Below are 275,272 nucleotides of genomic sequence, written 5' to 3' on the forward strand. Positions count from 1 at the left end.
TGGAGACCCACTTGAAAGGTATGCTCTGGTTCGTTATTACATTGTCAGTTCAAAGTGTAATACAATTGAAGTATGCACAATATAATTAATTTGTTTGTAGGCCTTGCAATATTGCATAGTATATTCCCAATAGTGTAAATTTTGCACAATGCAGTTGCTAAATACATTGACAGTATGAATGTAACGACCCATCCCACACACCCACCCCGCAGTAATGGGCTGTGCGTACAAGCCGGGCCCATGGGCTGCTACCCCCAACCCCTCTCCCCCTCGCAAGGCAGGCAGGTTGTTGCTAGGTTTCAAACCCTCCACCTAGCCTTTAACATAGTGCCTTTGGCAACCTATGTCACCAACTAAGCTACCATGGCTTAGTTGGTGACATAGGTTGCCAAAGACACTATGTTAAAGGCTAGGTGGAGGGTTCGAAACCTAGCAACAACCTGCCTGCCTTGCGAGGGGGAGAGGGGTTGGGGGTAGCGGCCCATGGGCCCGGCTTGTACGCACAGCCCATTACTGCGGGGTGGGTGTGTGGGATGGGTCGTTACAATGAAAGTGTATTTGGTTATTGTTCTTGCATAAGACTTTTGCAGACTCGTTTCACATAAATCTCAGATGTTGATTTGATTATTTTGGCTTGATGTGTTCAAGATCCCAGTGATTATACTTTGCTATTTTGGTAGTGTACTTGTTCACATTATTTATGTATGTTGTGATTTATGGTAGTATATTTCTCCCAATTTGTTTATCCCAGTGGGTTATTACACAATGAAAACTGGCAATGTATTTAGCACAGGAGGTTATTACACCATGCATTTGGTTGTGTATTTAGCCCAGTGTGTTAGTGCACTATTTGTGCACAATGTAATTATCCCAAAGATTGTTGGGTATTGTCTAAAAAACATAGCAACCTTGATAGATACATCAAATTATAAGCTCTTTTTAGACACTGCAGAAATGGGGATGTAACCATTGGGGTCTCGGACAATGCATATTGTATTTGGAACATTGTAAATTATGCACAATGCACTCGTTCAATACACTGACATTTTGATATGTAATTTTTTTTCGAATGTATTTTTTGTATTTCGATACCATATCATTTTGCACAACCTAATTTGTTTGTTGAAGGTCATCATGCACTAGTGCGTAATGTAATTGACCTTTCTTTTTCAGAATGATCAAAACCAAAGACACAAAGAAGAAACCCATCTCATTGCAATATTGGTCTAATATGCAAGGGCTAACACCACTAGTATGCTTGAAGAAGAAACATAAAAGGAGTTTGCGAAAGACACCTTTTTGGATTTTGTTCAAGGTGTTCATCGACAAGAAACACGTGGAAATTACACCTCGAGGATTTTATTTTTGTTGACATGGATTGTATTGAAAAGTGTCAAATACGTTGTCAATTTTGTTAAATACACTGGTAGTTCATTAACAAATGAGTAATAAATACTCCATCGAAAGACAATGTAATAAAGCATTGTCATGAACAGCTACATTAAATACCCTGTTAATTCGTAATGCATTAGCGTATGATATACAAAGACACTATAAAAACATAATGTAATAAGACACTACCATTGACAGTTATGTTAAATACCTTATTAATTCGTAATGCATTAACATGGGTGATGAGAGATGACGATAGAGAACATGAAAGCTGGAGAGAGATGAGGAGATGACAAGAAAGCTGGAGAGAGAAGGAAGATGTACAAAAAAGCTGCAAAAAAACTAAACAAATTTTACAAAAATCGAAAAAGAGAGAAGGAGAGGGACCAAGTAGAGAGAAGCGGGAAATTTCTTTTGCTTCTTTGAGTTTTGTGTCAAAAAATCTATGTGGCATGTCTAGTTGACATGTCACATAGATTATGTATCTTATGGACCCCAAAAATTATGTATGTATGTCATTTTCCAATTTATATCATTGTGATTGCTCTTAAAAATAAATGACTTTACTATGTCAGTTAGTCGCTGACCAGTCTCTCTCCCTCCACGTCAGGCTCCTCGTCCTTATTAAAGCTACAAGACATGCATGATATGAAGGCTCACTCTCACTAACACACAAAACAAAATAACAAAAAATAAATAAAAATAAATTTTGATTGCTTCTACGTTCATTAATCAAACCCCTAGAACGTACTGTACCTGTAAATAAAGTACAAAACTAACACTGCAATGACATGCCATGCATGCATGATTGCATTGCATCATTGACTATTATGGCCTCATCATATATATATATATATATATATATATTTATATTGACAAAACTCTGTCCGGTCTGAAGTCTGAATGACCGAATTTGTTTGACCAGGATTAAACCAAGTTTAGACATAAGTTATATGTTCGAAATTTGAATTCAAACACAAAATTTTTATCCTGTTTAAAATCAAGTCAGGGTCTAAACGTAAATGTTTACTTGTCCGAACCCTACCCGGAATATATTATTATACAATTTACTTGTCCGGATTTAAATCAATAAGGGTTTGGTCAATTAATTAAGTACTCCGAAATCAAATCCGAACTAGGGTCTGGACATGTAAATATTTCGTAAATACGTGATGTTGACGGACATGAAACCGACTCATAATTGATTTTTTACCGCCCCTATATATATATATTTTCTTTTTTCTTTTTGTCCTTTTGTTTTACTTTTTCATTATATATATTTTTATTAATTTGGAGGGAGGGATCTATCAGTATCACAAAGCAATGGATTACAAAATGATTTGTGACCCCTCACATCAACACAGAAGAGTACACTGTATACCTTATTTTCTGTTTCTCTGCCAGGTAAAAAGTCCTGTACCCTCCCTTTGAATGGAGTCCGCGGGTCCACTGTAATTTTTATGACAAAAAATCGATCCAACCCAATCGTTTTTACCCCTAAAAAAATTATTTGACACTATACTAAAACTACAGTAGGGCCGCTGTAGTTGTTGTACAACAGCCCCTGTCAACCCCTTGGATGAAGAAGACTACAACAATTGTAGTATCCAGCTTGAGTGGGTAGAAACACAAGTCTCTGTACTATCAAGATGGTGGTGCTAACCGAGCTATAGAGTGGAGAGAGAGCTTTAATTAGTGCTCTAAATCCCATATCTCCCAGGGGAAGAAGTAAAGTGTATAATATAATAGTTTAAATTTCCTAACTAGTAACAAGTGTTTCTTCTGGACTCAAACTAGTATAGGTTGGTGCTGAGACTAGGAAGACAAAATATTACTAGTGCAGAGGGGCGGGCTGTTACAGACGGTATCAAAGTCGAGACCCTGGGGTTCAGAGTGTAGGATTCACAAGAACATGAGACCTTCAGTGGGGAGACTGAAGTACCCTACTCGAGTGGTTGGGACCATAAGCCTCTGCAGTGTAAAACTTGGTGGTGTTGGATGAGCTATCGAGTGATGAGGAAGAGGGGTTGAGTGCTCTAAATTTCATATCATCCTTGTGCACTTCACTTCTTCCCCTAGACGATGTCGAATAAGAAACTAAACTCCTTCGCCACTTAATAGCTCGCCTAGCACCACCAAATTTGGACTACAGAGACTTGTTCCCCCATCAACTTGAGTCAGGTGTTACAATGGGAGAGCCCCTGAATCCCCGTAAAAGGGCGGATAGTTTTTTTTTAATTTTTCCCATAATTTTCCTTGCCCTCTCGGCTCAACCCTACCAGTTCTAACAATATATAGCTTATATTAAATATGGGCAACCAATACAACAAAATTGATCCTAAAAACCCAACTTATATGTGAGATAGGGCTAGGACTGGGTCGGTTTTATCGGTTATTATCGGTCGGCCGATAATCAACCATCAACTGACCCACATAGTCGGACCGATAATATCACCTGACCCATGTGTAGATGGGTTGGTTGATGGTTTTTAAAATACCATATCGTCGGTTGGCCGATAATTATCTATCAACTGGTTATTTTAAAGAAAATAAAAAATAGTATAAATATTAGTACTTAATTATTATTATTGAAATAAAACCGCTAATTTTGTTATTGTTATCGGCTATTACCAGCCAACCGACCCATTATCGATCGACCGATAATCAACCATCAACTGACCCGAAAAATATCGGTTGCCAACCTACATCTGACCCATAAAAGTTGGGCCAACCGACCCAGTCTCAGCCCTAATGTGAGAAATTAACATGAGTGAGCTTACAAAACTCCATGGCTTATATAAGTGATGAAGACCATAGAGAAAGAGTAGTAATATTTCGTTATGTTATAAAATTAAAGGGGGACCCTATGACCCAAAAATAAAAGGTAAAGTTGGAGTTTCTTACACTCCTAGTAAGATGGGAGATGTTTGGCAATGCTTTATCACATTAGAAAAGACATTGAAAATATTCCTCTCCATGCAACACACAAGAAGAGAGAGAGAGATAAGCAACCAATAGTCACTTAATTTTTATCTTTGCTTTTTGACATGCATTTGGGGTCACAATCTTCTTTGATGAAAAAGAAAGGAATTACTATATATATGCATCCATTGTTACATAAAGTAGTGAAACACATACGTAGGTTCCCAAAAGCCTTTTCATTTATTGTGTTTTGGGAATCACGAAAGCTCATTTATAATCTCTTTTTTTCTCTCTCTCTATTTACATCTTAAATTTGTCCAATTCCATTGTTGCAAGAGCATGTCCAATGGACACTTGATAATACATTTTCAAGTGTTGAAAAGTGAACTTTATGGAAAATTTATAGTGTTGGAGTTCTACAATGGAAGAAAATGAACACTTGAAAACACACTTTCTTGATAATGACACTTGAAATATAGGTTGTTGTTAAAAATGACACTTGAAATATGAAGTATGTATATAGTTGATGAATAGTGAAAAGAGAGATGATGAAAAGGAAGAAAGAGATGATAAAAAGGAAGAGAGAGGTGATGAAAAGGAAGAGAGATGATGAAAAGTAAGAAAGAGATGATAAAAAGTAAGAGAGAGAAAATAAAGAAGATGAGTATGAAGTGTTGAAAAGTATGAAGTGTTGATGAATAATGTATATTGTGGGACCCACTCACCCAATTAAGTTATGCCACGTAGGAGAGAGTAGAAGAGAGAGAATGATTTTGAAGTGCTTGATATAGTTTTTACCACAACCCTGCAATAACTTCAAAGGGGGTTAACTAAGTGGTAAGTTTTCAAAATTAATTATTGTCAAAAGCCAAGAGATCCTAGATTCAACCATCACGTTTAACAAATAGAGAGAAAGTCTTGTAATTGCCTGGCGAAGATAGGATGTGATTTAAATGATTACATTTTGAAATAAAATAGATAAATTAATAACAATTCGGGGAAGATTGAGGGATTTTAAATAATTTTATTTTTTATATAATTAATTATCATAGATAAATAAATGATATTTTCTATTTCATTAAAAATAATTAAAATAGAATTAAAAGGGTAAAATTATGAAAGTTTAAAAACCGGTTAGTCGAACTAGTTGATTTGTCCGGTTCAAAGTTGGGTTGATTGGTTCAATCCAATTCCACCGTATTTTTAATTTTATAATGATATTCGGACTGAACCATGTCTAGGTTCCCGATTCAGCCGGTCGGACCATCCGATCTAATCCAGTTACAAAAACAAAATATGGTGGCATTGAAGATAGCAGCATACACTAGGGACATTACATTTATCTATATATATAGTTTGCTATCTCTATGGGCTTAACATTTAAAGAAAGGGGGTTATTTCCCCAAAGATTAGAGTAATCTCGCTATAAAAGTATAAATTAAGATTATGTAGGATTTAGTGAATCTAGGGCTTGAAATCCTAAGTTAGTCAATGTGGACAACATAATAAAACCCAGCAGGATAGTCGACAAGGTTGTTAAAACTTAAAAGATTCAGTATATAATAGTATTTTAGGAGCGAGAAAACACAGAGAGGAGCGAAGAGAGTGGAGTGGGGGACTATGAGTCGGATTTGGGAACTTCACAATTCCATAGAGTTTACAATTTACATTTAATGGTGAAGAAAAAGTTAGACAAGTTTTAAAAATGAAAAAAATAAAATGTGGTGTAATGTGACACATCTCTCAAACCATTTAATTGAAATTGTAGACTCTACAATTCTAAACGAATTGTAGAGCCCCCAAATTCGACTCATAGGCTGCCATTCTCTCTCTACTATATTATATCCCATCCTCTCTAGATAAGTAATTAAAAAAGGAAAAAAAATCATTTATTTACTAATATTATTAACTTATTATGAAAATGCAATTCCAATTTTTCTCTCCCAGCTATCCTAAATGTCGAGATAGAAGCACACGATTTTTATGAAATCATGGAACATACATGATTCTTATGAAATCGTGTACATACATCCTAACATTTGGGATGAAAAAAATGTTATTTATTATTATATAATGTTTTAACTATAGAGAGAGATATGGGACGTTGTGTTTCTCTTCTTCCTCTAGTGTCATTTTCCAAGATATACTCTTGAGGATCACCAGTCACCCAAATCCTCTCTCTCTCTCTCTCTCTCTCTCTACATGCCTTTCTGGGTTTTCTTGTTTCTTATTTCCATCCTTTGCTTGCCTTTTACAACAACTATACCATTTTGATCTTTCTCTCTCTCTCCCTACTTTATTCCATGCACCTTTCTTTGATTATGTTTCTTTCTTCAACAAGAGATTTGAGTATTTTTACATTCTTGTGCTTTTTCTTCACCAATTCCTTTAATTTGGTCACTTAATAAAGCACAAAAACCCAATCAATTGTTCTTCTTTTAAACCCTTTTAGCTTTTCTTTCAAAAAATTAAACCCAAATCTCCTCCTAATTAAATTGCCAACTTGATTATAATTTGCACTTTTTTTGCTCTTCTTTTTGTTTATACCAAGTTACATTATAAGAAAATGCCATTGGAAGGAGGGGTTTTCATCCAACATTCTTCAAACCCAATTCCTGATCTCTCTCTTCACATTAGTCCTCCTAATGCTACTTCCACTTCTTCTTCAATCAATGGAATTATAGATACAAATTTCAATCTTTCAAGCACTTTGATCAAGACCACTAGTGATTCACAACAGCCTTACAATACTGAGCTCTCTCTATCACACCCATCTAAAGTGATTGATGGTAGTGAAATAAGCCTAAACCATGGGGTTTCACTACTTGATGTATCTTCATCATCATTGGACGGTGGTTTGAGGCCGATTAAAGGGATTCCGGTGTATCACAGCCGTCCGTTCCTCTTCTCTTCTTCTCCTTTAAACCACAACCACAAAGATCCGACGATGAACCAAATCCCTCCTTCCTCTCTAGGTCATAATCATCAGTCTTCTTACGGCCGGTTACCGCAAACAGCACCATCAAGGCTGAATGGGTTTTATGGATCTTGCGATGATGGTATGATTAGATCAAGATTTCTTCCAAAATTTCCCACAAAGAGGAGTATGAGGGCGCCGAGGATGCGATGGAATAGCACTCTTCATGCTAGATTTGTTTACGCTGTTGAGCTACTTGGAGGCCATGAAAGTAATAAATAAGTACTCTTATCATTTTCTTGTAGAATGAATTCATATGAATTTCTTTGTGAGGTTTTGATTTGATTAAAGTAATCTGCAGGGGCAACTCCAAAGGGAGTTATGGAGCTGATGGATGTCAAAGATCTGACATTGTCTCATGTCAAGAGTCATTTACAGGTTAATTTCATGATTTCTAATTAATTTCTCACTCTGTGTGTGTGGGATAAAGAGGTGATGAAGGTTTAATTTCTTACTGGCTTTTATATATATATATATATATATAGATATATAGAGAGAGAGAGAGAGCTGAATCTGAAGGAGACAAGCTTGTGCTGCAAAAGAGAGAGAAGAAGAAAGACAAAAATAAAGTCATGATGCCTCAATAATGCAAATAGTACCTCCTTATCGAAACATCATCCTCGTGATTAATGGTGATGACGAATCCAAGACAAACCCAGAAGCCTTTTTGAGAGAGAGAAGATAAATATGGAATAATGGGTCTCTTTATATATATAAAAAAACTATTTCCTAAATGTTTTTATTATTCTGAATTTTGTATGTTTAAATATATGGTGTTTTATTTTCTATAATTTTTCGTATGTTTGAATTTTATGTGATTAAAAGGTAGAGTTTTTGATCCTTCACTATGACCTTTGGCAGATGTATCGAACTGTTAAAACCACCGACAGACCTGCTGCTTCCTCAGGTATTGTAATTCCCTCTACCCTATATATATATGTAGACACACACACATATGTATGTATATGGGTATATGTGTATGTATCATGTATTGTTTTGGCTATAACCTTACTACAATGAACCTTCTTGTGTTTTTACTGTGAAAATTAGAAACTTAATTATTGTCCCTCAATAACTTTCATTTGTACTAAACCCTAACATGTATGGATGCGGCACATATATATATACACACACACACACACATGCATGCATAGATACATAAACTTTCACATGTTGTGTTTAATTTCATGTAACATGTTGGTATCAGATGGATCAGGAGAGGAAGATATAACCTCAATAGGCAATAATATTGATGCAAGTGAAAGAATATTCAGAAATCAAAGAGGACCATCATTAGATGTATCATTGCAACAACAAACGGACTACTCTTCTACTACTAGTAATAGTACTACTTCACTCTGGAGTAACCCTTCAAGGTATATACATATCTATATATATATATATATATACATACATATATTAACACACATTTAGCATATGCACATTTTGAAATTGGTAGACTAAATAATGAATGAACAACTTGTTATTACCTTAATTGGCTTAGAAATGCAAACCCAAGTTCACCATTTTTGAACAATGAAAAGACTACTTGTTATGGCAGCTTTTGCTTTTATAACTTCTGTTTGGGTTTTCTTTCTTTTGTGTTTTTTGGGTGGATTTTCTAATGACATCGGATTTGTAGCTTTAGTTGTGACATTGGGTAGTAAAGGAAGGGTAGTTAAGCAATCAAATGCATGCTAATTAGGATATGAGGGAAAGAAAGTACAACATCAGCAGCTACACTTTATCGTTTTCTATCTAAAGTACTGTAGACTGTAGATTATTACTACGTATCAGGATGGTTGGGCTAGCTGCTAGAGAGAGATTGCTATGTTGTTCTTCCATGTCCCGCACAAGAGAAGAGCAAGATACAGAGCCCCCAAGTTGATCCTCAGGAGGGACTCTCCGATACTTAAGTTATAGTACATATGTGATTCAAAAATTAAGAGTGCTCTTATGCTTGGAGCTCATCCTTTTGCTAATAATCAAAAGCTAAAAGTTCAGAGTTACGTCCTCTTTACCTAGTGCGGAGTCCTTTTTTTTACTGACTTGGGTAGTCCAGTTCCAATAGGGAAAAAAAAAACTTCCTCCCTAATTCTCAAGAAAAAATTTCGAGGATGTATCCCTCTTCTTCCTTTCCTAGTAGGAGACTGATATTTCAAGTAAAGATTCTTTACTTAGAGCTTTCGGTTCCCTTAGGTGTTGGTCATCGCAATGCCTTTTTTGGCGACACCTTGCTCGACATCTCGGTGTCATATTTCATTGACACATCATTTGGAGGGTCTTTTGGTATTATCAATAGTATGTCTAGGTCGTTGAGTTTAGTGATCTTCATTCTTCACTTAAAGTGTGGACGTTTGGTATCCATCAAATCTTCTTTTGAATTTGTTCTTCTTTTCTTTTATTTTTTTTGTCTCAAATAAATTAGTAAATATCTATATCTATATTTATAAAGCATGTGTGAGATTTAATGAGCATTCGTGGATATTCTAACTTAGTTTCTTTTTGATGAGAAAACCCTTATGGTGCAAATTGACTCCTCTACAGTATTTGCACATATATCAAAAAGAAGATGAATTAGGGTTTTCTCTTATTAATTTATGCAAGTCATCTGGTGATTTACATCAAAATTTGTTAATTTTTTTTAACTGAAAATGCTAATGATATAGCTGGAAATTAATCTCTCTCTCTCTCTCTCTCTCTCTCTATATATATATATATATATATTTGATGCATGTAGTAGAGAGGCCTGGCAACAAACAAATTCCAATGACATGGATGGACAAAGAAAAGGATCATTCAGACAACAACAAAGATTTGGAAGACATACTGAGGTATTGATTAAAACCTAAAATAGTTATGAGTTTGAATAGATTGTGCATGTTACTATGAGAGATCAGTGTAGGGAGACTACCCGACTTTTGTTTCGAGTTTGGGCATGGCTAACACAGATTTAATGTGAGAAAGATTTTTCACCTTCCCTGCTTAAACTCATAACCTCTTTGTTATAAAAAAAAATGTACCCAAGTGACCAGCGCTGGACGTACCAGCATATCCCTCACTATTTTTTTTTTGATAAGAGGATTAATTTTATTAAAAGGGAGAGTAATATCCTAATATAGGAGCTGATTTTGAGTTGGTTTAAACCAAATTTAGAGTGTTTTGGAGCTGATTTTATAAATACAGAAAGTTACAAGTAATTACCAATACTTTTACCAGATAGTAGAAATCATTTTTGAGGGGTTGGCTATACAATTGGAAAATTTACAAATGTTGTCTATTTTCGATGAAATTTGACTGATTGAAGCGAAATAGCGTTTTAAACAGAACCAAGCGCCCTTGGCTGACCCCACCCCAATTTCGCGAAATTCCATTCTTTTAGGGCCTCAAATCGATTGTTTTCTGTTTTAGCCAGGCGTGTTTTTATAATTTTACATTTTCGTGTTTTTTTTATCATATTATGGTTGTAGCCGGCCCTAGAGGTCATTATCTTTTCATTCTATCAATATATCATAAAACCCTAGAGAGTTTCTCTCAAGTTTCGGGTGGATTCCCATGTTCTTTATATCAAACGTTGGTTTGCTTTATGTTTTTATTTTCCTTTTTTGATCTGTCTGCATTATATCCCTCACTATCATAATCTAGCAAGCTAGAGTAATATCTATTTTTGACTGATCAGTTTTCATTTTTATCTACTTATTTTTATGGAAACAAGTATGTATAAGTAATGTCAAACTCAACCTTGGTATGTATGAATATTCAACATATTTAATCCCTTTTATATATGTTGTGCTACATCTGTTTATTAATTAGGTGCATCTACAAATTAACATTACTGCAGGACTGTGATTCAATTCAGATGAAAGGATATTTAGAGTCTAATTTGTATTGCAAGAACCCAAGTTTGGAGTTCACATTAGGCAGACCATAGGATATTGGGAAGGAGCTATATAAGTTCTACTCCTCATTTTCCTCTCTGCATGGTTGTCAGGTATATATGTTCGCTTGTAAAATTTTGAAGAAATTATAAATGTGTATTATTCAGCATAATTAATCCAACAATATATCAAATTCATCGCGATCAGACATGAAAATTCTAGACTGTTCGGATATGAACTCAAAACATTCAAAGTTTCCATCGCGATGAATTCATTCGTTATGCTAAATACTTTATATTTATTATGCACAAGTCCTCCCCAAATCCGATCATGAGTGACAGGAATGATAGTATGAGTTGCTAAGAGGAAGAAAAGAGGCCAAGATATATACAGTTGATCAAAATATTCTTATTTCTTCAATTGTGGTGAATATATTGTGGGTGGGAGGTGGTTGTGAATGATCAGTCACAGTTGTGAAATAACATGGAATAGAGGAGGAAATGAGAAAATACTAGATGTATGTATTTAGTTTGGAGTAGTCCCTACAGTATGGAATGAAATTAAAGCATCAGTTGCAACAATACCATTGTCTTGTGGTCATACGCTGGACTTTTATTCAACCCACTTTGTCATCAGGTGGGAAATTTATGTGCATGCGGGTTTGGTGGTCCGAGTTTAGACCCATATAGAATGTCCAAAGGGCGAACTTTTATAGTGTTCTCAATTAGTTATGGCCGGAATGGGTTGTTTGTTGCTTTGAATTTATTTTGCGGCCTGTTAAAGTTATAAGGTCGAAAAGAAGTCTAGATTAGAACTTCAAACTAGAAGGCTATGAGAAAATGCCCAAAATCTCAACTCGAGAAAAACCTATGGGTTACGGGATTCGACAACTGCAATAAAAAGGAGAGTGTGAGTAGTGATGCAGACACCGACTGATGATCCTGTACGCCGTAACAAGATAAAAGCTTAACCAAAAGACGATTCATAGTACAATCAATGGAGTCTGTGATTACGGATGATGACTGAGGATCTAGCTAGGGTTTGAGAGCGAAAGGTTTAGACTAGAATCGAGTCTCGCCGACTGAGGAAGTGACATTCAGTTTGCTGTTTTTTCAAATTTTAACCCCAAATCATAAAAGGATTAGGTTATCAATTGTATCTATAAATTAACAGACAGGTTCCGTCTTCTCCAAGCAAACAATTCTGGTTTCTCTCTGAAACTTGTAATTTCTTCTAGGGCTTGAGTGAACTTGCAATCCACAACAATCATGGCAAGAAAGAGAAGGATTCCACTGAACGAGCGCGACAAAAAGTCCATAAGTGTTACCTTCTCCAAACGTCGCAAGACTCTATTTTCCAGGGCAGCAGAGACGGCCTTACAATGCCAAACCCAATAGCAATTCTGGTTTCATCCCCAGGTCAGGGGCAGCGCTCTAAATTCTTCAGCTTCGGGAATCCGTCAGTTGACGATGTACTGAACTCCTACCTCGGCTGCAGCAGCAAAAGCGAGATGAAAATCGACGATCGAGCGAGGCCTTTGTGGGAAGAGGTGAATGAATTGGAAGTTGAAGTGAAGAAGATGAGAGATAGAGAAAAGAAGGGGGGAGACCGTGATGGAGATGATCAATGGTGGTTCAGAGATACTGAAAGTATGGGGTTGGATGAGTTGTGTGAATTCACTAATCGATTAGAGAAATTGAAGGAGGATGTGAGGGTTAGGTTAGATAGTGATTTTTCTGGTGTGGTTGATGATGGTGATGGCAAGAATGAGAATTTGAAGGAGGTTATGGATTGGTATTTGAAGCAACTACTTGCATAAAATTGTTTTTCTTTATTAGATTCTCTGTTTTTGGGATTTTGAACAATTGTTTTGTACACAAATCCGATGACTCAAGTTTATGTACTTATCGAAACACAAGCTACTAATCAACAATTGTAATGAAACACAAGCTACTAATCAAGAATTACTTCTAGGCCAATCCATTAGCATATGTTACTGTATTACATTCAGAAAAACTGACTCCAAGGAACTTGTGGTTTTTCAAAGTGAAGACCATACAAAAAAAAAATACAAAATACAGAATTCAAGCAGAAGCTGCATTTCATACTGAAAGTGTGCCAGGTCTTCATGCAGTCAAAAGGTGGTTGCTGCAGCCTAAAACCCGTTTTCTCCTGTAATCAGAGAAGAACAATGATTAACCAAATCAATTTCAGCAAAAAAACCACAAAACAAAAACAGATAAGCAAGTCAACTTGGCCCTTCGGAAAACTACTTTGATCTTCTGCTCATTCATCGAAATACATAATTTAGTATACTTGTGTAAGCTTCCAAATGACAGTAGTAGCAACATTTAGAAAGCTTGAACAAAAAAGCATCAACTGAAGCAGTTTTTCTAAGTAATTAGCTTGTTATTTTATCACTAGTGCAGTGTATCAGATAACCAGAATGTTGTAAAAGGGGAAAAGCAAAGGAATGTGGTTTAATACACTAGGCCAGAACAACAGTTACTCCTATAGACCAGGAATAAATAAAACTAATGCATCTACTAGAGAAATTTTCATTGTCCCCAATTGCCTCACAATTCTGCAAACTGCATATTTGTTTAAATGAAGCAACATCAATATTCTAGATGTTAAATCCAATTAGTTCCATATAGGAAATGCATACTGTAACCATTTGGAATAAAGCCTAGACAATGAGCATCCGCACCATTGCCATTTAGTTGGATATCCAACTTGTCTTCCGTTTTACAGTCTTAATCAGATAACACATGCAAAATTAATGGTAAATGCATATAAGGGTATCAAATCAGACAATGCATAACGCAAAAGGAAGCTTCCGCAACACAATAATAGAAGAATGAAAACCCCTTTGGAGGACCAGTGGAGATTGCATGAAATAATTAAGACAGACGAGCAGAGTTATTGCCAGAGCTTTCATGAAATGTTATGGACTGAAGTACCCATTGACAAATCTATGCATCTTACCAAGTCAAAGAAATTCGTGTGAAGATAATGATCTCTAAACTGGACAGGCATTTGCTGGCACACCAACTAATGAAATAAAAAACTTACATAAGTGTGAAAGGCAAAGCTTTAACTTACTTTAAAGAAGAAATGCATTTCTCAATTTCTTCTTTCTGGTCGGCGTCATAAGAAAACCATTTTTCATCATGTGCATCAGAATCCACAGTCCCCATATCTGTATGTTAAAATGCAAGGGGAAAAGTGATATTGACTAGCTCATGTATTTTATCATCCAATCATTAAAATATGCATTCATCCAAACCTTGAAGCAAAACATTTGGTTCACCGGTGTAGCACTTCAATTTCCAAAGTACAGAACCATTAGTATCTGAAAGGATGGGCTCCGTTCTAACAGCATCAGATCTTTGTTCCACTATGATAGGAGGGCAAAAAGAAAGTCATTATATCAAATATAGAACTAATGCAAATAGCAAAAGTCCTTGCAAGTATAAACAAAAATCCAGAAAAAAGAGTTTTTTTTTTCCCAATTGGTAGAAGGCAGCATGTAGATTGACATGGTTTGCAAGAACTGAACATGGCATGCTCAGCTTTCATTGCATGAGGACTGCTAATCAATTTTGATGTTACTAGGATGAATTCATACGAGTAAATTGTCAAGTACATGAAAATAATTCTATAATCATGCCAAACTATAAGGGAAGACATTCTGCAGAATTATTATACTGGTCTGGGTGTCAGTAATAATGCCTTATGGCACAACCACTCATAAGCAACAGATCATAGTCATGTATTACTATGTTAAACAGCCACCAATGATGGACAACCCGAACATACAATGGAAGAGTTTTGTAAACACAGAAATTTTGGGAAAACACCAATCTGCAGTATCTAAAGGAGGGTTTCCCTAAAAATCATCATTCAGCTTTCTAGATATGTTTGTCTTATCAGAACTCAGAAGTTCAGTGAAGAGGTCTTTTCTTCTTTGACAGTTTATTAACACACTTGAGTTGCCAGATACTCCCTATTATGGCAAGTTAGATAGTTGTCCCTCGACTCTTTCTCAAATATTCATGGACAACAGGCAGGTCAGCCAACATGATTCACGTTGAAAAACTGATGAAACATAACTTTATTGTCTTTTTTTTTTTAACCTAAAGCAATGCACTAAGCATTCGATATTTCATGGTAGAAAATGTGCCCAATGCAGCAAAATCCACAAGTGTAAAAAAGGAAAAGAAAAGTTGTCATTTGATTTAGCTCAACACTTTGTGATGCCTCATCTGGACCACCATCACACCAGCTTTTCAAGCACATATGAGACAATAACCATTAAACGTGAAAAGAACTGCATACGTACTCTTTAGTGCCATGCCCTTTGCCTCCAGCATCTCCATATGAGCTTCCGCTGCTTTACTTTTTATTTGAGACACTAGAGCTTCATGCTCAGAAACTGAAAGGGAAGCACCAGTCTTTGCCATAATGGCTTTAGCCAACTCATCCTGTATCTTCTGCTTCAACCATTTTTTCTGTATGCGCCAAGGAAAAGAAAAAGGAAGCAATAGGGCGTTAGTTTTACACTTTTACACAAGACAATACCTGTGTATAGTCGAAAGAAGGAAAAATGTGTTTTCCAACTTCTCATACCTTATCCTTTGCTACTGAAATCTTTTCTTTAGCTTCCTTCTCCCTTAGTAGAAATTTTGAATTTTGATCATCAATGACCCTCCTCAAGCACCTACAGGTAACCCAATCAAATAGATAGAAAGGAAAAAATCCAACCACTTCCCATCTTGTACTAAGTTCAAGGGAGGGGGAACCATCATTTAAAGAGACTGATTTTCTAACACTAGCCTCAATCACTTACTTGGTGCTTAGTGCTTTATCACATAGAAAGTTCAAGAGCTTGAACTTTTTTGTGATAGTTAATTTCTCATATCCATCAATGCCCCCGTTGAAACAGTCAGAAGGGAACTCACTTGACATGTATGGGTATTCATAGACAAGTTTCCCTAGAGCTTGTACCCATGGATGTTGTCCTTTTGTTGGACTAAGGGATTTAGATCTGACAATAGTTCCAATCACTATTTAGTCCCATAAAGGCATAAGATATTGAGCATAATATATCTACATTGGATTGGAGCATAAAGGTCACCTTTCTCCCTTGTCTTCCAGTATCAAAGACAATAATCGAATCTGAATCCAAGCTAATATAGTGTATTGTGAGCGACGACCACTTGCCCCATGTGCAATTTCCTTAATTACAATTCCAGCATTTCCTTTCTTCAACTTTAGGACCTAGTGACATATAAAGCAAGAGAGTAACCATTACCAACAATAAATGCAAGAAAAATTTTTTGCCTCCAAGAGAATAGACGATAAATATAACTGACGCAACTAATTCATGGTCAAAGCTCTGACATAAGGTGATTTATTAGAAGAAGAGAACTTTAAGATTTTATAACAAATTTCCATCAACAAACCATAAAAGTTAACTATCCACAAAGAACAAATGCTTTGGCAAATAACACCATGATGTAGAGTGAAACAATCTTGCACAATGTAGAAAGAACCAGATTCAAACTTACCTTTCCAAAAGATGAACAGAATTCTAAGAATTGCAATGCGTGCCCAACATCTTCCGGAGGAAACAAAACATCTTCTACAATTGTCAACCTGGAGCCTTGTGGCAATTGAATCTTAGCATCAAATTTTTCGTTCTGAAATTCTGCAGCACTCATCTTAAAATGGCATGACTCTATTGCTGTTCTTGCATCTTTGCATGTTCCCCTATTTATCTTTTGATTTTGATCCACATCCAAGGAAGCAGCCTTCAAAATCTGTGTCTCAGACTTCTTTTTCTCCTTGAGTTCACCTCCATCCTTTTCACTCTTCTTCACTTCCTTCTTATTACCGTCCTCACAAATTTTGGGCTTCTTTGCCCTACTATTCCTTAAGGCACCATCATCGTCTACATTGCTATTGCTTATTTCCCTCAACCCTCCTTTTTCTGTTTTATCTGAGTGACTCTCATTTGCCATTGCCAATTTTTCTTGAGAATCCACATTTGTATCACTGTCCCCATCAAAAGAATTTTCCTTTCCTTGCTTTCTGGGCAAAACAACTACAGGCTCCTGTGCATACACAAATCAGCACATGAACAATCAAATATTTTATCATCAAAAACATGTAACTTAGCCACCATAACCACACAAAAGCAAACAAGAGAAAGCACTCCAAACCTTTTCAGAAGAAGATCGTGCCTCGGGTATTTCAGGGCCATTGACTTTAAGCATTTCTGACACCGAAGAAAACCCTTGTTCCTTTGCCGTGTGCACTAGCATACCAGTAGGTCTGTGACCTCGTTTCTTCCTGAAAATGATAAAAATCACATAGATTAACCCAAAACATAAACTAAAACTCTCTCCAACCAGAAATTTCATAAAGACCATATACTTACATGCAGACGCTACAATTGCAAATATCCCTACACTTTGGACAACTCCACTCTTTCAATTGTTCCACATGAGCTGCTTTCTCTCCATACCTAGTTTGAGATGAACCAGAATGTATTGAGCAAAAGACGATCAACACAAAAACCCAGAAAGAATTTCTTATAAAACCCATTTGACAGTAAGTAGAGCACCGTATCTAACCTGTTCAAAAGGCATTTGTGACAGAAGTTAATGGAACATATTTTCTGCCCTTTTTTGTTCTTACATTGAGCGGTGAAGTCTCTTGTCTTTTGCCGACACTTCAAAAGATAACCAAACAAGACATTGAGATTTTGAAATATTAAACAAAATTAGGGCAAAAGCCATTCTACGGATAATCAATTGCAAGATAATAATATCAAACACAAAAAAATAAATAATAAATAAAACACCTAGATCCTTAGAGTTATACTGTTCAATTAAATTCGGAATTAAAGGAATATCTGAAATTACTCAATTGCAAGATTCCATAACTGTGAAATTTTAGCTAGTTCAGTGCCGCCAAATTCGAATCAAACTACAAAAGAACAAAAAACGAATCATATCCTAAACTGTATCCAAACAGCTAATCTGAAAGCACCTGATGACAAGTTTTTCCATTATCAGAATCATAGATTCTACCACCAATGAGACGAACTCCGGGGCACTTGCTGGGACTCTTATTGTCCATCTACCTCTCAATTTTTTCTTCCGAACACAGCAGTGACAGTGTTTTTCTCACTGTGGAGAACAGAGAACTAGAATCAGTCGGCAGTCGACAGTCGGCACAGACATGAATTGGGTGTGGAGACATGACAGATAAGCAAGCTTTTTGAGGGACGTCTGTTTGAATTTCGTTTCCCGCTACCACACAAACAGACGGCGGGAGAAAAAAAAATGAAATTGTTGGAATTTAATCTTGCGCCAAATCAAGGAGAAAGTCTTCGCATGGGCTTAGTGCTTTAATTAATATTTTGGGCTTTTTTTACATACAAAACAAAATGTGTGCGATGTATTCCTACTATAAAGACAAATAAAAAAAGTTCAAAAATAAAGAAAAAAGTTACAAACTTATTAAAACGCCCTTCCTCCTTTTTCTTTCTTCACATTTTCGATGACTACTGAATTGAAGCTCTAGATTAATCTGACCAAAACTCAATCATTACCAACCATAAATTATCACTTGACTCGCCCAAAAAACTTCATAAAATCTCAGCCACCATTTGAAAAATAACTTGATCCAACTAATACGACCAACGCCGATAATCATCTACTCTACGGACCAAGGCATATCATATTTGAAACTCAATTCAATAAAATAGGTGAAATCGTTCGAGTTTCTATATCTAAAAATTTGTTATCTATTTCAGATTTACAAATATTATATTTGTTTTGGATATGATAATATTATACATCTTCAAATGAAAATTTTGTATTTCAACCTTTATTGTGAGGACATTACCAAATAAAATTATTGTGTTTCATTATTCTCACAAATATAATAAAGCACATATAAAAAATATATATAAAAAACAGATTAACATATGAAACAAATAACATATGAAATAGATAACATATGTTGCAGATTAGTGGGTCTGATGGACGGCTGCCGTCCAACCACTAATCAAGGGCCGCTAACCCACCAAAAAGAAGTGCCGGAACACCATGACGAATCCCCAACCATCATTGGTTGTCGTTAGTGGCTGGTTTCACCAGAATTTGACTTTGAAATTGCGGCTAACCGTGAAGAAAAGTGTCCAATCCGGCTGCCGGAGAAAATGGCAACACCGTATATAGGCATAACGAATTGGATTAAACAAGAAGGCCAAACCAATCAAAGCTTCATCAAAAATAATAAAAGCACAATTATGATCTACCTGGAACATTTAAAACCTAGGAGCTGTCTGCAATCAAGATCACCAAATACATAAAGAAATCCAGAAACAACAACCCACAAGGCATCTAAAACTAAGTAAATGTCGCAAGTTTAAAAAAAAGTACAGGATAGGATAGTCTGCGATATCTAAAATCACGACTGCCGCCCCTCGCCAGATTCGCGTTTCGATGATGCCTCCTTTATTTCATCTCCAGCATCATCCTGAAACCCAGAACAATGACGGTAAGACGACGTATAATCAATCTTGTTAACCAGCATTAGTTGCCAGGGCACTTAAAGATCGCCAAATAAATGCCATCAAGGGTATGAGAAAGTTACACGAACCGTGATATCAGAAGTCCAAAGTGTCAGATTGTCTCGGAGAAGTTGCATGATCAAGGTACTGTCCTTGTATGATTCCTCACCCAAGGTGTCCAGCTCAGAGATAGCCTCATCAAAAGCCTGCCAGCCAAGACAGGTTTGGCCATTACGAAACTTGCATGTAATCCAAATCCCAATACTGTAAAGGAAGAGCTATTCTACAATTTATCTCTGGGTAATTTAAAATTTTCGTATAGGCAAGCAAAACAGTTCTCTCACGGTAAACCCTACCCACCAACCACATCAACAAGTTCATGTATTTCCCCAATAAAAAAAAAAGAGAGAGATTTTGGGGGGTGGGGGTTCGGAGAGTAGGGTAGGAAAAGACAAAGAAAAGGGAATAAACACTAGAAGATGGTAAGGAAAACCCTCCAAAAATTCATTCTGAAAGTGCGACTTCGTGTCAAAACAGTTTGTGAAAAATAAATGTGAACACTGAACAAATTCTTGGTGCTTCGAGTAAAGCAAACCCAACCTAATTTAACCATTCAATATTTACTATATCTGTCAAATTCACGCTATTTGACCAATTAAATTGCACTCAAAAACATTATTAATAAAGTTGAGATGATATAAATGAATCAAAGCTGGGCCTGCTCCGCTGCTCCAATAAAAAACTCTGAAGAATCAAAAAGCTTGATATGTCTACATATAGAAAACTACAAATCTGAAAAGTCCTATCTGAACAAGAATGAAGTAAAAGAGGAAGAGGAAACATAATCCATCATGCATATGGTTTTTTGTCCACCGGAAATAAATGGTTCGTGACATTCATCAAGATATTCGCAAATCAAGCTCAAGTTGAAAAACTATGGGGTCATAAGTCATTCTGGAACCATCTCTCATTGAGAGCACCCAAACACCAAGTTAGGGAAACGACATATTCACAAGAAAAAAAAAATTGAGTCTTACTGTCTTAGTGAAAGACATGAGCACAACAATGTACAGAAATAAAATCCCAAATGAAAGTTTGGAACCTTTACATTATATGACTGTGCTCATAATATTAAAAAGAATCAAAACATCATAAGCAAATAATAACCTAAAGCATGAATGGCAGAAAATGCACCAGCTCCACAAATTCTCAATGATCAACAAACACAAAGAAAAGAACATGAATCTGCATTTTGTAACTTGCAAATTAAAACAAAGACAAAGCAGAAAATACGACATTACAAATCAATAAAAAATACCTGCTTCGCAAGATTGCAAGCACGATCAGGGGAATTGAGGATTTCATAATAGAAAACAGAGAAATTCAATGCAAGTCCCAGCCTTATAGGGTGAGTAGGGGCTAGTTCAGCCAGAGCAATGTCCTGCATCCAAAGTGAAAGCAGCAAAGCAATAAACACAAGGAAAATTAGGTGTGAGTCGGGGAAAATGCAAAGAATGGGAATGTATGCCATCATGGCTTGATCACACACCTGGGCGGACTTGTAAGCCAACAAAGTGCTCTCTGCAGCTTCCTTCCTCTCAGCTCCAGTCTTAAACTCAGCCAGGTACCTGTGATAATCACCTTTCATCTTAAGATAAAACACCTTGGACTCAGCGGAACTGACTGAGGGGATGAGATGCGACTCTAGAATGTTCAAAATCCCATCACAGATCTTGCTTAGCTCAGACTCAATCTTGCCCCGGTACTCCTTGATGATATTAACATGGTCTTCATTTCCCCTACTCTCTTCCTTCTGCTCAATGGAAGAGATAATCCTCCATGAGGCCCTCCTTGCCCCTATCACATTTTTGTAAGCTACAGAAAGGAGGTTTCGTTCCTCAACAGTCAGCTCGTCAACATCCACTGTCTTTGCAACTTTCTCCATGAACTCCACCATTTCCTCATATCTTTCAGCCTGTTCAGCCAACTTGGCCATGTAGACATTTTCCTCTCGTGATGAGTCGGGCGACATCTTTTCTTCAGCAGACTATTTTACAATTCGGTAGAGTAATTGCAGGCGTTGATATAATAGATATGATCAACACAATTTTCTCTTTATATATATAATTAAAGATTCAAAAGCAGCAACAGCAAGTGAGTACTAAAGCTTCATTTCCCATCAAAGTAAAAAATAAAATGTTTAAATACAACAGTTATTGTTTCAATCCTCTAAAAGAACATCTAAAAGAGTAGGAATATTTCAAAATAAACTGTCAAGTTGAATCTTATTTTCTCTCAATAGCCAAAATTACAATATCTCAATCTGCCTGTCAAACATAAAACAACTTCACCAGTTTTCTCAACTGCCGAAAAGATGATAGTTACATTTTCATTAGCCATGAACAAAAACGAAAAGAAGACAATGCATGCAACTCTATTTTTTATATCTTCTATTTACTTCAAACCCACAAATTGCTAACCAAACCATCACTAGAGACTTGAGTGAAAACCTAAATTACCTAATAATTCCCAGCATTCTCCCCAGTAATGAATTATAGTGGAATGTTAAATCTCACATTTATATCTCTATCTGATCTCTTCACCAGAGAAAAGCTCACAAGGGCCCTTTCAAGGTCGCTTGAAATAAAAGAAAATCAAAGTACAGAATTATAAACGACGCCATCATTTTCGTATCCTTTGGGTCATTTATCGTGGAAACTACACAGATCCCTTTAACTAACAACGATATGTCAACTCAAATTTATCGAACGGCCATAAGCAACTCTGTTGCCACAAAGAGATTATAAAAAGGTATTATCCAATTCAAGCAATCCGCCTCTTCCAATTTCAGCATTTTCCCACCAACCAAACAAATAAAGTCATCATCCCAAAGAAAACCCAAGAACGCAATAATTCCAGATCTAATCAACAAAATCAATGGGGAAAAACAAAATAACATCAAATCAAGAATAGTTCATGACCTAATAGAAACAGAGTGTAAGAATATAAACCACGCACCTATCTATCAAGATTCGTCGAAATGAGAGAGATTTGAAGTGTTAGATTGTTGGTGCGAGAAACGCGAGAGCGGCGATGGCTGCTTAGAAAAATGAGAGAGAAGTGGGTCGGAGAGGTCCAATGAGAAACCGAGAAGTGTTGCGTAAACCGCGGAGTTTGATCTTCGCCTTGAGCGTCAACGGTGCAAAACACACGAATCAAACCGGCAATGATGACCCTCTCTGGGCCTGGCATCGACTGGGCCTTCAATTGACATTTGGGTTGCATATTGGGCCTGGGCCGCTCGAAAAGAAAACTGGTTTTGCTAGGTATCTCAACTTTTGATATACCAACGTTATCCCAACTTGACGTGGCATGTAATGGATGGTTTGCTTTAAATATAAGGGCCCACACAAATCTTCTCGTTGTATGCTACGTCGTTTTACAAATTCTTTTGGGGGCCTTTAATGTTATTTTCGTCCCAACTGTTAAGTAAGGTTAGTGTATATAAGTGTCATTGTAACCCTCCAGCTGATATCTTGTATTCTTTATCTAAAATAGTGAAAACTCTCTGTAACTCCAAATACGTAACACTTGGTGAGCCATGTCAGCACTAGTTTTCATGTCCATGCATGATATCTGCTTACATCTTTCCCGTACAGAGTCATTTCTTTGGCAAACTTATGGAACATGTTCTAACTTACAAAGCTAATAATTGTAAAAGTATGAAATGGATCATGTTGGGCCCGAATGCTTTTTATACAAGATCAATTATTGAGTCAATTAATCATTTCTTATTGTTTATAATCTGGAAGTTGTGTCAAAAATGTCACACCTCATTCACATATTTTCCTTAAAAGGGTCCCAACATATCGAATTGTATTCATTTATCTAATAAAATAGGTGGGAGAATCTAAGACCCAAAGGCACTCGAGTCACAACAAAGATGGATTACATCCCACAATATGAGAACTACATATAAAGAAAAGGACAAACACCGAACGACACAATACTACACCGAACATTGCCACGATATGATTCACATTTAATTACATCATCTCAGACAGTCATTTTATTGCTTAATTTAAGCTATAGTTGATGTTACATGTGGTCTCATCTCATACGCAGATCAGGTATAAATAACTGATCACGTTGTCAACTGGCTCACCAAGTAATTACCAGCTATTCTGTACTATTATTTTAAAAAATGAAAATGTAAATCATTGATTTTTTTCATTGTTTGGATATACCAAACTCAGGCAACAAATTAATGTACTACTTCATTATTTACTCTTATACCAAAATGATTCAAACATTTTTTTTATATACAAGTTTATCGTTTGAGCATCTGATATACGTTTAAACTCGAGTCAAAGAAGCTTTTCACCAGACGATAGAGTACGTTGGACCAATTCCCAACGTTTAACCATAAGGGCATTGTGGGAGGTGATCGAACTAAAGATCTCCCTCATCAATACAGTTTGGCCTATGAGAAATTCAATAAGTAAGCTATTTTCCAAATGGTTAAATAGTTCATATATACCAATCACGTATAATTTATTTGATTTGATTTTATCAATAGATCAATAGCATTGAAGTGACAGCAAAGCTGACAAGATCTCATACCTATTCAAGATAAATCTTGTATGTCCATGCAATATCTAATTTTATTTATTTTTCCTTGTTTAGATATAATATACCTAACTCAACCAACAAATTAATACACCACTTAACTATACGTAATTTAAATGATAGAATAAGGTAATATATATAAATCAACTGAAAGAATAAGAAAAACTAATTTATCTTTGTCATCAATCATCATATTAATTTTATAACACAATCGTCCAAAGCCAATTTATTGTCATTGGACCCCAATTTGAGAGTTAATGGAGGGACAAATTAACAGCTGTCCAAATCTATGAAAATGAAACAATTCCTACCATGAAACTTATTATCTTTAAGAAGATAAATTATCTAATTACATGAAATAATGTCACTGAAGCTTCATATATAACAATCACATATATTTATTTGGATGCCCGAGCTCCGTTGTAAATAAACTACAACAGATCCCTTTGAAGTCCTATTTTGATCGGTTTTACGAATTCAATAATATTTTTTTTGTTTGAAGTAAAAATCAAATTTAACATAAAAAATGTTAGAATATTCTGGATTTATATCCAACGATCCATAATTTTTATGTATGATATTAGAGTGTCCTCTTCTGTAGTTTATTTGCCACATATCTCGGACACTCAATTTATATGGTTTGGATTTAGCGTTAGATAAATAGCATTGAATTGACATTAAAGTTGACAAGATCTATACCAATTCAAAATAAATCTTGTATATCCATATTATTTATTTTTTAATGTGTTTTAATATTATATTTTGCGTTATTCTAGCTTCCCCAAGTCATAACTAAATTAAGTAACTACAAGATCAATCATGACAAAGATAGGATTTTGTCTCAAATTTCTTCATGGTGATAATATATTTTACTTGCGCCTAAGATCTATCATACTGTCACGCTCGTTGATTCTTCTTCCTCCTCTTTTTTTTCTCTCTCTTCTTCTCTCTTCATCTTCCTTCACGTCGACCACCAAAAGTTGGCCGTCCGACCATCGTTTTCAACGAATGAAGTACCGAAATTAAGTTCTAGGTAAGTTCGATCAAAGCCTAGTCATCACCAGCCGTCAATTATTACTTAATTCGTCAAAAATTATTATACAAAACCTCTAATGAGGGACTTATCTCTCATTTTCCCTTTAAATTATTATATAAATTAGTCGGAACTCAAGCATGCTAAATTTTAAGTTTTAACGAATATTATATATAAAATTAATTTGATATTTATATATATATATATGTTATAGTAATATAACCACGTTAGCATGATCATACATGTTTATAGAGAGAATATACAATTATTATACAAATCACATAGATTTTATTTTATTTTTTTGTACAATTTTTTATATTGGTTACAATGATCATGTGGCGCATAGACTCGGGAGATCCTAAGTTCGATTACCACTGGCAACTTTAATACCCCTATGACCATGCACTGGATTTTGACCAAATTTATCCTATTTTCAGATGGGAAACTTCTAGGCGAACAGGTTTGATGGCCTGACTTTAAGTCCATATCAAATATTCAAAGAGTAAACTTGTATGGCATCATTCTCGGTTAGCAAAAAAAAGTCATGTGGCGCGATGTATAAACTCCAAACGTTTTAGAAAACATGCATTTTGATTTAACATTGACTCACAAAATACATAGATAGATATATGCACGTACACATCATCACTCAAAGAAAGAGGAATGGTGCCAATAAAGCCTTAAACACACACACATAATACAACCCAAACATAGTACATGAAAGTAATAGCCAGCTCGCACCACAAAAGCAGTCTAGCTAGGGTTCAATCTCTTCTCTGGTCTTCTGAACCTCTTATTTCTTTCACACAAGTCGTAGAACTGTAGTGCTTGCTTTGAGATTTGGCTTAATTAATATTTTGCTAGGCATTGGTGCTGGTATGGTGATCATCAATGCCTTTGGACATAGAAACTACAAAGTCAAGCAAGGATTGTGGGTCTGGAACATCTGGCTTCAGCTTCTCATACTCAAAAGTCCACTTCACCAAGCTTCCTTCCGTACCTTTTGGAGTAGCTTGAACAGTTATCAGGAAGTCCTTGAACTCATTCAACAGATCTCCTTCAATCACTCTGAAAGATGATAAGTTGTTCACATCATCTATCACTTCCACTCTCTCCTTAGCAACCTTTGCAACCCCATCTACCACACAATTTCATGCACCGCCACAACATTAATTAATAACTCATAATTACTATAAAATTAATAAGCAACTTGAAAATAGAGAACCCTTTTATGCGTGGGACGAGGGAATTCTGGAATTTCGCAGATTCTGCAATTTATATTCAATAGTGGATAACGAGTCTGGTGGAGAAAACACAAAAGTGTGGTATGACGCATCCCAAACATTATATGATAATTATACATTGTAAGAAATGCAAAGCCCAAGGCTGGCCCTAGCCTAAAGCAACTCAAGCTAGTTAGGGCTTAATTTGGGCACCAAATTGGCCTAGGACACCACAAATTTTTTTTTTTTTAAAAGTAGCTCAAAATAAGTCTAAAATCTTATTCTTTAGTAACCTTTGCATGTGAACTGGATTTTGGTACTTGTAAAACACCAAGATCAAATTTTATATTTATATTTTGTTTTAAACTTATTGATGACTTCTCACATATAAAAATTGTGTGACTACTGTCTCATTTTACGTTTTTTTTATAGGGCACCGCTTTATCGTGTCGCTTTGCGCATCAAAATGACAACGGCCGACTAGATCCGGAGATGCGGGCTAGTGCTCCTTATCATTAGTAAAAAGCTTGAGATTGAACTCAAAAAATAGAGATTATTTGTTGAAATTAATCAAATTATGATAAGCAACTTGAATCTGGTCTAGATTATTATTTTTTTTTTGAATTTACCTCTCAAAAGATTAAAAATATAACCTTATTAATCAAAGATGACAATTTTGAAAGAAAAAAAAAAGAACAAGAATATTATTATGTGGACTTGAGATAAATATATATAAATTAAATTACCATGGAAATAGTTCCAGGAGATGACTTTGCCTTGTTTACCCCACTCCCCTTCATGAAGTTCACAACCTTGTATGTGATCAGGTATCATGTTGGAGACATGGTGTGGTCTGAAGCTGAACACTTCATGAAACTTTTCTGCAGAAACCTTCACTTTCACTTCAACCTCCAGCTTACCATGGACAGACATTTTCAGACAATATTCTTTTCTTTCTGATTGTAAGAGTTAGAGATGATCTATTATGCAAGAGACCATCTTCTTCTTGATCCTTTTATAGGACAAGATCTGTGACCTTGTAATTATTGAAGCAACCTAATTTGCAATTTTTTTTTAATTACAATTACTTCTTTATTCTTTTTCTAGAAGCTGTTATTGTCACATGTGATTCATGCTTTGGTACAGGAGCGGAACCAACATCAGATATTAGGGATTAAACTTTGTGTGGGATCCGGAGGCAGCGATTACAATTTCTTTTAGGTTCTACATATATCGCTAGCTATTTCTTCTTCTTCTTTTTTTTAATTTTAAGTTCATTGTTCCATGCATCACCTTTCAAATTAATTATTTCCATTTTATAGAATTGGAATAATTATTTATCATGATTTTCGAGTTTATATTCTATAACACTCTTTTGTTTATTTTTCCCATCTGGAGAGTTTACTCATTAAAAAGAAAATATTTTTTCTTTTTGTTATCAAGCTTATTCGGGATAATTACACTCACACCCCAACCCTCTAGGAAAATTCGCACTTTCACCCCCAGTGGGATTTGACAAATCTCGGGTTTAAGTAAGTAATCATGTTTTGTTCATATTATTAAGATCACTACAGGATTTATGTAGTTTGTAATTATCGGGTGGTTAGATGGGGAGGGTACAAACTGTTAATGATAATAGCCCTACCACTCATGCAACTCATGGAGGAGATCAAGCAAATTCCCATATATCTCTTGTCACCTTAGATAGCCACACAAATCAAGGAGGAAATCATGCACAATCAAGTTTTAACTATTGGACCGTTGGCCATTGACAATAGCCACAAACATCAACCCAACAATCAAGCAAACATATCATCTATTACCATTGAAGAATCAAAGTCAGTCAAGGAGAAAATCTCTCTTGGACCGTTAGACACCAACCTCATTCTATGCAAGGCAATAGCAAAGGGATTCACTAAAGCAAGGCTCACAAAGAGGAAACGTTAAAGAAAGAAGATATGAGAGATATATGCTTTCAAAACAAAATTTATTCTTTCCTTATTTACTTGTTTTGCCCGTTGGTACCTTTGTATATAAACAAGTCATTTGTAATGCATTGGGCAACTTGCTCAAGAGTGATTACATGTATTAAACATTTCTCATTGCTTGTCAAGTCTTCTTTCTTTTTTTGTCCATAAGTTTGAGAGAGATTTTTTCATGGTATCGAAGCCAACTCTGATCCTTCGAAAAATGACCACCAAAGAGCCACAACTTTCAATCCTCGAATTTCACCAGTGCAAAAGCATGGTCTCAATCAAGTTGGAAATCTCCAATTACTTGTTATGGAGAGCTCAAATCTTTCCCTTGATACAAAGCTTGGGAATAGAACATCATCTCACCAAAGACAAAGTATCCGACACCATAACCAGTGAAGATGGTGAAAAGAAGCCGAACCCAGAATTGTCAAAATGGCAATTCAATGATGGACTGCTCAAATCCTGGCTGCTCAGCCAAGCAAAGGAACTTTGGGATGGACTAGAGGAGCATCTCCTTCCAAATTCATTTGAAAAAGAAACGCTGCTTCGAGACTCTCTATTTAGCCTAACAAAGGGAGAATTTTCAATCTCAGAATATCACAAAAAATTCAAGTCCATTTGTGACAAACTTGCAGCAATCAACAAACCAGTACAAGAGACTGAGAAAGTCTTTTGCTTTGCGCGAGGGCTCGGGCCAAAATATCTCGAGTTTAGAATTGCTATGCTTTCTAAACCACCATATCCTACACTAACTCAATTTGTTTTGTCCCTACAAAACCATGAACAGATGATTGTTTCACAGGAAAGAGGTGCAACCATTAATCATGGGCAAACCTTCCTTGGTCAACGAGGACGTGGTAGATTCAGCAGAGGAGGAGGACGTTTCAATTCTCACGGGCGAGGCTTCACTCCTGCTGGAAGAGGATACTATAATCAGAATAGAAACCACAATCCTCATGGATGAAATTCCAATGGTGGAACTGAAAGAGACAAGATTAGAAATGAAACAAATCAAAAGGCCAACAATGATGCACAAGGCAATCCATGTCAAATATGTGGCAGGTACAACCATACGGGTCTAAAATGCTATAATAGGTATGATTATGCTTATCAGGAAAATGAAGTTCCCACAGCTTTAGCGGCAATGCACATCAATGATGAAAGTGATCCAAACTTCTATGCCAACTGGGAGCAACGACCCACATGACAAATGATATTGGTAAGATTTTTTCACCAAAATTATATGAAGGAAATGAAGTAATCTATGTTGGAAATGGTGAAAATTTACCTATCTCTCATACTGGTAATATGCATATACCCATACCACATGGAAAATTAGTATTAAATGATGTTCTTGTTGTGCCCAATTTAACAAAAAATCTTATTTCGGTTAGTCAATTAACGGATGATATTGCATGTAGTTTTGAATTTGACTCTAATGGCTTTGTTGTCAAGGATTACAACAAACAGATACTGGCGAAAGGATGTAGACGTGGGCAACTCTATGCATTAGAACAAGACAAAATAAGAGCATTTCAAGCAATAAAAGGAGGGGCCGAAGCATCTTTCTTATGGCATCAACGAATGGGACATCCCCACTCAAATTCTTTAAAAATCTTAGAAGGAAGCGAAGTTATTAACATTGCTAGATGGATTGAAAAGAAAGCTATTTGTAATAGTTGTCAAATAGGAAAACAATGCAAACTACCATTTGACATTTCTAATAGCATCTCCGAATTTCCTTTAGAAAAAGTGCATTGTGATTTATAGGGGCCGGCTCCGGTCTCTTCTATCCAACATTTCAGATATTATGTTTTATTTATTGATGATTTCTCTCGTTACACATGGTTGTATCCTTTGAGAAAAAAATCTGACTTTTTTGATTGTTTTTTAAAGTTTCAAAGAATGGTTGAAAATCAGTTTGACAGGAAAATAAAAGTATTTCAAGCCGACAACGGAGGAGAATTTACTTCAACAACATTCACAAATCACCTTTCCTCTTGCGGCATCATTCAAAGTTTATCTTGTCCACACACACCGGAGCAAAATGGCATCGCAGAAAGAAAGCATCGTCATATTGTCGAAACAGGGCTCACTTTACTTTTTCATGTTAATGTCCCATTATGTTTTTGGGTTGATGCTTTCTTAACTGCCATCTTTCTTATCAATCGTTTGCCTTCTTCGATTTTAAATAAGAAAACCCCTTTCTTAAAGTTATTCCAAAAAGATGCTAATTATAGTGGATTACGTGTTTTTGGTTGCAAATGCTTTCCTTACATAAAAAATTCTTCTAACAATAAATTTTCTAAGAAAACTGTTCCATGTATATTTTTAGGATATAGTCCTATTCATAAGGGCTATAGATGCATGGATCCTTCTACCAATAAAGTTTATATTTCAAGACATGTGGTTTTTGACGAAAAAGTTTTTCCTTATATGCATAATTCTTCTAATATCTCTACTGATCTTGCAGTTACAGAATATCCCAATGATTTTGATTGGTTTGAGAAGAATCATTCACTAGCACCACCTACCAAAACAACTTCTCCAACATCAAGCAATCTAGAAATTGACTGTTGTTCTTTCCAACCGAGACATACCATGGATGGTATCCATATCCCATAATCCACCACTCCTAATGCTCTTGATGTTGAAGCAACTGTCATGGAAAAGAATTATATTCCCATTGAAATACGACCAGTTACCATTCAGGAAGGGAGCTCTCCTCACACCGATCAATATTCTGTCACCATAAATGCCATTCCAGACGAGAATCCGTCTCCCACTGAAATACAACAAGCTCCTATTTAGGAAGGGAACTCTCCTCTCATAGATAGAAATCTTGTCGACACAACTGCCTCAACAACACCATCTCATGCAACTACTCCCTCAATTAAGCAAATTATCCCAGAAGTTGCATCATCCGCAGCCACTTCAAGTGCCATTAATGACAATATAAACACAGACATTTCACGATTATATGATGCTACCAATGATCTCACGGAACAACTATTCGTCGAACTTCCATCGCTCTCAACCACGTCATCAGACACAATCTCCTCCAACTCCGATCATCACACGAGGTACACTCAAACAAAATCCTCAATTAAAGTCTAAAATGTTTCTTCTGAATGCAGTACAACACTCAAAGTTTGAGGAACCAAAGTCCTTAAAAACAGCTCTCAAATCCAACTACTGGAGAGCAGCTATGCAAGAAGAAATAGATGCTCTTCATGCCAACAACACCTGGAAGCTTGTTCCTAGACCTCCCAACTCAAACATTGTTCGCTCCAAATGGGTGTATCGCATCAAATATAAGGAGGATGGGTCCTTAGAACGTTATAAAGCTCGTCTTGTTGCTACAGGATTTACTCAAGTTCCTGGGATTGATTTTGATGAGACGTTTAGTCCGGTTGTCAAACCCACAACTATTCGCACCATCCTTGCAATAGCTGTCACCTCAAAGTGGACCATCCGCCAACTCGATGTCAAGAATGCCTTTCTTCATGGACTTATCAAAGAAACAGTATATATGGAACAACCTCCAGGTTTTATCAATCATTCTCTTCCCCATCATGTTTGCTTACTTCAAAAATCTCTATACGGTTTAAAACAAGCTCCACGAGCTTGGTTTGATCGATTATCTCAATTTTTGCTTTCTTTAGGTTTTATATGTGGACAAACTGATTCTTCATTATTCATTTTAAAAAGCAATGACCATACCATATTATTACTTGTATATGTGGATGATGTTATAATTACATGTGATAATGACAATTTTATTCGTGCCATCATCTCCAAACTTGGTGAGGAATTTGCTTTAAAGGATCTTGGGGCTCTTCACTATTTCTTAGGCATCGAGGTTAAATATTTCCATGGAGGGTTGTTTCTATCTCAAACAAAGTGCACATGAGAACTACATGAACGCACCCAAATGCTTGAGGCCACGAAACTCAACACTCCAATCGCAATTAAACCTACTGAACTCCTGGATGATAGTCAGCCTGTTAATGAAACAGAATACCGCAGCATTGTTGGAGCATTACAATATCTTACTTTCACTCGGCCAGATATAACACATGCGGTTAATAGAGTCTATCAACATCTTCAAAAACCAACTCTCCTTCACCTTCGCGCCGTTAAAAGAATACTAAGCTACTTAAAGGGCACCATCGATCAAGGTATTAGATTTATCACTCAAAGTAGTCTAACTTTAAATGCATTTTGTGATGCAGATTGGGCTGGTTGTCATGTTACTCGACGCAGCACTTCCGTTTATTGTATCTTCCTTGGTGCGAATTGCATCTCCTGGTCCTCTAAGAAACAATCCACCGTATCTCGTTCAAGCACCGAAGCTGAATATCGAGCACTTGCCTCAACTGCCGCTGAAATAACTTGGCTCACATATCTACTTTCGTGATATTGGATTATTTTTATCTCGTCCACCTCAGTTGTTCAGTGACAATCTTGGAGCTCTACATATGACCATTAATCCTGTGTTCCACGCTCGTACCAAACACATTGAAATTGACTTCCACTTTGTTCGTGAAAAAGTGGTTGTAGGAGCTCTTGTTACCCGTCATATCCCCTCTACTCACCAAACAGCCGACATTCTCACTAAAGTACTCCCCAAGCATCTGTTTCACCACTTTAAAGTCAAGTTGGGAGTTCATTGCATTCCACTCTCCCACTTGAGGAAGGGTGTTAATGATAATAGCCCTACCACTCATGCAACTCATGGAGGAGATCAAGCAAATTCCCATATATCTCTTGTCACCTTAGATAGCCGCACAAATCAAGGAGGAAATCATGCACAATCAAGTTTAACTATTGGACCGTTGGCCATTGACAATAGCCACAAACATCAACCCAACAATCAAGCAAACATATCATCTATTACCATTGAAGAATCAGAGTCAGTCAAGGAGAAAATCTCTCTTGGACCGTTAGACACCAACCTCATTCTATGCAAGGCAATAGCAAAGGGATTCACTAAAGCAAGGCTCACAAAGAGGAAACGTTAAAGAAAGAAGATACGAGAGATATATGCTTTCAAAACAAAATTTATTCTTTCCCTATTTACTTGTTTTGCCCGTTGGTACCTTTGTATATAAACAAGTCATTTGTAATGCATTGGGCAACTTGCTCAAGAGTGATTACATGTATTAAACATTTCTCATTGCTTGTCAAGTCTTCTTTCTTTTTTGTCCATAAGTTTGAGAGAGATTTTTTGACAAACAACGGGTTATTGATTGAGATGGTAAATTTGACCATGGTAATCATTAGCGCAAGTGAAAGGTCATGAGTTTAAGTCTCATTGGTGTTTCCATTATTTTCAATTTGCACGATGTGCCTCTTGCTCAACCCATCGTGTATGAATATCACTCTACATTATCTCCTGCACTTGGCCTTGGCCCTGGTCTCAACTAATTTATAAGGATTGGGAGAGCCAAAATTTATCAACCAGTTATCCAATGGATAATTGGGTGAGTTTTACTATGTGCACCCAAGGATGGGTTACTGTAGATACCGATGGAGCTCTCATGAGGGTCGAATTGTTTTAATATATTTTTAAAAATTATAAATGTGTAATGTTTGGTCTAACGATTCAATGATATATTTTTTTGTTCGAAAAAAAAATTTGACATTAAAAAGACATAACAATTCTAGACCGTTGGATATAAATTCAAAACATTCGATATTTCAATCGTGATGAATTTGATTTTTGTTTTGAATAAAAAATATATACTTGGACTCATTAAACTAAACAATACACATTATGATTTTTTTTTAAAAAAAATAAAAAATTTCAATCGAAAATAATATTACAGCGGGGCCTACTGTAAAATTTTTATAGCCGAGCACCGACACCCTCCAAAGGTGGACAGCCACCCCCTTAAAATATTCAGTAGTGTTAGGTAGTTCATATAGTAGTAGCACATTGGAGCCCAAATATCTTAAACGAAAATTTAAAACGTTTTAACTCTCAAAATACATGTTAAATTTTTTTAAAAATTACATATTCAGAATCAGTGCATAAAATTCTTTCTAACAAGATCTATTGTCGATGAGTTTTATCTGGTAAATTTTAATTCCATTGTTTTTTTCAATGAAATTTCAAAAACAAATGAATTCAGAACTAAAACAATGAATTCTAAACTGTGTTTTAAAAAATAATATAATCAATATTAAAATAATAAATTTTGAACAATAAATTATGGGATAAAATAGTGTAAACAAAACTATTCCATTGATTAAATCAATGGAATAAATATGTTGGGATCCCATGGGTTACCAAATAGATGGGCTACGTGTTATTTTTGTCAAATATTTTCCTAAAATAAATTATATATATATGTATGTATGTATGTATGTATATGCGATGTCTTTTTTCATTTCATTTCATTTCATGTCTCCAGCTTCTTTTCTTTTTCTTTTTTTCATTTGATGTCATTTTTTCTTTTCATGTCATGTCTCCAGCTATGGGTACCTAACCCCACCAATTATTAATCTACGATGTTACGTTGATTATGACTTCTTTGGCAGAAGAATATTATTAGATAAGGTTTTAGGGGTTAAAAAAGGCAAGACATAACCTACTATATCGAATGTGTGGTGTCCTTCACAAATCTTGGATATGTATATACATATACACACGATTAAATAATGAATCATATTAGAAGTTTTATTTTACCTAAAAACTATGAAGAAAGGGGAAGTTACATTTTTGTATGGGGGTAAAATTATATTTTCAGGTATCTAGATAGCTAGTATATAAGAGTTAAAAACCCTGGCTGAATGTACTAAGGAATTTCCTATATTGAAAAGCAACCGCAAAACCCCGAGGACGTAGGCACATTGTCGAACCTCGTAAATCCTGTCTCTCTTACTCTTTTCGATTACTTCTTTATAATGCTTTATAATCTGTCATTGTTTGTGAGGGAACCCGGTTTTCAACAATTGGTATCGGAGTTGCAGGAATCAGATTCTTGGGCGGTTAGGTTTTTACAGACAGGATGAGTGGATTGGATATGCATGCTAAGTTTGAGAAATTTCATGGCAAGGGCAACTTCAGTCTATGGCAGATGAGGGTGAGCGATCTGTTGACCCAATCAAAGGTTCACAAGGTTTTAACAGGGAAGAAACCAGACAAGATGGATCCGGAGGACTGGAAGGATATGGAAGATATTGCGTTCAGTACGATTCGTATGTGTCTGGCAGATTCAGTCGTGTACGATGTGATTGAGGAGAAGACGATGAAGGGGCTGTGGACGAAGTTGGAGAGTCGATTTATGTCGAAGAACGTCACGAACAAACTGTTCTTGAAGCGTGATTTGTTTACGTTCAGAATAGAGGATGGGGCAAATTTATCTGATCATATTGCCTAACACAACCACAAAGTCAATAACCTTCTACGGGTTGACTTGAAGTTGGAAGACGAAGACAAGGCTCTCATGTTGTTATGTTTACTGTCATCATCGTTCAAGCATCTGACGACCACGTTCAAGCATCTCATTGCACTAGTTTATTTGGATGCCCGAGCTCCACTGTAAATAAACTATAACAGATCCCTTTGAAGTCTTATTTTTTGAAGTTGAAATAAGTATTTTGATCGATTTTACGAATCCAACAATATTCTTTTGTTTGAAGCAAAAATAAAATTCAACATAAAAATGTTAGAATACTTTAGATTTATATCCAACAATCCATCTTTTTTTTTTTGCATGATATTAGAGCACGGTCTTTTATAGTTTATTTATGGCAGATCCCGGACACTCAATTTATTTGATTTGAATTTAGCGATTGATAAATAGCATTGAATTGACATTAAAGTTGACAATATCTATACTAATTCAAAATAAATATTGTATATCCATGCAATGTCTAATATTATTTCTTTTTAATGTGTTTTAATATTATATTTTTTGAGTTCTCTAGCTTCCTCAAGTCATAACTACAAGATCAATCATGACAAAGATATGATTTTGTCTCAAATTTCTTGATGATGATAATATATTTTACGCCTTTCGAAATTGGAGAGGGCAGACGTTTGCAAATTTTTTTATTTAAATTATTATATAAATTAGTCGGAACCCAAGCAAGCTAAATTTTAAGTTTTAACGAATATTATATATAAAATTAATTTGATTTGTCTATATATATATATATATTAATATAATAATAGAATTATAATCACGTGAGTATTATCACACACATATATGTATGCATATATATTTATAGAGCAGTAGCACTACTCGTCGCAGTAATTGGGATCTCAGTGACCCCAGTTACTGAGGTGTGTGGATATGATTTAAAGTGTATGTGTGTGGGCTCGACAACACTTTAAATCGTAATCACACACCAGTCGATGGAACAAATATCATTTTCCTTTATAGAGTTAAGATACAATTATTATACAAATCACTTAGATGTTTTTTCTTTTATAAAATTTTTCTTATTAATTACAATTATGTGGTGCATGGAGTTGGGAGATCATGAGTTCGATTCTCACTAAAAAACCACTCTTGTGGTCATGCACTTAATTTTAGCCTAACTTACCCTATCATCAAGTGAGAAATTTCTTTGCAAGCAGGCTTGACTGCCCGATCGAGTTTAGGCCGATATTAGATGTCCAAAGGGTAAACTTGTATAGTATCATTCTTGGTTATAAAAAAAAAAAAAAAAGTCATGTGGACGTATAAGCTCCAAACGTTTTAGAAAATATGCATTCTGATTTAACATTGACTCACAAAATACATATACAGATATACACACATCATCACTCAGAAAGAGTAGTGGTGCCAATAAAGCCTTAAAACACACATAATACAACCCAAACATAGTACATGAAAGTAATAGCCAGCTCGAACCACAAAAAGCAGTCTAGCTAGGGTTCAATCTCTGGTCTCTGAACCTCTTATTTCTTCACACAAATAGTAACAGTGCAGTGCGAGCTTTGATATTTGGCTTAATATTTTGCTAGGCACCGGTGCTTGTATGGTGATCATCAATCCCTTTGGACACAGAAACTGCCAACTCAAGCAAGGATTGTGGGTCTGGAACATCTGGCTTCAGCTTCTCATACTCAACAGTCCACTTCACCAAGCTTCCTTCAGTACCTTTTGGAGTAGCTTGAACAGTTATCAAGAAGTCCTTGAACTCATTCAACAGATCTCCTTCAATCACTCTGAAAGATGTTTAACTTGTTCACATCATCTATCACTTCCACTCTCTCCTTAGCAACCTTTGCAGCCCCATCTACCACACAATTTCATGCACCACCACAACATTAATTAATTAATACCTCATAATAACTCAAATATTAATAAGAGCAGTTGCATCAAGGCACGTAAAATGATGCAAATAGTTAAAATAGATAACGCAAATGATAAATCTGGAGAATTTTGAAGAATCTGGAGTAGATAATTGCAAGAGTGTTTCTCTACTTTTGAATAGCTGCTTCCGCTTCAGAATCGCTAAAAATATAATAAGCATAATTTTAGAATATACTATCTTTTCTCTCATATCTCCTCTCTCTAAAAAGTATAGATACACTATTTTAAGAATTTTTAATATAAAGATGTAATATTTTAATATTGAAGTGATTTATGATAGAGAAAACTGATGCAGTTATTGCAAAATAGAGATGTTGTAAATTATCAAAAAAAAAAATTGCGTTTAATTAGATAAAATAGTGAATATGTTAAGAGACTCTAATGCGAGTGCTCTAGGCAACTTGAAAAAATATATAGACCCCCTTGTGCATGTGATGAGGGAACTTTGAAATTCTCCAGATTCTTCAATTCTCATCGATCCAATGGTGGAAAATAAGTCTGGTGAAGAAAACACAAAATTATGATATGACGTGATACATCTTCCAAACCAGTAGATGATAGTCATAAGAGAATTATACACTCTAAGTCTTAGAATTGCAGAGCCCCTAGATATGAGGTCTAGGGCTCCTTATGCTTAGTAAAAAGCGTAAGATTGAACTGAAAAGTAGAGATTATTCATTACCATGGATATAGTTCCAGGAGATGACTTTGCCTTGTTTACCCCACTCCCCTTCATGAAGATCACAACCTTGTATGTGATCAGGTATCATGTTGGAGACATGGTGTGGTCTGAAGCTGAACACTTCATGGAACTTTTCTGCAGAAACCTTCACTTCTACTTCAGCCTCCAGCTTACCATGAACAGACATTTTCAGACAATCTTTTCTTTCTGATTGTAAGAGCTAGAGATGATATATTACGCAAGAGACCATCTTCTTCTTCATCCTTTTATAGGACAAGATCTGTGACCTTTTAATTATTGAGATGATGAACTTGACCACAGTAATCGTTAGCGCAAATGGGAGGTCGTGAGTTCAAATCGCATTGATGTTTCCATTATCGCAATTTGCAAGATGGATTCTTGTTCAGCTCAAAGTGTGTGAATGCTACTATACATTATATATCTCCCTCACTAGGCCTCAGCTCTGGTCTCCACTAATCTATTAGGGTTGGGATGGACCCGAGAGTTATCAATCAGTTATCTGATGGACAGTTTGATAAGTTTTACTTTTAAAAAATAAATTGGAGCCGGCACATGGTAAAAATAATCACAGCAAAATCTTTGCTACCTTTATTAAGTAAAAAAAAAATTTGTTTTGGTCATCTCAAGTCTTTTTTTTTTTTTTCATTTAATGTCATTTCGTTTTTTTTTTAATGTGATCAATGTTTTATAAGCCGGATTTTGATTCGTGCCGGATTGATCATCGGTAACTGGTTCATCGGCTTGACCGATTGACCGGTTTAATTTAATGAATTACAATTTTTTAAAATTCATAATAAATTATAAAAACTTGTAAATTATTAGAAAAATACCAGAAAATTAGAAAAATACTATAAATTAAAATCCATCCAAATAAAGCAATAAACACAATAATAACACTCTTAAGCTCAAATTAAACATAATATTACTAAACTCAATCTTAAATTAACAAATATCCTTATAAGAAAGTCAAACATAATCATATAAATTATGAAGTCCAAGTCCAACATAATCATTTAAATCTCAATTAGGTTCAATTTTTACTCTCTTTTTTTTACTTATTTATTTTCATATTTTGTTTTTTTTATTGAAAATTTATCAATTTTGAATTTTTGCAAACCGGATAACCGGTATTCATATTGGAAACTGACCGGTTGAATCGATATTTGATCAAACTGTTATTTTATTAAATCCTACCGCTAATTTCTCTGATTTTCTATTGACTGGCCGGTCCAGCTCGTATTTCAAAACACTACATGTGATGTCTTCTTTTTTTCTTTTGTTGTTTGGTCCATGTCATGTCTCTAGCTATGGGTACGTAACCCCTCTAATTATTAATAATCTACTATGTTATGTTGATTAGACCTCTTTGTTGTGGAATCATACCCACCTAGGGGTGGGGTTACAGTAGACCCTGTTGTAGCTTTTTGAGGGTCAAATTTATGTTTTTTTGATATATTTTTTGAAAATCCTAAATATGGCGTGTTTGATCTAACGATCCAATGATATATTCTTTTTCAAAATAAAAATGAAATTTAAAATTAAAAAGGTATAACAATTCTAGATCGTTGGATATATAAACTCAAAACATTCGATGTTTAGAACTCAATGAATTTGATTTTTATTTCGAACATAAAATATATCTTTAGATTCATTAGATCGAACACCGCACATTTATGATTTTATTTCTAAGCGCTTTTTTTTCTTTCTTCATGTGATGTCTTTTTTGCTTTTCATTTCATGTCTGCCAGCTATCAGATGTTCCCTATTATGAGGGTTATGACCTCTTTTTTCTTTGTTCTTTTTTTTCATGTGATGTACGTCTTCTTCTTTTCTTTTCTTCTTTTTCGCCCTTTTAATGTCATGTCTCCAGCTACGGGTACCAAACAGGCCCCTCTAATTAGTAATTTACCCTGTTATGTTGATTATGACCTCTTTGGGAGAAGAATATATGATTAATCGTGTTAGGTCTTATTAGATAATAAGGTTTAGTGGTTTAAAGAAAAACAAGGCATAGCCTATTATATCAAATATGTGTGTCAAAAGTTGACAATTGATCGGGTTAGACATATATGCGTCCAAGATTCGATTCCAATGAGAAACATATTTCTCATTGAAATATGTTGCCCTTGAGAATATGTTGTCCTTGAGAATCATATACATATACATATATATACACACATACATATATACATATACAGACACATACATACATATATATGTGAGTGCGCGCCAGATCAAATAATTGCTGAATCATTTTATTAGAATGATAGTTAGAAGATAGAAGATATTAGGGTTAGGTCATGGTGGCTCACCCATCAAATTTTCAATTCTATTTATTAGGATTTGGTCAAGGTAGTTCACCCAGCACCATCAAATTTGTATTGTAAAGACTTGTCGCCCCTCTCACCCGAATCGGATGTTATAACGTGGCTTCACAAGTTCTGAGGTTTTGGCCAATGAGAGTGAAATGAAAGATATATTCGTAGATTTTTTAAAATATTAACTATGAGTTCATTCCTCAAGCACTTTGGTAAGTCAATAATTATCAATGCAACCTAAATCTTGTTGGAACATGTGTGTTGAATGAGTCTTGTATTGGTTGAGTCAACCCCATATTTAGTGGGGTGGTTATACCTCAAATCATGCGATGATTTTGGACTAAGTAAACCCAAAAAATCAATATGGTTGTTGATTTTTGGGGAAGTGGGAGGAGGGTCTCCACTATAAATAAAGGTCCCAATACCCATTTAGAAGATACAAGAATATTACTCTTAGTGGGTTAAAATATATATATAGATAATTTCAGTTTCTAACCATAAACAACCTGTTTTCTTGGATGAAAAATCTCACAGTAACTCTGAAGTTAAGCATGCTTCTGTGAAAGCACTATTGGGATGAATGATCTTTGGGGAAGGCAAAGCTATGCGGGCCTGATATATACACAGGAATCAAACAACCCAAAACATACAATATTGTTGGTGTGTATTGGGTTGAAAATTCTAATTTGATATCGGAGCCAGCTCAACAAATTTGAGTTAGTAGTTGGACCTTTCGGATGTCATTATGGACAGACCACCCACAAGTGAGGGGTATTTGTAGGGCCTTTTGGATGTCCAATAGACAAACCACCCACAAGAAACCATAACTCGTAAAGTCCACTTGTTAGATCTAATATAACCTATCGCACAAGTTCGAGGGAGTGTTAACATATATAGATAATTTTAGTTTCTAACCATTAACAACATATTTTCTAGGATGAAAACATCTCGTAGTAACTCCCCAATTAAGCGTGCTACTCTGAGAGCACCATTGGGATAAGTGACCTTCAGGAAAGGCAAAGCATGCGGATCCGATGTATCCTCATGAACCGAACAACTCAAAGTGGACAATATTATTGATGCGTATTGGACAAAAAATTCTAATAAACGGAATTGAACTCAGAACCTTTTGAGTCCATATAGTTATGCAACTGCCTGGTAATAATCTCCTTGAAGCGGGCGTGAACCTAGATTGGAAACGCGATAATGCAATTTGTCGAAAAGGAATACAAAATCGAAAGATAATTTCTTGGATTATCTATCAATTTCGAAGTAATGATTTCCTTGGTTGATAATGAATTCAAAAAATATGAATATTTACCATATAAGTAATTGCATATTTGACCAAATTAGGACAACGGATTGGTGGTGTTGGTATGTACTTACTCCACTACCTCCATAAAAAATTATTTTACAAATTTGAGTCATAATCACACAGCAAAAGCTTGTCTCCCAATAAAAAAAAAGAAACTTTGATCATTAATTGTGTAGGTAATAATTGATCTTATCGGCTCTTATCCAGGGGAAAGATTAATCTATGGCAATGTTGATGAAGACTTATAGATTATTTATATAAGAAAATGATAGCATGATATGATTTTCTTTGATATTATATTGAATCCAGTAACATTTATAATTTTATATGACATGCAAGATCTAGATTGTAGCATTCCAAATAAACCTGCAAAATAACAAATGTCAATAATAAAAATATTCTGTCTCCGTCACGTGTCACCACGAGGTTGGATGCTCTTTGCAAAATGTGAGGCGCGTACTATAACGTATCAATTGACGTGTGAAGGTTATTTTCGGTACAAACAACTTCATATTTGGGGGGTATGCATCTAATGACACTCCTTTTATTTCCATCTTAAACTTGTGTGATGTGCAGGGTGACCTTATAAATATAAGCATAATTGTTTTTTCCAAAATTAATACAGAATTCTCTGTTATTTTCTTATTATTATAAATGGGTAGAGCTTGAATGATTTATTAACAAAATATTCTATTATTAATATTTAGAAAAAAGAATTGTAATTATGAAATTTTTATTTATTAAGAGTATGTAGCATAATTAAATATATACAGTGTTATATTTCGACTAATATAACTTTTATGGTTTAATTACTAACTTTAATCGTTTAACGAACCCCGAATAACTCAGTTAACAAGCTGGGTCATATGTAATCTCGAATCCCGAATTCGAGTGACATCTCCTTCCCCGATCAAAAAAAATAATACTAAATGCATATATTAACCTTTAATAATTTAAATATTGAAAAGAGGGGAAAAAATCGTTTATAAAAGTTTGTTAACATTATATTTCAATTTATTGATTTCCTTATATTTAGTTAAGTATTTTTAAGTTGTTTAGACACATGTCAATTGTTAAACTCGAAAAGTGTCGATCAAAAGAGACTCCGATGATAGAATAAGTAAACTCGAAAATCTAGAATATAGAAGCACATAAGGGGATGTTATTGTGGTTGAAAGCTTGATGGAAACAGTATTTCAGGATCGAAGGTCCCATATGGACAGAGTCGATAATATTTTTCTAGTGAAGATAACGATGGTATGAAGGAGTCCGTTTGGTTTGTTTTATATTTTCTTGTTTTCATTTTCTATTTTCTGTGTTCATTTTCTGTTTTCTATTTCTATTTTCTAAAGATTGAAAACATGTTTGGTTTGAAGTACAAAAAATGTTTTTTAAAACATAAAATAGGAAGAAAAAAAAGGAGATTTAGAACTCTCCCGATAGACATCCTTTCACCGGATCGATGATCCATTCCAATATATATATTATGACACGAGAAATATATATTATGGAGACCAATTAAACACCTGACATGGATGAATTGAATTGTCCAGTTTTTGAGCCTGCAATAGCTGCATTATGGGTAGGGATGCCGGATGGTAAGAAATGCGTTCGGATCAAATAACATTATGTATTTACGAAATATTTACATGTTCGAACTCTAACTCGAATTAGATTTCGGGCATACTTAATTGACCAACCCTGAATAGATTTAAATCTGAACAAGTAAACCAAACAATAATCTAATCCGTGTTGATCATCCGAGCAGGACAGAGTTTTGCAACGCCCAACGAGGAAAAATTCTGTCCAAAACAAAGGAGGACTCTTGACCGTTGGATATAACCCAAACATTTCATACATTTTTCATAAATATTTTTTACATCTTTTTATTTAATCCTACTTAATGCACAGGCAGAATTTCTTAAGTGTAGGTGGTGGTCCACTTTTTTTCGAAAAGTCAAAAGACAACCTATTAAACTATTAAGAAATTATTTAATAAAAAACAATAACAAGAATGGGAGGAATTCGTACTGACACGTTCTACATCTTTTACGTAATAATGAGGAATGACGGAGAACTCCGTCTTTTTATGCCGTGTTTTCTAAAATAGTAAAACGACTTTTTCACATTTTCTGTTTTCTAGTTGTTTTCCGTTTCTGAATTTTCCAAAATGTCTAACCAAACGTATTCTAGAAAATGAAAACAGAAAACAAGTGAAAAACAGCTAAACCAAACGCACTCTATAAGAAGAAGCTAAGGTATTTATAGAAAGGAAGAAAATGAGCTTTTAGGAAAGATCGACAGCTATCAAGGAACAAGTTTTGAGGCTGTCTTTGAAGAAAGGTGATCTGTAGAAAGCGTGTGACTAATGACAAGTTTATGATATGATTAATTGGTAAAGTAGAATGTAGGAATAGTAGCCCGTCCTCTTATTTGGGACGAGTGCAAGTCCCAAGGTGAGACGTATAAAGGAGGGTTGTTGATTGATTGGCAAAAGAAATGTCCCAAAGAAGTGCAGTTTATTATTAGAGCAAAAAAGATGGACACAAGTTATGACGTTGGTTGTAGGATGTTTTGATGAAGTGTATGGCATTGATCTCATAGACCTTACTGTTTTGATGAGAATGCAAATGCAGCATTGGCTAAGAGCTAAACCTTTTTAGCTTTATTGGGTTGTACTCCAGGTGTGGAACTGTGAATTTTCTGGAATCCTCTCTTTGTTTCTGCATTTTCAGGAGCTATATACAAAGTATGAACATTAGCTTTGCAGCTTTCTAATCATCCCGGCAGATTGTCATAGAAGACCGTAAACTTACAAATTTTGCACTGCTTGTGATCATTTGTTACCTCAATGGATTTAGTTAATTGTTGGTGGTTTATATTCTGCAGGGTGTTAGAGTACTCACTGCAGTATGTGAAGCGTTTCAGCCGATACAAAAAGCCTGATGCCAGTGATGTTTATTTGATGTTTTTCTTCAAATTTCCTCCACCTGCTGCATAAACTATTTGATGTCTCGCGAGTACTATCTTCCAGCTCCTGAGAATCGAAAATTTCGCATGATGAATCAAGTTAGTGGTAGGCGGATTTTTAATTCTCTCTCACCAATTTGATAAGAATACCAACTACTTATTCATGCCCGTATACAACTAAGGGGTTTTCGACAGAATTTTCGACTTTTTCAGGCAGTTTTGAGACTTTTTGTCTAAATCTTCTTGTGAAAATGGTTAAGAGAGTATGTTATACCATATTTGGTTCTTGATTTGGAAAATTTGGAGCATTTCATTAATGCTGTCACTTCTTATGCAGACCAAAGGACGGGGTCAAGACGACGAGGCAAGTGAGAAAATGTTGAATGACCTCTCACTCGTCAAGAAATTTGAATAGTCAGTGATCAATTTCTACTGGATCAATCTTCAAAAGCATACTCAGATCAAATGAGTTTACCTGTGATATGAACTTAAAAACATCGTCACACCAATTGTTTCAGACATTCATTTGTTGGCTTTAGGCTGCTGTAATTTCTTTATATATATAGACTGATTAAGTAGACTCAGCTTATTTGGTTTGTAAAGATCTTGTATCGTGACGGGTTCAAGTATTCGTTTTTCCAACACAATCATCGACTGGCAGAATAGTTAAAATTCTACCCGAATGTGTATATTAGGACAATTTTCAACTTTGAGTTTTCAAGTAACCAATTTACCTACTTTGACAATCAAGCATCTCCTTGCGACATAGCGTTTATGTCGTGTTTCTTGACAGTGTACACAACTTTCTACCTCATTCCCAATCAATTTGTTCATCACATTCCAACTAAAATCTGTCTTCTGTTCATATTTATATACATCATGACTCAAAATATGCCAACTCAACTCATCTCCTAAGCCATTTAGACAGATTCCGAGTGAATAATTCTACCCGAATATGACACAATCATCGACTGGCAGAATAGTTAAAATTCTACCCGAATGTACATATTAGAACAATTTTCAACTTTGAGCTTTCAAGTTGGAATGATTTTAACCCATTTACCTACTTTGACAATCAAGCATCTCCTTGCGACATAGCGTTTATGTTGACAGTGTACACAACTTTCTACCTCATTCCCAATCAATTTGTTCATCACATTCCAACTTAAAGCCTTGAAATTTTACACTAAAATCTGTCTTCTGTTTATATACATCAAGTACATCATGACTCAAAATATGCCAACTCAACTCAACTCAACTCAACTCATCTCCTAAGCCATTTAGACAGTATAATTGGCTTAGGAAAGAGTGATGATCCTGAGTGAATAATACAGGTGAATCACTCAATTCCATTGTTGCGCATTTGTCAGCCTTCGACTGCTCAATTCCATCTCTTTGCATTTTTCTGTCCTTTCGATTTTTGTTTAGCTGTCTGAAAGGCCTGCCTTTTTTGTTTCTTCATAGCTTCCCTCTCGGCCTGTTTAACACGAAATTAATACAGGGTTTTGGTTCAAACAACACTGTAGATCATGTAGTTCCCGTGATGTTCCAGTGCAATAATGACGAGGATGAAGCTTACCTTTGACATTTTGGATTTGGCTTTGACTTTGGGAGCCTTTTCCTCGAGTTCTGCTTCACGTTCAAGCTCTCTTTCCCTTGCATCAAGGTTCTTCTCCAGATAATACTGTGACAATGAAATTCCAATGCGTCAAAGATGGGAATGATCATATTTTTGCATGTCACTGTACGTATGAAGGTTTCATGTAAACCAGGTAATCAGAGACTGACCAATACATCCTCTACAATTCAATAAACAGTACACCAGCATAGCATAACCAAAACTTCCCCATATTCCCTTTTCCTATTTCTGTTTTTTCATACATCGCTAGTTTTTCACGATTTGCACTAGAAAACGTTTGTAAATGCCTGAAGATGCATCAATAACTTCGAAAGGAGAAGGGGAAGATAGCTACACTTACATTGTAATCGCCTGAATAATCCTGAAAATTGCAGTCTTTGATCTCTACTACCCTATTAACTATTTGCTTTATGAAGTATCGATCATGAGAAACAGTGATGACAGTCCCTGTGTACTCCGATATAGCCTCCTGATGGAAAAAATACACTTTGAAGAATGAGTATGTTGGTAATGAAACTAAGTTCTACAATGTTTGTAGCAAACTGAAACATTGAAAAACAAAAAGAGCAAATGGAGAATTTTTAAACCTCGAGCATCTCTTTTGAAGGTATATCCAAGTGATTTGTTGGTTCATCCAAAACTAGCAGACTAGATGGCTTCACCATGAACTTGCAAAAAGCAAGGCGTGCCTGAAAGAAAGGGAAGAGAGCACCCAGTTTGTCTCATCGACGAAATATGCAAGGCAACAATCATTGCTTTTGCGAAATTCAATACCATATACCAAATTAATATGTGTAATAACTCCTAGAAAAAAAAAATGCTCCTCAGGAGTTCAACAAGAAGACACAAGCCATTATTGACACAGAAATAGAGTAAAATGGTGTAATTTAACCCAAAAATCGAGTTGAATAGTTGATTAAACAGGTCTCTACAATTAGGACAGGAATTAGCAGTCGCATTCTTTTATTGCATTTCCACAAATTATTCATCAGATAATTTGAAGAACGTTTAAAAAACTACTTGGCCAATCGACCACTGCCGAGGCAGTATATTCATGGTATAACTGTCATAGTGTTATCTAAATACATGCTACATATCTAGGAAAACAGTATAAGTAGTTTTCAATAGAAACTCTGAGCAAGAAGCAAAAAAAATTTTATCAGTCAGATCGAAGCTACATGGAGTTCAATTTGAAGAGAAGAATATAAGAAGCTAATCCAAATTACCTTCTCACCACCACTCAAGAGGGAAACCTTCCTATCTAGCATATCAGATTTGAAATTACAACGTCCGAGAAGTCCCTTTATATCATCAATTCTCCAGTCTTCTGCAACTTCTGCTACTGTCTCAACCACAGTTTTATCCAAATCAAGAGCTTCAGCCTAAAAGGAAATCCATTTACTCGGTCAGCATTTACAATCAGATGTACACGGGCATGGATTAAAAATACCATAGTATACAACTCATTAACAGACCTGATTCTGCTCGAAATAATTTGGTAGAACATTATGCTCCCCAAGGACAACGTCACCTTGTTTTGGCTTCTCCAATCCCAGTATCAGCTTAAGTAAAGTACTCTTTCCACACCCATTTGGGCCAATAATGGCAACTTTCTCTCCCCTTTCAATTGTCAGATTTGCCTTTTTAAATAGAACCTGTCACATAATGCAAGTAAAAGTCATAAACAGTATGCAAGGACACAGTCACAAATAAAAACTCCATGTTAGCAGTGCCTCTCTATTTAGCAAATGTGAACTCACTTTATCCTCATAGCCGTATTCTAGATTTTTAACCATCACTACCGATCTTCCACTTCTTCCCCGCTCAGGGAACCTAATTTTCATTTGTTTCCGTTGGAATGGCTTCTCTATCTGATCCTCCTCTTGAAGCCTCTCTAGCTTCTGTTGGTTACCAGAAAAGAGACCAGAATTTCAGTTAAATGCTGCATAAGGAATTGATAATGCCAGGGAAAAAAGAAATAGATGAAATGTAATGAAAACTTATCATGCAGCAAAACACATAATCATACATATACAGACTTATGTTTCCCATCCATGCCCATTGGACATAGGTACTGAGATTTTCATTGGCTTAAAATAGCAATAGAATATTTTTAAAATTTCCGGACATGAACGATTCACATTGTACGCATATATAACAGATATGTTTCAGTACCTCATACCTTATAAGCTGCATGCAGTGTAGATTTTAACATACCTTTTCAGCAGTGGAAGCGCGTCCAGAGTTTGCTCCTGCACCTAATCTATTTATTAAACCTCTTGTATGCCCGATTTCCTTTTGCTGCTTTTCCCATGCAGCGTTCTGGGATTCAATCCAGGCTGCCTTTGAAATGATATACTGCGAGTAGTTTCCGTCAAATGTCCTGGACACACCCATATCTGTTTCAACAATTTTCGTACATAGCTGGTCAAGAAATGCCCTGTCATGAGATATGATGACCATGGGCACATCTTGGTTTGTGAGGTAACCCTCAAGCCATTCGATTGTTTCAAGGTCAAGATGATTTGTGGGTTCATCCAAAAGCAACAAATCAGGATCCTGTAGACAAAGTCCATGTCAAGTACCAAAGAGTCATGCTCCAGTCCATGTTATAGACTCCTAGCATAAAGCATTAATGATAGCACAACCCAGAAATATCACATAAGATGCTCACAAACACCACTTTATTCACTCAAAACTCAAATCAAGTATGCTTACTTCGATTAATGACTACTGGTGAAATTAAATGGGTAGCACAACTTCCAACTATTCCTCTTACACATCAATGCTTCCAAACTAAAGAACCAAATTCAGCAAGAGTGCACTTGGGACAGAAATCTGTTTTCATGATAAAGGCAACCACCATTAAGAATACTGTAAAATCACAAGTGCGGCAAAGGAGGACATATTTCTTCTTCTTCTTTTTTTGCAAAAATGAAGCAAAAATAAACCTGATCGCACAATTTTATTTACATCACCAAACGCCAAACTACAATAACATTGCACTGCTTAGAATACATACTTACAATTTATTCCAGTATTAGAAATCCAATCATAGCCCCAAACAAAGAATAAGGTCCATTGCCAGACCACTTTCGCTCTTTTCTACTTGTACTTACTTTTTAAGAAACACAGGTTAGCAGTGCGAGAAATAAGCATGCCAAACTCCATAAATGACAATTAAGGTATGGCTTGGGGTGGGGGGGGAGAACTAACAGTCTAAAGAAATTTACTACGTCAGTATGTAATGAGCACAGTTCAATATTCATAGTAACGCCATCTCCTTAGCAATCAACTAGGGGATGCAAGATAAATCCAGGCAATAAACATCACAAAGCAAAACACCAAAGAATGACAATATAAAAATGATCAGGATACCTGCAACAGAATCTTCCCAAGCGACATCCGCATCTGCCACCCACCACTGAATGATGCGACCAGCCTATCTGCATCCTCAGCAGTGAATCCAAGCTCTGGCATCAACTTGCTGACTTTTGCATCAACTTCATCCAAGTCCACCGCCTGCGCTCTCCTCTGCAGCAAATCAAATTCGTCCAGAAGCCTACCCATCAACTCCAAGTCCTCCACAGAGCTTTCTATGGCCTTCTGCACTTTCTCCAACTTCCCAGCAATCTCCATCTCCTCCTTGAACGCACTAGTAAACTCCTCCCTCACAGTCCTGCTCAATGACACCTCGAATTCTTGGTTCAGAAACGCAATTTTCATATTAGGTTTAGCCTTGATTACGTTCCCCGAATCTGGCTGTTCCTGTCCAGTGATGATTCTCAACTGGGTCGTTTTGCCAGCACCATTCACCCCCACTAACCCGACCTTCTCGCCCTTCTTAACTTCCCATGTGACGTCTCTCAATAAAGTGACACCCTTGTAGCTTTTGCTGATATTTTCGAGCTTGACCCCAGACGAAATGCTCGACGAGGATTGTTTGTTCTTGTTACGGTTCCTCTCAAATTCCTCCGCAGAATTGTCAGAAAAAAGGGATTCGATATCGGCTCTGGCATCAGCCTCTGCTGTTTCGAGGGTAGCAGTAGACGATTGCGCTCTTATCCCGGAGCTTCTTCTTCGAGGGTTAAAGGGAGTGACTTTGAGCAAATTGGGACTTCTCGAGACGGAATTTGCTGTCACAGAGACCGAATTCGGCTTCAGATGAGGTCTAAATACAGGCTTCTGTACATCCAACAAAGACGATGAGCCGGTGAAGAAGGTGGAGCGAAGTTCTAGGCGGCCGAACTTGGTGGATAATCCCATGTTTGATGGACGGAAAATGAGTGAGAAAGTTGGGAACTTGGTTTCCGATAGGACAGACGAAAATTAAAAAGATAAGAAAAAGAGAGCGCTTCCCAGAGACACGCACTCTACGTCTCTACATAGAGCAGAGAGAGTCGAACAGAAAACCCTCTCAGCTCAGCTCGTCCAGAAAATGTGACCGGTCAGAGTATTTTCGACATTATATTATTAAAATTTTGATAAATGTTTTAAAAATTAAAATTCATTTTACAAAAAAAATTACATTTTAAAATATTGTTATAATTTGAAAATTTTGAGAGGAATGATAAGAGCGAGATAAGAGATCCAATTAGGGATGACGAAATTATGTTCTATCCGAATGATCGAACTTGTCTGACTCGGATTAAATCAAGTTTAAACATAAGTTATATGTTCGAAATTAAGGTCCAAACACAAAAAAATTTGTCCATACCGTAACCCGGATTAAGTTATTGTGCAATTTACTTGTTCAAATTTAAATAATTTGGGCATGATTAATTAAGTATGTCAGAAATTCAATCCGGATTAGGGTTCGAACATATAAATATTTCGTAAACATGTGATGCTGTCAGACTCGGAACCAACCCAAAACCATTATGGAATCAATTTTTTATCACCCCTAAATCCAATCCAACCCATTTGAAATATTGTCCGCTCTTGACTCAATATTTTAGATTACTTAAATAATGAAAATGAGTTCATGCTTATAAATCACATCGTTTGATAATCTTTTAGTGATAAGAAATATTTTGTTTCTTAAAAAATATATGAACAAATACATACTATAAAGTGTTTGAAATATATGAGGATGAAAATACTAATTGATTTATAAGTTTAGTTTTGATATTAATTTATATATTTTGGTTGGTAATTTATTTTGTTGGATTAAGAACTAAAATTTAAATTATTAAAATTAGAGTATAATATATATATTTTTGTTAAATAAATAAATTTGTGGTTCCGGGTGGAGATAAGTTCCATGGGCCATGAACAGAGTGCCTGTGGTCCATATTCACCCAAAATATCGTCAACCAATACTAATCTCTCGTTTACTTCCACGTGTAACCCAAAACGAAAGAATTTCCAGTCTCCCTGATATTTACAGGTGAACTGTACATGGGCCATGGACTGCACCACATTGAGCCTGCTGACTTTACCTGCGAAAATAGCCCGCTACTTTTCAAACCTTTTTTTTAATAATTATTTTTGTTATTTGAATATTAACACTAGATATTTTGGCTCTATTTGGTGGGGTGTTTGTTGGGACGGGTCCACTTTTCCGGGCCGCCCCACCAAACGAGGTTAAAAGCTGGGCATTACCATCCGCAAAACGGGGTGAGAGTATCTTGAAAATTAATACAACCACTCACCCAAACACACACTTTATCTAGCGACCGAGAGTATCTTGGCGAGTTCAAGGTAATTGTGGATCAACAAGCAATTTCTTGAATTTGAGATCTTTGTAGTTCTACTATATACCTAGTGAAGTCAAGTCCGAAGACCTTATTGGGGACTAGGCACATCAATTGTTAGGCTGTCCCTTTGTATGCTTGACCTTCAATGGTGGATTTGATAAAGAGTGGTTGCTCATAAACTCGAGATTTTACCTTGTTTTTAGTGATAAGGGGTTTTCTCTTTAAATCATTGTTTCCATTTATGCTTTATTGATATTATGCTTTCTCCTCGATTTCCCTTTGATTAATGTTTGGGTTATGTTGAGTTGAAGAATTGTAAGAATTATTGGAGTTGATTGAGTTGAGATTACCAAATATTTTTGTGGAATTGGGAGATTTCAATTGGTATCAAAGTTCGGTGTTAATCCAAATGCTTGATTAATTGTGAATTAATGGAGAATAATGTGGTTGAGAGTAAAGATGTGGAATTTAAGGTTACTAAAAAATTTATATTGGTGAAAGTTTCCACATATAGTTTTTTGTTAGAATCTGCTTGTAGAATAACCTAGTATTTATGAGACTAAAAAATCAAACGATTAGTAATGTTCACATATATAAAATATCTGTAGTATTAGGTAACCCATATAATGATAGCTCATGGGAGTTCAAATATCTTAAACGAAATTTTAAAAAGTTTTAATTCTCAAAATACATCTTAGATTTTTAAAAAATTTACATATGCAAAATCAACACATAAAACTATGTCTAACAAGATCCATTGTCGATAAGTTTTATCGTGTAAATCTTAATTCCATTATTTTATCAATGGATTTCTTAATTTCATTGTTTTTTTCAACGGAATTTCAAAAACAAATGAATTCAAAACTAAAACAATGAATTTTAGATTGTGCTTTAAAAAACAATAGAATTTATACTAAAACAATAAACCTTGGACAGTGAATTATGAGATAAAAGAGTGAAAATAAAACTATTACATTGATTTAATCAATGGAATAAACCAGTTGGGCTCCTATAGCTACTAAACTGATGGGTTACATGTCGTTTTCGATAAAATATTATTAAAGCAAAATGGAAATAATGGAAATAATCTTACACCAAAGTACACCGAAGATCAAGGTGAGGTTTATACCTTTGACCTTAAGGCGATTTATTGCATGTCTATAGTGTGCTCGCAATTCTTGCAATATCACCTTTCAGGTCTACTCGATCACACACTAATGCAAGCATGAATACTAGTGTAACAATGAACTAGAAACAATACCAAAACTCTCTCAAAAGACAAAGCAGAAGAGAAGAAGGGATTTTTTAAATATCATAAAATTGAAGGAATTCTCACATAATGGTCTAATGTATGAGTGTAAAATAAGGGTTACTTTTTAATGATTTGAATGAATGAGATGACAAGTGGAGTCCATTGTTTTGGGTCCCACATGTTTCAAATCAATGGTGTAAATATAGATTTGTCAAAATGCCATGTAGGCAAGGTTGACTGCCTAGATTGGTGAAAATCTGTCTAGGGTGATGAGTTGAAACAAATTTGAGAATGGGTGACTGAGTTGAAACAATGGTGATCTATCAATGATGTAAAGTTCAATGAACTCTCTAAGTTACAAGTCAAGAGAAGATACATTTGTGCATTGTGGATAAATTAATATTACGTGCCCGACAGGATCGACCCAGCCCTATGGATTCAAATGTGTCAGGACGGGGTTATGAGTTTAGCGGAGTGGCCCACGACACTTGTGGGTCGACCCACTTTATACCTCTAGTCTTACCTATAAAAAAGGAGTGGGACTATTTGAACCCAAAAATTTGCTATGTACACCCCATTCTCATTATACCCCAATTAAAAATATAAGATTATGTAGTGCACCCCTTTAACTGATTTTTCAAAAAAAATGATGTACACTCCAACATAACAGATGCTAGCCTTATAGTGAACCTGGGTAACAAAATAGAGCATGTTCAGCATGTTCATTACATTCAAATATGCAATAAAAGAACAAAAATACAAGGTAAATCAATCGATCAACTCCACAGTTACTATGTTGTATGACTTCGAGGGAGAAAGGGTAGTGAATTTCTCAATCCGAGCAACAAATTTTTTTGGCCAATTTCTTGCTCTAGGATGATAATGATCAACCCACATTTTTTATACTGGAGACAAGGGATTGTCTGCTGCTAGCTCCATTCTCACGAAGTGAGAGTCATTGATGTATCCAAAAACCATTACACCATGATTGCACTCTACTGGTATTGGATCCCTTAGTGGGAAAAAAGTGAGGCGTTGCTTCTGTGAAACCAGCACAACTACAACATTGTAGCAGGTGGATATGACATTACCCATATAAGGCATAACCATCCAATTGTTTCTAACTGCCATTTCTGAATAACATTCAACACTTGACAACAACTCAGATGTTGTACAGAAAGGCGACATGAGGATGTTATACTATTGTGCATACCTGTGCAACTCATTGGCAAGGTCTTTCCTAACAACTCTCCAATCATCATTCTCCCATCCAAAGAAAGATGCCACCACCCTGAAACCACAATGGTCATCTCCAGGAACATCAAAGATATTTGATATATATGGCTGCATGAACATAGGAAAGAGGGCCACCCAATTATTTGTGTTTGCATGCCTGGTTCTGTGGACTTTAAGTTTTGGCTTTGGTTTAGGGACATGAGCTTTTGTTTTCAATCTCTGTGATTGTGAAGCATGATAAACATTCAAATTCTACGGCCGTGAAGCATTACCTTCATTCAAACTCTGTGACTGTGAAGCCTGACTTTGTCCAACATCATCTAATACATGACCTTCTTGTGCATATTCAAAGGTTGAAGGGTCACACTTAGTTGATTTGTCAAAATCTTTGTGTCCCCTCTGCCCCTTCTTTCTCCCCCTCAAATTGACCTTTGCTTTTGGCTCCATTAGAGTAGTACTGCTTGGCTGGCCAACTAGTTGCAGCGGCCTTTTAATCTCGTACTTCTGATGTACAGTTGCAGCTGCAAACATCCTCCTAACAATCTCAATCTCGACCTCAATAGAGATTTCATCTTTAAGGTCTTCACTATAAGGTTTAATGCACAATTGCTTCCAATAATTGTGTACATCATTCAATGGGATACTCCTCCCTTCAGCTCGATACTGTGTTAGCATATGGCCACATGGCAAACCAAAAGCCTTGAGACATCTATGATTGCAATCAACAGCACTTAAACCATTGCTGCCAATAGATGCCAACTCAATTTCAATTTTCTCCAATGCAGCAGTGGAGACCATGTTCACCAAGTCCTTGTATAAAGGTATCCTAAAACGAATTGGCACTCTAGTCAGACTATCCTCAAATGAAGCTTTTATATCAACAACCTGACCTTGTAGCAAAAGGTCTATTTGTTATGATATGAGTTTTGATGATGAAGTGTGCATTCTATATGTTGATCAAAATATGTGTTCTATGTTTGCTATGCATTCTTAATTATATTCTGAACTTGTTTCTATCCTTTAATGCTTTAATTTGCAAGGCTAACAAAGATCAAGACATGAAGCTTTTAATCAAGCTTACAAGTCACTAAGTTTCAGGTTTCAGATTTCATTATGATTTGTCTTGTTGTTTTGGCCATTACTAATCTTACACAAGTTAGCATATCACAAGTTGTCATCCTATAAAGTCAAAGCTTGCTGAAATTCAATGAATGAGTACAGAAAAGAAAGATTAGCAGCTGATTTGAAATGGCAGCTAGCAAAGCATGCTGAAAATTAAATTATGAAGACTTTCCTAGCACCTACAAACATCACATGTTCAAGTTACTGCAAAAAGTTAAAGATGACTGCAATTGTTGAAAAGAAAAGCAATGAAGTAGGTGAAAGAGATAAGAAGTCAAAGTTGGCTGTAAAAGAAGTTGGAATTATTGAAGAGATGAAGAAATAAATGGAGAAGACAAGAAGTGAAATATAGCTGCAAATGGGAGCTGAAATCTTTCAAGATCACAAAGCCTTAAAAGTCAAAAAGGTCTAGCTCCATGCAACGGTCATGTTTAGGAATTCTAGTGCATATAAATGCTTCTATATACTCCATAGAACAACACAGAACTTGATTCCAATTCTCTGAGAGTTTTACAAGCATTCAAGCCTTCATTCTTACTCAGAAAATACTCGAGCTTCATTGTACACTCCTTGATCATTATAGAGTCACTTTGTACACACAATTAAGAGTCTAAGTGCTGGTGGTTAGCTTACAAAATCACAAGAAAGTGAGGCTGGCACTTGGTAAGCCAAAACAGCCATTGTAAAGTGAAGTTGGCACTTTAAACAACAGCTGGTGTAAAGAGAGAGGCTTGGCTCTTCAACAAGCAAATCATAGTGGATTCAAACTCTCAAGGAGGAGCCTTGAGGAGTGGATGTAGGACTATACGTAGCCGAACCACTATAAATCTGTTTGCACTCTCTTACCCTACTCTTTACTTGTTTATTTGTGTGTGTGCTTGTTGTATTTAGTTCTAGTACTTGATTCCTACTTGAACTAACCTAGACCTCAAGCTTATATTCACTAATATCAAGTTTCTATAAGATTTAAAGTAATCTGAAATCAGTAGGTTTAAACTCAAATTTGACATATTTTTAAGGGTAAAACAATTCACCCCCCCTCTTGTGTTACCTAGATTCTTTCAATTGGTATCAGAGGAAGGTTTTAAATTCTCATAAGAACTAACATTCTAGAGAATTAGATGGCTGAAGAGTTTGGAATGTCAATTAATAAACCACCATTCTTTAAAGGAAAAGACTATGCTTTTTGGAAAAATAGAATGGAGATTTTTCTACAATCAAATGACATTGAGTTATGGGAAATTGTAGCAAATGGACCATATAAACCAACAAAACAGATCAAGAAAGGTGAAGAAGAATCAGAGATTGATAAACCTAGAAGTGAATGGAGTGAAAATGACAAGAAGTTAGTGTCCTATAATGCAAAAGCTAAAAACATATTACACTGTGGACTAAGTAGACAAGAATATAATCATATTTCTACATGTGTAACAGCTAGAGATATATGGAAGAAATTAGAAGTTAAGCATGAAGGGACAAGTCAAGTTAAGGACTCTAAAATAAATATTCTTGTTCATAAGTATGAGTTGTTCAAAATGGAACCTCATGAGTCAATATCTGATATGTATGGAAGGCTTACTGGTTTAGTAAATGATTTAACTGCTCTTGGTAAAGTGTTTTCAGATGCAGATCAAGTTCAAAAGATCCTAAGATCTCTACCTAAAAAGTGGGATGCCAAGGTGACAGCAATTCAAGAATCAAAGAACTTGAAGACATTACCTCTTGAGGAACTCATTGGTTCCCTAATGACTCATGAGCTAAAATTGAAGGATAGAGAAGTAGAGGAAGAAGAGGACAGCAAGAAAAGAACTACTGCACTTGCTGTACATAGTTCCCATGAAGATAGTGAAGATGATAGTGATGCTGATACAGCTTTGCTGGTTAAAAATTTCAAAAAATTTATGAAGTACAGGAAGAAGTTTCCTAACAGAAGCAAAAGAAATGAAAAAGGTAAAACAATTGATGAAGTTGTTTGCTTTAATTGTGGCAAAGCAGGACATGTTAAAAATGAATGTCCAAGGAGGAAAAGAGTACACTACATAGATAAGAAGAAAGAAGATAAGAAAGCACTTAAATCTACTTGGGATCTAGATTCTTCAGAGTCGGACCAATCTGATAATGAAGATATCAGGGCAAACTTTTGCCTAGTTGCTAAGGAAGAAGCTCATTCTTCTGCAGAGGTTAGTGAATCTGATTTGGACTCTGATTATGATGATATTTCTATTGATGAATTATTTAAATCTTTCCAGGAAATGTGCAATCAAAATGAAAAACTTATCTTTGTAAACAAGAACTTGAAAAAGGAAAATACTAGCTTGAAAGATAAAGAGAAAGCATGTCTAGAAGAAATAAGTAAATTACAAAGCAAGCTTAACAACTTAAACATAGAACTAGAGGAGCTGAAAAATTTTAAGGACATTACTATGCCTGATAATTCAGATTTGCTAGAAGAACTTAGATGTCTAAAAGAAAAGAACAAATGCTTAGAAGAGTCTTTTAAAAAATTTTATGCTAGTTCAGACAAGCTTGATAACATCCTATCTATGCAAAAACCATATCTAGATCAAACAGGGATAGGATACAATCCTACTAAATTGAAGGAAACATTATTAGAAAGAAGCAAATTTGATTTTAATGCCTCTACCAGCTCAGTAATTAAAAATTCCAGATTCAGGTCAAGAACTATAAATAAAAAAATTGTCCAAATTTGGGTTCCTAAAGGAACATATGTTGTTGATACTAACCACCAAGGACCCCACAAAGTGTGGGTACCTAAATAAACACAAATTTTCTGCAGGTTTGTCTAAAATCAAGCCTTAAAGCTTGTGAATGGTTTCTGGACAGCGGGTGTTCTAGACATATGACTGGAAATCCAAAATTGTTTTCGTCCTTCACAAAGAAAGAAGATGGAGGATATGTAACTTTTGGAGACAATGCAAAGGGTAAGATCCTAGGTATAGGGTCTATAGGTAATCTCTCTTCTTTTTGCATTGAAAATGTGCTCTTGGTAGATGGTTTATCTTACAATCTATTAAGTATTAGTCAATTAACAGATAGAGATCTTAATGTGTGTTTTTCTAAGAAAAAATGTCTTATAACAAGTGCTGAAAATGTCACAGCTTTAACTGGTTTCAGAAAAGGTAACGTTTATAAAATTGACTTGGAAATGTTACATGCAAGTTCTGTAAAATGCTTAGTTGCATCTGAATTAGTAATTGAAAATTGGCATAGAAGACTTGGACATATAGGTATGAGCACCTTAGCTAAATTGACTAAAAGAGGGCTAGTTAAAGGAGTTCCAAATCTGAATTTTGTCAATAATGGTGTCTGTGATACTTGCACAAGAGGCAAGCAAGTGAAAAGCTCTTTTAAACCTAAAGATGTAGTTTCTACTTCAAGGTCATTACAACTATTGCATTTGGACCTTTTTGGTCCTAGTAGAGTAAAAAGTCTTGGTGGAAAATCTTATGCTTTTGTTCTAGTTGATGACTATACAAGATTTACATGGGTTCTATTTTTAGCACATAAAAATGAGGCCTTAACTGAATTTTCAAAACTAGTAAAGAAATTGCAAAATGAAAAGAGTTGTTGCATATCTAGAATAAGAAGTGACCATGGAGGTGAGTTTGAGAACAATGAATTTGTAAAATATTGTGATGAACAAGGTATTTCACATAATTTTTCAGTTTCTAGAACACCACAGCAAAATGGTGTGGTGGAAAGGAAAAATAGAACTTTACAAGAAATTGGAAGAACTATGATGCTTGAAAACAATTCACCTAAGTATTTTTGGGCTGAAGCAATAAATACAGCTTGTTATGTCTCAAATAGGTTAACAATAAGACCTATTCTTAAGAAAACCCCTTATGAGTTGTGGAATGGAAGACCTCCTAGAGTTGATTATTTTAAAGTTTTTGGATGTAAATGTTTTATTCTAAATACCAAGGATAATCTAGACAAATTTGATTCCAAATCTGATTTAGGTATCTTTCTAGGCTACTCACTGGTTAGTAAAGCCTATAGGGTGTTTAATAAAAGAACTAAATGTGTTGAAGAAGCAATACATGTTAAATTTGATGAATTATCTACTCTAACACCTTCTTGTGAGAAAAATGTGGATATAGTAACAGAAATTACAGAATTAACAAACAAGGAAAAAGCTGGTACAATTTCTCCAGAGAAGGAAGATGACTCTGAAGAGGAAGTTGACATTTTTGGAACTAAGAAACAAGAAGAGAAAAATGAGTATAAAACTCATGAAAGCACAACTTCAATACCAACCATAGTAGTGGATCCAAAGAAACCAAGGTACACAACATATCATTCACCAAAAGAAATAATTGGTGATGTACATGAAGGAATTCAGACCAGAAATTCCAGGTTATCATCTCTTAATGTTTTCAATTTTGTTGCACTCATTTCTAAGATTGAACCTAGGAATATAAGTGAAGCTATAGATGACAATGATTGGGTTATTGCCATGCAGGAAGAATTAGATCAATTTCAAAAATGTAATGTATGAGAACTAGTTCCAAAACCAGAAAATAAATCAATCATAGGTACTAGATGGATTTATAGAAATAAAATGGATGAAAGTGGTGTAGTTACAAGGAATAAAGCCAGGTTAGTTGCACAAGGTTATAATCAACAAGAAGGCATTGATTTTGGTGAAACCTATGCACCCGTAGCTAGAATGGAAGCCATAAGACTATTAATTGCATTTGCATGTTACAAAGGAATAAAATTATTTCAAATGGATGTTAAAAGTGCTTTCTTAAATGGAAAAATTAATGAAGAAGTGTATGTTAAACAACCACCAGGGTTTGAAGACTTGAAACATCCAGATTATGTTTTCAAATTAAATAAAGCTCTTTATGGATTAAAACAAGCTCCTAGAGCCTGGTATGAGAAGCTGTCCAGCTTCTTAATTCAATGTGGTTTTAGCCGTGGGAAAATTGATAACACTTTGTTTATTAAGATTAAAGATCAAGATATACTACTAGTACAAATATATGTTGATGATGTGATTTTTGGAGCTACTAATGAGTGTATGTGCAAGGAATTTGCTGAAAGAATGCAGGGGGAGTTTGAGATGAGCATGATGGGTGAACTTACCTATTTTCTTGGCTTACAAGTGAAACAAACGCCTAAGGGAACACACATCAATCAAACCAAATACATAAAGGATCTTCAGATCAAATTTGGAATGGACAAAGCTAAACCTTCTCCAACTCCTATGGCAACTACAACTAAACTTGACATAGACTCAGAAGGCAATGAGGTAAATTCAAAACTCTATAGATCCATGATTGGATCTTTGCTATATTTAACTGCCAGTAGACCAGATATCATGTTTAGTGTATGTTTGTGTGCTAGATTTCAATCAAATCCTAAGGAATCACATCTAAAAGCTGTCAAAAGAATTTTTAGATACTTAAATGGTACCCCTACTTTAGGACTATGGTATTCTAGAGAATCAAACTTTGATTTGTTTGGTTTCTCTGATGCTGATTATGCAGGCAGCATGATTGATAGGAAAAGTACCTCTGGCACATGTCAATTTCTAGGAAGAATGTTAGTTTCCTGGTATTCTAAAAAGCAATACAGTGTGGCTCTATCAACCACAGAGGCAGAATATGTAGCTTTGGCGGGCTGTTGTAGTCAACTATTATGGATAAGACAACAACTAAGTGATTTTGGACTCACATATTCAAAAATCCCAATTATGTGTGATAACACAAGTTCAATCAATCTATCAAACAACCCTGTGCATCATTCCAAAGCCAAACACATAGATGTTAGGCACTATTTTATCAGGGACCATGTCATAAAGGGTAATGTTAGCATAGAATACATTGACACTACTCACCAACTTGCTGACATTTTTACAAAGCCCTTGAATTCTGAGAGATTTAAATTCTTAAGACATGAACTAGGATTAACTCAAACATCTTAGTTTCTACCATGCATCATTTCAGGGGGAGCATTCAATATTATTCTTTTTGATTATTCCAAAAAGGGGGAGAAACATTGACAAATTGACAAACATCAAGACTTAAATCTGATTTAAGTCATACATATTTTGTCATCATCAAAAAGGGGGAGAATGTTATGATATGAGTTTTGATGATGAAGTGTGCATTCTATATGTTGATCAAAATATGTGTTCTATGTTTGCTATGCATTCTTAATTATATTCTGAACTTGTTTCTATCCTTTAATGCTTTAATTTGCAAGGCTAACAAAGATCAAGACATGAAGCTTTTAATCAAGCTTACAAGTCACTAAGTTTCAGGTTTCAGATTTCATTATGATTTGTCTTGTTGTTTTGGCCATTACTAATCTTACACAAGTTAGCATATCACAAGTTGTCATCCTATAAAGTCAAAGCTTGCTGAAATTCAATGAATGAGTACAGAAAAGAAAGATTAGCAGCTGATTTGAAATGGCAGCTAGCAAAGCATGCTGAAAATTAAATTATGAAGACTTTCCTAGCACCTACAAACATCACATGTTCAAGTTACTGCAAAAAGTTAAAGATGGCTGCAATTGTTGAAAAGAAAAGCAATGAAGTAGGTGAAAGAGATAAGAAGTCAAAGTTGGCTGTAAAAGAAGTTGGAATTATTGAAGAGATGAAGAAATAAATGGAGAAGACAAGAAGTGAAATATAGCTGCAAATGGGAGCTGAAATCTTTCAAGATCACAAAGCCTTAAAAGTCAAAAAGGTCTAGCTCCATGCAACGGTCATGTTTAGGAATTCTAGTGCATATAAATGCTTCTATATACTCCATAGAACAACACAGAACTTGATTCCAATTCTCTGAGAGTTTTACAAGCATTCAAGCCTTCATTCTTACTTAGAAAATACTCGAGCTTCATTGTACACTCCTTGATCATTATAGAGTCACTTTGTACACACAATTAAGAGTCTAAGTGCTGGTGGTTAGCTTACAAAATCACAAGAAAGTGAGGCTGGCACTTGGTAAGCCAAAACAGCCATTGTAAAGTGAAGTTGGCACTTTAAACAACAGCTGGTGTAAAGAGAGAGGCTTGGCTCTTCAACAAGCAAATCATAGTGGATTCAAACTCTCAAGGAGGAGCCTTGAGGAGTGGATGTAGGACTATACGTAGCCGAACCACTATAAATCTGTTTGCACTCTCTTACCCTACTCTTTACTTGTTTATTTGTGTGTGTGCTTGTTGTATTTAGTTCTAGTACTTGATTCCTACTTGAACTAACCTAGACCTCAAGCTTATATTCACTAATATCAAGTTTCTATAAGATTTAAAGTAATATGAAATCAGTAGGTTTAAACTCAAATTTGACATATTTTTAAGGGTAAAACAATTCACCCCCCCTCTTGTGTTACCTAGATTCTTTCACTATTTTGTTGAAAGATTGAACAAAACCACCAACTGAATTGGACAGATATTTTTTCAGTTTAGCATGGCTACTTTCAACTCTGTTGGTGCTGGTGTTGCCCAAATGGAAGTACTGATCCACCCATGCTGAGACAAAGTATGTATTGTACTTAGACAACCAACTATATGTGATGTAACTCAAAACTTTTGGCTGGTGTTTAAATTTAGTGTGCACATCGATCACTGTCTCCTCATACTATTGCTCTGTCGATACATTCATCACTTTACCCCATCCTACTATGAAATTATCAAACTCAGTCTTAAGACGAAACAAACTAACACAGTTACTTAACACATTCCTAGAAATGTGTACTCTGCAAAGCATATTCTTTGCAGCTGGGAACACTACCTTCACTGCATTCATAAGTGCAATATCTCTATCACAAATGAAGACATCAGCCAACACACCATCAAATAAATCTCTGAAATACCCTAAAGCCCACACGTAATTCTCTTCTTTCTCTACATTCATGTAACAAAAGGCCACAGAAAATGTCTTATTAGTGGATGTCACACCAACTATCTGCAATAAGGGAAGCCTATATTTGTTCGTCTTGTAAGTGCAGTCGAGCATGAACACAAATGGGAAGGCTCTAGCAAGCTGGATTGAAGTGGAGCTGCACCAAAACAAATCCTTAACCACCTCTATTGTTTCCTCAAATCTATGCCTAGTAACATAACCTTTCTCAGTACACAACTTGAACAACTACTGCATATGTGACTTGCCTTCAGTCTCATGGATTCTCAGTACAATTCTGGCATTGTACACGGTCTTCATGGTTGATGCATTTGTTGGATCTTTTAGCTTAATGTGATTCAGAATGTCTCTTGTCTTCACCCCTGACTTGCTTAGCCTTTCAACTGTCTCCTTCTCTTCTTTATTAAGACGACCAACATATGAATGCCCTTCAAAGGTTCTAACCAGTGCATGATTGTGCTTCCCATTCAGTACAACTAACTTCCATGTCCCTGTCAGTGTGTCTACCACATGTGCTTTCATGGAGAATGGACATCCACATTTCTTTGTCGATGTCTTCCTCTTCACATTATCTCTACCCCTATAACCATCATTTCTCTCACAACCAAATAGAATCCTAGGGGTTCTATTTGGATCGTTTAAATCAGACCTCTTTACTACAACAACAATTCCATGCCTACAACCACTCTTCCTTGCATAATCAACAACAACCTCCTTATTCTGAAAAACCTGCACAATGCATATAATCCATCACAACACAATTACATTATCACCTACAACAAGTTAACAGTTTTGACATTTTCTCAATGACAAAATATAGGATTAATGACAGAAGAAATCTACCTTATTAGCCTGAAAATGGTTCGTTGTGTCAACTTCAATCCCAACTAGAGTAAATACCTCCACCACTTTCGCCTGTGAACAGAATAAACAAAGCCATGGCGTTTCTTAGGCTACAATGTGTAACGATCGAGGTCGAAGCAACCTAGGTATAAAAATGACACAAATACACTAACTAACCTGTCCACCGTCTTCAAACTCTTATTCGTCAAAGAAGTCTTCGTCTCCTTCGAAATGCTTGTCGTTGTCCATCGCCGCCGGAGTCACGAAGATCGATGAAAACGAGGGTTTGGATGCGTTGGCTTTTTGGGGAATGAAAGACAGAGAACAGAGGAGAGTGAGGGTGGGGGAAGGAGTATTTCACGCTAAATCTTGATAGGGACAAAGGGAGAAACGAGGTGTTATAAGATTTCATTTTCTCACGAGAAAATGGGGCGAACTTAGTATCTTGTGGGGTTCAAATAGTGCCACTCATAAAAAAGTGTAATAAAATAAATGCCAAGTGCGTGGCCCATGCCCTCAAGTAATACGGAATCTTTTTTATTTTATTTTTATTTTTTTTAGAAAGAAGTAATCCGTGTCTATTTATAAATTGAGATATAACTATTTTTACGCGGTTATTTGGATAATATAAAAAACACTTGGCGGTTCCTACCATCCAATTAAAAACATTGAAAATGAATGGAAAAAATCATTATACTAAAAATTTGGAACACCCAACAGTTTTACTTTTATTGTGTGAAAAAGGTTATAAAAATCTTTTTCGACATTTTATTTCTCTTCGAATTTATTTACTCGATAAAAAATAAATATTTAAGTAAAGTTAAAACTAAAAAACACATACACCCGAACCACTAATTGTAATGTAGCGCTAAAAAATTAAAAATGATATGTATCACTCTAATGATTAGGTTGAAATCCCTCTCCTCATTTAAAAGAAAAAAAACTTAAAATAAATTAATTTTCTCCATAAATCCCAAAATAAACCCTTTTTTAATATATGGAAATATTAAATAAACCTTTCTTTTCCCTCGGCTTTCCATGTCAATGTCTTCTATGTTGAGACACCTCACGCGCTTTAATGGACAAAAGTGGGTACTTCACGAGGAGGTGGAGAAGAATTAAAAAATTAAAAAAAACCAAATTGCTTTTCTTCTTCTCTACTCAATACCTTCTCAGCTTCCCTCTCACCAAAGCTTCCCCCCTCTCTCTCTGTGCTTCTCTTCCTCTCTCAGGGTCTTTGGAATTGAAGCTATATGTTTGGTTTTGGGGAAGAGCTTACAATAGACAGCTACAGAGTTCCATGGCTGATATGGATCCAACTACTGGTGCTCTTCCTCCTCCTCTTCCTCCTCTATTGTTTCAGTGTCTTCACTTCAGACTTCCCCGACGACGCCACCACCGGTACCTCCTCAGCTTCCCCTTCCATGTCTAATTTGGGGGAACCGATTGTCAATAAGCACGGTACAACAGCTGTTACAAGTCGCATACAAAATTTTCAGGTATTTGATTAGAATTTCTTCCAACTGTATCTGTGTTTTATCCGTATTTGATCGATTTCTTGTTGTTTAGAACGCGTTTTTTTTTTTTTTTTTGTTGCTCTGAACCTATCGATTTCGCTGTGTCACAAACTAGATTTTTGGTTCTTGGGGTTTATCGTCGTCCATTGTATCTGAGCTTTCAATTCATCCTACTCCTTCCAAAATAGGAAGGCCATGTTTGCCTTTTGCCTTTTTTCTAATCAATTTTAATGATCATTAGGGTGCGAGGCCCTTTGGTTGAGAAACATTGGTATTTGGTTATCGGTAAATTTTGGCCACCCAAAGAGGCCCTTTTTGATAGGGCTGTCAAGAAAACCGTGTCAAATCGGTAGGTTATTGTCAAATATATGTTAGGAAAGACCGATCAGATAATCGTCTGAAAGACCGAGGAAAACGACTAAACCGACCATGACCGATCAATGGATTAAATTTATGTAAAAAACTGAACAAAAAAATCGATTGAAACCAACTGTGGACATCCCCATACCCTATCTTTTGAGGTAATAATTATGGTTTGTTGGTCATAAAAGGAAGCTTCTTTTGGAAAGTTGTTCAAAAGCATTTGCTTATTATCTATTTCAAGTGAAAAATTAAGCATTTTTTATGGTAGCTAATTTGTTGGTAATGTGCATTCTACACTATTGGGTTAAGAACAAAACAGAGAATGTAGATTTACAAAAAAAATAAAAATTACAGTTCTAATAGTTAAAACAGTCTATTTATTGTATTCTCATGTTTGTTGTTTGAATTTTTTTGAGTATTCGCCTTGTGTTCGGGAATTGTTTACGTATTTCAATAATATTTTTCTATTCTGGAGTCGGAAAGCTAGGCCATCTCAAACCTTTTGGGGTCAAAAGAGAATATGCCAACCAACAAACTCCAGATAATATAATTAATAGGGCCACTATACAAGCTCCATTGAACTTTTATTTTGGGTCATGTGACATTGGATGAGGACAAATTATATTATCTTAAGGATTCAAATCTGACCCAAGCCGCAAATGAGTCATTGGTTGAGTGGCAATAACTTTGCATGTCCCTGACTGAGGTCATGGGTTCTAGTCTCACCTCCTCCGAATATTTACAAGGAGGTGTGTGGGCTTCGTCTGCCCCTGCGTGGGCTTGATTTGTGCCTCCTGCGTGGGGCCTGTTGACACCTGTACTTTCAGAGGCGGGTTCTAATCTCACCTCCTCCGAATATTTACAAGGAGGTGTGTGGGCTTCGTCTGCACCTACGTGGGCTTGATTGTCTGCCCCTGCGTGGACTTGATTTGTGCCTCCTGGCACCTACGTGGGCTTGATAGTCTGCCCCCTGCGTGGACTTGATTTGTGCCTCCTGCGTGGGGCCTGTTGACACCTGTACTTTCAGAGGCGGGTTCTAGTCTCACCTCCTCCGAATATTTACAAGGAGGTGTGTGGGCTTCGTCTGCCCCTACGTGAGCTTGATTTGTGCCTCCTGCGTGAGGCCTGTTGACACCTGTACTTTCAGAGGCTTTCTGGTGGTGTGTCGTATATTGTGTTTGTACTTGTACTCAAAAAAAAAAAAAAAATCTGGCCCAACCCTACTATCTATATCTAATTAATTATACATTATACATTTTGTTAGTTTTACTAGAACCTGGATAGCGGTGCCTTTAGCTTAAACTTTGTCCTCTATTGTAGAGACAATTTACTAGTTTTGACGTTTGTAGAGGCATCTCTCACCTTGGCCCAGAAAATATAGTAGAATAGATATGATTTTAAGAAAAAAATTGGTATCCAAGACATTGACAAATGGTGAGGGACATGTTTGACAGCATTGGACTAGGATCTGAATCATCAACTTTTATAGCTATGTTTATATTGAAATTACTCTCTCTTCAAATTAATGGAACCAACATGCCTCATCTCTTTTGTTTCTGTTCCTTTAATTTGACTCTGTTTATCATCCAGCATTTGTGCAGCTGAGTTTAAATGTCACATGGAAAGTTCTCTTGTTCTCGACTCTGTCAATGGAATGTAGGTGGACTCTGATCCAAATGAATTACTATTTTGGGTAGTATTTGGTTGGTTGTTGGCAATTGGTGATAGGAATTACCAGATGCAGGAGGGAGGAGGCCCATGGAATCTTGTTTAATTACATGGCAAATGCAATAGATAGGGAAACTTGCAATCCAAAAAAGACATCTTCAAAAATAATATGCTCATAGTTACATATTGTGAATTTGTGTAATTATCTATAAGTCAATTTGTGTAATAATAAAAGTTTGATTGAATTAAGAGATTTCTAATGGTATGTAGGTAGGAGAGATCCAAAGCATGAAAGGAGAGATAGCGACGAGCACGAGCAGAAGAATAGTGAGAGGAGACATTGCAGAAATGGAGGGCTCTCCGGCAAAGAACGCAACTCTTTTGTTTCTCCATCCATGCCACTACTTTAGGCTTGCTAGATGGGCATTCCTCAAATGTTTTGGTATTGACTTCGACTCTGAGAATTCTACAACAGGAGAAAATAGAAAAGATAGATAACATATCATCATTGATCGTTCTTCATCTTCTCTTCCTCTCGCAAGTGTAAATGTTGATTGTTAAGGTAGCTTGAAAGGTGTGTACTGGAGAATGATGATGCCGCTAGTCCCGGTAATCCAGGCCTTGAACAAAAGATATGCAAAGCAATGAAGATGGTGATTCTTCTGCCGTAAAAGGTAAGGACCATGTAAAACTAGGTTTTCTAGATACATATCTTACACACACGGCCATTTCATTCATATCATACCAATTCCATTCGACAATGTGAAATAACATCCGGAATCCTCACCGTCCTAATATTAATTTTTTTCCCAGACTTGTTTTTCTATGATCCTCACCAACTTTACCTCGATACTTACTTTTTTCTTTGATGAGATTCAATACATGAACGGAAGTGGAAGTGGAAGTGTTTGTTTTATGAAACACTTCATTTCTTCCTTCTAATAATTATTACAGGTCGAGCCATTGGTTGTATGGCAAGGACTTTGTATGTGAAGGACAGCTCATCCGCTATGGTGTGGGTTGAGTCCTGCCCCCACTCCCCATTCTTTGTATCAAAATTTTTTTTATTACAGGTCTCTGTCATCTATGTTATCTCTGCATTATGCTTTAAAACATTATTGGTATGGATTGTAGCAGTTGTTGGTTTCCCAGGAAACCAAAATTGCCAGTTAAGAATCCTTGGATTCGAGACCTCTCTGGACGGCGCACATTACATTTCTAATCGTGTATATACCGTGAACATGTGTTACCAAGTTCAAAGTTAACAAGAACAGGGATTGGTAATGAACCTCCTGTTTCCATCTTCATCTGTTTGCTGAAGAATATCGTTGAGGAAGAAGAACTTCTATGAAAGTGTCCCACTCTTCTGGTCCTTTGCTCCTGCCATCGCAATCCCATAACAATCACGAAACTCGTGCCAAATTTATGGAAGTATGCTTATGTATCTATTTTCGGCTACCTCTGTTCTGCTTTCTGTTGCTGCTAAATTACTCTCGCTAGGCTTTTGCTTCATGGAGTTCAATGGGATCCCCACAGCAAACTGAAAGCCCGATTCCCTTGTTACTTTACTTTGTGTACGTGACAAGGGGCTCGAAAGCTCTAACGTTGGCTGGGCCCTTGGGCTTCAAATGTTTTCTTAGTGGGCTTCTCGCTTTTGTTTTGAGATGACAAACTTTAGTACACTCCAGTTTTTACTAAATACACCTCTTGTTAATAGTAACCCATGAAAACTCTAAACTTTTATAAATACACCAAACTATATAAGTTTGAGACATTTTATAAACACACCCCTTGATCAGATCTGGCATTGTCGGCCATATTATCGTCTATCGGGGTCATTCTCAATTTGAAGTTTGTCGAAAACGTGAAATTCAGGCTCTTCCTGAATCGGTATTCGAGACCAAAATCATCCAAGAATATCTTGTTTGGGATCAAACTCGGATAGTCAATTTCCGACAATATCTTCACTGAAAAATGGGTGGAATGGAAGCGTCTTGCCAGTCCAAAGGTGGCGTCGCTTATGAAGCTCATCGGGGTTAGCCGGGTTTAGTTCGTGATGACTTGAGCTTCAATTTGGTGATAGTGGTTGCCAGATTGATGCTCAAACGACCACGATACCATGATTGGCCATGGGTGCTCATGAGGAAGGAGAAAGAGATGGTGAGGAGGTGAGGTGTAAAGAGTATGTCTTAGAAAAAGACAAAATAAAAGTAAAATCAACAAAATCGGGATAAAGTTAATAAAAATCAAAATGTGACTAAAACTTCCCTTTTGAAATTGATGTCTGCGAGGGCCTAAATTCGGAAGCACAACCCACTTACAATGCATGTAACTTCTTATCGATAATTATATTCTGGTGCCTTATCTTTATGAATTAGGTGCTCGTGGCCGTGTATCCGTATTTTTGAATGGGATTAGATCGATCCAGCCATTGGATGTATGACACGTGTCTATCGTTTGGTTCTAATTAAATCCGAGATTTGTTCCAATTTGTGAGGCCAATTGTCAACATCTAATGACAACGACAAGTCCATACTAATTCTACTTTTTTTGATAGTCATAGTTTTAAGACTCGTATCATATCGGTGTCTCTATTCTTAGTGTTTGTTTTTTTCCTCTTGCTTGTGATGGCAGGTAAAGATATGGAACTTGGGGTGGGTTGTACTAGATGGAGATGGGTGGCAGGGGCGTTCTTAGGGTGGGGCGAGATGGGTTGTCACCAGGGTCCCCATATCTCCGGGGCCTATATTTTTTTAAAAAAAACTATACTATTAATATTATAGTAGTCACAGGAAATATTAAATGAGTTAGTTATATTGTATATTGAAAATGATTTGGTGAAAAAATTGATTACACCAACATAATTAGTGATTTTGCATCTAGAAATGATACAAGTTTCATATTTAAATAATATACTAATATACAAACATTTAAATTTTTCTAAAGAGGATTCATTTTTTAGAATTCATTGAGCGAAATTAATGTTAACTTCAAAAGTCGATACCCCAAGCAAAACAGATAATACTTCTTTGTTTACACTAACAATCTAAAAATATCACCAAACCCACAACTGATTAAATATATATCATATGTTCATACATCTATAAATGTATATTTCTAGTTGATATTCAAAACGTCATGCATAATTCTTAAATAAAAGACAATGTTGTATACCATATGTTGTTCTTTTAGGCTTGGGTAGTAGAGGCCAAGGCTAAAAGCATGGGTCATTGGGGTAGAATGACTTGATAGGTTAGAATAGGAAATATTTTCATTGTTTCATATAGGTTGGACTTGCGCATTGGGGCCCTCAAGATAAAATCAATGGGGGCCATTTTATTTTATCTATAAAAGTATAATTTTAAAAAAAATTTCACTAATGTACCTTTGAAATCCTAGGACAATCATATGATCAGAAGGTGAGTGTTTCTTTGTTTTTTTTTCCCCCTTCCATTTTCATATATGCATACCTCTTTCGGTTGATTTATACTATACGCCACTCTCGTTTTCCCATGGAGCACCTAACAACGTATCTTCACAGACCAAGAACTATGAGATTGCCCCTTTCATAATTCCAAGTTGGTATTATGTAGCTATCACTCATCAGAGAGAGAAGAGTCAGACCCAAAACAGGGGAAAAAAAAAACCAAAAGAAAGAAAAGAAAATTAGCAGTGTTGGGATTATTGGACTGTTTTTGTTTGGAAGTTGGATTTAGTGCAAAGACATTTTGGACTGTTTTTCCTCATTTCCCTTATTTAATTTCTTCTCAAAAACCACTAAAAAAGAATTTAAGACAAGGAAAGATAAAATCAACCGATCAATCAAAACTGTTGAAATTTATTAGGCCAAATAAAGCAACTATTCTAGAAATCATACTCAACCACCACTTTTATGATTGAATTATCAATCATCCTTTTGGTATAGGATCAGTGTTATAAAAATCGGACCGTGTCGGTCGATCGGATCGGAAACCCGGTGACATAGCCATCAAGCCGGCACGGTCATGTCAATAATACTGTTTAAGCAAATGATCCTCCAAAAACCAGTCAAATCGGGCGTTCGACAGGAACATGCAAAGCTGGTCAATTTTATATGAACCGGAGAAATTATTTTTTAAAGTTAAATGATTATAAAATATTAGATTCCTTTGTAATTTCATTATCTGTATTCCATATTTTTCACATATAATATAAAATAAAATCTTGAAAATTTCAATATTAGTTGGGGCGGGTTTTGGGGTTGATTATAGGTGGATTGCAGGGCAGGTTGAGAGGCAGATCCTTCATCGCCCCTCCCCACCCCGCATGCGGGTTGGGTTTCTTTGCCTTGTCCCAATATCGAATTGGAAAAAACTCGTACTGGTCAAGGCGGATCGCATTAGGTCGGGGTGGATCGGATACGAATTGTCATCGTTAAATCGCATGTTGCAAACCAACCAACCGATTCTTTTTTCTTTTTTTTTTATATTACCAACTCCTATAACAAAGATATACAAAATATGTCCTCATCTCCCTCTCTTACTTGCACTTTCTTCTAAAAAGAAGTTGAGTGTGGATTCTCCTCTGAACTAACAAAATAATGGAAATTAATGAACACTGTTTGGATTTTGGAAGAATGAATTCTTTTCCAAAATGCTTTTTGAGAGATTGCATAAAAACCTTCTACATTAGTATTTTCACTGTAAATTAAACATGGAATTAATTCTTTCTTCAGAAGCCTGCTATTTAATTCAGTGTTAACAAGCTGTAGTCGTACCTATTTATTTTAGTAGAGACGTGTTGTCAGTAAAAAAAAAAAAACATTCCAAAAAAACAATACCTTAATAAATATAATATGATAATATCAGAGTGTATATATATATATATATCAATTCTCACTTATAAAAAATGTCAATATAATCAATATGTCAATATTACATACAATATTATTATACCACCTTCTTTTAAAAAGAAGGTGAGTTTGGATTCCTCTCTGAACTAACATAATAATGGTAATTAAGGAACACTGTTTGGACTTTGGAGGAATGAATTATTTTCCAAAATGTTTTTTTGAGAGAAATTGCATGTATAAAACTATAAATGCCTTCTGCATTAGTATTTTCCACTGTAAGTAAATATGGAATTATTTCTTTCTTCAGAAACCTGCCATTTAATTCAGTGTCAACAAGTTGTCAGTCCTACATGCATGCCTCTTACTCTATAAAAGCACGACCTTCGCCCTTTTTTCTATCAAAAAAATCATTAGCATCATCACTGAGCCTTCTCCCGAAAGTTACCTTCTGCAATTGACGATGTCTCCTCTCCTCCTATTCGTCCTCTCCACCCTCCTCATTTCCTCGGCCATAGCAGAGCCGCTAAGGCCGGGGTTTTACTCTCCCGAAAGTTACCTTCTGCAATTGACGATGTCTCCTCTCCTCGTACTCCTCCTCTCCACCCTCCTCATTTCCTCGGCCATAGCAGAGCCGCTAAGGCCGGGGTTTTACGAGTACACATGCCCGCATGCTGAACTCATTGTAAAGGACTTGATGATTCAGTCCCTGATGAGAGAACCCAGAAGTGCTGCATCTGTCATGCGCTTCCAATTCCATGACTGATTGGTCAAGGTAAAGTAAAAATTAAAGTTGCAAACACTTTAGTAAAGACCCACTTAATTGGATTTTCATTGATGATTTCGATTGCTTTGATGAAGGGTTGCGATGCTTCTGTTTTGCTGGATGATACACCAACCATGCTTGGAGAAAAGCATGCTATACCAAACATTAATTCTCTGAGATCATTCGAAGTCATCGATGAAATCAAGAATGCTTTAGAGAAAGTATGCCCTGGTGTTGTTTCTTGTGCAGATATCATAATCATGGCTTCCAGAGATGCTGTTTCGTTGGTAATCAGTTTATTTAAATTGCCCTCTTAATTATATATGTTACCACTCTGCCTTTCCTGTTCAGTCTCATTTGGTTTGTCTTAATATGCAGACTGGAGGACCCAAATGGGAAGTGAAGCTGGGAAGAAAGGACAGCTTAACTGCCAGCCAAGAAGAGTCGAACATATTGCCGAGTCCAAGACTCAATGCTAGTTTGCTAATAGACACATTTGGAAATTTCAACCTGTCCACCAAAGATCTTGTTGCATTGTCTGGTGCACACTCACTCGGTAAAGCAAGGTGCTCGTCAGTTATTTTCCGACTGTACAATCAATCTGGGCCAGGCATGCCTGACCCAGCAATTGACTTAATTTTGCAATCAATTACTTTTATTGAAATGGGAAACACCTATATATAGCTATTACATTGGTTTACAATCAATGATCTACGTAATTACAATCTCTATCAAAGTCACTATCAAAGTCAACAATTGAGGCATCAATTAGTCAACAATTGAGGCATCAATTATGAACTTAGACAAATCAATATTGATTGCCGAATCTTCAATTAAGGAAAGTCTTCAATCAATATTGAGTTTGTCAATAAAGTCTTCAATCAATAAAGTAAATCTTGGGTAAATCTTTGACTCTATTCAACACTCCCCCTCAAGGTGGTGCATAGACATCGTACATGCCCAGCTTGACAAGTGAATCAGCAAACACTGAATTTGACACTCCCTTGGTTAACACATCAGCCAACTGATCTTCGGTCTTCATATACGGAACTTCAATTATTTTTTCTTCTAGCTTTTCATACACGAAATTCCTATCAATTTCCACATGTTTAGTCCGATCATGTTGCACTGGGTTCTCAGCAATTTTAATTGCTGACTGATTATCACAATACAATTTCATTGGTCTTTTAATGGACAAACTCAGCTCCTCCATAAGCCGTTTGAGCCATAACAACTCACAAATACCTTCCACCATTGCTCTGTATTCGGCTTCTGCACTAGACAATGAGACAACTTTTTGCTTTTTACTTCTCCAAGTAACCAGATTTCCTCCAACAAAAGTTAAATACCGAGTGGTTGATCTTCTTCGGTCTCCTTTACCTGCCCAATCTGAGTCGGTATAGCCCCATACGTCTGCATGCCCATTCTTAGAAAAAAGTAAGCCTTTTCCCGGTGCAGATTTTAAATATCTCAGAATTCTAATAACTGCATCCATATGTTGTTTACCAGGATTGTGCATAAATCTACTCACAACACTGACCGCATATGCAATATCTGGCCTCGTATGAGACAAATAGATTAAACGCCCAACTAACCTTTGATATCGTAATTTGTCTATTGAAGTTTGATTCGAAGACTCTTCCAATCCATGATTTTGTTCCATAGGAGATCCAATTGGCTGACATCCAAGCATACCAGTTTCTGTTAATAAGTCAAGCACATACTTTCGTTGGGATAAAAATATTCCTTGCTCAGAACGAACAACTTCAATGCCCAAAAAATATTTTAATCCTCCCAAATCCTTCATATCAAATTCAGTTGACAAATAGTCTCTCAGTTTACGCATTTCTTCAGAATCATTGCCTGTCACTACCATGTCGTCAACATAAATAATGAGAGCCGTTAATTTATGACCAACTCTTTTCAAAAATAAAGTGTGATCTGCATTACTTTGCTTATAGCCGAATCTTCTCATAGCAAGTCGGAATCGACCAAACCAAGCTCGAGGAGATTGTTTCAACCCGTATAAGGCTTTCTTCAGTTTACACACGACACTTTGATCACCTGGAGCTTCATATCCTGGGGGCAGAGACATATAAACTTCTTCTTGTAGCTCACCATGTAAAAAAGCATTTTTTACATCATATTGTTGTAGAGGCCAATCAAAATTTGCAGCTAGGGATATTAGGACTCGAACCGTATTAATTTTTGCAACAGGAGCAAACGTTTCCTGATAATCAACCCCATACGCCTGGGTGAATCCTTTAGCCACAAGTCTAGCTTTATACCTATCAACCGAACCATCAGGCTTGCACTTGACGGTGTACACCCACCTACAACCAACAGTTTTTTTTCCTTTCGGCAACTCCACCAATTCCCAAGTTTGATTTTTCTCAAGTGCTGTCATCTCCTCAGTCATTGCAGTTGCCCATTTTGGATCCAACAACGCCTCTTGCACTTTAGTAGGAATATCTATGACAGTCATATTACTGACAAAGCTTCGGCATTCCTTTGACAGTCGGTGAGTGGATGCATACTGAGCAATAGGATATTTCACTTTTCGCACAACCTCTGGTGAAAATCTATCTGGTGGAACACCACGAGTACTTCTTGGTGGGAGTACGTATCTGTCAGTTTCAATCGAGACACAAGTATTATCACAAATATTGTTAGTATTAACATCAGACTCAATGCTTACCTCAGGAGGATCTGTACGAGGAGTATCGGGAGTGGGTACTAGCGAAGATGAGAGAGAGGGAGCTTCAGCAACAGTATCGGCAACACACAGTGGATCAGGAAACAACTCCATCCAATTTGGAGCTTCAACAACAGTATCACCACTCGGGCCCGGAAGCGTGGAATTGGGTGAAGAAAAAAACATTTCATGTTCAGAAAAGGTGACATCCATAGTAACATAGAACTTACTTGTAGGAGGATGAAAACAACGATAACCCTTTTGTGAAGGATGATAACCGACAAATACACACTTGAGGGCACAAGGATCAAGTTTCGTGCGGAGATGTTTCTGTAAATGTACAAACACAACACAACCAAACACCCGGGGAGGAAGTGTGAGGTGCGATGGCAGTGTTACATAGGATGCCAATTTATCAAGTGGTGTCTGAAATTATAGAACACGAGTGGGTACCCTATTCAAAAGATATACAGCTGTGGTAACAGCTTCTTCCCAAAAACGTGGTGCCATGTGGGCTCCAATAAGGGCAGCACGTGTAATCTCCAAAATTTGTCTGTTTCGGCGCTCAGCAACACCATTCTGTTGTGGTGTATAAGGACAAGTGGTTTCATGCAAAATTCCATGAGTCTAAAAATAAGCTTGTAACTCCTGATTTACAAATTCACCACCATTATCAGATCGAAGAACTTGTAAATTAGTAGAGAATTGTGTTTTGATCATGGTATGAAACGTGCGGAAGCAAGCAGCCACATCACTCTTATGACGCATAAGGTAAAGCCAAGTCATACGAGTGCAATCATCAATAAATAATACAAACCATCTAAAGCCAGTAGAAGTAGTAACAGGGGCAGGTCCCCAAACATCCGAATGAACCAACGCAAAAGGCACAACTCTTTTATTAGTACTATCAGAATAAGTAGCACGATGACTCTTGGCCAAAACACATGTATCACACTGAAAATTGGAAGGTTCACATGTAGAAAATAAAGTAGGAAATAAATATTTCAAGTACCCAAAGGAGACATGACCCAAACGATGATGCCATAACCGAATCTGATCTTCTGATGCCCTAGAAGACCCTTTTGCTGATAGAGATCGTCCCATACTAACATCTTCCACATAATATAATCCCTCTCTCTTAGTACCACGCCCAATTATCTCCCCGCTGCAGAGATCCTGAAGGAAACAAAAAGTAGGATATATTAATACTAAACAATTTAGTTGTGTAGTAACTTGTGGCACAGATAAAAGATTATTGGAAAGAGCAGGAATCAATAAAGTGTGCTCCAAGGATAATGAAGGAGTTAAGTTAACCCTTCCAGCGCCCGTAACCGGATATGAAACACCATTGGCATTGGTGACAGTAGAGCAATTTGGTAAACAAGCATCATGTAATAAGGACGCATCAAAGGTCATATGATTAGTCGCACCAGAGTCAAGAATCCAACCGGGATCTTTTTCAGAATTTGTTGCAAGAAGGGCTAGACCAACACTACCTGACTTTTGGAGAAGAGTAGGATCTACCACAGAGTGAGTGATATCAACTGGAGTAGTGGAAGCCATGGTATCCATTGAAGAAGGAGTCGGTGCCATTGGGACTGTAGGTGAGGTGCATAGCGCAACTTTACCACCTTTTCGAGCTTGTAATCGCTCTTTGTGAGCCTGCCACCACTCGGGATATCCATGCTTTTTGAAGCAAGTATCTACAATATGTTTGGTGCTGCCGCAATGAGTACATTTACCACCAGTAGGTACTGACAGTGACAAAGAACTTGTTGGAGTTCCATATTTTCGAACTGCCATAGCCATCTGAGGAACTTCTGAAGACATCATTGTATTCCGGCGAAGTTCTTCACGTCTCACAGTTGAGAAAGCATTATCAGGTCCAGGTAGAGGATTAGTACGAAGAATATCTCCCCGAACAGAATCATATATATCATCAAGCCCAGCCAAAAAAGAATAGACTCGATCTTCATCAATTTCAGCCATTCGAGTCTTAATCACATCTGGCTGAGTAAAGGTAATTGGACGACGATGATCAAGCTCCTGCCAAATAACCTTAAGATCGGAATAGTATGCAGCCACAGGTCGCCCTGCCTGCTTAGTTGTCATAGCTTTTCGAGACAGATCATACAAAATAGATTTATCAGCACCCTCAAAATATGTTTGAGACACAGCATCCCAAACATCATTCGCAGTGGGTAAACGAATAAAAAGATTCATTATATCGGCCTCCATAGAGCCAATAAGCCAGCCTTTTACAGTAGCATCCTCCATCATCCACTTGTTATATGTAGAGTCACTAACAGTAGGTTTCGAGGTCGTACCTTTGAGATATTCCATATTTCCTCGTCCAGCAACGAACATAGTAACCACCTGAGACCAAAGAGTGAAATTTGAGTCATTCAGTTTGATCCCATAAGGAATAGAGGTTGGTTCTTGAGTTGGCGTCACCACAGGTGGAACTATAAGAGCACCGGATTCAGCCATGAGTTGTTTGTAATTTCTGGATGAGATTCTGGTTCAATGGTGCAATCGGCACCTGTTATGGACGAAGCAATCGGCTTCTGTCGGATGGTTGGAGCAGTCGGCCCCTAGTAGCTACGGTGATGGAGAGGTAGTATGTTAAGAGAACCTTGCTCCGATACCAACTTAATTTTGCAATCAATTACTTTTATTGAAATGGGAAACACCTATATATAGCTATTACATTGGTTTACAATCAATGATCTACGTAATTACAATCTCTATCAAAGTCACTATCAAAGTCAACAATTGAGGCATCAATTAGTCAACAAGTGAGGCATCAATTATGAACTTAGACAAATCAATATTGATTGCCGAATCTTCAATTAAGGAAAGTCTTCAATCAATATTGAGTTTGTCAATAAAGTCTTCAATCAATAAAGTAAATCTTGGGTAAATCTTTGACTCTATTCAACAAATTGAACCAAGATACAGAGATGAGCTAGAGAAGCTGTGTCCATATGGTGGAGACTGGAACGCGACAGTCGCTTTGGACTCTACGACTACAATATTTGATAACCAGTATTTTATGGACTTGGTTTCAGGAAGAGGGTTTCTTAACTCAGATCAAACCCTCTTCACATTTCCCGAAACCCGAGAGTATGTGTCTCTTTTCAGTCAGAACCAATCTGCCTTTTTTGAGGCATTCGTGGAAGGAATGATCAGGTTAGGTGACATGCGCGCAGTCCGAAGAGCCTGGAGAGATCAGGCGCAACTGCAGGATCACCAATAGCCAAGCGCCTATGGACTAATCATCCACTCCCGGTGGACAGAGAACCATAATAACTACATAATTAGTAATAAGATTAGACGATGTTGAGAATCATAGAGCAATATTAGTAACTTTACATGTATTGGTTTGCTTAATTATGAAAATATTAATTAGTTACATTGTCAGTCACAGTTTTGCATTTTCCAGCTTAATTAAATTTTATTTTCTATTTTTCAAACTGGAAAAACAGGGTCAAATTGTCCTCATTAAATACGAATGCCCAATAGGCCCGGCCCGCCAAAGAAGGTACTAAGGCCTTTGGTGGGCCGAGTCTCATGTTTTACTCTTCAGGGCCCAGTGCAGCTCGCAAAACTGAGCCACATTGACATTACATCCCTAGAGCAAAGTAGGCATTAGGCAAACCCAAATTTGGGTATTCGGCCCTGATGATGCTTGGCCCAAATGGGCTAAGTGAAGCCCAAATTCAATTTTGACACATCTGTTGAGTGTTGACTTGAGGCTTGAGCCCACCTCTGATTCTTACATTTTAAATGTTGGGCCTTAAATACAAAGGCTCATTAGGCCCGGCTCGCCAAACAAGGTCCCAAAGGCCTTTTGGTGGGCCGAGTCTCATGTTTTCCTCGTGGTCTCCAGATCGCGAGAGTGAGATCGAGAGCGGGAGAGATCGCGGGAGAGAGGGGGGAGAATTTAGATTAGGAATTTTTATAAGGGTATAATTGTCCATTTGATATTTTTTTAAAATAAAATAATTAGAATACTGAATACAATTAATACCGGATTTGATCACACTTTTTTTTAGTAATATCTAAATACTTGATTATCATTGTGAGATGTTAAAAAATCAAACAAGCCCGACAATGGAATATGATTTCAATTGCCATTACAATTCATAAACATCCAAACGGGCTCTTACTGTAAACAAACAAAAATAATTAAGTTGACATAATCAAGTTCAACAAATAGAGGTACGTACAAGACCATTTTATTTAGCATGAAAATGTTGTTACATGCCTAATTAGCAACGTTAAACAACAACATATTACATATGGATGTATTCAAGAAATCAGTACATATCAGCAGGAGAAGGAGCATCAGCAGAAGCCTCGCAGCAATAAGTACACTGGCAGCCAGTAAGGTCAAGGCATGCACTTTGGCCACCTAAGCTAGTGTTGCAACTCGCAGAACATTTCTCGGGTGTACAAGGTGGCGGCAGCTCTATCAGTCGAAAACAGAATTTCTTGCACGTAGGTTTAATATTTTCTGCAGAAAAATCATCTGCAAAACCCATTAAGAAAAGAAAAACAGAGATTAACATTTTTTAATTTTGCCCTAGATTGGAGCTTCTGTGATGCCAGCAGATCCGTTAGCTCCTAAACCGCATAGGGTTTCCGTTGCACCAAACACACGGAATATGTACTTAGTAACCATTAATTTCAAGGATTATGTATACATACCTTGATGTGTGATGACAAACAGGAGCATGAAGAAAACAAGAAAAACCGAAATCTTCTTCATTGAGTAATTGTAACTTTTTTTTCAAGGCAATTTACGATATGCATGAATGAATTGGACCCTATTATTTATAGTGTGGTTGCATTAGTTGATTTAACATTTTAGGTTATATTAGTTTCTTAGTGTCCCTTTTTTTTTTTTATGAAAAAAGTAGGAAAAATATTATTATAATCCTAGTAATTAAGGTAAATTATTAAATGGTAAAATATACTAATTAATGACATTACCTTGTGCACTTTTTCTTCTTCTTTTTTTTTCCCGAAATTGTGAACTTTGATGTGTAATTTTGTTGAGGCTATATATCAAGATCTGGAGAGTATGTAAGGGCAGGTGGGCTCAAGTGATTTTTCATAACTTCCATTTCTAGAGATTTATAGTATGGTTATGAATTGATTTAGCATATTAAGTTATGGTGGTTTCTTATTATGATTAGTTATCTTTTGTGTTTATGAAGAAAATTAAGATGTTCTTATAATCCCAGAAATTAAGATAATATATTAAATGGTAAATCTACTAATTAATGGCATTACCTCTTGTAGACAAGATGCACTTTTTTTACGATATGCATGAATGAATTGGACCCTATTATTTATAGTGTGGTTGCATTAGTTGATTTAACATTTAAGGTTATATTAGTATCTTAGTATCCCCTTTTTTTTTTATGAAGAAAGTATGAAAAATATTATTATAATCCTAGTAATTAAGGTAAATTATTAAATGGTAAAATCTACTAATTAATGACATTAATTACCTTGTGCACTTTTTCCTTCTTTTTTTTCTTCCCGAAATTGTGAACTTTGATGTGTAATTTTGTTGAGGCCATATATCAATCGGGATAGGAGGGCTGAAATTAGTCCAGTTAATTCCACAAAATCTTCATCATTCAATGTATGATTGCATTGGATTTGACAACACCACACCCAACATTCAATGGTGCAGATTTGGTGAAATTGATGGAATAATTCCAACCAATCTTTTTCCATATCAAGATGTGGAGAGTATATAAGGGTAGGTGGGCTCAAGTGATTTTTCATAACTTCCATTTATAGAGATTTAGAGTATGGTTATAAATTGATTTAGCATATTAAGTTATGGTGGTTTCTTATTATGATTAGTTATCTTTTGTGTTTATGAAGAAAATTAAGATGTTCTTATAATCCCAGAAATTAAGATAATATATTAAATGGTAAATCTACTAATTAATGGCATTACCTCTTGTAGACAAGATGCACTCTTTTTTTGAAATATTGCATGCATATCTCTAAATATAATCTTTAGATTTATCTCATGGTAGGAAGGATATCAGGTTTTCTCTTGTCCATTTTGTATTTCTATTTTTTGCGAATCAAAGCCAATTTCAATTCAAGTAACCATTAAATATAGGGGATTAACTAACGAAAGGTGGCTTGATTAACAATCGGTTAGTTTAGGCATATGTGAGTCCAATGTTCGATTCCAACCGCAATCATAAAATGTCTTTTCAAGATGTTGTTGATACTCAAAGGCTGGTTCACTTTTGTTGCTTCCTCTTATTCATGGATGTTCTTTCATGTTAATGACTAGGGCTGTGCAAATGAAACCGAAAATCGGATTGATAGGTCCGGTCTGAATCGGTTGGTTGTGTTGGAAACATAAACACAAATCTCACAAGTTTGAGGTTTGAAGCACTTAGTTTATTGAATGAATGAAACTGTGGCTTTATACCAGCCTTACAAACAGGAATGAAAAACAAATGACAACCACGTTTACATGACCTAATAACGTGGTAAAGTTATTGAAGAATAATTCAAACCTAATCTAAACCCTATTAACTAGGGCCTTATTAACAGAACTCAATAAGTCTTAAATGACTTGGTCATCAAGAATCCTAAAGCTCCAACAAATCCTCCCTTAAACTGACCTACAGATTGCAGTCAGTTTACCTCGGGTGCCTCACAAATGCCAAGCAGCTCTCTCAGCCTCAAGAACACCTCTACTTTCAATGGCTTAGTCATAATATCAGCAATCTGATCTTTTGAACCACAATGCACTAACTCAACAACCCCATCTTTAGTTAAATCACGAAGAAAGTGAAATCTGATATCAATGTGTTTACTTCTGCCATGCATAACAGGATTCTTCGAGAGTTTAATAGCTGAACTATTATCACAAAAGACTGTAGTGCACTTACTTTGTTTGTGTCCAAGCTTTTCGAGAATTCTTCACATCCATACACCTTGACATGCACAGGAGGCAGCAGCTATGAACTCTGCTTCAGTGGTGGAGAGTGTTACAACTGGTTGCTTCTTCGAGGATCAAGCCACAGCACCTGAGCTTAACAGAAACACATAGCCTGACGTACTCTTTCGATCCTCAATGTCTCCTGCATAATCGCTATCAGAGTAGGCCAACAAACTTTCTCCTCCTCTTCTCTTGTAAAGAATCCCCAACTCAATAGTGCCTTTTAAGTACCGAAGGATCCTTTTCACAGCCTGTTGATGCAAATCAGTAGGTCTTTCCATGAACCGGCTAATTAAACTCACCACATACATCAAGTATGGTCTGGTGGCAGTCAAATACATGAGACTGCCCACCATTTGCTTATAAGCAGTAGCATCAACACTGGTACCTCCTTCGTCCTTCACAAGCTTGAATCTGGGGACAATTGGATTCTTCACAGGATTGCAATGTTCCATGCCAAACCTCTCTAGCACTTCTTTAGCATATTTCTTCTGACTTATGAAAATTCCCTCAGAACTTTGCACCACTTCTACACCGAGAAAATACTTCATTTTCCCAAGATCAGACATATCAAACTCCTGCTTCATAGAGTCCTTGAATCTTCCAAACATAGCCTCATCGTTTCCTGTAAAAATTAAATCATCCACGTACAGACTAACCACAAGAAACTTTCCTCCTTCTTCTGACTTTATAAATAAAGTGTGCTCACAAAGACACCTTTCGAAACCTTCCTTGACAAAGTAGGACTCGATTTTGCTATACCAAGCTCGAGGAGCTTGTTTGAGTCCGTAAAGGGCTTTCTTTAGTTTGTATACTTTGTCTTTTGCACCTTTCTTCTCATAACCCTTGGGTTGCTCTATGAACACTGCTTCATTCAATTCACCATGCAGAAAGGCACTCTTCACATCAAGTTGGTACACACTCCACCCTTTGTGAGCTACAAGAACAAGAATCATTCTAATGGTATCCCAACGAGCTACCGGAGCAAATACCTCGGTGTAATCTATCCCAAATTGTTGAGTGTATCCCTTGGCCACAAGTCGAGCTTTAAATTTATCAATCTCCCCATTCTCATTCAACTTGGTCTTGAATATCCACTTGACTCCTATCTTCTTAGCTCCATCTGGTAATGTAGTTAACTCCCAAGTTTCATTTTTTTCGATGGCTTTAATCTCTAAGTCCATTGCTTCTCTCCATTTAGAGCTCTTGACAGCTTCTTCAAAGGACACAGGATCACTAGCTGCAGTAAACATCACAAAATTTCCTTCCTCCTCAGACAAACCCTTACCACTTACGTAATCCTCCATCCATGCTGGTTCTCTTCTTATCCTCCATTGAATAGGACTTGGTGAATGATCTTCAACTGATTCATTTGAGGATGAACTAGAACCAGTAGCTAGTTCTCCGATTTGTTCTTCTTCACTATCATCTGCTTGCTCACTTCCTTCCATCTCATCTTCATCTCCCCACTTGAGAACATCATATTTTGGTCCTTCAACAGTTTCACCCCAATTCCACTTCTCATCTTCCTCAAACACCACATCCCTGCTTATGACAATATTCTTCGACACAGGATCATATAATCTATAAGCTTTTGATTCTGCACTTAAGCCTAAGAGAACACACCTTAAACTTTTGTCGTCAAGCTTTTGTCTTTTGTTGTCAGGTATATGCACATGGCCAATTCAACCGAACACCCTAAAGTGATCAACAGAAGGCTTGAATCCACACCATGCTTCCTCAGGAGTCATGTTCTTCACTGCCAACGTAGGACACCGATTGAGTACATAGACTGTCCAGTTGACGGCTTCCGACCAGAATTCTTTTGGAACTTGTTTCTCCGACAACATGCAGCGTACCATGTTCATAATTGTTCGGTTTTTTTCTCTCCGCAACCCCATTTTGTTATGGGGTATAGGCTGCAGTGAGTTGCCTACCAATTCCATTAGAACTGCAAAACTTATTAAATTCCAATGAAGTGAACTCCCCACCTCTATCAGTACGAAGACAACATATAAAGTTCCCACTTTCTTTCTCTACAAGACTTTTGAAATTCTTAAATGTAACAAAAGCTTCTGACTTAGCATTTAAGAAATAACTCCATACTTTTCTGCTATAATCATCTATAAAGGTGATTAGGTACCTTTTTTGGCTGTTGGACTCGGGTGTGATGGGGCCGCAAATATCAGCATGTACGAGTTGAAGTTAAAGAGAAGGAGCCCAACACAAGCCCATAGTTTATCCATATGCAGCCTATAATAGTGAGCCTAGTCTTTACTCAAGTCTACACGTTATCTCTTCACTTTAGTTTTACTCTGTATACCAACGGCTATTATGTCAGTTTGCACAGTCTCTGTGCTAGTATGTCAAGTCTCCTCAATAGCAGTAGCTTACTTTTCAGATGTATATAAATACACTTTGTACCGTTTGATAATTAATGAAAATAATCTCAACATCTTCTTTATGGTATCGGAGCAGTGAACACTCCGACGAGTTTCTCGCTGTCTCAAACATGGCCTCAGCTACTAACCCTGGTCTCACTACAGTTGTTTCTATACCCACCACTAACAGCTCCTGTATTACAGTGCATGCTATACACCCAATATCCCAAAAGCTCACTACTACTAACTTTGCATCATGGAGGCTTCAATTTACTTCTCTTCTCAAAGCCTATGGTTTGCTTGGCTATGTTGATGGCACTAAACCGTGTCCATCTCAAACTGAGGATTCATCCTCTGCTGTGTCTTCAGCAGCTCAATCTTGGCAAAGCCAAGATGATTTTATTCTTCATGCCATTGTAGCTTCAATCGATGGCCCTATATTGCCTCTTATTGGCGAAGTCAGCAGCAGCGCTATTACGTGGAAAAGGGTTCACAATCTCTTTGCAAACACGTCTCGCTCACGTGTTATTCAGCTCAAGTCGCAGCTCTCAAGATGTCTCAAAGGGGACAAATCCATGACAGATTACCTACACGATGTGCGCTGCTTAGCTGATGAACTTGCTTTGGTTGATCATCCGGTTTCTCAGGATGATCTAACCATCTATATTCTGGATGGTCTGGGTCATGAATACACTGGTATTGTCGGATCTATTCGCACCCGTGAGACCTCTTTCAATTTTGATGAACTTAAGAATGTTCTGGTTGCTCAAGAGGGATTCATTCAGCGTCTCACAGTCCCTCAAACCATGTCAGTTCCCACTGCTAACTATCACCATAAACAACCTTCTAATCATCAAGGATCCTTTGGTCGTGGCCAAAATAATTGGCAAGGCTCCAAAACTCCTCAACAATGGACAGGGTCTCGGCCTCCCTTTAGTCAAAATCAAGGTTACCGTGGTCGTGGGAAGCCAAGACTCATCTGTCAACTATGTGATATCCCAGGACATCCAGCTTCTAAGTGCAGAAAATTCAAGATTTCTGTGGCTCATTCCAATGCCTCTGCCAACTATGCTTCAACTAGTGCTCCCTCATCTCAAACAAATTTTCATCCATCTCAATCTTGGCTGGTTGATTCTGGTGCTAGTCACAACATGACTCACACTCTCAACAATCTCTCAACTCATTCTGAATATGACGGCAGTGATGAAGTTCATGTTGGTGATGGCACAGGTTTGAAAATCACACATGTTGGCACTACACAATTTCACACACATACACGTCCTCTTCGCATCACAAACACTTTATGCGTTCCCTTATTACAAAAGAATTTATTATCTGTGCATGAACTTACTACCAATAATAATGTGTCCATTGAATTTTTCTCCTCTTCTTGTGTTATTAAGGATCGAGTTTCGGGGGAAGCAATGGCATGGGGGCAATGCACTGACGGCTTGTACCATTTTGAGCCTCATCAAATTTCTTGTTTTGCAGTTTCAACTGGTTCACAGGGCATCAAAACAACCTCTGCAGGATGGCACCATCGTTTGGGCCATCCCTCTCAAAAATTATTTTCTACTGTGATGCAGTCTATTAACTTACCTTGTACTAATACTGCATCCAAACTTAGGTTTACCTGTGAATCATGCAATTTGAATAAAAGCCACCAGCAACCTTTTGGTATCTCCACTGTTACAAGTGATTCACCACTGCATGTTTTGTATAGCGATGTATGGGGGCCTGCCCCTGTTACTTCCATTGATAATTTTCGTTATTACGTAATCTTTCCAATACGGCAAAAATCTGAAGTTTTATTTGTTTTTATACAGTTTCAAAAGTTGGTGGAAAATCAATTTCAACAAAAGATACGAACACTCTACACTGACAATGGTGGAGAGTATCAGAAAATGCAGTCCTATTTAGCTCAAGCAGGGATAAGTTGGTTTACTTCACCACCCCATACCCCTCAACACGTTGCTCTGGCGTAGCGCAAGCATCGCCATCTCACCGAAACGGCACGGACCATTCTTCACCATGCCAAACTGCCTCCTTCTTTTTGGTCCTTTGCTTTTCAAACCGCTGCATTTCTTATCAATCGTCTACCCCTTGCCTCGACTACTCCCACTACACCTTTCGAACGTCTATTTCACAAGTCACCAAATTACCTCAAACTCCGCATCTTTGGTTGTACACGCTATCCTTGGCTAAGGCCTTACACTACCAACAAACTAGAACCTCGTTCAAAGGCCTGTATCTTTCTAGGCTACTCTACTGCACAGAGTTCATACAAGTGTTTTGATCCCCAAACTTGTCGTGTATATCTGTCCCGACATGTTGTGTTTCAAGAGAATGATTTTCCTTCCTTTAGTTCAGATTCCTCTACCTCTACTCCATCACAGGATCCACCTCTAGTGCCACCATCTTTAATTGTTTTATCTCCACCCACATCCACTCTCAGTCAACCATCTTCTCCTCCAGATCCATCACAGTCCTCCCCTCCTTTAAGTATTACTCCAACCTTACCACAATCAATTTCCAGCTCTCAGCCTTCATCTCTTACTCCACCTCGCACTCACAAGATGACCACTAGGTCCATGAATAATGTCTTCAAGCCCAAAGTTCTTAATTTAACAACTCTTCATCCTCTTCCGGATGCTCCTGAACCACGATCCGTTGCATTAGCTCTAGCTAGCCCACACTGGAAGAACGCCATGCAATTAGAGTATAATGCCTTACTCACTCACAAAACGTGGCAGCTTGTCTCTCCCTCTCCTGACATGAAACCTATTGGCTCCAAGTGGATCTTTCGCATTAAACGTCATCCCGATGGTACTATAGCACGTTATAAAGCCCGCCTTGTCGCACAAGGTTTTGCTCAACGACCCGGCCTGGACTACAATAATACTTTCAGTCCCGTTATTAAACCCGCTACAATCAGGACAATTTTAACCATTGCCGTCTCTTGTCAATGGTCTATCAAGCATTTAGATGTTAACAATGCGTTTCTAAATGGTGTTCTCCATGAAACAGTTTACATGAGACAACGAAAAGGGTTTGAAGATCCTCAAAAGCCTCATCACCTCTGTAAGCTCATTAAGTCTATTTACGGCCTGAAGCAGGCACCCCGTGCTTGGTATAACGCTCTTCGTCACTGCTTACACCAACTTGGTTTTACCAACTCTTTAGCCGACCCATCGCTTTTTATTTTGAAAGAACAACAACATATTATGTATATTCTTGTATATGTTGATGACCTTCTTCTTACAGGATCTTCTCTTTTGATTGACAGAATTGCTCGTGAATTGGCTACATAATTCTCTCTCAAGGATTTAGGAAACCTTTCCTATTTTCTGGGGATCGAAGTTTTACCCACGACAAATGGTCTTTTTCTCTCACAACACAAATACATTCGTGATATACTAGAGAAAGTCGGGATGGAAGGAGCGAAGTCTGTTCACACACCATTACCTTCTCACTTCTCTGTCAGTGCTACTGATGGAGTTGCTATATCTGATCCTAGTCTCTATCGTCAACTCATTGGTTCTTTACAATATCTCAGTCTTACTCGTCCGGATATCTGCTTTGCCGTAAATCGTCTAGCTCAATACATGAGCAAGCCTACTGATATACATTGGTCCCTCCTCAAAAGGGTCCTGCGATTTCTCAAAGGCACAGTAAGTCATGGCATAACCATCTCAAAGTCCTCAAATCTTCATCTGAATGCCTACTCTCACTCCAAGCCTACAAACCTTGATCTCAATGCCTATTCTGACTCCGATTGGGCTGGGAACCCAGATGACCGATCTTCTACCTCTGCCTATGTGATTTTCTTTGGTAACACACCTATCTCCTGGCGTTCTCAGAAACGGAGAGCAATTGCCCGGTCGTCTACTGAAGCTGAGTATCGATCTCTAGCAAGTACGGCCTCAGAAGTAATCTGGTTGAAGCATCTTCTAACTGACCTCCATTGGAAAACCTCCACCACACCCACCCTCCACTGTGATAATCAAGGGGCCACAAACCTAAGTCTCAATCCTGTATTACATTCTCGAATGAAGCACATCGCAGTAGATCTTCACTTTGTCCGTGCACTAGTAAACCAAGGCCAGATCAAAGTCCAGAAAATCTCCACTGAACTTCAACTTGCAGACCTTCTTACGAAGTCTCTCATGCGACGTCGTTTTGAACAACTTAGCAGCAAGATTGGCGTGACTCCAAGCCCCTCCATCTTGAGGGGGTATAAAGAGAAGGAGCCCAACACAAGCCCATAGTTTATCCATATGCAGCCCATAATAGTGAGCCTAGTCTTTACTCAAGTCTACACGTTATCTCTTCACTTTGGTTTTACTCTGTATACCAACGGCTATTATGTTAGTTTGCACAGTCTCTGTGCTAGTATGTCAAGTCTCCTCAATAGCAGTAGCTTACTTTTCAGATGTATATAAATACACTTTGTACCGTTTGATAATTAATGAAAATAATCTCAACATCTTCTTTAGAAGTCTCTGAGAAGCTCTCCACAGGCTCTTCTTTGAGATGGAGTCCCGGTGTTGTTTGCCTACCACACAGTTAGTACATAGTTTCGAAGAAGTCTTGAGAGGAGGCAGACCATTCACCAACTTCTTGTAGGACAAGGTTCTCAAACCTTTGTAACTTAGATGCCCAAATCTTCGGTGCCATAGATGAGTTTTGTCTTCAGCTGCAGTCTGAAAACATGCTGGAGCTGGAGCTTGAGTTTGCACAGAAGCAAGTAACACGAACATTCTATTAGCTAACATTTTAGTCTGCATGATCAACCCCTTCTCAGGATGGTAAATTTTGCATTCTCCATGTTGAATTAGAATGGCCAAACTCTTCTCTTGTAATTGACCGATACTAAGCAAGTTATTCTTTAACTCCGGAATACAGAATACTGAACTAATCACCTGAGTAGCTCTATTGACTTGTAGTTTGATGCATCCTCTCCCCATTACATTCATCTTTGAGTTGTTGCCAAGCTTCACAACTTGTCTAAAAGTTTCATCTAGGTTCAAAAACCATTGCTTGTTACCACACATGTGGTTACTGCAGCCGGAGTTGAGGAGCCATACTTCCTCTCTTCTGGAATTGTGAAGTTCTACGTAGGACATTAACTGCATCTCCTGTTTGTCATTAAGCTCAGCGTAATTTGCACCTTTTTCCTAGCTAGGACACTCATATTGGAAGTGTCCTAGCTTGTGGCACTTGTAGCACTCTACAATTTCTTTGTTGAATGGTTGTCGACCTTTGCCTCTTCCTCGACCTCGAACTGAGCCTCGACCTCTTCCTTTTCCTCCAAACCTCTCTTCATAAGAAATCTTCAAAGCCTGCTCATCTCCTCCACTATGACCGTTCATTCTCTGCTCATGAACTAATAAGCTGATTTGTAACTCATCAATTGTCAACTTATCCAAGTCATTGGACTCCTCCACCGAGCATACACCGTAGTCAAATCTTGAGGTCATTGATCTCAAGATCTTCTCATTTATCACAACCTGCCCCATCTTCTCACCATGAGCGTTCATCTTGTTTGCAATTGTTAGTGTCCGAGCAAAGTACTTGTCCACCTTCTCTCCTTCTCTCATCTGGAGAACTAGTTGCATGCTCGCGCTTCGCGCGATACATAATTAATTTAAAAAATAAATATTTTTGATAATTTTTCGATACTTTAATACCATAATGAATAACAGAGCTTGAATTATAGAAAATGAAAATAATTATGAGATGAACAAATAACTACAATACATTTTTCTCAATATGTTAATAAATAATTTTCTAAGAATGAGCGAAAAATTTGATGCATAAAGAAAAAATATGCTCAGAGTTTAACAATTATTTTTTGCGTTGATTTTTTGAACAAAGTTGTAAAATAACTAAAAAACATCTCATAAATTATAAATTTTATAGAAAATATAGCGCACGTTCTTTATCTCCTAGTTTTTACATCTCATTTATTATTGCTTCTTATGTCAGCAAGCCACAATTTTTCATACTATGTCAATAAGCATATATAATATATAATTTGTTGTACTATGTATCTCACATTTGATTAAATTCTTCATTTGTATGATCATCCACTAAGCGATTATCTTATACGGGATCATTGGGATCATCCTCTATGAAATCTCCTAAGAATGCATCCTAAACTGGATCTTTTCCATCATCATTGGTTGTTGTTTGACAACTAATTTCATGATTTGTAGGGACATATCGTTAGGAATTTTGTTGAAATTGTTCATTTTTCTCATGAAGTTTTTGTAATATGTCTTAGAACTTTATTGTGATATTATATGTTTTTGTGTATTATTTTATACTTATATTGTGAATATGTTTCATTTAAGCTTTTATCTTTTTGTTTTTATATGCAATTAATAGGTGATAATTGATATGACTATTTGTTGTATTATTAAATTTCATTTTAAAATTATTTGTATATTATTAATTGTATGTGCTTGTGGGTCTTAAAGTTATTTAATATATTTAATTTTTTCTTTTGTTTTTTGTGTAGGTTTTTTTAGAGGCATCAACGTGGCACCAAGGAGAAACCTTTTGGATCCTCCATTATATATATATAGATTGATGATTTCAAATTCTCTTCTCAATGCCTGCAACTGAGCCCTCTTCACTCTTGTTGTCCCCTGATACTTTTGTTTCATCGAGTCCCATATGCTCTTCGAACTCTCCTTATCAAGGATTGTTTCCATGATAGTTCGGTCGATGGCCTGGAAAAGGTAATTCTTCACCTTTAAATCTTTCAACCGTTGATCTTCAATTGTTTTCTTTTGTGCCTCTGTTGGCTCAGCTCCATCTTCTATTGTAAGGATCCCCGTCTCCACCAAGGGCCAATACTCCTTTGATCGGAGAAAGTTCTCCATTAGAATAGCCCAATGGTCGTAGTGACCATCAAACTTAGGTATTGCAGGCTGAACAAAGCTGCCTCCTTCTATTGACATCCCTCTTTCACTCGTTCTCACTTTTGTTAGGAAACTGCTGTTCCTATCAACACTCAATCAGGCCCTTTTGAGAGGGCTTCGATACCACTTTGTTAGAAACGTAAACACAAATCTCACAAGTTTGAGGTTTGAAGCACTTAGTTTATTGAATGAATGAAACTGTGACTTTATACCAGCCTTACAAACAAGAATGAAAAACAAATAACAACCACGTTTACACGAGCTAATGACGTGGTAAAGTTGTTGAAGAATAATTCAAACCTAATCTAAACCTTATTAACTAGGGCCTTATTAACAGAACTCAATAAGTCTTAAATGACTTAGTCATTAAGAATCCTAAAGCTCCAACAGGTTGATCGAATTTGGTCAAACGGGTTCAAAAATCGAACCAAACCGAGTTAATTGAGTCCGGTCAAGGGTTTTGAATTTCTATAACCACTGGTTAACCGGACCAGATCCATATATATTATTTAATATTTAATAGTATAATGTCTTTTAATTTTACACATGTAAGAAACCCAATGCCCAATGGACAAGATCCTCAACCAGATTCTAGCTATTAACCTCCTGGATTTATTCAAAAAAAAAGTCAATTAAATTTTGTATTTTAATGTACTTGAAAAAGAAATAAAGTGATATAAAATGTCAAATAAGTCTTTTCCATCTTTGTAAGTTTGAATGGATCAAGCCGTGCATTTGCAGTTATCTAAAATGTTCAGAAGTCAGAACTTTCTCAGCCCTCAACAATCTTGATTGGCCCGTCACTCTTTTCTTTTCACTATAACAAAAAAAATTTAACTAAGAGAGAGAACAGAAGGTTCAACATTTCAAACCGTAACCGGGCCGAAACTGAACCGATTAATCAGTTAACCATTGTTATCGGTTTTGATGATTTTGGATTGGTTTTAGTTTCAAAAAATACAAAATCGTAACTTCTGGATTGGTGATGATTTGACCTTCATGATCCGGTTAATTGGACAGTGCACAACCTTATTAATGACCAAGGGATGGTAAAGTTGCAAGGGGTCATGTCTAGCTCGTACCTTGTAAATTGGTCTAGGTTTTCTATGTTAGAAACATGCAACTCGCGGAAGCGTATAAGGACCTCATAGACATAAATGATAGCTAGACAAGTTTCAAAAATTTCTTATCAAATACTAATCACCATAGCACAAACCATATATCAATTAATTGCAAGAAGATTATATACCTTGAGATCTCTCTGATTTGATCTCTAATAATCAGGAACGAAGGATGGAGTCAGCGAGTTTGATACTAAGCTCAAACCTGCGGATCTTCCACCGTATGCACCAATTCCCAAACTTGGATTGAGAGGGTGGTCTCTTTTCTCCAAGAACCTGAAGAACACAAACCAAAAACGAGTGGAAACTATTAGAGAGTAGAGAGTCCAACTGGTGTCTCAAAACTTTTTTTTAACAAAACACACACTATATGTGTATTTATAGGGTTTGGCCACACCTAGGGTTTTCTCTCTAGGTGGGCCGGCCCCTAAGCCTCTTCCTCTCCTAATTCCGGTCCGTTCTGGTTTTCCTGTATCTTCTAGTATTAGGCTTCTGGGCTACAGTGGGGACCAACTAGGAAAAATAAAACATGGACTTCCTATGAATTTAATTATCAGCCCAAACCCATGGACATAATTATAATTCATAAATTATAATATATTCCACTAAAATATTATAATTGCACTCCCGTTTTATCTCAAATTAAATCTGAGCCTTTCGTTATATTTGTTCATAAATTTCTCACGTTAAGTAACAGATACCCGTCAATTAAATATGCCACTGACATATAATATTTAATTGACATCTTTAATATTTCCTTGAGCTTACCACTAAACTTATTTGAATGTGTCGGATTAATCAAAATCCACCTGTAGGGTTTTGACACAATCTCAAATCCTATAAGCATTCTCAAGAGGGTATCATCAATCCATAATTAGACGTGAATTTTATTAACAGATTATTTTCCATCGTACATTTAATGCGGTGACCCAATTCACTTGGTGTTTGTTGGCCTGTACAAAAAGACCTCACCCTTTAATAAATCAAAGTCTCATACATTAAATGCACATGTACTAATAATCTTTAATAAATTAAGAATATGAACAATTCTGTAACGTCTGTGTGAGTGTACAATATTCCATATAGTCAGACTGGGAAAATTGACTCACACGTAGTCCTGATCAATACACTCCAAGTGTACTGGTATAGTAAGTTCAAGCTTTGCCGCTCTCCGTAACCAAGATAGGTATACTGAAATACTATACCACAGTCAAGCCGACGATTTGTCCAATTCCGTCTTAGTTGTGATCGCTTACTTATATTCGATAGAAACTTATGAATTGATCTTCCATGTGCAAGCTTAGACTTTACACACCAATTCATATACCATATAGAATAAAAGACACTGATGTCAATATGTCTTTTCTCATTTTAAATGCTAAATATATTTTATTCAAATAAATAAATCGAGTTTGAATATTACATAAAATAATGACGTTTAGCATACTATTCCTATCATTCTAAGGGGATAGGAAAGCATACTGTTTTGGATTCTCCTTCAAGATCACCATTCTAGTTGATCTTGTTGGTTTTATGTTCCCTTTTGTATTCGTTTAATATCCTAATAAAATTATCTGACTTATCAAATAAAAATATATTTCTCTATGGTATTTCAAAAAAAATATAGGAGATTAACCAATAGATCATCACTTAAAATGACTTCTTATTCCAATAAGAACAAGCTGCAATTTAGTATTCCAATAAATCTCTCAAATAAATTTGGATGAGAATGCCCTTATACCAATAATTCCTTATGCACGTGGCTTCTTTTTTATTTTCATAACACATGCTGACATCATCAGATTCCTTGTTTTTTTTTAAGACAAAAAAACTTCCAAACATTTCTCCCAAAAGACTACATGTCGGATTTTTTAAAAAAAAATCGGAATCATTGGGAAAATATGTCTTTCTTTGCTTGGCTCATTCCAATAGGCCCAATTAGAGACTGAAATTTAAGCAATATATTGTCCAAAGTGAAAATAGAGAACGAAACTGAACTCTAAGCAAATCAAACCCTACATACACATATATACATACACACACTCACAACAAGCCATGCAAAACATATTTTATGATGGTGTTAATTAGCCACACATGAATTATGCGCTTCCGACTTTATTTCTACCATCAGAATCCGGATGCACCTTATTTTTCCTTGTATTAGTACAAGCCGAACCAACTTTTCTGTCCTCATCAACATACTTCTTCTCCTCTCTCTCATCTCTCTTCAGTACTTTTTCCTCTTCAATCCTCTTCATTTTCTCCTCCTGATGCTTTTGCATTACATATACTCTAGCACAAGCTGCCCCAAGGGATGCCATACTATTTAGTAATTCTGTTCTAATTAGTGATTGTGCTGGAAATATAATGGTGTGTCTTGTGGGGGCAATTTATAGGGGTTGAAAGGAAGAGAAAGAAGGTTTTTTTTTAATATATGCATGAGCAAGCCACCACTACAGATTGTTAAATATTGTCTTAAATAGATACATTTCGCAATTTCTTTTTAGAGGGTGGGCAGACGCAACCAACGTTAGCAATAATTTTTTGGACGTGACTTTATGGGTACCCGTTAGTTGGGTAATATTTGGTTTGAGCCATAATTATTGTTTAAAGGGCGAGTCCATCACCTCACCCCTAAAATAATTACACTAAATAATATATATACTAAAAGGATGCCATTGGAAATAAATAATTTTTTATTTCGCTAAAAAACTAATAAAAATACATGCATTACTCCTCAGTCCTCACAAGTTCCTTAAATTTTTGAAAATTTTCTTTACACATATATATCACCAAAAATACTTATATTTTCTAATAACTATATAATACGTATGGTTAACATAGAAATTATACTTATTAATTGATACACCCTCATACATAAAGATAGATGATTTATACTTAGTCACAAAAAATAGATTTTTCAATTTAAATGATTGTTTTTTTTTTTTGTTATCTTGAACATTTTATGTTTCAATTACTATATAGATATTTATTGTCTCCCATTCACTTTTTAATAAATAGCCCTAAAAATATTTTCGAGGATATTACCTTCGAACCCCGGACAACCTTCGTCTCTTCTCCTAAAAATTTATGGTTCCACCGCTTACTTAATCCCCTCTCAATTTATTTTCTAGACCCCCACTGCCATTAACTTTTCCGACCAAGCACCGCCTTGATGGTATTTCTCAAGTGGATATTACCATATAAAGCAAAAGCTTTGTGATAATGGACCAACCGTGGTTTTGTTGCTTTTCTAGACCCCCACTGCCATTAACTTTGCCGACCAACCTCAGCTCTGACTTTTGGAAGAATTAAGTGTGTGCATAGTCACTCTAGCTAGTTTATACAAATGGGTCGGTCGTATTGGATATATAAAAATATGGGTTGGTTGGGTCAAGCTTTATATAAGTAAAGTAGGAAATAGAAAGGGATATATTTATCCAATGAACAACTTCGGAGATGATCAAATAATTATTATAATAAGTAACACAATATATTTAGTATATATAGTTAATTAATCCATGCATGATCGATGTCAAACTTCTATAGTGCCAAAGTTTTGGCAATCTATATGTGATAATTAAGCAAAGAAAATTAGGTTGCTTTGTAATGCATGTATTATCAATACTAATATATAAAGTTCGTGAGAAAGACGTGCTGCGGTGGCCAATCTCCTTATTTTTCTCTACCCGCGGGTCAACTTTAAATGTGCAGGTCGTGATAGTTAGTGGCCTCAAAATATATTCTCTCTGCTGATTTATGCTTTCTTTATGAGGAGGAATTTATCAGGCCAAAAGTTTAGTCTAGTACCAAAATCCACCATTATCGCCTCGCTCTAAATTCACCACCGAACTACGAAGTAGAGCAATAGAACCACCCCTGGCACTCCCTTAACTACACTGTCTACACACTACGCAGAGTCGTCACATGAAATCACCCTTGATATGTTCAGCGGCGGAGCCAGAAATTTATAAGAGGAGGCCAAATGTTGACGGAATTGTCGGACCGCTTATTATTACAAGTGATTTTTTTTTGGTACATTTCAATTCTTATATGCACATGTTTCATCTTATTTGCCTCATTTTTTTTCTTCTTAAAAATAAAAACTAATTGATTGCTCGGTTGTTGACATACACTGGTCCAAACCAAACTATATGCCAAAAAGCTGTCTTTTTTATATAAAATTTTTTTTTGGTTGATTGCTCAGTTGACTTCAAGGTTTTGGAACGCAGAAAAACTCCGTAAGAAACAAATAATGGAGGCGGAAAATCCATTTTGGCTAGTGAAATTATAATAATTATACATGTTAAATAACCAACTGTCACACACATTAATACAGCTAAATAGCACAAAATAGAACTCACCACTGACGTCATATTTCTGTGATTCTGTTTTTTACAAGAAAAATGCTTGACACATTAATATAGCTAAGTAGGAAAAAAAAAAAAAAAAAAAAAAAAAAAGAACACACTGCGGACGTCATATTTCTGTCATTCTGTTTTTCATAAGAAAAACGTTTGATGCCCCTGGGCCCTAGCTAATTTAATTATGACTCTCATTTTATCCCCAATCCATGTAAAAGTGTTGAATATTAATGAGACCCTATATATTTGTTTCTAATTTATGACTATCTCACATGTCACATGCATTGCGAGTAAAATGGAGGTTATAATTATAATTTGGGGTCTAGATTGCTCTTTTCACAAAAATCGAAAGATTTTTTTAAAAACGAAATTGAGTATTATCAAATTAAATAATTAACCTTTTTTTTAAATACTACTAACAAATATGTTTTTCATTAGAATAGAACATTGAACACATATATACCTTACCCGATCGATTGCCAACCAAACCACCTCTCTCGTTTGTAATAATTAACTTGTTAGTCCAAATTCATTCAACTAGGACATCTTCCAATTTTTTATGGACAAATTAAATAACATTAAATATGTATAAACATAAAAATTTATTAGGGGATTCAGTAGGGTATCCACGTGTCGAAATACAAGTGGAGTCAATGTACATTCCGTGGACTCTCAAGCCAGACCAACAATTCCCAACAATTTTTTTTTTAAAAATGTCAAATTAGGCGGAGTATTCTAATCAATGAAAACAAAGCAATGCGACGTTACGTCATTACATATACAATCATACCGGTATGTACAGTAGTTCTGTTTATATATATATATATATATACACACAAGCTATTGATGTGTAAGTATATATTTCATCATTTGATTTGATATCCGTATTCGCTTTATCCTTACACGCCAATGGCCATGGCAGCTCTCCCTGACTTCTTCTCTCGTTTCTACACGGTTACATTCGTCTTCTTCACAATCTCTCTCCTCGAAATCAAGAATCTGTTCCGATCAATCACCAGAATCGCTTCATTCCAAAACACCTCCAAACAACTACTCACAACAACCCAGTTTTTCAAATTCCTCGAAGAGAGAAACCCGACGATCTCATACACCCGGAAACTGAAGCCTCAATCCAGAGATTGCGCAGTCTGTTTGTCCGATTTCGTCGAAGGAGAGAAGATTCGGAGACTGAAATGTAAGCACGCATTTCACAAGAACTGTTTGGATAGGTGGTTGAACCAGTACTGGGCTACTTGTCCTCTCTGCAGGAGCAAAGTGTTGCCTGATGAAGTTGTTGCAGGGTTTCATCAATCAAGGCAAGACCCAGTGGAGCATGATCGGAGCGCTGAAGAGATTATTTACTTGTTGTCTGCATTAAATGGAGATAGTTATCATCATGGATATTTCTGATGATTTTGAATTTGATTTTTATTTTTATTTGTGGGTTTGAAACAAATTGTTTTGTCCTTTTTGTTTTTACATGTATATATAATTCAATAATGAAGAATACTTGTTTTGGTGATTTTGTTTATTAATGGTAGTTTTGTGTGGTTGGGTAATGGAAATGGCATACAAAGTGGGGGGTCCAACTTTTGAATTATTGACCAATCAATGGTAGGTAGACGGCTTTATCTTCGTTAAATAATTAGAGAGAGGGTTTGAATTTGAACACTACCAAGTTGAATATATGTCTTAATCCCCTCGATTGAGGGGTTTGGCAGGTAGGAGAATTTTATCTACTCTGCAATTGCAATAACTATTTTTTTTTTGGGTATAGTGTTTATATTCTCAACAACTAATTATTAGCATAGTGGTTATATCATCGGATTTAGAGGTGAAAGATCTCTCAGGTCGGGAGTTCGAGTTAGTTGGTCGTAATTCCTTGGGGTTTACTTGGTACCGTAGGCGAAGGACGGTTGGCACGGGCCTGATTCTTGGGAGGGGGCTAAGAGTCGTATTCTGAGCCACGCCCCGTCTTACTCACGCTCTGGGTTTCGGCTCATGACTAAATTGGTGGCCCTGTGCACACTATTGTCATCCCGGATTTAAAACTGGCCGAGGGGTTACAAAGTGACTGTTGGGCTGAGGCATTCCCAGTCACAAAAAAAGTGTTTATATTCTCTGTTTCGTAGGGAAGTTGATTGCTGGAAGGGATTAAGTAATGCAATTGGGGTATTAGTTAGTAGATTCTTGTTGGCATTGCAATCTTTTAAATTGATAATTCTCTTTGAGGATTATGTGCTGTCTACACTTGTCCTACTGTAGGGGAAAACCCAATTGAACGGCTATTGGCATTGAACAACTCTTGGATCTTGTGATCAATAACCGATATACTATGCACTTTCCATTTGAAGGGATCAAGGACACGAATGGTTCCTATACTTGAGGACCATGTTCGACTTTAAATTTGATAAATTCAACGGTTTTTTGCTTTGAATAATGTTTGACACCTCTAAAATATTGACATAGCCAGAACAAAAAATGATCAAACTAATGTTTGATTGAAAACGAACAACATTGCAATCCACCAGAAATTTGAGAAAAAACTCTATAGGTTTTGATATGTATGATAAATGATAGGTAATGATCACTAGGGTCGACTACAATTCTAATATGAGCTAAAACGTTAAATTATAAAAATACCCCTAAAATAGAAAATGGCTTGTTTGAAGCCCGAAACAATGGAATTTCGCGAAACAAGGGTGGGGCCAAGGGAATTTCAAGGGCCCTCGTTAGGTTCAAAACGCCATTCGTTTCAGCCAGTCAAATTGCATCGAAATTTGACAGTTTTGTAAAAATTCAATCCACACACTTCAAGCCCTCCAAAATCTAGTTTAGTACCATATCAAATATGAACCTCATTTTACTCTCAATCAATGTGAAGTGTTGGATGTTCAGTGGACCCTATATATGTGTTTATAATCAATGACTAATTCGCATGCAAAATAGATATGGGGATAAAATACTATCATATTTTTGGGATATGTAGCATCACTCTTTTACTTTATATTAAAATCATATGAGTTTTAAAAAATGGCTTCAATAGTTCAACTAAGTTACGCGGAATTGAAGGAAGGAAGTCTTGAACTAGTCGTCAAGTCTCCTAAGGCCCTTGACCTAAAAGAAGTCATAGATTCAAATCCTCCTTCCCCACTTAAAGGAAGTATGGAGATTATTTTGCACAGGATCTACATGCAAGTGTACCGCAGCCATCTATGTAGATTATTTTGCCCAAGAGAAGCACATAATTGAAAGCTTCAAATCAAAACTAGAAATTTTCCAACTTTGATTTGAAGAGGAATATTGAAGAATATTGACTGAATTTTTTGTAATTACTATTGATTGATAAAATCAATCATAATATTTGTAATATCAATCAAATACCATTAAATCAATTTAGAGATTTAATGGATTGATTTGCTCACTCACACAACCCTATATATATGAACCTTCTATATAATAAAAATTAAACATAAGAATATGTAGAAACAAAAGCCGCACCACTATAAAAATTATTGTATTGTCTAGTATTTTATTATCTTTCTCATTTAATTATAAATTTCATCAAAGGATCAACAAATACTGCGAATGATGTCACGACTTGTTATTGTCCCACATTGATTGGTAAAACCAAAAGATATGGGTTTATAAGAGTGAGCCCTCCCTCTCACATACAAGAAGTCTTTTCCTAGGCTTAAATGAGTTGGGCACAGCCCATTTGTTGGGCCTAAGAGAAACAAAGCCACGTGAACCCGATGTATTCACGAGAACTGATAAACCCAAAGTGGACAATATCATGTATGTGAGTGGGATGGGATTTCTGAACAAATCAAGAAGTGAATATAGAGTTAGATGCCTTCAATTATTCAAACTGGTGTCTTGCAATGTAGTACAGATGAAGATAGCCATGATGATCATGATCTTGATCTGGTTAAGTACAAAAGAACTGGAAGAAACAAACTTTGCAATATTGGTGGCTAAATTAACATTCTCCAAAGAGATTCTCCGGCAAGTGCTCCGTAGAGCATGAATCACAGGGCAAATAATCACTTCATTCTCTCCTTTGAGAATAAAGCTGATATGATTAAGCCAATTGCACATGAATATCCGAGGCTTTCCAAAATACTACAAAGGAGACTATTAATGACTTAAAGTATCCCACATCGATTGGGACAAGGATCACCATGAGGTTTATATGGGCAAAGCCCACCCTCAAACCTAGTGAGTTGGGCTTTGTCCCGGCCCATTAGCAGTTGGACACTGACCTAGTGACTTTGTGACTTCAGGCTATAGTAGCTAGCCTTGGGAAGAACAAAGCCATGTTGGCCTGATGTCATTGGAAATCAGACAACCCAAAACGGAAAAAAGTGGTTAAAAACTCCTCTGGCAGAATTCTCACACAATTACCTGACATTGAGTCACCTGACCCTTATACGATCTCGTCCTTCACTAACCGAAACAAGCCACGTGTCCTGACACCTAACATTGTTGACCTGTATGAAGGTGTGGATTATTAAAAACTCCTCTCTTTATTACTAAGAAAAACCTGACCCTCATACGATCTCGTCCTTGACTAACCAAAACTAAGAAAAGTGGTTAAAAACTCCTCTGGCAGAATTCCCACCCAAATCAGATGATCTGCAACAATTACCTGACATTGAGTCATCTGACCCTTATAGGATCTTGTCACTTGACCCTTATACGATCTCGTCCTTGACTAACCGAAACAAGCCACGTGTCCTGACACCTGACATTGTTGACCTGTATGAAGGTGTGGATTATTAAAAACTCCTTTCTTTATTACTAAGAAAAACCTGACCCTTATACAATCTCGTCCTTGACTAACTGAAACAAGCCACGTGTCCTGACACCGACACTGTTGACCTGTATGAAGGTGTGGATTATTAAAAACTCCTCTCTTTATTACTAAGAAAAGTGTTTTAGAACTCTTCTGGCAGAATTTCCACTCAAATAAGATGACTTGCAACAATTACTTGACATAGACTCACCTGACCCTTATACGATCTCGTCCTTGACTAACCGAAACAAGCATGTCCTGACACGTGACACCACGTTCCCATGACTATCTGTAGCTTGCACCCTTGAACCTCATGTCTGCTTGCACCCTTGACACCACGTTCCCACTATAAAAGCCTCTCTCCCTCTCCTTTAGAGGGGCATGTTGAATCCTACCCACTCACAGTCACAACAATAGCTCTAATTGTCTTTAACCTTCAGCGAACTCTCCGTTTTTCACCATGCATCTCATACTTTACATTCTCACATACTTGCCTTGCTCAACCTCTCTCCGATTACTGACTTGATCGTCGGAGGTTCTTTGACAGATACCCTACAAGTGTTCAAGTCTTTCGCCCTCAACTTTGTTTTGTTTCACGAGTCCCGCCGTAAAGTCTCACCACAAATTACGTTGACAATTCAATAATTATTTATTCCAACATCTACATAAAGCTTCTCCAGCTCATTTATTTGGTTTTTCATCCACCTTGAAGTTGTATTTTTAGTTTTTAGTTTTTTTTATTTACCCCAAGCATATTTAACAGGAGATTTCTTTTCTTCAAATTGTAGTACAGTCTGTGAGATGCATGTAGATTGATAGAAAGTGGTCTTTTCAAGGATCATATCTGACAAAATCAATAGAACACATGTTTTGTGTTATTGACCAAAGTGACTTTTCACAATTAGGGGTGTCCACACAAATTGAGGCATTGATAATTAAGGATATCATTATCAAGAGTCATGTGAGCGTGGTCCTAGGCCTGTCCGGCATGTTAAAATGTTATTGTAACACAACTATTAATGAAAATAGACAAATAGTGGGATATTTGTTAACAAATATCTACACCACGTAGGTCTAACAATTACAAAAACTTTGTTCCATTAGACCATGAATTAATTAGTTGGTCCTCAAATCCAGGTTCATTTCTGTTTTTTATGGCAAGCTGGCTTAGTTCTTATGATTAGTTAGAGTTCAAGTGAGAATTTGTGCTTTTAAGTACTGGGTGGCCGGAGAGGGTGAGTGATACGAACATCCCGATCTATTGATAAAGAGGACAAATGGCTACCTTAATCAGCCAATAGGTTTTCTGGGTAGTAGCGCATTTGGATTGTTGATTACAACCAACCCACGTGTGAGAAGTGATTGGGCTTGTGTGGTTGGTTTAGGAAGGTATGATCCTACTGGGTGCATGTATGAGCGCGCACCTAGCCTGATTCTTAACAATGATATCAGAGTTGTTCAGTTTTTGCGTGTGCGAGTGTTCGGATCTCCTTTCGTCTAGGTATGAGATTGGATTGGTATGCCACTGAAAGGGTAATCAGTGGATCTGATGGTACGGATAAAGACCCCAACTGAGCTCAATAAAGTGGGAGGTATTGATACAAACATCCCACATCGCTTAGATATGGGAGGTTTGATATATTGATAAGGAGGGCAAATGCCTTCCCTAGTCAACCAACAGGTTTACTAGGTATGGGCTTGTAATTGGTTACAATCAGTCCATGTGTGAGTAGTGGTTGAACTTGTATAGTTGGTTGAAAAATGTATAGGCACGCTAGGTACGCGTGCTTGACCTGATTCTTAACAGTGAGACAATCTAAATTAAAGAATTTTAAGCCAAATTAATTAGTAAGAACAACAAATTTATTTATTTTTGGTTGGGGATAGCACCGAAATATAGATTCATCCAACTATGACGAAAAATTATGTAATATGCACAAAACAGTAGTGAATAGTGAGTAGTAGCATCTACAGTTTCTCTTATAGAGCACATATTCCATCAGAGAAATATTCAAGCAGAGAAGAACCCGTTAGAGGCTGCAAGGCCAATCTGGGTTTTAGGCTCCAAACTCCAACTGAGAAGCTCCATCTTGTTGACTTGGCCACTCAATTTCTTCATCTTTTGACCAAAATTAGAAGCAGAAAAACTTATCTCCAAGTCTCCTCCTCCTCCTCTTACTACTCTTTCAGCAGCACCACTTGCCTTACTTGAGTTCTTGACCCTCCTCTCATACTCCTCTGCAACCAACATAGCAATATCAGCCATCACTAACCCCTCTTGTCTTTTCCGGCTTTCCCTGTTTTTTTACTTGTACTGTGTTTCTTGAAGCCTTGGGATATGAAGATGGATAAGAAAATACACATGAGGAGGCATGTATTTATAGTGAATGGCCAACAGAATTGGATAAGGTTGGCAACTAGGTAGGTGCTATGTGTGTGTCAGTCTCTGATGACTATTTTATTTGGTTTTTTTTCTTTTAAAGTAAGTGGGAAGAGAGATTCAAACCTGGATATCACCAACTCGAGTCTATGACTTATCATAGTGGCCTACCTTGATATCATCGACTCGAGTATATGACTTATCATAGGACTGCTATAATTTTATCATCTCGGTTGAGGGATTGTTGGCATTATTTTATTTGGCGTTGTTGCTTTAGATGGTTTTGGATGAGTGCACGTTACATATCCTTAGAACTTAGTCAATGAGAGCTTTGCAATGTTGGTAATCCTGTTAACAAATATGACGCAAAAGGTTGGGTGTGTGAAGTGTGACGTGTGAACCCATGTCTGTTGACATCTGTTAATCATGCACATTAAAAATCAATATCCACGTCACATATAGCAGGCCTAGCTAATTGATATATTATGCCACATTGAATTGTTCTTCCTTCTAACAATATTTTAGTGTAATTATCATACATATTAGAGCATCTGCATCAGTTTCTCTTAACAGATTCCCTAAAATACAGACAAAATGTCACTTTCCCCTATTTTACAGATTCACTATCCAATCAACACTGCATCAGATTACCTATCATATTCTCTATTGCATTAAAATAATATTTATTTCTCTTTCCTTTATTTATTCTATTCATATAAACTACTTCTATTTAAAATAATAAATTAATTACATTTAAAACAATATATTAATTAAAATAATAAATTAATGTTATTAAAAATTAGAGAAAAAAATTGAGGAGAGAGAAAGAAGAGAGAGAAAAAGTGAGGAGAGAAAGAGGAGAGAGAAAGAAAGGAGTGAGGAGAGAGAGAGGAGAGAGAAAGAAGAGAGAGAGAAAAAGTGAGGAGAGAGAAAGGAGTCAAAATGTGAGGAGAGGAGAGAGAAAGAAGAGAGAGAAAGAAAGGAGTGAGGAGAGAGAGGAGGGAAAAAATGAGGAGAGAGGAGAGATGAAAAAATAAAGTAGTAAAAAATATTATTTTATGTTTAGAGAAGTGAATAGTGGTTCTCTAGATGTAGGGAACTACTGTTCATATTCTGTAAAATAGGGAACCTCTAGGTAATCTGATGCAGAGCTCTATTTTGACAAAATCTCTAAATTTTACAGACAGACTCATGTTTAGGTAATCTGATGTGGATGCTCTTATACTACTAGAAGTCGTGATGTAAATAAAATAAGAGGGTAAGTGAAGAAGCAACGAGAGAGATGATTGAGTTGATAATCGGTTGAGTTAGGTATAAATGTGTTCAAGGTTCGATTTTAATGAAAAATATATTTCTCAACCGTATTTCAATTAAAGAAAAAGATAAGTGAGGGCAGTTTGGTCATAGCGCATGCTGCAGTATTAGTAAACGGTGGATGGTCGGTGATTAAAACTACTTTGTACAAAGCTGTCACCAGCATTCTGATCATGTCGGCAGCCGCCCACCGGTCACCGTTGCATACAAAGGATGGTTATAGTTTCTGCTTCTTCTTTTTTTCCCCTCTTTGGCTAGATAGTTTACACTTGCTGCTATTTCTTTGGGTCCCATTTACAGGTGGCAGTAAATGGAAATTAGTTGAACTGGTTTACACTTGACTTACTGCCGGTGTCGGCTGTTTTATATATATGTTCCTAACCTCCTATTATTGGATGGTGGACTGGAATTGTTCAGGCCACCACCCATATTATGGCAGGGGAAACCCGCTGTTAAGAGTAAAAGAGTCTAATATTGTTTGGTGAAAGTCAACTGAAGTGTTTTATGAGATATTATCGTCCAACTTCAAACGAACACTTGAGGGTCTTCTTAATTGTGTGGATCTTGAACCTAGAATGAACAATACCTCAAGTAGATTATGTTGGGCCAAACCTCCGTCACCTCTTTCTTTTGTTTATCCTTCTCAACTTTTCAAAATATAACATGGTATCAGAGTATGTGTTCGATCCAAAAAAAAAATTCACCTATTTAGGTCACCTTTTGGGCCTTTAAAATATAGTTCATTTGTTGGATTTCGCATAACTGAGCACACGAGTTCGAAGAGTGTTAAGAGCAAAAAATCCCCCATCGTTTGGTGAAAATAAAATGATATGGTTTATAAGATATTGTCCAATTTCAAACATTTGAGAGCCCTTTTATAGACAAAATTGTACAGACATTGGGCCAAGAGCAAACAATACATCAAGTGGATTGGGTTTGGTAAAACCTCTTTCTTCTTCTCATCGCTCTCAATTTCTTCAAATTATAACACGTCTCCTGGGATCTCATTATAAATATTCTAAAAGTATTTTGATAATTGGATTTAAACCCTAAACCCACTTTAAATATTATTTAACAGATTTGTTTTAATGTACAGTACATGAATGCCAATGAACAACTCATAGATCATGTTTAACACCTGCATCAGACAATTATTCTTCTACGTTCTTGTAATTATAAAAATTCACACCCGGCGGCGTGGACCGACTCGCCAAAGCTGGGAAGCCAGTTCCTTTCTACAGCATGTTATTGTTGTGAAAGAAATATGAAATATAGACGGTTGGAATTATAGAAGGCCCAGCGCTTTTAGCTGCTGAACATGCTCGGCAGGGAGGGCCGGAGGAGACCAATCAGGCTCAGTCACCTCACCATCAACATCTTCAACAACATATTCCTGATTGAACACGCAAGTCGAAATCGTAAGAAAAATCAAGTCTTGTTATAGTTATACTATTATAGGAATAAAAACAACGCTGTAAAATATGCCAATCACGGGATAATAAGATGTAGAGATGAGGTATTGTGACTCACTTTTGTTAGCATCCTTTTCGCAAGAATGTGATAGTGTCGCTGCCAGATTCTTTGTCCAACCATAGTAGCCACCAAAACACTGTAGAATATGCCTATCACAGTAAATAATCCCAGCATAATCAAAGCCATCATAAATAATAACGGCAGACCAGCTTCACCCGCGCCACTTAAACAACCACATTCGCTAGCCGCACTTCCACAACTTTCAAAGCACGTGGTACAGTCAGTCCACAAACAAAGAGTGCCAGGTAAATGGCAGTCTGCACACACACTGCAAGTACGAAAAGCAACTAAATCAGGTTATGCATCACTTATTTGAAGTAATACACTCAAAAGAAAGATCACATAGTGAGTTAATAAAAAAATTCCATGGATAGCCTTTAAATTTATATATTAATATAATATTTGCAATTGAATGCATTTCTCAACATAGACACTAAATTCAAAACTCGCATATATAGTCTATATAAACTCATGTGAAGCCGTTATCAATCAGATCACCACAATTTCAAATCCGACCTCAGACCATTCTAATGACGATTCATCATAATGAATGCATAAAGTGCGAAGCAGGTAAAACATAGGCAGGGGAGACTTTTTTGCTTGCAGCAAAAGAACCCCCGACAAATAATTTCACCATATATCTAAATAAATTGCTTCTTGCAATGCTCTAGACCACCTTTCCCTTGTTTGTGTCATAGCTTCCCTAGAACAATATTGCTTTTTTTTTTTCTTTCCACAAAGTTTCAACCAATCACCCTCTTTATTTTTAATTAGTCAATTAGTCACTCACAATATTATGGTTATCACATCCATCCATTACATTTTATTTTCAAACTTCAAAATAAATCATTTTACTCAACCAGTGATTATCATGCATGGAGCCCCCAAACATCCAACATGGGGTTGATACAATACAAGAAGCAACTAAACATAGTATCCCATCACCCAAAAAAATAAACATAGTATTTAAGGTAGTGCAGAAAGTTTGTACTATTTAAGGTAGTAATTTCACATTTTAAATTTTGACAAGACAATGTATCGTCACAATTTCAGTCTTGAAAATGAAATTCACAAGATCACTTAATCAACTAGAAATTGGTATTTTTGTCAATTAAAAGTGTATAGCCACTTTTAAGGCCTTCCTCAATAAAATAGTTAAACTATGACAAAACGGCCAACAGAAGTACGAATTAACAGAGGCAGAGAGTTATACCCTGGCTGGCAGCAACAAAGACATAACTCTCGACAAGGCTGTGTCAGATCATTGCGCACTCTACGATCGTAACAAGTAATAAAGCAACCCGAAAGCCCAAGCAAAGCAAAAAACAAAAGTGCTCCTGCAATCAAGGATATGTTTATGTCATTATGTGAATTACCAGTAGCAAATAATGGCGTTCTAGTACTTTCTGTAAGTTACGTGAGACAGCCAACAAAGGATGAAGCAGATCCAGGCTCGTAAAAATAATGAATTTCTGGAATTCTTGAATAAAAAAGAAAAGTAGGCAAACAAGGACATCCAGAGCCATGAAATATAACAGTAAATAGCGTAATATGAACTATCGATTCCCAAAATGATAAGAAATGATGAAAACATCTTTCAAACTTCTATTTGAAGCAAAATTTTGAGGCACTCAATGACATGTAATATATAATGTTCAGATGGAACATAACTAAGAAATTGACTTTTAAATAGAGTCGAATATGTTTCAGTCTGCATCAACTGATGAAAAATAAATGTATGGGTCTTTCCTCCTGCTGGACTTTTCAGTGCAAATTACTTAACTCATCAAATTCAAGTACAGACTCAAGATCTCAATAAAACCTGATGCATGAATATGTTGCTTTGATTTTTTTTTTCGACTTGTGGAAAAACAAGAAATTGAACTCACATCTCCAAGATTATTGAAAAAAAATAGCATCCTCTGAAACTGCAAGCATAGGGTATGAATGGCCAAACTCAGAGTCCCCTTAACACCTGTCTTTTCACAGGTCATTAGATTATCTTTCAAATATTACGTATGAAAGTAACTTCCGCTTCAAAACTTGACTCAAAAGGAAAAAGTATCTACCCGTTCTCAGATCAAAATACAGTAGGCAACAACACTATACAAACTAAGAGATGGACAAGCATACAAACCGAAGCAGTATTCACTACATGGGAGATCAGAAGCAACACTCAAAAGAATACATAGTTATCCATTCCAATTAAATAGGATGTTGAGATTTTACCACAAATGTAGTAGAAGCTAAGCACACTGTCAAAACCCCAAGCAAGACGCAGCCAAGATTGCTGATAACTATCAATCAAATACACCAAATACGCCAGAAAAGTAATTACCTGTGCATAATGAAGATACAGATAGGGAAATCAAATTTCCACGTAAGTAAGATATTTACAATTAAGGTAACTAAGACACAGATAAAAACAACAGTTAAATGACGTACAAGCTGAACAGTCAGAAATATAGATATAATATCCCTGGTGACAAAAAATCGAAATTTTAAAGTTCGCCATTTCCTGTCAGCAGCAACATAAACTCTCAAATAATAGGGTGCCTTGCAAGTTGTGCAATGAGCAAACGCAAATCCTTCCTGCAATGTTCAAGATAAATTGTCAGACCATAATATGTTGAAAGTAAGCAGCAGCAATCCCTCAAGACGCACGTCAACCACATCACAAATTTGCCACGGTCAGGCAAAACCAATACCTTTATTTGAAACTCATTATATCCTTAATGTCCTTTCAACCATTTTATACCTTCTATGATGGGAAAATTCATGAAATTACTTAAAAAAAATCAAGATACACAACTAAGTAAAAAGTCAAAACAAAAAGAAAAAAGCGCCAAACATAATCTAAATCATCAACAATGAAAGGAGAGCATATTGTAAAAGAACAAAATTAACAAATCAAAACAACGCATATTAAAAAAATGACAGCATAGCATCATGAAACAAAACGGAAAAAGTGCATATCAAGGGTTTAGCAAAATTTTTTTTTTTTTTGCAGAATTAAGATGCAAACCGTTTAGCTACATGAGCTTATACATTTATCAAAACAGTATTACTAAAGAAGGCATGAGATAAACAATTGATAAAATCTAGACGAAAATGACTGAAGACAACCATAGCTAACAAATTCTTCTTCACACTTGATCAACAGCAAGAAATCATTCGTTAACCTACCAATAGAGCTTTAATCACCGTAAAAATGCACTCCTAGTATTGCACGCTGTATATATACTTGCACTTGCAGAAAAGCAAAACTATATAGGAAAAAAAAAGGCAGCAAGAGTTTCTTTTCACATTTAACATAGCAAAAAATAGTTTACATCAACTGAAGAGAGAGCTTCAATTGCTTAACAAATGCATCACTCATTTAGCACAGCAAAAGTTCATAATCGCATAAAAGCAACATAACAGACTAGAGTTTCTTTGTATTCATCAAAAACACCCCACTCGGTTACCACGCAATATTACAGCCATGGCAATACCATAATTATCGCTGGAGAAAATGCAAAGAATTGAGTATGACATGAACACTTCAATTTGAATTTACAATACATAAATGGAAATGGAACTTATACCCGAACAGCTCTCCATTGATCTAAGCACTCCCGATGTACATACTTTGATGTTCCTTTGCACTTGCATGGTGCAATGAAATCTCTACCTGAGAAAAATCAAATTACTAAGTAAACAATTCTCGAACAGGCTGACCATTACGGTCAACTTTAAATGTCATGTAAAGAACTCTAAGTAATCATAGGGAGAGTTATAAAAGAAGTAATAGTGAACACAACCAAATTATTCACTAAATAATAAATCATACAGGATTCCTCAATCCGTAATCTAGTGTTATCTCAAAGCTACAAGGATATGTATGAAAGAGCCGTAACTAGTGCTAGGAACTTAGGACTAATGGAGGAGTTACAAAAGAGTTTACCATCACAATAGGTTTGCACCAAACCAAGGGTCAGCACTAAGCCCATTCCTATTTGTTACAGTCATGGATGAAATCACACGTGAGATACTTGATGCATGTTGTTTGCGGATGATATGGCTTTAGTGCATGGGACAAAATTGAGAATTATCTCAAAGCTTGAGATGTGGAGGCAAAAATTGGAGTTTAAAGGATTTAAATTAAGCATGACTAAAACAAAATACATGAAATGTAAGTTTAGTAAGAGCAGACAAGGGAATGAACAAAAGATTGAATTAGATGGGAAAAAAGTAAGAAAAGTTGTTTTTAAATATATTGACTTTATTTTCCAAGATAACGAAGACATTAATGAAGATGTAGCTAACAGGATTAAAAATAGATAGATGAAATGGATGTGTTCATAAGGGGTTTTATGCAACCGAAGGATTCCATTAAGGTATACCATCCATGATAATGTATGGTTGAGTGTCATGCTATTAAAAGACAATAGTATCCAAAAAATACATGTAGCAAATATGTGACAGCTTGTTGACATCCAAAACTAAATACAGCTAAGCCAATCATCCAAAAACTGGTTGAGAGAAGCTTCTTGGTCATGAAAGGTTTTGCCAATTATTGAAATTCTTTATCTCATCTAAAATTAACCAATTTGTTCATACAAGAATATACATTTTCCAAATTACAGACCTTGTCCAGCCGCACAGAAGTCCAGCTTTGAAAATATTCCAAATAAAGTATACGGTTAAGGCAAAGCAATCAAATTGGAGAAGAAAAGGGCAAATTACCGTCACTTTCCAAGCAAATACGGCATTGAAATTGGTCTGTAGGGCCGGCTTCCAGGTCGATCTCGCTAGGGTCAGCGATCGCCGGAGGAGTTATAAGAGGTGATGACTCTACGTGATCGGCCATGGAAACTGACGCCGGAGAATGAGAAGGAGAAATAGAATCAGTCGGTTTCAAGAAATGAGAAAGACCGATTCGCTGAATTTCATGGAGAAAAACCCTAAATTCGTTCAAGCCCTCTCTCTCTCTCTCTGAGTGTTGGTTTAGATGAAGGGAGGGGAGAGACTTGGATGAGGGAAGTGAATGGAAATGAGTCTGCTTTGACTTCTCTAGGTTGTTAAAAATACTGTTCTGAAAATGGGGGAAGGAAAAGGAGGGTTGATCTTTTTCTTCTTCTTTTGGTGAAGAAAAGACAAATATGAGACAGAGAAACAACAAAAACCATTAGAGGATTTAAATCAGTCTGTTATCCAAAAACCATGGAAGCTCATAAAAGTATCAAAAATAAGTTCCCGAGTGTTCAATACTTCAAAACAATTGGTCTACGTGGCTTAGGTTAATTTTGTATGAAAGAGATGAGTGTAGCATCTGAATCTATACACGTTGAATAGTAAATTTTGAGGGCCGTCTATAATTTGTGGATCCTACAACACTTCAAATAACTGGACCCTTAGAAGCTCTTAGATCAAACGTTGGAGAGGAACCAAACCCATATTTTTCTTTATGTCACTTTGACCATTCACTCCAACTAAAATGGAACCCATATTTTAAAACCCATATACCAAAGACCCTATCCCAGCAACCCCTAAATCCCACAAGACCAAACCCTAATTCAGTTGGGTTAACATATCTTACGATAGATACTCAAAGACGAGGAGAAAGGGTGTAGTTACTACACCATTTACAAATGCGACGACGTTGGACATTGATAGGATTGTCCCACATCGAAAGATGTGAGAGCTAAGGTGTTGTTTATAGGGGGAGGTATGAGTCTCTCTTAGTACCCAAGGTTTTCTAATATGGGCTGGGAGGCCTTGGGTACAGCCGGCCCATATGGGTGGATGTCGGTTGGGCCTTGGGTGCTAAGCGTGTATGGGCGCGACTCTATCAATGGTATCGAAGCATGATCCTGTTGTGCCTGTGGAGTGGCCAACCATGGTGCTCGACCAACGGGGGTTCGCCTGCCGGAGTGGTCGGTCATGGTGAGGGTATTGATACGATCTTCAACTTGGGGTCGTGCCTGTGGAGTGGCCAGCCATGGTGCTCGACCAACGGGGGTGCGCCTGCCGGAGTGGTCGGTCATGGTGAGGGTATTGATACGATTGTCCCACATCGAAAGATGTGGGAGCTAAGGTGTTGTTTATAGGGGAGGTATGAGCCTCCCTTAGTACCCAAGGTCCATGGTGAGGATATTGATAGGATTGTCCCACATCGAAAGATGTGGGAGCTAAGGTGTTGTTTATAGGGGGGTATGGGCCTCCCTTAGTACCCAAGGTAAACGACACTGAACAACAAGAGAGATGAGGAACATGCCAACTAGGTAATATAAATGCTTCATTAACGGACAAAGTGGCACATAGGATAGTTGATTGCCCAAAATCCCCAATATCTGCCTTGGGTGGCCAAAATGAAATTTAGGGTATCTTTCAATGATCAAAAGTTTACTTAACCCTTACAAAGATCCAATACACACTAGATGTGAGATCAATGCACATATTTATCAAAATCTAACGGGTCATTTGGTTGGTGTTTTGAGGGGGGAATCCCACACTTATTCCATCCTCTATTATACCTTGTGTGAAGAATAGTCATTCTCACCAATAGTTTATAATGGTGAGAATGACTATTCTCAGAATGAGTTTTGATGTATGAAATACTCTTTTACCCTTGTTATAAACTATTGTTTTATTTTTAAAAAATAAAAAAAATGGTAATATGGAAATTATACTATTAATATTTTCACACGCATTGTCGCTCTTTTTTTTATACCAAATATGATCATGCTCACTCCATACTTATCTCACACTCATCTCCTCCTCATCTCATGCTCCTCACATAATTATGAATCAAATGCCCCGTAAGGATCATCTGAGTGGGTGGGACGGGGATGAGACTGGAATGTGTAAGACCTCGAACGGTCCCAAGAAAGCCAGGGTAAGTTTTAAGTGAAAAATTAAAACATGACTAGCAGAGTCTGGCGGAAAGCAGCAACATCTACGACGTATGTCCTCTAAGAGCAACCACAATTGTGGCCTTTTGATGGGGCATGAGTAATATATGAGGATTTGTGTTTTACTGATATGGTTGGACCAACAAAATATATTGATACAATTTTATAAATTTGTTGACTTAATTTTTGTGTAATAGATGTAGGACCCGATATTGAATTTTGTGTAAAAATATGTGTGTATATATTAAAGTGGGTCCCATATTGACAAAGTGAGTCAACACGAGGGTCAACTAATCTCCATGCTATCATACTTGGGCCAACATAAGAGGCTTAACAAATTGACGTTGTTGTACCCCATTTTTCATCCAAGGCCCATCGTTTCAGCAACAGATTCATTATTTCTATACGGACATGATCATCATCTTCGTCATCTTCTACAACGCCTGTAACTTCTGCTTCTGGTAATTGTTGAAATCTTTGCTTCGTAAAGCGAGCATATATATTTCTGATTTCGTAACAAATTTATTACAGTTTTGATTTTGATTTTACCATATTACTTGAAAAGATATGTGATTTATGAATGAATAAATGGATGGATCAAGGCAGGGTCAATCTCTGAAGCAGGTTGAAGATGTAAGATCCTTCGCTACCAGATATGAACACGAGCACTTTCCTGAATCCAATAGTAAGGTAATACTCAATAATTGACGAAAAATTACAGGTCTTTTCAATAAATTCAATTACCCGTGCATGCTTTAGTTTAGAGGACTAGCATTTTCGAGGAATGAGGGGTTTTTTTTTTTTACTTTGAATCAATGTTGAGAACTTGAGTCATGGCTACTCTATTGTTTGACTGTATCAGCAGTTCTCAAATGTTGGAAACTACCATCAGAACCCAAATGCCGGACAATTTCAGCAGAACCAAATATCTCGACAGTATTAGCCGAACTCAACTGATATTCCTAATAGGATGAGTGCTTCTGGTATCAATTAATCCTACTTCCTTTGGGTGCCCGCGGGGGTTTCAATGAATGGTAGCCAAAATTTGGGTACCCTAGAAGAACTGGATGACTTTTGAAAGGAGAGGAAAGTCAATGAGGCCATGAAAGTTTCGAAGTTTTTAGAGAAGAAAAATGTTCCTGTAAATATTGGGTAATACTTACAGTTAAGTTTAGCTTGTGGGGCTAATGTTCTGAAAGAAGCAAAAGATGTCCACAAAGAATAATGGCATCACGGCCTGCAGGTCTTCAAGGTCGGCGCCTACAACAGAATCTTAGAGATGTACTTAAAATGCGATTCAATTTAAAATGCTGTTGATGTGTTCAACACCTTGCCTGACCATAATTTGACTTCATGCATCACCATGATAACATGGCTTGCTAAGAATGATCTTGGGGAGGAAGCCCTCGACCTGTTTAGCAAGTTTAAGAAGGCAGGATTCCGACCAGATGGGCAAATGTTTATTCGGGTCTTCTCTGCCTGTGGTGCATTAGGTGATATTGTCGAGGGGATGTTGCATTTTGAATCAATGAGGAAAGATTATGGTATTATTCCATCTATGGAGCATTATGTGAGCTGTGAGCATTGTGGTTTGTGGACATGTTGGCAAGTACAGGCTATCTGGAAGAAGCTTTGGAGTTCATTGAAAAGATGCCAATGGAGCCTAATGCTGATGTTTGGGTTACCCTAATGAATCTATGTAGACTTCATGGGCATGTGGAGCCATCAGCATCGTACAGGAGATACTTCTCATCCTGAGAGATAATTTCAAAGCTTGTTAGCAGAGTGCTTTCTCATACGAGAAGCTAAGAGGTTCCACCATTTCAAAGGCGGTTTCAGCTCTTGCAATGATTTCTGGTGAATGGTTCGAAACTTGAGGTAATCTCTTTCACGTTCTTTTCTTCTTCTTTTTTTCTAGTTGAAAAGAAGGTCCGAAACCCTTTATCTTCTAAATTTATGTTTCAAACTATAGAAAATATCTAGGGTCTTGAATTCATTATGATCAGCTATGTGAATCCAGATGAAAAATTAGTCAAAAAATCGACTGAATTTCTTTCTTTCTTTCTTTTTTTTTTAAATAAAAAGAATGCATTACCTAATCCACTTATATTCAGAATTAAAGAATTCGTGAGCTTTGACTACTTTTCTCTACCAGCTTCCATGTCATAGTTGCATGCTCTTCTACATTCAAGGGAATATGGTACCTAAAACAGACAAAGTGAGACATTATTCTCAAAAACAAAAGCAAAAAAAGAGACAAAGTGACACATTATTCTGATTCTGAATAAAAAAAGAATAAGAATAAGAATGGTAGTTGAGAAACTTTTTAAAACATCAATCTAATAGTACACAAATTTGCATTAACCTTAGAAAGACTTGAACACTGAAGCGTGCTTGAGAAACTTTTTCTAACAAGAAGCTCGAAATTTTACTAATCAATCAGTAGCGCAATGATTAGATTAGCTCTCCATAAACATGTTCTAACGTTACTTTTTTCCTCAACACACAGCTTTGAATTTGTCATCCATGTTAGTGTTGAATCAAAGATGTGTCAAAGTCAAGAATAAGCATAACAATACTTTCTAAGAGCAATGTGGGCAACGTGGAAGGGGAAGAGAGAATATTTTAAGCAGACTATACAATATTTTAAGCAGACTATACATTGACCACGAAGCTACCTGCAGCCCCCCGTCCAATTATTTCTATTATATATTCCTCTTTCCTCCCTCTCTCTAATTTGTTCACTTCTCTCACATTTTCTTCTAAGCAAGAAATTGAGAGAACCGAAGCAAGTTGTACAATTCACTTCTAAGCAGGTGTTGAGTTTTCTCTCTACTTTTTCAATGGCAAGCACCTCGACTGTAGAATCAGGCACATCTGGTGCTGATCCTTTGTTGGATTACATGCTACAACAAAACTCACAGAATGTAGGAGAAGCCTCTGCAGCAGTATTACAGCCAAATGATGTACCTGGTGACCCATGTATGTGGAAAACTGCATATTCCTTTTTTTTAGGATTTATATTTCATTGTGTGCAATAGATTCTTCTGATATTTGTAAATTGTAGCACGTCAAGGTCTAACAACTCCTACTTAACTATGTTTTTTTTTTGTTTACAAAAGCAATGAAATAGGACTTAAGTTATTAGCAGCCCTTGTACCTTGCGGCGCTAAAAGGAGATTGGGAAACTGCTAGACAATTTTTTGAGCACGATCCCAATCCATTGACAGCAAGCATTTCTTTATTGAAGATGACAGCCCTGCATATCGCGGTATGTCATGAACAAACAGAGTTCACTGAGAAGCTGCTGGAACTCATGCCTCCTGATGCCCTGGAAATGCAAGATGCGGGTTTCTACACTCCCCTGCATTATGCTAGTATGAGCAGAAACATCAGGATTGCAAGGGCGCTGGTCAGGAAAAACCCCGCATTACCACAAATTGCAGACGTCAATAGCAATACTCCTCTCTGGAGTGCAGCTGTTACTGCTACTGAACATAAAGAGTTGGTGTGGTATCTTACAAATGTAACCAAAGATGAGCCTCCTAGCTATCCCTTCACCGGTCAATGGGCCGGGGACCTCATTTGCGCCTTAACTGCCGCAGGATTTCATGGTAAAGTAGTAAGAGCAATAACATACAGACTTGAGTTGGATTATATACTAGCATTAACTTCTCTATCCATTCTCATTTTGTTCATTTGAACACTTTTTCAACAGATATATCACTACTATTACTTGACATGTACCCTACCTTGATCACTGCCAAAGCTACAAATGGCCATGATTTACTTAAAGTGTTGGCATCGGAACCTTCAAACTTCGAAAGTGGAAGTAGGTTCAGTTTCTGGGAGAGATTGATCTATCAAAGTTGGTCTTCTCTGAAATCACATTTCCTCTGCACTTATAATATTTTTGTGTTTGGTCTGATAATGAATTTAACAATCAGCTTCTTTCTTTTGCTTGCATAAGTTGTCCCTGCTGATAGAGAAGCTCCTATACGTTATGGGAATTATGCAAGACTGCGGATTTCAATGCGATTAAAGATCTATCTAGCTCAAGGTCTGTACTTATTCATTCAGCTTTCTTATAGAAGTCAGCCTAATTAACAACTTTATTATTGATGCAAATTGTGCGCAATAACTACAATCATTAAAATTAATTGAAGGATGAGAAATCAAGAAGCATTTGATTCTAATCATATTAGATATACAGATTTTGACTTCTCTTCTAACTTATTTTCACTTCTTCTGTCTGAAATTTTTTAAATTGTAGAAGCGGTTCATTGGACTGATCAGACTTCCTATCTTCCTTTATGCAGTCATCTCTTCCCTGCATTTTCCTGTTACCATGTCGGTCTGGGTAAAACTGACCAGTGTCCTCAGAATTCTTCTTCCTTACCGAGGATATGAGGTGGTGATATGGGCTTCACAATTGGCTCCATCGAGTTAATGTACTTCTCAACCCCGGCTAGGAGCCCACCTATGTCTTAGGGAGACTTTTATGAAAGTGCGTTTTGGAAGCTTTCATGTCGTACAATCTAGATCAATGGTGCTACCTCCAATAGAACTTGGAGTTTGGGAAAACCAGGCATTACTGGGTGAACTTTGTAATAGATTCATGTAGTATTTCATCTCTGCCTTGTCGAAGGTTCTTCATACTAAGGTTTTCTTACACAGCTTCCAGGCACCAGCAAAGTGGGTCACCAACTTCTTGAATAGATCCCCAAAGCAAGTGACACTATGATAAGACAAGGTTCAGAAACAAAGTCCTTGCTTCCCCCATGAGAGAGGTCGGGAAGGCCTTTGTAGACCGCCAAAAGCCAAAACTCCATAACATTTTAAAACCCGTGACGTAATTGAAGATATCGCTCCTCCCATCGTACTTTTCCAAGGTTATGACAAGAAAATTGTGGGGCGTCTCGGTGTTAAGTAGCTAAGTCGAAAGAGCACAAGTGAGCCGTTCCAAATAGTGCTTATAAGCGATTGTTCCTTCAGGGCCGCAATCTTTTTGTCAAATGTTCATTGCCACATACTCGTTCATGTCGGCCATATCAGTAAAAATATTCAAGAAAAATTTTAAATTTGACAGAGGTGTTATAATGAGTAGACTAGAAAACCCGCTTGAATTTATTATAGTACAAGCATGGGGAGTGAGGATTTTGACATAAAGTAAGAAGGTGTTGAAACACCGAGTAGGGAATTATCGAGATAGCATGCATGGACAAGGCAAATAATAGTGCCCAAGAACCATCAGGAGTTGGGTGTAATGATGGTGGGAGAAAGATTGAATTTTTGAAAAAAGAAAATAAGGGCTAGAGGAAAAGGAATCGTAGCACCAGCTTGCAAAGCCCAAAGTGAGACAGCGAACTCACCAGGTCTCGGGCGGAAAGGAGACTAGCCCTTAGCAACTGGCCGACAAAGCCAACAGATGGTGTATTTTTCCCTCACCTCATCTATTTGCTCATGATACCGTGTACAAGTAAGGTAGTTGGTTCAGAGTCGTCCTCGGGATTGTCATCCACTACTCGTGCATTGGGGGAGGGCAAATCCCGAGTTAGCTCAGTTAGGAATTCCACGGATATTGGTCGGGCCAAGGAGAAAAATATCTCAATCACAAGGAGAGTTTGTGATGACCATGTCAAAGGACGAGTTCGGAGAAGTATCATTGGTGCTCAACGTGGAGGCACCACAAGTAGTAGAGGAAGAAGACGAATTAAAGCTCACTTGAAGCTTGCTCGATAAAAAGGAGAGAAAGCATGGTCAGTAAAGGGAAGAAGGATTGCAAAGAGTTGTGAAAAGTGCAAAATGAAAAAAAAAAATCACTATTAATAGTGGAGGCCGGGATGAAAACCGTTGATATGATCTTTCGACAAAGCGCCATTAATATTAATGGGAGGTAATAATGACATCCTTTCATCTTAGGCAATCAAATCAATACAGCTAATAGTGTGTGGACATATGATAATATCAAAAATACCCCTCCAAAGAAATGTTGATATGTGTCACCATACAGACCGAAGAAGAAGAGATCAAGCTGGGAGCATCTCTGTAAATCTAGATGTCATCTCGGTCTATACTCCTTAGTATGACCTAATAGACATTTCCATGTGACCAAAACACCTCGAGATATTGAGGAACATTCATCGCAAGTCAGGAAAAAGATCCCCAAGAGATTTTTAGAGAATTTATCTTTAGAAATCTCGCCCATAATCAATGATAATTAGTAGTTCAAATTTCATATAAAGAGGACATGCACTCAGACAAATCTCTCTCACTTTTTACTATTCACAATTACCTAAAAAGAGAGCTCCAAACACCGAGTAATATTAATAGCCATATTACCTACCGATCTAACTTGAAGGTTTGAGCGTCCCCTCTCAGGTACACCTCAGGGATTACTCGTGCAAAGAGAACAACCAACTCTTGATCCCTAATCTAATCACACTTTTTTACTTGTGCAAAGAGAACGACAACCTCACATTTTTTTTACTTGTGCATAATCGGGCTATTGGTTACCGAGCAATCTAGGAGTTGGACTGATTTTGCACGTCATCAGAGATGGTGCAAGTTTTGTTTTACGAGACAAGTCTTTGAGGAAGCAGAGTTGGGTCACAGGTTTAAACCAATTTGTTTATTCACCTTTTAATCTCAGCTGTCGGTTAGATTCGACAGTTGAGAATAGAGGTCCACAAAGTTTATGTTTTGTGGGCGTCTGTAAGGGAGAAAACCTATATATATGTACATATAAACATACACAAAAATTATCTTATGTGAACTAAATCTCTGAACCAACTTTGTAAACTCACTCTACAATCATAGATGTGACGAGACCCATAGAAAATTTGTGATCCCCACTTTTGTTTTATTTTATTTCAACCTTTGGATTTGAAGTTCACATATGAGAATTTCTGTGTATCTACGTATATATATATATATATCACTAATTCATTTTCAAATTACTATCACCTGATAGCACAATAATGTCATCATTCTTATGGATTTAGCTCATGTTTGTACATTGATTGAGCCCCTTAATGTTGATATAGATACTTTAATATTCACAACCAAATCACCAAAAAGATATCTTACGCTATATATGATTGAACATACCTGTTTCAATGTAAAACTAACATACAAACTAGACAAACTGAAAAACCCAAGACAGGGAGTATGGGAGGAAAGGGATGTGGTTATTTTGCATCTTCAAAACATTGGCACATGTCAATAGCAGCGAATTTCGGCTGTCTGATTCCCTTTCAACAACAAGTCAAAACAAAAGGATAAACAAATGCTTACATAAAATCCTGAGTAACAAAAAGTTAACAAAGCATCAACATTCTCACAACAAGGGGGCTTAATTAAATATACATATGCATCGACATTGGCTCCAACAAAATTATTATTCAAACGAAACTCTCGTTTTTTTTAACCGATAACGACACCATAGAAATTTTTCCTTTGGACACAACACAAACTTAGCTTTCAATTTGTTTACTGTAAAAAATTTATTGTCTAAACTCTATGTTTAGTTGATAAAATACAGTAGTTAATTAACCCTTGTAAGGTTTAAAGTAACTTTTATGGTCTAGTGATAATATGTAATTCACACCATTTTTACCACTCGAACTAGTGATTCGGATGTTTAATTTGTTTCTTGTTACTTAACCAAATGCTTGTGCATTGAGGAAAGCAATGTGATTGGATATTTTTGTTTTATTTGATTTAGTCCGATGGAAATAACTCTTTTCCACCTAAAGTCAGTCCAAAACTACCCCATCATTCATTCACAAAGATTACGTACCGTAACTGTCATATTATAATATTACCTCTATGCATTGAACTTAGCTCCTCCTTTTGTTTCTTCTTCTCTCATTTTCCACCACATCACACCATAAGTACTTCTGTGTTGCCACCTCTATCTCCAACCACTAACTTCCCATTCTTCCCTACCAATCTAGCTAACAATGGTTTTGACATGGACTTCCATAGCCATTGTCGCACTTGCTTTTTTCCTCCAGCTTTTATTGAGGAAGATGAGAAGTACCCAACACAAAAAACTACCTCCTGGTCCTAAAGGGTTGCCAATTCTTGGTTGCCTACACATGCTAGGCAAGTTTCCACACAAATCAATGCACCAATTGTCAAAAAAATATGGACCCATTATGTATATGAAGTTGGGTTTGATACCAACAGTTGTTGTCTCTTCACCACAAGCAGCTGAATTGTTCCTTAAGACACATGACCTTGTCTTTGCAAGTAGGCCTTCACTTGAAGCTGCAAAGTACATCTCTTATGAGCAAACCAATCTATCTTTTGCTCCTTATGGTTCTTACTGGCGAAACATGCGTAAAATGTGCACTCTAGAGTTACTTAGCAACCTCAAACTCAATGCCTTCAAGTCCATGAGATGGGAAGAGATCAAGCAATTCGTCGAGCACGTTAAGGGCGCGGCCAAAGAAGGCGTTGTGGTTGATGTTAGTGCTAAAGTCTCGACGCTTAGCGCTGACATGACTTGTAGGATGGTTTTTGGTAAGAAATACATGGACAAAGATCTTGATGAGAGAGGGTTTAAGGCTGTGATTCAAGAAGGGATGCAATTAAGTGCTACTCCTAATGTCAGTGATTACATTCCTCAGATTGCTTCGCTTGATCTTCAGGGGCTGAGGAAGCAAATGAAGGCTGTTAGTAAGGTGTTTGATAATTTCTTTGAGAAGATCATTGATGAGCATATTCAGCATAGAGATGAAGATAAAGTGAAAGACTTTGTTGATGTCATGTTGGGGATTGTTGGATCCAAAGAAACAGAGTATTCTATTGATAGCAACAACATTAAGGCTGTAATCTTGGTAAGTTTTAAGTATCTATTTTGTTTGTTTTATTAGCGTTTTTTTTTTCCAACTGTGGAGTTAGCTTAGAGTTGAAGTGTGTTTTTATAGGTGGTAGATTAAGCTTCCTCGAGCGGGCACTCGAGGAAGGCCTGGGCTGATTGCCCTTGGAAACCATGAGCTTGACTTGTTTTAAGTCTCCAGTAATCAATATTTTATTAGGTTTTGAGTTGAAATCCAAAACGAATTAGGGTTTTCTTTCTCTTGTGTTTTCAGGTAGCCTAGAAGGGTTTGAGATGTGAGAGTGCGCGAGTCCAAAGAAAGGGATTTGATGTTTAGTTCTTTAGTTCAAAAACTCATATCTTTTGTAAATATTCTTCATAGTAGTAGAATTCTTCGTTGTTCTTCCTTCGTCCGAGGACGTATGCAAGCTGTGCGAACCTTGTTAAATCTTGTGTTTTATTCTCTCTTTTATTACCGCAAATTATCTATATTCGAATTTTTTCGTTAAATTCACAACACCAACAAATAATTGTTCGGATGCATATGTGATTAGAGTCTCATGTCCTGCATTGTTTTGGCAGGACATGCTTGCAGGAGGAATGGACACATCTGCGACGGCCGTTGAGTGGGCAATGTCAGAACTTATAAGGCACCCAAGAGCAATGAAGAAACTACAAAAGGAGTTGAAAGAAGTGGTGGGGATGAACAGAATGGTTGAAGAATCAGATTTGGAGAAATTGGACTACTTAGACATGGTGGTGAAGGAATCAATGAGGCTCCGTCCAGTGGCACCCTTACTCCTACCTCATGAGTCCATTGAGGATTGCATTGTCAATGGCTTCCACATACCCCGAAAATCGCGCATCATTATCAATGTATGGTCTATTGGGCGAGATCCGAGTGCGTGGACAGATGCAGAGAAGTTCATTCCTGAGAGATTTGAAGGAAGTAATGTAGATCTTCGCGGGCATGACTTCAAGCTTCTTCCATTTGGTTCCGGACGTAGAGGATGCCCTGGACTGCAATTGGGTTTGACCATGGTCCGGTTAATGCTAGCACAGATGGTGCATTGCTTTGATTGGGAGCTTCCAGATAATATGTTGGCTACTGAATTGGACATGACTGAAGAGTTTGCTCTGGTAACTCCTAGGGCTAAGCATCTAATGGCGATCCCCACTTATCGACTTCACCATTGAGATGATAGTGTTTATCTGTCTAAATCTCGGATTGCGCTCATATGCAATTCCCAGGTTGTTGTAGCATCTGACTTTGTGGTTTATAGAATAAATTTGAATTGTGGGTTATGGCATTAAATGTGTTAATACACTTCATATGTAATAATTAATGTTTATGTGACAAGTTTGAATTGTTCGGTGCTGAAATTGAATACTCTCTCGCTTAAGTTACTAGTTACTATATGCACATTCGGCTAGAGTTTTAACCTTTATATACCAACTGTCTAGGTACATTCGGCTTGATCGGTACGCTACGCTCCCCTCTCACACAACTTCCCCTTTCCTAGAGCTTTTAGGTAGTAAATAATACTTCTAATATGAGTGGGTTAATACCACTTTTGCACATTGAAAGATCAAGTTGAAACAATTTTATCATTGGGTGACCAAATTGAAACATTTTAAACAACGGTGTACAAATTGAAACATTGATTATCTTTCGATCTGCAAAAGTGGTATTAACCCTAATATGAAGCCATTATTTAATGGCTACGGGTGACATGCATTGAAGAATTAGATCGATGTGCATGAATATGGTGGGGGTCTCAACACAATAAATTGCCGCAAAGACGTGTGTGTTTTGCCTGTTTGAAGAAATGCATGAAGATATGGTTGTTATTCTCATGCTGCAAGTGAAACTGATCACTAATTACTCAATAATCTCCGTGTTCTTTCTGTGCTGATATCTTCCTTCCCAAGTGTACTGCAACAAGAAGTTCAACCAGAGCTCTGACAACTCTTAAGCGGTAATTGTTAGTAAAGCCTTCCAAAAGAAGGGTTATAATAAGTCATGGACTTCAATTCCCCTTACCAGTCTCATTTGGAGAGCCTTGTTCGAGTAGAAAACAGATCCGTTTGATAGAGCGGTTGTGTTGATTTGCAATGCTAGTTGTTAAGCTGTGAAAAAAAACCCTGAGTTTAAAGCTATTAATTAAGTTGTGAGAAAGATGTTAACTGTTGTTAGTAGTTATGTTGTGTAAAATTAATTTTGTTTGTATTTTTTAATTTTCATGATTTTATTTCAATATAAATATTAATTATTATAATTATAAATGAATAAATAAATATAATTTACTAAATATATTAATTTATAAGTATAATTTATTAAGCAAAAATTATAATTACTTTAGTTTAATATTTAAATAAGTTTGTAATTTAATATATACTACATATATAAATAAAAGAAAATGTCAATATATTATTATAATATTACACTTATATGAAATTTATTTAATTATAAATATTTATAATTTTTATATTAATAAAAAATATTTATTAATAAAAGAATGAAAAATATTAAAAAAAATTTGTTGAATAAAATTATTGTTAATTAATTATAAGATGTTGTCAAAATCCTGATTTTGATTGTACGATCTTAGGTAATCAAATCGATTCGAATTGATGTAAGATCCTAAAATTAATAAGACATACCGATCTTTTTTATTACCTATAGACTATAGTATATTATATCATGTTAATTATTTATTTAGAAATAAGTAATTATATTATTTTACATTTATTTTTTAAATCTTATAAAAGCTTACGATTTTATGATTCGATTTTGCAAGCTTTCCATCGATCTTCTGTAAGATCCTGATTTTGACAACCTTAATTTAATATGTAAGTGGAATCCAAGTTTTCTTTTAAAAAAAATTAAAATTTTGTTAAACAGTGCAATCATTATGTGGGACCCACGTATTTTTTTTTTAAAACAAGTTACTTCTTATAGACAAGTGTTCGAAGTGGTATTGAGGACGGAAATGGTGTTGGTGACAGCAAAATGGATTGCACAGAGGTAATTCTGGGTAGATTGCAAAATGGTGTTCGAAGTTGAGATTGTTGTTGAAGTCTACCAAACTACCAGGGTTAATTCTGGGTAGAATGCCTATGGCAAAACATTCATATCTCAAAAGGAAACATAAATTCTAAATTTATTTCAATACAAAAGCCTTTGAACTAAATGGAAGAGAAAATAAACTTCAAAGGAACTCTTTTTAAGGATAAGAGGATAAGAAACCTCAATGGTTATCTCCTCCAACCAATACCCTCCTCGGCTGTGAGAGGAGCAAGGAGGAAGATGAACTTCTTTTTTTTTTTCCACACTGCATGCGTCTTTTTTAAAAAAAAAATAAATAAATAAATAACACGTGTAATGACAAGTGGTGACGTTGTCGGAGAAATATGCCAAATAAGCTTTTCCCGACAATGAAAATGCCAGAATTGTGGACCTGGACAGAAACATATTGTTTTTTGAAACATTGAGGACACAATCGACAAATTTTAAACTTAAAGGATATAAATGAGAAAACGGAGTAACTTCAAGGACATAAAATATCATTTAGGCAAAAAATAATAAAAACTTAGAAATTGTGTCCACTTGTTTCAAATCATCTTAGTTGTCTTTGTTTTTCATGTCATTATGCCTTAATCATAGATCCTTATGACTGAATTTGTTAGGGATCCCTAATACTAACGAGTTGAAATCCCTAACAAATACATCCATAATCGTCCATAAATGATGTTGCCTTCCAGCTAGAGAGCATGAGATGGATATTTTAAAATTTGAAATACATCTCAGCAAAATTGAAAACTAATAAGGACAATCGTAGAGAAATCCATTAACACAAGAAGAATGCTAAATTTTTTTTTTACTTTTTTTAATCGATATTCAAACGTTTTATCTCTCAAAATACATGTTAAATTTAGAAAAAAAATTCATATTCTGATTCAGCATATAAAATTTTTTCCAGCAAAACCCATGATTAATATGTTTTGGTAGGCTGTTCTTAATTACATTATTTTTAAAATAGTGTATATAAATCTGCAACACTTAAAACAATATTTTATTACATTGTGACAAATGTAATAACCTCCTAATTACATTGTTCTCATCACATATTGAAAACAATATAAATACATTTTTTATGTAATTATTTGTATAACATGATAAATCTCTTTGTTTATTTTTAAAAATATTGAATTATTTGTATAACATGAGAAATTATATTATTTTATTACATTTTTTTTTATCAATAGACATTTATTACATTGTTTTCAGACTCTTATTGTATTATTTTATTATACCAACGCATGCTCTTATTACATTGGTTAGAGTTGCTAGATCTGACCGCTATTTGTCATTTAATTATGGTTTTCTGAGCAAAATAATCGTTGTAGTTGCATCATCGTACTCCATGTTCGGGGTGAGACAATAGTGATTTTTAATGAATAATAGGAAGGAAAAGTAAGAGTCCTACAAAGTTCTACACTAGATCCAACCACTGACCCTACAAAAGAGCTACCAGATCTATAAAGAAATGCAACCAGAGTCGCCAAACTTACAAAGAAACCCAACCGGAACCACCAAATCTGGAAAGAAACCCAACATGAGTCGTGGCCGGAGTTGGCCGGATTGGAAGAGAGAAAAATAGAGTGAAAGAAGAGGGGAGGAGAAGAGGATAGAGAGAGAAGAGAGAAAAGGAGGGGAGGGGGAGAGACAGAAATGGATGCCAGCCAACAACATACAAGAGAGAGTGATGGAAAGAGAGATAAGAGAGTCAATGAGAGAAACCAAATTTCAAAAATGAAAATAGTGCAGCTGAAAGGTTTCAGACTTATCATGGTGTACATCTCACGTGGCATTCCACGTCAGTTATGGCTGGGCTGGTTATGGATGAAATTGTTAGGAATATAAAGAGTTTCCGAGTTGAAAAACTCTACGCCCTTTCTCCGGGAAACCTGCTTGCGTACATCCTCAAAGCTTGTATTGCATAATAAAGAATGCACAAAAGCAACAGGAGGATGACATTATATGAACAAAAACAAAAGAATCATATCAATTACAAACTCAGCCTGCATATAGAATAAAATTCAATTTTGCAAAGCAAACAAGTTGACAAAGGCAGTAGTAGAATAAACATAATCCAATATCAAGAACCTTGTTTTTCTGAAGAATCCAACATGACCCTTGTAAGCTTGCAGCAACTCCTCCAGTCTCCACATGATCTCTAAACTTGTATACATACTTCTCCAAGGATATCACCTTCACCAGTAAGTGAGATTTTATGCCATGAAATCTCACTTGCATAGAATCCAAGGATTAAGCTTGTCACAACCTTTTAGTCAAAAATATACATTGAGAACAGAAAGAATCGCTCAATACTTTTGGATTTAACATCAATCAAAACACTATCAAATTTAAAAAAAATGGATTGCTTGTCACTTTACAAGAGGAATTTCCAAGAAAGGATGTGAGAGTCAGCCAGAAATCAAAGGCTGTAAACCAATTGAGTGGAAAAAAAAAATAATGGAGAAAAAAACTTGACATTTGTGTCGAGGAACAACAAATATCGATTCCAAGACGCATCTACAAAATTTTAAACAGATATTGAACATAGATCCTTGAAAACTTCTCCCATGTTAGGCCTCTCATTTACAGGGAGGATGCATCTAAGTGATATGGCAAGCAAGTCATCCATAGGTTTCAAGTGTTCTTCTCCACCTGCAATGTCTCGGTCAATACAATCCATTCCTCGACCTTCTTGATTACACAACCAGACCCAATCAGTAAGATCAACAGTCCCTGATTGACCTGATATTATGTCACCAGCACTTCTTCTGGTCAACAACTCCATCATGATCACTCCAAATGCATAAACATCAGCTTTAGATGAAGGGAATGGTTTAGATGCAGTAGCAAGTTCAGGGGCACGGTATCCTAGTGCTCCTAGATTTAGTATCTGCTCAGCAATGCCAGCTGGTGTCATCAGCCGATGGAGACAATAATCGGTTAGGTGAGCACTATAATCAGGAAGTGCTAAAAGTATGTTTGTAGGTTTGAGATTTCCATGAGGCAAGCCTCGGTCATGGAGGTACAGCAAACACCGTGCAACATCCACAGCAACCTTTACCCTTTGGCTGAAAGAAAGTCGGGGGTGTCTCCGAGGGGTAGACTCTGTAACATTTATGTTGGTGAATATATAAGACTAAAAGAAAAGCTAATTGCAAATTAAAAGTAAAAAACCTGCCCCGAATCCAATTGTACAAATTACATGTAAATCAAGATTCATAGGGTATAGCAATATGAACCAAAACTACATGTCCCCGGAAGCTTTTGAAGGGCTTTTGCCTAAGAAATCAACACAACAAGAAGCATTTGAAGGGCCGAACACTAAAGAAGCATATGTGGCAGCAAGAAAGATAGTAGATATGCAATATCTGGATGCAAACAATTATCTTGAATCCCTTTAATCTAAAAATATCAAATCTATCAACAAGGCATAAACTCTGTAAGGTGTCTGGAACTTGATACCATCCAAAGGTACATTGATCTAAGAATGGAAACATTTATTTCCACAGTTAACTAACAACAGTAATCTTAAGAACCCAGGTATTGTGCCTAAATCACATCCCCAGGAATGTTTTGGCTTGTTATAAACTTTCCCCAATTTCTATTTAATCTGATCTAAGGACAACCAGTGAGGAAGTAAAAAAGTTCAAATTTTGTCCCAAAAAATTAAAATAGTCTTTTAATAGAAAATATTTGGATACGTCATACAATGTAGTTTGAAGAAATGGGAAGAAAGTAAGAAAACAAATCCAGCAGTCATTAAACTGAGCATGCACCAGCCTTGAATAAAACTGTCACCAAGCTCAACATGACCAAAGAAAAAATGCTACAAATAATAACAGTCAAAACTGTAAGTGTAAGACCAAAAATATATTTTGCCATAACAAATGTGGAAAATTTAGATTATCGACAAGTCCAAAAAAAATATGAACATAGCTCTAAAAATATTGGCAAGGAACAAAAAAGTTGTAGCAAAATAAATGGAGCAAAGTCAAACAAGAACTGTCAAGAAATTTCAAAGGTTCTTACCATAGAGATGCAAAGTCAAGCTATCTCCCTCGATGTAATCTGATAGAAGGAGTCTCTCTTGTTCCTTAGGGCCCCAATAATATGCTCGCAATGGAACAATGTTTGGATGCCTGGCAGAGCCAATCTTTTTAACCTCTTTAGCAAATTCTTTCTTATTTTTGACTAGTCCTACCCGCAACCACTTTACAGTCAACATATGTCCACCATCTAATGTAGCTTTGTATAAGGTTCCATGGTTGCTTCTGCCCAGAACTTCTGCTGGAGCTCGTGATAACTCTTCGGCAGTAAAAGCTAGAGAAGCATTGACAAAAAACAGTTCGCCTGCTAACCGATCTGGTGAGTACACATCCAACATGGCAGGTTGATCACTTGGCTCAATCAAATGGGGTGATGATGATGATGGGGAGCTGGGGGAGGATTTCTTGTCAGATGTTATGGGATGGCTATCTAGCACACCAGGATTCAAGGATCCAGCACCAGCTCCTCCCCCAGGTAAAACAGTCCCAACAATTTCAGGTGAAAACTCTGCCTGCCCAGATAATGATCTTGAATTTGAAGTTAGCAAGTGATCATTTGAAAAACTCTTTGAAGTTGGTCGTGAAAATCTCCCTACCTTAGCCTCAGTCCCAGTTTGGCCACCAAATACACTTCTTCCATGAAATTCTGTAATTTGTGCCCGGTGATAGGCCAGTAATACAAAAACAATCATCATAGCAGCTCCAACAGATGCAACAATAATAGCTACTCTGATATTACCGCTTTTATTATGATGTTTTTCTCTCATGGGAATATCATCTGAAGATGTATTTGTTGAGTCCCTACCACCAGGGTAGTTTAATGAAGGATTACCCGGATGAAATGAAGATTCAGGAAACCTTCTTAAGTCTTCTGGAACAGATCCAGATAACTCATTGTTGGAGACATTAAATTTTCTTAGATGAGACGGAAGCTTAGCAGGTATTTCACCCTTGAACTGATTGCCTGATAAGTCAAGCAGCTCCAAGTAACCTAATTTGCTCAATTCACTAGGTAATTGTCCAGATAAGTTGTTATTCGCAAGATTCAGCAATTTGAGCTTCCCCATATTACCTATGTCTGAAGGCAATACACCTGTCAAGGAATTACCAGAGAGATCGAGAGACTCCATCAGAGGATAAGGAGGTAGAACTAATAATGTAGTTGCATGAGAGCCTTGAAGAGGAATTGGCCCTGTGAAGTGGTTTCCAGAGAGATTCAGGTATATAATCATTGAAGAAAATAAACTACCAGGAATAGACCCACTAAGATTATTCAAACTGAGGTCAACCACAGACAATTTGGCAGAGGTCCTTAGCTGAGAAGGCAAGGCACCTACAAGAGAATTATTCCTAAGATTGAGCACATTCAATCCTTCAAACTGTAAGCTCATGTCAGGGAAGTTTCCTGATAACCTGTTGGAACTCAAGTCAAGAACCTCCAAATTACGTTCCCAGTTGAGCACCACAGAGATATCATCGGAAAACATATTTCTACTAAGATCCACCTCTAGACAGCTTTTCAGAACAGTGGGCAAACTTCCTGATAAACCATTTGATGAAAGATTCAGAAAATTCAGAGTCGTGGAGTTGACTCCAGGGATTGAACCTATAGACAGGCAATGGAAAATAAAAGATAATTCATTAGCAGCTTCAAAATAAACCAAGTAAGAATAACAGAACCAAAAGATGCAGGGCCAGTTATATGCTAGAGTAAAACACAAATTTTAAACTGACATGGAAAGCCAACATACAATTCTGCAAAAATATATCACGTATGGACCCAAAATCAAAACACGACCAGCAAACAAGAAAATATACTAGCAATCTACACTGCATGGAGAGAACCAGAACAAGCAATCAAAAGAAAACGGTTAATTTTCTATATTTAACCAGAATATTATGAGGATAGAAACTAAGAAACTAAGAAACTAAGAATTTGTCCCGTAGCAGAATTGATATTGAACCAGCAGTTCCATTTAATGATCTTTGACTTATCCAACTTGTAATATTGGAAAGTATCTGCACACATGCTGCTCATAAAATGCCTAATTTACTGGAACATTGAGGAAAAATCTCCAAATGGTTTTAAATTCTCAGCAGACAGCAATATTACATATCCCACCCCATCAAACATGGCAAAAAACAGAGAAATGCATGTAAGAAAATGACATACAAATTCAAAGGGGATACTTCAAATATTTAAAGGTAGTTGCATTCCAAAACACCATATTACAGTGATTTTACAATCAAGAATAAGGGGGAAAACAGACACAATGTTCTGGAGACTCATTCGCCAATTATACAGCAAGGGTAAGAACAAATAGAAACAGTGAAGCATAAAACAGATCTTCCATAATCTCAATCCCATACAATACCAATGCAAAACAATCATTATCTGTAAGAGGTCCCAGAAAAGACAGTTTCAAATTGGCTGCAAAAGTTTTCATGCCTACTAAACAATAAATCTTACTATATCACCTACCACATATGCGTCCTAATTGAAGTGGACCAACAACCATAATTCCATTTGGGTATAATGGCACAGTATTTGTTTGGGATGAATTTGAGATAGGAGATACCAATAAGTTTTCAAAAGACAAAACCGTCAGAACCAAGCAATTGATGCAACACACAATGGCATGAAATCCTTTTTGACATGAACAAGACAAAATCAGAAGTCAAATTCGTCACCATTAAAGCCATTGACGCTGAGATCCAATTCCTGCAGTTGAGTTGAACTTTCCAACAATTCCTCAGGCACGGGCCCGTAAAACTGATTGTTAGCCAATTTCAAGACCCGCAAATTTGTCAAAGAAGCAAAAGAAGGGAGCTCCCCGCCAATCTGATTATCGCCCAAATCCAGAACCTTCAAGTTCCTAAACAAATTAATCACCTCACTCTTCAAAAACCCACCTTTCAACTTGTTATGACTCAAATTCACAAATTGCACAGTGTTCGCCAAACTCGAAACCTTCTCAGCCTCAACCCCAAGCCCTCCATAGAACTGATTGTAGCTCAAGTCAACATGCTCTACATTGCGCAACTCTGCAAACACCTCCCCGATGTCGCCCTGAAACTGATTTGAATGCAAATCTAAAACCCTCAACTGCTGCAGATTTCCAAACCCATCCGGAAACCATCCGCTGAAGCCGTTTTTGGAGAGATTCAGGTAATTCAAGTTCCACAATGAGGAAATCTTTTCGGGGATCGGGCCGTAAAACTCGTTATCGGACAGATCTATACGCTGGAGAGAGGACATTGACCCCAGTGTCGGGACAAGACGGCCAGTCAAGTTGTTTCTGGCCAGGGATAGATTCTGGAGAGACTTGAGGCCAAGGAGAGTGGAGAATTTGAGGTCACCAGAAAGGTCGATACCCTCCAGTGATATGCCGATGACAGAGCCGGATTGGGAGTCACAGGTGACGCCGTAGAAGCCCTGACAGACGGCCGAGTTGGTCCACGAGCCTAACACTTTATTGAGCGGGTCTAAATCAATGCCCCTCATGAACTGACGAAGGGCATGAAGCTCCGAGTCAGAAGCAAAAGAAACGGAGAAAAAGAGAAAAAGAAAGAAAAAGAAGAAGAGAGTGGGAGTGGGAGTGACAGTCATTAGCGTCAATGCAAAAGCGAACCCTAACGAGTCATTTGCGCGAGTGTCCGAGAGAGAGACTGCGAAAGTGGATTCGAGAAACCCTAGAATCTGAAATCCAGGGGAAGAGAGAGAGAGTAATAGAGAGAATTTAGGGTTTTTTTTTAAAAAATTTTTTTTGTAATGGTCAAATTATTTCGGGGAGATTTAAGAGAGAGAAGGGGGTGGTGTTAAGGGGAAATCCGTTAAAAATGGCGGTTTAGGGTTGGAGAGTGTTGGTTGGTTGGTGGGGGAGAGGAACCACAGTCTGTAAAGGACAAGTTGCGTTATTTGTAAATTGTATTCTCTTATATTATGCGCTCTTTGGTTTGGTACTTTGGTCCCACTCACATGCTTCATATCTTTTCGTTTTCTCTAATCTCCTCTATTTGATATATTTATTTTTTTATTATATATTGTGGATGTTATTTCCGACCTCCGAGTATTATCGGCTCTGAATACATCTATAAGTTTTCCTACCCTCAACTTACGATTTATTATTGTGAATATTCATATTCATTTCATCTCCCTTAATGCTAGAATCCATAAAGACAATACTAGACCCTCAAAATTTGATCTCCAAAAGTCTTTCAAAAATCCCTCAAATTTATGCGGTATTAAAATAGTCATTAATTAAAAACACACACGTAGGACCCACTTCATATCCAATAATCCAACATTAAATGAGAGTATTTTAAGGTCATTTTTTTGGGGTCTCAAGCATTATCCAACCCATAACCTCTCCCCAAGCATCCGTTTACTACAACCCAAATCTTGATTTCAAACCTAAGAAGAAGATTGACAAAATCCCAAAAATTAAAGTCGAAGATGAAGAACAAATTTTGTTCAAGCTCAAATGTTGAGAGATACCAAACCTTGATTATAGTCAAATATATTTAGTGGATTTGGTGCATTGGCTCACCAGAGGTCTGAGTGGAGCTAGTGGTTTGACTTGGATGAGCTGTTCGGACATTGACGTTGGTGGAGCGGTTGGTGTCAGAGAGATTGGTTTGGGGGAATTTTACGTCCGCATGTATGTGAGCATTTCTCATGCAAAAAGGAGGAATTATTTTTGTGCTAAAATAGAATAAGAAGATAATGTTGGAGACTAATTATATTCCTATTTTTGAATTTTTTTTAAATACTATTAAGAAATTTGTTTCTCATTAGAATCGAATCTTGAACACACATATGCCTAATCCAATCGATTGTTAACCAAATCACCACTCGTTGATCCCTATTTTTGAATTTGCCAAAGACCATATTGAAATATCTTAATCCAATCTTCTTATTTATGCAGCTTGCCGAACTGATTCTATGGTTCCAATTGGTATTACCCAAATTCTATTATCAATTATCCCAACTGTTAAGTTTAATGTACAAAATCCAAATGAATTCGTGGGTTTCACATGTCTCACATAATACACATAAAATCTTATGCATATATTTTATCAACTACGATAACTGGGACACTAACTGTTGGGATCCCTAGCATTATTGTTCCTGTTTTGTCACTTACTAGAAGTTTTGAGTGTTTTTCATAAAGATAAAAACAATATGTGGTAAATTATATCAAAGGAATAAGAAGATTATGTGTTCAGATGACTGATTTACAGTCACAAATGCGATCAATCTACAATAAGAAGTGATTTCAAATATTCAAATAGCATAATCAAAATTTTGTAAATCTTTTAAGGATACCTTTCTGTTTGTTTGCTTTGATTGTGCTACTGATTGGCTTGATGAACGGCAGTGATTTTCTGTCAGGGGAAGGTCAAACATTGGAGGTCAAAGTCATATAGTGGGTGACCACAAACTGTCCTCCATTGCTGATGTTGTTGCTTACAGCCTCTTTTAATCAAACTGTACATAGCGCAGTATCAACTGGGTTAAGCAGTTCCTGTAATCAGCCTTTCCCTTTGATCCAATTTCTTGACCTTGACAATGCCAAGGAGAACTTGAAGACTAAAGAATGCACAAAAAACATATGCTACAGTGGCTGGTACCTATAACACAAGATTAAAGCAATGATTAAAACTCAGGACCAACAAGAAATTAAGATGCATGCAGAAAACAAGAACGGTAAATAGCTTACTCGTATGGCGTTTAGATACAAAATTGTTGCCAGGTTTACTAGGCTTCCGGCTGCTACCGCCTGTCAATCAGTTAAGGAAAATGATAAGCATAGAGTAGATTCCTGACTATAGAGTAGTAGTCTAGATATGTTTTCTGTTATGTTATACACTCTCTTAACAATGGACTAATCATCCAAAACCTAGAGCTTTTCACATGGGTTTGAGAGTTTGTCTCTCATACCCACAAGCATGAGATGTTTCAACTCCCAAAACTTGAACGAAAGGAGACACAGCTGGACGTGTGAACAAGAAAAGTTCACTGATAAATGCATCGATAGAGTCAAATGTCTGTGCATGCAAAGGGCACAGACAATGAACTCTTTCGAGCACGTATTGCCATGTGTAGCATCTCTTATGGGTAGAAGTTAAATTTAATTGTTCTATAGAAAAATTGAAACCCCTTTCCCCACCCCATTTCCCTATTCTTTTCCCAGCCTTTCTCTTCCTTTCCTTCTCTCTCATATACCAATCAATGGTGACACAGAAACACTCCACGTTATTTACCTTAGTAATTCACTAGTGAGGTCACCCCCAATGTAAAGTTACAGAGTTTATCATCAATAAGACTATATTTGCAGTTCATCAGTGAAAGATGATGCAGCAAAATCCGATAAGTATTGGAACTAGTATTCATTGCACTCAGCCATTTAAACAATTAATGTGGTTTACAGTAAATGATACGGATATTGATTCTTGAGCTCTGGGAGACAGCATACACCTGACTTTTGCATCAAACTAGACATTAGTGCCAACTTAATCTAAAAATGAAACCAAGCAACGTCGATATGAGTACCGCGAAATTTATAATATCAGGAGATGTTATCTAAAGCTTCAGAGCTAATGTGGGACTTCGGTTCTTAAAAGATCACACGGCACCTCAATAACTAGCATCCACTACTATCCCAGATAATCATCATGGCACCTAGCCTACAATTCTAGAAAATTTAGCCACGCATAAGAAATCAATGAAATAATTTCTTTAAGAGGTTCAATTAACTCACACTCCCTATTGTCTTCTGAACAGTTGCAACACGCTGGAATGCCCTCTCAGACTCCAAAGTTCGAACCCGTAGCTTAAGATCACCTTGCTCCTGTAAGACGGAGTCCCGAGCCTTTAAGTCACAACAATCTAGAAGCAGATGAAATAATATCCCATGCAAAAATTTGGTATTCTAATTGAAAAGCGGAACTCTACCAATCGTTGGATAATTTCAACAAGCTTTTCAACTCTGTCAGCTTGTCTAAATAAATTGTAGAATGTGCGGGACTGTCGATCCCATCTCTTTCTGAAGTCCTGCAATATAATAGGATTTGATATTTATTGAATTACGATGTAACTACGTAAATAACACAAAATAGGCACTATGGTATCTACCTTCAATATTACTTCAACTCCAACTTCCCGAAATTTTAGCAGTTCCAATGCATAGCTGTGGGGTTTTAGCACAAAAGAGATTTCAGATATTGAAAAACATATCACAAACAAAGCCTAGAAAAAATTATAGTCACTCACGGTTTGGCAATCTCAGTAATGTCAAAACGAGGATCAAGGCCCTTGCCAATGCCATCCAATACTGCAGATAACATAAGTGGCCACTTTAAGGACAATATGAGCAAACACAAGGAACCAAACTTTCTGCAAGAAATTAATTACAATACCTGAAAATGATCTAACAACAAATGTAAATGTGGCCGGAAAACGGAAGGGTTGATCAGCTGCAATGGCTAGTAAATCCTCACCTGATAAGAGAATGCCAGAACTGTGAATAGCAAGAATCCCATTTTTCGATGAACAAATGCAAGGCAAATCAGGAGAACCCAGTTTATCCAAGGTAGAGAATGCGGACAACCAATTGATTTGAAACTATAATAGACCAATAGAATATGAAATTCTCACTTTTCGTTCAAAAATTATAATTATTATGCCAAAAAGTAGAATACTATGCATGTGAATAAAAAACCAGAAATCTCCAGCAAAATTTGTGAATCTCCTCAAGAAGAGTAAAACACCTAAATAAAATTAAACCAAGTGACTAACCGATTGCAGCCAGTCGTTGCTTCTTTTTCTCAATCTTTTCCTCCTTCGTCAATGGCTTTTTGAACCCAAGTTCTGCCTTGGCCATCTCCCTTTCTTTTCTTTGTGCCACAAGACGCTCTTCAAAACTGTAGAAGTTTCAATATAAGACCCAAGTTCTTGGAATTGTTCGAAGAAACGAAATTCATTTCAGTTATGAATTTGTATACATTGGCATCACTAATCAATGAACATAATATGCTCTATTCTTCACCATGTAAACTTGGACATTGACTTATGAAATAAAAGAAACAAATATAAATCTCCATTTGGACATACATAGAGGTTCAAGTCAGAACCTTAGATATTTATCAATTACTGTAAGCTTCAGATACTGAAGTCAGATACAACGAAAAACAACAGAAAAGAAACAAACCCGAGCATTCATCACCAAAAGCACCTGTTAAGGAAAAACTGTGCTGTCCGTCGGACAGCTGTCATATCTCCAGTGGGCACAAGGACACCCATTTGAATCATTGCTTGAAGAACCTGCACTAAGGTAAAAGTTTATGGGGGTCATCACAGCATACTATGAGAACCACTACCAATCTCACAGCCTAACATTAAGGTTAAAGCTACCTTATCTGGGTTCTTCTCATAAATTCCATAGAAGACTTCAATCAAACCTTCTCGTATGTTTGAACTGATACTGCATGATGTCAAACAAGAACAACTATTTTAAAGGGACCGTGACAGCATAAAAAAGAATATTTATCATACTATTGGGAATATTTAGCCAGCAAAAAATGTCTTTTAAATACCTTACCTTCCCATCATTCCAAAGTCATAAAAGATCAACCGTCCACCATTGACATCATCGACAGCAATATTTCCAGGATGCTACAGAGAAAGATTTAATAATAAAAAGGCTCTCGTTATACAAAGGTGAGGGAATTGAGAAGCCAAGTAATGAAGCATAAGAAAAACTTCCTATATGTAATGCAAGTATATATCCCTCAAAGTATCAGCACTAGCTCCAGAGAAGACCCCCACCAGCCTCTCTCAGAGCCGCTCAACTGATATCCAACCAAAGGAAGACAAAGGAAGAGTGATAATAAACACTCACAGGGTCAGCGTGGAAGAATCCATGAGACAGAATTTGTTCCAAATAAGATTCAACCGCATATCGACCTAACCTGACAAAAACAACGAAAGGATCATAATAATTGCAATGCAAGTGATAAGGAGGTCACATATCAAGATGATTTTCACTAGGGTGACCAGCAAGAAGGTAGCTTTTACCTTTGGCGATCAACACCCAACTCATCTAAAGCTTGTATCCGATTTATTTTGATCCCAGGGACATACTCCATTGTTAGAACCTACATGACATTACATGATGCATAATTATTCAAACAACACGAATTATTCAAATAAACAAATTTTATATTGATATTATGGTAGACCTGGGGTGTTGTGTATTCCCAAAATATTGTTGGGACTTTTACATATTCCATGCCTTTGAAATTACTTGAAAATAGTTCCGCATTTTCAGCTTCCTTGGTATAGTCAATCTCCTGAAAATTTTACTTGCACTATTGTTATTACAAACAAATAAGTCAAGAATTGTTTAAAAGAGATTCATGTAGTATTCATTAGGCATAAAAGTTTCAAGTAAAGCAACAATCATTGGAAAATACTGAGTCTTGTATAGTTTATGCTGGACCTCATCCAAAAACAACAGTTATACTGTTCAATCCTATTATTGTGAGTTGATCATGCACAATCATCACCCAGGCAGTCCTAATTTTCCTTGCCAGAGGACTTGGAAAGGTAGAATACCCTCAATAGTCTCCTCTTTTTTTTTCTTCAACTCACAGAAATGAGCTTTTCTACTACCAACAGGTGCTGTTCGTGTAAAAGGGAAGCAGGATCTGTCAGACATACTCCTCTTAGTTGCAACTGGACCAGAAACATTTGGTAGACAATTTGGAAACTAATTGGTAATGCTGGGCGTTATGAGCACAGATCCTGCTTCAGGATTGGTAGGTAGCCTGAGGCTCGCTTTTGAGGAAGAAAAACAAAGACAAACATAGTTCAGAAAAGCCCTATGATCACCTGCCGGGTAATTTGGTCTGAAAGAAATAGCAGAATTTGGTTTTTTGTCTCTCACAAAGTAGACATAGACCCAATCACACAAAATGAATCTCCGACACTAAATTTTGGCTCTCCAATTGTCACAATGTTCTAGATATCCTAAATATAGTTGGCTAGATGTGATCCTTTTCTTTTGCTCACTGAACTCTTCCATTCTGTACATTCTATATATCGTGGCCTCTTGTTTCTTTGGGCTGCAGTTAGCTAGTGCCATCTTTTTCAGCCTTCTTATAACTTATTAAGAAGGTGAGCAACTCCATGTAGAAGAATTTTGAAAAGTATGAGCATTGAAAAAGACTCAATTCATTGTGAAAGGATCAGAGGAAAGTGTCCCCTTAAATTGAATAGAATGGAGAAAGAGAATACACATAGTGGACTCCAACTAGGTTTTCACTTCAGATGTGTGTAACTAACCCAATATTTGGTATTAAGATTTTGTGGTTCTTTTTAAACTAATGTCAAACTACAAGACAACAAGACAATTCCCAGGTGTACGATTTTCCACAAAATTGTAGATGTCAAAAGTTGTCAATGATCATGCTTGGCTAGCAGCTTGAATGACTAAATGCTAGATACATTCCAAACAACAGCAGTTTGGTGTTAATTGACTAGTTAATTTTAGATCTTGGAAATGATTGATTGTTGGTTTGCACTACCCTAGAGGAATAGGTAAACGAAACGATGTTGGTAGGTAAGCACATAATAGGCTAACTAAGGAGAGCGAGAGGAGATACTTGCAATAGCTAGGCATGAGGAATATAATAAATACATAGACATTAAATTCTACAGGCGAACGAGTGATAGAAGCAATAAACCAAAATATGTTGACTTTAAGAAGCATTGTTGACCTTATAGCCAATCTTATGTTCCTCTTCCTCAGAGTCATCTTTATGGGCAGCATTAGAGGAATAAAAAACAGAAAAAAAAATGGGAAAAAAAGGAGGAATGAACTCATATGAAGGATTTGGTGATCACTGTGTATAGTAGAGCTTTTGACCTATGTCGTTAAAGTGAAAGTGTAGCATGTACTTTGAATGAGTGATCACAATCACGACTCACAAGTCAGTCAAAAGAAATGGCATTACCTGGTATAGAACACTTGCACATTCATCATAAATGGCAACCCAATCTCTCTTCGCACCATCCGACTTTGGGTCAATTTTTTGAAGATATTCCGCTATTACCTGGAAAAAAAAAAACAATAATTGGTGTGTCAAAAATGCTAGGATCTAAGCCGCTTCCAAAAATGCGCCTCTCAGATATCTTTTGGAACAAAATACTTTTCAGCAGTATGATAATTACAAAAAGAATATCATGTTTCAGAGAATGAACTAAAGTCGGGCAATTAATAACCACTTGATAAATATACAAAACAAGGAATCAAAACAATTGAGAAAAATAATTCTATGGATGACAAACAAGTCATCACATCAAAAACCACCCCAACACAGTAAAGAAGAGTTGTCTAAACCAGTTTCTTCTGAAACATGAAATGGGGTCTGAACAGTAACTGAAACTGCAATGACACACTTATTAATTAAAAAATTAAAATGATGAATAGGAAAATTTTGAAATATTGACATATCATGGGAAAAATATATAAGCAACTGCTCTTTTGGGTTATTTTTTCAATCCAAAAGAGAAAAGGGATATAATTAAGATAGATTTTTAAAATATTAGATCAACTCGAAAGGAATATGCAACGAATCTCAGGCACCGGACAGGAACTAGTAAATGAAACTGTATGAAGATAGAAAGGACAAAGGTTGTTAGACATAACGAGAATATAATTGACAACCTCATGAGAGGACTAAGCATAGGCACAATACCAAAGAATCTAATCCTAATATGTAAACTTACCCTAAGGTTTTTCAAATCAATATCAAAAAGATCCTTTAATCCCGGCCTTTGAACTTTAACCACAACTTCTTGCCCCTTAAGTCTTGCTCGGTGGACCTGACCTGTAAAACGAAATTACTGATTTAATATCTTCTGCAAGCTATAATATCCATGCAAAAGGTCATTGAATCTAAGACTACCAAGACTAGCGGCAGCTATTGGCTCATAGTCAAAACGATCAAATATATCACATAGGGGAGCTCCGAGCTCCTCCTCAACTATTGATATGGATGTCTCAGACGGGAAGGGAGGAACTTGATCCTGTGTAAGACAAAAAAGATCAGTCCTGCCCTTGTGAATCTCCAATCCAGAAGATACAATTAGATAATAACAGCTGATGAAGATGCTTTTCAGGAGATTTAAGAACCCCATTATAGACAAGGTTAGGCTCATTATCAGCAAGATAACCCGTGAGATGATGGGAAAGCAATATATGTCTAGATTGTAAATTCAAAAGTAATTTCTGAGGCACAAATTCAATTGAATTATTGTGCCTGCCACATGTGCATGCTATAAGTTGCAAGGAGCCAAAACGTTAGAATATAAACATACATCTTGTGAAAACAAAATGCGAACTGAAACCATCAAGCATCAAGAAGTAGGCATCGTTCTTTCACCCCTTTAAATAGGGAATTTCCACCATTTTCCAAAATTTGCAGAATGAATGTACGACAAATTGAAATAAAAATTTTTATTTTCAGCAGCTTTGATGTATTTATAAGCTAATATTCACCTGACCACAAAATATCAGAGGTTATTATCATAGTAGTTCGTACATCATCATCAAGGCTTTTCTCCCAAACATTGTTGGGTTGAGTGCATGAATTCATATGAGAAGTAAGTGAGAATTCATCGAATATATTCTCCTTCACCATTCGTGCCTATACAAAGCCACACTCTTGCCTACTCCTTTAACTCCATGTCTATTTTCTTATTACTTTCATCCACGTCATTTTTGGTCTCCTTCTTCTCTTTTTAGTATTCTTGATTTGCATTTCTCAATCCTATACACCACTGCACCCATGTAAGAGACAGTATAAAGGATATCAGCATGGCCAACACAGAGCTACAAAAACAACTTAGGTATATACCAGTATGTCATCCTGCACTTTTATTTCTATGGATAATTGATTACCTGTCTTCATTTCTAGGGTCAGAGAGAAGAGGGCTATAGGTTTTGTAGAAGTATAGCTCTGTCAGAGTTGTTATAGTTAATTACTTAGTTACCCCTATTAGTATCTGAGAGAATATATGTATTTTCATATCTTAGGGGTTTTTAGACTAGGTAATAAAATACAATCCTATTTCCTCTCTCGTACCTCGTATCTAGGATTTTACTAGCTCTATATAGGAACAAATGCCCAAGGAAGATCCAAGTGGATTCAAATATATTCTCTGATGAATGTTTGGGACAACGGCTTTGACGATTATTGATGACCCTAAAAGGGTAGCCCATAGCCCAATGATAAGAGAAGGGAAGGAACCATCCATAAACTCGGAGGTCTTAGGTTTGAATCTCCCCAAGTTCCAACTCTTGGGTTGCAGGAGAAGCTTCCATTACCATGGCGATCTTCCTCTGCAGTATGTTAGTGTTTCTTGTAGGGGGACGGACATAATTTTATTTTTGGTTGTTGTTTATGTCACTTCAGTGTTCCAAAAGATATAGGACACCCGAAAAAAATCATTTTAGAACATTCAACAAAAGCACGAGAAGTTAAACAATTTTTTTTCCAAAACAAGCATCACAAATGGCACTTTGGAATAAGGATAAACATCGAGAATGTGAAACATAGCAAGCAGATAGTCCACTATAAACCTAATCGAGTAAAACAGCATTATCTACCGAACCCTACATAAGGAAATTTATGGATTCAAAGAAATGATCATCCTCATCATCCGAGCCTTTATCCAAAAGTTTGGGGTTGGGGTACATGAGTCTACGAGAAAATCAACGGGAATACACTACGTGTATCCGATTATGTTATTCATTTCTAGCTATGATCATACTTTCATCAACTTCCATTGAATCCAATCTTTTACGACTTCAAGTCATGTCTTTTTCGATTTTCCTCTTTGCTTCCTACTCTCTCCTACACAAATTCTCCTAATTCTTCTCACATTCACACCGCCATGTCTAAGTTGTACCTACCCATACCATCTTACACAGTTTTCTAACAACTGATCTTCAATTGATGCCACTCCTATAATCTCATTTCTTATACTTTCTGCCCTTGTGTGGCCATACATCCAACGAAACATTCGCATTTCTACCACATACATCTTCTGGATTTGTTGTATCTTAATAGGCCAACACTCAGAACCATACATCATTGTGGAAATGATATAATCCGTAAAATAGTCAATATCAGACAAAAACAAATGAAAGCAATGTTGTTCAACCTCCGCTGTCAAGATTTAAAGTTAAAAGAAGTGTTATACCTGAAGTTCAGACAACTGATCAACATATTCTTGAGCAAGAATGTCTACTCGCGTAGAGAACTGCTGCCCAATTTTGATAAATGTAGGACCTAATCTCAATATAGTTTCCTTTAACCACTTGGCAAGGGCCTTTCGCCTTAAGACTTTCTTCTCCTCTGTCATTCCTCCTGTAGATTAAGAAAAGGCATCTAAGCTCTTGCGAAGGAAATGCTAACATAAAATTGTTATGGAAGCATCTTTAAGAAAGCAGAGTTGCTATGAGACTAGAAAACTAAAAGTATGCAGGAAAAGCAAAACCAACTCATGAAAATTACCAAAACCCCAATTTTTTGGATGTTCCAGTCTACTATAATAACTGACCAAGAAGAATGGAAGTCCCACCACAAGAACTGACCTCGATATGAGAATTTCTGGTTGTTCAACCAAGCCTTAAAGATAAATGTTAATATAGAACCCCATATTTCGAAGGTTCTTTGTATTCTTGAATAGTTTTTGAATTTACTCCAACGGCCCCCAGGGGCAACAGAAACCTGCAAGACCACATATTTCCAAGAGAAGTTTTTAAGCTGACCGACCTCATCATGTAACCCTTAACTATCCCTTTGGACAGCTTTCTATCATAATAAAAATAAATTAATTTTCCCTAAGAGGAGACTCATACTTCTCCATAATATCAAACTTAGAGAGATAACAAACACTGCATTTTAGTTAGAATTGGAAATTTCATAGTAGATTCATTTAAGTGCAAAATACTTTCAGAATCAACTTCAAATAATTCCTTCAACCATATTATATCAGTCGTAATCAAAACTTAAATTCAGTTTCAAATTTCATACTGGCACTTTGAGCTAGGCGTTGATGCCAAAATGAGCATTAATCTCAGAGAATATAACCAAACTGAGATGCACACAATCATATATACCTGAACCTGTTCCTGGCTTTTCTGCTTAAACCACGCGTCCTCTTTTCCAATCTCCTCAACCTTCTTCTTTCTCTTTTCCTCCTTCGCCTCCGGAGCTTCAACCTTCCCAACCACCACCTCCGCCGGAACACCGTTTCCATTTACATACTTCACCAAGCTACCATTACTGACTCCGTTTCCGCTCTCCACAACTTCCTTTCCCAAAACCGATCCATTATATCCGTAATCACTACGACTACCATAAGCCGCAGCACCATTGCCACTGAATTCAATAGAATTAACCTTTTCAGCTAATTCAACCGCTCCATCTTCTTTCAGAGCTTTAACCCTAGTTCTAAGCGCGAGGCTGCGAAATCTACTGTCAACTGTAGCTAAATGGAGTATGGAGTGCGAGGTAGTAGAAAGAGAGACACGTCGTCTTCTGGAAGTGGTTTGCGAAAAGAGGAATGTGAATTGCGGTAAAGGAAGAGTAGAAGCCATGAGAGGAGGATACTTCGGTCAGCCACAATTTTTCATGGCTTTTGTGAAAGAGAAGTTGAGTGAGTTTGTGGTCTGCGACTTGGAAGTACTAGAGAAGAAGACGACAATGAAAAAAAAAAGAAAAATTAAAAAAAAAACTTAAAAATTAAGGAAATAAATAAAAGCAGCAGAGGTGTAGGGAAGAAGTGGAGATATGAGGGACACGTGGCAAGAATGAAGATGAGTGTTGAGATATCTCGAGGTTCTGATTGGACGAGGAGTCCCGCGATTCATCTAGGCCACAAAATATACGTTTCGTCTTCTTGGAATTTTTTGGACGCTTTTTCCAATTACGACACCGCATAGAATTATGTTTGAAACCTCTAAAAATGACTTGTATTTAATCCCTAATTAATGCAAGAGTGTAACGTTAAGTAGACATGTATTGCGGGGTGGGTACGAGACGGGTTAGGGGCGGAGGGGCAGGAGACATACCCGTCTCCGCCCCGCATAAGTCTTGGATCGGGGAAAATCCTCGTAGGTCAAGACGGGGCGGGGCGGGGTGGGGATAAATTGACATCCCTAATATTAAGTGATAATACCCAGAATCATTCAAATGGTAAGGAAAAAAAAAGAGTACCAAAAAAGCAATTACCTCTTACATATAATTGTAGAGTAGTGGTATTCTCACCCCTCCATTTTAGTAACTTCATCCCTCAATCATTGGTTTGTATTTTTTATATTATTTTATGTTTGATTTGATATTTAATTCTTTTGATTTACATGCGATTTGACATTGATTCACATCCTCATAATTGATTTTCTCACCCCCTATAATTAGTTTTCCCACCCTCAACAATTAAATAAAGTAACTTATTATATCACATCAAAGTAGATTGACAGATACATTTAATATATGCTGCAAGTTGTTCATTGTATGGAGTGACCCATTCATTTGCAGAATCATACCTATATCTAAATCACTTAATCATAATAGGAGGCATTGGGTAATCATCTGTCTATGCCAACTGAACGAAGTGATTACCTTTTACAAATCTCATTGCGATAGTTATACGTTCATGTCGAGATGGAGGTATAGAATGTATGGGTAAAAAAGTCAAGCACTGTTCATAACTAAGAAGGTGTAACATCACATTGTACTTAAAAGCAATCAAGTGACTCATATCTGACATTGACATCCAATTCTCAAGTGGTGTTGGTCTATCTGTTTCAAAAAATGTAGTGAGCTATGGATAGAAAAATGCATGCTCATAACTACCAAATAGGTCAACATACTCACCCCAAAATATTCTTAACTCATCAATCAAGTTTTGTCGAACGTTGGTCCATGCATTATTGTCGTACCCTAATAACTCATGCATTATTGTCCATATGCCATTAAATCAATACACATCAAACATGTTTAAAATACAATTGTACCTTGCTTGATATGCAAATGTATGTATATCATATCTACGTGGGGCTTAACAAGTGGGGATATGTCGGTATGGTCATCTTGCTTATAATAATTATCTTGCTTGTTACTAGTACAAGTTTTAAAAACCAAGTGAACTGCCACTGCTTGTGCAGATATAGCTTTTGGCTATAATGAAACTCACAAATTTGGACTGGTATCACTTGTTGAGATATAAGTATGATTCTGCAAACGAATACGTCACTCTATACCATTAACAATTTGCAACATACATTAAATATACCCATCAATTTACTTTGATATGATATAATAAATTACTTTATTTAATTGTTGGGTGAGAAAACTAATTATAAGGGGTGAGAAACCACTTATGAGAATGTGAATCTAATGTCAAATCGCACGTAAATCAAAAAAATTAAATATCAAATCAAACATAAAATAATATAAAAAATACAAACCGATGATTGGAGAATGGGGGATGAGATTATTAAAATGAGGGGTGAAGATACCACAAAATATAACTTTAAGAAATTCCAGGTTCATTTGCTCTCAATTGAACTGGTCATACAAAATTTCAGGTTCTTTGATAAGAACACAAGTTTCTCAAGAGAATGAAGAGAGGAAGGGTACAGGGACCAATTCGAGCCACAGGATACTTTAAGCACCTGAAGCTCACGGACAAATTTATTTTAGAAAAAAAAAGAAAAAAAAAAAGAACCTCAACGTTGTATTTTACAAGTACTATCGGGCAATTAAAGCAGCAATGAGTTCATCTAAATCTTACGAAAAAGTAAGTTTGCATCTTTCTCACAGATGGGGGGCAGGACCTCTTTAGCCTTCCCATAGTACCTGTTTATATAAGGTGACTGCAAACAAGAAAAAAAAAATCAGCAAATAGCAAAAACATCCCCTACCATTGCAAAAATTATTCTTCTTTATGGTATCTATTACAGGATACTCCAATCCAATAATAAAATTTTGTTACTAATCATCATGGGAGTTGCAATTGAGAGAACGAGAGAGTTATCTGGAATGGCACTGAAACTCTATAAGAGTGCATCATACAAGATGTTCCAGTTACTACAAGCCTAATTCTCTTGCCACAGTCCTAACTGTTTAAAGTGCCTAAAATTGCAAAATCCCACATTGCATTTGGTTAGCAAGTATCGCAATGTGATTCCCGTTCTCATCAGTCTTTGGTAACCCAAATACGTAATGGAATCGCCATTACTTAGAATCATGAGAGAAAAAGTGAGTGCCCTACTATAAGAAGATACAAACTAGAAATGATATCTCGACTCAACCATATTCAGATCACGAAAACTAAGAAAAGTGGAAGGAGTTTCGCTATGGAAAATACTTTAAAATGTTCGCAAAGAATGTGTTGCCATGCTAACTTGCTCAATCTGTTATGGATCACTCAAGTAAAAAAAAAAAACAAAGAAACATTGAGAATTAACACAACTTTGCTAAATTACTACAGGGAATATTCTTTTTATAAAATGGGCTTTCAGCTAAACTACGAACCACAACAAAAAGGCGAGACAAATCAACTAGTTCAATAGAGGTGCTTAAAATAAAATTAACCGTTTTCAAGCATTTATCATTCAGATACTAGAAGAGTCAAAATAGCAACCAACATCTTTGATCCATACTACGAAGCATCAAGTATCAAAACTATTCATCTCATTACAACCAAGACAAGCCAACTAAATTCATTGGAGCTTTGACATCAAATCTAATTGATTTAAGTCTATTTTACTATCCATAACTTCAAAATTCAAAAAAACCAACAAACTAGACCAATGTAGTAACAAATAATCAAATATTGGCATGCAAACATCTGAAATGCTCTAAAAGCGTGAATATACAACAGCATGCAGAAAAATTCAAATGCCAAGCGAATGAGCGATACAAATTGAACTTCTATCCAGAAAGTTAAGTACTAGCAGGTCAAAATTAGCACTTTGCGCCAATACTATATGTATCAAACCAAAGATTAAACAGAAAATGATTTCCACATAAGAGGTAAAGACATGCCCAAGATTAATGCATCCAAAACAATACCTGAACTTTTGATACATCAGGTGCATCAGGTGAATCTTTGTCAGATACAGGATAGAACTTGTAAAAACTCATATTTTCATATGCAGTCTTAGTTTCCTGACTCATTTCTTGAAGGGCTTTCTTCCTGGCCTCTTTTGCCTGCAAAAACTGGATATTAATAAAACTGCTCAAAATACCCAAGCTTTTGCATTCAAACAAACATATATATAACCACTAAAATACCTCTCGATTTGCTTTCTTTGCTTCACGAATTTTCTCTTTGACAAAATCCTGACAAAAGAAAAGGAGCGAGTTCATTTAACATTTTGAAAATATGGCAAAATCAAATTTCCCGAATTACATAAAGGTTTCCATTAAACGTCACCTTAAAAGCATCTTTCTGATCTTCAGACAATTCCTCCTCCTTGATAAGATTATCAGTGAACTCCTACAAATTAACAGAGACATTTTTAGTACCAAGGAGTATAGTTTGACAAAGTAAAAGATGGGAAACTGAATCTGTTCCACAACACTTAATCGAAGCAACAACAATAGATTTTGAATGATTACAAAATAATATGATGAGCCATGTCAGCAAACAAAAGGATGTTCAGCTGACAGCCATCTTGAGCACAAAAGACCATCTAATGGTCGAAACCGTTCTGACAACAGTAGCAGCAACAATAAAGAGTCAAGATACATTACTGTCAACAGAAGGCTACCTTTTCTGACAGTTCTCAGAGATGAAAGAGACTCTCCAAAAGTAGCTAAGAAAATCGAATAATAGTTTCCTACACCAAACTAGCTCTAGCATAATACCAAGAGGCAATACCTAGCTTAAAATTTATAAACAGCATGCAGAAAGATCAAACAAATTACTGATTCGCATCGCTTAACCATTGCACACGAATTCATCCAAAGGTCATACAAGCATATTAACTTTAGAAAAAGGACTTCTCTGTACCTCAAGTTCATCTAACTCCCAATCAAACTCACAGAAAACCTGCAAAGACCCAAAAGACAGTCAATTTAATATCCGCTGGCCGCCTCAGTTACACTTGTGAAAATTTGGCAACCAGACCTTAACAACCAAATTTGAATTTCTGAAGCCAGAGCAAGTTTTTAGAACAAAATTGACTCACTGAAGCCAGTGCAAGTTTAGCACAAAATTCGAATTTCAGAAGTCACTGCAATTTAGCATTCGTTCAAATAAATTGGTATCCGTGATTTTTTTTTTCTCTCATCACAAAACATACTCTTACCGGTTTCGGCTCAGCTGGAAAAATTATTTGAACCTCAGTGCTCTGTTCAAGCTCATCTTCCTTAAGCGGTTGGTAGAAATCTGTCGAAATAGGAGTCACATCACACAACCAGCAAAGTTCTATATTCACATAGCTAGTGAAATTATATCACTTTGCACCACAAAACAAGCAAAAAAAAAGAGTTCAAATTTGAGCATTGCCCCAAATCACCAATATCGTCCAATAATTTTTTAGAATGAAAAGGAATAACCTAAAATTTAAAATGTCAGATTATTTATGTTAAAATTCAACGTGAAATTCAACAATAGGAACATCAGGGAATATCTTTGAAACTCACAAGGCAGGCAGTACTCATATTTCTTAAGCCGATCTATCTTCAAATGTTTCAGAGCAGTCCTGCAGAAGCAATCATATGCATAAGAAAACCATAATAAAGCACACCAACTCAGATATGCACATCAAAATAATTATTAATGCAAAAAGACTCATTAATTAAAAAGGAGACTTCATTCAATACTAACCTTTAAGCAAGACAAAGATAAAAATGTACAAATAATCACATACATGTCATGTTTAGAAAGAGGCTATAATTGGAAATGCTAAAGCATGTATTCAAACCCCCTTATACAACCCAGCATACCATGAAAAAGACAGAAGGACAAGCACACACAATTCATACTGCTTATACATACACACCAAGAGCAAATAAGTATATGCATACTACACTCTTGCACATACGCTTCCATCAGCTAAGGCAAAGGAATCATAACTCCTTTTTTCCTTTGACCAAACAATTTTCGACACAGAAACATTCATTCTCTGCAGGAAAATTAAATACGTTATCCAATGCCCTAACTGGATAATGTACAAAAAGTCTTTTAGATATACATGAAAGCTTGTCCTTTGGCTGCAATTTTGAATATGAAAAACCATGTATTTCATTCTAGGCAAACACTGGTGATCCCAAAATAGGGAACCTGTTAACAGTTGCAATATCACTCTGACTTTGGCAGTTTGGCCCGACCCCACAGTTCTTACAATTCAAACATGTCCACCACTATGCCAAAGCATATGTAAGTATTACAAATTTTATGAAAAAGAAATTCTCTCATGGACGAACTTGGCCTAATGGAAATTGGAAAAGTTGTTCTACTACAACTTAAAGGTCACGGGTTTGATTCCTGATAACATCCTCACCATTAAGCGAGAGTCAAGTTGCAGACATGTTTCCTTCCCCGGCACCGCCTTAATTACAAGAGCTTGGCGCACGTGAGCTGGTTACTTTTACCTTTATGGTTGGCGTAAATTGACTCAATATTTAAGTAAAAGGGCTCAAGGTTCATCCAGTACTAAAACACATCACTTAAGGATGTTTAGAATTGATAATATGACAAATCAAGCTACCAGCATCTCATGTTATTTACATAGAGCAGCACCACATCCAGAAATGCTTAATATCACAAGGTAAAAGTATAAAATATAGCAATGGCTAACTTATCTCTGAATAACAGACCTAATATGCCAGTTGTCAAAAAAAGAAAAGAGAGACAAGATCTAGGAAAGAATTGATAAAGTCACTAAATGTCCCCACTCCAATATTGTTCAAAAAAAGGAAGGGTACAAAGAATTCTCCAGCATGGTGATAAAGATAAAAGCGGTACATTTTTTATGCAGAGACAAATGCTTGATAATTGAACAGTTACAAATAGCCCATTGTCTTACAGAATTTACATCAGAAACCTATAAATGCAATCATATCATTCATATGTATGGTTCAATGAAAATAGATAAAGAGAGCGAGAGAGAGAAGAAACAAAAAATTACCTTCTCTGAGTACACCTCAGAATAAATATTTGTGATTTCAGTCTGTCCACTTGGCTGTCTCTGCAGAAGATAGATATACAAATATAATCAACACTTTAAATATTGGGAAGGAAAAACATGGCATGCATGGGATTCGCTCAAAATCACCAGCAAAGGAATCAAAGTTTAGCACCTGTCTTCAAGTGGAATGTATGGAACCCAGTCCATTTTCATTTGTTTCATCGGAACTATTTCTTCAGCCTCTCTTTGAACAGAGTTAATACCAATCTTATCTGAAGGGGGGAAAGGAGATACAACCTACAAGACAAGAAAAAATTCACTATGATACACACCCATATAGAAAAAGATCGACAGCAGGCAGTTTGTCACAAGTCTTGCGAATCAACACTAAAACAGTAATATCTTCATCTTCAAAATCAGATAGTCAACTGAAAAAATGTGTGCAAATGTAACTTGTTCAATAGACTTACAGCCACCACCACAGGTATGCATACGACTTTGCTTTCACCCTTGAAATGGACTAATTGAGCTGTATGAACAAGCAACCACGTTAATATATATCTAAAAAAATCCAGCGCAAAAGAAGAGGAAGACATGTCTTAAATGCTTTGTTAAGAACCATAAGTCAAAAATCATACAAGTGAAATTTTGAAAAGAAGTTTATGATAATATTGCTTAAAGGAAACTGAAGGGCAACAAACATATAATTCCATGCCAAAATCCTTTTTCATATGGCTTGTGGATTCCAGAATTTTCTAAGCATCAAAAGAGAAGTACAAATTCAGGTTTTTAAATAACTTACGCTCTGTACAACCAAATAGATAAACTTTCTTCCCACGTAGCTTCCCCTTCTCTTTTTCAAATTCATCCTGACCTCAATAAGAATGGTAAGTTAGCACTTCCTACTTACTAGTTCAATTAGCGCAAGTGAACCAAAAAATTTAGTTACGGTGAATAAGAAGTGAGGAGTAAAACCCTTCGATTAGAAATCAGATAGGAATATGATCCAACAACTTACTTCCAAATTCTTGAAGTTCCAATTGAACTGATAAACTGAGTCCAATTGATCCCACTGGCACAAAGTATAATAAAAATAAGCAACAGAATTATGCAACATAACTGCCAACAAGAGCAACAACATCTTTAGAATGAATAAGACTTAAATTCAAATCAAACCTCTGTCCCAACAGGAAATACTTCCTTCCATAAATCTTCCTACATAACATAAACACGGTCCAGGTAAGCAAAACAAATACATAATTCCAATATTAAAAAAGGGCTTCAACCATATAAGAACACAGGCATATACAGACTTATGCAGCATGTTCCATTCTGAAAGAAATGTTGTGCGGCACTAGCATGATATATCATAGGGAACCTTCACTGGGGGTGGGAGACACATAAAAAATTCATGGTCCTTGCCACAATTTTAGATGCGAAACTCGCAACAATAATGCTAGCAGGACTTGCAACTAAAACTTCGTCCGCAGATGATTCAATTACAAAAGGGGAGCTCAACATAAAACACACCGACATTAAATTTCTCGATTCTTCAAAACCGAACAAAAAAATTTATCTGCTTAACCAAAATTACTCACAACCATAAACCAAAATCAATCAATTCTGTCCATGCAGCGAACCTAAAACACTAACTGAAGAATTCAATCGTTCTACACATCCAATTTCGAACTCAATCATAGACCTAACCAAGCCATACCATATGTAATCAAACATAGAGAAGCACGGAACACAAAACAAAGCAATAAAAGAATAAAACTCAAAAATTAGCAAGCGCTACCAAGTTCCGCTTATCTTCAAAGTACTCAGGCTCGGTCTCGGGCTTGGAGGCCTTGACCCGCTTGGCTCGAGAAGTGGCTTTTATGGTTTCTTCGTGGTTCTCTTGCGACGACGATGACGATTTTGTCTCTCTTGTCTTCCTCTTAGCTCCTTTCCTCATTGTTTCTAGATAGAGAGAAACAGTTCTCAGAGAAGAAAATTCAGAGTTGAAATCGAAAGCGGTGGATCGGGATTTGAATTTGGGAGAGGGCGCGTTGTGGAGAACAGAAGAAGAAGCTAGACAGAGAGGGAGAGCTTTGTTTGGCTGTTGTGGGTTTTTTATATGTTGGAGTTTGAGTTTTGAGTTTGGGTTAGGGGCTTAAAGCGTGAGTCAAACGCGAGGTATAGGGTTTCTAGAATTATCGTTTATGTCATTAAAGTTTTAAAATTTATCGAATATGTCCTTATTGTTTTATCTATTTTTGTTTTTGTTGAACTTTAGGGACATAAAGAATGGTTTAACGACTATAATTTTGTGTATTTGAATTCGGTGTCGTTTTTTCAAAAAACAAGAAGCGCATTGACAGATACATGGGGTGGGGTTTGGTGCTCTGGAAGTTCATATTATTTTGGTACGTAATTGTTATCATGTCCAAGATTTATAGAGAGTCAAATCATTTTTTATTCCAAAATATCAATTATTTTGGTATACTCCGCTTTGGGACTAAGGCCCGTATAATTTTATTATTATTAAAAGTGCCACAACATGTGTGAAGTTGGACTACTATTATAATTTCATCTCTAATGCATGCTAACATTATCATCAGATGATGCAACATTTTTTTACTTTCTTTTCCCTTAGAAAACTTTCAAACTCTTTATATGTCGAATTTTGGAAAAAATTATATACCCAAAAGTAGCATATAAATCTCTTTTCAACAAGACTCATTTTCGATATTTTCGATCCCGAATCGTATGAAATTTATCTGAAATTGAACATATAAATTTCCAAAAGACTGGCAATGGAAGTCTCAGTATTGGTTTTATCTGATCAATTTTATCTATTCAACAAAATTTCTTCCCCATCCCTCTCCTCTGTATTCTCTGGTTTCAGGTCTGATTGCTCTCCAGTAGAGTCTGCTCTTATTTATACCCACCCAACTTAAGAGGCGAGTCAAGACTCTGAATTGTAGAACACAGAATTATGTTAGCTTACCATTTCCGAATACAACTAAGCTGTGTCAATGAATATAAATCGGAAAGAATACAAAAAATAGGCAAAGCTTAGAAGCCAATTTGGTTAGTTGACAGAGCGAAAAAAAAAATACACGGACAAAATGGATGGGATTGTACAACAAAGGAGCAGCAGGACTTGGGTCGCAAAAATCTCGGTCGCGGGTTCCAAATCTCATCTGGAAATGGAGAAGAATTGCTAACCTTCTGAATAAGTCATTTACAAAACGTGAAGTTAAGATAACTTGGGTCTGCCATGGTGAGTGAGTGCCCACTTGCTCTATATTTGAGATGGATTATGGCATATAGGAACTCCGGTCCCCGGATTCTCGACTCATCCAGCTACTTTGAGTTTGATTGTAAAAGTCTGAACTATAATCTTGACTTCCAAATGCCAACCTCTGGAACATTCTAATCTGTGCAGATTGTTGCCTTGAATCAAAGACTTCACTTTGGCCAGGTTTCATCCCATTTGAGAGATCTGAGAACTCATCTAGTGAGTCTAAAGCTCTCACCACCTGAGCATGAGGTACCAATGACTTATAGTTCAGTCGGATAACACAAACGAATTAATAAAATGTAAAACCGCACTTGAGAATCATTACCTGACTCATCCGGGGTCTTTTTGCAGCTGAATGACGCACACAAGCTGCAGCTGCCTCAATCATCCGAAACATTTCACCTTCAACATAATTCTTTTCCAGCCTCGGGTCGACCAAGGCCTCGAAGTCTTGACGATCAAGTGCTTCATTAAGCAATGGACGTGCCTGAAGGAAAGGTATGACGTACAATCAAATTTAACAGTCTCATCAAATTGGTGATAGAACGTTCCTACTATTGTCAGCAGGTAAAGTTGCATTGCCTAGATCCTTGATTTAACTGAATCCGTCAGACCCACCAAACATTGCGATTACTGTTTTACAGGAAGACAACTTTTTCTTAAGTTTGCAGTAAATTTAGTAGCCTTCCTGCGCTTGCACGCTTCGGTTGGTTGTGTAGCATATCAAACATATTTACTTTCAAATTACAATGTCTGATAATAACCCAGCTTAAGAGAGACTTTTTCTGGAATGTACTAATTCTATTCTAAAGAGTTCATTCCTAAAAACTTTCATCAAGTAGCATGCATCCTCTTTACCAGTCACAATGTCCACTTACGGAATGACGTTTGGAAAGTGTTAACATATTGGGCCCCTTGTCCAACCCCTTAAAAGGCCTATTAGGAGGTAGGAGGAAACCCTCATTTAAACCACACACCAGCCCTCTTTCCAACCGATGTGGGATACTCAACATCCCCCCTCACGTGTGGGTTGGTCCAACTCCGAGAAGCCCACCACGTGAAAGCCCATCGCGTTGGACTGGCTCCGATACCATGTTAACATATTGGGCCCCTTGTCCAGGTCCTTAAAAGGCCTATTAGGAGGTAGGAGGAAACCCTCATTTAAACCACACACCAGCCCTCTTTCCAACCGATGTGGGATACTCAACAGAAAGCAATCGAAGAAATTGGGAAACTTGATTGTCACACAGTTCTTAAATGTTTGATGATGTGGATTCAATTTGCTTTTGGTATGACACCAGGATAAACTCCTCTAATTCAAAAAGTAAAAGCACATTTACAGGAGCCGGTGGAATGCTGTGGTCAAAGATCTCATCAATCCCCACAGTAGTGATTTCTCCTGGAAAATCACTTTTCTCTAAACGTGTCATGGGTTGAGAGTTCTTTTGCCATTTGAGGGCATAATATATGGTGCATGTGTTAACTAGCCAAGGTGAGAAGATTATGTGGAAACTAACCAAAACCAAATCTTTCAGTGAATTCTCACTACAAAGTCTTGAGAGCGATGCACAGGGGTTTTGGCTAGGAGTTTCCCTTGTAAAAGCATTTGGAACCAAAAGTGCAAAACAACCTAGCCTTATCGTTTGGGAGGCTATAGGAGGAAAGATTATACTTATTGGCAACCTTAAGCTTTGTAGGAAAGCTAGAAAAGTGTAAACAGATGTAATCATATCGTTCCATAATATGAAATTTTCATTTCTGCTGATCGTAATTATAATATTTAAAATTTCCTAGATGAATTCAATCTTGTAACCTCTTGATGTACTTGGTACCCCCAGAGGCCCTTCTTTGGACAACTTTTTCACATTCAAAAGAAATAGATGAAGTAAAAGTGTAAAACTTAAAAATCTGCAACGGTGTCAGGAAGAAATTTTATGCAGCACTTGATATTAAAAACCGGGGGGATAAGCTTCACAACATTAAATTATCTATCAGAAGAAAGTTTATAGACTTACCCATTCGACAAGGCTTTCATCACCCAATGGCTGGGATGCATCAACAGGTTTGCGACCTGTGATCATCTCCAAAAGCACAACCCCAAAGGAATAAACATCGGATTTTTCGGTCAATTTGCCACTTGTAGCATACTCAGGAGCCATATAACTGGAAAATCAGAACTCCAATCATGAGAAATGTTCAACCAAGACAACATCAATATTAGCCAAGTATGCATTGTCACTGTATAATAATTAGTCCATATATTCTTTATATGATAACTCTTGTACACCAAAGCCATCCATAAAATCATGCAAACAAGTCCATGAAACTTTTTGCTTAATTGAACTACGAATGTGAAGAATAGATACACGTATTTCACGTACCCAAAGGTTCCCATCACACGAGTTGTTACATGTGTATTTGTATCCAATGCTAGTTTCGCAAGTCCAAAATCAGAAACCTGACATTCATCAATTCCCAACAAACATTATATGAAAGAAAAGGAAAGAGAAAAAACACCCATCGCAACTGCCATGGCAAAATGAAATCGCACTTGGAGCAATTAACCCACAAATTGCAGATTTAGAAACAAGCATACCCGAGCTTCAAAGTTGTTGTCAAGAAGAATATTTGACGACTTTATATCCCTGTGTATAATGCGAGGATGGCCTGATAAAAATCAACAGACGAGGGAGATCTCAGCATATTCTCTAAAATGGGGAAAGACGTCTTAAATGCAAGAAGAATGGCATACGAGATATCAGAGCAGTGTATGATTTGCGCTATAATTGACTTATGAGTTCAGGAAGAACCATTTAAGGACATATTGTCATATTCATGCTCAATCTTAGATCTTTCCGAGCGTGTCAATCTTTTCAGGAAAAAAAGAGAAGAAGACTTCTGTATTACAACTACAACAGGTGAAATAGTGTAAAAGATGTGTATTTTCTCGCAAAGAAAATTAAATTAACGAGCTAGTCGCTTACAATTCTTTGGATGGTGTTGAGGGAAAGAAATAGGAGAGCCTTTGATTGGATGAAAATATCTTATAGAGAGAGTAAAAGACAGATGAAAGCTATAAATTTTCCCGAGGAGCAAGCAGTCCTTGCTTTAGTTGACGTTTTTCTTGTAAATTACCGCAATTTGCTAGGACCTTTCGGTTCCCTCTTACTTATCTTATATCTATACTTTTACCACAAGAATATATAAGAGGATGAGTCCTAGAGCTAGTCTTTGCCAAAAATGTCGAAGAAAAGTTTTGAAGAAGTGTACATGTCTACAACCAACAACGGCGGTAAGCTAGAAAAAGGTGGCGTATTTATAGTAGGAAAACTGGGGAAGTAAAGAAGAAATTTTACAGTCTTCGTGCAGGTAAGCTATTCCACGAGCGGCACCAGCAGCCACCCTGACACGGATAGCCCACTCCATAACAGGCCTGCCTTCACCTGCAAAATCCAAAAAGAACAGAGCGACCAAGAAATTATTCTCCATAGGAATTGGATAGCTATATGCAGGCCTAAACATGAGGCATGGATTCCAAAGAACTTTAATCATGCAATGATTAATGAATATATGATTGGATGACTCGAACAGAACAGACACCTCAAGTCGGACCCACTTCAATCAAAATTATATTTTCAAGTAATGTCCACAGCATCTACAGAAGGATAACATACTCAAATTCAACACTGTGCCTTATTTTTATGAAAGGAAGTATGCCTCACCATGGAGATGGTAATGAAGAGTATCTTTCGGCACATACTCGTAGACAAGCAATCTTTGATGCTCGGATATACAGTAACCCACAAGTGAAACCAAATGCCGATGATGTACTCGGCCAATAATCTCGACTTCTGCTCTGAACTCACGCTCCCCCTGCCCACCTCCAATCTTTAGCTGCTTCACAGCTACTTCTCTTCCATCTGCCAAGACCCCTTTGTACACACATCCAAACCCACCTTCACCCAAAAGATTCCGAGTTGAAAACCCATCCGTGGCCTGTTTTAATTCCTCATAAGTGAACCATGACCTTGAATTGTTCATACCACCTGTCTCTGAGGGTGAATATATGAGATCACTGCCAGAAGCACTGCCTAGAAGGGGAGCTGGAGAATGGGGCCTTAAAAAAGATGCACCTGTGGGCCACACAAAAGTTTGATTAAGGTTTTGAATCATTTACCCTAAAATCTTTAAATTGCTAACTCACTCAAAGCAGGGATAACACCACTTTTGAGCGCTAATAAAACCTTTTTTCCCATTCCAAAAAAAGAGTTTCTAATGAGAATGAGCTGAAAAGAAATTTTGAATTTTCCATATAAAAAGGCCATATAAGAATAATATGTGGATTCATTTCTTAATTAGTTAAATTTTCACTGGGATATGGATATCCATGATGAAACCATAGGGCATGATAGTCCAAGTGAAAATGGAGCATCCTAGACGGTAAGAAAACAAAGATAGTCTATTATGGCTTGAAATTTTGATATAAGTTAAATGCAATCAAGGAAGGGAGCGGCAGATGCAGAGTCAAAAGGTTAACATAGGTTCCTGGAATAGCCCAAGTATCAAATAGGATTTGCGCATATGACCCAATGGTAGAAACTACCATCTAGCATATTATGTGGGGGTAAGGTCTATCTCCGATACCGATGCCACCCACTGTGTGAGCGTTGTTGCACAGGTGTTTTTTTACCTCAAGTATATGAAAATAAAACTTGCTCCAGATTTGATGATTCATCGATATCAATCACCATGTTAATTCTTTTCTAATCTTTTAAGAGTTACCTGAATTCTGGGAGGAGGCAAATGGTGAATGTATAGCATATCCAACAGTCACTTTGGCTCTCCTTCTCTTTTGTTTCCGTGCATACCATACAGCCATCAAAAGAAGACCGATAACTGCAAAACAAACCACAATACCCAATGCCACTGCACTTCCAGTGTTCAAACCCCCACCCCTGGATGATACATCAGTGCCATTCGCTGCTTTCGCTATAGGTTTCTCTGTTGGAATAGCGGGTAAGGGTGAGGTACTAGAACTTCCAGTTGATGAATTACTCGGAGGAGCAGGTGGAGAAATTAGAGGTGGCGAAGAGGTTGAGGGAACTGAAGAAGGGGGAGATGGCAATGTGGGTGCAGGTGGAGACTCTGATACAGGAGGCGGAACTGATCTAGAATTCGATGGAGGAGTAGCTGCGGGAGGACTTTCAGGAGGTTTGGCATTTGGTGGAGATGGAGAAATGGATGAAGGGGGTGTTGGAACATTGACTGGAGAAGGTGGAGAGGGCGAAATTGTTTCAGGAGGAGGTGGGGATGAAGCCTGTCGAGGCGGGGAGGCTTGGGGAGGAGGGGACGTACTCAATGAAGGCGGCGGAGAAGACAAATTGGGATGTGGAGGGGAAGTAACAGGGGGAGGAGTGACGGCTGAAGGTGCTGGAGGTGGGGATGGTAATTGTGATGGTGTTGGTGTTGCTGGAGGGGTTGGGGGAGGGGATGCTGGCGGTTTGGCAGATGATAAGGGCGGTGGGGAAAGCACTGGAGACGGAGGGGGAGAAGCAGGGACTGCTGGTGGTGGGGACTGAGAGGGTGGGGTTGAAGAGTTGGATGGGGTTGAAGGGACCGGGGGTTCAGTAGTCTGGTCTGGCTGAGATGAAGTTGGAGGTGGTGAAGTGGTTGTGCTGTTTGAAGTCGAAGAGGACGGAGGAAATGGTGCTGGTGGTGAATTAGAAGTGGATGCCGGTGGGACTGCAGTAGGTGAAGAACCTGGTGAAAGTGATGTTGAAGCCATTTCTATGTGCAAGACTACTGCCTCCTAACCCAAATCGACAAAACCAGGGATTACCAAATCTCAAATTGTTCTCAGAAACAGTACCAGAACTCAATCCAAGTATTCTACAAACTCTTTCTGATACCTAAACTCGAGCATGTCAAACAACCCACCATCAAAACCAAGATCACAGTACACAAAACCCAATCCAGAAAATTCAAATCATGCTAATCTGTCCAAACGACTTAACTAGCAATACCCTGATTCCCTCTCGAAGAACCCTATAATTAGAAGAATTGAAGCAAAACCCCAATTGAAAACCATCCACACATGAAAACCAAGATCAGCAAACTCTTTTTTTTTTTTGGGGTAAGTCCAGGATCGGCAAACTCAAGCTTTTCAGTATTTGAGAACTGGTTTACTAACCTGGGTTTAAGTCAACAGCAGCCCAATATAGACCTGTACTCTAAAAACCCCCAAAGAAACAGTATCTAGAAAGCAAATGCAGCACAACCCAGATGGCCAAGATGGGCAAACATAAAACCCAGAAGCTCAAAACTGAAGAATGATGCTGTTACCGGTCCATCGTTTCCTCCTTTCTCTTGCTTTTCAGTCTGCAAATAAAGATTTTGTGAATTTCTTTAACGAGAGGGAATTTGAATTTGTCTTTTTGCAGAAGAGCTTCTTCCACCAAAGGAAACTGAGCATGATAGCACCCACAAAATATGGAAAGAAACGTGGGGACGACTTGGGCACAGCCTTTTGTCTTCACATGTAAGCAAAGATTTTGGTAATTCAATTCAATCAAAATAACATGCTACAAACCAACCCCTTCTTAGCTGTCGAATCAAAGTTTTTTCCTTTATCTTTCTCTTATCAGGCAAATGAGAGGAGATTCATCTTTAATCTCTTCATTTACCTCAAAGGAATTAAGAGTAAAATAAAGTTTTACTTTATTTTTGGTGATATTCTGACAAAGTTACATAAAGTTAATTCAAACTCCTCCATACTCTTAGAGAATGTAACATAATATCGAATGCTTTAACATCTTTAAGTCGTATATCTAAGTCGATGTCTTAGAGAATGTAACATAATATCCGATACGCTAGTATCTTTGGGTTGTATATTTGAGTCGATGTCAATGTGTCTAGAAGTGGTGCCTCCCTCTATTTATTTATTCTCTATATGTTTTTGACAATTGTCCTAATTAATATAATTCATTTTTCTTTTAAAAAAAAAGGAACTAAACAACTTTAAAAATAAAAAAGGGTATGAAATAGTGCATAAAAAGAAAGAAAAGTGGAAGTACTCTCCTGCCATGAACTCTTGTCTTTTCCCCACAACTTTGCACATGTTGGGACTGACAGAAATACCCTACCATTTCTAATAATTGAGTTTGAGTCTCTCCACCTCGAGTGCATGCCCTACAATATAAATATATATAGACATCATGTAGGAAAATCTTGCTGTGATTAAGCTTACATTACATTATATATATATAATGTCTGCAAAGGAGAAGTCAACATTTTAACACTAAGAAACCGTGTTAAGAAAAATTAACTTCTAAAGAAAAAAAAAAGAAGAAACCCCCATGGCCCTTCCATGTGCAAGTCCTTTTAGGTTTGTTGAGCTAATGATGGAAGGAGGAAGGTGAGCCCATCTTGCTGCATTGTCCACCTATGGGTGCACAAGGAGATGGTGTATAGCACCCGATTCGAGTGATGGGGCCACAAGTCTCTGAATTGTCAAGTTTGGTAGTTTTGGGCTAGCTATCGAATGGCAAAAGGATTTAGAGCTCTAGATCTCATATCGTCCAAAAGAACAAATGAAATGCAGGATATAACACGTTTTCTGGACCAAAGGGCCCAGGAGAACAAATCCGTGTGAACTAGCATGAACTAGCCAAAGGGTAGGGTGGGCTATTACATGGGGTCAAGGACAAATCATTCCTCTTATAGTCTGCCTTTACTACTTAGTCTGTTTACTACAAAGTACCAAAGTCCCCAATAATTTGAAATATTCAGAGCCAATGATGGATAATACCATAATGAACAATTTGGTGCACCAGATGTACATGCTTTGTGGATTCCAATCTGAATTCATGCTTTGTGGATGAGAATGGAATTCTGTTTTTTCTGGCACAATTTGTCTTTGAAACAAGTAGCTAGTGGTAGATATCTCCTAAATATAATAAAAGGAGAGGCACATGAAGGGAAGATGAGTTTATATTTAACAAATGGTTTGCTTTGCATATAAATCAGGAATTCTCTATGCAAAGCAGGTAGGGTCCATGTCACAAGCTCCCTCACAAACCCAACATCAGAGAACAAAACCTCTGAGATAGGCAATATGGGTAGCAGCTGAATTCCAAACCTACACTCTCTCCATTCAGGAGGAGCAAACCAAAGCCCACTATCCCTCTTGTTAGCCCACGGTACACCAACCACCCTATTCTCTCTGTTAAAATCTTCTTCATAGATAGTATCTTCCTCCATTACATGCCACCATGTTTGTGCTCCTTGAATCTCCAATACTGGAAGGATTGAACCAGTAGCAATGAGATGAGTGTCTCCATAAGCTAACCCCATTAGAGCTGCTGAATAGTATGCATTCACCGCATCACTAGTGCTTTCTTGATTTCTACCGTCAGCGAATTCGGTTAACCCACCAGCCCAAGAATGTATCTTGTACATGTCGAAGCACCTCAAACGTGGATAACTCGAGTTTCTCGCCTACCCAAGTTCATAAAATCTGCCATCATAGAATAAGCTTGAGGCCTATACTTCCTTCCCCATGCTGTATCAATCTTTGCAAGCACTGCAATGGCATAAAGAAAGTAACCAAGATGACAATGATGATCATTGTACACTGCAAACCCAAAATCAGCACCAGAATCCAATGACCCTTGTTTGGTCACAATTCCACCCCAATGTGGATCATACAGAAAACCGTTGCCATTAAAAATTCCATCCAGCCATGGCTCAATTGACACCTTCAAGAAATACTTAATCTTTGGAATCACCTCAATAAACCGGACTTCCTCAGCTATCAATGCCAGCCTTGCTGCTCTTGCAATCGCTTTCCCATAAAAGTACGACGATTTTGTTGTTATTGGGGTTGTTTTCAGTGCATCAACATCCTTATGAAGTGCAGATTTAATTTCAGCGCATGATTCTTCATTGACACCTCCAATGAAATGCCATGTTACGTACTGAAAGAGGGTCTGGTTTCAGTACCCAGGAATCTCCCACAACACCAACAAGCTCACCATCTATGCTTTTATACTTAAAATCCTCTAAAACAGTAACATTACTATCATCATTTGATAAAAGCTTTAAATGAAGAGGATGAGACAATAAAAGCAAATCACCCCATCCTTTCTTTTCCCATTTGTACTCTAAACAAAATGGCTTAATTAGTGAAAACTGCATCACCTAATGTTGGGTAACAAGAACTGAACCGATCAAGAATCGCTTTGAACTTCGGATCATCTTCCGTCAGAATTCCAATCCGAATTATGCCTGAAAACCCATCAGAATGGATCTGATATCTTCCCCTAATTTAACAACATCGGGTGTAGCAGCACTTACTTCAGTATTGCTTCGATGCTTCTTGCTTGACAAAGTGGCTTGTTATTGTGGATCATCCTTCAAAAATTCCCTACAATAGAGGTAAGTAAATGACTTGCTCATATCGGATTCGCATTGTTCTAAAGTATCGGCGAACTGAGAAAAAAAATATTAGTGATACATTTTTTATTAATACTTGTAAAATTACTATATTAAATATCCAAATGCAATTACATTTCCTTGCTCTCTCTGTCCACTTTGATTAATCCTCGTAATTCTACCAAGAGATCCAACGAGTTTCGTATGATGCTTATTGATTTTGATCCAGCGTTTTTCACATAAGGTACAATTTGAATGTTCGAGGTTCCTCCTTTATCCTCAACGTATTTGCAAATCCACCCAAAAAGTATTGGATTGTTAATTATTTCGTCTAATTACATCCTTTGATGTGTTAAGATATGCAAAACACAAAAGAACATCCTTTTCGGGAACAAAATTATTCTTCCTGATACCTCGCCTCTTGATTGTAGAAGGCCCAACTTCAAAATTAAATTCATTAGTTTCATCAAAATTAATTGGCACCTCATCACTCATCAATAGATCTTGGAATGATGTTTGATCCATCTAAAAAAAATGAGCGACAACACATGTTAACTTTAATAAATTATAAAAGTGGTAATCAAAATAAGCCCATCAAGATTTAGCCCACTTCTTTATAATAATACAACATCAAAGTAAGCCCATTGCGATTTCTCCAATTGATATACCTAAATTAATTTGGTAGACCAAACCCTAAACAAACCTAGGCGTCTCGCAAACAAGATGTGCTTTTTCTTGTGAAATCCCTAGCTGCTTCCATCTTCTTCTTTTCTTTTTTTTTTTTCTCTCTTTCAAACTCACGTCTTCACAATAACGAATGAAAGTTTTCAAGCTTCTACCACGCATGTTTCAAGCTTCTACTTCAAGCTTCACTATCAGGATAGATTTGAAGTAAACTGAAACTTTTACCATGCAGTTTCGTCTTGAATTTGATTGTGAAGACGTGAGTTTGTGTGGCTACTTTCGCATATGTATTGAGGCTTTACTTGGATTGAAAAATAAAGAATAGAGTAGAGTTAATGGAGGGAATTATTCCTCCTTCCTTAACCCTCCTCACTTAACTTTCTAAAATATCAATCCAAACAAACTGTAAGTGTTTTGAAACCGATCGTTTTGAGTACTAAACTGACATTGTCCGTACAAGTGAACGTTTTTGTGTCATATGTATGCCGACGGCATGAAATTCTTGGCTCCAAAATTTCGCACCTCTGTCTTCTCTCTTTTTTGGAACACTAAATTTAGCACCTCCTTTGAAATGCTTCGACATGGTGGTGGAGTGTTATTTTGGCAGTTAAAATCATGTAGCATATCATTTACCATTCCCCTTGGAGTTGCTCTTACAGTTAAAATAAAAGAAGAAGAAATATTTTCCCTTTAACTCAAGTCACAAAGTTGAAGCTAACTTAATCTCATAGTTCTACAAAATATCACCAAGTGAACAATGATCCAAAACTAAGCATCAATAGATTTAAACCTCCTATTCATCGGGCTTTTGAACGCTGTTTGGGCCTTCATTGGGTTCTAACTTTTAGCTTGTACTTATAGGGGGGCCGCGGTTTTGATATGAGAGTAGGGGTGACAAAAATCTGTTCTGTCCAAATCACCGAATTTGTCCGATTCGGATTAGATTATTGTTCTACTTACTTGTCCGCAGTTAAATTAATTCAAGTTTGGTCAATTAAGTACGTCCAAAATTTCATTCGAGTTAGGGTCTGAACAAATAAATATTTCGCAAACACGTGTTGTTGTCCGACCCAGAACAGACTTTTTGCCACCCCTATATGAGAGTTGTTGGAGAAATTGCTAAATTGGTGTAGTGTGCCAGGACTATGAATGATTACTGTAAATTTGTATGAGACTCTATTAATAGTTATATAGACTCCAATAATAGGTAGGACAATTCATCACACACGCAAAGCCAAAATTTCTAATCCAGGAACGCGATTATGATGTGAGCAATAGCAAGCAAGTCCCTGATTCCGCAATTCAGGTCCCATCTTGTCACAAACCCTAATTTTGTTGCCAAGAACAAGAAATCATACCAACAACAGCACCACAGACAATAGTACTTGTTTCCTTGCGAAGCATGGCCCCAAAGAATCGAAAGACAACCCTTTTTTTTCTTCCATAATCTCTATAACCGTCAAAGATAAAGCAAAGAAGTAATAGTTACCCACACAGAAACCATCTTTCATCTACCATTCACCAACATCAGTAATCCACCAACGAGTGGTGGCTCGGTTGGCAATCGACTGGTTTAGGCATATGTGTGTTCAAGAAAAAAAAAATATCGGTAATCCTGAATTGTTGTGTCCCTGTAATGCCCTTATTTGTTTTTGTGATCCAGGTTGTGAAGGTGGAAACGAGATTAATAACTGGAGAATTCAAACTTGAGAATGTTTTAAAATTTGAAATGCATTCTGATATTGATTGTTTTGATTTATTTTCAAAATTAAAAATTCTAAAAGAAATTTTGGAAAGAAAACAAATTACTCCAACATAAAGATTAAACTTCACAAAAAATTTAAATTCTTTTTCGAATACATGGATTGCTTATGAAATTTTATTAACGATACCTGTAATAGTAGCTTCTGTAGAACGAAGTTTTTCAAAACTTAAACTTGTAAAAAACTACTTGTGGTCAACTATGTCACAAGAAAGGTTAAATGGATTGGCTTTGTTATCAATTGAAAAAAAAATGTTAGAGAATCTTGAATATAAGACTTTAATTAGTGATTTTACACTTCAAAAGGTAAGATAAATAAATTTTAAATAAAAATTAAAAAATTATATTAAATTTCAAGGGGTCTCGATCATAATATTTGACTAGGGCCTCTAATTATGTTGAGCCTCCCTTGATGCTCCCCAGTCCGATTTCCTCTTCAATCCATATGATGACACGTATTAGCATCTCATTGAAAGGGTAATTTAAATGAGTATGGTTTCCTCTTTTTATTATTATTAACAAAAATATTATTTCGACAAGTTTGTCAATCACTTCATCTAAAAATGTGAAAGCAATGAACCAATTTTGCTTTTGTTTCTCTTTTGCGGGACCCATTGAATATTTGGAGTGTTAGCTCAAGAGTATCCATTGTAAGAGCATCCATAATGGGATGATTTTGGAGTACCTGAGATGATACTTTCTGGATAAGTTCACTGCTAGATGTTCACAATGGGTACTTGAGATAATACTTTCTTGATAAATTGAGCACTACATGCACACAATTGATGAAAAATGACACTTGAAAAATTAGTTCATGCTACATCTTTGGAGTTTAGCTTAATTGATGAATAGTGAAGAGAGAGATGATGAAAAAGTATGAGAGAGGTGATGAAAAGGAAGAGAGAGAAGAGTGGGACCCATTGTGGGTGTATTTGGAGTGTATATATAGTTGATGAATATCGCATATTGTGGGACTCACTCACCCAATTAAATTGTGCCAACCAGGAGAGAGGAGAAGAGAGAGAATGGTTTTGGAGTGTTAGATTGTCTAAACATCATTGTGGATGCTCTGACTATATTGGAGTGTAGCACTTCATACAGCCACCACTGTGGATGCTCTGAGTCCGAAGTCATAAGAAAGTTGTCATGTTGTGACGATCACATATTCCAATTCTTTTCTTTGATTTGGGTGATCCAGCCACCCCCACCATTGTCGACTACTGGCGGTAGAGGCCGAGGGCCAAGGACACCGCTGTTGGCTGGTCAGCTTTCGTCTGGTCTGAAAAAAAAGCCAAAAGAAGTGATGGTTGGCTTTTGCTAGATTAGACATTGTTGTCCAAGGGCCTAGCCTTAAAAGATTAATAAAGTCACTTAATTATTTTGATTTGATATGGGAAATTGTGTGATGTGAAGTGAGGAATAAAAGAAAATGATTTTGGGGGTCCAGGATTGCTAGTTGTCTAAGGTTTTCTATTTAGTGAATTAATGAACGATAATGCTAAACTTGAACAGTGTAATAAAGGCTGAAACAATGTAATAAGAGGTTAAAACAAAGTGATAAATGTTTGTGCACAGCTACCGAAATCTCCAGAAAATCTCCAACTTAGATGTTGCTGAATTTTTGTTTTCCAATGACATTGAGAGCAGATTCCGACTTGTATCACTACCTTGAACTCGATTCCGACGAGTTTAACTTGCCACAGACAATCTGGACGCTCCTATAAAAATAATGTTAAAGAAGTGTTGTTCATTGAGAAAATAATGTAATATGTGGCCCGAATAATGTAATAAGAGTGCGAAACAATGTAATAAGAGACCAAAATAATGTAATAAATGTTCGTGTTTTTATTATTCCAGATAGTGTAATAAAGTACGACCAGACAAAAAATAACCACAATGGGTATTGTTGGAAAGTGTTTTGCATGTTAATTCTGACTATGTAATTTTTTTTGAAATCTAATATGTATTTTGAAAGATAAAATGTTTTGAAGTTTCGATTAAGAAAAGAAAAAGTAATTATGGATATTTAGGGATGTTTGGTTATGTACAATAAATACTACCGATTAATGGATTAATGGCACCTTTCGTCATTGAATTATTTGATCCACTCCAACTTAGTCACCATTTTCTGAACGTTTCAACTTGAGTATCGTATTTTTGAATTTGTTCCAAAATGATGGGTATTTTTTTGACGATTCGGAGAGGCAGTTGGTTTTATATGATCCCAACACCAAACAGCGGAAAAATTCTTCAATTCCAAGGGGGGAAAGAACAGTTTACGAATGGTAAACTATGTCGAGAGTCTTGGTCTGAATCCATGGTAGTCAACCGAGGATGAGGATGATCCCAAAATCTACAGATTCAATGTCGCCTGACTTACTCTAGATTTTGAATTTTGAAGGTTCTACTTTGAATGCTCATAATTTGAGTTTTTTTTTTTTTTGATTTTTTTTTTATGTTTTGTTTGATTGGCCAGTTGGCCTTAATAGCATGTGTAGCAGGATTTATTGGTTATACTTTTAACATATGAAAGAACAATGTTTCTTTTTGGATATTCGATATGGGTCTAAACTCGGGTCATCAAGTTCATGTTCACAGAAGTCTCGTACTTGACGACAATTTAAATTGGACAAACCCAGTGCATGGCCACAAGAAGATTACTCCCAACTCCCAAGTGGAAATCAACTTTAGGACATGCTGAGTCCATCCAATTTGACCGTAGAAAGATTCACAAGTACAATGTTGCTGCAATCAAATATCAATTAGATTATAGGTTCTTGAGAACATGATACCAATACAAGAACATTAATACAATACAAATGAAATATAATTAAATCCATCAGAACCTCATTTTCCTGTCAAATGAACTGAGCTTCTCTTCAAAGGATCTAATGGCTTCCATCTTCAACATCTGCAGCAAGAAATCACTCCAAGTGTCAATGGGTCCAGGCAAGCACCAATGCACACAGTCATTATACAATGTCACATTCTCATGTGGCCAGTGACCATATGTGCTTGGATGACCATCTGGTCTCAACAACATGGCTTGTGTTGTGTCAAGCAATCTAAACCTCAACCCCCTCTTTTGCCCTAATTTCTCTGCAATCTTGAATTCCTCCAATTGGATCATGTAAAGCTCCATATTTGCACCCTCCAAAGCTGTCTCATTGCTCCTGAAAGGCCTTTTTCTTACACAATTACCCCCTTTGTTCCACAACCCATTTTCAAAATGTGATGGTGCATAAGTCCTAAGAAGTGTTATACCCTTATAATTCTTCAAACTGTTGATTGCCCTAAAAGCTGTCCTGAATGCTCTCCGGTAACCGTAATACATGGTTAAATCGGTCACATTCTCGATTTGACAAAAATGACAACCGATTAGTTTTTGATTTTCATAGAACTTCATCGGCCGGAGAAACCAGTGCCCTGCCGAGATGATCACATAATCGAATTCCTCGATCTGAGTGATCCAATCGTCGTTGAGTTGGTCAAGGAAGAGGCTGTAGAGGCCGGTGTGGTTCGGACCGTCGGGGTCCGCCTCGTTGGTCTTCACCAAATGGGGTGTCCAAAATGTTGCCATTGTGAAGTTGTAGGTTGTGTACTTCCAACGTTTGAAGTGTTCGTCTGGTGTATAAGACACATCTATAGGATATTCTACCTGTAAAATAATTAACCAACTCTTTCACAATTCATACCCAAAATGTACACAACTAGTATGAATCCAAATATGTCTACATTTAATCATAAAAAATAATAAAAAAAAGCCAAAGGATTTAGTATGATTTTGGATAGATAGTTTTGTCGAAGGGCTTAGCTCACAAGATTAGTGAAAAAGATTAATAAATTCACAAAATTATTTTGATAAGATGTTTTTTTTTTGTCTGGATTTTGATAAGATGTTGAAAACTATTTTGATTACTAAATAATTTTTTAGATGGAAAGTTAAGCATAAAAGACAATGATTGTGGGGGTCCAATCACAGCTGTCTAAGATTTTCTCTTTAGTGAATGAATAATTATATACTTTTCTTCTTTGGTGGGTTTGATTTGAGGGTTGTTAGTTTTGCACTAATCACATACAAAGATGAGCCAACCACTATGTGAATTGGTTGGTATGTCACAACAAAACTTGCTCTAATAATGTATAGTAGCTCTCAATAGTCAAATTTTTCATAATAACTTAATTAATTAATTTATTTATTTATTGTTTCTAATTAAGAATGAGACATCTCAACAAAAATAGAATGCTACCTTTTGTCATTTATACATTTGTGTACTATATCTTCACTAATTATTGGTATATATATATATATATATATATATATATATATATATATATATATATATATATATATATATATTTGAAATATCGTTGAGAAATATACACATATGTCTAATCCATTCGATTATCAACCGAACTAATTATTGGTATATAGATGGGGTTTTTCCTCAATTATATAATTTTTAAGAAAATAGTCATCTAATTGTAATCATTTTTTTTTCTATTGAATTTTTCTCAAACTATTGTAGATATCAATCCAATTAAAGAGTCTCACTCTATATTAAATTTCACATCCACTTTTGAATATGCTTTGAAAGGGAATCTAGCTTTTATCATTTATTCATTTATATATATTTTTAGTTTTATTATTCTGAACTATAATCTTCACTAATTATTGGTATATGGAACTATGGATGGGGGTTTTTACCCAATTAACTCTTTTTTTTTATCAAATTTCATATCCACTTTTGAGTATGATTTGAAAGGAAAACTACTCTGTAGATTCCATTATTATAAAAGTTTTACCTCCTAATTAACTTTTTTCAACCAAACTACTTCTATCTACTACTACTATGACTTTGCTTTTATGTCTTTTTTTTTCCTCCTAAATTAGTTTATGTATATTAATCTTTTTTTACCTAACCTTTGGCATTCAGTTTGTGGTTTCTTCAACTAACATTATAAATATTGAGTAAGTCAGACACTGAATTATATTAGAGAGATCAATCACACTGAGATACAACTAATCAATTAAACAAACCCAGATCTTTTTTTTCATTCAATGGATTGTCCGTTTTGGAGTATTTCGACGGACATTCCTACACTCCCATCACGGATTTAATTTCATGAAAATATCTCGACGCCCCCACTTGAACCCATAACCTCTTTAATTTGGAAAAATGAGTACCCAAGTAATATTTTCCTGAAACTAAATTCGTGAGGGGAGGGGAGGGTAGGAATGCCCGTAAAGGTACTCCAGGGTGGACTATCCATTAGATGAAAAAATAGCATTAGTTATAGATAATTAAAAATATATAAAGACATGGTGTAAGAAAGTCATATACTTACCCTAGACAACAAGCAAATCAAGGACTGCATTTGGTTTCTACTGACAGAATCCCCAACAAATGCCATGGACTTGCCTCTAACAATCTCAAGAAACTGAGCAGGATTGAAAACTGGTAGCTCACACCCATCTGGCTTCCACCTCCATTTCATGAACTCTGCATCTGGCCTTCCATACTTCATACAATTCTGGTGCTCATGAATTGCCCAACATGTTGTGTTTGTGTAGTATGGTGCTTGTGGATTTGGCACCCATTCCCCTGAAAATATGTCACATTTATCTGTCGCCGGCCGGATCGCCAACGGCTCCTCATAATCATCACCATAAGATGATGATGATGATGGTGAAGCAGATAATTTGGCATGATTGTGCAGCAAATAGAGAGGGTAACCAAGTAAAGGATAGTAGAGTGGGAAAGTAGCAAGGAGAAATAGTGTTATGGTTATAAATAGAACTAGAAGTGGGGTATTCTTCTTGAGACTAGTTTTTCTGCCTTGAAGAGGCTCCATGGCTTGAAGAATATTGGTTATGAGAGAGCTTGCTAGCTTAGCTAATTTATTTATAGAAATGTGTGTGTGTGGGGGGTTTGGTTGAGAAGGATACTGTACATGAAAATCTTCAATAATTAGACTAAAAATAATAGTGATTCTCCAATATATGTATTTGTTTACTTTATTAAAGTAGTTGATTCATTTGGAATTGAGTGCTTCAGAAGGTGACCTGAAGAACTTTTTTTTATAGCAAAAAGAAGGGTTAATTGAATTTTGTTGGGAAATATCCTTCTCACTAATTAATTGTTGTAGTGAAGTCACTTGTTTTTTTGGCATCGAAACAAGCTTCGATTTGATATATTATAGGCTCAAAATGGACATCCAAGGCCCAAGTTATGATCATTTCAGTGAGCAAGACCCTTACTTTCGATCCCAAGCCTCATAGGACTCAGCTGCAATCTGTTCTACATCAGTAATTGAGAACAACACTATATAAGTTTGCCCTTTGGACATTCGATATAGATTTAAACTCGGGCCATTAGACCCACATCATAGAAGTTTCCTACTTGATGATAAAATAAGTTGGACCAAAACCCAATGCGTGGTCACAAGGTGATTGGACCTCTATTTTGAGGTTTCAATGTCTTTTAATTAGGATGTTCTAGCACTTAGCTAATGTATTTGATTGCATTTTATCTTAGTTTTACACTTACAAATGTTTTCCCTTGGTTTTGTAGGAATCGGACCTTGTTCGGGCAAGTTGGAGCACTTTTTGGGCACTTTTTGCTGTGAGGTGTCGGGACACCTCCCAAGGTGTCCGGACACTTCCTTTGAAAAATGAGACAGAGCCTTTGAGTGTGAAACTAGGATGTTAGCCTAGCCAAGCCAAGCCCCAAGAGGGAACATTAATTCATAATATTAGGTGCTTATCCCTTTGCGTTCATCGTAAATTAAGAAACCCGATGGCCTACATGTATGTATTGAAGTCTTATATCCTAATTCTCTTTGCATATGTATGATTGATAGTATCACACAATGCATTGTGTATGGTTGTGTGTGTTTGTAATGATACCTTGAGTATGAGAACCGAGTAGTCACCGGGACGGATTAGAGACTAGGTTTTTAATTAATTGTTTTAAATCAAATTCGTGCTTACTTTGATTACAAAATCACTCATGCTACCGAGTCATTCGACCCATTTCATTTACTCGCTTTTATTTGATATTCATTGCGTGTATTAGTGTTAGCTACTCATTTGCATATCATTCACTTCAAATTTGCATTGCTTCCTCGTAGATCGATACCGAACTTACCGGTTTATTACTTGACGATACCCTACACTTGGGGTAAGTACACACACATTTTGGTGTCAGTCACAAGGGTATTGGAACGATCCTAACATCCGAAATTTTTTTAAAGTACAACTAAAGTGAGCTATTATGTCGTTATGAAAAATTAGTAGATTCTGAAAGTGACAAGCAAGGCAGGGTAAATGGTGAAACTGATCAAAATCTGCCAAAAAGACTCTAAAGACCCATATCTTGATTTAATAATTAACAAATGATTATAAAACGATAGGGATTATATCAGTCTTGCTTGGCTGAGCTGGGTTTAAACAACAAATGGGAGCCGCTATTAGCACACGAATTTCAACTAAATGCACACACAATTTTTTTTAAAAAAATTGAAATTTATCAGATTATCCTTACATGAAATTACCTTAAAACCTCTTTACTTTTTACGGTCATATTTTATTCTCAATACAATTAACAATAAAACGGAGAGAAGTTGTTTCTGTTGTGATTGAACATCTAAGGAAATGATCGATGCTCCTAAAATTGATACGATTGTGCTTATGATTTTGATCTGGCTTCTAGAGCTTTCCAAATCCAACTTCTCCATTCTAAAATGGCAAAACAAAAAAAAAAACAAAACAAAACAAATGCATAATGGTGATCCTGCACAAATCCAAACCAGATACAACAAATTCTCCATCAATAAAGCCAAACCCATTTTCCAAAATTGAATACCAATGAAACCTGTTGCGAAATGTTTGTAAGTGTGCAAATTGTTTCAAGTAATAAAGTGAATGAGTAGAGTATCGTCCCGCGAGGATATTTTAACAATTCAATTAAGTACCAAGTATGATTAAGTCCCACACTATTTGAAGAATTGGGTTTGTGTTTTATCTAACAACTAACATGAAACAAGTAATTAAAGCAAAGCAATCAAACCAAACCCAAGTAATTAAATCAAGTATTCAAACACTAGGGCACCTAATGTTACCATCACTTAACCAATTCAACTCCCTTGGTTCGTTAATCCTAAATTCTCAATTCAATTGTTGACAATCGATTTTCCTTCTTATTCAATACTACATTCCTGGTTACACCGAAAGTATTTTCAATACTAATCTCTATTATTCCTAACATTCATATTCAAATATCAAAAATCCATTAAGAACGGTGGATAATCGTATAGCGATTGCATAGGTCATTCTTGCATAGGTCATTCACCTATATTCCTATGGTTCAGGTATCTTATGTCATCTATGGTGAGAAGCAACTCTAGGTATCTCCTTCCGGTCTCAACCTAGGCAACCAATCATTTGGATGGTGATCAAGCACCCAAAAACATTGAACACATACATAGAAAATCAACAAAGAAAGAGAAATCCATAATCAAAAACTAAGTTTATAGAATAATCAAGGATGGGGTTCCATTAGGACCCAAGTTAGAGGATTAGTTCCTCATAGCATTCAAATACAATACAAGAGAATTAATAGCAGTCCTTAATACAAGAAAGAGAAAGAGAAAGAGAAAACCCCATTCTTTCCAAACTTCAATGACTGCTTCCAACTCTCTCCAAACCCTTAGCCTCCCCAAGATACAATAAAACCTTATTTTCTACCCTTTTATACCCCCTAAAACCATTGTGTCGTATATCTAACAAATTGGTGTCGTTTTGGACCGGACCCACTTGAGTTTGGAGGAATTTTTGTGAAATTGTGAAACAGAAATTGCGATCTGGGCAAACTCCGATCGAATGGTATCCATCCCCGATTGATCTGAGTTTGAAACCGTCTTCATTTTAGTCTTCACCAACATAGCCCGATCGATCGGGCTCCAACCTCGATCGATCAGGGTTTGACTCCGGCGGCCAATTCTTCTGATTTTGATCCCTTTTCTTCAAGTCATGCATAACTTGAAATATGCAAATATGAACTACTTACGTAGAATCAATCCTTAATCAACTCAAAACGTCATACAAAAACATATAATGGGTGCACAAATTTATGTATATAATAGGCACATCAAAACCCTTGACCTGAATTACTCACCCAACTAAGGAGGAAGAATTTGAATAGTATGGAGTATGTGAATGGGGTCCCCCTTTTTTGCACAAGAAAACAAAATTTCAACATCAATTTTGAAACAATAGACATGAAATAGGGAAAGATTTAAAAAATAGGGTAATGTAGAAGATGGAGAAGAAATTTAGAGCGTATTAAATAAATGTTTACAATGAATCTAAATTCGTGTGCAAATAACAACTCTCTCATAATAAATATCCAAACTTGGTTTGAAAAAATATTGGCCTTTTAAGTTTTGCCCAGATTCTTGGGATGGACCAATCTAATAAATAATCAAAATATTTTCTGGACGAGTCTGATTAATTTCCTAAATTGTTTGGATTTCAGGACACACACAACACTACTTTTGTATCTCCCACAATCTGTAATGTCAATTTTTCTTAAAGAATGTTCCATATAAAAACATAAAGGAAAAAAAGAAAATTAATGACTGGTTTGGTTCACGAATTTGGGGATGACAATGCAAAAAGAATGCGGAAAGCTATTTTCTTAGCATTCTCATTCCTTGTCAATGTTTGGATTACTCTATTATACTACTTTCCTGACATCATTGATTTCATTGGCCATTATTGATTAGATTAAAAATTACAATTATTTCACATTACATATTTAAATTAAAAAAGCACTTTAATTTGAATATCCAAATTAAAAATAAAAACTATAAAAAAATGAAAAATGAATTTTTTTATGTGATTGTATTTAATCAATGAAAAATAAAATAATATAAAAATGATTTAAAATACATAATTATAGGATATTGTCGAAATTATGCATTTTCCAAAATTAATGATGGCAACGAGGCGGATCGGGTGCAGATCAAGGCCGCCCCGCACCTCTATTTTTATGCTCCGTCCCCACTTCGATCAACCCCGGTATTTACCCGATCCTATCATAATCAACATCAACATTGATCTACCAAATCAACTTGTATAATTGAAAATAATCCAACAAACATTCTAATAAATTAAGGGTGATTATTAATTTGACATAAGGTTTAGGGTTTTAACAACATAAAGTTGATCATACATTTAAATTAAGAAATATTTTTTCAGTCAATTTGACTTGGGCTTTAATAACGGCATCGAGTTAATATACACTTTTACATGTAAATATGCCTCTAGCTTATAAAAAAAAAAATTTAGGTATATTTATATATAATTTAAAAATATTATTGGTCGGAACGAATCACTTGCAGGGCAGGTTGCGAAATAGATCTGTCCCCACCCCGCATGCGAGTTGAGTTTCTTTACCCATTTCCGCCCCGTCCCAAAGACGGATTAGGAAAAATCCCCATTAGCAGTGGTAGATCTAGAAAATGAAGTGAGGGGGAGCATGGTTAGTGGTGGATTTAGGAATGTATAGTAGGAGGGTGATGGGGTTCGGGGGTAGGGCCACCGAAAATTTTTTTAGGGTTATTTACTAAAAAATGACCGGTAATAAGTAAATATCTATATATTCATTAAATTACATATAAAAATTAAAACATATAAAATGAGTTTGGGTGGATGTTTTTAGAAATTATTTTGTAAAACTGAAAACCATTTTTGGTTTTCAAAAACCAAAAAATCAAAACTAGTATTTGATGTTATGTAAAATTATTTCCTCTTCCCTCTCTCTCCGTGCAAAATCCTCTGCCAAATGAATTTTATTTCCAGTTTCATTTCTTAAAATTGTTTTCAAAATCTAAACTTAAAATCAGTTTTTGGAAACAAAAAAGCAAAAACATTTCCAAACACACCCATTTTGTTAAAAAAAAAACCAAAAACAACAATCATTTAAGTGTGCTAGACAATTTTTATTAAGTATAAATCATCATCTATTAGTGTGTATCAATCAAATTTATAGTTTATATTAGATGCTACATAATATATACATATACATGTAGTATAGACTTTTTTCAAGAGTTTAGAGTGGGCTTAGACCAACTTCAGCACAGTGTGGCTCCATCATTATGTATATATTTACAAATATATACATACATATATGTATTAAATTTTTTTAAAGCCCACCCTGAACTTATGGTGGCTCCTGTCCGCTAGTCGGGGAGGGGCCTTCGGGTTGGGGCAGGTCAGGTAAGAATTGACATTCCTATTCAAAATGAGAATATAGATATTTAATTAAAAAAGGAGTGAGAATTCCTCTCCTTTTGGGTGGAAAGGAGATTTCCTCCTTTAGGAGCATCCAGTTTTTTTTTGGAATTCTAGATTCAAATTCAAAGGATTTCACCAACCAAACATAGGAATTATTGGCAAAATGAGAAGTTTTATTCCTCGAAAGCTAGATTGCTCGAATCAAACGACACCTAAAGAGAAAATCTCTCTTTAGGGAATTGAAGTAAAAAAAAAGTATAAGGTCTTAATACATTGCATGGTCTGCCTACATTGCTTCCAAGGCTAAAGCTCCTGTTATATTCACTCATTTCCTCTCCCTCTCACTTTGTTCTTCTCAAATTCTCTTGTCTAAAACTACACTTCTTATTAATTAGCTCTCACAACTCTCAAAATCAAAAATCCAATGGTGTTGATGGGGTTGGAGAGGATGCTGGTGAACTTGAAGAGTAAAACAAGGTCATCTATGAAGAAACGTTATGAAAAGATCGAAAAGAGCGAAAGCATGAGAGTTGAAATCAAGAGCAGGAAGGCTAGGAAGCTCATTGAAGAGACTATGAAGATTGCTGATTCACCTACCAAATCTAAAACTTATGCTTTTTGATTGTTTAGGATATCAAATGATGGATATGATTAGTGGTTGTAAGTCTCTTCAATTTGGTCTTTTTACTCAACCATGCTACACATGACAAGAATGTGATAAAGAGGTATGGGCAAAAGTGCATGTGTTCATGGGCATCCAATAATTTTGTTATCATGTGTTTCTATAGTTTTTGCACAAAGATTTTTCTACTTTGATTTTTCTTTTTATGGCGAATGAGAAAGATGACCCCCTAAGAGTTTTCGAGGACCTCGAAAACTCGTAGGGGGTCAATTGAGATGCCAAAAAAAACTACTCAAACTGCTCCTTGTTTCTTTTGTTCCATGCTTTTTTTTTTCCCGGTGGATTGTATTCCTTCATCTGATCTTCTTGGTTCTAATTGTTGGAATAATTACAACAATAAGGTGGCTTATTTTAATTGTGGTTTTGATTTTGTAAAACAGACCAAGGGTTATAGCTATTGAGACAAGGTGGTATGCCTAATTATACGTGATCCCTACAATTATGAGCTTTAAACACACCTCATTAGTATAATGAAGTAAAAGTATGGGTTTGGACAATATTAAGTATAAGCTTGATGGCATTGGTTATATTCCATAATGGGGGCATATCAATGGTATACAAGGCAAGGTCTCCTCCCCATTCGGGTACCTTTCAAAATTCCATTGTTTGCCCGCAGTTCAGAGAATGATGGCCTCATCCATTTCCTCTTGCAAGTTTCCTTCTCAGATCTAACGTGGCCGAATTAGGTGCACTTTCGCTAGATCTATCACATATTCAATCTTTACATATCTGTGTTTTAATTATATGCATGATTTTGGTTCATGTAGTTTTTATACTAACATGATTGAAATATGTCTTCTTTCACATTGTGTCTGTTGTGAATTAAACGACAAAACCCTAATATAGAAAATCTACAGAATAACGTCAAAACTCAAAACCTAATAAAATTTTGATTGTACAACTAAAAAAATGTCAGGCCTGTGGAAGGACAATCTGGTCTGAAGTGTCCAGGCTCGAGTGCCCCCTTGAAGAAGCCCAATCTACCACCTAAAAAAAGCATATTTCAACTTTGAACCAACTCCACAATATCCCTATAAAACTAAGGGTGTCCACATTCGATCCGCAAATTGAGAATCGATCCGTAACCATAGTTATTCAGTTTTTTCAGTTATGATTACGGATATGGTTATGATTTTAGTAAAATTTCAAATATTTTTCGGTTACAATTATTTCAATTATGGTTATAACCGAAAAATATTAATATATATTATATACTATATTATAATATAACACTGTATTGATGATTACAAAGATTTACAATTATAGTATGTGAAGATATCTTTGGTATGCAACTTTGTAATTTTTTGAAGTTAAAATATAGGAATCCATGAATTGAATAGAAGACAAGTGAGGAAATGTCATCCTGATATGGCAATATCTGTTGTCGTAATAACGTAAAAGCAGTTGCAGAAAATAAAAGAACAGAATGTAAAAAATAGTTTTATTGAACATCAATAGACCGATTAGAGAGTACATAAATAATAAAAAAAAAATCGAAACAGATCCTAGCATCTGATTCTACAAAGGTGAGGTGCTAGGAACCCGAATTTCCTTAAGACGATAGCTCCTGCCTATCGAGTGCTTTGCAGGTTATCGAGTTTCACCTCCCAAGATAAAACATCTTAACCTGATCGGGATAGCACTACCCGAATACAGATCTCTGTCGAATTGACTTGAATTGGCAACATTCAAGAACCTAATTTAGTACTTGGGTTTTGTTCTTTGATTTTTTTGTCTTTTTAATTTATTTAAATTTTTAGTTAATAAAGTTAAGTTTTTAGTTATTTATAATGTCAGATTGTGAGGATGTGAATGTCACTTATCCATCAAATCAATTTAACATAAGTTTTTTTTATAACAATCATACCGGAAATCGGAATACCATTGGCCAAACCGGTATTTGACTAGTCCAATAACTAATTGATATTTAATTAAATCGGATCAATGGATCCCTCGGTTTTCTGTTCAACCGATCGATCGGCCGATACAACCCATTTTTTAAAACACTCTTGGAACTAGATATCCAAAAGTACTAGAGTGGGCATATGATTGGCATTGTCACTTTTGAATATTTATTATGGACCGAAGGGCCCGCTATAGTCTTGGGCCGAGCCAAGACTCCAGAGTTGTGGGCCTCCACAATATAAGAGGCTTCAGGAAACAGAAAATTAAAGCCTAGTTACCGGTAATAGAAATATTTATTATTTTGTACAGTTGGTGAAAACAAATCAAAATTGAACCTCCATTTTGTGCAGTCCACCGGAGATGGCTGAAGCTTCCTTGACATTCAATTGATTTAAGGGCGGGCATGGTGGTGATCGGCGATCTGGAGAAAGAAGTCGGGGAGGATAGGACGTTAAAACGATGAACTACGTCTGGTAAAACTAGAGGGAAATCACGACCGCTACAAAAATCTTAATCAGTGAAGCCAAAAACAGGGTTTAGTTTTTCATGAACTTGTTGGTTCTCGAAAATTTGAATTCTCTTTGGGTTTTCAAAAAATCCGTATGTTAGCAGTCTGTCTTCTCACCGATTCAGTGCTACACCATTGATCCGATCCTCCGCTGCTGTTCTGCTTTCAAGCAATGGACAAGTCGAGCGCATTGGACTATATCAATCACATGTTCCCCACAGGTTTCTCTTATTTTCCGTTCTTAATTTTTCGCTTTTGAGCACACGATCTTGTAATCTTTTGTGCGGGTTTAAGTTATTTCTCGAAGATCAATCCGGAAACTCATGTAAACGTTGTTCTTGAGCTAATTTTGGTTCAATTCCCTCCTGTATGTATTTATTGTTCACCCTGCATTGTGTTTATTTTATGTAATTAAATTTCTATTTCATGTTAATTGTTTCGTAGACTTTGGGCTTTTGACTTGTTAGGTTTCAATTTCAGTAGAAGCAATCTTACTATGCTTCTTTTTAAGTGTGGTGGTGTTCAATATGGATCACGAGGATCCTATTGACTAGTCCTTAATTCCACTGCAATTTTGTATGGAATACTACAAATACTAAATGCAGACGACATTGTAGGAATGGATGTATTATCTTTGAATGATAGGTCTGATGTACCTATAACGGTGTGTGCAGCGTGAGAATAAGAAGTTTATACATAGGCCACTTCATGTGAATATTTGCATACCTGTAAGAATTCATCTTATAGACGTAGGTCATTAACAACTTAAAAGAATTTGAAATTTTTTTTAAGTGGATTCAAGTTTAAGGTACAGATTTGCAGGTAGGATATGGGATTTGAGGAAATAAACTTGGATATATGTTACATGTTTCTACTTCAGCTTTGTTAAATTCACTTCTTACCCAATTCTTTCTTGTTAATGCAAATATCCGACTCATTGTGACATGGTGAAGTTATTTTGATCGCAGAGGAATCTTTATCTGGTGTCGAGCCGCTGATGCAAAAAATACATAATGAGATTCGTCATGTGGATGCCAGAATATTGGCTGCTGTCCGCCAGCAGGTTATTATCTTTGTTACAGAAATAAATGGATGGGGTTATTCAATTGTGGTCTTTGTTATGCCTAATATGGTTTTTTCAAGATTTCAGAATGTCTCATCCATATGAACTTCTCATCCATTTACGCATGAAGTCTGAAACCTTGTTCCATGAAATGAAATTAAAAACATAGGAAGAAAGATTTCATGGGGTTTTTCAAATATGTTATTCTGGAGATGTATTCCATGTGAGGCATCAGAATTTTTCAGTAATGAATTAGAATTTCTAGGAACTATCGAGAACAGTTGAGTTGGTTACTTGGTTATGAGAAAAATGCATTATTAACTATCACTTTCTGTTATTCAGTTCATCACTCTGTTTCTTACCCTCAATGCTTTGAGGTTATTAAGGATTCAGAGTAATGACATTTCTTACTCTTTTTTTTTGGTTTTGTAATTTTATCGATCATGGAATGTGTTTATCAAAGAATTTTCCACAACAGTGCTTAGTAGTTCAAATGTGTATTTCTTAGAAGAGCTCAGGGAGGCATGCCAGCATCCATTGTATTCCAATGCAATTGTTTTTCAACTTTCAACTTTCTTATCTTCATGACTAAGCCTGCTAGGTTTTATACAAGGTGCCATGCAGGAGAATGCCAAAAGGCAGTGTGTCAACATGGTAACGGTGATAATTTACATACCAAGGGGATTTGGGATTGGAGAAGTATTCGGAAGATGTTTGAAAAATCTTATTTGTTGATTTTTGCATGTGTCCATCATGTATGCATTGCTTGAAATACAGTCTTTGATGGTCTGGTTTCCATGTTGTCAGAGTAATTCGGGAACCAAAGCCAAGGAAGATCTTGCTGTTGCTACGCATGCTGTAGAGGTATGTTTCTATCGAATTTGAATTTTCCAAACTGTCAATTATATACTTAACTAAGTTGATTGCTGGGTTGAAAATGTTTCTGTAATGGCTTTTCACTTTCATGTGTATTAAACATATATGGCCTGAATGACATAGCGCAGTTAATGATGCACTGCTTCATATGGTTTCTTCCTACATGATTTTATTTTTTGATATGCAGTTTAATATAATCTCTTTCAATGCAGGAACTCATGCATAAGATCCGTGAAATAAAAACCAAAGCGGAGCAAAGTGAAACAATGGTTCAGGAGATATGCCGTGACATTAAGAAGTTGGACTTTGCTAAAAGACATATAACAACTACGATAACCGCTCTTCATCGGCTTACAATGCTAGGTTTGTTTATCTTATCCTTTTTCTTATTTCATCTTCAGAGAATGTTTCTTCTTAATGTTATGTTTAATACATTTTCTGTTTTCCTGTTTTTCATTTATGGAAATTATGGTGGTAACTTTATTGCCCATTTTTGGAAACTTATTATAAGAATGGTTAACATGAGCCAAAAGTATGTATATTGGTACTCTAGCCATTGAGAGGTCGTTCTTTAGACTCTTAGATTATTCGCCGCTTGCATTTTAAATGTATATCATTAAGCGTTGTTGCAGCTGATAATGATTCTTTTTCCATGACCCATTTCAATCTAGGCACAATAAGGCAATCCTATCTAGATTAGGTGCACGTGGTCTCAACTACTTGAGTTAACAAGGTTAGGATCCGAAGTATCAAATTCATGGTGGAGCAGGACAATTTCACTGGCCTTTTTTTTTTCTTCTTCCTTTTGCTTCCTTGATTTCATCGTTTGATCATAAATTGTAAAAGCGTTACTGGTATTGTGTGGTAGCTTGCAATGTTCAACAGCTTTAACGTGATCTTGTAGGCCAACTAATGCCCCAATTGTTTAAGCCTCAAGGGTTTGTGATAAGGTAAAGGCAGAGGATATCTCAATAACAAAGATAGATGCTGAAATTGATAGTAATAGGAAGGGGGATATCTGTGATTACTGAAGATAAAGATAACAAAACACCCTGGCTTTTGAGGAGCATAGGACCTCCAATATTTCCTTTAGCAAAAAGCCTGCTCATTCCTAATACCCTTTCCCTTAAATACATAAAGCATAAACCCTACATGAACCCTAACAATAACAGAGAGCACTAAAATAACAGACAGCACCAATAAAAGGATAACAAATGGTCCGCTCCCACTTAGCCATGTGTCCTAGTTTGTTGTGCAGATCCCTTCTTTGCGTAGACCTTGGTGATGGGTCCATCAGGTTTCTACTTAACAAAAGATGGTAATGTATGTATCTGTTAACAAATTGCTCCTTCAACAACCTTTTCTACTATTGCAGTCTCTGCTGTTGAGCAGCTTCAAGTAATGGCCTCAAAAAGACAATATAAGGATGCAGCTGCACAGCTAGAGGTACCTTTTCTTTTGGTGTATTGTTAATAATTGCCTCATTTAATATGTATGTCTGCACCCTCAGAACAAATTCACATGAGCCTCCGATTCCATTAGTTGTGCTTAATTAAGCCCCCTCTTTGTTGTACATTGAAACTAAAGAGACAGTAGTCGTCAATTTATTCTCACATACATTCTCTTCTCCTCCTCTTTCTTTAACATTTAACGATTACAACCCTAACACTGTCTACTATACTGTTAACATATGTGCAATGACTGAACTACCCTTACATATTCTAACACTCCCCCTCAAGTTGGAGCATAGATGTCAATCATGCCCAACTTGTTACAAATATTAGTTATCCGACTCCCTGGTAGAGGTTTAGTAAATACATCAGCTATTTGATCTCCAGTCCTAACATGTTTAAGACAAACCATTCCTTGTTGGAGTTTCTCTCGAATGAAATGACAGTCAACCTCGATATGTTTTGTACGTTCATGAAACACTGAATTAGAAGCAATGTGAATAGCTGCTTGATTATCACACCACAATTGCATAGGAGCTGAGTCCTTCATACCAATCTCCTCAAGTAAGTGACGAACCCACATAAGTTCACAAATAGACTGAGCCATGGCTCTATACTCAGACTCTGCACTTGATTTTGCAACCACACTTTGCTTCTTACTTTTCCATGATATCAAATTCCCGCCAACAAAGACACAATAACCTGTAGTAGACCGTCTGTCTATAGGACAACCCGCCCAATCAGCATCCGAGAATCCTTCCACTCCAATGTTATTGTGATCTTTATAAACAACCCCACGACCTGTTCCTTCAACTCTAATGTGACCATGATCCTGATAAACAATCCCACGGCCTGGAGCACCCTTAAGGTACCTTAAAATGTGAATTACTGCATCCCAGTGAGATGTCCGAGGAGATGACATAAACTGACTAACCACGCTTACTGGAAAAGCAATGTCTGGCCGTGTCACTGTAAGATAATTAAGTTTTCCAACTAATCGCCTAAACTGTTCTGGATCAGCAAGTAGAACACCATCTTCAGCAGCCAATTTCACATTAGGCACCATAGGTGCCTCACAGGGTTTAGTATCAATCAACCCTGTCTCATTGAGTATATCAAGTACATATTTTCTCTGAGATAGAAAAACACCTTGCTTACTACGTGACACTTCAATACCCAAGAAATACCTGAGAGGTCCAAGATCCTTTGTTTGAAATTTGGTGTGAAGAAAGGACTTGAGAGCAGTAATACCCATACTATCACTCCCAGTAATCACAATATCATCAACATAGACCACCAAAAGTATACAACCTAGCTCAGATTGTCTGTAGAAAACCGAATGATCAAGAGCACTCCGGCACAATCCAAACTCAATAACCACTTCACTAAATCTACCAAACCAAGCGCGAGGAGATTGTTTCAACCCATATAATGATTTCCGAAGAAAACATACCTTCCCAGACTCCCCCTGAGCAACAAACCCGGGTGGTTGCTCCATGTAGACCTCTTCAACCAAATCACCATGTAAAAAGGCATTCTTAACATCTAACTGATGTAAAGGCCAATGGTAGGTAGCAGCCAGAGAAATAAACAATCGAATAGAAGCAATCTTGGCAACAGGAGAAAATGTTTCTAAATAATCAACACCATATGTCTGAGCATAGCCCTTTGCCACTAACCGAGCCTTCAAGCGAGCCACAGAACCATCGGGGTTCACTTTAACAGTGAAGACCCACTTACAACCAATAGCATGTTTTCCATCTGGGAGGGAAACAAGATTCCAAGTACCATTCTCCTTAAGAGCAAACATCTCATCTTCCATTGCCTGCCTCCACCCAGAATGAGAAAGAGCCTCTGAAATAGACTTAGGAACAGTAACAGAATCAAGAGAAGAAATAGTAGACCGAGAAACAAGAGATAGACCTTTATAAGAGACAAATGAAGAGATAGGATAGGTACAAGATCGTTTACCTTTACGGAGAGCAATAGGTAAATCAGGACTAGCATCAGAAGCTAGAGAACTCGGATCTGGAGAGGAAGAGACAGGTAGAGGCTGAGTGTCTTGGTCTGTCCTAGGTGCCACAGAAGAATCCACTCGAGGTGTCGAAGGATGGTGCCAGCTATAACGAGAATATGTTTGAGTGATGGGAGGACGAGAAGACTCAAGAGAAGGATTAGGTTCAGATATACGGTAGACAAGAAACTCATCCTCGGGAACAAAAGAAGATGTAGAAGAACCACTACCATAAGGAGTAGACTCAAAAAATGTAACATCAGCTGAGATTAAATATCGACCTAGATCAGGAGAAAAACAACGATACCCTTTTTTATGACGAGAATATCCCAAGAAGACACATTTCAGAGACCGCGGGTCAAGTTTAGTGATTTTAGGTCGGACATCTTGCACAAAACACACACATCCAAATATACGTGGAGGAAGACAGAAGAGAGGTTGAGAAGGAAACATAAGCGAATAAGGAATACTACCATCAAGAATCGAAGAAGGCATACGATTGATTAAGTAACATGCGGTATGAACAGCATCAGCCCAAAATACCTTAGAAACCTTCATATGAAATAATAGAGCCCTGGCAACTTCCATCAAATGACGATTCTTTCTTTCAGCCACCCCATTTTGTTGTGGGGTGACAACACAAGATGACTGATGAACAATGCCATGTTGAACAAGATAAGAAGAAAGAGAGTTAGAGAAATACTCTTTGGCATTATCACTACGTAAAATCCGAATAGAAGCATTATTCTGAGTTTGAACTTCAGCATGAAAAGCACAAAATATAGAATACAACTCCGAACGATTTTTCATTAAATATAACCAAGTTACCCGAGTAAAATCATCAACGAAAGTGACAAAATAACGAAATCCAGACTGAGATATAACAGGACAAGGACCCCAAATGTCTGAATGAATCAACTCAAAGGGGGACGCAGCCCGTTTATGAACTCGAGGAATGTAAGACGCTCGATGGTGTTTGGCAAATTGACATGCCTCACACTCTAATTGAGACACTGAACCTAAAGACGGACAAAGACGCTTTAAAACTTGTAACGAGGGATGACCAAATTGACAATGCAGCTGATAGAATGAGGTAGTACTAGTGGAAGCAACTGGCCGTGGCACTGGTGAAGCTTCAGCAGCAAGAACGTATAGACCATTAGACAAACGACCTCTACCAATAACCTTCTTCGTCACCAGATCCTGAAACATACAATGATCAGGAAAGAAGTTAACAGAGCAGTGCAATGCTTGGGTGATTCGACTGACAGATAATAGATTAAAAGGGAAATGAGGTAAACACAAAACAGAGGAGAGAGATAAAGTGGAAGTGGGCGAGGCCGTACCACTACCAAGCACAGGAACATTTGAGCCATCGGCTAGAATGACATTTGGTAGAGTGGGGGAGGACTGAAATGAAGAAAGGATACCTGTATTGCTAGTCATGTGGTCGGTGGCTCCGGAGTCAATGACCCAATCACCGAAGGACGAAGAAAGACAAGCAGTTGGATTACCTGACTGAACAAGGGTGGCAGCAGACTGGGTAGCTTGAAATTGAGTAAACTGAGCATATTCATCAGCCGATATCAGAATATGGCCATCAGGTTTGGATGCTATGGAAGAAGACACAACTCCGGTAGGAGTAGGCAAAATACCCTCCTGAGTAACGGCATTAGCAAACCGTGAAGAAATGGATGGTTTACCATTCAATTTCCAACAATTCTTTTTCAAATGACCTTGCTCACCACAATAATAACATATCCTTAGACCTCCACGTCCTCCATTATCACGGCCACCACCACGAACTCCTCGACCACCACTACGACCACCCCTATTACCACCAGCTGGTGGTGTCCAACCCAATAAAGCAGAGGTATCACCAGAAACAGCAGATACTCCCGAGATGTCATTACCAGAATCCTTACAAACTTTGCGCAAGCGAGAGAATGCTTCAGCTAGGGAAGGTAACTCTGGATCAGTAAGTAATTGAGTACGAGCAATCTCATACTGCGACTCCAACCCAGCAAGGAAACACTGAACAGCGACCTCTTCCTGTTGGGTCTGCATTTTCTTCACATCAGCTGTAATAGGATACAAAGTCCTCATCTCTTCAAATTTGGTTTTGAAGTCAGTGTAATATTCAAGTAAAGATCGTCCCTTCTGATCTGCACGATATACCCAGCTAGTAGCTCATGAACATGAAACAGATTTTGCTTACTAGAATACAATGTTTCTAAATATGTCCACATCTCCTTGACACTATCACAATGCCCAATCATATCATCTACAGAATTTTCCATAGTATTTTGAATTAAAGTGAAAAGTTTATCATCTTCCTTCTGCCATTGTGCCTTGGCCTTCAGCTCAGTCGGTGCATCCTCGGTCAAGTGTTTCTCCATATCAATACCCGAGAGATATCTTCTAATAACTCGTTTCCAGTGACCATAGTTTGTACCATTTAATTTCCTGTCTGTGATACGATACGAGGTTGGGATGATTTCTGCAACAGCTATCTTTTCACTAGTCTCAGCCATGATTCACACAGAATCAAGCAAACCCTTGAACAACGCACAATAACCTCCACCACAATCTGTCCAAAACAGAGACAACAGCAAACCTCCACCACAATCTGTCTAAAACAGAGACACACCAACAAACCTTCACCACAATCTGTCTAAAATAGAGACAGCAGCAACCAGCAACCAGAAATTTAACACACGCACAATACCAGCAACCAGCAACCAGAAATTTCACACACGCACAATACCTCTACCACAATCTGTCTAAAACAGAGACAGCAGCAACCAGCAACCAGAAAAGGAGAAGCACACACCAGGAGAGAAGAAATACTAGCAACACTCGCGCTAGAAACCCAGATCGCGATAGAAGTGCGCAGCAGAAACTCGCGATGTAGGTACCCAGATTTGCACTGATAAACTGCAGCCGATGATCACCATGTGCAACCAGCGAGCCAACCCGGCTTCGATACCATGAAACTAAAGAGACAGTAGTCGTCAATTTATTCTCACATACATTCTCTTCTCCTCCTCTTTCTTTAACATTTAACGATTACAACCCTAACACTGTCTACTATACTGTTAACATATGTGCAATGACTGAACTACCCTTACATATTCTAACATACATTATTCTGTGTTCCCGTCATCATTAGTATAATGATAACTTGTACATTATCAATAAATAATTAACTTCCTTTTCTTTTTTCTGTTTGTTGAGACTTGAGACTAATAAATTTTAGAGAGGAATATTATGGTAATCTAAATCTTCGATTCTTGTGAACTTAAATTTATCTGAATATTTCAAAAGCTTGTACTGACAAATCTGATGTAATCTTGGACTCTTGGTATGAAACCAATGGATGCAGATGTTATTGGACCCAAAAGATACTTGGTTCAAAGTCAAATTCCCGCAGACCTTATTGAGATCATAGTTTCAGCTGCTTTTGGCTTGTACCATAAACTGCAGAGTTAAGGTTTGGTTAGAAAGACGTAGGAGTATAGTTTAAAACCCCTTTTTATACTTTCATAGACAGTTGGCTCACTTTTGGTTTCTGTACTCCATCAGCCTGGCTAATTTGTAATTAATTTGTAATTCTCATATCTGGGTTGCACCTGCCTTGCACCTGCCTGGCAACCCTTTAATATAATTTTTCTTATTCAGAAAAAAGCTATCAGAGGTATAGTGAGATAGAGAATATAATTTTGTTGAGGTTCCTAGATGTGTGAATTCAGTTCTATGGACTTATTCCAAGATAGAGACTCTGACATTAAAGATTCTGCTGGTGCCTATATAAAGCATGAATAGTCTTGTTAGAAACAACTTTGCAATTGAATAAACTTTAGTTTACTGTTTAGAGAGTTTCCTCTGTGCATTCGGGTGGATTCTAGATAGGCTCCTGGTGGATTCCGGGTTTTCAAAAGCTAGTGTGGTTTAGTTCTAGTTCTTCACGCTTCTTTCCCGCGTCATTTTCTCTGATATATTCCCATTGCTTCATTCTTATGATTTTGCTACATATTAGTCTTTTGTATATATATTTTCTTGTTTGTTGCTTCCCTTAATTGTCAAGACACAGTCATTTTCTGTATATTATTTTTCAGTGTGCAAACATATACCGGGAAGTTATGCAGCATTGTTCCCAAGATTAAGCACTTATTACTGATTCTCATTAATGGTGCATTGCAGGCTGTAAACCAATTATGTAGCCATTTTGAAGCCTACAGGGATGTACCGAAGATCACAGATCTGAGGGAGAAATTTAAGAATATCAAACAAATACTCAAGTCACACGTATTTTCTGATTTCTCAAGGTTTGTTATCTCTAAACCCTTGTTTAGCCTCTCTCGGATATGTTATCAATCAAGTTTATGTGCTCTATAAAATTATGTTCGGCCAGTTGCCAACAAGATTGTTCTTGAAACTCTTAAGCCACAAGCATTCATATTTTCCATTTTCCATTGTCTACCTTTTACTTTTCAAATTGTTCTGGCATTTCAACGTGTTTCCTGCTCATCATATAACTGGATTCCCCAAATAAACGATTCCATCACCAGGTTATCCAATTGATATAGCACAAAAGATTCTATCTCAGGATGACCTTGATTGAAAGCAATGGGGCCTTTTCTTGGAGCAGATTTTAAGTATTTGAGGATTCGATCCATCTAATCTAACTGAGATGAAGATAATGCATTGACTAACCATATTCACAACCTAGATATTACTTGAGACGTGTATGAGAAAGATGTAAGTATTTCCCAAGAAGTCTGATGTTTTCCTATTCCAACCCTAGAGGATATTGAAGCCTAGAGATATAACCGAGTTAGCAACTTAACTCCTGAAGAAATAATGTAGTTTTCCCAATATTTGATTCTACTGCTTAGCTTTTTCTTTTTCTTTTTCAAGATTGCTACTTATTCAAAATTACTGCTGCTCATCACTTTCTCATAGATATATAGTATGGGAATTGTGATATTACAATGCTTGATAAACTTGATTGACCTCATTACTTTGGTGATACCAAATACTAATGTACCCATGCTACATCTATTGCACCATCTTTGGGGATTGCTTCAAGCCCTTAGACACTTTATCAATGTAAATGCTTTTTCCATTTGTCATTTTACTACGGAGCGCCCTAGGCCCTTAACATTATGACACATGCAATTTTGATTCACATAATTCCTATGAAATTTTCCGAACATGTGGCCCAGTGGTAGAGTTGCAGGGTTGCAACCTAGAGGTCACATGTTCAATTCCTGGGAAGAGCCTCTCCACATATTATGTGGGAGTAAGGTCTACATACATCTTGCGTGTCTCTGACCCGTAGTGGAGGGTGTTGTTTACTACTACCATTATCTTGTTGAAAAATTTGTAACTTCTCTGTTGTAGCATACTCTGTTTATGTTTAATAATCTGACCTAATGGACAATCTGTCTCTACTACTTACTGGTTCCGCGCCTGTTCTTTATGATCTCAGCTTAGGTACGGGAAAAGAGACAGAAGAGTCTAACCTACTGCAGCAGTTGTCTGATGCTTGCTTAGTTGTTGATGCCTTGGAGCCATCTGTGAGGGAAGATTTGGTGAATAATTTTTGCAACAGGGAGCTTACTTCATATGAGCAGATCTTCGAGGGAGCTGGTTCGTTGGAGTCTCTTTTTATGTGTGTCATTTCACTTTATTGTTGTGTTCCTACATGTCCATGATTTTGAATCATAGTGTTTTTGGTATGATTAGAGCTGGCTAAGTTGGATAAAACTGAAAGGAGATATTCATGGATCAAGCGTAGAATCAGAACAAATGAAGAACTTTGGAAAATCTTCCCTCCATCTTGGCATGTTCCATATGGGCTTTGTATCCAGTTCTGTAAAAAGACAAGGTATGTTAGTCTTCTCATGTTTCACATCACTGTATAAATCTGTGTTAAAAAAGGTAACTTCTTGGATAAAATAGTAAATTTGTGAGTATTCATTACGGATACTGTTTTAAACCTGAGAATCATCAATTGCCTTTTCAAAAATTCGAGGTAGTCCAAATTCCTAAATCTATGGACAATTATTGTGAAAAAACCATACATGGCTGTCAGCATCATTGGTATTGTGCCCCCAAAGATTCAAATTGCTTAGAGTTATACTTGTGAGAAGGCATTGTGCCATTGTGGTGTGGGTTATATATGCCCATACACATGTTCTACAAATATTTTTAATCTTCGGATTAGCCCTTGCTTCAGTAGTGCTAAGAGAAGGCTGAAGTTTGGTTGATTCAAAATGCTTAATTAAACTCTCTTTTTTAGTCCTTTAAGCTTGGAATGGCCCATGAGGTACTGTCTGGCTTATATGGTGTAGGCCTTTTGAATTATTTGTATATATTGTATTATACATTTCCAGGAAACAGCTGGAGGGGATACTTGATAATCCGCAAGAGAAGCTGGATGTTGGAAAATTATTATTGGTGAGGCAACTCTTTTAGTTATATATTTAATTTTGCAACCTAACTGATGATAATAATCTCCGAAGGAGATAAGGAATAGCTGTGAAAGAACTCTTTGATCTCCATATGGTTGGTGACTTGGTGTCATAGCTTCAAGAACACAAGGATGGTGTCATCTCTTCAAAAAGGTTGGCAAATGTAGTAGTATAGGTATTCCATACAAGAACTCAAGAAGGGAGTTATAGGGCATCATCATCCATAATCATCACATCATCATCATCTGAAACACTCAAACATAGGGGCATAATATATGGAAAGGAAATTAAGAGCTATGGAATATGGAAGCTTGAAGCTACTAACCTTTGTATCCTAATATAGATATCAAATTAAAAGCGCTTTTTATTTGGTGTTTTGAATGACGTTATTAGGATTTGTCTAATTGTTTCTTTGTTCTGGTTTTTGTGATTTTAAGGGTTGACCCTTAGCTTTTATGTTTGGTTTGTTGATTAATCATTAGAAATAGTTGATATGAAAGTTCTTTATGCTTATATCTCATGGTAATCTTGATTGGTTACTTATTTTTCTCGTTTCTGATAATGGTTGACAGGCATTACAGAGAACCCTAGAATTTGAGGATGAATTGGCTGAAAAGTTTGGCGGAGGCACCCAGAATAGAGAGGTTGTTAATGAAATTGAAGAAATTGGAAGAGGGGAAGGCGACAGTCGAGATGCATCAGATATCCGAAAGAAATATGAAAGAAAGCTTGCTGCACATCAAGGAACTGGGATTGAAGTAAGCCATATTTAGTTCTTAATATGACTATAGAAGTGAGAAAACTATGCATGTAATTCATTCGTTGGTTTCTTTTGATTTTGGACAGGAAAAGGATAGAAATAGGGATTTGTCAGTGCCTGGAGCTGGGGTATGTATTTTCTTTGTTTGTTCTTGGAATCTTTTTCTTAACTTAGGCTGCTGTTGGTTCAGATGTGAACTTTTTGAAGTATAATAAATTAATAATACATTCTACATTTGGCACAAGAACTAGTGTATTTGTGGTTCTCGCACTTCATAATAACTTGCTTTCACATGGACGGCTGAAATTAAGAGGGACTTGCACAGATGGATTGATGTTTTGATTTGGTGATGCCAACAAGATTTTAATTCAAGTGATATTAATCAGTTAAGTCTCAAGCCCATGACAAATTATTATTGATTTTTCTCTGTTTTCTTTTGAAAAAAATTGGTTCGACTTTTTCTATTGCTGAAGGGAAACTATATGTACAGAAAAAAAAAAAAAAAAGTGAGATTTCTCGTGGCAAAAATGCATGATTTCTAAGTGGAATTGATTGAACCCATGGAAGTATTATCTACTAGTGGTTGCCCTTTTCATTATTAAGATATTAAGCAATATAACTTTCAATGGCTCGTAATTAATAACTCATTCCCAATAATTTGGCTCCTTATGGTGTTATCAATTGAAGACGTGTCTGTTTTTTATTGACTCGCTAACTTTGACATTATTGTCTTTGGTATCTTCTGGTCTCCAACATTAGTATTTCTTCTTTATTTTTTAATTGTAACACAGCTTTAATTGTTTTACCATGATATCTTGAGAATCATCTACGATTACTGTTTTGGCAGTTTAACTTCCGTGGAATCATTTCATCCTGCTTTGAACCTCATTTGACTATATATGTTGAACTAGAAGAGAGAACACTAATGGAACATCTGGAGAAACTTGTTCAGGTAGGTTTGGTTGATTACAGTTTACAGAGAACCACATTCAAGTGGTCAATTGAAAAATAAAATAAAGAAATAAAAGAACACATTCATTTTTTATTCTCCTTGAACTTATTTTTCTTTGATGATATTCTCTTACAATAGGAGGAAACATGGGATGTTGAGGAGGGAAGTCAGAATAATATTTTATCTAGTAGTATGCAGGTATGCAACTAGAACTTCTTTCTGATAGTATTTCAATATTTGGCAAGCATTTCAATTGTCTATCATATGGCGGACTGGTTTTGTAGGTACCTGCAACTTTTGATTGCCTGCCTTCTGTTTACTCCTGATTGATCTGGCTACAGGATTATATTATCGGGAAAAAAGTGTTTTGAGGAGGAAAACTTATTGGGTTGGATATTTTAATGAAAAGTTAATATGTCAGTGTGCAGCAGCTCAAAATTTTCTATCATTGGATATTTATATTGCTCTAAAGGGCCATGCCTCATAAAGTTTAATGGATTCAATATCTGTAACTGTTGGCATATTTAAATTGGATATGCTTACTTAGGTATACCGTAAGCTCCCATTCACACACACTGACATATGCTCGTGTAGTCGTGTGTATGCATATATAAAGCTTAATGGTGATGCATATACGAGTTTAGGTAGGAAGTTGAGTTCTTTGTCCTACTATTTTCACTAGGATTTTTGGAATCAGCTCCCAACAATCTCTTGTAAAACTTCATACAAACATGTGCACTCTTTTCTAATAACTATTGCAGTATGTGTATTGATCTACAACATTTTTATTGTTCTAACTTGGTTTTCCTTGTGTTTTTTAGTTGTTTCTTATGATCAAGAGGATCTTAAAGCGGTGCAGTGCTCTAACAAAGAACCAGACGTTGTATAATCTGTTTAAGGTTTGCGGTTGGATTTTTTCACTTTTTTTCTGTTCAAGGGGCTCATCATCTGAAAATTGAAGGAAAGAACATTTGATTGAGTCAAAATTAAGTGAATAAGTACCATCAATGAGACATTAGGGCAGGAACACAGTATAAATTCTTAAATTATGATTCAATTAGTTTTAATCACTTGATAGATTTAGATTTAATTGAAAAGCTTCATTTGGATTTGTAGTTGATTTGATGAGGTGATTTTCTAGAATTTGATTTGATGAAGAACTTGATGCATTTGGACTTGGAACTCGAAGAACTTGGATTTGGAGCTTTGGTTGAGAGAAATCTTTTGAGCGTGATTTGTTTTATCTTCCTCCTCCTCCTTGAATATGTACCAGTACTTTGTATTTATATGCAAAGAGGACATGTCAATGTACTTGATTTACTCCCGTCCTTAGGAAACCCTAGGGAAATTCTGGAAATTTTATTGATGAATTTAATGAGAGGGGCCCATTAAATTTGTGGATTTAATTTAATGGTCCAATCAAATTAGCCAAAATTTTCAGTGTCTACAATGGTAATGAAATCTGAAGCAATATGATTATCGGCACAAATGAAATCTGAGACAAACGTGCTGACTCTGTTACGAAGTAGTATGGAAATTATGTGTTGTGTACGTAATATAACTGTCTATCTTGGTATTCATAGGTATTCCAAAGAGTTCTTAAAGCATATGCAACAAAGTTATTTGCAAGACTACCCAAGGGTGGCACTGGTATCATGACAGCTGCAACTGGCATGGATGGACAGATAAAGGTATAGTTGGAAGTCTTATAATTTTCATACGAGTTGCTTTTCTAAATTGAAAAAAAAAATGAAGAATATAAGCCACTGTTTAATTATTCATGTGAATGTGAAGCAGACATCTGATAAGGATGAAAGGGTGATTTGCTACATTGTGAATTCGGCTGAGTATTGCCATAAAACGGTCAGTTTGTTTCTCAACTCATGGCCTTTCTTTTTGAACATGGAATACTGGTTTTATTATTGTAAATATATCAGGCTACTTTTGTTATTATAAATGTATCAGGCTATTTTTTCTGCTCGTCATTACCATGACTTAAAAGATGTGTACCAGAGTTCCTTCATGTTGATCTTTTGACATGAGCATTGCTTTAGCAGTTGAAATGGTTTGACAGTTTTGTTTAGCTTCGTTTTGCTGCTTAATCTCATATCTGTTCTTTTGACAGGCAGGAGAACTAGCGGAAAGTGTATCCAAAATAATTGACCGCCAGTTGGCAGATGGTGTGGATATGTCAGAAGTTCAGGTATTAACATCAACCATTTGAATTTTTTTTTTTATAACAAAAACAGTACATTGGCTTGTTTCTCATTAGAAGTGCTATAGTGCAGGATGAATTTTCTGCGGTTATAACAAAAGCATTGGTGACGCTGGTCCATGGCCTAGAAACTAAATTTGATGTTGAAATGGCTGCTATGGCACGCGTTCCTTGGGGAACCCTGGAGAGTGTTGGTGATCAATCAGAGTAAGAAACATGCATAGATAATTAAACACTGGGGTGCCTGAGAAAATTGTGTACATAACCACACATCTTTGTTGCAGGTATGTTAATGGCATAAACATGATCCTTACTAGTAGCATCCCTGTGCTAGGACGACTTCTTTCTCCTATTTACTTCCAGTTCTTTCTGGACAAGGTAAGTATATTTAAGTGTAAATATTGGCCGCATATAGTTTGTGAATTGTTAGGAGTTTATTATCACTTTAGTTATTTAATTTCTCCCCAATGCCTAACTGATTTAGATTTCTAAACAGCATAGTTCTGTATTCAATCTATAAATATTGTCTCGTCTCACATTCGTTTTGAGGATGCTGCCACCCTTTATTTTGTTGTCTGATAAGTGATAATTGTGCACGGATTGTATAATAACGACGATAAAATATGACTAATGCACATTTCCTTGACGGAGTTTTTTGAACATCTATCTTGAAGTATCATGGTAACTTGATTTGCTTATCCTCATGCAGCTTGCATCATCTCTCGGCCCCCGCTTCTACTCAAACATCTTCAAATGCAAGCAGATCTCAGAAACTGGTGCACAACAGGTAATGAGGAAAAGAGTATTACTTCTGTTCCTGTTCAGTCAGCTGTTTTGATATTTTGTACGTCTCCTTTTACATCAAGTATTAGTGTATGCAGAATCGTACAGTGTAATGAAATGGTGTAAATTTTGTTGTTTTACTTTTGAACGACAAATGTATCACTCTTTTTGACGAATTTATAGTCCTTATGGAAACGTACCTTTTTCATTGATATTTAATAGACATAACAATTTCCCTGATGCTATTGCAGATGCTTTTGGATACCCAAGCTGTTAAAACAATTCTTCTGGATATTCCATCCATGGGTCGACAGGTGAGTCATTCCTTTCATTTAACATCAATGGTAGTAAGTAGTAACTACTGGATATCCTAGACTATAATTTCAAAATTACCATTTTTTGTAGACTCCTTTTGTTCGAATTGGTATGTGTAATTTAATCAATGGTAAAGACCGTTCAATGTAAGGATTATTTTTATTGTTGCACGTGTTTTGGAAATTAATATAATATCTATGGTGCCTTTTTTTTTGTCACCATATGAATCCACCTCAAGTGACTGCTGCTTTTGTGAGTAGAGTTTCAATGTATGTTGCATAAATATGTCAAACCCGAATTTTATGAGACTTGTGGAATTTGGGTTCAAGTGTTGGTGAAGTGACGACATTGCTGAAAGCGTGAAACTTTTAGTGGTGCTGATATTTTAGTTTTCTGGATTTTCTATTCTTATCAATATTGATATTTGCTATGTGCTATGTGCTGAAGATATTTAATTATAGTATAATACCCCCCACCCCCGGTGCGTATCCTGCCAAATACAAGAAGTGCAATTATTAAATCCTTGGAAACAAGTTCTATGGTCAAAGAATTTTGTTGGAAATTGTAACTTTGGGGGAACACAGTCCTCGAAGCACTTTCCAGCCATATATCAAACCTTAATCTCTTGACATTTTCCACCTCGAAATTTGTTCTTCTAGTATGTTGTTTTTCCTAGCTTCAACTCTCCGGATCTCCTTATTCCATCTGCACATATTTTCCTTAAGAAGCTTCAATTTCGTTGCAAAGACAATATTGGCTTGCCTTGAGTGTTACAGCTCTGCCACTAATCCTTTACAAGATTCTTGAACCCCTCGTATTTGAACTTTGAGCTCGCTGAAGGGCGAGGTGTTGCAATAAAGGGACTGGTGGATTTGACGTCTCTAAATTTTAAGGATATAGAGCCTACGGTCCAGCAGAATGGTGGATAGATGTTTTTGCGGCTGATTTGAATTCTTTGGTTGGGTATTTGAGATGTTTAGGGTGAAACAACAGCTTTTACTTGATGCTTGAGTTAAATTATCTTGGAGAGACAAGAAATTACCTAGTAGCTCCCAGCAAATTTAACATTAGGTTGTGTATAGTCAATGCAATGTTGAGTTCACTGATGTGGGCTTTTTGTTTTGCTCTATGTTCTTGCATAATTTTCCTCTCCTTAACGCAAAGTAATCATGTTACTAATATGTGATTTCCTGAAACAGACATCAAATGCTGCTAGCTATTCAAAGTTTGTTAGCCGTGAGATGAGCAAAGCAGAAGCTCTTTTGAAGGTTTGTATAGCATGTTGCTTGGTTCGTTGTTATGGTTACATTTTTTCTTATGAAAAGTTCCGTTGCATCATCATACAGGTCATACTGTCCCCAATTGATTCAGTGGCTGATACATATCGAGCATTGCTGCCAGAGGGAACACCAATGGAGTTTCAGCGTATCCTGGAGCTCAAGGTTGTAGCCAATTTCCACTTCTCTTTTATCCCTGCCCCTTTTCTTTTGTTCTTTCCTTCCATCTCTTATTCATGTTCAAGTCCGGTTGGGGATTACTTCACTTTGTTAATGTCAACTTGTCTGAGAAAAGTATAAGGGAATAGAGTAGTGTTAGACCTGAGAGTTGTGATCAAGGTTCTCAAAATCGGGATCTTACATAAGATCGATGGAAGGCTAACAAGATCGAATCGTAAAATCGTAAGATTTTACATAATTTCAAAAATAAATATAAAATAATACAATAATTAATTTCTATACAAAATTAACATAATATAATATTTCTATATGTAATAAAAAATAAAAATATGATTATTATTTATTTATAGAGATTTTAATATGATGTAAAACTTTAATTTTCTAAGACCTCTAAAAAAGTATGAAAAGTAAGATAGAAAATCTAAACCACAATATAATATGATGGAAGTTGGAATTTGTATTTTATAATTTCAATTCTAGATAAACTTTGCATCAAGATTGTCCTCATTTTCAGCATTATCTTTTTCCTTATTTCTATCGGTTTCTTTATTAACATAGTCATTAAAATCAATATCATTAAAAGAACCGTCATTAAAATCCAAATTCCTAGAACCGTAGAATACTCTCCACAACTATTATCCTTAACACTACCTTGAGCAATTTCTTTGCTTTCTCCTTTCATTTCTCAAAATCATCACAACCTAAATTTAAAAGTATACAAAAAATAAATACATTTTGTAAAATCGTAAGATCATAAAATCGGATCGTAAGATCGTAAAGATCGGACAGTAAAATCGTACAATCTCACCAAAATACGATTTTTGAAAGATCCGGATCGTTTTGCTTATTTAGGTCGGGATTTTGACAACCTTGGTTGTGATGAAGAAGTTAGTCTTTTCTGATCTGAGAATTTTGTCTATGGAATCCGAGGATGCCTCTGTTGTCTGCAATTTGTTTGCTAACTATACTGAAAATTCTCTATGCTTTCTTCGGTTGGGGGCAAATTGGAGGCAATATTTTTGGTATATTTTTGCCTTTCAAGTAGGTAGTGTTGTAAATAGTAATTGGTCTTGTTTTTTCTTATGTTTTAGTTTTATTATGTATTTTATTGTTTTTTCTCTTGCTATATTCTTGATTATTTTTCTGTAAAATGACAATAGGTGATTGGGATATTTTGAACGAGCCTTGTTTTTGGGCATTTAAACTTTAATTATTTATGGTAGATATTTGGTGTTAGTTCTTACAGGATCAGAGTTGAGCAAAGGATCTCACATTCTCACTTAGTAAGCATTATATGAAACTCATATATTTTCTATAAGATAAAACGCAAATTTCAGGGGCTCTTTGCATTTCTTGGGTTTATCAAGTCCATACTGACATTTTTGTAAAGGCGTTTCTGGTTTGCAAGTATACTTGACGTTCAAACTGGCCTTCTGAATTTTATAGAATTCAGCGAATATGGTCTTAAAGTAAATTAATGAGAATTAACAGTTTTGACTTGTCATCTTGGTTATTGGGTTGCAAATCCATGGATTTATATTTAGATGTGTATTGTTTGAATAGGATAATGCTTGAAAACCCCCAAACAGTAACCCCCAAAAGACCCCCATTTAATGTGGAGTGTTGGATGTGAAGTGGGTCTCACATGTGTGTTTTTAATCAATGATTATTTAAATGCCACATATATTTGGGGGACTTTTGGGATAACATTTTGGGGGTCTCTAGCGTTGTCCGTTTGAATAAGTGTGGCATAAATGTGTTTAATTTAGTCAGCTGCAGGTAGCTTTAGTATACAGGCCTACTATTCTATGGGAGTGGCTTGTTGTCTAAAAGCATGAGGGCTGCCATGTTTTTTATTTTATCCTGCATGGTTACCTTCCTAGAGGACCATTATCAAAGAGAAACCAATGAATTCCTTTCCAATCTAGACGGTAATGTCTTTCCTAGACCTTTTAGGCCAGAATATGTTAGATGCTCGAGGGGAATGCATATTGCAAACCAAATATCTCCGCCATTTGCATTTCATTTTTTATTGTTAGTACTATTTATTTTCTCATATATACACTTGCGTAGATAGTGGAGAAAAAGGGCAAATTATAGCCATGTAATTCATTAGTTTTGCATGAAGGAATCACGTGTTGGGTTGGAAAGGTACAGCTCATAGCATATGAAGTTTGCTTAGTATAAGTGAAACTAATCTTTTTATTCTCGTAATACAAATTTTTATGTCGCCCATTTTTTATAATGATGCTAATCCCTCGTACGGTTATCCTTATATGTCATACATCGACTTTTTGTCTATTTGTTTATTTAATTTAATGAGATATGTTTTTGTACCTTTCGACCCTTAGGAGCTAGGATTGCTGTTCCTTTTGTGTTAGTATAATGTAGTCATTGATCTAGTCCTATCATGGTTAAGGGTTCAAGAGACTTTATTTTAACAATAAAAAGGTTAGGAGACTTTTTTCAATAGCAAAGTTTCCTCGAGTGTTCTGTTCAAACTTTTTGGTGAATCTTAGGTGTTATCCCGCAGAAACTTCCATGAATGTTTAATTTGAGCATGGCAATGTGCAGGGCCTCAAGAAAGCAGACCAGCAATCCATACTGGACGACTTCATCAAACATGGACCTGCAATCACACAACTTACAATTGCACCAAGAGTTGTTCCAGCTGCCCCTGCCGTCCCTTCACCTCCTGCAGCTACGAATCTTGCTTCAGTTGGATTTATTGCTTCGCGAGAGGATGTGCTGGCCAGAGCAGCAGCACTGGGACGTGGAGCAGCCACTACAGGTTTCAAGAGGTTCCTTGCTTTAACTGAAGCTGCAAAAGACCGGAAGGATGGACCTTTCAGGAAACTTTTCAACGCATGAGCTTTGTTATTCGAGAATTTTTGTGTACAAAGAGCTGTAGGATGCACTCGTTTTAGTGTTGTTTTTTTTTTGCCCCCCTTGTACATCCTTTACTTTGAAAAACAAATAAAAGAAATTCCGTTCATTTTGCCTAAAATTCTTGGAAAATGTATTTTAGAAAGAATAGCTGATATTTTGCTGTTTGTGAAGGATAACATAGGTTGGTAGGTCTGAGCTCAAAGCATGAAAGATCGACTACTTCATATGAGTGTTATACAATAAAACCAATCAACAATATTAGTACGTATTCCTCTTAGAAAGTGTTAAGTCATTTTTGACGAGAAATTTAATTTACATACCGCAAAAGTTTACACCAATCTATATCTAAGTATGAAATGTTTAATATGTCCTTAAATAAAAATAAATCAACATAATCATCTCGATTTTGTTCTCAATAATCAACGACATCATCCCAATCTTTGTAACAAAAAAACCACAGGATTGTACCATTTTTTTAAAACAAAAAATGGAGGATCACTTTAATCTGTCTCACTAGTTCCGATTCATGGGAGGATCACTTGGGGAAGAACAATATGTCTTTGAGTAGATCAAAGTCTCAGTTGTCGAAACATAGGTTAAATTTGAATATGAAGAAGGAATCCCTTACAAAATTGAAGACAACAATTTATAAAGAAGGAATTCATATTTCATATTTTACAAGTAAATAGTATTTTAGGCTACTCATTAAATTTGGAGTATAAACTTACAAAATTGTAGTGTAAACTTATAATATTGGAGTAGATTATGTAAATTTAAATTTGGATATGGTGTGTAAATAAAATTTCTTTTTTCACAATCTAGCCTTATTCTGCAACTTGATTTCAAACCCAATTCCATTGTTTTAATATTAAAATTTTCTTCCGACGTTGTAAGGTTTGGTTTCAAAGAGGGGAAAAAAAAAACCGAATTAGCCAACTTCCCTTGATTGAATTCAACGATGACAGTACTCTCATCTTCATTGTTCAGTTCAGAAAAATCCAGATAATTATACCATGCAAGTGTCATTCACATGGCCTGTTCACTTTGCTGTTGCAGAAGATTTCAATGGTTACAGATCAACGTTCCAGTCGGGCATTGCCTGTATCATATTAATAAGGAGATGAGAATCCTAGATAAATCACTACAATCAATCAAAATACCTCGCAAGGCAAAACTTTTTTTCTTTTATTAAGCAAGCAGGTAGGAGCTCAAACTTGGTACCACCAACTCAAGCATACGCAGGCCAACCACTGATCATACACACCACATTGCACGCGCACACAGCATAGGCGGGCCAGCCGCTGATCATACACACCACATTGCGTGCGCACACAGCATACGCGGGCCAACCGCTGATCATACACACCACATTGCGCGCACACACAGCATACGCAGGCCAACCGCTGTCCATATCCTATTTTTTATAAATCATTTCACACCTTGCATACAATTCCTGAGTCACAATAGGAAACTCAATGCAGTATATGAATCTTAACACTACACAGTTTTTCACCATCTTTATGATGCCCTATACCGGCAAACATCCAACTTACCAAAACATTCCCCCTTGCATTGAATGGTGAATACAAGAAAGCTGACACATTCTTAGAAATTGAGAGTACTCATTTTTGAACCAAAAATTAAGAGGGGAGGAGGTGGGGGTAACAAAATAAAAGGAAAATAATACTAAAGCAGCATACTATTTTTCCTAAACTTTATACATCACGAACTAGATTAATAAAATTATTCTTCGATAATATTATAACCTAAATGTCCAAGAACAATAAGGCATCAAGTACTCTCCGAGCAACAGAAACCCATCCTGCCTTGCAGCCCATCCAGCAAACTAGATGTATTATCCAGGCTCATCGTTTCTCGTTAACCATTTTGTCCAGGCATAAGTTATACATTTCCTTCTCACCTGTCATTGAAGACGTGCACGTTAGAACAAAACAATGCCAGCATAAAATATAAATATATAAATTTGGAAATTGAGAAAGATAACAAGTTGGAACAACAGTAGCTATAGCCCCAAATTGGAGCAAAAGATGTATAAAGGACAACAGTTCTACTCCAATACAAGGAGCACGTAAAAATACTGTCCAATGCGTGGAGTATGCACAAACAACAGGAGGATGCAAAGGACATGCACAAATAGTTCTTTTTGTACGACAGTTTCACCCTATGCAAAATGGTAGCACATTTCACAACTCCACCGCATTAAGAAATTCCACACTGATGTCACTTCTGCCAAATGCACCAAACTGAAGAACATGAATAATATGAACACTTTCTTATCTCCTCTATTCCACCAAGTAGATAAAACGAAGATCTTACAACCTCCAAATCAACATTCCCAATCCCAACCAATTTCAGGTTCAAGAAAATGAGGAATCTAATTAACAGATTATCATTTCAGTAAAGAACAAAGACAACAGGGAGAGTATGACATAAGAAAGTATATCAAAATGCTAACGCTTCAGAGAGATCATTTGCCAGGAAAAAAATCATTTATGTTGCTTAAGAAAGGCATACCACAAACTATGAAGACAGTGGCCTTCTCAAGTGTGTTTAATCATAAGCAATCCTGTTGTCAACAGAGCGGCCACCAAATTGACTAGAATTGAAAGTGCCAAAAACACCACTGCTTTGGGTTGATTGATTATCACCATATCCACCAGAACGTCCTGAACCAAATTCACCAAAACCACTATAACCTCGGCTTGACTGATTGCCACCAAATCCACTAGAACGACCTGAACCAAAGTTCCCAAAACCACTAGAACTTCGGCTTGACTGATTGCCACCAAATCCACTAGGACGACCTGAACCAAAGTCCCCAAAACCACTGGAACGGTCTAATCTACCAAACTCCCCAGAACCACGATCTGCAGAACGGTAACCACCAGAACCAAAACGCCCAGAGCCAGATCCTCCAAATCCATCCCTTGAGCTGGAAAATGAACCACCGTATCCATCAGAGCGACCAAACCCAGGACTCCTGCTTCCTCCAGAACGACCAGCTCCATAATCCCCTCGACTACCAGCACGTCCAAAACCTGTGTCTCCAAATCGACCACCAGAAGCCATGCCACTGAACATGTCTCCACCCTCCACAGCGATCTTAGGGAGCTGAAAATGATTAACATGGAGTTAGTATCCTATCAATTCCAACAAGGTTAACAGATACATGCCACAGGGTCGGAGATCCAGCCCCATGTAACTGTACAGGGACAAAATAACTACTTAAGCAAAAAAGAGACAAACATATGGACCAGTAGAGGGTTATGCGGGTCAAAATTATTGTCACCATCTCTTTTGGAGACAGTATATATTACATCACACCATATCTAGATTTACAGAACAGGCATTAATGAATATACAGGTCAAGAAAAAGGCTGATTCTTCTGCACTCCTATTATCAATGCTATTCATACATTCAGAAAATAACAGAGTGCGGGGTTCCACTCCATTCTGCCTACCCAAATATTTATTATCTTTTATTGTTTCTAGACCAGAAAAAAAAACACCTATCAAGTCTTGGAGGCAAAAAAAAGGCTTTATCCTGCAAATTCATATTTATGAAGCGAAATTTACATTTCATTTGTTCTTTTTTTGTTAACTGAACAGAAAACGAAAAAAAAAAAACAGATAAAAGCACTTAGGGAGTGCCACATTCAAGTCAAGCAAACCAAATTGATTGCATTCCCAAAAAAATTCTTAGTTCAGGCATACCCACGTATTCAGACAATAATTCACAGTTAAACTCATCAGTAAAATTCTATGGTCAAGTCAAAATTGTGCTGCCTTGTTAACATCCTAAATTAAAAACAATCTTAAAACCAGCATACTGACAATAATGATGTCAGTCCTCACCTCTGTAAATCTGCATCCAACGTCACGTTCAATAACCTTGACAGCCCTGGTTTGATCCTGTGTGTAAATCAAAATCACAGTTCCTTTCTTCCCAGCACGACCTGTACGACCGGATCGATGAACGAAAGTCTCTGAAGTGTTTGGTAGCTCATAATGGATTACCTAGCAACAAATTAGCTCATATAATTTAACAATAACCATAGTTGATAGTTGTTATATCGCATATCATAGAAGGTATCAAGAGTTCAAGACTGTTACCAGGAAAAAAAAAAGAAGGTATCAAGGAGCGAGTCAAAAAATAAAAAAGGAATACCAATGTGCTTTTACATGAGGAAGAGAAGATGAGAATAAAACTGCATGTAAACTACACAGTGAAGCTTCAAATATTGATAACTAGGTATAAATCACCTGAAATTTAAACTCACCAGATCAACATTTGGTATATCAAGGCCACGAGAAGCAACATCAGTAGCAACTAATACATTAAAATGCCCTTCCCTGAAGCCTGAGAGAGTCCTTTCCCTTTGACTTTGGGAAATATCCCCATGCAGAGCCTCACATTTCAAGTTCCTTGCCATAGCATATGCCAAACGATCAGCGTCACGTTTGGTTTGAGTGAAAACAATGCACTTCCCTCCTTTTGCATGTTCCTAAGAAAACAAATATCTGAAGCTTAGGAAAGCAATTGATGTTGCAGGGAAAGCCAGTAATAGCAAATATTATCACCACAATTCTTCAAGAACAGGAAAAATGATAACTAAGAAGTAATTAGATTATGATAGTTAAAAATAAGGAGTAATAGGCTCATACCGTTATAAGAGGAGAGATAATAGAAGCTTTTCCATATGTATCTGAAGGAATTGAATAAAGGGTTATCCCATCTGCCAGCTTCTGGTCAGATTCTCCCACCTAGAGAACAAATACACAATATAAAACTAAGAACCACAACAATGAGACTAGCTAAACCACGCTGCATTTTAGTATAAGTAACCATCTCTACCCTGCTGAACAAATGTCTAAGACATAACTGACCAAAAAGAATTTTTCAAAAATGATGTTAATCTGTAACTGGAAATTATGAAAAGAAAAAAAAAACACTTTTTGCAAACCTGCTATTAAAACCATACCAACTAACAATGTAGCAACCACTCAACCGATAGAAAAAGTAGTATGACAAGAACTATGATAACATGAAGCCATAAGAATAGGCAAAAGAGTGATGAGGGAAAATGACTATGCACTCACAAGATCAATGGTTATAGGATTATTCATGTGCTTCTTGACGAGCTCTCTTATCCAAGTTGGCCTTGTTGCGGAGAACATCATGGTCTGACGTTTACGCGGCAATTTCTCCATGATTACATCAACATCTTCGGCAAAGCCCACGCTAAGCATTTGATCAGCTTCATCAAGAACAATAAACTGAATCTCTGAGAGATTTAAAGCACCTCGCTTCATCAAATCCACGACACGACCAGGTGTTCCAACAGCTATATCAACGCCATAGTCAAGCTGCCTTATTTGACTTGATATGGGTGTGCCGCCATAAACACATATTGTATCCAATTCTGGTGCTGATTCTTGGAATTCGTTCTCAACTTGTCGTGCAAGTTCTCTAGTCGGTGCCATAACTAAGGCCAAAGGATTTCTTCCTTTTCTGTATAATTTACGGAAAACATACATGTAATAGGGTGCCTCCTTCGGGCAAATACTTTTATAAATATTAAAAACAAAATTGGCTTATTGCATCAACCAAGTGAGCCCAGATGATCATGTAATCATCTTCCAAGCAAAAAAATGAAAAAACAAGAATCAAGTAGGAAACATTATTCAAATGAACAAACCCGTGCTTTTTGTTGAACTCAATGATTTTATCCAAGATGGGAATCCCAAAAGCAAGAGTTTTCCCTGTTCCTGTTCTAGCTCGACCGAACATGTCACGCCCTTGCATTGCTGGCTCCAACACAGCTTTCTATAGTGAAGAAAGAAAACTAATTAATAAAAGATACTCCAGCTCCAAAAAAAAACAAGGAACGATTTGAACTGATACATAAAGTGAAATCTACAGGGGAAGCCACCAAAGTAATTCTGAAGTGGAAAAAAATGCACTTGCAAGTTGCAATCTACACGCAAGTGCTTCAAAATCTTGACAGAGTAAAAGAGAAGTATTACAAGTTTACAACACAACACACTTCGGGATCTAATACCTTAATACACTTAACTGATGATTAATAGACAATATATTGCCAGATATCAATGCACAATATAATGTCAGATATCAATGCTAAGTTTTTTCACCAAGATGGAATACTTTTAACAACAATTTCCAAGATGTAAAGAGGAGAAATCCAAATTCTCAAAACTACATCCAAAGACAGTTCCTGCGACAATATTTGAGGATTTTTCAGGAGGCTTATATCACTCGCACAGATTGCCAGATATCAAATTTTTTAAAATGTATTGCCTGGTTGATATCCTGGCTGAAAACAGCTTAACTATAACTGAAACCAAGAAACAAGTATATTTTTTGAAAAGAGACCAAAGTAACTGTTCTTACAATACAAAGATCCCTTTATTTCAAAATCATTTGAAAACTATTTACAACAATTGTATAGGAATCATAAAATCACCTGAATAGGAAACAATTTGGTGATACCCCTCCCTGCCAAAGCAGACACGATATGTCCAGATATCCCAAGTTTTGCAATCTCAAGCCCATCCTCAGCATCCCCAACAGTAGTCCCGCTCTTCTCTTCATAGTCTCCATAATCTGCTGCTACAGCATACTCCGCCTGTGCCACGGCCGAAGCCCTGAAATTCAACGGCCCGGATTTCACATGAAATCCCCTTCTAAAGGGGCCAACAAGTGAACTGAATCCCGAAGACGATTCAGTCTCACCAGGAACAACGACTGCTGACGCAGATGAGACGGAGGCAGAGTGGTTTTGCAGAAGAGCCTCGACGGAGGTCAAGGCGGCGGCGAAAGCCCTCTTGGAGGCCAGTGAGGTTGACCTCTTAAGGATTAAGCTCATCATCGTGTTTAGGGTTCTGGTGGGAGTAAAAGTGTAAAACTCTAATGGCTTCTGAGTAGGGTTTAAGAAACAAAATGAGGGGGTGCGGTATTGTTGTTCGAAAGGAAGGGTTTATGTGCGCTAGTGAGATATTTAGGGATGCGATTTTCTGCGGTAGGATTTACGGTCGTTCATCCAACGTTTCGGTCTTAAATCGTTGGATCCAATTAAAACCATCCAACGGCTCTCCTATATTTTTGTTCTTGCATCGAGTCTTCATTCAGTGATCATGTATGAGTCAAAATATCCTCATCTCTTATTAAACCCTCTTAGAGCATTTGCAATGGGCATCATTTGATAAGTAAAAGAGGTGGAGATAGGTCAAGAAATTAGCAGACTTGTGAAATTAGATGGGGTCCCTTCTATCCTTGGGTTACAAAATGGACAAAAATATGGAAACAAAGCATGGAATTCAAACCAAACAGGTTCATCGTATAAGATCAGGTAATATGTTTCTTTATTAATTTGTTTATAGTGTAGAATAGCCTTTTAATTGTTCATGGCATGTGTTGAAATTTTATATAGATTGAATTGGTATACGACGTGTAATTTTTGGATTCAATCGATTAAGTCAGAGTCATAGCAATGTTCTATGATTTAGTTAATTTGGCAAACCTTATAACTAGGAAATATGTGTCACTCATGTTTGGTGTTCTTAAATATTGTTTATTGTACAGTTGTATAACGTTCTTGCAAAATTTAATCAGTGCTTCATTCGCAGTGGACTTCCCAATCTTTATAAATTCATCCACTTTATCCACTGGATTATCGTACACCATATTTGAAGGGTTGTTGTCATTTTTTTAAGAGCTAAGTAACCAAGACGTCTTGTGCAATTAGGTAGACATTAGAAATATGTGTCACTTCTTTCTAGATCATTTTTGATCCTTAGGAATAACTCTCGATGCATACAAAATCTTAGCCTAAAAAAATAATGCAGATAGGTGGAATTAGGTGCAAAGTAATGACGAGCAAGATCTTCATGAGATGTTTCACAATTTATGTAGATTGTTATGCGTGACCTAGGTTAAATTATTACGGTAACTACAAGTGTGGAATCATATGGCTAATATATTGATGATCTTTGAGCTCATTTGCATGCAATAATTCCAATCATTCATCAATTTGAGCCGCATATTAATTTTTATGTCTCCATTGAAATAGTCGAAATCTTCGTATATAGGAGTTGTCTACTATCTTCATTTTAAATGAATACAAACATGAAATATTGGTGTATTGAAACAAACTTGCTATACTCATATGTGTATTTATAGAGGTGAAGTGACACTATTGTGTCCGTGCATATAATAAGCTTGGTTGACCGTTGAAGTGATGGTAGTCCCTCGGATATAATATCTCCCGTGAACTTACACGGTATATGGTCACATATGCATTGATACATATATGTCCAAAGTTAAATCGTTATATAAAGTTATATTGTGGTACATGTGATACACAACTTGTGATCATTGTCGACAATGTTTATGGATATTGCATGGAAATTACTTGGGTCATTTGTTTGCATTGTCAGCAACTAAAATGGAGAACAAAATTGCATTAGTAATTAGTTATTTTTTACTCCAAATCTTGGCATAGAGAAGCTATCAAATGGACATCATTGTTAAGTACTAAAATTCATTACCATGCCACATCATACATTCAAAATTCCCAATGACTTCTATTATCCCTGACACCACTAAACCATTGCAAGTAATGGATTTTGTTTTATCAGCCTTAGGGCTAACATTTTTATAGACATTATGGAGCTTCTATTCTACTATACAAGTCATGGTTTTATATGTGAAGAGCATTCAAAGTTGATGAACCAGATTGACACATCTTGTGGTACATGAAAATGTGGTGGCATCTAAGATGTGATTATATGAGCTGGAAATTGAAAGAAAATATCACTTGTAGCATGCTAGACGTTTGGAGAGAAGACATGAGCTGAATTTATAGTGTTTTGAAGCTCAAGTGAGGTATCTCTCCCGTTGGAGGGAAATTCCAAAAGTTTTGAGATCAATTAAATTGAATTACTTGGTGGAGAATGTTCTATGTCTTCTTATCCAAAAGGTGAAAGGAGACATAATTTTATGGCTTACACCATATATGTCATGGGTCTTGTTTGGCATTCCTTGAGAGAACATTTGAGCAAATGTTCTATCTACAACATTTATCAAGACCAACTCTTATTTGAACAACTGAGATTTAATCTTTGATCTTCATCAACAGTCCAGATTGAAGCTATGATGAAGAGTCCTGATTTGTTTTAGAAGATCCAACGGCCATGATTGCAAGCCCCAACTCTACCAAAATAAGGTGGAGGATGAAATTCATTTTATATTTTTATGTAGAAACTATTATTGAACAATGAAATTTTCTTCAATCTCTGAAATCCATCTCTTCAAGATATCATCATCAATCTTCAAGCTTCTACCCAAGTTTGAGAGTTGAACTTTGCTACCGAAATATTCATCATCCTCAAGCCTTCATACTCGAAATTTACTGAAGAATTTGAGAGTTTTATTTGCCTAAATCTGTAAATTCTTACTTGTGAATCCTTGAGAATTCTCTTTTTGCGTGATCCTAAACACTTTCTTAAGAGAACCTAAAGCTTAACCACTTTATCCTTTCCTTGTGAGAGTTTTTGAATTTCCTTAAAACCCTAGTGTGGAAGTTTGGGGATTAGATTGAAATCCCTAGGTTGGGGGTAACCTTGAAGCCCTTGTGTAAGCTTTTGTGGTGTGCTTGTGAAAACCACATTCTTTAGTGGTAAGCTCTTGTTGGGGAGACTTGCATGCTAGTTGAGCCTATTTGTATTTGATTGAAACCTTGAGTCCTCAGTTGATCCAAGAAAATCTCAGGTGACTGGTTGAACCTTGTGATATATGTGTGTTAGTTATTGTTTTCATCAAATACTTGATTATTTGTTGTTTTTACATTAGTTTATAATTTGAATTTTAAAAGGGGATTCTTAATTTGGAATTTAGGGATACAATTCACCCCCCTCTTATGTACGTATTGATTTATCATTTATAAGCCGCAATCTAAAATCCCTACCACGCAAGCTATCAAATTGTTGGTAATAGTTTTTCGTTTCAATATATGTAATGTACAAAAATTTTAAACGTAATATACAAAAAATTTATTATATTACAACACATTTGCATAAATTTAAAATAATACACTAGAATAAATAACTTCCGTTGTTTTAGCATCATACCTCTTTTGGTGATATCATCGTCACCTACGAACCTTACTGGTATTATAAGCTCGTTAGATATCGAAAAGACATAATACAAATTCGCACTCCTCGTAAAATCAAATAAGAAAACTTTGAGCCAAATTGTTATTTAGAAATAAAAATCAAGTGATTCAAAATCACAACTATCTAGTTGTTGTTGCACGTACACAAAGCACACACTTCTGATGTAATAATTCGTCTATACTTAAGCAAGTCAACATTGTTTACCTAGAACAATAGAGAATGTCATTTTTAATAAGGCTAAATCATTATTTATATCCCTAAAGTTTCACAAAATTCTCGATTATGTCCTTTAAGTTTAAAATTTATTGTTTATATCCTTAATGTTTCACAAAATTCTTAATTATATCCTTGATGTTTCAAAAAGCTATCCAGTTTTATCCCGAGTTAGATTTTCCGGTAATTTACTCGCCGGTTTTTGTAAGTAGTTACACATGTGCATTACACGTCACATTTAAGAGTAAAATAAAGCCAACTAAAAAAAACATTTTATAATTAATAATTTACCACTTGCAAAAATTTTTTAAAAAATCAATCAATCAAATAACACTACTGTTAACTCCCTGTGAAGATGATTGATAAATCCATGGACTTCAAGCTGTTTAAAGTTCCCAACTCAGGCATAGTGCTAACTTAACTGCAAGTCTGTAACCACAACCACTCGTCTTTCTCATCAACTTGATCAGAACCCCAACTACTCTTCATTTGTTTACAAACACACCAATCTCTCTCTCAATTCAATCAACCCCAAACAGCATAATGGGCAGATCCACAAACTGGGTTTGATTTTATTGTGATTATCTCTAATGGGTTTTGTTTAATTTTATTTTTTAGGTTGAGAAAACTAAGGCCGGCATGAGGACTGAGAACTAATTGACAGCGACGGAGAAGTCCTGGAGGAAGACGAGGGGCGATTTTAGGGGAGAGAGTTCCGATGAGGCAATGATGAAGCTAGCGGCTTCGTTGGAGAAGAAGGGGGAAGACTCAAGGATGAAGGAGAGCTGGAGAGGGAGGAGTTTGGGGGAGACGAGCTCAAAGTCGATTGGTGCAAGTGCGGTGGTGCCGTCTGGGAGACTGAAAGTATGAAGGGCAAGCTTTTTGGGGATCTCTATTGAAGTTTCGATTGAGTTCTCCCATAGTGATCAAGTTCGATTGAGATTTAGATCTGGAAGATTAAATTGGGTTTTTGGGGTTTTAATTGTGAATCTTTTCTTCCAACGTGACTTTTTTTTTTTAAGATTTAAGCTTTTAGGGTTTGAGTGGTTTATACCTTAAGTGATGTGGCTTTTCTTTTTAAAAATTATATGATATGGAAATATGTTTTTGTATATCCAGTGCCACGTGAACAAGCTCCAGTCATCAACCACCGGAAATTTCAAAATCTGGACAGAATTGAGAAAAGTTGGAAACATCAATGATATAATCAAGAAATTTTATACTTTGAGGACATAATCAAGAAATTGTGGAAACATTGAGGATATAAAAAATGATTTAGCCTTTTTAATAATTTGTATCAGTTGACAAAGTTGTAGTATTAGTATTGTATGTGGTTGCAAGCTATTTTTTCTAGGGTCAAGTCATATTCCCACATTCAAACGTTGGTCCCGCCCCCAAGATTTTTTTAATAAAATATACTACATATATATATAGCTTACAGGCATGACAGAAAATTATAGTTAGTTCAATGGTTGTTTGCTTGGTAGCTTCAGCGGGAAGGTCGAGTCTTATGTAAGCAAATGCCACATATATATTTTTTTTTCCTATTTTTCGTTCCTATGTCAGCAAGCCATTTTGTTTATCTTAAACTATTTTATTTTTTTAGATTATCTCTTTATCAAAAACGAATAACTTCATTAGATAGTCGAATTTAATGGTTCTATGCCTGAGATACGATAATCCACAATTATTAAAACTATTGATTATAAAATATATTATTCATTTTGCTTGTTCTCTCACTAATATAAAATAATATATGTAATTCAATTAAAATTATTATAGTATTGCAGACGAAGTTATATTTATTGGATTTGATATTAATAAAAAAATATAAATACCAAAAAAAAAATTTTGGGGGCGCTGCTGTCGAACCCCCATGTTGCCCCCGCTCATCTTAAATCCTACCTACATCCCTGGTGTGATGAATTACATGTTCTTAGTGCTTCAACAACCTCCATATAAAAAGTACCATGATATGGATCCATCACCATGATCCACACAACTTGATGATGTGGCAGTTACATGGAAATATGGGCCAATAACCCAAATAACAAGCAAATAAGCAGTTTCCATGATCTACCACAACAAGATGTGTCAAGATCATGCCCAAGGAATAGGAGACGATGATCACCCTTGAATTCCAAGAAGACAATAAGAATAAGAAGAAGAAGAAGAAGAAGCAAGATTTGCGAGGATCCCACGTCAAATATAGATTCAGGGTCTCTAATTTTTTTTCTTTTACTTAGCATGACTCTAGTCAACTAGTTTTTAACCCAGTTTATTTCATTTTCAAGCATCCATGGTTGTAACCCCGCTATTATTATGTTGATTTTAACTTGTAAAGTACGATATTTATTCCCAATGAAAACTATAATGCTTTCTAGCGATGTGTTATTTTCATTTTGTCTAATAGAAGTACTGTTATTCTAGTGTTTGTCTTCTATCTCTTGCTTTTCTCACTTGACACTAGATAAATTTTAAGTCCTTTGTAGGAAGACACCCTCGAACTAGTGGTTTTCACATGTTATTTGGTGACAAGTCATATTGGTCCGCAAATCCCATATCAAAATCCGTTGAACTGACGTCAAGTTCTGGCATGCTCGAAACACATACCATCACTTCCCAAACTTGAACATTTCTATCCTCACAGGGCAAAATCGACAAATCTCCTATCCAACTCATAATAGTACCTACAGCTACAAAACTCCACCAACCAATGAAATATAATTTTATATAGAAATATAAAATAAAATAGGAGAAAATTAGTTATCTAATATAGTTGAAAAGAATAATGCTTGAATCCCCCAAAATATTGACCCATATTTTACACTCAATCAACGAAACTTGTTGGATGTTAAGTGGGCCATGTACGCGTGTTTATAATAAAATGTTATTTCACATAAGCATAGATTTAGTGATAGAATGAGCGTCATATTTTGAGAGTTTTTAGCATTACTCAATTTAAAATATCAAAATACTCAATGATTGAAAAACCAATTCAAGAGGAGAAATTATAAAATCCACTATTGCACGATATTGTAACCCCAATGTGCTATAAAACCCTACCAATCCATGAAATATAATTTTATATAAAATTATATATTATTTTCACCAATTTATTAAAAAACAGAAGAGGACAATGCTTCATACAAACGTCGAAACAAGTGAATTTCTTATCCCATCATTATAATTGATAAAGCTAGTTAAAAATGAATAATTTGAGCTAGACAACTCATGTTCAACTATCTACATAAATATTTTACAATTTTTTTTATAATGTTTACAAGGTAGAGTGATTCAAATTCTAAAGAATCAAGCGTTGGGTTTTGACCAAACTTATTATGTCGTTAGATAAAAAATTTCTGTTCATCATGGGTCTGATCATCCGAGTTTAGATCCATATTAAATGTTTAAATGACAAATTTTTATGATTTCATTTTCAATTATATGTAAAAAAACCTATAGAAGGACAAAAGTTTATGATGATTTGTTCTCTTAAAATACTTCATATTAAAACATATGCTTTTTATGCTGGGGTTAAACTGCACATAAATTTTGAAAGATTGGTCATTTATGAAAAAAGCGAATAAAAGAAAGGTATAAAAGAAAGCAGAGGGGGTGGGTCTTCCAAAGCAAGGAAAAATTACTAAATGATTATTGATTGATTATGACGTTTAAAAAAAAAAGAAAAGGTGAGTATGGAAATTGAGCACTCGAGAAAGGAAGAAGGGTTTCGTTTCTTCGACTTTTTTTCTTTTTCAAATCGAATCCATCAATGAGAACATCCTGCAATTTAATCCATCTCAAGATCTAACAACCCTCGCCATGTCTCTCTGTCAAGGTAAACTCTCAACGCCTTCTTCCCCCATTTTAGATCATCGTCTCAGAAATCCAGTTTGGATTGTTGAAGATAATAGTATACACCTAAATGTGCAGGTAGGTAGGTTGATCTGAATCTTGGAGCACTGGTTCCGTTAATGGTGAGTCAATTTGGTTCACGATCATGATCATCATCTTGTGCGGGAAACAGTAGAGGCGGAGGAGGAGGAGGTCGATTTTATTTATTCTCTGATGTCTGTAGAGCTGTAGAACCGATATGCAGAAGAGTGGGAGTATAAACAGAAGCGCTAATACGGCGTCGTTGAGAGTGACGCCTCCACAGCCGCAGCTCCAGCAGTCGCTCAGGCGGCTAGGGTTGTGCTCGCCTGGAGGGGCTCAACACGCTTCCCCAATCGTTTTTCCCGAGAAACGCAGTAAGAAAATTAAGGCGGCATCCAAGCGTAGCGAGGCCGTCGGTGGTGACGATCAATTGGAGAAAGGGAAGGGAGATGAGCTTAGGATTGATGTCGGGGTGGGAGATGAGAAGTCGGATTTGTTGGGGTACGTGGTGTTCTCTGGGAAGCTTGTTTGGGACAAGAGAAAGTCTGTTGCTGTTCAAAATGGCGTCAATGGCGTCAAAGAGCAGAGTTTGAGTGATATTGGTAATCAAGAGGCTGTGGATGCCAAGCTTACTAGCAGGGCGTTGGTTTGGGGCACTCATATGCTGTCTCTTGACGATGTCATATCGGTAAATTAAGCTGAATTTCTTCATTTTGAGCTGAAAGGGGTAGAGGAGTTACTATAATTATGAATATCTGGAGGGTGCATTTGTTTGATAAAGTGATTTTAATTTTACAGGTATCTTATAATGTTGGTCTAAGGCATTTTACAGTGCATTCCTATCCTTTGAAAAGGGGTTCATGTGGACTTTCTTGTTTTATTAAACCTCGAAGGATTAGAAAGGACTTCCGATTTTTGGCCACCACCCCAGAGGATGCAGTACATTGGGTTGGTGGATTTGCTGACCAGCAGTGTTTCGTAAATTGTCTGCCGCATCCTTTGCTATTTTCAAAGAAGCAGGCTTCTTCGGAATTACTTCCAATTGATACTCCTCCTGAACTGATTTTTAAGTGCAAGAGTCCGCCGAAGATGCTTGTGATATTAAACCCACGCTCAGGACGTGGTCGTTCAAGTAAAGTTTTTCATGGCATCGTTGAACCAATCCTTAAGGTGCGTAGCTCAATTTCCATCGGCAAATGCTGATTGTTTCATTAATTTTTGAAATGGGTGAGTCAATGTGCATTCCTTTAGTCAAACATGAATGGGAATTTTCCTATTGGATAAATTTCCCTCATTAAGCAGATTTGATAGTTTGACAATTCAGGTAATTTATGGTGCTTGATTTATGTAAGGATGAAAGACATTTATATGAAGAAAAATTAGAGAGGTTGTCTCTGATAAGATACTACCGATGGTTGATGCAGTTTCCAAGTGCTAGGTCTAGTTTGGAATAGTTTAATTAATGGATTTTCTTGGAAGGATTTAGTAAAAAAGTTGGCGTATCTTTGAATATGCTTTGGACAATAAATTTGTACAATCATTGAAGAGATGCAGTGCTTTAGATCTATGAATTACTGGATAGAATAGTTTGGTATGACTTTGTTGTGGTTTATTAAGCTAGGTGACTTCTTGAATCTAGAGTTGCATGAACAACTAGTCCTTTCAAAAGAAGTTACATGAATCATGTGTAGATGGAGGTGAAGTTGAGAATGTTCAATAGTTGGGCCAAATTGTGGTGGATAGGAGAAAATTATTTTGAACTTTTGACAGATCTCTATCCGATTAGTGGCTATTTTAATTTATAGAATATTGTTAATTTGATTCATGATTGGACCTTCGGGAAATCTCCTACCAATCCTAGTTTGAACCCCTAGGCACTTTTTGTTGCCTTTTAAGCTTAGAATGAGTTAGATTGTGAAATGTACAGTCTGGGATGCCATGAAGCCAAAACTAAAGGAACACAGCCTTTCAAAGGTAGATCAGGCTTGAGTGGAACTGGTAAATTAAGTTATCATAATTTCTTCTTATTATTATTTTGAGAATATGAAATCTCTCCTGGGTTGGACCTCATTGGACCTAAGCCTGTAGAGTAGCAGAAGTTATGGCTGATCTCAGTGTCACATTCCCATTTCACTGGGCTAATCCTATTTGGTGTTATTACTCAGCGAGACATTCTTCAACCAATAAAACCCCAAATGATTGTGTAACCAAATGATTTTTTTTGGTAACCGGTAGGCATGCCATTTGGACAGCTCAATAAGCCCAAACTTGGGCCGGCTGCCCGACAGGTTAGTTGGGCCGAGGCCCAGCGCAAACCACTTGGAAATAGCTGCATCAGCTTGCAACCAAATGTGATGGTGTAACCAGATCACTATTCCTCTTTCAGTGTGTGAAACAATAATCAACACAATCACATATGATAAACGAGTAAAATAACTGCCTATGGTGCGACAAAGTTTGTCTTCAATTCTTTCTTCTCATATGGTAGCCAGGATCAACAAATGTTGGACAACAGTTTGTTAAAGACAAGTGACACATACCATATACTACAAGTTTTTCAACAAGAAACATCTACCCTCTTATATGATAGGATTGTCCCACATCGGAAGATGTGGGAGCTAAGGTGTTGTTTATAGGGGGAGGTATGGGCCTCCCTTAGTACCCAAGGTTTTCTAGTATGGGCTGGGAGGCCTTGGGTACAGCTGGCCCATATGGGTGGGTGTCAGTTGGGCCTTGGGTGCTGAGCGTGTATGGGCGCGACTCTATCAATGGTATCGAAGCGTACGATCTTGTTGTGCCTTCTACTTGGGGCCGCACCTACGGGGTGGCTGGCCATGGTGCTCGGCCAACGTAGGTGTTGGTCTTGAAGGGGCGGGTATCGATAGGATTGTCCCACATCTGGGAGCTAAGGTGTTGTTTATAGGGGGACGTATGGGTCTCCCTTAGTACCCAAGGTTTTCTAGTATGGGCAGGGAGGCCTTGGGTACAGTTGGCCCATATGGGTGGGTGTCAGTTGGGCCTTGGGTGCTGAGCGTGTATGGGCGCGACTCTATCATTATACAACTTTCATTTCCTTTTTCTCACTAACAAAAAATAAAACTAGAAAACTTAAGTGGATTTGCGAGCTTAACCTTGCAATGTTAATGTACAAAACATGCTGGTCATTATGGCTGTCTAGTTTGTTTATCAATGCTGCCTAGAATCTATACTTTGTTTGAGAGACACCAATCTGGCATTCAGGGTAGGAATTGAGGTAGAGAACACCAAGTAGATTTACGAGCTTAACCTTGCAATGTTAATGCACAATACATGCTGGTCATAATGGCTGTCTAGTTTGTTTATCAATCCTTGTTTCAGTCTTAGCTGAAGTGGATTATGAGGAAACTAGAGAGAAAACAAAGGAAAGCACTAGGGTATTTATGATCCCTCATGTAGCCATGATGGTAAAACTTATCAATTTTGAGGTAAAATTTTCAGGGACCGTCTCATCTTTATATATATAGGGACGATCATCTCATCTTTTTGTATCTTTGTCACCCTTTTTTTGTACCCACACCCTCGCATACCAATAAAAGCGTGTCATGAGTCTCATGACAATAGTGTGCAGTGTCTTTTTATTAGGATGCTGGAACTCCATAGGCCATATCTCCCTGTGACTTAAAATGTGATTTTCATTATGAATCTCCTTTTTTAGCGGGATATAACAACTATGAATTTGCTTGTTGCTGCCTGATATTTTTATCAAAAGTGGTACAGTTTGAGAATACTCTATACTATGGTTTTTCTATTGCATGAGATTTTCAGGGTAAGTTCGGGTAATTAAAGTTAAAATAGCAATTGCTATGACAGAGTAATGTAGTGGTTCTCTCTTGAAATATCCTTTCTTTCTTGACTCTTTGTTCCTTTTCTTTAATTAATCTGTTTCTTTCTTACCATTCAAAAAGTCCCTTTCTTTCCACAGTTAGATATCCTGCTTTTCTTGACGTTTTCACTTCTGCGTTCTGGGTTGAAAGGTTGTTCCATTTTTTTAAATCTGTATCTATATTCCTGTTAACATCTAAGTGCAAACTGTGGCAGCTTGCTGGTTTTAAATTGGAGGTTGTCAATACAACATCGGCAGGCCATGCAAAAAATCTTGCATCAAGTGTTGACATTAGCGTGTGCCCTGATGGTACTATTATTTGATTAACCTGCCCTTTTTTTTTTCTTTTCTGGATTGCTTATGATTTCTGTTGATATACATTATCTTTACCTTCTGAAAACTTGTCTTCTTGCACATTTTTTCAGGGATTATATGTGTTGGAGGGGATGGAATAATCAATGAGGTTAGGGATTTTCCACTCAAATGATGTGGGCATTCTTGCATTTTTGCTTGATTTTATCCTTTTGACTTTACTTGAGCATGTGCTGTATGCCTGTACCATTCCCTTCATGGAGACTTTTGTTTTATTTATCTTGCTTCAGCACAGTTTTGTTTTATTCACTGTTATTTATTGAAAAAAATTTCCCTTGAATTCTCTTGTTGTAGTATGGTGTCCATTGATTTTGGTACAATCTTTTAAATTGTTCACTGAAATTGATTGAGTTGTTTGGAAGTAATTTTTCTTCGGAATGAGAGAGAATTTTACTAAAGAGCTCAAAGGTGGGGCAACCCAACGAATGACTTGTTTAGAAGTAACGCGCATGGTTCAAAGGCACAGTTGCTAAATTTAGTTTGATTTCTGGGTTTCATCTCTGTTGCTGTGAACTTTGTAATGTTTTTGTTGTATCAGGGAAGCATTTTCTCCTCTCTTGAGGTTCTTTTTCCTCCCACTTTTTTTCTTTTGTTTCAATTATGAGTGGGTCGGGTGGGTGTTGGGGGGAGCTGGCAGAAGCCAAATTGTTTTCTTTCTTTGCTGTATGATGTGTTGAATTGTCTATTTAGCTCTCACACATACTTTTTTTTTTCTCGATATGTTCTTCAAATCACTTAGATACTAATTTCTCACGGAAGTTAAGTTTTATGATATAATTTGAGATTGGAAAGATTAGCTGGATGGAAGTTGTCAATTGATCTTTTGACTTTATTGTCTGTTGCACTCTAAAGGTCTAGTATTTTTTATCAGGATGCATTTCATTGTTACCCTCTTGGTGGCTTTTGTATTCCTCGTGCTTTAAGCTATTTAGTCACCCAAAAGTGAAAGAAACCAGTCTTTTTGTTTTTCAAATCACCTAGAGACTAGTTTCTCACTGAACTTAAGTTTTATGAGATTGGAAAGATTAGTTGAATGGAAGTTGTCAATTGATCTTTTGACGTTATTGTCAATGGCACTCTTAAAAGTCAAGTATTTTTTATTAGGATGCATTTCAGTGTTACCCCCTTGGTGGCTTTTGTATTCCTCGTGCTTTAAGCTATTTAGTCACCTAAAAGTGAAAGAAACCACAAACTCTGTCCTTACTAGGCAGTCGCTGGGTCTTGCACTCCTCTTTGGACAAAGAGTTGTTAGCCTGGATCTCTATAGGCAATGACAAGCATCAAGGGAGCTTTGTTCAGCTGATCCCGATGTCTGTGATGTGGCTGATCTGGATTGAAAGAAATAATAGGATTTTCAACAACAGCGAAACTAATTTAGACAGTTTCATAGGGTTTGACTGCCTTAAATCATGGTGTTTTTCTTTCTCAGGGAACATTTTTGATCTTATGAATTTATCCTCTCTGTAATTCTTCTAGGTTGCACTTTCTTGGTGCCTTAATACATTTTTGCATTCAAAAGAAGTATATAAGCTGACGTAACATATGCACTGGCACACATATGAACTCTGATATATTTTTTGCTTTCAAAGGTTCTCTTAATTTGCTACAAGTCTTCTACAAATTGGATGACCATTATTATTGTGCAGGTGTTAAATGGTCTACTTAGTAGACCTAACCAGAAAGAAGGAATATCTATACCAATTGGAATTATACCAGCTGGTTCTGATAATTCTCTAGCATGGACTGTTTTGGGAGTTAAAGATCCAGTCACTGCTGCCCTAGCTATTATAAAGGTGTTTCCTCTCTTCCATATGGGTGGAGTATTGTCTTTGAACTTGCTAAATATGTTGCTATTGTAGCTTTCTGTTTCTTTTGTTTGCAATAACGATAAGGTAGTGAAACCATAAAGAGAAATTTGTGAGATTCTCCTTTGCCATTCATTTCTATCACAAGCTACCTTTTAGACTCATCCTATTGATCCATTTGCTTTCTCATCATTTCTTTCCATGTCGTTTTGAATTATTACTATGGAAGAAATATCTGATCCCTTTTGGCGTATTAAAATCTTAGACTCAGAGAATTAGCTGGGCAGCTTTAATGGAGCATGACAAGTTTTACTATGTTGATGCTTGTTGAATTATCATAGGATTTTGGAAGGCATTTATTAATATATTGGCGAAAATGAAGGTGAAGACGAATGATATTTAAGATTTTTCTTCAGGGAGATGAAGATGAATGATAGCCTTTCCCTTTTCAGTTTTCTCTCTGTTTTGTGAGAAAAAGATCGCTCGAGCTTCTAATGTGAAAGCAATTGGAAGTTAACTAATGCCAATGAGGATTTCTACAAAGTTGCTTCCTTCACAAGAACTTAAAGTGAACCCGTGGTTTGAGCCAATCTATTTTATAAATACTATGCTGTGTAAAGAAATTTCTCCGGAGCTTATGATTTATGTCTCTGTAGGTTTTGATTTACTCCCCATTCCCCAACTCAAAATACCATAAGGGGGAAAAAGAAAAGGAATCATATTCTTCAAACTAGGGAAGGCTCATTTAGTCAGTTTCTTGACTGTTGTCCAAACAGAAGTTTTGGGCCTTTTGGCAATAATAAATATTACTGTTTTTCGGAATGAAAGATGTTATTATCCTATGGATGCCTTTTCCTGGTTATTTTATACATGGAGTCGAGACTTTTTCACGTCCAACTAATAAAAAATAACACAAAGTCTTGTGAATCTTTACTATTGCAGACCGGTTTATTTCAGTTTCCAACAAATTTCATCATAGTACTTACTAATTGATGATCGACACTGGTTTTGTCCAAAATTGAAGAGTTGACATTACACTTACTAGCTGTGATATAATATAATTATGTCACACGCTTCATGCACTTTTCTTTCTCTTTATTTCAGGGTGGTCTAGTAACTACAGATGTTTTTGCTGTTGAGTGGATTCAGACTGGGGTTATTCACTATGGAATGACTGTCAACTATTATGGTTTTATTAGTGATGGTAAGTCATTAAACTGGATATTAATTCTTCCAAGTCTGAATTTTTACCCCTGGTCCATTAATTTATGGGCTCTGTGTTCCATACAGCTGACAACTTGACTTTTAATGTTTACGGTTGCCTTTTATTTTCATATAGAGTAAAATTCATAATTGTTTGCCTTCAAAACCTAGGTCCAACTTCAAATTTTGAGCCTTGTTGTATGATTTTTGCTTTTGCAAATACAAAACAACACCCGTGCATAAAGCTCCCACAATGGGCGGAGTCGGGGATAAACAAGATGTATTGAGACTTTACCATCACATACTATGTGGGGAGACTATTTCCAAGAATTGAACATGTGATTTCTAGGTTGCACCCTGCAAGTCTACCACTAGGCTACATGAGAAAAAATTGTCTCAAGGTTAAGGCTTTGTTTTACTGTTCAAGGAAAACTTGCCGTCCTGAAAGCCATTTAAAACCTGATATCTAAGGGCTGGAGCAGGACTATAAGCAAGAGTTATGTCCTCTCCGAAGATTATATTCGCAATGCTAAAAGTAGGATGAGAGAAACAAATGATATCTTTGAATCGAGAAAATCTTAAACAGCTTTATATATGGCTTTTTGAATTTTAAACTGATTATTTTTTTGACATTGAAGCTAATAAATCTCTTAGTATGCTGCTGGTTGGTCACTGTTATCATTTTTTGTCATAGCTGATTTGTACATCAATGTTTATTTCTCTTGTATGTGGCTTTCTTGTGTATAACATTGAATCGGAGCAGAAATTCTTGGTATTTAATCTTCTCTTGATTTTGATTTTGAGCATTTGTCATGAAGATTCATGTGTGCGTGTGTGTGTGTTTTTTTTTTTTTTTATTTTATTTTATTTTTTCGTAATAACATTTCCAGTTGCATCCACTGGTCTTTAAATAATTAATCCGTCTTTTTTTTTTTTGCTCATATCGAACAGTTTTGGAACTTTCTGAGAAATATCAGAAGCGCTATGGTCCTCTACGGTATTTTGTTGCTGGATTCCTCAAGTTTTTGTGCTTACCAAAGTACAGTTATGAAGTGGAATATCTTCCAGCATCGAAAGATGAGCAAGAAGGAAATCATGAAATTGTTGACATCGCAGAACTCTACACTGATGTTATGACAAAATCAAACACCGAAGGCATTCCAAGAGCATCTAGTTTATCAAGTATTGACTCAATAATGACCCCAAGTCGAATGTCGGGGGGAGATTTTGAAACATGCAGTAGTACTTATGCAAGCACCGAACCTTCTGAGTATGTGCGTGGCCTAGATCCAAAATCTAAACGCCTATCATCTGGGAGGAGCAACGTGACAGCAGAACCAGAAGTTATTCACCCTCAGTTGCCACTTTCAACAACTCCAAATTGGCCCCGGACCAGGTCAAAGTCAAGGACTGATAAAGGGTGGACTGGATTGACTTCCACCCATGATTCCTCTAGATGTTCTTGGGGAAATGCTGCAACAAATGATAGAGAGGATATATCTTCAACCTTGTCTGATCCAGGTCCAATTTGGGATACTGAACCAAAATGGGATAGTGAGCCTAACTGGGATGTGGAAAACCCAATTGAATTGCCTGGTCCACCAGGGGATGCAGAAGCAGGAGCAAAAAAGGAAATTGCACCAAGGAATGAAGAGAAGTGGGTTGTCAAAAAGGGACAATTTCTTGGCATCATGGTCTGCAACCATGCATGTAGAACAGTTCAGAGTGCTCAGGTAGTGGCTCCAAAGGCAGAACATGATGACTACACGATGGATATGATCTTTGTTCATGGAAATGGGCGACTGAGGCTGTTGAGATTTTTCTTACTGTTGCAGATTGGTCGACATCTTTCTCTGCCATATGCTGAATATGTGAAGGTATGAGTGTTTAATATACTGGTACTTTCGTACTTGAATTAGCAGAGAAAATTGCTTTAGTGATCTAGTGGACTAAAAATGAGGCAATGGAGGTGATACTGAGCTGCAATTTTAAACAAGAATGATTCAATTTTAATGCTACTTGAAGCAGGCTGCTGCTGATGAATTGGCCACTGGTATTGGCGTTTCTAATATACATGCCCAATGCATATTTCTGTTGGTATATTCATCCTAAACCTCGAATTAAGATCTCAAAATTCTCCAAAAATGTTTCTAACTTCCTCGAATATGTCCCATCTAAAGGGAGAAGGAGAAAAAAAAAAAAAAACTAATAGAAGTAGGCCACTATTATGAAGGTCCTGAAGGATGATTTCGTACATGCAAATTTTTTTGTATGTACAACTTGGTGCAGTTCTATCTTAAAAATGTCTTTATAGGATTTGCGTTTGATTTTGTGCTATTTGAATGCATAGTCTCGGCAAAAACAAAAACAAAAAGGGCAAAATGCCAAATATAATGCTGATGGAAAGTTGGGAGGTTTCACCAGTCTTCCGTCGGAAGGTATTTTCTTAAATCTAGCAAAAATAAAAGAAATTTATTTATGCAGGGACTATTGGCATGGTTAACCATATTCTATTTATAGTCTTACTCTTCAAATTAGAATTGGATTTTTTTTTGCCATTTTGATGTATGCTTCCATTTTGATGCCAGGTTAAGTCTGTGAAGATTAAACCTGGAAAGCACACCCACAATGGTTGTGGAATTGATGGTGAGCTTTTTCCACTGAATGGGCAAGTAATCTCTTATTTGCTTCCAGAGCAGTGCAGACTTATTGGTCGCTCTCCTAGTCATCATGTATAACAACCATGAACAACTTTTTTTTTTTTGTTGTCTTTTGGAATTCTTTGAAGGGTTCTGGGGGAAATCGGTTTCTGTTCCTTTTTTTGAGTTTTGGTCGTGCAAATATGAAGAGCTACTAAACCAATCAGAAACTACTCTCTTCCATTTTCATTGCTTCTTTTTCAGCCCCCACTGTTGCGCCATTGCACATCTGAACCCCCTGTAAATTTTTGTTCAGTAACGTGTATTTTGTTGCTTGTTTATTTGTTGATTTTCTCTCTCTTTTGCAGAATTAACTACTTTTTTTTTCTTTCTCCTAAGTCCTAATGTGTAGTGTACACTTCTTCTCTGTTTGTTGCTGTTGAAGGCTTCCAATGTATTTGAAAATTCTAGCTAATTTGATATTCAGTGTGTGTCTCTCTTTCCTTCTCATCTTTTCCTCCTCCTGGCTTCTGTTTTAAAAGTAAGTTTGGCCTATGAATAATAATCAGCAGAAGCAGCGCGGCAAAATTACAGCTGTTAATCCATTGATGTTCGAATGATCATGTTCGATATTATTGCTTTCATGCTTGTTCTTGATTTGATTTCATGCTGCTACTATCTTGTCTATCAGGGACACTGGTTTATAATTTTTACATATTTATGTATTTGGCCATTTCTGATGAACAAGTAGAAATTTCTCACATTGTTAATGTGTGTCAATGTTGTTTTTTTGCGGGGTCTCAGGCCGGAAAGGATCTATATAAACCAATTATCCAAGCATTCTCTCGACTTTTTAGGCTATCTTTGAAGTGTGCGACTAAATTTTTCAGTGGTACAGGGTCATATGGTTGATAATGCATTTCATTTCTAATGGATAACGTGTTAGGACATTCCATGATGTACCAAAAATTGAAATCAACACAACTTGAGATCACAATATGAGAGGAAGTGTCTGCTTCTACTGAAAGCGGCTTGTTTGGGACTTGAGAGTGAGTTTCTTTTTTCTTTATCTCAATATTTTTGTCTGGTTTAGTGTGTGTTTAACTTAGGACGTTATCCAACTATCCAAAACTAGTGGAGGAAACTGATACGAGTATCAGAGTGTAGATATTTTTTTTGTTTTGTCTTTGACCAATAATATCGTCGACCAAACAGGGTCTTACATAATTGATAATGTCTTTTTTCAATTTTCTTCTCGAAATTACAAATAAATTGGAAAGGTGTCAAATTCTGTCTAGTTTGGATGATCGGATTTGTTAAATCTGGATTAAACCAAGTTTAAACATAAGTTATATATTCGAATTTTGAGTTTAAACATCAAATTTTTATCTAATTGAATACCGAGTTTGGGTCTAAACACATAAATATTTACGATTTGCTTGTTTGGATCCTATTAGGTTATTATCATGTTTTAAATTAATTCAAATTTGATCAATTAAATATGTTCAAAAGTCAATTCGGGTTAAATTCTGAACATGTAAATATTTGGTTAACCGAACCGATTTTCTTATGATCCCTAGTATATTAGCCGGTGAAAAGAATAAGATGAGAGACAGACACGTGTATGAAGATAAGCATATTACTTTTGAACTTTGAAGCGCTGCTAACACAAGCCACAGGCAATAGAGGCTGTTAGCAGAGCTCGGTTTGCTAGACCTTCGTCCACCACCGCAACAGCCATCAGTAGTAGAATTACTTGATTGATGATTATGTCGGCCACGGCGGCTGCCTTAGCCTCCGTCCCTTCAGCTATTAAGGGCGTCAACACCGCTACTTCAGCCTTCGATGTTTCATCCAGATCTTCTCTACCATTCCCGGTAGTGGTTTCACTCCCTCTTCATTCTAGCTTAAAGAAACCGGATGTGGCGAGGAGGAGGAGCACGAGTAGGATCATTTCCCGTCAGGTGGCGTTGAATTCCAGCAATTCGACCGTGGATCATGATATCTCACCGTCATCGTCGCCACCACCGCAACCGGAAGAGGATGAAGAGGCAAGTCGGGCAAGGATTGGAGCTAGGGTTAGAGTGAATGGTCCGCTGAAGGTTTATCACGTTCCAAAAGTTCCGGAGATGGATCTGACGGGAATGGAAGGGAATCTCAAGCAGTACGTTGGGTTGTGGAAGGGGAAGCGTATCTCCGCCAATTTACCATACAAGGTGGAGTTTTTTACAGAAATTGAAGGGCGTGGTCGTGTCAAGTTCTTTGCCCATCTCAAGGAGGATGAGTTTGATTACATTGATTAACTATTTTTCTCTTGCTTTTCGTATAAGTAATAACGAATACCGTTGGAAGTATGTATGCCACTTAGACATCTGTTTATTAATCCATCATTATTAATTGATGTTGATCGTTTTCAGCTTTCCCAAAATTGATGCTTTCTTTTTTTGTTGATAGTTGCAAATTTAATACTGTTATGCTTCTGCTTTTCTTGTTTCCTTCTTTTACACTGGCAATCATGCTTATATGATATCAACTTGATTATAAATTGTCTAGTGTTTGGGTAGTACTTGTAATTTGTCAAGAAGTGAGAATTAGATTGGTCAACCCCTAAACTTCTCTGCAGCAAAACATTTTTTTCTTTATTGAAAATTTAATTTATGATATGAACGGCTAACTGTCCTGTAGTTTACCATTAGAGAACTTGCCTCAAAGAGTTTCTTTACTTTTTCCCTGTGTCTTTCTGGTTTAAGAATGTTAAGAGTGCAGGAAAGAAATGAAATCGTTTCTTTACTTCTTTTCACCCTTTACTTTGCTGTGATACATTATATCATTGGATATACATGTTCGTCCAAACTGTGTCTATTTTATATGTTCGGTGTAGGATGAGTTTTTCGTTCTCGAAAAAAAAGGAGGTGTGCTGTGAGTAGTGCATCAAAGAACCTTTGGCGGAGAGTGGCAAAAGGTATGCAAGGGAGGCGGATGGACTGCCTCTATAGTTAGGGACAGTTTTATGAAATTCTTGACTTTTTGTTGTTGAAGAATTTAGGGTCTAACCTATAGGGTAAGGGGGATAGGATGATGATCTGTTGTAGACAAGGTGATGTGTTTTGATTCCTGCTCCTGTAGCAGTGAGTACATTGTGTAAAAATTTCTGACTATATATATATAAGTTGAGTGGTCTTATGGATAGGGCTGCACAAATCATCCATATTATGCAAAACTGCATGACAGGCAGCCTATATGTGGGATTTATACAGTGAGGAAGTTGGAGTAGAGGATGAAAACCTTACTGTAGGGGAGGCATTTGTGAAGAGAGAAAAAGTTCTTAATATTCTGGTGCTTTTGTTGTTACAATGTATTGCTGCAGGAGATGTGTTGGGTATCTTCTCTTCCTTTTGTTTTCAGGGGATTTGCCTCATTGTTTTTCATATGCTTGGTGGTTGCAGTGCCACAATCTCTCAGAAGATCGTTGCTCTGGAATTGTGTGCCTTTTGTGTATGTCACTGGGTCTCAGGATTGAGAGTGGCTGCAGAGTGTTTCTTTCGAGTTCATTTTTTGCATGTTTATCTTTTCCTCTGATTGTGTTCATTGAATTTATATCCTTAGGCATTAGCTTTCACTCATTTGGTGCCTCTCTCTGTATCACCTCTGGGGTATCCCATCGTATCCTTGAAGTTTTTTGGCCAATATAATTCCTTTATTATTTTTGAGTTATCTCGCTTCGTCCTTGTCAACGGAGCATAGACATCTGTGATGTATCCAAAGACGCTGTCTGTTTGGAGTAAATATGGCTGTATCAAAGAAATTCTGCCCTGGTAGCTGTGGTATCTCTTGGCAGAATTTCATTTAAGCACACTATTTTATGCCCTTTTTTATTTATTATGAGGCACTATGTTATGCTTGTGCAGGTGGCTTTTGTATGCATTACACAGAATATTGTCTGACTCAAATATCCCAATTCAACATGTTTATGGCATTTAGAGATTCATTCTCAATAATTCTTGTAAGGATTCTAATGTGCAGACCAGTATTGCCCATATAAGAAAGAAACAAAAAAATTTCTGAATTAAGCCTCAGAACTATGAGTGTGGCTAGGAGTAATACCAGTCCCCCAGTGACATTTTGTTATTGTCATCTTGCAGTTGTAGGCAAACTTATGTGGCCCTTAAGTTCTATCATGGCGGCATTAGTCTATAATGATCATCATCATTCCTTCACATCTAGTCTTTATCATCATTCCTTCCCATCTAGTCTCTATTAGTTCTTTTGCATTACCAAGTAATCTGACTTTTGTGTTTCATACGATAATTTAACAAGCCTTGTTTTCAACCTTGAAATGTCTTAAGGTTAGACAAAGCTTATACTATTGGTCCTTATTTTGTGGTCGGAGGAGGTATGGTCGCGAGGGATAGTGGAAGAGAAGAGGATTTAGACAAACCATTGGCATTCGGTGCTCGCTGTTTGTACTCTGCACTCTCTCTTTCGGTGGGGATTTGTGCAATTTTGCAGTGGCTTTTGGTGTAGTGCGGCAGAGATCTAGGCATTGTCAGATTTGATTTGAATGTCTGCAGAGCTTCGGCGTTCACCAGATTAGGGTTCTTTCTGTTATTACATTTATGTCATGACTACCAAACGTGCTTATAAGCTACATATCCTTCTCAGTTAATTAGGGCTACTTCTGACATTTTGGTTTTTTTCTGGGATCTTATGTCCCTGAATAAAATGCTTTATGTTTTTTTATGTTGCTTGATTGTGTGATCTCTCCATCTCTTCTTTGGCTTTTACCCACTTTATTTCGTTTATTTATTTATTTATACATTTTCTGTTGTTTTGATTTATGGTAATGTGGGAATCCCTTTGGAGGTTGGCCTTAACATTGATTTGATCATAAAGGAATTTGTGGCGCACTCTGCCAGTATAATTGCCTCAAAATTGGAAGGAAGTCCTTCAGGGTATTGGTCACAGGAGGAGAAAATCACAAGGTCAGTCTCTGGGCAATTGGCAAACCCAATGCCATTTTGGTGAGTTATTTCACTTTCTCACTCTCTATTAAGTGCATTTGTTAGCTAATACTTTCAAATGCCCCTATGCACTCGTAGTTTTCAGCTTTTAATTTGTTCTGTATATCCTTTACTTATATCCTCAAAGTGTTGTATTTCCCCGATCCTCTTTTATAATTTTTTAGAGTGTTGCTTGAGTAATCTCTCAAGCATGTTCTTATATTAAACCAAAATTTCGTTAAAGTAGCATTTTTCTGGGGTCAGTGACGGTAGTCTTGATGTGTAGCTTCAGATGACTTGATGTCTAAGCCTTCGCATGCAGAGTCTGTAGGGACATACAAGTGGAATTGATTCTGTGTGCTTTGATGCATCTGAAGTTTTAGTTCCTGCTGGAGCGGCAAGTGGTACAATTAAGCTTTGGGATCTAGAGGAGGCAAAACTTTGCTTATCAATTCTTTCAAATGTTCTTCATACTTGTTAAAGCAAAAGGAAAGTAGTTAAACTTAATGACTTGTCTTCACTGTTTTCTATGTGACGCTTTAAGTTAATATGATGACTTTTGATGTTGCTATTTGAATTTGTGTGTAGTTGTTCGCACACTAACTGGACATATATCCAATTGCATAGGTGTCGATTTCCACCCATTTGGAGAGTTCTTTGCCTCAGGTTCGCTTGATTCAAATAGTAAGATATGGGATATGAGGATATCAGAAAGAAGGGTTGTATCCACACTTACAAGGGTCACACATGAATGATCCGTGCAATCATATTCACCCCAGATGGTCGCTGGATTGTATCTGGTGGGGAAGACGACACTGTGAAGGTCATAGCTCGTTTTCTTTCTGTAAAAGTTGGGCGTTAATCTATTATAATATCATGTATATGTGAATGTGTTTCTCCTGATAAGAAGTGGAAGCATGTACTTGAAACTTGTCAAATGGAAAACCTTCCTCTAACCGTCTTTAGTTATAGGCAGCCTGATATGCACTGTTTGGAGCAACAAAACTTAAGGAAACAGATTAATCACCATTAGAGGTGAGAGGGTTACTGCCCATATAACCATGAAAGATTTATCTACGAGACATTAACTCAATGACATTATATTAGAAAATTCCATCTACATTACAGTGGCTATGGCTACTAAACTAAGTGCATGAATTACACATCCATTAATCCTTAGCATTTAGAAAATGTCTCTCTTCACTGCTCAAATGTCTGCTTGTTCCTTTCCTTCTATATCCGGCAGCCTGATATGCATTCATAAAAATGCAAGAAAAAAAGCGAAAGCATGCATTTCTTGTTGTCCTACCTTTTTTGTTTGAGTGCGTGAGCATCTTGGGAACATTGAGGCCAATTTCTGGTATTATGGGTCTATCTAAGCGTCCTAGAATTTTACCACATGTGGTGATTTAGATTGAAGGTCAAAGCCTGTGTTTGGTCTTGTTTCCATGATTACATAGGCATTGCTTCAATGAAAAGCTTTTGCTGTAATTGTAGTTTTTTTTTTTCCAGCATTTATGGGCCATCACCATGCCCACGATGCATACAACTGAGTGCCTCATATTGTGAAGTGAGAGGCCACATGTGGTCTTGAGTCTGGTATGTTACACTTGACGTTGCATACTTTTTGATAAACTAGGCAAACAGCTGTGGGATCTTACTGCTGGAAAGCTGCTACATGATTTCAAGTGTCATGAGGGCCAGATTGATTGCATAGATTTTCATCCCCATGAATTCCTTTTGGTAAAAGGTTAGTTCTATTTTCTTAGAAATTTACTTGTTTCCCATTTAACATACTTCATCTATAAATATATGCAAATTGAATACATGTTTGGGTGCCAACCAAATACAGTAATTTAGAAACCTGAATTTTTTTTATTGTTTCAGAGAAGTATCTCATATTGCCATAAATTTAACGTGCTTCAGGATAATGATGGTCAATAGGGTTGTTTCTGAGTGTAGCATGGTTGTCTTCAATTGTGATTATTATCAACGATTGCTGAAATGTTATATGGATATATCAGTTGTTCATGGAAGTCCCCCTTAGTGTCTTATCAGTAAATAGTTTTGTTCATGAAAAAATTATTGTTGTTCATTGAAGTCATCCTTAGTGTCTCATCTCTAAAGAGTTCTGTTCATGAAAAAATTCTTGGTTGTTAAGAGTATCCCCTTTTTGATTTTCAAAATCAGTAAATTCTTCAGTAACCGAGTTCTCTATGCAAAAGTGTCTTAGGGTCTTGAGGTGGCGAAAGGGTTGTTGTTGGGGGTTGGGGGATTAAACTTTGCAGCCCAAACAGTGCCTGTGCGAGTATCGTAACCAAATGAATTCTCAGACGCACCCCCAAATAATTTATATACAGTTCCTCAACCCTCATTTGGTTTTGTTCCCTCACAAGAAGTTAAAGAGCTTCACAGTGCATGAGGGTCACTCTGCTTCCCTGTGTTGTACGCTTTCATACGAATTGCAAAGAGATGATGTTTCCTTGGCCCTACTCTCGATAAACTGAATAATACATATGTTCATGTCTTTCTTCTTCCCTTTTTTTCTTATTGAGGCACCAAGCAGGTGTAAACCAGGGATTACGCGGTGGCCGGACTTATGGACTCGAGCATTGTTGCAAAGGAAAGTAAACTAGTTGCTAAACCAGCTATCTGTGAAACTATCAAAACCAGACTCTACTGCGTTGAAAGTCCTCCATTTCTTCCTCCTTTGTAATTCTAGCGACGAACCTATCAACCACCTACTCTGCGTAACCATGTCAAAACCAGACTCCGCGTAGCCATGGACTGAATAGGAGAAGAAATTTTCAGCTGAATTTCTCTTCTTCAGTCCAATATTAGTGTCAGCATTTTCGAACTAAGACTACACTTTATGCTAGTCCACTAGTTTCTTACTCTCTAAATTACTGACCAACTCTGCTTGGTGAAGTAGTTGATATCCGGTTGAGTACACGATTAATGTAGACCTACCTAATTAAGACGGCAACCCTTTTGATAATTATTTCTTGGACAATAGACATTGCACAGATTGGTAAAGTTGCTACAAAATAACAGTAGTGGTGTAACTGAGCTTTCGGGAGCCCCGGGTAAACTTTATAAAAGGGTTTTCTTATAAAAAAAAATAAATATCGTATGTTACTTAAAGGAGTTTGTGAAAGTATAACACTGATATTTGGGGATTCGAGAGCATGCCTCTGCCTAACAAATTGATATATAATGATCCAAACAATGAATTAATTCTTGTACAACAAAATGATTATCCTCTGCAAACTACAAGCAAGCTTTTCTTCCTTAATTTTTAGTACTATTTAGTAGATTGAAAAATAAGTCATAAAATTTTCAACATTTTACAATTTCCAAGGGACTTAATTAGATAGTAATTATGTTTATCATATATATAATTAAGTTGGATAATGATGAATCAGTTTCTACTATAATATGATTGCACTGAGAGTTCAAACCAAATTATCGAGCTTTGTAACCAGATATCATGCAATAATAGCAAGCATGCTTATTGCGCCGATGACGCAACTCAATGTTCTCAGGACATGAATTTTACCTCAAACTTTAGCTACATACATCCCGAAAAAATCCCACTTTTGAAAAGTCTAAACTACCCTCCACCAATTCATTAAATCCCAATCAAATCTCACTCAAAAAGATATAGGACAGGTGTCGGCAAACCACCTTGCCTCACCCACTTCATATCACTCAAAAACCTTGCCTCACCCACTTTATGTCACTTTCAAAAAAATATAGGACAGGTGTCGGCAAGCCACCTTGCCTCACCCACTTTATATATAGTATATAGATAGATATATAGAGACTCTCCATTGCTTGATAGACACAAGACTGTACCATCTCATCTGATAGTAGGCACAAGTGGGATATCAACAATTTGATTGTCAAGACTCAAGACTATAATCTCACATCGAACTGACATAACCTAACCAAATGACTAATAAGCAAAACGCATTTCCTCTCACTTCAACAACACGTTTGCTTTATGAGCTGAAATACTGTTAATTTATGGACTCAATTACTGTTAAGTGAGATGATTGAAAGAATCAAAGTTTTACGGACTCATGCCCAAAGAGGATAATATTGTTGGAGTATTCGGACTGCAATGCACTTGTCAATTGCCAAGCAGACACCAAAGTAGAATGAGCATCTGAGGCCATCTATCAAAGTAGATTCACCATTAAAGATTTGCTTCAACAGACCCTTTATTGCAAAACCCTAGCATGCAAAACTCTTTCCACCACCATACTTAGTAGATTCAGTGATTCACAACTAAGCATTTACATATATATGTTCCCATATTGAGTTTTTTTTATGTGTTCTTGTCTTTATGATGTGTGAAACTGGATATGCTATTGCACAACATCCAATCAAGTCTGCTTGATTAAACTTGCTGATAAATTGTGTGATTGTAAATTTGTAATTGCTGCTGATCAATTAGGTGCCACAAACATCATTATGGAGAATGAGAATGTTAAAAACAAGACAGAGTGGAAAGACTCTTGCTCAATTTGCAGCAACTACTTACAAGAAGCATGCGGCAATCCAGGTTAACCCCGGGACACCGGACACTCCAACTTCACGCATCGTTCATCAAATTCATGAACGCGCGTGGCGAAGAATGTAAACCTTATTGCAAAAACAGATATCCAGTAACATGTCCAACAGATAGTTTAAATCTTACGGGCGCGATGAATTCTACGAAATAGGTTTCAAGATGTACATTTTGCAGGCATGAGAATCAACGGTGGCCGTCAGGTTATCCACAAACTGTGTCTCCAGTGTCTTGTGCTGTGCAAAACGCATATGCATATATCAGCAGATTACTAAGAATGCTATATGGAATAAAGATTTAACATTCATGAACAGAATAAAGACTGCTGCAGCTTCTGAGAAAAAAGAAAAAAGAAAATACCTCCCAAAGATCTCTTGCTTCCACGACGCTTTTGGGCGGAATACCAATGTCATCCCATTCAGCTGTAATGGTGTTACGCCCAGGACCTCGGTTCACAAGGAGGAGAGCTACTCTATAGCCTGTAAGAGGCCCTGCCCAGACCTATCCAACCACAAATAAATGTACAAAATTTCTTCAAGAAAGAAAACATAACATAAAATGGAGAATATTAAATGTTCAACCATACCTCAAGATCTCCTTCCATTCTAACCTTCTTAGCTTGAATGCCAAGTGAATCTAAACAAAATGTCAAAAACATGAAATTAGAACCTTATTGACACTCGTGCCTGCAACGTTTCCGATTGTCCAAAAACTGTAAACGTGATCAAAGCCGAATTAATGGATGTAATCACCTTGATTAACAGCAATAACCTCTTTATTGGCGACAATATCCATTGTCTCTTTTGTAATGTTACTCACATCACAACCGAGGAGAAGAGGAGCCTGCAAAATGTCCCGATGTAAAGAAACAGAACCCGAGAGTATGCATTGCATTCACTCAAAGGATGTGAATAAGGAAGATATTGTCAATAATACCTTGGAAATGGCCCAGATACTAAAGTGTACAATGTATTCATCTTTCGTCATTCCGCCATTTCCCACCTCAAGCATATCAGGATCTATTTCACAGAAACAACCAAAACAAGTTCAAATAATATTATAGATCTGTCAAAAGTTCATTTGCATTAACACACTCATCCCTGACAGGGAATTACTAACCGTTCCAACCACCGGGCCTTGCAAGCTCAGCATAAACCTCATTCATGTCTGCTCTAGAGACCATACTGTAAAATAGCATATGATTTATGAGTATTTTCAGCCTGTTAGTCGATAAGATCATAAACATTCATACATGATAGATGAACAGGTTGAATGAATTCAATTTACCTTTCCCATGTATCAGAAATGTCATTGGTTGTTCTCCAGCTGTTTCCTACCTTAGCACCCCACAAAGCAGGGTGCAGATCTCCCCTAACAAAGCAAAGAGTGTAACTCTTAAGTATAATCAGAAGCTGATGAGTCGGAAAAAAAAAGACTAGAAAACAATATAGTTTGAAATGTCATAGTACCATTCACAAAGTGAGAAGAAGATTGGTCGTCCTGCCTTCATCAAAGCTCGGGTCATGACTGGATATCTGCACAAAAGATGGAATGTTCAGTGTACAGATGCCAGAATATCTGGATACCAATGGAGTAACTGTGACTTTTGAGTACCTAACAGTTGGCTTGGTTCCATCATTGTTACAGTTATCATACTTCAAGTAATCAATACCCTGCAAACAAAGTGTATTGTCATAAGATTTAGGTTTCGGGCCATCAACAGAATCATTATGTAAACAGCAATCTTGCAAATTATATATAAAGTAACATTATAGGTGAACAAAGATAGCAGTAAACTACATACCCATGAAGCAAAAGTGCTTGCATCTTGTTCTTCATGACCAAGTGAACCAGGCATCGTTTTGGCACAAGTGAAATACCTGAAAAACACAGAAAGACACATTCTTTCCTTAGTATGATAAAGGATCAAATGAAAAAAATCGAGTGACATCATTGCTAACGAAGTTACCCTGCATCAGAATAAATTCCAAGCTTAAGGCCCTTGCTATGAACATAGTCTGCCAAAGCTTTCATTCCAGATGGAAACGTCGACTTCTTTGGTATTAGATTGCCCTGAAATTAAAAAATGCAGACTTCAGTACAACTACTATGGGAGATACTAAATATTAGCTACATTTGAAAAGAAAATATATACCTTTTCATCACGATAAATCTCGGCCCAGCAATCATCTACAGAGAAAAAAAAATATTACAATAAATTAGGCTACTCTATTGTCAAATTTTTCAAGAGAAAAAAACAAAAACTTGTTATATACTTATATAATGTAGTAACACAACAAACCTATATTAACATAGTTGTATCCGAGTTTGGAAAGACCAGTGGAAACAATAGCATCCGCTGTTACCCACACAAAGCCAAGGACATTAGTGAATTGCTTATGAAAAAAAAAAATTCAGAGAACATCAAATGCTATAATAAAACATACCAGTCTTTTTGATGATTTTCTCATTAATTTTGCAATTAAAATGATTCCAACTGTTCCACCTACATATATAAAATAGAGTAATTAAAATCTGCTTAACCCCACAATAGTTCACCATGCAAGGAAACAAATTCCACATATATTATTAAACTAACAATTAAAGAACCATTTATGTGAAGGATAATGGTTTCCTGCCAATAAATTGGAACAGTAATGATAGGAATCCCAGCAACTAGTATCCCGTTGTCACATTAACGTAGCCCGTGAATTCACTTGAACCTTGTGAGTCCAACTCAGAATAACTGGATACCAAAGTGCTGGGATCTTTATCGTTTTCGATTTCGGAAAGCAATTAAACAGGACCAAAAAGAAAAGATGAGGGTATGGCTAACAAAAGAAAAAGAATAAAATTCAGATAAATAGATCAAAACCAACTTAAGAGAATCAGAATGCATATAAACAAGTTCTTGTATTTCAATCCCACAAGAGCAGTGTCTGATTTGACCCAAAAACAATAGATTGATCTGATCGAACCAGACCCAAAATCAAGAGAAGCAGAGTAAGCAAAAGTAGCGAAATTGAATTGAATAAGAGGAGACATTATTATTACCCCATGGGAGGTGTCATCCCAAGACCATTAGACAGCAGATTCCTCCTGGATTGCTCTTCCAAGTAATTGTACTTGCTTGATAATGGTGATAATGCATCACCAACACCCATCACCAACAAAATCACCACCAGTGAAATATGAACACTAAAACTACTATTTCTCTCCATCTCTGAATACAATACCTTTCCCTGCTCTGCAGATAAGGGAAGTGACTTTACGCACTGGAGAACTGAGGAGTGACTAGCAATAGTGTGTATATATACATATATATATATATAAAATTATATAGAGACTGCACGTGGTAGTCCCTGTTTGGTTTTACCAAAAGGCCCCTTGGAGAAGGAATATTCCGTTGTTGGTACAATTTCAGCAGGATAGAAACTGAAGAAGTTTATTATATATGGGATTTTGTAAGCAAGATAAGAAGGAAGGACACAGATTATTGACATTGCATGACGTCGGATTGGGGGTTATAATTATTTTAGTTTTTTTTTTTGAAAGGCCACAGACCACACACACTAAGCTATGTTCGAGGGGTATGAAGGCCACCACAACAGATGAAAAACTACCCAATCTCAAACCCCCTTATGAGAATAGAACCCTGAACCTCTAGGTCTTGGACGGACAGACAACTTGACCAATCAGGCTATTAATTTGCAACTTAATAATTATTTTAGTTAGAAATTGGGTCACAATTGTTTCCTAAAATTATGTTACATTATGGATGAGTAATATTTGCACCATCCACTTAACTAATTACCTTTCAATCTAAACAAACAAATCTCCGATAAAAAACATAACAATTATAAATACATCCTTTTTTGTGTGTTTTTTTCTTCTAAAAAACACAATCTACACCCTTTCAACTCTAATTATCAATTCCTTCTCTACAGAGGTGGGTTGGAAGGTTTAGTCCCGTAGGTTGTGTCGAGTTGAGTTAGATAAATATATAATTTCAATTCATAGTTAATAAAATATAATAATAAAAATATTATATCATATTATATAGTATTTTTTTTTATAAGTTTTTATAATTATAGTAATATTTAGTATGTTAATTTGTAAAAACTAAAATCATTCCGGGAAAACAAATCATTTAGGATGGGAGATATGAGTTTCAAGAGAATATATGGTTGGGAGTGAAGCCATGCACTAGCAGATAAGAGAGAAATCTTTGTCAAGTGGAGATCCGGGTCAAAGTTTGCAAGTACGTCTTTATTTCTTTAACTCACAAGTCATGATATTATTATGTTTAGTCAAACATCTAGAAGGAATATAATGTTATCAAACCTGAGTCAATAATTGAAGTGGTAAGAGTGATTTGTATCATTTAATGATTAGGGTTCGTAGCCTCTCTTGTTTTGAAAATAAAATAAAATAAAATAATATAATGTTATACCTAGCATGCATGTCCATCAATCTTTGCACGAGTGTACCACATCCAAACATAATAAAAAAGAAATTGAAAATAAGAAGAAGAATAAAAAAAAAAAGACCAAAGCTAGAAGGAACGACCAATTGTTGTGGTCCTTGATTTGGCAATTATTAAATCTCAATCTATGTCTTTGTTGCCTAACTTTATTACACGGTCCAACCCTAACTTTCTTTCTTTTCCCTCTTGTCTTTTTTTTGTCCCCTTTTCCTTTTATTAAATTTCAATCATGTGATTCATGTCTAAAATGCATGGCTCGTTATTTTTTTGTGCACGGGTCTAGCGGTCCCAATTTAATCTCATATTAAATCATCAAATGACAAACTTACATGGTGAAATTCTCAGTATAAACTCAAACTTTTCCCAACTACTAGAGTTTTAGTAAATGAAAAAATTACTAAGCCAAGTGCTTCTTTTACTAATGATAGATACTTCAAAGTCCAAATCCATAGAATAGGAAAAATCTCATCATTTAATGCCACATTTTGTTTTAGAAAACAATATGATTAATTACACTGCTCTAAACTTGATCATGCTAGCGACAAGAAAGATAAGGTTAAAATCTGTGTGGAAAGCAACACCGAAACTGCTGAGTGTGAGCATTGAATTAAACAAGTATATTTCACTGTATGTGGGTAAATCGATCTTTCTCACTTGTATAGGTATAGGTTTTTGTACTTTATTCAATAGGTAACATACGTGACAAGAAATGACCTATCAATTTATATTTTATACATATTGTTATTTAAGAATTTCGTGTATTTGCATCTGAGCCGTTCATTTTTATGTTCAGAATCAATTCGAAATTTTTATATTTCATTTTCTTGCTAGTTTAATATTTGGATTGTGCCATGCAATTCAATTTATTTTTGTATTTTTATTGGGATTCCGATTGTATCTGATTATTTTTAGGTGCAACTAGTATCTTTTACACATTTCCATGAAAAAATTCATTGGTATAGTTGGGAAGATTGCGACTGATCCAAAAAGTAATGAATAAAAAAAAAAAAACATGTCGCATCAATTCTAACTTAAATTGCGTTATTTTTTTCCAAAATTATAAATAGATTGTTTCTTAATAAAAGAAAAAAAAAAACATATGTTGCGGTCATAATATCTTATAATGTATCACGTGGCATAGTCACACCATCTTCCGATGTGGGAGATTCTCATAACCTCATCACACCATTAAAACACCAAGTTTGAAGTTCTTTTTTTTGACACAAAATGGAAAGTCTAACTTAGTATATAATAATATCATACATAAATAGAGAATTTGCAACTAATTTGTATATATAATTATAGAAGCAGTATACGATGAACAGTATAGCTACAGTATTAATAAATTGAACAAAGTTTAAGGCCATTTCACAACTATAGTTTCACTTGAAAAATCACTAAATAAACTCCCACGAGTCTCTCAACAAAATAAGACTCAGCTTATCATTTCATTACCTGATTCCAGCATCACACTCTTGCCACGCCATATCGGGGAAAATTGACAACCAATGTGGATCCTCGTGCCTGCAAAATGTATGCACTTAAGCCTGTTTCATGACTGACTCGGCAAGGGTATTCAGCTGGGTGCCATCAATCAATCTCTACTTCATGTATTCGAACTCTGATATGCAGAAGAAGAATACATAATGAAATAAAATCACTGTTCTCATTTTGTTTAGCCTCCCTTTTCATAGTTAAATTAGTGGAGAGAAGCTATTCACGGATCGTCCATGAAATGGATATAATAGATCTTATGAAGTGTTCTAAAATGATTTAGGACTACCTCTGCTCCTACAACGGAGATGCTGTGTTTGCCCTTTCTTTTACCATTGTTTGAACAAATAGCTCCCCTGCCCTGTATGAGGAACGAACCTGAGAAAAATGCATGAAGAAGATCTTGTGAGCTTCTTTTACCATGTCAATAAAGTACTATAAGTATAGTATTAGTAGCAGAGCAAAACCCATGGACAGCCAATGCTCAATTTGGTCAACTATGAAAAGGCTTTAATATAGCAGGAATGCAGGATAATGATCTCATCAAACCCATTTAAATCTATCAGCTTGTAGTGTAGTAGTAAACAACGCCAGTGCACAAGGCTCTCACAGTGGGTAAGGTAGGGAATAGGCAAGATATGTGTAGATCTTATTCCCATACAATATCTATCAGCTTGTGTATTCCAAAATAAATTATCATCTAAGTGAGCATAAACACTAACAATAAACAAATGGCTCTAGTAAATTAAAGAGTAAGAGTTCAGAAAGAGCTTTACCAGGGGACCACTGGCGACATATCGAAATCCAATAGACTCTCCGTACTCCTTCCAGAAGACGAATTTCTCAGGGGTAACGTACTCCTTGACAGTCAAATGTAATGGAGTTGGCTGCAGCAGAAACAAAAGAGACAACTTCAGCTGATGGGCACTATCACTTATGAGTAATACGACTGGGGGAATGCCTGATCTAGCATGCTTGAAATACTTTTGGCTACATTGATATTGCAGTATGTAAAGTAAAAGAGTGTAGAATACTAGTCCAGCTACTTTCTCATATTGTTCTCTTAAAAGGGGAAGGAAAGCAAGGGAGTAACCACCGTCTAGATATAAACATACAGAAGAACCAACCAAACCATATCTGTAAACCCCAAGCTGGGAAGTGTAAGGCTAAAATGATTCTCTCTCTTAAGAGACTCTGAAGTCTCAATATAAAAATGAAAAATAAAAAAAACCACCACAGGCTAAATGGAACGTTTCAGATTTCAAATTAGCACACTACTATTACTATACCTGAAGATATTGTCCCAGCGTCAGAATGTCAACATCTATGGCCCTTAAATCGGCCATGGCTTCCTTCAACTCATCGTCGGTTTCTCCTAGGCCCAACATTATAGAAGTTTTTGTTATCATCCCCACCTTGCTGACCTTAGCATGTTTTAGAACAGATAAACTTTGTTCGTACCTGCATTACAATTACAACTACAAATTAGAACCATAAGTAGCATTACAAGAACATTTGGAGGACAGTTCAAGCCTTGAAAATTAATTCCTGCGACCTAACTCAAAAAAAATAGTTAAGTCATGTTGCTAACCTCATCATTCCTGCAATGAGTTTTACCACCCCTGTTTTAGTAAACAAAATATTTTACTCTCAACTTATCAATATACTTCGATTAGGTTTGTTTTGCACAAAAATTACTTCAGCGTTACACAGAATGAATTCAGTCAAATTCTTAGTTTAGGATTTTAGTATGCATAAAATAACTCTCAAGCATCGATACACCATACTACACTATCTGCTAATAAAAAAATTGAATGGCATAAAGAAAGCTAGTTCACTTCAGATTTAAATCACTAGAACCAAGTATTAAAGCATAGCAGCATTCAGTTCATTTCAAAATCAACTCACCCAGCCCGAGGATCTCTGACAATTCGCTGGAGTCGCTTCACAGTTTCAACATTGTGAGCAAAGACATCTAATCCTGAGTGTACCAAAGTTTCTACAGCCTTTAAATCACCTCGAAAATCGGAAGTTAAACACTCTACCATTATCTCAGGCTTGAGCTCCTACAGTAATAGAAATACATTGTCTGATCAATTTTGTCAAATCCGCCCAATATGTTTTGCATTGCGATATATAAGCAGTGTTGAATATAATTCGGTGCTATATGAAGAGAAATATGGACCTTCATAGCTTTGACAGTCTGAGCAAAATGTCCACTTCCACCATCAGGTAGATCATCACGATCTACACTCGTCAGAACAATATAATCTACCCTACAAAACCGTAAAGCATGAATGTGAAACTATATAATTTAAACATTTCTAAACAATGAGCATTCGTAGGACAAAAGCAAAGGGATGGGATGTATTTGATATGCATTCCTACTAAAAAGCAAGCTCACAAACTTATGACTTGAGAAAAAGAAGTATTACAATCAGAAAGAAATAGCAACTCTTGCAATCACTATGAGACAAACAGGCACAAGATAACAATATACAATATCCTTATCAGTGTTTCAATCTACAGAGAAAACATAAAGTAAGAAGCAAGGATTCGAAACAGATAATTAAAACGACTTATAATCATTCTTCGTGAAATAAACAGTCTTTAGATCATCACTTCCTCTACTGCGCCAGGAAAGCCTTCTTCACAAAAATAGGATTCATTTTTTCAACACAAAAACAAATGAGGGATTGGAAGAATATTTTAGTCAAAATTACTAGTAAATACAGAAGAGAAGATACCCCCAACTTGCAATGGCCGTAGCAGTGTTTTGGGGTTCCATTGGGTCAGGTGGTCCAGGGTTTCTGCTGGTTTTGACAGCACAAAATCTACAACCGCGAGTACAAGTATCCCCCAGAAGCATGATCGTCGCAGTCGCAATACCATCGCCGCCTCCATTCCAACACTGCCGTCTCAAAAAGGTAATTCAAAAGATTTTGAATAAACATGAGAATCAAAAGCGAACAACACGCAAAGAAAAACCTGAAATTTTTTAAAAAATAGCGTTGAGAGACCTCTCCTATGTTGGGGCACTGTGCTTCCTCGCAGACGGTGTTGAGTTTCAGGTGCGAGAGAGAGTCCTTGACCTCCTGAAACTTGTGTCCCTGAGGCGCTTTCTGCCTTAGCCACGCAGGCTTCTTCACGTTGGGATCTCTGCCTGTGAACGGACCCATTCCTCCCGGATAAGGCACCTTCTTCTCTCCCGACTCCATCAGTTCCCCGGCCGCCGGTAACGGCTTCGACGACGACGACACATTGACGATATTCGGGGACGATTCACATCGTATCGTTTTTCTCAGGGGAGATTTGGGGACTGCGAATGAAATCGAAGGATTTGAAATTGTAAGAGATTGGTTAATCATTTTGGAGGAATGAAAATTGAGAAGAAGCGATTAATTTCCCTCTCGCTTACAAGAAATTCATGAGAGGGCTTTTTGAAATCTCCGTCCATAATAAATTCAATAACTTTTTTAATTTTGTCTTGGTAGTTCAGCTAATCTAATCAACCATACCTCCATATGAACAAAAAAAAAAAAACTCCATATATAAATTTGTGACAAAGCATAATAATAATTCAAATTAACAAATTAGGGTTAAGTAAACTTTTGCTCACCAAAAGATACCCAATATTTCATTTTTCATTTTGGTCATTGAAAAATTAAATATTTCAAGTTGAATCCGAATTTTTTTTTTTACTAAACTTTTACCACTAAAACAGTTTTAGAGCATTCAATCGTGTCACGAACAATTTATGTGCATCATCAATAAAATTGCCACCAATACTTCAACACAAATGAAAGATAACCCAAGTGTTCCTACACTATGATGAGAATCCCACATCGGAAGATAGTGGGTTTGAAGTCTAGCTTATAAGGGAGGACAAACCTCCTATTGTCAACCTGGGTTTTCAATAGAGAGTTAGGCCTAAACTTGTTATGCTAGACTTGGGCTCCCATCCCGTGTGGCGGGTATTCATCATTGGTGCTCTCATTGAGAGCGCACGCACCTGCGTGCAGGTCCGTGGGCCTACATTATAGTAGGCGCGCCTGCCCCGGAGCCCATTCCTTTGTGGAGTTGGGTTAGCAGATAGTGGGCCGTGTCCATTGTGGGCGGGTTGGAAAAGAGAAAAAAAGGTTCTTAAAAAAAGAGAAAGAAAGAGACCGTTACAAGTAACTGGGAAAGCCCTAGATCCACTGGACCTGGCAAGGCTACGTGACCCTGGCTCACAAGGCTTGGGGAGGTAAGTGGGTCGTATGCCGAAATGGTACGTCCAAGGCCATGCACGAGGGGTTGGAAAAGAGAAAAAAAGGTTCTTAAAAAAAGAGAAAGAAAGAGACCGTTACAAGTAACTGGGAAAGCCCTAGATCCACTGGACCTGGCAAGGCTACGTGACCCTGGCTCACAAGGCTTGGGGAGGTAAGTGGGTCGTATGCCGAAATGGTACGTCCAAGGCCATGCACGAGGACGTGCATGCTCCCAAGGGGAAAGGATTGATGAGAATCCTCGTGCATGCTCCCAAGGGGAAAGGATTGATGAGAATCCCACATCGGAAGATGGTGGGTTTGGAGTCTAACTTATAAGGGAGGACAAACCTCCTATTGTCAACCTGGGTGGGTTTGGAGTCTAACTTATAAGAGAGGACAAACCTCCTATTGTCAACCTGGGTTTTCAATAGAGAGTTATGCCCAAACTTGTTATGCTAGACTTGGGCCCCCATCCCGTGTGGCGGGTATTCATCACATTACAACCACGCCTAAGTACCATAATCAAGACAACATATCCAATATCAGACCAAAACCCACCATATATAATTAATATCCAACAAACACCAACCTATTCATAGTTCCTAATACATGTAAATACAATACTAATACATGTAAATACAATACTAGGGTGCTTACACAATCAAGAAAGGAAGAAAATTACAAACCAACGGGGATAACTCCAAACATCGATCAAACACTTGTGGAGAGGGTAGAGAACTCGAAGAAATAAAGAACAAACTAAGAACAAAAGTTCACACAATATCCAATCTCCACAAACTCACTTCCAGCCCTTCTTTTAAGCAATCTTCACCATAGAGAAGCAATAGGCTTTGTCGCTCCTAGGCTGATTGGGCTTGGGCTTTCTTGCTACTTGGAATAATCCACCTTGGGCCTCATGACTACAAAATGCATCATATTGTCGGGAAGAAATCCAATCGAGGCCGTACGTACGTCCACTCACTTTCTCATCTCTAAGAGGTCATGTGTTCGAGTGGTAGAGATAGGATCATTTTCTCAATACAAATGTTGTATTGAGCTGAAGAGAATGAATTCGGTTTGAATATTAACCAGGATTGATGTGGAAATTGCAGAAGATTCACCTAAGACATGGAAACAATTCTAAATTTTCTAAGAAAATTGGGATATTTCTTCAACTTAGAAAACGAATTATAAAGAAACCATAAACAAATAAACAAAGGTCGGAGCAAATAAGAATACCAATCTATTGTGCTTTTGTCTGGGAGAATTCAACGTCTTGATTGTCTTAACAAAGGCAATAACGACTGTGATTCCAGCATAAGTCAATGGTCGAGCGAGAATCCAAGCCAAGGAACTGTGTCCACTCGAGGACCGGGGATAGACTGTGTGGGCGGAGCTAGTGAACTCCACCAGGTCTAGCGGCTTCTCCTGAATCCGCGGCAACTCCTCCTCCCCTCAACCTCCTCACTCTCTTCTTTCTTCTTGTTGTCGTTTTAAACTGGGACGGCGTTTGTCGTGTAATTCTTGGCTGCCGCCGGCGCAAGAATCAAGAGTCTTCTATGTTTTGTATCAGTTGCAGTAGTGGTGAGAAGGGTAGTTGGGGAATTTTGGGTCGCGCAAGCAGAGAAGAAGCAGCGGCGCAAGTAAAAGCAACAAAAGCCATGTCCAAGACACATTGTGGTGGCGACCGCATTAGTTTAGCTCAGCTGAGCCTGTTACGGCTATGGGGTTCAAGCTCAATCCATGTGAGCTGAGGTTTATCAGAACCGGATCAGAAGATGAACTAGAGAATCAGCAATCTGATTGATTGACAGGGGTGACAAAATACTATCCGGGTAAGAATTTATCTAGTTTGAATTAAATCAAGCTTAATATATACGAAATCTGGATTCAAATACAAATTTTGTTTTTTTTTTTTTAAATTAGAATCCGGGACAAAACACATCAATTTTGTCTAATTTATACTTGTCCAAATCTTAAATTGAATTAATTTATTGTCCAATTTACTTATTTGAATTTAAATCAATTTGGATTTGGTTAACTAAGTACGTCCAAAATCCAATTAGAATTAGGGTCTCGACGTGTATATGCTTCATAAACACGTACTCTTATAACCAATCTAAAATTGATCTAGAAATCGATTTATTTTCCACCCTACTGATTGATTTATTCTTTGGCTAAACCATACTTTATATCCTTGAAGTTGTACGTTTTTCTTGTTTCTATCATTAAAGTTTAAAATTTACCCTAAATATCCTTAATGTTACAAAAACCAACCCAATTGTGTCCCAAGGCCCATTTTCCGACTGTGTAGTTGACATAAATTGCCTGCGTGGCAATTGGAATGACAAATTAGCATACACGTGTAATTTTTTATAAGAAAAAAATCCAGATCATTTAAAATGCCAACTCATCAACAATACCTAATTTTTTTAAAAAAACCTTTCTTCTTCTTCCGAGTTCTTCGTAGACGAACGACAGTTTTTCTTATGGCCTCTCTTCAATTATATGGGTGCAAAATCTGTAGATCTTTTGTTTTTTCGAAATGGGGTACCGTCAATTTTCTGCATGATTTTCTTGACTTCATGTTTACCAAAAAAAGCCCTAAATTTCAAAATAAAAATCCCCTTCCTCTTCTTTCTTTATTGCCTAAATCGTGGGAGTAGGGTTTGTGAGTGAATTTAAATCATGGAGGTTTGTGGTTTGAGTTTTGATAAACTCTCCTTAATTTGTCTTTTTCTACCTCTCCACTCTTTTCTTTATTAGCTAAATCGTGGGAGTGGGGAGACAATTCTTTTCCCAGTTCTTGAATGGAGATTGTTCTTGAATTGGTCAAAGTTCTTTACTCAGTCCGAGCTCCAATGTGGCTGCAGGAGAAGAGGAAGTTACTGATTTCGAATAAATATGGCGAATTTGTTGAGCTTCGTTGTTGCTGTCAAACTTGTGTTTGGACTTTGGAAGAATAAGATAAAAAAGTGTCTTTGATTAGGGGGTTTTTGGAAAAAAATTGAGGTGAAAATGGTTAAATTTATTTATGTTCGTTGAAATGTAACTGTGTAGTTTCGGTTGCCACATGTGTAATTTCCTACTCTCTTCAGAATAACGAAATCGGGACAGGTTTGGATAGGTCTTTATAACATAAGGATATTTAAAGTAAATTTTAAAGACAAAAACGAGAAAGACGTGTAATTTCCAAGGTTTTTAAAACTGGACCGATCATCAAATCAAAAAACTCTTCAGTTTACGGTTTAAAGATTCAATCGGGGTTCAAACCGAGTTTGAATCGATTCTAAAGTAATGAATTATTTATATATATATCTATATTATATGTATATAATATATAAGAAAACTTCCTAAAAATAGAATATATCCAAATAAAGTATCATTTTAAACAAAGAAAGTTTCATAACCTAGTGCTTAAAGCTTTTTTTAATGAACAAAAGGTCATGAGTTCAAACCATATAAATAACAAAATTCAAAAATATTTTATTAACTTTAATAAATGAACCAAACCGGTCAAAATCGACCCGATTCTAACCGGTTCAACAGAAGAACCGGTCGGTTCAACCGAAAATATCTCGATTCATAAATTACCGATTCTGACACCCCAACCGGACCGGACAAATGTCCTGTCACCGGTCCGACCGGCCGGTCCGATCCGGTTTTCAAAACCTTGCTAATTTCAAAACATAAAGTATGGTTTAGTCTTTTTTCTTTATCAAGAACCAAAAGGACAATTTTATTTTACGTCATCCAGTAGTATGACGTGGCCATGACTCCAGATAAGCTTTGAATTCTAATGAATGCCCAACTAGTCAGAGCTCACTCCCCTTGCACCCCCGAATGGACCCGCGACGCGCCCCGCGCTCCGTCATCGACCCGAAGGTCCGGCGAGTCGGGTTCTTTACTGGCACCGGCCAAATGCTCCCCTCCTCTGCTCCCTTCGCCGATCTTTCCTCATCCCCATCGGTCGGGAAGTCCCTTTCTCCTGTCATGATTCCGCCGCCCCGCCACCCGTCCGACACCCTTTCGTCCTCCCCTGTCAGGCGATCTTCGATGGCTGCTGCCGCCGTGGACTCGTTGGCTGTGGGCAGTTATAATGCTTCCGAATTACTCCCGGGCACCTCCCCCTCTGGGAGAGCCCGAAACCCGGAGCTTTCGGATGACCTAGGGGCGTCACCTGGCCGATCAAAGAGATCCCCAGCTTTTGCTTCGAGTAGTGTTCCAGCAAGTGGGTTGACTACCGTTTCAGTGGTGAACTTGCATCCTGGTATCTTTCTTATATGCAGAAACTTGCTATTGGACTATATGCATGTTACACTTGTGCGAATGTATTTTTGTGCGTAGATATGATCATATGAAGATGTATGTAAGGGAATGAAATTGGAAATTGTGTGTTAGTTAAAAATTCGTATCAGCATAATTTTGTGAATTTAGTTTTTATATTTTCCTATTATCGAAATCCTAACCAGAAAACAAGGATTTGTTGTCAATGGATTGTCTGAAGTTTTAGAAGCTTATTTGTATTGAATAGAGCAAAAAAATCATTGTCTATTGAGATTACAAAATATTCGATGTTCATTGCATTAGTATCTATAAAAGAAAATGAGTACACTTACATGGCCTTACCAGCTTAAAAATATACATATCTTAACATTTTCAGCAGACTTTACATCATTGGATATTCTTATTCCATTTTTTTTTATCCCAATCTTAAGCTAGCTATTGTCTTGTGTATCAAGGGTGGAAGTGCATTTGATTGCTAGTTTCATTTATGAAGCTTAACTTTTGTTCATGCACTTTGGAATATGAAACATTTAGTGTTGCACCTAGAATAAGTCTAATGCGATCCTAAAGGTGCAATAAAGAAAACTAAATCCTTGACTACATCATTGTCTCTCGTAATTCATACCAAACATATGGACTGCTTGTCGAATATGATCCCCTCCAGCATTATAATCAAAGCAACCATTTTATTTCTTTGTTTTTTATTCCTTTTTTTACATCAATGATTTTGACAGAATATTGATGTCTGTTTGGGTTGGCTGTACGTATCTTGTGAACTAGTTGGTGTACATTTTTGGTGGAGTAAAGGAAAGAATTGTTGGGGCTGATTAAAACTACATTTGGTTAATTTTAAATGTGTTTCAATGTTGTTGAATTTCTTGTGTGGTATATGAGGCCTTGGTAATGGTAGAATCTCAATGGACATATTTATCAAGTGAGTTTGATTTGTTTATGTGACAATTTATTGGATACAAGTAGCACTTTTACCTCTGACTGGAAAGAGGTTCAACTTATCACGTTAAGAAGTAGTGGCGCACTTTGTAAGATATAGGCAGTACAAGCTATATATTTATGTTTCGGTGCTGCTAATAATTTCTTCAAGAATAAAAACGTTAAATTTCTGAAGATATGGTTTGCAGAAAAGGCTGTCAGTGCATCAGTTGAAGTGCAGCTTGACCGAACCACAACTTCAAAGTCCTTGAAAGAGAGGACCTCTAAAGCTGAGAGGCGGGCGCTTCAGGAGGCTCAACGAGCTGCAAAAGGTGGAAAAAATTGTTATTTTTTCTTCAGACTTATGACTACTGGCACACCTTCACCGGGGTCCTTTAAGTTAATATGGGATCAATTATCTCAATTCTCAACTGCTTATAAAGATTATTTGCCATTCCTCCACTGTGAACTAATATTAGGTTATTTACACAGAGGGATGGAAAAAATTGTGGGAAACCGAGTCGCTCTCTAGACTGGCTCTTCCATACTTGCCTTTTCTTTTTTACTTCATTTTATTGTCTAGCATGCTTCATATGTAGAATTTGTGTTTGTTGCATTGATGGCTGCTGAGTGCTGACTTTACAATAAAGCCCAGCACCATCTGATGCTCTTTAGTTTTTCTTTTTCTTTTATTTTGCATTTTGTATTTCCTATTCTGCTTATCATTAATCCTATTCCCTTTGGTCACGGATATCAGCTAAGGGGAGCAAGGCACCCACTACTGCGTCTGGTGTGGTGACTTCAGCCAATGTAAAGTCAGCTAAACCCTCAAAGATCGTTTCCCAGAAGAATGACAGTGGCCCAGTTGCTACTCCTGAGAAGAAGGGAATTGATCGCCCCTCTGAAAAAGATAGAAAGAAAGATGTACCTCATCCACGCATGCAATATGACGATACAAGTCGGGTAGAAAAGGCAAAAAAGCGTGCTGTTGTAAAACAAACTGAAGCTAGGAACAGAGTAGAATTGTTCAGGCATTTGCCTCAGTATGAGCTAGGAACACAGCTTCCTGATCTCGAAGCAAAGTTCTTCCAGCTTGAGCCCATGCATCCAGCTGTCTGCAAGGTATTCATGTGTGTGCAACTGCTTAGGGGTTTTTTATTTGTTATGCCTTGAAGTTAGATTTAGAAATGTATAAGCTAGCGCAATTAATCCTTTGGACTTTTGGCCGACTCTTGCCCAAACCATGTGGTATTGGCTATGAGCCTACCATTGTCTGGTTCAGTTTGAATAACTCACAGAATCCATGCCGTGATTGACATCTTTAGCTAAATGACAGGGAGTGGGCAGGGTTATCAAAATGTATAAGCCATTATTAATTATGTGAATGGCTGGACATGAGCATACTTTTTCTCATGGTTTCTTGTTTTCAGGTTGGACTACAGTATCTGTCAGGAGATATATGTGGTGGCAATGCTCGTTGTGTTGCAATGCTGCAAGCATTCCAAGAGGTTATTAAAGACTACTCCACTCCTTCAGAAAAGACACTTTCCAGAGACTTAACTGCAAAAGTTAGTTGTTATGTTTCTTTCTTTATTCAGTGTCGGCCACTTTCAATCAGCATGGGGAATGCAATTAGGTTTTTGAAGAATAGCATTGCGAAGTTACCCTTGACTCTATCTGAATCAGAATCGAAAGCTTCTCTTCATTTGGATATTGAACGTTTTATAAATGAGAAGATCATACTTGCAGATAAGGTGATAGTCAAACATGCTGTCACAAAGATCAATGATGGTGATGTGCTGCTTACATATGGGTTATCCTCGGCTGTTGAAATGTTACTATTGCACGCCCATGAGCTCGGCAAACAGTTTCGTGTTGTGGTGGTGGACTCTCGTCCAAAGCTTGAAGGGAAACTTTTACTTCGTAGGTTGGTTGGAAGAGGTCTTAGCTGTACTTATACTCATATAAATGCTGTCTCTTACATCATGCACGAGGTTACTCGTGTTTTTCTTGGTGCTGCATCCGTATTGACTAATGGGACAGTCTTCTCAAGAGTTGGGACTGCAAGCATTGCTATGGTTGCCGATGCATTCCGTGTCCCAGTCTTAGTCTGTTGTGAAGCGTATAAGTTTCACGAAAGGGTACAGCTTGATTCAATATGCTCCAATGAGCTTGGTATGCAGTTTTAGCTATTACTCAATTTAAGGAGTGGTTCTTGTGACTTGGCTACTTCGCTGATGATGTAACTCTGCAAGTGTGTTACTACTTTCTTGCAGGTGATCCAGATGCCATTTCAAAGGTTTATGGTAGCCGGGATATCAATGTCTTGGATCATTGGGCCAACAGTGAAAATCTGCAGCTTCTGAATCTCATGTAACTTTTTTGTGATTTAAACGCTACTGAAGTTGCTAGTTTCCCAACTGACCATACATTGTGTATGTTGTTTGTTGACAGGTACGACGCAATGCCTTCGGATTATGTTTCAATGATTATTACAGATTACGGCATGGTAAGCTATATCATGATTAATAAATAAACTAGTTGACTTTGCTTTTTGGAATATATTTGGCTTTTTGCTCTTTGTATTTTGGGCCTTGTAAAGTGAATTGCAAGACAATGAAAATCTTGTTTTGCATTGTATGATTGTATCCTATTATTTCTAACTTGCAAACTTGGCGATTTGCGGTCTCAACTCTCAAGCAGATTCATGGACTGACGAGAACAGTGAGGAAGCTCTAAATATTAAGTGTTGCTTTGGCAAATTTCTTTTTAAGCTGCTTCTTCCAGTATTTGTTTATGGACTGTTCTTTGCTTCAGCCTTGTCAACCCTAGACCCCCTAAGCCTGACAGTTTCTTTAATTGCCCCTGGAAGTAATATTTTGCACATATAATGCTTTACTATTCCTGACTCCAACATCGTCTGCCTCATTCAGGTTCCCTCTACAAGCGTGCCAGTAATTGTGCGAGAATACAGGGGAGAACACATATGGATGTAGATGGCTTGCCAACGTATCGTGGAGGCTTCTGCAAAGTTTTGCCTGCACTTTCATTTCACCAGCTAATTCAAGCTGATATTGTGGTCCTGATTGCTTTTGGTCTTTTTTTTTTGGATTGGTTATGAATTTGTCTTTTTTCCTTTGTGCCTGCTCGGTGAAGAGTGCGTTTTCTCGCCTCTCCAAGCAGATTTTGTGACCCATCATTCTCCATGTAACAATTTCCTGTATGCGAGTCAGAGATCTGTTTTAGACAGCATCTTTTGCTGAATGTATGAATGCAACTCTACCTGCTTGAAATTTTTGTATGAGAAGAGAATCTTTGTTTTAATTTCGTAAAACATCAGTGTTAGTGATCCCTGCAGCAGTTATAAACTTATAATGCAAAAGCCACAAAGTCGACCAGTTTTAGCAGATTTAAAGGAACGTATATCTCCGTCACACTAATCAGGAGATCTTGTGATAAACCCTTTCAAACCTAGACCTTGAAAAGGGATGAATATGTCGGTTCAAACCTAGACCTTGCAATTGAATGAATATGGCGGTGGAAGGTAGAAGAAGAGTTACAGAAAGCACGAAGAAACACAACAGAGAAGGAAAAAAATTCATATTAACTCGCTAATACCTGCTTATAAGCCAACTAAACCGACTTAACAAAATACCAAACCATGTACTTCACCAAAATAACCACAGGATCCTATCATCTTGAGAAAAGAAAAATACAGCTAAACCAATCCCAAGAACATAAAGGAGCATAAGTTTCCATAATTCCAGCAATGCAATCAATCACTCTCAAGCTTGTGATACAAAAGAACTCTGAGATTCATATATTATGAGAATACATGTTTTATCAATTACTAAGACATACAGATTTGAGTCTACTCTATTGCATCTCTGTGATTGTGGATGTCAGCTTTACCATGAACAGGAGCAATAAGTGCAAGAATAACAAAACCACCCAGAACAACAATCAAGATGCCCAAAGAGTTCACCAGCAAAGCTTCGGTAGAATACCGTGATATTATCTTGTGGGTCTGAAGGAATGTGGCCTTTTCTAGAAAACCAGTAGTAGCAGTAGCAACTGAGAGGGCATAAATATAAACTCCAAAGAACACATGCCATGGTAGCAAGGTAACTCTGCTATTTCTTGAGCCACCTGGGTACCAAAAGGTTACGAATCCAGCAGCCAGCTGTGCAAGAAACAAACGATACCATGAGTAACGATACCATGAGTAACGATACCATAAGTACGAGACGAGAATTCAAACTAACTTCTCAAGAGAGAGAGAGAGCGACTATAACGGTAACAAAAATAAGAAAGGAATCATGAAGAAGACCTGGATACCAAAGAGGGCAAGGCAAGCAAGACCCAACCAAGAATGCAGGCTATAAAAGTTGTCGATGCCCTTGTCGTTATGGAATTTCAAAGCAGCCCATACACCAACCACGCTTAAACAAAAAGCAACAAATTGTAGAGTAAGATGAACTAGTTTTCGGAAGCTTTTTGTCCCAGCAACTGTCCTATATGCTAGCATAGCTGCATCAATTCACACAGCATTTAAAAAAAACATTTAGAACTCACAGCAGCAGTAAAGTAACATGTATAACATTCTAAGTTTTCAGAAAGTGAAAGGGCATTGCAATTGCCAGAAGACATAGCCAGAGTCGGCCAATGTATATATTAAACTTTCAGAGAAGGCAGAGCAGACCCAAAACTCATCTTCCCAGAGGAAAAAGGCAAGTTAAAGCCTTCCTCGATCTTATTAATTGAAATTTTATGGCCAATATCTAAGATTAGCTTCCACAGACAAAGGGGACTCTCTTTTCTCGAATGCAAAATAATTTATCGCAAGAGTACCAAGAAAGTGCAACTCAAAATGATTTACAAGACAGTTAACCTGATAACGTCAAAGAAACCGATACAAGTGGAAAGATCTTAATTGAAAGCGAAGTGAACTTGTACAGCAAAACAAAACAACATGAGATACAAGGACTACATTTACATAAATTATCAACAAAATATGCGAATATAGCATAACTTTGAACAGAATCTCATCTCGATCATCTCTTCTTTCATGATCACTTCTTCATTTTCCCAAAAAAACCAAAAAGAGCTCCGCCATCACATTGGGAGACTGATCATAATTGCAACTACCACTAATATATGAAATTACAGTCATGATTCAAAGGAATGAACTAAATAGAACAAGTGGCTATTTGTCAAGTAAACAAAAAATCATCAAATGTAAATATAGATTGAGGTATTAAGCAAGGCACCTGCTGCAGGCCATAGCCTGATATAGCAAAATCTCAATCAACCGAAGAATTCTGATTGCCATTTATAGGGTCTATTTCACTAGTATATCATGTAATAAGAAAATCGAACATAAACAATCCCTTCCCAGAAGAGAAAAATATACATATAAAACAACTAAAAAATTCTTGGGTTTGGGAATTTTACCTTCACCATTGATGAGTATAAGCCCAATCACCATTAGAACAGGATGAACCTGAAGGAAAGCTCAATCAATCACGATGGAATCTAGAGAAGAAGAAAATGCAGTGTCAAACAATAACAATAAAAAAAATTTACATTGAAGATGAGATCTTTGTTATCCGAGATAAGAGCCAATCCTCCTCTGTAATGGACAGTCCAAGTCAGAACCAAAGCAGTGGCTATCGCTCCCATCACCCTCACCACCATGAAGATCGGGAACCCAACCACCGGAACCGCCATTATTTCCTTCGTCTGTCCTGACACTAGGTTTTGGGCTTCTGAATCTTGAGAAGGAGACTGTGTGTTCATTTTGTTTTTCACTTTTTCTACTTCGGCGTCTTTTGACTTTTAGGATTGTCACGTTGGCATGCTTTAATTGGGGACAAAAGAGTATTTTTCATCCCTCAATACATTTTCGTCCCTTAACTTTTTTTCTTCCATTTTTCATCCCCCAACTATGAAAAAATATCATGTTTATCCCTCGAATAAATCCGGCCATTGAAAAATCCTAGTGGCATCATATTATTCATCAGATCAGGTTTTTCCCAACCTCAATCTCACTTGAAAGGACCAAAATGATACTTTTCAATAGGTGAGGGATGCAAATGGGAGAAAAAAAGCTTAGGGACAAAAATGAAACTCGCTCCATAATAGAGGAATGAAAAATATATTTTTGCCCTTTAATTGGTTTTAATATTTTATTATGAGTCGTTTCACAGATAATTTATTTATTTTGAGTAATATATATTTAAATAATTTTGACAATAATATATATTATTGATAGAAAATGATGGCAGATATATTTCTTAAAATATTGGTAAGTGTATGCCTGTTTGGAAATAGTTTTCAAATTATTGTGTAAAGTACGTGCTGAAACAAATTAAAATAAATGGTAAAATAAATAAGAAATAATTTATGATATTAATAAAAACACTTATATATGTGAATATTTAAATAATTTTTAATCAAAAAATTATTTAAATAATAATTAAACAGAATATTTAATGAAATCTTATTGAAAAAATAATTAATAAATAATTAAAAAATATATTATTGTGAGTGTGCATGTCCCAGTGCTGGTGGAAGGGGATCGTGAATGGGAAGGGATCGGAATAAGGATAGATTGAGAAAAAGAAATCTGGAATGGTCCCAAAATTGTTCAATCTGCAATACTTAAATATGTGAAATTTGCAAAATTGCTGGTATAAAAAAAATGGGTTAACCATGGAAACAAAATTGTTTAAATGTTCCATTTCAGTAAAATGAAGTTCAAAATTGTTCCTTGAATGGATTTAAACATGAAGTAAACAGACTCAAAGCGAAGAATGAACATTCTGTGGAAACTTCTTTTGAGATATTTTAAACATGGTTATTGGAAGAGATTCGTTCAACTAGACCGAGACATTATTCCAATATCATATCAGAAATCTCTGCCCATTAAAATCAACAATATTGTCCATTTCACTGTGGACACATTGGCCCTGGACACGACTTTATTTTTCTCGACCGTCTTGAACTCCGAGAAGATGTTATAGTTTGAGAGATGCTTGGATTTTTTTATTTTATAATCCACGGTCTCTCCAAGAGATATGAAATTACAAATCTAACAAAGATGGACTGGCTTTATCATCATTGCCTGATAGAGAGCATCATAACGAATTTTCTAGGTGAGCGTGGATTTGTCAAACACATGATGGAAAACGAGCATCTCCGTGACGCCTTTGAGTTGACAACAATGGCAGAGGATTCTTCCGGGGACGCATATGCAGATTGCACATCCACAAGGGAAGAGACTGCTGTTGCCTTCTTTAGACATGAAGATACTTGTAAGACAAGAGGAGGATGGGCTCCATGTTAAAACTTTTGTGAGCAGAGAAGAAAACACAGTTGCTGAAGAACATGGAAAAGTCTCCAAACTCCTACGTACGCAAGGCAATGAGCAAGGTATTAGAGCTTACAAATGTCTTATGATGCAAAAGATTTGAACAAAGAAGCCTTCGTCGGGTTGTGAAGTTTACTGTGATAACTCCTCGCAAATCCGGAAAGTCGGTTCAACTCTCACGCCCAGCCATAAGTTTCGATGTTATTACTGTGATTCACCTCATGCTCTAATGAAGATACCCATTGCAGCTCATCCCCATCCTAAACAGAAAAATACATATTTAGGTCAACATGACTTTTGGCCAGTCCCATTACAAATCTGTCTAACCCCTTGTCTCATGTTAGAAAAACGTATATGTCACATAATCAAGGTAGAAAGCCGTACGTTCACCACCGACTATGATGCCGATGATAACTGCCGCTTTCATCTTTGCTCCGATATGAACTATCAAAATTATAGTCATCCGGGATTTCATCAGCATCAGACTCCAATCTAGAAGAGCCACGGTACCTTGATGAACCATGTCTATTTGAGGATGAGTATGGTGAGGAATTGTAAGAGCCATATGTTGCAGAGTCATTGTAGACCCTTCTTCCTCTATCATATTGGGACCTCTCAATCGTAGGACTCCTCGGTCTTTGGATGTTATCCCGAGGACTGTAGGAAGTGGAAATAGAATCGTAGTTCCCGTACCTAGCAGGGTAACTAGAGGCGGATGGGGATGGGCTAAGTAATGGGTCAACACCTGGAGGTCCATCGTCTCTGAAATCCCTTGACCACCTTTGCTCGTAATAATGTCCCCTGCCAACAGGTTCTGAAGAAGAGTTAACTGTGTGGTGAGAACGTTTCCTAAACAGTTCAGAAGTTGCTGAAGGCCCAGCTGTCCAACGTTTTTCATCTGCATTTTCCGGGATTGGTGCATTTATTCCAGGAAATTCAACAGTCATTTTCCTCCGTTGTTCAGAATCGTCATTTTCAATAATTTCACCATCTTCTGTTTCTGTCTTGATGTCCTCGTCACCATAGATTGTAATCCCTGATGGCTGATCCTCATCATCTGGATCTGCATAGGTCAACACGAGTTACAGTTAGATGAAAAGTAGATTCTAGCTCACCAAAAGCTGCAATGAGCTTCCTTCCTTGACATTCTAGGGACCGCTCTTATTTCTTGTCCCTTTTGACTGGCAGTAGTATATAGGACAAGATGAACAAAAGATGACACGAGAAAAAGGAACCAAACTTGAATAACATCAGAATTTTGTTCACAAACAAGGCACCGCACCATAGCGCCCAACATCAAGCAAGCTTGCACTAATGCCTCGACAGACAATTTACGACAACCTTTTCTATACACTAAAACATAAAATCTAGATTTGCGTCAATTGTCTTTCATGACAAATACTTTAGATAACATCCTTAAATAAATGTCTATATAATGATTACTGACGGATCATATTTTCTCCAACTGTACAGACAACTTTTAATTAATATATCCCCTCATTCTAAATCCTCCTCTAAGCAAGATAAGCCTAGAATTTTGTAGTTGCATTTGCATCAGTCCATTCTGAAGTAAAAAGATAACAAATCTTCTATCATAGGCTCATAGCCCCAATGGTTGGGCCAGCAATAGCATTCACAGTATAGTTACTCCGACAACTATTCTTTTTCTCTCTTAATACTATGCTTAGTAGATCCACAGCCGTATAGCACACAAAATGGGATGTTGGTTGGGACTATATATTAGCCAAATATAAGAACCAAACATTAGGTTAGGCCAAGGTCACCCCTAAAACGTGGCACAGCGAGAGACAGATTTTTCAATTCTAATCGAGAAAAATTAAGTACACGGCGATCAAGGGGTCCAAAATTCTTGGTAGTAAATGCACTTGAAAAAAAAAATCACAAGCAGACATTATATGCTTACCTAGATACCCAGGTGGATATCCCATTTCTCGCATTCTGTTGAGCCAAGGGGGTGGATCAAGTTCCTGTAATGAAAATAGCAAGGAAAAAGGATGAGCAGTACATAAAATTATAGGCAATTAAGTTATTTCCAAGAATATATTGTTAATGTTTGCACTGTATGACTCCATTACTATTTACTAGTAATCCATGCAAGTGGCCACTTTCTTGAACAAATAATTACAAGTGCCACTAGTATAGCTACTTCAGGATAGAATATCAATGCTAGCAGAAAAGACTAAGCATCTCAAGTACTACATAAGATAAATGGTTTTCAAAACCTTAAGAGATATAAATTTTTTAAAAAAAAGAGGAAAAAGAGAGTATTCATATGCTCAACATGGTAAACAAACTTTTTCATCCGATTGGAAGGTGATACTAAGCACATAATTTGAAGCACAATGCTCAAAGGTGCAAAATGTAAACAACTCCAAGCACAAGGCACCCGCTGTAGACAGGGTCAAGGACAAACATGATGTACGAAGACCGAATGTTTCCAAGAATTGAACCTGTTAAATCTAGGTTGCACTCGTGCAATTCTACCACTATGCCACATGCTCAAAGGCCAGAAGGCTCTCTTTCGTTTGCTCCTTTTTCGGCAGGTTTTCCTTTTCTATGAAAATGAACACAGTCTAGCATGGTTGTTTTAAAGAACATTTTCGTAGAAAACAAAGGCTTGTTTCCATGAAAAATAGGGAATGAAATGAGTCAAGAGACAGTATGCCTACACAATAAACAGTTATAGCAAATATTTACATGTACTCTTGCCACATGACTGAGGCTTTACATCAAATATATATGTGGACTGCTACACTTGACTAAGGTAACAGACATGGTGACAGACACTAATTACAATCAAGTGGACTTTGATCCAAAACGATTCCAAGAGGCTGCATCTATATCTCTTGGCCATTCAGCACGTTTAAGTGTCATATCTTCTGTAAGTAATAGCAAATAACATCTCTGAGTCTCTGATGTAATTAGCACGTGATAAAGTACAGGTGTTGTGCAAAGATAAAAATCTTAACAAACAAGAAACATATCATCATCATCACATCACATCAGAGCCTTTATCCCAAAAGTTTGGGTTCGCCTACATGAGTGGGAATCCACTACATATATCTGTTTCCGCCATTCATTTTTATATAGGAACAAACTTTCCTCAGTTTTTATTGAATATATATCCTTTCTTGCTAATTCAAGCCGTGTCTTTTAAGGTCTTACTATTTGCTTCTTCCTCTCTCCTATACAAATTCTCTCAATTCTCCTCATCGCCGCTTCGCTAACTATACGTTGTACATATTCATACTATATTAAATGGTTTATTCACAACTTATCTTCACTTGGAGCTGCTCATACCTTAGATCTAATAATCTCATTTCTATCCTATCTTCCCTTATATGGCCACACATCCAATGAAACATTCCCTTGTCTTTTATCGCCTTCTCTTAGTTACTTTCTATTATTATACTTACACCATTTTTATTTCTTTTCATTTCAGTGTACCATAATTTATAATCTGTGTTTCAATCTCTTGATTTTTTGCAGAACCATTTACTCTTTTGTAAACACATTATGTTAACCCTGCGCCTAATCATAGTGTCAGTTAGTTCAGTTAATCTGCTGTAAGTGACCATATGTTCCAAGTGTTTATCCTAATCTTATAATCATAGACTAGCTTCTTTACCCTATCTGTCCATAACAAGACAACCCTTGCTTATATCTCACCACATAAGGGCGCCGATACAGCGCGCTTGGCAAGGACACCCTAACATGCTCTTACTCATTTACTAGTACACTCAAGGTCCAATGCATCGCATTGCTATTAAAGTACACTCGTGCCAGCCCTCGCTCATTTATCGTTGCACCCAAATTATGATACAATGTGTTGTGCACAAGGAATGCCCAACGAATTTCTCTTTTTTGACTCATGTTCATATGTTTGACAAAGTTTTACACTAGCTGTTCACCTACCTCAACCCTCCTCCTTTATACGGACTTGGGAGTTGGGACAAACGTTAAACAAGAAACATATGGTGCACAAAATAATTGAAAAGACAAACAAAACAAAAACTACTTCAGTTTGCAAAGCTCTCACCCCAAGACCCAAAAGTTGTCGTGTTTCAGTATCAAGTGCACCAGGTCTTAAGCCATCATACTTTCCACCAGTAGAGTTATGATAATATCTAGTTGGATTACGCGACCCAGGATTCTGATTCCGTTTTGATTTGTGTTGCTTGCGAGCATTATTAACAGCAACATTATCACGAGGTTTGGAGCAATCCTTCAAGGAATGACTGTAAGACCCACAATTGAAACAGCGAGAAGCATCACGCATTATCTCCAAGGCACTGTCAAGATAAAAGCCAGAATGTTACCAAAACATAAAAATGCAAGGTAGTCTAAGGGGGGAAATTTCAATAGATGTCTGGAATGATACTTGTAACCAGAGATAAATTCGGAGAAAGTTAAGAAAAAATAGAAACAAAGGCACCAGAACATTGGTTAGGTTTTTCTCAGAAGATCAAAACATACTAATTCCATGATCGCAGCATGTCCCATGAGGCCTAGATCAAAGCTTCAGCACAACATGGGCTTTACGTGTTGAATACGACACAATTTCCAAGTTCCAAGAACTATTTCCCTTCCTTCCCTTTCACAAATTATTTTCTCCAAGTCAATTTAATAATTTCATCTTGCAAATTTGATACTGTTTTCAATCAAATAGAGCGCTATCTCTAAAAGTTATCAAATCTTCTGACTAATAACAATGCTCAGGGTATGCTTAAAGCAACAAAAAAAAAAAGTATCCCTTGGCTATGCCTCGTTAAATACACCTCTGCATTTGTTTGCTGATAATTCCAAAGACAAAGTCTAACAACCTACGTGGATCAATAAGAGCTAAGGAAGCATACATGGAGCATCATAGTTAGAAGAATACAGCTCTCCTAGTAATGAAAATAAAAAATATGATCCTCAAATTAAACACTACAAACATACGACTAAACAAGAAACCTTCAGAAAATCTACAATTAGATGACTATCTCAAAAGCACTAATCCATACAAGATAACAAAGAGAATTTACCCTTCCTTATTACCAGGACCATCTGCTGAACTCAGACTAAATGCATATCCACGATCATAAAGAGGTACAGAGTGACTATCCAATGAAATGATACCATTGTTCTGCTGTTTCCTTGTTTGGTTGTCTATCCAGAAAGACTACAGATAAAAGAGCAGTTGATAGAAGCAAATCCACATAACACAAGAAGCAATAAAAACCTTACAAAAATGCTTATAGATATGCCACCATAATTGTTTACCTACATGCCAATGTCACCACAGTAAATTGCAAGATAGAAGAAAAACTACAAGTAGATAACATAAATTTAGTAGAACAAAGAAAATAGAAACAAGGAATTTATATGTTGAATATGATAAGAAATTACAAAAAGCATAGGCTATGGGCCCCAAGACTCAAAAAGTCCTTTGAGAACATATATTAATGGTGGCAGTTGAGAACGTTACAACATTACACAAACTTGGTGTTAGTCAATGGCAAAAGGCGAAAATAGAGGTGCCAGGGTCGGAAATTTTCCAAGGTGCAAGGTAGTAGGTGTGTGCCCGACAAGCTAAAGAAAAACTAGAAAATAAATCCAAGTCATGCTCTCTAGTCTTAAGTAAACTTACTTAAACAGCGCCAACTGTTCTTCCATTAATTATCACCCATTAGTGAAAATCCCAAAACAGCCGCACAAACCAATTAGAAAAATTCTCAAGTAATGTTCATTGTTCAATCACGGAATCACCTATGTTTTTTTTTTTTTTATCATTTCCAATTCAGACTCCATTTCATTTTATTTTTTTTCTAATCCTCATAAAACCAGAGGCCCGTTACTTTATGGAACCTCTAGCTGCCAAACCATAAAACCAAGGTTAATAACTTTCCGGCTGCAAAAGAATTGAAGGAATTCTTAACCCCATTTTGCAAACAAAAATATAACCAGTTGTAGGCAGTACTTATATGGTAAGCCTTCCCAGACATGAAAGCACCCTTCATTATTGAAATACACACTGAATAGTTTACAACCTCTTAAATTTCCATGAAAAATGCCCTAGAAATAGAAAATGACAAAAAAGTCAAACGTTGTTAATAACATGGCATATCCACTAGTTCTCTTTTACCCCACTTACAACCACAGCTGGTTCAAGCCTATGTTGACAAGAGATGGTTCACAATGTGTGCAACACTGAAAGATCAAAATGTGTGCAGAACCTGAGAGGTTGGAAATTGAAATATTACCACTGCAGAGTACTTTTCCAAGCCAAAATGTAAAGCAGGAAAGTATGTGTCCTCACCCGACTCCAGCACTTCATTTGAAACCTAAATAAACATAAATGAAAAGAAAAGAAAAGAAAAGAATTAGCTCAAAGCAATTTGACCACAATTACAAAAAACAAAAATAAATGTACCAAAAAAATTATAGAGCACATAAAATATCAAAAGCAATTAAATATCAACAGATACAAGTCCTTTTTATTCGACTCATACCAAGGAAAAAAAAAAAGAAGAGAGGAGAGAAGAATTGTGATATACTTCTACTATTATACAGTTGTTGTGTAAGATGGCAGCTTACTTCTAAGAAATACCAGAAGAGAATTTCAGCAATTGCAATTTTAAACAATGGCGAAAAATGGACTTACTTGTGACGAACAATGCCGAGCATGCCACTCTGACCACTGCTGCAATAGCTCCTCAAGCTTCTGTTTACTGGCACTGGAAAAATTCAAAACAATAAACTAAGAACCTTAATCGTAAATCAACAAAATCTCTCGAAATGGCTTCTGAATACATAATACTATAATAGATATTCTATTGAAAGATCAATACTCCAAGCCTGACCTTGTTATGGAGTCATACTTGACATGTACTGAAGGCTGCTGTTCATCATATTCATATGTCATCCGAGCTCTCTTAACACCGGTTATTACTGGCATGCTCAATGAAGAAAAACTTATGACCACGGATATAAAATACTGCAGGATGAGACATATTGTCTTTTCTTTCTTTTTTTTCAAGAAGCAAAAATGAATTTTATTGAAGGAGCACCAAGTGGGTGCAACCCAAGAAACAGTTATGAAGAAGCAGAACAGTAGGAAACAAATTCAAGTTACCTTTGACGTTTTGCTTTGGTTAATCAAAGCGCAACTACAGAGTTTGAGGAGATGCAACAAAATAGGAGTACAATATCAATGAGAAAGGATACAAGTGCCATCAACCACGTGGTTGTGGGTGGGGCTTTTATGTTGGATGACAGAGCAACCATCTTCAGCACACACAACAGAAATGGAGGGATCTAATTTTTCCACTGTTGCAACATTTTCTGTCGATTCAACACTCATATCCATGCTAGATGAATTGCTTAACAAAACCTTATCACCATCTGTTTCCAGTAAAGGATGTCTATCAGTACTTCCCATATCGCCTTCACTAAGCCCCATGTTAATCAAAGCATTATCAGTGCCATGAAGTTCATTGTTCTCACTTTCAGAGTCAGAATTTCTTGAACCAAGAAGGTTGATTATATCCTCAGTTTCCATCTTTAAATATACCGCATGAGACAACCCTTCTTACTGCAACAAGAAAACTGATAAAATGTACCTCAAGCAAATGCCTAAATTTTATTATTGCAACAAAGGTTTGTAGCTTCTTTATCAAAATGATAAATTTTTGTATCTTCTTAACGGCAATCAGCAAAACTTGCATAGTCAAATTTCAAAACCTATTTCAAAGAAAAATAATGGCGCACTGCTATGATACATGAGATGCACGAGAAACTACTTCGAAATGTAAAACAAATACATAATCTGTTGAAAAATTCACACCCACAAACAGCACTCCTACTCCCAGTAGCTCATTGAGGTCATTACCTGGTGCTACTCCTACCAAAGAAGAAAAATAAAGAAAAAAGCAATCTCAAATCACATTTACTTTTCTATTTCGTTTCATCGATTTTGATTTTGTCCTAATCTTCTGAAAATGCAGAGTGAGCTCCCAGGACTCAATTCCAACGCACAATTTTACAAGCTCCGCAATACGCATACCCCAATAGTTACCCCAAACCAGTAAGGATAACACACTAAAATCGCAGACAAGCTTTCACCCAATTAACAAGCAGTACATTCCAATCTAGTTAAAAGAAAGGGACATACCATCTAAACCCTAACAATAAAATCAGGCCCAATCCAGTTAAAATTGTGCTCTGCATGTAATGATAAACACTTCTCCTACTCTATGAAATAAAGAATTGGACTTTCTGCAATAAATTATAACTGAAATTACTTCTTCAACATCTCTGTAACGAACCCAAAAAAAGTACGATGCTGAATTTCAAGTTTCATCGTTAAAGAAAAAGTTTTCTTTTCATCAACCGAGCTTTTATCGAGAAAACTTGCAGAAAGAGAGAGATTTACCCGAGAAGAAAGGGAATTGTTGATACCACACCCCGTCACAGATCTCCAACAACACTTCCAAAGGTTTTCGTTATCGTCTCTAATCTCTGTGATGGAGTAGCTCGTCTGGTAATGCCGAAGCCGAAAAGTCGTTGTAAATGGTCTATCACAAGAAATCTTTTCCTTTCCGCGATGCGCTTCGTTTCGTATTCCCAAAAACGACGCGTTTTCGGCTATATTCATATATTGGCTTGGCTCAATGACGAATAGTACATAATGGGCTTAGGCTAATTGGTGGCCCGTTGTGTTTAAGCTTTGGGCTTAATGGAATGGGCCAGTTCAGACAATACCTTTCTTAAGTTTGTATTCGGATGTCAACAACAACAAAAATCTCTTACAAGACTAGTGAGTCAATTTGTCAAGGAGCTCGGATCAAATTTACCTAATGGCTCAGTATAATTTTAATTTGAGGAAAATAAGTAAACTTTTAAGGATTGAGGGGGAGGTCCAGTGTCAAAAAATATTGGACTCCTTCTGTGGACATCTCTAGCCATAAGATTAATCTGAGGGCTAGAAAATGATTCCTTTTGTTTTATTTTTCTGCATATAATTCCAATTAAAATGTGTTTCTATTCCTCAATTCCTTTCCATCTCTCACTATCTTCTTCTTCCTCAAATCTTCTTTGTCAAAATCTTATTCTTCCACAGTCAATGGAGCCGCATACGCTATGCTTAAAGCCCTCCCCTTCCTCTCTATCAGAAATACACACCCCATACATTTCAATAATATTGTCTGCTTTGGGATGTCCGGTTCCCGTGAATATATCAGGCCCGCACGGCTTTGTTCCTCCCAAACCCAGCTACTATAGGCCAAAGCCATAAACCAACCTGGTCAAAGCCCAGTTATTAATGGGACGAAGCCCAACTCACTAGGCTTGGGAACAGGCTTTGTTGCATGTTGAGGGTGGGCTTTGTCCATATAAACCACATAGGTGTGGGATAAGAGTCATAACACTCCCCCACACTTGTGGGCTGGGCTATGTCAGACCCAACAAGTGGAGTAGAGGCTACGTCTAATAGGACCGAATTGCTCTGATACCATATCAGAAATATACATCCTCATACATGTCAACAATATTGTCCGCTTTGCGTTGTCTGGTTCCTATTGGACCGAATTGCTCCGATACCATATCATAAATCTACAACCCCATACATGTCAACAATATTATCCGTTTTGGGTTGTTCTATTCCCGTGAATACATCGGACTCGGACGATTTTATTTCTCCCAAGCCCAGCTACTATAGGCCGAAGCCATAAACTCACTGGGTCAAAGCCCAACTACTAATGGGACAAAGCTCAACTCACTAGGCTTGGGAAAAGGCATTGTTGCATGTTGAGGGTGGGCTTTGTCCATATAAACCATATAGTGATCCTTGTCCCGACCGATGTGAGACAAGAGTCATAACACTCTCACATAACACTCTCCCCCGATTTGCTTTGGGCGCATCTTTCTTCCCTCCATCATGAATTTGTCGGACTGAGAACAACAATTGAAATGTCGAAACTTGGATAATCGACTTCGTTAATCTGCCATTTTCCATATTACTCCCCCTCCTCATTTTATCTCTCTCTTGGTTCTAGTATGGTTCTTGCTACAGCACCATAACCTTATGTTCTTCATCTCACCCTCTCTGTTTGTGTCTTTGAATGTGTGTGTCTGTTGAGACTCAAAGCATGCTTTTGGAGGGGATTTGAGGAATCAAATTTGGTAAAGGAAGAAGAAGATAAAGTGAGAGATTGAGTGAACGGAAAAGAGATGGAGTGAAGATAAAATTTATTTTGATTGGAATTATGTGCAGAAAAATTGTTTAAAAAAAAGAATCATTTTCTAGCCCTCAAATTAATCCTATGGCTAGAGATGTCCACTAGAGGAGTTCAGTGTCACTAGAGGAGTTCAGTGTTTTTGGACACTGGAACTCCCCTCAATCCAATTTTTAAACCATCAAAAATAAGTTATTTGTAAGTTATCAAATAAGTTTTCAAGAGTTTGGAGATATTTGTAAAATAAACTATCTTATATTAGTTGCAATAAGTGAATGAAAAGCGTATGAGTAGTCACATTAGTCTATGTAGAATTGATATGATAGGTAAAATAGAGCATAAAAAATAACGATTTTGACAGAGTGGAGGAGTATCAATATCTCTTATTTGAAAAATTCAGATTCTTTAAAAAAGTAGCACATATGCGCTACTTTTATAACACAAAAAATGGATCATTAAAAATATTTTAATAATATTATCCCATCTTCTATCCTCTCTCCTTTTTTAATATAAAAACTTAATATTTTAATATAATAGAGATTTAAAATAGAGATACTTTAGAGTACTCACATTGGTATATGTAAAATAGGTCTGATAGGTATAATAGATAACTGATTGTAGAGATTGTGTTGAAAGCCACACTACATTGATATCTCTTAACATTATCTATTTTTGATACTTGTTCAAATGGGTATCTACTTCTAGATAACCAAAAAGTAAGTATGTAAACATTTAAAATATTAAAATAATGACTACCTTTATGTTTTAATACTAAATAAATGTTGTAAATGTTTCATCTCTACCTCATATTTTTATTTATAATTAATTAATATTAACTAATATCTATCATATAAAATATTCATTATTTATTAAATCATTGCAATATTCAAACATTACGAAAGACATTAATAACATACTATTTTATTAAATTTAAAATAGAAAATATTAAAGCTTAGGAAATTACACATTAATAATACATATAAATTAGAAACTTGTATTGCTATGAATGTTCCACAAAGTCAGCTTGAAGTTGAGTATGTATTTCTCTATCTCGGATGCGAATGTGCTGGTCAACAAGGTTTCGAAACTCATTACTTCGTAAGTGCTCTAGTATGGGCGTTGGAGGACTATCTTCAACTTGCTCATATATGTATGCAATGTCCGGTTGAATATGTAAATGTCATTCATCTTCAATGACGTTTACTAATCAAAAATATAATTAATAATTTTTTGATTTATTATTAATTATATTTTTTACTAATTATTTTTATTTATAATTAATGCTAATAATTTTTTCTAAAATTAATATATAATGAAACATTTTAATTTTTACTTGAAATAAGATAATATAGACAAAGTAATAATAAAGTAAGAAGAAACTAATATTTTAATGCTATAGAGATTTACAATAGAGATACTGATGTAGATGTAGTTGTTATTGAATAGAGAATCTGTAAACTGTTAAAAAGTGGTGTTTGAGTAGATAAAATAGAGAATCTGTTAAGAGACACCAATGTAAGTGCTCTAAGTTAAATAGAGATTCTATAAATTGGAAAAAAAATGATATTTGAGTAGGTAAAATAGGGAATCAGTTAAGTGATATATACGAATGCGAATGGCCTAAGATCCAAATAAACTCCAATGAGGAACTTATTTTAAGCCAGCATAGATGAACTTATTAAGCTAGCATATAAATTAACTTTTAAACTCCACCAAATGAACCCAATATTTTAAAAAAATGAATTTTTTTTGCATATAAAAAAATGAGTGCTATTAACTCTTCCCACTATATATGTATTATGATATTCCCACTATATTTGTTGGTTCATCCTACTTTCAATATGGCTAGTTCAGTTAAGACTCGTCAATATGTTGTTCTAGATTTCAAATCTCATATAGGAGCATCTCCAATGGGAGATGCAAATAACCAAACTACAATTTTGATTTCTCAAACCACCAAATCAAGCCTCCAATGGGAATGCAAAAATGGCAATCCACTTTCTCGGATGCAAAAATAGATCCAAGAAGAGAGAAAATTAAGAGATACAAAAGTTAGTTAGGACACATGATTTCAAATTCGAAATGGGCTAATTTAAATGTATTTTAGAAATGATTACTCATTTGGTTACTTGGGTTGAAGCATGTGACTTGATTGGGAAATTAAATAAGGTATCAAACTATTGTAGTAGTAATCAAATGGGTGTTTTGATTAATCATTTTGTTACTAGCATTGAAGATGCTCTAAGAGCATCAAAATTAGATTACCAAAACATGGTTCTTTCCCTATTTTAGACAACAAATACATATAATTAGTCAAAAATAGGATATGCATAAGATTATCTAAAGCTTGTCTTTTTTAGATAATTGATGTGATGTTAAAATGGGGTATGTGATTGGAAGAGTGTTTTAGAAAATCCAAAATAGTTTTTTTTTTTAATTTAAAACAGCGAAAATATGTACCCAAAAATAGGGTACAAGGTTGGACATGCTCTTATAAAGAGGATAAATAGAAGTGGTGGTTGAGAATTGATGGATGGAGAGTATAGTGTAGCCATGTGAATTGAGAGGAGTGATAGGTGAGTATAATTTTTTATTATCGAGTCATAAATATGCATTTAATTATTGATAAAAACAATTATTTGATATCTTATTTATAAAAGTTAACAAAATAATAAAGGAAAAAAATTTATTATTTTAATGAAGTAGTGGATAAGATAGGTAATCTATTGCATAAAAACTCTATAAAATAGATAAGGGATAAGATCCAAAATGGCCCCTCTACTTTGGTAAAAGTGTTCTTTTGACCCCTCTACTTTTATTTGTTAAAAATAAGCCCTTATATTATGCGAATTAGAATATTTAAGCCCTTATAATGAACTTCTATTAAATCGTTGCCCACGTGGAGTAACGACACCATTAACTTATGATGTGGACATTACAGGTGGCACACAAATTACAAATAAGCCTTTCAACTTCAACAAAAGGAACAAATAAGCCCCTCTACTAGTGAAAAAATAACATCCATAATAACATGAATAACATCCAAAATTTCATAAATAACATCCAAATTAGCTGGCCCTTCACATCCAAAATAATATCCAAAATAACATCCGAAATAGCATAAATAACATCCAAATAGCAGTCATAACATCCAAAATAAGTCCCTCTACTATTGAAAAAATAACTTGTTCCTCACAACTACATGATCTATTGTGGGGGCACGATCTTCTTTAACTTGTTCTTTCCATGGTCTATTACTTGAGACATTGAAGTCCCAGACTTAAAAAAAGAAGAAGAAGATTTGTATTAATAATCAAGATATATAATTAGAACATGTATATAGACAGAAAAACATAAATAGTATTGAAATGACTTACATGACTTACATTGAGGATGGTACGACCAGATTCAGGGTTCACATAAACTCCAAGACCATAAAATGGTACTTTCTCGACTTGGACTTAGGCCTACACTCCTTATGGTGAGGGCTAATATATTTAGATCTGGTTGTTGATGAAGTCCCTGCCTGGCTTCCTTGAGTTACAACCACTGTTTGAGATGAATTTGCAGTTGAAGAACTCCTTACCTGGCTTCCTTGAGTTGCGTTTGTAATCCTACTTTGTTGACTGCTACTGATGTGTTCTATTGTGGTGCTTGGGTTGGATCTCATGAGCTCTTCCATATAATCTCTATGCTGTCCATACTCCTCTGCACAATATCCCATCAACTCAGCCAACACTCTCTTATTTGCTCTTCTGCATTGTCCTGTAGTCACCTCAACCTCCAAAGTCTTCTGCACAATGGCCTTCAAATATTTTGTCCTTATATCAGGATGAAGAGTAATTACATCATGAAACTTGTTTGCCAACACCTTTGCAGTTACTCTCTTCAGTACCCTCTTTGGTTGGCATGTGTGCTCATTGATATAAGTTTTCACTTGAAAACTATCTACACTCTTGTTA

At 36.7% G+C, this 275,272-nt stretch overlaps 26 protein-coding genes, 1 long non-coding RNA gene and 3 pseudogenes across 37 annotated transcripts; 11 read left to right on the forward strand and 19 right to left on the reverse strand.

The window, feature by feature from the left end:
- Positions 1-6,476: 6,476 nt before the first annotated feature.
- Positions 6,477-11,417, forward strand: LOC119998494 (transcription repressor KAN1-like). 2 transcript variants are annotated; one of them, XM_038845845.1, is made up of 6 exons: positions 6,477-7,502; positions 7,593-7,669; positions 8,153-8,198; positions 8,499-8,667; positions 10,032-10,125; positions 11,133-11,417. In XM_038845845.1, exons 1-6 carry the CDS (start codon positions 6,881-6,883, stop codon positions 11,220-11,222), a joined length of 1,098 nt encoding a protein of 365 aa, XP_038701773.1. In that variant the 5' UTR covers positions 6,477-6,880; the 3' UTR covers positions 11,223-11,417. The 2 variants fall into 2 exon arrangements, with proteins under 2 accessions (XP_038701773.1, XP_038701774.1); XM_038845846.1 differs by having other exon boundaries at positions 10,035-10,125.
- A 1,685-nt stretch (positions 11,418-13,102) lies between these two features.
- LOC119998762 lies at positions 13,103-18,518 on the reverse strand. The gene is made up of 12 exons (XM_038846165.1): positions 18,229-18,518; positions 17,811-17,908; positions 17,615-17,701; positions 17,397-17,526; positions 16,743-17,288; positions 16,310-16,452; positions 16,022-16,219; positions 15,802-15,892; positions 15,515-15,683; positions 14,459-14,569; positions 14,275-14,371; positions 13,103-13,341 (listed from the first exon to the last, which is right to left on the reverse strand). Exons 1-12 carry the CDS (start codon positions 18,316-18,318, stop codon positions 13,296-13,298), a joined length of 1,806 nt encoding a protein of 601 aa, XP_038702093.1. The 5' UTR covers positions 18,319-18,518; the 3' UTR covers positions 13,103-13,295.
- Positions 18,519-19,421: 903 nt separating this feature from the next.
- LOC119998763 (14-3-3-like protein A) lies at positions 19,422-22,957 on the reverse strand. 2 transcript variants are annotated; one of them, XM_038846168.1, is made up of 5 exons: positions 22,778-22,957; positions 21,309-21,872; positions 21,078-21,200; positions 19,849-19,965; positions 19,422-19,725 (listed from the first exon to the last, which is right to left on the reverse strand). In XM_038846168.1, exons 2-5 carry the CDS (start codon positions 21,789-21,791, stop codon positions 19,657-19,659), a joined length of 792 nt encoding a protein of 263 aa, XP_038702096.1. In that variant the 5' UTR covers positions 21,792-21,872; positions 22,778-22,957; the 3' UTR covers positions 19,422-19,656. The 2 variants fall into 2 exon arrangements, with proteins under 2 accessions (XP_038702096.1, XP_038702095.1); XM_038846167.1 differs by having other exon boundaries at positions 21,309-21,806; positions 22,778-22,955.
- A 3,023-nt stretch (positions 22,958-25,980) lies between these two features.
- Positions 25,981-27,639, reverse strand: LOC119998215 (MLP-like protein 31). Its single transcript, XM_038845481.1, has 2 exons — positions 27,391-27,639; positions 25,981-26,559 (listed from the first exon to the last, which is right to left on the reverse strand). The coding sequence occupies exons 1-2, from the start codon at positions 27,575-27,577 to the stop codon at positions 26,282-26,284; spliced, it is 465 nt and encodes a 154-aa protein (XP_038701409.1). The 5' UTR covers positions 27,578-27,639; the 3' UTR covers positions 25,981-26,281.
- Positions 27,640-37,311: 9,672 nt separating this feature from the next.
- LOC119998216 lies at positions 37,312-38,889 on the reverse strand (annotated as a pseudogene).
- A 7,537-nt stretch (positions 38,890-46,426) lies between these two features.
- On the reverse strand, positions 46,427-51,337 carry LOC119999072 (ABC transporter F family member 5-like). The gene is made up of 9 exons (XM_038846584.1): positions 50,279-51,337; positions 49,118-49,459; positions 48,661-48,801; positions 48,376-48,555; positions 48,127-48,282; positions 47,488-47,589; positions 47,241-47,369; positions 46,841-46,945; positions 46,427-46,738 (listed from the first exon to the last, which is right to left on the reverse strand). The coding sequence occupies exons 1-9, from the start codon at positions 51,164-51,166 to the stop codon at positions 46,643-46,645; spliced, it is 2,139 nt and encodes a 712-aa protein (XP_038702512.1). The 5' UTR covers positions 51,167-51,337; the 3' UTR covers positions 46,427-46,642.
- Positions 51,338-54,751: 3,414 nt separating this feature from the next.
- Positions 54,752-65,992, reverse strand: LOC119999120. Its single transcript, XM_038846640.1, has 9 exons — positions 65,969-65,992; positions 64,953-65,024; positions 64,358-64,838; positions 63,860-64,312; positions 63,580-63,718; positions 62,001-62,085; positions 55,360-55,972; positions 55,065-55,142; positions 54,752-54,984 (listed from the first exon to the last, which is right to left on the reverse strand). The coding sequence occupies exons 1-9, from the start codon at positions 65,990-65,992 to the stop codon at positions 54,752-54,754; spliced, it is 2,178 nt and encodes a 725-aa protein (XP_038702568.1).
- A 55-nt stretch (positions 65,993-66,047) lies between these two features.
- On the forward strand, positions 66,048-69,314 carry LOC119998457. The gene is made up of 2 exons (XM_038845792.1): positions 66,048-66,451; positions 68,771-69,314. The coding sequence occupies exons 1-2, from the start codon at positions 66,206-66,208 to the stop codon at positions 68,996-68,998; spliced, it is 474 nt and encodes a 157-aa protein (XP_038701720.1). The 5' UTR covers positions 66,048-66,205; the 3' UTR covers positions 68,999-69,314.
- Positions 69,315-73,773: 4,459 nt separating this feature from the next.
- LOC119999142 lies at positions 73,774-80,067 on the forward strand (annotated as a pseudogene).
- Positions 80,068-99,438: 19,371 nt separating this feature from the next.
- LOC119998908 (E3 ubiquitin-protein ligase RHA2B-like) lies at positions 99,439-100,097 on the forward strand. The gene has a single exon (XM_038846383.1). It carries the CDS (start codon positions 99,485-99,487, stop codon positions 99,983-99,985), a length of 501 nt encoding a protein of 166 aa, XP_038702311.1. The 5' UTR covers positions 99,439-99,484; the 3' UTR covers positions 99,986-100,097.
- A 5,121-nt stretch (positions 100,098-105,218) lies between these two features.
- LOC119999091 lies at positions 105,219-105,717 on the reverse strand. Its single transcript, XM_038846612.1, has one exon. It carries the CDS (start codon positions 105,637-105,639, stop codon positions 105,385-105,387), a length of 255 nt encoding a protein of 84 aa, XP_038702540.1. The 5' UTR covers positions 105,640-105,717; the 3' UTR covers positions 105,219-105,384.
- A 2,391-nt stretch (positions 105,718-108,108) lies between these two features.
- LOC119998399 lies at positions 108,109-113,674 on the reverse strand. Its single transcript, XM_038845725.1, has 7 exons — positions 113,329-113,674; positions 112,188-112,273; positions 111,046-111,192; positions 110,830-110,938; positions 109,814-109,937; positions 108,598-108,868; positions 108,109-108,460 (listed from the first exon to the last, which is right to left on the reverse strand). The coding sequence occupies exons 1-7, from the start codon at positions 113,450-113,452 to the stop codon at positions 108,353-108,355; spliced, it is 969 nt and encodes a 322-aa protein (XP_038701653.1). The 5' UTR covers positions 113,453-113,674; the 3' UTR covers positions 108,109-108,352.
- A 2,154-nt stretch (positions 113,675-115,828) lies between these two features.
- LOC119998453 lies at positions 115,829-120,474 on the forward strand. Of its 3 annotated transcripts, none has more exons than XM_038845785.1 (8): positions 115,829-115,957; positions 116,099-116,186; positions 116,362-117,374; positions 118,006-118,478; positions 118,619-119,110; positions 119,215-119,364; positions 119,467-119,556; positions 119,770-120,474. In XM_038845785.1, the coding sequence occupies exons 5-8, from the start codon at positions 118,747-118,749 to the stop codon at positions 119,904-119,906; spliced, it is 741 nt and encodes a 246-aa protein (XP_038701713.1). In that variant the 5' UTR covers positions 115,829-115,957; positions 116,099-116,186; positions 116,362-117,374; positions 118,006-118,478; positions 118,619-118,746; the 3' UTR covers positions 119,907-120,474. The 3 variants fall into 3 exon arrangements, with proteins under 3 accessions (XP_038701713.1, XP_038701712.1, XP_038701714.1); XM_038845784.1 differs by having other exon boundaries at positions 116,103-116,186; XM_038845786.1 differs by having other exon boundaries at positions 116,103-116,186; positions 119,816-120,456.
- A 2,986-nt stretch (positions 120,475-123,460) lies between these two features.
- Positions 123,461-125,621, forward strand: LOC119998451 (cytochrome P450 71AU50-like). The gene is made up of 2 exons (XM_038845783.1): positions 123,461-124,342; positions 124,906-125,621. Exons 1-2 carry the CDS (start codon positions 123,461-123,463, stop codon positions 125,518-125,520), a joined length of 1,497 nt encoding a protein of 498 aa, XP_038701711.1. The 3' UTR covers positions 125,521-125,621.
- A 4,111-nt stretch (positions 125,622-129,732) lies between these two features.
- On the reverse strand, positions 129,733-135,344 carry LOC119998756 (probable inactive receptor kinase At5g10020). The gene is made up of 3 exons (XM_038846160.1): positions 134,143-135,344; positions 131,435-133,057; positions 129,733-130,510 (listed from the first exon to the last, which is right to left on the reverse strand). The coding sequence occupies exons 1-3, from the start codon at positions 135,059-135,061 to the stop codon at positions 129,933-129,935; spliced, it is 3,120 nt and encodes a 1,039-aa protein (XP_038702088.1). The 5' UTR covers positions 135,062-135,344; the 3' UTR covers positions 129,733-129,932.
- A 1,274-nt stretch (positions 135,345-136,618) lies between these two features.
- Positions 136,619-147,229, reverse strand: LOC119998394 (protein ACTIVITY OF BC1 COMPLEX KINASE 8, chloroplastic-like). The gene is made up of 20 exons (XM_038845713.1): positions 146,646-147,229; positions 146,118-146,253; positions 145,724-145,890; positions 143,425-143,545; positions 143,246-143,346; positions 142,471-142,569; positions 140,695-140,805; positions 140,531-140,610; positions 140,355-140,424; positions 140,055-140,128; positions 139,868-139,937; positions 139,689-139,777; positions 139,253-139,377; positions 138,874-138,954; positions 138,728-138,788; positions 138,590-138,644; positions 138,410-138,508; positions 138,216-138,305; positions 137,175-137,234; positions 136,619-137,085 (listed from the first exon to the last, which is right to left on the reverse strand). Exons 1-20 carry the CDS (start codon positions 147,123-147,125, stop codon positions 136,969-136,971), a joined length of 2,286 nt encoding a protein of 761 aa, XP_038701641.1. The 5' UTR covers positions 147,126-147,229; the 3' UTR covers positions 136,619-136,968.
- Positions 147,230-149,032: 1,803 nt separating this feature from the next.
- On the reverse strand, positions 149,033-155,785 carry LOC119998264 (protein HEAT INTOLERANT 4-like). Its single transcript, XM_038845548.1, has 14 exons — positions 155,470-155,785; positions 154,848-154,886; positions 154,690-154,743; positions 154,474-154,540; positions 154,142-154,200; positions 153,844-153,968; positions 153,672-153,731; positions 152,185-152,243; positions 151,848-151,927; positions 151,550-151,588; positions 150,971-151,033; positions 150,829-150,876; positions 150,607-150,744; positions 149,033-149,405 (listed from the first exon to the last, which is right to left on the reverse strand). Exons 1-14 carry the CDS (start codon positions 155,626-155,628, stop codon positions 149,313-149,315), a joined length of 1,083 nt encoding a protein of 360 aa, XP_038701476.1. The 5' UTR covers positions 155,629-155,785; the 3' UTR covers positions 149,033-149,312.
- Positions 155,786-156,649: 864 nt separating this feature from the next.
- On the reverse strand, positions 156,650-163,513 carry LOC119998784 (proline-rich receptor-like protein kinase PERK8). The gene is made up of 8 exons (XM_038846213.1): positions 161,743-163,513; positions 160,683-161,093; positions 160,317-160,403; positions 159,557-159,627; positions 159,342-159,418; positions 158,976-159,123; positions 157,286-157,447; positions 156,650-157,198 (listed from the first exon to the last, which is right to left on the reverse strand). Exons 1-8 carry the CDS (start codon positions 162,743-162,745, stop codon positions 156,977-156,979), a joined length of 2,181 nt encoding a protein of 726 aa, XP_038702141.1. The 5' UTR covers positions 162,746-163,513; the 3' UTR covers positions 156,650-156,976.
- An 888-nt stretch (positions 163,514-164,401) lies between these two features.
- LOC119999124 lies at positions 164,402-171,545 on the reverse strand (annotated as a pseudogene).
- A 35-nt stretch (positions 171,546-171,580) lies between these two features.
- Positions 171,581-174,743, reverse strand: LOC119998460 (protein trichome birefringence-like 19). The gene is made up of 2 exons (XM_038845798.1): positions 174,188-174,743; positions 171,581-172,496 (listed from the first exon to the last, which is right to left on the reverse strand). Exons 1-2 carry the CDS (start codon positions 174,692-174,694, stop codon positions 171,678-171,680), a joined length of 1,326 nt encoding a protein of 441 aa, XP_038701726.1. The 5' UTR covers positions 174,695-174,743; the 3' UTR covers positions 171,581-171,677.
- An 8,302-nt stretch (positions 174,744-183,045) lies between these two features.
- On the forward strand, positions 183,046-204,621 carry LOC119998662 (vacuolar protein sorting-associated protein 53 A-like). The gene is made up of 24 exons (XM_038846012.1): positions 183,046-183,456; positions 184,204-184,298; positions 185,106-185,162; positions 185,387-185,537; positions 186,550-186,620; positions 192,843-192,967; positions 194,134-194,294; positions 194,391-194,532; positions 195,041-195,104; positions 195,691-195,876; positions 195,965-196,006; positions 196,726-196,830; positions 196,969-197,028; positions 197,652-197,729; positions 198,414-198,521; positions 198,628-198,693; positions 198,956-199,033; positions 199,119-199,252; positions 199,330-199,423; positions 199,755-199,832; positions 200,080-200,142; positions 201,343-201,411; positions 201,490-201,585; positions 204,175-204,621. The coding sequence occupies exons 1-24, from the start codon at positions 183,408-183,410 to the stop codon at positions 204,469-204,471; spliced, it is 2,469 nt and encodes an 822-aa protein (XP_038701940.1). The 5' UTR covers positions 183,046-183,407; the 3' UTR covers positions 204,472-204,621.
- Positions 204,622-205,943: 1,322 nt separating this feature from the next.
- On the reverse strand, positions 205,944-211,480 carry LOC119998875 (DEAD-box ATP-dependent RNA helicase 53, mitochondrial-like). Its single transcript, XM_038846349.1, has 8 exons — positions 210,996-211,480; positions 210,210-210,337; positions 209,611-210,022; positions 209,176-209,274; positions 208,791-209,015; positions 208,366-208,527; positions 207,025-207,621; positions 205,944-206,410 (listed from the first exon to the last, which is right to left on the reverse strand). The coding sequence occupies exons 1-7, from the start codon at positions 211,398-211,400 to the stop codon at positions 207,061-207,063; spliced, it is 1,992 nt and encodes a 663-aa protein (XP_038702277.1). The 5' UTR covers positions 211,401-211,480; the 3' UTR covers positions 205,944-206,410; positions 207,025-207,060.
- Positions 211,481-218,597: 7,117 nt separating this feature from the next.
- On the forward strand, positions 218,598-229,187 carry LOC119998753 (sphingoid long-chain bases kinase 1-like). Its single transcript, XM_038846157.1, has 9 exons — positions 218,598-218,758; positions 218,854-219,484; positions 219,595-219,966; positions 222,874-222,967; positions 223,084-223,121; positions 224,677-224,823; positions 225,940-226,039; positions 226,990-227,915; positions 228,627-229,187. Exons 2-9 carry the CDS (start codon positions 219,014-219,016, stop codon positions 228,774-228,776), a joined length of 2,298 nt encoding a protein of 765 aa, XP_038702085.1. The 5' UTR covers positions 218,598-218,758; positions 218,854-219,013; the 3' UTR covers positions 228,777-229,187.
- A 1,122-nt stretch (positions 229,188-230,309) lies between these two features.
- On the forward strand, positions 230,310-231,105 carry LOC119998178 (ferredoxin-thioredoxin reductase, variable chain, chloroplastic-like). The gene has a single exon (XM_038845426.1). The coding sequence runs from the start codon at positions 230,441-230,443 to the stop codon at positions 230,978-230,980; it is 540 nt and encodes a 179-aa protein (XP_038701354.1). The 5' UTR covers positions 230,310-230,440; the 3' UTR covers positions 230,981-231,105.
- Positions 231,106-232,924: 1,819 nt separating this feature from the next.
- LOC119998179 lies at positions 232,925-236,663 on the forward strand. Of its 2 annotated transcripts, none has more exons than XR_005468209.1 (4): positions 232,925-233,698; positions 234,000-234,500; positions 235,317-235,427; positions 236,233-236,663. It is a non-coding gene; the product is annotated as an uncharacterized LOC119998179 (long non-coding RNA). The 2 variants fall into 2 exon arrangements; XR_005468208.1 differs by having other exon boundaries at positions 234,305-234,500.
- A 1,472-nt stretch (positions 236,664-238,135) lies between these two features.
- LOC119998233 (alpha-galactosidase 1-like) lies at positions 238,136-241,555 on the reverse strand. The gene is made up of 15 exons (XM_038845498.1): positions 241,308-241,555; positions 240,701-240,759; positions 240,556-240,612; positions 240,409-240,443; positions 240,223-240,326; positions 240,058-240,133; positions 239,868-239,926; positions 239,723-239,788; positions 239,541-239,624; positions 239,373-239,437; positions 239,190-239,272; positions 239,006-239,096; positions 238,840-238,889; positions 238,614-238,754; positions 238,136-238,489 (listed from the first exon to the last, which is right to left on the reverse strand). The coding sequence occupies exons 1-15, from the start codon at positions 241,472-241,474 to the stop codon at positions 238,397-238,399; spliced, it is 1,230 nt and encodes a 409-aa protein (XP_038701426.1). The 5' UTR covers positions 241,475-241,555; the 3' UTR covers positions 238,136-238,396.
- A 2,444-nt stretch (positions 241,556-243,999) lies between these two features.
- On the reverse strand, positions 244,000-247,749 carry LOC119998307 (lipoyl synthase, chloroplastic). 2 transcript variants are annotated; one of them, XM_038845603.1, is made up of 8 exons: positions 247,254-247,749; positions 246,981-247,144; positions 246,419-246,509; positions 246,142-246,299; positions 245,523-245,694; positions 245,010-245,120; positions 244,523-244,611; positions 244,000-244,360 (listed from the first exon to the last, which is right to left on the reverse strand). In XM_038845603.1, the coding sequence occupies exons 1-7, from the start codon at positions 247,599-247,601 to the stop codon at positions 244,531-244,533; spliced, it is 1,125 nt and encodes a 374-aa protein (XP_038701531.1). In that variant the 5' UTR covers positions 247,602-247,749; the 3' UTR covers positions 244,000-244,360; positions 244,523-244,530. The 2 variants fall into 2 exon arrangements, with proteins under 2 accessions (XP_038701531.1, XP_038701532.1); XM_038845604.1 differs by having other exon boundaries at positions 244,000-244,263; positions 247,254-247,601.
- Positions 247,750-252,265: 4,516 nt separating this feature from the next.
- LOC119998994 (translation initiation factor eIF-2B subunit delta-like) lies at positions 252,266-257,034 on the forward strand. The gene is made up of 7 exons (XM_038846481.1): positions 252,266-252,753; positions 253,910-254,032; positions 254,458-254,822; positions 255,131-255,875; positions 255,977-256,073; positions 256,155-256,209; positions 256,634-257,034. Exons 1-7 carry the CDS (start codon positions 252,327-252,329, stop codon positions 256,694-256,696), a joined length of 1,875 nt encoding a protein of 624 aa, XP_038702409.1. The 5' UTR covers positions 252,266-252,326; the 3' UTR covers positions 256,697-257,034.
- A 309-nt stretch (positions 257,035-257,343) lies between these two features.
- LOC119998288 (probable transmembrane ascorbate ferrireductase 2) lies at positions 257,344-259,496 on the reverse strand. The gene is made up of 4 exons (XM_038845580.1): positions 259,287-259,496; positions 259,155-259,203; positions 258,031-258,230; positions 257,344-257,883 (listed from the first exon to the last, which is right to left on the reverse strand). Exons 1-4 carry the CDS (start codon positions 259,428-259,430, stop codon positions 257,572-257,574), a joined length of 705 nt encoding a protein of 234 aa, XP_038701508.1. The 5' UTR covers positions 259,431-259,496; the 3' UTR covers positions 257,344-257,571.
- Positions 259,497-260,608: 1,112 nt separating this feature from the next.
- LOC119998832 (zinc finger CCHC domain-containing protein 8-like) lies at positions 260,609-269,653 on the reverse strand. 5 transcript variants are annotated; one of them, XR_005468298.1, is made up of 11 exons: positions 269,510-269,653; positions 268,303-268,669; positions 267,939-268,026; positions 267,740-267,812; positions 267,339-267,419; positions 266,121-266,257; positions 265,133-265,385; positions 262,997-263,060; positions 261,457-262,135; positions 261,209-261,332; positions 260,609-261,109 (listed from the first exon to the last, which is right to left on the reverse strand). XR_005468298.1 is itself a non-coding variant. In XM_038846281.1 (10 exons), exons 2-9 carry the CDS (start codon positions 268,634-268,636, stop codon positions 261,459-261,461), a joined length of 1,707 nt encoding a protein of 568 aa, XP_038702209.1. In that variant the 5' UTR covers positions 268,637-268,669; positions 269,510-269,653; the 3' UTR covers positions 260,609-261,332; positions 261,457-261,458. The 5 variants fall into 5 exon arrangements, 3 of the variants coding, with proteins under 3 accessions (XP_038702209.1, XP_038702207.1, XP_038702208.1); XR_005468297.1 differs by having other exon boundaries at positions 261,209-262,135; XM_038846281.1 differs by having other exon boundaries at positions 260,609-261,332.
- Between the last annotated feature and the right edge of the window lie 5,619 nt (positions 269,654-275,272).

The sequence above is a fragment of the Tripterygium wilfordii genome, chromosome 5, assembly GCF_013401445.1.
Source record: "Tripterygium wilfordii isolate XIE 37 chromosome 5, ASM1340144v1, whole genome shotgun sequence".
Classification (NCBI taxonomy): Eukaryota; Viridiplantae; Streptophyta; class Magnoliopsida; order Celastrales; family Celastraceae; genus Tripterygium; species Tripterygium wilfordii.

What these genes read in the sequence shown, in the direction of transcription:
- LOC119998756 (XM_038846160.1), bottom strand. Translation starts at nt 135,061, where the DNA reads ATGACTGTCACTCCCACTCCCACTCTCTTCTTCTTTTTCTTTCTTTTT. An exon ending in CAGCGTCAATGGCTTTAATG is followed by an intron (nt 133,058 to 134,142) that starts GTGACGAATTTG and finishes GCCTGTCTATAG; the next exon opens with GTTCAATCCCTGGAGTCAAC. An exon ending in CTTGACTTTGCATCTCTATG is followed by an intron (nt 130,511 to 131,434) that starts GTAAGAACCTTT and finishes TAAATGTTACAG; the next exon opens with AGTCTACCCCTCGGAGACAC.
- LOC119998215 (XM_038845481.1), bottom strand. Translation starts at nt 27,577, where the DNA reads ATGTCTGTCCATGGTAAGCTGGAGGTTGAAGTGAAAGTGAAGGTTTCT. An exon ending in CTCCTGGAACTATTTCCATG is followed by an intron (nt 26,560 to 27,390) that starts GTAATTTAATTT and finishes ATTGTGTGGTAG; the next exon opens with ATGGGGTTGCAAAGGTTGCT.
- LOC119998662 (XM_038846012.1), top strand. Translation starts at nt 183,408, where the DNA reads ATGGACAAGTCGAGCGCATTGGACTATATCAATCACATGTTCCCCACA. An exon ending in ATCAAGGAACTGGGATTGAA is followed by an intron (nt 195,877 to 195,964) that starts GTAAGCCATATT and finishes GATTTTGGACAG; the next exon opens with GAAAAGGATAGAAATAGGGA. An exon ending in TGGATATGTCAGAAGTTCAG is followed by an intron (nt 199,034 to 199,118) that starts GTATTAACATCA and finishes GCTATAGTGCAG; the next exon opens with GATGAATTTTCTGCGGTTAT.
- LOC119998451 (XM_038845783.1), top strand. Translation starts at nt 123,461, where the DNA reads ATGGTTTTGACATGGACTTCCATAGCCATTGTCGCACTTGCTTTTTTC. An exon ending in ACATTAAGGCTGTAATCTTG is followed by an intron (nt 124,343 to 124,905) that starts GTAAGTTTTAAG and finishes TTGTTTTGGCAG; the next exon opens with GACATGCTTGCAGGAGGAAT.
- LOC119998453 (XM_038845785.1), top strand. Translation starts at nt 118,747, where the DNA reads ATGACAGCCCTGCATATCGCGGTATGTCATGAACAAACAGAGTTCACT. An exon ending in AACTGCCGCAGGATTTCATG is followed by an intron (nt 119,111 to 119,214) that starts GTAAAGTAGTAA and finishes CTTTTTCAACAG; the next exon opens with ATATATCACTACTATTACTT. An exon ending in GGAGAGATTGATCTATCAAA is followed by an intron (nt 119,365 to 119,466) that starts GTTGGTCTTCTC and finishes TGCTTGCATAAG; the next exon opens with TTGTCCCTGCTGATAGAGAA.
- LOC119998784 (XM_038846213.1), bottom strand. Translation starts at nt 162,745, where the DNA reads ATGGCTTCAACATCACTTTCACCAGGTTCTTCACCTACTGCAGTCCCA. An exon ending in CGTGTGATGGGAACCTTTGG is followed by an intron (nt 159,124 to 159,341) that starts GTACGTGAAATA and finishes CTGATTTTCCAG; the next exon opens with TTATATGGCTCCTGAGTATG. An exon ending in ATGAAAGCCTTGTCGAATGG is followed by an intron (nt 157,448 to 158,975) that starts GTAAGTCTATAA and finishes CCTTTCCTTCAG; the next exon opens with GCACGTCCATTGCTTAATGA.
- LOC119998753 (XM_038846157.1), top strand. Translation starts at nt 219,014, where the DNA reads ATGCAGAAGAGTGGGAGTATAAACAGAAGCGCTAATACGGCGTCGTTG. An exon ending in CTCTTGACGATGTCATATCG is followed by an intron (nt 219,485 to 219,594) that starts GTAAATTAAGCT and finishes TTAATTTTACAG; the next exon opens with GTATCTTATAATGTTGGTCT. An exon ending in CATTAGCGTGTGCCCTGATG is followed by an intron (nt 222,968 to 223,083) that starts GTACTATTATTT and finishes ACATTTTTTCAG; the next exon opens with GGATTATATGTGTTGGAGGG.
- LOC119998178 (XM_038845426.1), top strand. Translation starts at nt 230,441, where the DNA reads ATGATTATGTCGGCCACGGCGGCTGCCTTAGCCTCCGTCCCTTCAGCT.
- LOC119998832 (XM_038846281.1), bottom strand. Translation starts at nt 268,636, where the DNA reads ATGGAAACTGAGGATATAATCAACCTTCTTGGTTCAAGAAATTCTGAC. An exon ending in AAGTATGACTCCATAACAAG is followed by an intron (nt 267,813 to 267,938) that starts GTCAGGCTTGGA and finishes GAATTTTTCCAG; the next exon opens with TGCCAGTAAACAGAAGCTTG. An exon ending in GGTCCTGGTAATAAGGAAGG is followed by an intron (nt 265,386 to 266,120) that starts GTAAATTCTCTT and finishes TTATCTTGACAG; the next exon opens with TGCCTTGGAGATAATGCGTG.
- LOC119999072 (XM_038846584.1), bottom strand. Translation starts at nt 51,166, where the DNA reads ATGGGATTATCCACCAAGTTCGGCCGCCTAGAACTTCGCTCCACCTTC. An exon ending in ATTATTTCGAGCAGAATCAG is followed by an intron (nt 48,283 to 48,375) that starts GTCTGTTAATGA and finishes ATTTCCTTTTAG; the next exon opens with GCTGAAGCTCTTGATTTGGA. An exon ending in CCAAATCCAAAATGTCAAAG is followed by an intron (nt 46,739 to 46,840) that starts GTAAGCTTCATC and finishes CGTGTTAAACAG; the next exon opens with GCCGAGAGGGAAGCTATGAA.
- LOC119998288 (XM_038845580.1), bottom strand. Translation starts at nt 259,430, where the DNA reads ATGGCGGTTCCGGTGGTTGGGTTCCCGATCTTCATGGTGGTGAGGGTG. An exon ending in ACAAAGATCTCATCTTCAAT is followed by an intron (nt 259,204 to 259,286) that starts GTAAATTTTTTT and finishes GCTTTCCTTCAG; the next exon opens with GTTCATCCTGTTCTAATGGT. An exon ending in TTGCCCTCTTTGGTATCCAG is followed by an intron (nt 257,884 to 258,030) that starts GTCTTCTTCATG and finishes TTTCTTGCACAG; the next exon opens with CTGGCTGCTGGATTCGTAAC.
- LOC119998494 (XM_038845845.1), top strand. Translation starts at nt 6,881, where the DNA reads ATGCCATTGGAAGGAGGGGTTTTCATCCAACATTCTTCAAACCCAATT. An exon ending in GCTACTTGGAGGCCATGAAA is followed by an intron (nt 7,503 to 7,592) that starts GTAATAAATAAG and finishes AGTAATCTGCAG; the next exon opens with GGGCAACTCCAAAGGGAGTT. An exon ending in ATGTCAAGAGTCATTTACAG is followed by an intron (nt 7,670 to 8,152) that starts GTTAATTTCATG and finishes GACCTTTGGCAG; the next exon opens with ATGTATCGAACTGTTAAAAC.
- LOC119998307 (XM_038845603.1), bottom strand. Translation starts at nt 247,601, where the DNA reads ATGATTAACCAATCTCTTACAATTTCAAATCCTTCGATTTCATTCGCA. An exon ending in ACGGCCATTGCAAGTTGGGG is followed by an intron (nt 246,510 to 246,980) that starts GTATCTTCTCTT and finishes ACGGTTTTGTAG; the next exon opens with GGTAGATTATATTGTTCTGA. An exon ending in ATGTCGCCAGTGGTCCCCTG is followed by an intron (nt 244,612 to 245,009) that starts GTAAAGCTCTTT and finishes CATTTTTCTCAG; the next exon opens with GTTCGTTCCTCATACAGGGC.
- LOC119998875 (XM_038846349.1), bottom strand. Translation starts at nt 211,400, where the DNA reads ATGATGAGCTTAATCCTTAAGAGGTCAACCTCACTGGCCTCCAAGAGG. An exon ending in CCAAATTGTTTCCTATTCAG is followed by an intron (nt 210,338 to 210,995) that starts GTGATTTTATGA and finishes TCTTCACTATAG; the next exon opens with AAAGCTGTGTTGGAGCCAGC. An exon ending in TTGGATGCAGATTTACAGAG is followed by an intron (nt 207,622 to 208,365) that starts GTGAGGACTGAC and finishes AATCATTTTCAG; the next exon opens with CTCCCTAAGATCGCTGTGGA.
- LOC119999120 (XM_038846640.1), bottom strand. Translation starts at nt 65,992, where the DNA reads ATGGAAAGCCGAGGGAAAAGAAAG. An exon ending in GAGAATCCATGAGACTGAAG is followed by an intron (nt 64,313 to 64,357) that starts GCAAGTCACATA and finishes GTACTGAGAAAG; the next exon opens with GTTATGTTACTAGGCATAGA. An exon ending in AAATAGTGCCTAACATCTAT is followed by an intron (nt 55,973 to 62,000) that starts GTGTTTGGCTTT and finishes CTACAAGGTCAG; the next exon opens with GTTGTTGATATAAAAGCTTC.
- LOC119998762 (XM_038846165.1), bottom strand. Translation starts at nt 18,318, where the DNA reads ATGGACAATAAGAGTCCCAGCAAGTGCCCCGGAGTTCGTCTCATTGGT. An exon ending in CTGGAAGACAAGGGAGAAAG is followed by an intron (nt 16,220 to 16,309) that starts GTGACCTTTATG and finishes AACTATTGTCAG; the next exon opens with ATCTAAATCCCTTAGTCCAA. An exon ending in GATAAAGCACTAAGCACCAA is followed by an intron (nt 15,893 to 16,021) that starts GTAAGTGATTGA and finishes GGTTACCTGTAG; the next exon opens with GTGCTTGAGGAGGGTCATTG.
- LOC119998763 (XM_038846168.1), bottom strand. Translation starts at nt 21,791, where the DNA reads ATGTCGCCCGACTCATCACGAGAGGAAAATGTCTACATGGCCAAGTTG. An exon ending in TGGCTTACAAGTCCGCCCAG is followed by an intron (nt 21,201 to 21,308) that starts GTGTGTGATCAA and finishes CTTTGGATGCAG; the next exon opens with GACATTGCTCTGGCTGAACT. An exon ending in TTTGGACTTCTGATATCACG is followed by an intron (nt 19,726 to 19,848) that starts GTTCGTGTAACT and finishes TCTGGGTTTCAG; the next exon opens with GATGATGCTGGAGATGAAAT.
- LOC119998264 (XM_038845548.1), bottom strand. Translation starts at nt 155,628, where the DNA reads ATGAGGAAAGGAGCTAAGAGGAAGACAAGAGAGACAAAATCGTCATCG. An exon ending in TACATTCCACTTGAAGACAG is followed by an intron (nt 153,732 to 153,843) that starts GTGCTAAACTTT and finishes TATCTTCTGCAG; the next exon opens with AGACAGCCAAGTGGACAGAC. An exon ending in CTGATGTATCAAAAGTTCAG is followed by an intron (nt 149,406 to 150,606) that starts GTATTGTTTTGG and finishes TCTTGTTTGCAG; the next exon opens with TCACCTTATATAAACAGGTA.
- LOC119998399 (XM_038845725.1), bottom strand. Translation starts at nt 113,452, where the DNA reads ATGGCCGATCACGTAGAGTCATCACCTCTTATAACTCCTCCGGCGATC. An exon ending in TATTTGCTTGGAAAGTGACG is followed by an intron (nt 112,274 to 113,328) that starts GTAATTTGCCCT and finishes GATTTTTCTCAG; the next exon opens with GTAGAGATTTCATTGCACCA. An exon ending in CGAAAAGGATGCTAACAAAA is followed by an intron (nt 108,461 to 108,597) that starts GTGAGTCACAAT and finishes GTGTTCAATCAG; the next exon opens with GAATATGTTGTTGAAGATGT.
- LOC119998394 (XM_038845713.1), bottom strand. Translation starts at nt 147,125, where the DNA reads ATGGCTTCTACTCTTCCTTTACCGCAATTCACATTCCTCTTTTCGCAA. An exon ending in ATGAGAAGAACCCAGATAAG is followed by an intron (nt 139,778 to 139,867) that starts GTAGCTTTAACC and finishes ACCTTAGTGCAG; the next exon opens with GTTCTTCAAGCAATGATTCA. An exon ending in TTGAAATTATCCAACGATTG is followed by an intron (nt 138,306 to 138,409) that starts GTAGAGTTCCGC and finishes TCCGTCTTACAG; the next exon opens with GAGCAAGGTGATCTTAAGCT.
- LOC119998457 (XM_038845792.1), top strand. Translation starts at nt 66,206, where the DNA reads ATGTTTGGTTTTGGGGAAGAGCTTACAATAGACAGCTACAGAGTTCCA. An exon ending in GTCGCATACAAAATTTTCAG is followed by an intron (nt 66,452 to 68,770) that starts GTATTTGATTAG and finishes AATGGTATGTAG; the next exon opens with GTAGGAGAGATCCAAAGCAT.
- LOC119999091 (XM_038846612.1), bottom strand. Translation starts at nt 105,639, where the DNA reads ATGGCTGATATTGCTATGTTGGTTGCAGAGGAGTATGAGAGGAGGGTC.
- LOC119998908 (XM_038846383.1), top strand. Translation starts at nt 99,485, where the DNA reads ATGGCCATGGCAGCTCTCCCTGACTTCTTCTCTCGTTTCTACACGGTT.
- LOC119998233 (XM_038845498.1), bottom strand. Translation starts at nt 241,474, where the DNA reads ATGGAGAGAAATAGTAGTTTTAGTGTTCATATTTCACTGGTGGTGATT. An exon ending in GGGATGACACCTCCCATGGG is followed by an intron (nt 240,760 to 241,307) that starts GTAATAATAATG and finishes TTATATATGTAG; the next exon opens with GTGGAACAGTTGGAATCATT. An exon ending in GGAACCAAGCCAACTGTTAG is followed by an intron (nt 239,789 to 239,867) that starts GTACTCAAAAGT and finishes TCTTTTGTGCAG; the next exon opens with ATATCCAGTCATGACCCGAG.
- LOC119998460 (XM_038845798.1), bottom strand. Translation starts at nt 174,694, where the DNA reads ATGGAGCCTCTTCAAGGCAGAAAAACTAGTCTCAAGAAGAATACCCCA. An exon ending in TGATTTGCTTGTTGTCTAGG is followed by an intron (nt 172,497 to 174,187) that starts GTAAGTATATGA and finishes ATTATTTTACAG; the next exon opens with GTAGAATATCCTATAGATGT.
- LOC119998994 (XM_038846481.1), top strand. Translation starts at nt 252,327, where the DNA reads ATGGACCCGCGACGCGCCCCGCGCTCCGTCATCGACCCGAAGGTCCGG. An exon ending in AGTGGTGAACTTGCATCCTG is followed by an intron (nt 252,754 to 253,909) that starts GTATCTTTCTTA and finishes TATGGTTTGCAG; the next exon opens with AAAAGGCTGTCAGTGCATCA. An exon ending in TGCATCCAGCTGTCTGCAAG is followed by an intron (nt 254,823 to 255,130) that starts GTATTCATGTGT and finishes TCTTGTTTTCAG; the next exon opens with GTTGGACTACAGTATCTGTC.